The 204,501-nt window shown below is 44.3% G+C and overlaps 2 protein-coding genes across 7 annotated transcripts; one reads left to right on the top strand and one right to left on the bottom strand.

Moving 5' to 3' along the window:
• Positions 1-7,794: 7,794 nt before the first annotated feature.
• CEP55 (centrosomal protein 55) lies at positions 7,795-32,495 on the bottom strand. The gene is made up of 9 exons (XM_032313417.1): positions 32,193-32,495; positions 29,312-29,506; positions 24,899-25,174; positions 22,499-22,567; positions 14,768-14,918; positions 12,950-13,263; positions 11,582-11,653; positions 10,561-10,686; positions 7,795-8,798 (listed from the first exon to the last, which is right to left on the bottom strand). Exons 2-9 carry the CDS (start codon positions 29,492-29,494, stop codon positions 8,598-8,600), a joined length of 1,392 nt encoding a protein of 463 aa, XP_032169308.1. The 5' UTR covers positions 29,495-29,506; positions 32,193-32,495; the 3' UTR covers positions 7,795-8,597.
• A 9,675-nt stretch (positions 32,496-42,170) lies between these two features.
• Positions 42,171-201,146, top strand: MYOF (myoferlin). 6 transcript variants are annotated; one of them, XM_032314137.1, is made up of 56 exons: positions 42,171-42,519; positions 65,382-65,437; positions 67,864-67,955; positions 88,345-88,453; positions 91,044-91,131; positions 104,838-105,004; positions 105,653-105,781; positions 108,903-108,965; positions 109,116-109,166; positions 110,340-110,370; positions 110,873-110,988; positions 111,656-111,782; positions 113,111-113,214; positions 115,327-115,395; positions 115,497-115,540; positions 118,397-118,479; positions 120,499-120,537; positions 124,012-124,136; positions 125,292-125,408; positions 137,073-137,250; positions 138,436-138,560; positions 140,377-140,483; positions 142,827-143,019; positions 144,388-144,543; positions 147,530-147,661; positions 149,770-149,933; positions 152,168-152,282; positions 155,184-155,289; positions 156,880-157,025; positions 158,306-158,479; positions 159,607-159,715; positions 160,887-160,964; positions 163,931-164,112; positions 164,206-164,364; positions 164,488-164,586; positions 165,562-165,723; positions 167,713-167,878; positions 169,421-169,456; positions 171,313-171,389; positions 173,704-173,760; positions 175,197-175,208; positions 176,565-176,663; positions 178,158-178,283; positions 180,121-180,276; positions 180,746-180,837; positions 184,357-184,527; positions 185,072-185,220; positions 187,368-187,507; positions 188,744-188,832; positions 189,145-189,240; positions 192,856-192,997; positions 195,408-195,507; positions 196,605-196,795; positions 198,615-198,724; positions 199,088-199,235; positions 200,584-201,146. In XM_032314137.1, exons 1-56 carry the CDS (start codon positions 42,432-42,434, stop codon positions 200,620-200,622), a joined length of 6,279 nt encoding a protein of 2,092 aa, XP_032170028.1. In that variant the 5' UTR covers positions 42,171-42,431; the 3' UTR covers positions 200,623-201,146. The 6 variants fall into 6 exon arrangements, with proteins under 6 accessions (XP_032170028.1, XP_032170031.1, XP_032170030.1 ...); XM_032314140.1 differs by lacking the exon at positions 120,499-120,537; XM_032314139.1 differs by lacking the exon at positions 169,421-169,456.
• Positions 201,147-204,501: the final 3,355 nt, after the last annotated feature.

The raw sequence follows: 204,501 nt of genomic DNA, 5'->3' as shown, positions 1-204,501 counted from the left end.
GTCGCCTGCCCATCCCTGGGATCTGGCCTGAGACTGAGGGAGGGGGGAGAGTCCTCAGTGGAGTCAGAGAACTGAGACCAGAGATGGGGGAAGGGATGCTGGGCAGGCGAACAACAGGGGTCTGCAGCAGGGGACAAAGTGTGCACAGGCGTCTGCCGCTGTAACATCATGGAGTTCGTGAAACTGGACTCTACTTTGGGTCACTAGCTGGGTTACCTTTCAACTTTAGCATTTAGAGCCTCACTCTTCTATTTGCAAATAAAAGTAATAAAGCATCTCCAACCTCCCTTGATGAGTTGTTGTAAATATCAAGTTAGACCTTGAATTAAAAGCTCTTTGAAGGGGATCCGGGTGGCTCAGTCCGTTAAGCCTCTGCCTTCGGCTCAGGTCATGATCCCAGGGTCCTGAGATCGACAGCTATGAGAGTAGGTGTTGTTATGTTTTAAAACTCTTACAGTTTTGAGGGGTGCTTGGTGGCTCAGTTGGCTAAGTGTCTGCCTTTGGCTCAGGTCATGATCCCAGGATTCTGGGATCCAGCTCCATGTTGAGGTTCCCTTCTTAACAGGGATGCTTCTCCCTGGGCCTCTCTCCCTGCTTGTGCTCTCTTTCTCAAATAAATAAATAATATCTTTTTAAGAAATCTTACCATTTTGATAAACCTTTTTCATTTGGAATTTAGATCCATAATTACTTCCTCTTGATTACTTTCTGCTGGTGACACCTCAGAAGATCAAAGTTCACTTCCGCATTTAGAAGCTGTGTGACTTCTGGTAAGTTACTTACTTTCACTAAGCAACAGTGTCCACGTCTATGACATAGAAATCAAGTCCTGCCCTGGCCTGTTTGCTCCTAGGCTAGGAAGGATCAAACAAGAAGTGGGTGTGAAAGTCCTAAGAATCCAGCTCCTGCACAGCTGCCCAGAATGCTTCACATCTGGGCGTTTGTCCACCATGGTAGTCAGTCTACCAGATGGCCCCAGTGAAGGATGCTTCCTGGCCTTCGTTCCCTAGTGGGTAGGTCTTTCCCCTCAAATCTAGGTTGGTCCTATGTCCCATTTCTAAGTGGTAGGCCGACTAGATGTGACACTATGATTTCTGAAGCTGGCCACAAGATTATCTGAAATCATAAAGAGACTCCAAGAGAGAACCACCCAGCTGGCCATGTCAATCCACAAAACCAGGAGAGGTAGTAATACATTTTTGTTTTAAGCCCCTAGGTTTGGGGCTGTGTTGTCACACAATAATGGATGAGTAAAACACCTGCCAAATTTTCTTCCAGTACTTTGAATCTGGAGCAAGTCCAAAGCTTAACAGTTAAAAGGTGTTGTTTTTGGAACCAGACAGCCTGGTTCTCAATTTTTGCCACCAATCTCTCTTTGCATCTACATTAGCTCAGATAAATTATTAAACTCTCTCAGCCTTATTATACCCATCAGTAAAATGGGCATGATAACAGGACTCGCCTCATGGCACTGTTGACATGATCAGAGCAAATAATGCATATAAAGTCCTGAGCCCAGTAGCTGGCGCACAGTCTTCGTACATTTCAACCATAATGGTGGTGATAATCCCCGCTGATGAAGGGACAATGAGACCTCACTTCTCTGGCTTCCTTAATTACGTTTTTTAAATTGTATGCATCAAACTACCTTTTATTTTTAGCCCCCACCTCGACCACCATCCCTGTGACAACTTCTCTGGGCATTTGAGAGATTTTCAACACTTCCAACCTTGGAGATGTAGTTAGGGTTAAAGTGCCAAGATCAGACTGAAGGCATTCCAAGTGAGTTTCCAAAAGTCAGTTTCCTTAAAGAAATGTTTTACATTTGTTGATGTCATTGATCAAATATTTGCTCAATTTATGGCCACATTCTTGAAGTCTGCTGTGCAGTCTCTTTCGCACCCATGTTTGTTTAAGGGCTGAATCATACTTCTCATCCCTCTGTGATTTCCTGGAAATTCTAAAGCTTAGGTGTTTAGGAATAAGCCAGGTGTTTCTTAAAGATAGTCAAATGGTTGATATCATTGTTCCTAAAAGACCTTTAATTCACTTGTTCTAAAAACATCCATGAGTACCTACTATGTGCCAGACCTAGTCTGGGCACAAGTGATGGGAAGGGAAGAGGACCCAACCTCCAGCCTCCAGAAGCTTACAGTTGGGGTGGGGAGGATGGAAGCCCAGAGAACATTCCCTGTTGTGTCTTTAACCAGACCTCCTGACCTGGGGAGGGAGGAGATGGACATGAGACCTTGTGGCAGATTCCCACCCAGCAGCTGTTCCCAAGTCCCTCCCTCTCTGACATCTGGGGCGGCCTTCAGTGGGACACAGTGTTGTGTGTTCTTCATACGGTGTCCTTTGTGGTGATAATTGTCCATCCCAGCCGCGTTGCAGGTGGTGGGCCACTGGACTTGCCTCCAACCAACAGGGATGCGAACAGAGTCTGCCACAGTTTTATGTGATCAAGAGCCGGGGCCCTCACCTTTCTCCCTCTTTCCCTGCTACGGTGATATTAATGGTCTCATGGCCCCAAGGGGTAGAGCTACAAGATAAAGGAGGGCCACCAGCTCACAAAAGTCGTGAGGAGAACAAGAAATAAACCTGTGTTGTGCTGAGCCACTTCAGGGTTTGTTTAACAAACACCAAAGCTTAGCCCCACCCATTCTAATACACAACGTAATCCCGTGCTAGTCAATGCTATTTGAGGTAGGCAGGTTTCTGGATGGCTATGGTCCTTTCCGATACGTCTCGTTTGATGGGGAAAAGGGGATAGGCGCACAGGAGTACTTATTCATTACCCAGGCTAGCTGTCTGCTTCTTGGTTTTTGAAAAAATTACTCACTAGATTGTGGTGCTTGAAACTGCAGCAGCCATTTTGTGAGCATGAGGATGGAACCACAGGAATTATCGAGATGACAGGCCAGAGCCTTAACATTGTGAAACTGGGATTGTCTGATTCCATACTTCTTTTCAAACAACAAATGTCCCAATGGTGTCAGCCTTTTGTTATAAATATCCTTTTTTTTTGAAAGTTCATGTTACAGCCACTTTGCTTTCACAAAAGACCAACGTGTTCAATGACAGAAAGAAAGCTATTAGAGAGGTAATGCGCCCCTTGGGCAGTGAGAGTGCCCACGCTCCTTCCTCAGAAACTACACTCAGCATCTCGGCATCAGTCTGACAAAACTTTGTGTCTGGGAACAACTGTGCTTTGTCTCAATTTATTTTGTGCACGGTTAGCAAGATGTGCCCTCCAGGTATCAGAAGAGTCTAAGAAAGGTTATTTTTTGGGTCTGGAAATGCTTAAAATATTTTTTTCCATATAAATCAGTGGTAATTGCTTCTTCGTTTTATACCATTTTGGCTTAGGAAAGGTTTCATGGGACCACTCTGCTCTTGAATGAGGGGTTGGGGGTGGGACGGACCTGTGTTTGCATCAGAAAACATCCGCACTGATGCGAGTTACAAATGAAGGTGAGGAGTTGGTTATAATGAATGGAGGCTGGGGGGTGGGGGTGTGGGCAGGGAACGTCACTTTCATCTCCTGTCTTTCCAGAGTAACACGCTTCTGTGACATTGCCCAGGATGTAAAACAAAATAAAGTTTAAATTTCCCGATGCTTTATTTTTGATCTCCAGTAAACAGACTCATTTCCATTGAATTGAATTGACTCTTCAAGAGAAGGGAATCTGTACTATCGCATATGTGTGAATGTGAGTGATTGTTAAATTTGTATGGAAAATAATATATTCTGGAAGCTTTTCTTTCATCCTCCAGGATCAGCTCCCCCACTGCTTACCCCTACCTTATAAAACTCAAGGGAAAATGCACAGCTTCATATGTCTGTGCACGGTGGCAGGGGCACTGTCTGCAGTAGCTGTGAAGCAAACAGCAAAGCTGACATTTTTCTTCTCCTTCATTAAAACCTCCATTTAGGGGCACCCGGGTGGCTCAGTGGTTTAAGCCACTGCCTTTGGCTCAGGTCATGATCTCAGGGTCCTGGGATCAAGCCCCGCATCAGGCTTTCTGCTCAGTGGGGAGCCTGCTTCCCCCTCTCTCTCTGCCTGCCTCTCTGCCTACTTGTGCTCTCTCTCTGTGTCAAATAAATAAATAAAATCTTTAAAAAAAAAAAAAAAAAAACCTCCACTTAGGAGCCCCTGGGTGGCCCAGCCAGTTAAGCATCTGCCTTCAGCTCAGGTCCTGATCCCGGGGTCCTGGGATTGAGTCCCGCATCTGGCTCCTTGTTCAGCGGGGAGCCTGCTTCTCCCTCTGCCCACCATTCCCCCTGCTTGTGCTCTGTTTCTTTCTCTCTGATAAATAAATTAATTAAATCTTTTTTAAAAATTTAATTATATCTCCTTTGTATTTTTGCATTCAAAACAGTCTGCTTTCTCTATCTTTGTGGCTACGTGACTCTTGACGGCAAGTTAGGAGGCTATGAAGAAACGCCTTCCACGGTGTCGGGATCTGGTTCCGCGCTGCTGCCCTTTATCTACACCCTCACCCTTTGTCATCAGAAAATGATTTGTATAACCCAGGCCGTTTTCTTTACGTTCTGTTTAATGATTTACTTCGCCATAAGTCTGGGAACAAACACCATTAATACTTGAATCTTACTTGTTTTCTTAGACCTAGCTCAGTCATCAGCTCCTTCAGAAAGCCTCTCCTCTCTCCACGGTGGGGTGACTGACCTCACTGGGCTGTCACTGATCTGCATCCATCGCCTTGGCTCTGCTAACCCTGGGCCCTGCGCTACTCTTCTCTCTAGCTCTAGGGTCTTACACGGCACCACGCCAGCTGCAGACAGGCTAAATGTTGGCTGAATCAAATAAGGAGGTCAGAGCCTGGTACGTCCTCTGAAATGGGGAAGATTTCTTCAGGAGACTTACCTGTAAATACCTGTTAAAACATTGTCGAGGAAGGTGTGCTGATCCTGGGGTTAAATGAATATACTGAGCCTGAATGAATGAATATACAAGAAGGTGAAGGTTATTACGAGATACTAACTCAATCTCTAAGGGGCATGCCATTCCTTCTTTCACTGGTTTCTTGGTTTGGGAGATGCAACATTAATTAGATTCTCTGAGTGCCCCCCTACTTCTGGACTACAGAATGCTCTCCAAGGCTGTCTTTGATCCTTTCTTCATCTCTTCTGAGCAAATCCCTGATCTGTCACCTTGGTTTGGATGCCACCACTGTTGTCCACTTGGAGGTCTTACTAGTATTTCCCATTTCCAAAGCCAACAACATATCATTAGATTCAAGGCAGAGAGCACAGCACAGAGGATAAGGAAAAATAAAGACATCCAGGCCAATAGACCACTGGATTTGCCTTAGGAAGACGGAGCATTGAGAATCTTGGAATGGGTAGTTTGGCTGGAATCATGGCACACAAGCCAAAGGGGCAGGGGCTCTCATGACCACTGCCTTTGAAAGCCTGGGCCTTCTTTTCTTTCTTTCTTTCTTTCTTTCTTTCTTTCTTTCTTTCTTCCCTTTTTAAAGATTTTATTTACTTGACAGAGAGAGACAGAGAGAGAGGGAACACAAGCAGGAGGAGTGGGAGAGGGAGAAGCAGGCTTCCTGCTGAGCAGAGCATCCGAAGCAGGGCTCCATCCCAGGACTCTGAGATAGCCGTGACCTGAGCCGAAGGCAAAGGCTTAACCCACTGAGCCACCCAGGTGCCTCCTCCTTCGCTTTCTTGCCGACCCACAAAGCACCCTCCTTCTCTGGGACAGTGTTTCATCACAAAGTCAAGATTGGACTAGAGGGGCAGTTCTCAGCCTTGAGTAAAACACCAGATTGCCCTGGAGAACTTGTCAATAACGCACATTCCTTGCTCCGTCCCCTCAGACATTCTGATTTAGGAGATCCAGGCGAGGCCAAGAAACCAACATTTGCAACATGCTCCAAGGATGATGTGATTTCCTGGACCCAAAACGCTCAAGTAAATGATCTCCTGGCTCCCTTCCAGCCCACAGTTTCCCTCAGGTGTCAGGTTTGGGAAGCACTGGGTAGCCAGGAAGTGCTGGCAGCCAGCCAGTTCTGTTTGGGACGGGTAGCCACAAAAAGAAAGCCAAAGGCCAGGTGGGAGGGAACGGCCAGGGAGGGCCACATTCCCTGTGTCCCCCGGACAGTCTAAGAGTGATTGGACTGGACTTGGGGACACTTCAGTCCCAAGACAGCAGGCAGGACCAAGAGCCTTAGCTCACTGCCTGCCTGCCTCCGGCTAAGCCAACCACCACTGCTGTTGGCCCATTTGGATGCTCTAAACAAAGGTTATAAATGGGGAACGTGGCCCACTGAGTGTTGTTTTTAATTTTTCAACACTTAGAAATTGGAGGACTTCGCATTTAAACACTCCAGATTTCTCTTGGAAAATCTGAAAGGTCGGCCGCACGCCGGGCGTAGGACAAGGGCTGGCGCAGAGCAGCTGCACCTCCTTAAAGCAAAGGCACCATTTCCAGCCTCCATGGGTCCCAGCTGGCCGGCTGCCTCGCTCCCACACGCAGCTCGTGTCCCAGGTTGCTTCTGAGTGGATGCCCCGGACTCCCACGTTTGCTCTGGGATCAGCGAGAGCAAAAGAAAGCTCCTTATTGAGAGGGTATGGCATTGCGTGCCACCGAGGGTTCCCGGAAGGCCCCCAGCGGGGACATCGCTCACCGCACCGAAGCGCAGCGCAAGGAACCGGCAGAGGAACCACCGCCGCACTCACGGTAAGGCCCTGCGGAGGCGGCGGTCCCTGCGTTACATGATTTCCTCTCCAGGGAGGCACAGGGGAGAGAGTTCTCCACAGCCTCCACACCCCAGCACCCCGGTGGGGTTTCCCTAGGCGGTTGCCTGTCTGTGTGAACCACGGGAGTGGCGGGCAGGGCTGTTTCCCTGTGCTCAGCCCCGGCTCTCCTCGCAGAAGCACTCCATGGCCCGCCGTGCAGGCTACCCTTAAGAGTGGCTCCATTTTACTTCTTAGTCTTGTTTAACTCTTTTTCTTACATTTATCTTAGTATAAGGTTTGCATCTTTCGAGAGTAAGACCTTCAGTTGTTGGAATAAGGCAGTTTCTGTCCCCTCCATATACCTCAACTGTAGAACCTCCTAGAATGTGTTATACTTATTTGTTAAATACTGGCCTCCCCTACTAGAGGATGAAGATGGGGCTGGATTTTATTATCACCGTGTCACTGATACCGAGCCCAGTGATGTGTGTGCAGTGGGCGTTCAACAGGTGTTTGGAGAATGGGATTAGAGGTGTTGAACTAGCATAGCAGGATCCGCGGAACAGGCAGAGCAGAGGTTGGACGTGGCAGAACTTCTCAGACCAGATGGATGGAAGGGATCAGTTAGTGTGTTCTGCTCTTGTCCTCTCTGACTTAAGGAACATTCCACTACTCTGGTTATAGTATCACCTAAGTATATGGAGTTTGGAGAATTCAGGAGGGTTTTCTGGCGGGGTAGAAAGAAGATTGGCTTTGGAGCTAACTTAGGAGTTTGAAACCCAAGAATGCGTGTGTTTCTTTTTTAAGTGATTGTGGGGATTCTGCTTAACATTTCTGAGCCTCCTATAGTTTTTGCTTCCAATAGATCTTTAACTACCTTATCGTTTTACACTGTGAGTCCTTACCCAGGCACACCTCTCAAGGTAGAAATCTGAGAATACCTATCTATGCAGATATACACTAGACATATTAAAACTTATTAAATAATTTTATTCTTTTCTCCTTTATATTACTAACAGTAGCCCAGTGTCCAGCATTTTAGAAAACCTGAAGAAATAAAAAAAAATTAGGGGTTTACACTCACATGTATAAAAATATATATTCAGATAAGCAAATATCTGCTCATTACATTGCCCAACCTTGAGTGCCAAAAATAAATAAATACCTGCCAATCAAATGAGAGGGCTAGATGGTTTTGCTAAAATTCATTTTAACGTCTTTAACTGACCAACATGTGCTAATGAAATTCAAGTTGAAGTTATAGCCGGTTAGCGTGAAAGAGAACACTGTGTAGCCACTGAGTATTCCTTAAGCAGAATCTGCTTTGTGCTTGGAACACAGCTTGGTTTCAACAGGGAGCAGCAAAAAAGTTCAAGAAAATTTCCAACTTTTCTAATAACCACCTTATAAAAGAAAGGGAAAGATATAGTAAGTATTACCACCTTATAATGGTCGTGAAAATCAGAATTGTAGGTTTACAAATCTCGGATAACAAAAGCCAACACAGTAAGATTCTTGGTTAGTTAACTTTGATTTTTAAAAATCTACAAAACATAAAATATTTGCTTGCTGGTACAACAGATTTAGCGCACAAGCAATCACCTGAAATATCTTTTCCTCATCAAGTACTTTAACAGTGCAAAGGATCAGCTGTCTCAGCTCACACATTCGGTCACCGAAACCTGAAGATGAACCATCTCAGGGAGGTATCATTGCCAAGGAAAATGCAAAGCAGCCCACAGAATACAATGATTCTCTCCTGTGCCAGACTCTCAAAGGGAGAGATGCAGTTTCTTATAGGAGACGTGAAACAAGTAATTCAAAATGTCCATAAACGAACATAAGATACAGTATTGAACCTTTTGACACAAAAACAATAATTATATTGCTATTTGGAACAGTATTCAACATGGACGAGGAGATCCCGGTGTTCGGTGGCTGGATACTGTATATTGCACTTGGGACATTCCACCAGGCTTTCATTGAGTGCAGCAGAGGGACTTTTTGGTGAGGCAACTTTTACTCTGTTTTCAGACTCTCCTTGGAAAGTGACTAGTGGCTCTGTGAAGGCAAGCTCCCGAAGCTGCTTCTGAAAAATAAATGATTGGAGGTGGTTATAAATTACCCAGATGACCCACAAAGTACTAGGATTGGGCGTCTACGTGGATAGGTTTTATTAAAATACTTAGAGCCGGGGCACCTGGGTGGCTCAGTGGGTTAAGCCACTGCCTTCAGCTCAGGTCATGGTCTCAGGGTCTTGGGATAGAGCCCCACATGGGGCTCTCTGCTCAGCAGGGAGCCTGCTTCCTCCTCTCTCTCTGGGCCTGCCTCTCTGCCTACTTGTGATCTCTCTCTCTGTCAAATAAATAATTTTAAAAATCTTAAAAAAAAAGAAAATAAAATACTTAGACCCAAACGTAGAGGGAGACCCATGTAACGAGGCTAACAAAATTTGCTAGTTTTTTTTTTTTAAGGGGCAAGCAAGTTCAGCCATAAAAAAAATAAATAAGTAAATAACATAGGGGTGCCTGGGTGGCTCAACCCAAAAGTGTCTGCCTTTTATTCAGGTCACGATTACAAGGTCCTGGGATGGAGCCTCTCATCGGGCTCTCTGCTCAGTGGAAGCCTGCTTCTCCCTCTCCCACTCCCCCTGCTTGAGAGACTCAGCGAGAGAGTCTCTCTTTGTCAAATAAATAAAATCTTTAAAAAAAAAAAAAAGAATTAAAAGTAGCAAAAAATGTTAGCTGATCAAACAGGTTACATACAGAAATGATGAAAAGTATTGCATATTACCTTCATAACTTTCCTTTTTCATTTTTTTTTTTTTTTGAGGAACTTAGACTAATTGATAAAGTCTAAAAAGGAATAACGTACAGTATACTCTAAAGATGAAATGACAGCAGGGACACAAAAGCACAGGAAAACTATGGATTCTTTTGTATACCCTCCAGCTTCCTATACTTTGAAAAACAGTAACAGAAATTAATTATAAATTTCAACTTCAAATAATATAAATCGTCAAAATCAATTATGTACTAAAAAACAGTCAAAATGTATTTTGTCTTTGATTCATAAAGAAGCTACAAATGATTTTTTTAACAACTGAGTGCTTTTCCTCCTTCAACAACTGAGGAATTCTATTCGTAACATTTTGCCATCCGCAAATATTCTGCCCTACTAGGATCATGTATGAAATATGTGCTAATGGGACATAAACACAAACAAACATGGATCCCAACAAGCTTGGTCGAAAAGTTTATTAGTAAGATGAAAACAGTAAGTCAAAAATTACTTTCTCATAGAAAAAAGTCTTATTTAAAAGGTTTATGTTTTAAATGATTATGTGTTCAATGTAACCCACAAAATGTGCTTAGCTCAATATGCCTAAAACAGTGTATTAACAGGAACAATCCATTATCACTAAAAATGGCATTTCTTCCTTTCTTTTTAAATAGAAAAACATAGTTTCAGTAGAGGATTTACAACTGCGCTCCCTTCCCCCCACACTCCCCTAGGGCAGCCCCTGTGTCCTGCCTCTAGAATCCACATGCTACACTAGGGGGTGGCAGGAGTTGGGGGACAGAAACGATCCCAGGTACCGCCAAGGCTGGCACGATGCAGAGGCACATAATGTCCCTTTCCAGGGCTCTGAATTGATGCTCAAAAGGCAGTGGCTTCAGATGAAGCAGGGGTTCTGCCTATGATTTGAGAAATAGCCACTCTTAAGCTGTATCCTCCTAGTTTGGGAACCGGTCTGATAAATCAATGGGAAAATGAGAAAATGGTAGCAAGAGAAAGAAAAAGAAAGAGAAAGAAGAAAATGAGTTTTAGTTTAACCATTCCAGACTCACCACGGATTCCAACTGTGTTATTTGATTTCTTGCTTTTCGGAGCTCCTTAAGAATGACATGCAGCTGGTGCCGCATATTTTGACGGTCAAGTTTTTCATTTTCAAAGTCTAAAGTACATGCCTGCATCTGGAACAAATGCCCGGGACAAGGAAATCATGGGTTAATATATACTGTCCAGTTCCCCTGACTAGAAGCTTGAACGTTTTTATTAGAGGCAAGCGTGTGCCCTCCCAGCAAGAATTCATCTGAGGACAATGAGATGTTGCTAAATGAAGAAGCTACAGCTACAGTTCAGTTCAGTTCAGTTTTCGGTTTATCCAAGGAGCAAAGCCCACACTAAGTGTAGGTGAGTGAGGAGGAGCTTCAGAAGTTGCTGGTTGGACTTTCTCACCCCCCCACCCCCCTTTTGTGGGGAAGGGGAAGAAGGGAAAGCGATGGCTGTTCCCTGGTTTGGAATACACTGAAAACCTCTGCTCTCTGTTCTGAGTTCTCTGGAAGTTATAAGGTAGCCCTCTTGGGGAGATCCCATTAGGCTAGAGTAGGGACTACAGAAGCTGCATGGGGAAGAGTAAAATTTTCCCAGGCCAACATCACCCTGTCAAACAATTGCCATCTCAGCCAATTTGGCTTATCTTAAAGACAGGAATACATGACTATCAGACAGTCACTAATTTTTTGCTGTTATTAGAGTTTATTAAAAACATCTTGCAGGGGCACCTGGCTTGCTCAGTTGGTTAAGTGTCCAACTCTTGACTTTGGCTCAGGTCATGATCTTGGGTTTGTGAGATTGAGCCCCGCATGGAGCATGGGCATGGAACCTGCTTAAGATTCTCTCTCCCCATGCCCTTGCCCCTACCCCCTACCCCCTGCTCAATTGGTTCCACTCTAAAAAAACAAAACAAAACAAAACAAAAAAAACCTCATGACTTTCAAATTGTTCTTCACAGAACAGGGCAAATGTGAGGAAACATCCCATTTCCTAACAAGTTTAGTCAAATATAGCAGCAACCCTGAGAAGTACCTGTTGTTCCAACAGAGCTACCCTTGTTTGTTCCTCTTGATGCTTTAGCAGAGATGTGTAAAGAAACTGGACCTGTCAGATGTAAACAGAGCCAACACTGTCATATATGATCTTTTACTGCATGAGCTGGGATGCAGGAGAGGCTCACAAATCTCACATCTCTACTGGGGACCACACCTGCTCGCCGGGCTGAGTCACTGCCGCTGCCTGTCGGGTGGCTATCGACTGAAGCAGCTGAGCAGTCCCGCCCTGGCTGAGAGATCCCTGGGGCAGACTGCACGACGTCAAGGAACAGCACCCAACTCTGCAGTATACACACCCACTTCCCTGGAAGTTCTAAAATCCGCTAATATTTCTGAGTAGGATAACAAAGCTGGCAGTGTCTTGCCCTCCTTGCCTGCAGAGGTGGAATAAAATTCCCGACCATTTCTGCTTCATCTTTTGTAAATATCACTGCTTGCGCCTGTAGGCAGAAGCCAGGGTGGTAAAGACTAAGAAGGCAAATGTTACAGACTGTGTTTTAATCCCTCTCTCAACTTTCAGATGTTTAAAAATGACTTCCTATTCCAATAGTAACAAAAATGAACATCTGCCCAGCCCCTTGATTTTACAAAGCACTTTCACATTCTCCCAACTGACCTTCACAAAAGTCCCAGGAAGCAAAAAGAGATTGTTGTGACTAATTTGACACATCAGAGATCTACAAGTCAGAGAAGGTAGCTGATTTTCCCGAGGCCACACATCCTGAACTACAGACCAGGTATGGACCCTGAATAATGTTTTTTATACTATCCCATGCTGCCCAGCAAGATTTAAATGAATGGTTTCTGCTGCAGTAGTATGCAGTTCTAATCATCCTAACTTAGCAACTCCACTGTCACTGACACAGACATCCTGGCAGAAGGTGGTGAGTATAAGAACATGGAAGGTGCTGTGTAAACTCACTTGAGCAAACTATCTTCATGATCAAAGGGCCAGCCTGGGAACCAGTGCCGATTCCCCTCTTCGCTTCACACCTTCTGGCTTCTCATACACCCGTACCTCCTTCTCACAGAGAGCCTCTGTGTACAGGAGGGAATTCCCAGTCACTCAACTGACTGGTTCCTTCTTGCCAAAAGGCATTTATCCAAATACCATCTCTGGCCCCTAATTTCTCCGTGTCACGTTGTCCTGCTTTATATTCTTGAATTTATTTGGTAATTTTGGTGCTTGCTTATGGTCTGTTTCCATTCTAAAGAAGAATCCCATGCAAGGCAGGAACTTGTTTTGTTCCTTGCTGGTTCCCTAGTGGTTAAAATAGTCCCTGACACTGGTAGGTACCGTGACAATTTTGAATTCGGGAGCATGGAAAGTCTTCCTTGGGCTCACCTGAGATAAGAGCTCTTCCGATCGCTTCTTCTCTTCTTCAAGTTTTTCCCGAGCAATATCATTCTCTTCCTTGAGCTTTTGTATTTTCTCTGTTTTATGCCTATTGTCTTCCAGATGTTGTACATCTGCCTTTCTTTGTGAAGACAACAGTTGATTTAAGTCTTGAACTTCTTTTTGGGTTTCTTCGTATTTTCTTCGAAATTCACTAAGTTCAAAACTCAACTGAGTTATGGTCTGTCGTTCAACCTCAAGATCTTTTTTTGCATTTGCCAAAAGATGGTTGTAATATTTTTGCTTTTCTTCTTGAAGATAACCTGTGACAAACACATCAGGCACAACACACTTTATATAATAATATTCCTGAGAAGTTAAAACTACACACATTTCTATAAAACAGATCTTACAAAATGAAGAGATAGGGTTGCTGACGGAACAAGAAAGAATTCAGGTTCATTATTTGAAGTAAACCTAAAAAACAGAAGAATTGGAAACAGTAATATAGCTATTCTATGGGAAGGGAAAGTAACTAATGTCTAAAGAAGATAAATCAACAAATGGAGACATAAGCTCATTATTTATATATATAATTACCAAAATTAAAAACAAAAATGTTAAAAGCAGCTGCCCTGATGGGAGGGAGAAAGAGCAACTGGGATGGGAAGGAAAGAGAGGGGCAGGCCCTTCTACATTACTATCAAATTACTCTAACAAGAGCTTCTATTACTTTGGTAAAACACGTACACACAGAGAACACTATATCACGAAAGAAAGAAATTAGACATAGCCCACCACTAAAATCTTACTTTAATATTTTTTCTTTCCTTTTTTTTTTTTTTTTAAATATTTTATTTCTTTATTTGACAGAGACATAGTGAGAGAGGGAACACAAGCAGGGGGAGTGGGAGAGAGAGAAGCAGGCTTCCACCGAGCAGGGAGCCTGATTTGATGCTGGGCTCCATCCCAGGACCATGGGATCATGACCTGAGCCAAAGGCAGAGGTATAGCGACTGAGCTACCCAGGTGCCTCTATGTGTAATATTCTTATAATGGCATTACAATAAAGTAATGTTGTCCCTAATTCTTTTTGTATTTTCTTTTTTACCATTATCTTCATTTTAAATATTCAAACATGAAGCTCCAAGATTAGGAGCCTTGCCTGCCTTTCTTTAGCCTTCTCTTTACATAATTCAAAATTCAAACTTCAGTCCCATTAGGGCTGTCAGTCTTCTAACAAATGCTTCGCATGGGGGTTTCTCTTCCTTTCTCAGCTCATCATCTAGAACTGCTGAACCGATTTCCCCGTCTGTAAAATGAGCCCTCTTGCCCCACCTCTTAGGGTTCTTTTGAAACTCCATGCAAGGGAAACTGCAAAGCACTTGGCAAAAAGCCTGCATTCTCCCTAGGAGCGTTCATTTCAATTTTGTGGGAGACTCAAAAGACTGAATTATCAGCTATAAGATGTATTCCTTCTCCTGGGAGTGAAGGGAATGTGCGAAAGGAAGCAGAGTAAAAAGACGATCAGTGACAAGGCCAACTCCAGGAGAAATGAAGTTGGAGAAGATCTTTGAAGGTGGGGAAGGACGTGGACGAAGGAGAAAATTTTAGAACTGCCAGAGATCCATGACCCTGTGCCTCTGCCCCTTTTCTTCAGAAAACAATGAGAAAACAGACCTGCTAACATGGTCTTTCTTACTTCAGAGTTATAAGACTTGCTTAATTCACTTTCTAACACATTTATAAAAATCCAAATTTGACGAATCTCTTCTTTTGGAAAATGTCAGGCAGGCCTACCCCAAAAGAACATTTCTATACCAGTACCTTCTGATTCAGCCTTTTTGGTCTGCTGTGGGAGTGAATGAGCAGCTGTTTCTGATTTCTGTTCCAACTCGAAGATCTTGGCTAAAAGTCCTTTTACGTAGGCCTCCCGCTGTTGATCATACACAAGCCACTGCTGATTTTTCTCCAGAGCCTCAAAATGAAAATGAAAGGAAATCATTAATAAAATTTTAAAAATTGAATCCTTAGAATGGATAAGAGACCCCCAGTGATGTAGCCTTTCCGAGTACAAAGAAATTGTCATGGGTCATATAGTAGAAATCTACACTACTACATGGCTTGCAACCTGGAGATCCGTTGTGACGTCAGGCTCCTTCAGAGCACCTCACACCACAGAGAAGCCGTGTTTTCATGGGGCCAAGTTCATTTGTCTGCTGTCTCCTACACACAATTTGCTTTGCATCTGTCCATGTCTTTCTCCATAAACTAGAACACCTCTGTGGCCAAGGTAAACGAGCCCTGCTCCAGAGACTTCCACCCTGCACAACTCCGCTCAGGAACTCCCCACGCAGACAGACACAGTCAGACCCAGCACCCTGGTCTGCTGGTGTCGCCTGCCCAATCTTGCTAACTCTTTCTTCTTCACAGATGCTGCTGTCCAGTAACCTGAACTCTGAACTCCATCTCACGGCTGCTTCTCAGAGAATCAAACGTAAAGAGCCGCTACCCTCTTTATCACCAATTCTCATATTTTTCATTCTTACATCACAAGTAAAAATCCCACACTGCGATCACTCACGTGATTAGCATGGGGGCTTAAGAACTCAGTTGTTACATAAATATATGGCTCCATAGTTTTAAAATTTATATTTTATCAAACAATAAATCATCTGACTAAACATCTTCAGCTTTTTATCTGTGGTTACTATGTCTTTCAAGTAGTAAGTTCCTTGAAGTGGCAGACCATGCTCTTCTGAGAGGATTCCTGGCTTTGTGTATAATATGTACTCCAGAAATCACTTGGTGATAGGATAATACTAATAAAGCAGGCAGTGTCTGTTTATGTTAGCTGGTAACAGGGAAACTGATTCACTTTACTGTCACTGCTAACATCGGTTTTTCATTTTGGTTGAATCTTTCTCCAAGAAACTAGACAGGCTCTGATTGGCTTACCTGGCCACCTAGCCTGAGTTTGAAAACCTCATGCCACCTGATCTGTGGCAAGACACTGGCAAAGCCTCACAGAAGAAACTACGTTAACTTAAGTGGGTAAGACGAGGTGGTATATAGGCACAAGGGCATGAAGATTCATGAGGTGGTGAATTATTATCAACTAGGACAAATTCATATATCTTCTCACTGTTAGTCATATATCTAGCTCTCACTGTTCTTAACAACTTGATCCTGGAAAATTCAGTCAAAGGCAAAACCGAAGGAGTCTGCCAGGCCAGCCCACTATCTCCAGCAATCACACACAACCCTCCCCCTCCGTCCCCTACCCTAGTTTTGTTATTGAAAGTGGGGCACAGATTCAAGTTGAAAGCTAGCAAAAAAGACAACTGTCTGGTGGTGCTGGGGGGTGGGGGGTGGGGAGGGAAGCCTAGAAATTCTTATACAGCATCACCATGGCAATGAAATTATAACAGTTCTCTCCTCTCTAACCTGGAAGTTCAGTCTAAGGAGATGGGACTGTCCCTTTCTCTTTCTTAGTTCCTGAGAGGCTGGGAAAGTAAGTCCCAATGACCATTTGAGAGGCCAGTACATCTAAGCCTGATGTCACGTGTGTAAAATGTTATGAAGTATCCCAGAAGGAGGCCCACATAATGACGTGAATGCCCCTTCACAATAGACAAGCTCATTTTTGCTGAGTCCTTGGGCCCTGGCGCCTGCACTATGACCCGTCAGCCCCCACAGGGATGCCTACTTAAGCAATTTTTCACTGTTGGATCTTGGTAAATCCTGTTTTTGGATTAAGAGTAAAAAGGAAAAAAGTCTCCATTTTTGGCTCAATACAGAGTCTCATTTGGAAGGTGATTTCCCCATTACAAGATTAAGAGGAGACACAGGCTATCACCAAAAGCTTTCGGTTGATTAAAACAATGATCACTATTTTGAGGGGAAAAAGAACTACTCTTAATAAGTTCAGTTAAACCTTTCCCCTTTTCTCCCAAAGTGCTAAATCATTTTAATTATATTAGTAACAGAATTTCTGAAAGCTTCATGACACCACTTGCTAAAACTGAAGCTGTGATCCTTTAGGCTAACATTAAAATGGTCCATAATCTGCCTCTTCCCCTCTCTTCAGGTTACAGCCTGGCCATTCATTTCTGGCCTCCACTGCCACCTTGCTGTCCACACAACTACACACACCCTCTGAGCCCAGAATGCCCTAGAACTCCTCCCTAGATCACCTGCCCACTTAAATCCCAGGTTTTCATCAAGTTCCCATGCATCCAAGCCCGTCTTTCAAGGCTCCTCACCATAAGTGTCCTCACCAAGCTCCCTCTCCTGTGGAAGTCAACACTGATTTTAATGTCCATTCAGTCTATTTGACATCTTACACTCATGACCTTGATTGTGTCCTGATGGTGGTTCTTATCTGAACTAGATCATGAGCCCCTGGACAGCTGGGCCCAGGCTTGTTTAGAATTTGTATCGTTCCATTCATGTACTTGATGAACAATGGTGATGACATGGAGTTGGAGGAACAGTGGTTCCCAAGAACCAGCAAGCACCCATGCAGGTCTCTCTAGTCCAAACAGAGGTTTGAGACTATTCGGGAAGGGAGGAAAAGGCATGAAAGAATCTAGAAGTTCCTTATACACAGTAGAACAATCCATTTAGAATGATTCAAAAAGAATCGAACACTTTCAAAAAACTATCACTCATAAACCAAGGAATATATGAAAATGAATTTCAAACCCCTTTGTAACAGAACTATCATAGCTATTTCTATGATTTTAACAAGTGCCTCATATGTACCCCTTGTGCCTTAATTCATCCCAGACCTGTTGGAATCTATTATCACCAATGGTGGAAGTAACAGGCAGGACATATCATTTCATATCCTTTGGTGGGGGGGCCAAAAAAAGATAGTACAAACATAAATTTCTTGCCAAAAATTTGCCCAGTCCAAGCAGACTGAAGTAAAACATACATACTGGAATACATTTCCAGAAATGCTCAATTCTTTTTGAATCACCCTGCATTTGTTGTAAATGTACTGAAAAAGGAGGGACTCCCCCCCACACACACACATGCTGGCGTCTCACCTTAGGGGGTGAGGTGGGAAAGTGGTAAGGACTGGACATTCTCAGTTGTGCATCAAGGCATCTTCTTTCAGGGTAAGATTTTCTCTCCATTTAAGATAAAAATGGCTGAGCCTCAAGTCTGAAAAGATCTGTCTATATAAAAACTCTTAAGTCTAGAGAGTTCCTCTAACCTTTGGTAGGCTCCTTCCGTGAGCATTGTAGACTCGTGAGCATCTAGACATGGGGCTTAAAGAATTTTCCGTGTCTGTTTTCTGTAGAACTAAGAAATGGATTAGAGAGACAGAGGCAGCCTCTGGGATCAAAGACTTAGTCTAGGGCCCTCCAGTCACTTGGCCACACACTTCTCTCTCTGCACCTGTCGGGCAGTTATAACGTGAGTCTTCCTCACAGAGCTTAAGGGTTCATTTGTAAAGTAGAGATAATGTACATCTTCTCTGTATTACATTCTCAAATTTAGCTGACAAAAGAGGTAATGTTATAGGACCCAAAAAGCATGCACGTATCCAAATATTTATAAATCATGTGTGTTAGATGCTAAAGATACCGAATTTTATATAGAATTTTTAAATTGTCCATCATTAAGAAACATTTCAATATAAGTAATTCAAGTCAGCATTGGATGGTAATGAAATTTTCTTCTTTTAAATGAACCTGTCCATACATTACTTAAGTAGGAAAAACAACTATGGGATGAAGATTTGAGGTGCAATATTCTGAAAGGCCAGGTGATGGCGATGTTACTTCAGTAAAGGAGTCAACACTTCTTTCCACCGGCCTCTTCTCACCAACTTCGGCATTTGCTTTCTTCTCTAAATAGTATGAATAATAAGTGGATTTGATGGTCATCAATAAATGCTGATATTAGTTTTGCATCTTTAGAGTCACCACTGAATTATTATCTCTTGCAGGTTTGTGTCCTCTCCGTATCTGTTAGGCCTGCATTTAACATTTCCTCTTAAGTTATCAGTAAAAATACGGAACAGAAGTGGGCAAAATTGATGAAACTGGAATATGGATGGTAGATTACACAGAAGTATAGTGTCCGTGTTAAATTTATTGAAGTTGCTATCTGGGGGCGCCTGGGTTGCTCAGTGGATTAATCATCTGCCTTCAGCTCAGGTCGTGATCTCAGGACCAAGCTCTCTCCTGCGTGCTTCTCCCTCTGCTCCTACCCCCACTTGTGCTCTCTCTCTGCCTCAAATAATAAAATCTTTTAAAAAAATAAAGTTGTTATCTGTACTGTAGTCACATAAGAGAACATCTCATTCTGAGGAATAGATACTGAAGTATAGGGGTTTTAAGAGCCATAATCTATGCATCTTACTCTCAAATAATTCAGAAAAAAAAATATGTGTTGGGAAGGGTAGAGTGGGGACTGAAAGAGGTATAAAATGGAGCAAAATGTTAAGAGTGTTTGAATTTTAGTAAAGAGTATATGTTTGCTCTACGTACCATTTTCATTCTTATAACTTTTCTATAAATTTTAATTTTTTCTAAATAAAAAATTAATAATTATCTTTTCTACATTCTGCTTAAAAACAGATTTTATTATTTTTTAAAAAGATTTTATTTATTTATTTGACAGAGAGAGAGATCACAGGTAGGCAGAGAGGCAGGCAGAGAGAGAGGGGAAAGCAGGCTCCCCGCTGAGAAGAGAGCCCAATGTGGGGCTAAATCGCAGGACCCAGAGACCATGATCTGAGCCGAAGGCATTGGCTTAACCCACTGAGCCACTTAGGTACCCCTAAAAATCAGATTTTAAAAATTAAAAGCAGGAAATGAAATGCCTATTTCAGCTGCCTCTTAGCCTATCTGGTTTGCAAGTTAATGACACTGTACAGTGTTTACAGTACCAACTCCATGTAATTATTTCAAAATGTCAGTCAGACCAAAATGGTAGCTGAGGAATGACACAGCTAGGCCTTAAGAAAGGTAAACATGGGTTTTTAGGGCTCATTTTAGCATAGCAAATACTGATTCTTTTTTTTTTTTTTTTTTTAAGATTTTATTTATTTATTTGACAGAGATCACAAGTAGGTGGGGGGCCGTGGGGGGGGAGCAGGCTCCCTGCTGAACAGAGAGCCCAATGCGGGCTCGATCCCAGGATCCTGGGATCATGCCCTGAGCTGAAGGCAGAGGCTTTAGCCCACTGAGCCACCCAGGCACCCGCAAATACTGATTCTTAAAATAGGTGGGCAAAGTGTTCCAGGTAGATTTGTGGGAGCTTAGAGCAGGGGTGAGGGCCTGGAACTGCTGAGCTCCCAAAGCAGGATCATGGGGCAGCCACTGTGCTTAGCAGAGTGACAGGTTGCTCTCCCTGGGCTCACAGACAGCCACAGCTAAAACATCTCTTGCTTCTCAGATGTGTAAGTTAATACAGCAGTAGCTGGGAGCTTATTGGAAATGCAGAATCTCAGGCCCTACCCGACCAGTAAAATCAGAATCTGCATTTGATGAAGACCCCCTAGTCTCATAGTCACATGTGAGTCTGGGAGGCCCTGCTCAATCTAGACCATTTGAAGGTGAGTTGGGTTAAATTTTACTCCACTTATCTAAAAGCCTCTCTAAAGTAAACAGAGCAGAGGAGCACAATGCGATCCTTAAGCTGGAAAGATAAAACAGAACAAAAAGCTTGGGTATGCACGGGTAACATTTCAAAGTTACTTTCCTACAAAGAACTGTCATTATCTGAGAATAACTTTAACTGGTATTTGAAGCAGTTGATGCTGAGAAACCTAAAATTATATATAAGTTTCAGACAACAGCATATATTTTCAGGTACTAATAAAATTCAAATGTTCTAGACACTGGCCATATAGCAGTGAAAACACCACAGACACCATTCCCTCAGTAAACATATACCAATGTAAGGCTCATATAATAAAGTAAATAAACAAGTAAGTTTAACAGTAATGTGTGATGAGGGGGAAAGTTACAAAAGCAGGAAAAGGTAACAGGAATTGCCTTGGAGCTATACTATTAGAAAAGGTGGCTAGGCAACTCTCTGGCTCAGGCCCCACTCCCTCCACCCCTCCCACCCAAGAAAGTAACAACTGAGTATTATACCATGAAGTGGGGAAGCGGGTCCTGAAGATATCTGGGGGGAAGAGCGTGGGTGGCAGGCAGAGGGAACAGAAAGAAAAAGCAGTGAATTGAAGGAAAAGCTAGAAAGCCTGCATGGTTGGAGTAAATAAAGGGAAAGCAGGAGGTGTGTAGACTACGTATATGCATCTGGTAGGTACTGATACACACAGAATGATAAAGTTCGGCATAACATACAACACAAAGAACTTCTCTTTATTTTACTTTTTAAAAAATTTTATTTATTTACTTGACAGAGACACAGTGAGAGAGGGAACACGAGCAGGGGGAGTGGGAGATGGAAAAGCAGGCTTCCCACTGAGCAGGAAGCCTGATGTTGGGCTCCATCCCAGGGCCCTGGGATCATGACCTGAGCCAAAGCCAGAGGCTTAATGACTGAGCCACCCAGGCGCCCCACAAAGAACTTCTTTTGAAAGATCTTTAAAAATTATGTTTCTACTTTATCTTAGTTAACTGTAAGTGAATTACTTTGATAAGGTTACTATAGTACCCCACCATACAGACACTCAAGGGATTTAAATTCTTTTGAAGATCAAATATACCTCAAAGTACACTTGCTAGATGAAATAAAACAGGAATCTTAAGAGGAACTTAGAGGAGGGTAGACTTGCCAGTTAATATTTCTGGAATCAAAATACCTACCTAATATTTAACTCAAGAATTTTATACTTTGTGTACCTGGTACTGAAACTTGAAAAAATACACTGTGAATAATAGTCCTTATTCAATTCTCAATGAAACACATCAATCTATTTAAGACATAAGTCTGAAATAATATAGCTTTACCAAATATCTAGAATGACCTCATATCAAATTCTATAGAAATGAAGCACGGAGTATACAAAGAACATGTTCCCTTTCAAACTACAAAAGCACATCCTGGTTCCAAAGGAAGAATTTCTAATGAATGGGTAGATCTTTCATGGATAAACAAGAGAAGAAATTATAAATTAAGATACACCATAATAATACAATAAGATTTAGGCAAAGAAGGAAAGTTTTTGAACTACTGAGGTGATTTCTAGGACTTTCTCACCTAATGAGACCATAGCTAGAGGAAGTGGCCCTCTAGAATGTCTAGAAAGAGACTTATAGGTGGTAACATAGGGAGATAGACTGTTTTCAAGTCACACCATCAACTCTGTCAAATTCCATGAAATTTAAGAATGAATGAATTTACCCTCTCTTCCCATAACTTAGTAAAAGGAAAACGAGGGGTGGCTGGGTGGCTCGGGTCATGATCACAGGGTCATGAGATCAAGCCCCACACTGAGCTCCACACTGAGCGTGGAGTCTGCTTGTCCCTCTCCCTATGCTCCTCCTCATGCTCTCTCTCTCAAATAAATACATAAAATCTTAATAAATAAATAAATAAATAAATAAAAGGAAATGAGCTTACATCTTTCAACTGTATTTCCATTTCATGAATATCATTCATCGATGAGTTGAAGCAGTTTGTAGCCACAGTCTGAAATAAACCAATATTAGTTAATATCATAAATTTAACAAGAGAAGTTTCCTCATTATATCTGGTTCTAGGATAACATTATATCTGGTTCTAGGATAATAATATCGTAATTTAACAAGAGAAGTTTCCTCATTATATCTGGTTCTAGGATAACACAGTATACTTCACAAGGGCATCTCAAAATCCAGATCTAGTACATGCTGACGAACCATCATGCCAGGTGATGGGTACCAGAGGAGAATGAAGATCTCCTGGAAACGCTCGCAGCAGATTTCAAACCTAATTTGACTTCTGAGGTTCTCTGGATCACTAGCATAACCTCAGTGCATAAGAATTGCCCAGTGGTGCTCACCAAAATTAGACAAAACAAAACGGTCAGGCTATTTAAAATGAAATCTGGAAAATATTAAGTTGTCAAACAGAAGATAAAAGTTGTCTTCTAGAATTATATTTGTATTAGTGGTATTAATTAGTATTAGCTCATACAGATTATACAGAACTCAAAACAATTTCTCTTTTTTTTTTTAATTTTCTCATAGAAGAAATAGAGGCTGGATGGTTGGATGGTTAGGTATCCAGACTAATCAACAAAATTCATAATAAGCTATATTTCAGTCTAACAGCTTTAAAGAAACAGACTTGTGTGAACACTGGCAAGAAATCAGAAAATACTTTTCTCCAAAGATACTCGAGACACTCACCTAGTAGCGCTTTATCCCTCTTGATTTAGTCCTCTTGGTTAAAAACTTGGACAGAGGCAGTTCACCAAACCTCCTCCCTTTTCCCCCTGAGCACATTGTGGACTGTATGTCCCAGCCTTCCCTGCAGTTAGTGAGACCACGAGACTGAATTCTGTCCAATGGCATGTGGGCATAAGTGAAATATGCCAATGCCAGGCCTGGCCCCCAGATGCTGCCCTCATGCTCCACATGCTCCCTCTAGCTCACTGCTGTACACAGAGGCTCTGGTGCAAGGACAAGGAAGCCACTGAAAGGGAGAAAGCTGGATCTGAGTGACTCTGCAGAGCAAAGCCTCCTTCACTCCCACAGGCACTGGACTGTGACATGAGGGAAAAATGAACATTTGTTGTATAAGACCATGATATTTGGAGGTTGGTTGTTACAGCAATAAAATAGGCCGGCTAATACAGAAATTAATGTGGATAGCCCCCCAATTATTATAAGAGTATATTTTCTAAAGTTCTCATTTCTACCAGGATTTGTGTTTCCATATTCAAAAGTGGAGAAACTAGTCCTTGAGCTTTAGGAAAATTTTAGGCAACCACTTTGAATCTATAATTTTCACAAATTTTAGCTGTGTGAAAATTCTCTAGGAAAACTTAACCTCTTTAAATTCACCTATAAAAATACTCAACTGCCCATTGATGAGAGTACATATAAATGTATTGATTCAATCATTCTGACTCCTCTAAATGGGAGAGACAGTGCAAAGACCTTTAAAAACATTGAGATATTATATCTGAAAGCTACAGATTTTCTTCTATAGGTGGTATTAATAGTTGTAGTGTTAGCATTATCCAAACGTTCAAAATTACAAAAGAATCAAGGATCTGATCAGTAAGAAACCATTTACTGAGCACTTAATGCCACGTACTATGCAAGGAGATTTACATATATTACAACATTTGATCTCCAGTATTGTTTCTCTCTCTCTCTCTTTCTCTCTTTTTTTTTTTTTTTTTTTTTTTTTTTTTTTTTTGGTACCTCTTTATCTCCTTCACCTATTTTAATCTCCAGTATTCTTATCCTAATTTTACCAATGTGTTTAGAACAAGGGTCTGGCGAATTCTAGAATTGTCTATAAGGCTAGAAAGGGTAAGAAATTTGTCCAGTTACACAATTAGCAAGTGGCAGAACCAAAATCTGAAATCATACAGACAAAGCTTTCTTTGTACTGCTACACTAGTTTAAACAAAAGAGGGGGAGCAAAAGTACTTGTAGCTCAAAAAAGTATACTTGATATTGTAATTGTGTATCTCAAATTTGAAAACAACAAAATGAAGCCTATCGTCCTCAGGATAGAAACTACAGGAATAAAAGCTGAGGAGAACCTTCTTAGATGTTGTGGAGACATAGTGGATTCTGTATTCTGAATATTCTCTTGCACAAAACAATTGTCTGGGGAGTGGAGGGAGCCATATTAACTATTTTTGCTTATGGAGAGGGAACCAGGCTATGAATAAAAAAATAACGTGTTAGTATACTATTCTGTTTCATCACTTGATAAGGGTGTTTTAATAAAACCACTCTTCACTAGAATTACAAATTGTATCAGAAAGGAAAAAATCTGGTTTAAAGAAATGGTGAGTACCTGTGATAAGCGAAGTGTACTGGCTTTGCTTTCAAGCTCAGCAAGCCTTGCAGTGGTAGCAGACAACTGTTTTTTCAATACATCTGTCTCTTCAGACAAGGATTTCAACAGCTGTTCCCTCCTCTCGCCTTCCTTTGTTTTCTCCTCCAGCTGTTCAAGCAATGCAGCGTTGCTGTACCTGGCTTTCAGCTGCTCTCTGAGGCGCTGTATTTCTCTGTCTTTCTCTGTGAGGTGATAAGCATTCTTTTCCCTCTCAGCTTCCAGGACTCGAATTTTCTAGATATAAACTAAGAAAAATCTTAGAACAAAGCCAGGTCAAACATGAAAATAAACAACATACAATAAGCATTTATGAAGGATTTATCATACATCAAGTCAGCATTATACTAGACACCAGGGCCAAAAAGAAAATGAAGCCAAGGTCCTATGCTCAGAGACCTCACTGAGAGGTAAACCAACACATGAATGCAGTGTGGTAAGTGCTATAGTTAGGGGATATATGAAATAAATGCGACACAGACACAGAAAGGAGAAACCAACTCTGTCAAGAGCGATCAGAGAAAGCTAAAGAAAAGCTGGCTCTCACAAGAATATCTGATGATCATCCTTTCATCTACCAGTTTTAATCATCTTAAAGGCTAAAAGTAGTCATACAAGAGCTACATGCTCATCAATGAACTTGAAGCAACAGAACTTAAAAATTACAGAACATTACAAATGGATAAAAATGCATTCATTAACTTGTTTTTGTTAACAAATGATTTGGTATCAGATGTAAAAGATGAGCTTTGAAGGAGAGTTCACATTTTCAAGGATTTAAAAGATAAAGAAGGCGGCTAGTTAAGCGGCTGTGGACATAAGGGACAAAAGCACCTCTGGAGAGCCGGTAACAAGTTAACAGAATGACTTCACATGCTAACACGGTAAAAACAACATATAACTACAAACTTGCTTGGGCACGGAAGGGAGAAGCAGTTGTTCAAATATAAAATGGGGAAACTGAGTTAGATGACCCTGTGAAAATGATGAGGGGATTTTAGTTGCCTTAAGCCCAAGATAAGGCGGTGGTATGATATAATTTTTTTTTAAAAAGCCCATATAATTTTAGGCTTTTGAACAGTATAGCATCCAGATTACTGGAAATAATAGTGCAATTTCAACTTGTGTTTGCCACTGTGCACAATACTGGGTGCAAAGTTCAGAAGGAAAATGAACACATCACAAAGTGTTCAGGAAAGTAACCAGGATGTTAAGAAGTTAGAAACTCTGAAGAATATGGGGTTGGTTTACAGAAAAGTAAAAGAAAGCAAGATTTCCTCAAATATCTGAAAAGTTGTCATATGGGTAAAAAATAGACTTGTTCTATGCAGCTGCAAGAGGTACAATTAGAACAAATGGGTAGAAGTTAGAGGAAGTTTAATTTTAATTGATTATACAGGAACGAAGTTTTGACAACCAGTGCTTGTCAAAAATGGAAAGAACTGGAAAGAGATCTCTCAGGGAAGCTAATAGATTCCATCACCAGAATGCAAAATAATCTTTGATAGATCATTTTTCAATGCTCAAATAAGTATTTACCTCAATATGTGGCATTAAAAAGAATAATAAATCATTCAGTTTTATAATGTGCCTATAAAAAGATTTTAAAGAAATCCAATGATACTATTTAATACAAGTCATTTATTTTTTAACTATGAACAATAAAAGAACTTTTACAAAATAAAATAAAAGATTAATTTTTTTACCTTTTATCTTTTTTAATACTTTATTAATTATTTTTATTAACATATAATGTATTATTTAGCCCCAGCGGTACAGGTCTGTGAATCATCAGGCTTACACATTTCACAGCACTCACCATACCACATACCCTCCCCAATGTCCATAACCCAACCACCCTCTCCCTATCCCCCTCCCCCAACAACAACCCTCAGTTTGTTTTGTGAGATTAAGAGTCTCTTATGGCTTGTCTCCCTGCTGATCTCATCTTGTTTCATTTTTTCCTTCCCTACTCCCCAAACCCCCCACTCTGCCTCTCAAATTCCTCATATCAGGGAGATCATATGATAATTGTCTTTCTCTGATTGACTTATTTCGCTCAGCATAATACCCTCTAGTTCCATCCACGTTGTTGCAAATGGCAAGATTTCATTTCTTTTGATGGCTGCATAGTATGCCATTGTATCTATATACCACCTCTTCTTTATCCATTCATCTGTTGATGGACATCTAGGTTCTTTCCATAGTTTGGTTATTGTGGATATTGGTGCTATAAACATTCAGGTGCATGTGCCCCTTCAGATCACTACATTTGTATCTTTAGGGTAAATACCAAGTAGTACGATTGGTGGTTCGTAGATTATCTCTATTTTCAACTTTCTGAGGAACCTCCATACAGTTTTCCAGAGTGGCTGCACCAGCTTGCATTCCCACCAACAGTGTAGGAGGGTTCCCCTTTCTCTGCATCCTTGCCAACATCTGTTGTATCCTGACTTGTTAATTTTAGCCATTCCAGCTGGTATGAGGTGGTATCTCATTGTGGTTTTGATTTGTATTTCCCTGATGCCGAGTGATGTTGAGCACTTTTTCATGTGTCTGTTGGCCATCTGGATGTCTTCTTTGCTGAAATGTCTGTTCATGTCTTCTGCCCGTTTCTTGAATGGGTTATTTGTTCTTTGGGTGTTGAGTTTGATAAGTTCTTTATAGATTCTGGTTACTAGCCCTTTATCTGATATGTCACTTGCGAGTATCTTCTCCCATTCTGTCAGTTGTCTTTTAATTTTGTTGACTGTTTCCTTTGCTGTGCAAAAGCTTTTGATCTTGAAGAAGTCCCAATAGTTCATTTTTGCCTTTGCTTCCCTTGCCTTTGGTGATGTTTCTAGGAAGAATTTGCTGTGGCTGAGGTCAAAGAGGTTGCTGCCTGTGTTCTCCTCAAGGATTTTGATGGGTTCCTATCTCATATTTAGGTCTTTCATGAGTCTGTTTTTGTGTGTGGTGTAAGGAAATGGTCCAGTTTCATTCTGCATGTGGCTATCCAATTTTCCCAACACCATTTGTTGAAGAGGCTGTCTTTTTTCCATTGGACATTCTTTCCTGCTTTGTCAAAGATTAGTTGACCATGGAGTTGAGGGTCTATTTCTGGGCTCTCTATTCTGTTCCACTGATCTATGTATCTGTTTTTGTGCCAGCACCATACTGTCTTGATGATTACAGTTTTGTAATAGAGCCTGAAGTCTGGAATTGTGATGCCACCAACTTTGATTTTCTTTTTCAACATTCCTCTGGCTATTTGGGGTCTTTTCTGATTCCATATAAATTTTCAAATTATTTGTTCATTTCTTTGGAAAAAAAATTGATGGTTTGATAGGGATTGCATTAAATGTGTAGATTGCTTTAGGTAGTGTAGACATTTTCAGAATATTTGTTCTTCTAATCCATGAGCGTGGAACGTTTTTCCATTTCTTTGTGTCCTCCTCAATTTCTTTCACTAGTACTTTATAGTTTTCTGAGTACAGATTCTTGGCCTCTTTGGTTAGGTTTATTCCTAGGTATCTTATGGTTTTGGGTGCAATTGTAAATGGGATCAATTCCGCAATTTCTCTTTCTTCTATCTTGTTATTGGTGTAAAGAAATGCAACTGATTTCTGTGCATTGATTTTATATCCTGACACTTTACTGAATTCCTGTATGAGTTGTAGCAGTCTTGGAGTGGAGTCTTTTGTTTTCCACATAAAGTATCATATCATCTGCAAAGAGTGAGAATTTGACTTCTTCTTTGCCAATTCGGATGCCTTTAATTTCTTTTTGTTGTCTGATTGCTGAGACTAGGACTTCTAGTACTATGTTGAATAGCAGTGGTGATAGTGGACATCCCTACCATGTTCCTGACCTGAGGGGAAAAGCTGTCAGTTTTTCCCCCATTAAGAATGATATTCGCTGTGGGTTTTTCATAAATGGCTTTGATGATATTAAGATATGTACCTCTATCCCTATACTTTTAAGAGTTTTGATCATGAAAGGATGCTGTACTTTGTCCAATGCTTTTTCAGCATAAATTTTTAAATCTAATAAGTTCCTAACTGCTTTATTGATTATGCCATAACAAATTATAAATTAGAGAATCTGAAATATAATTTAGCAGTATATAGTTTAACAATATATGTGATGATTTTAGCTCAAAAAATCTGAAAACAAAGATTACTTGGAAAGCAGCCAGTATATTTGATAAAATGGGTTTTTAAGCACGCATGTTAAAATCTGAACTCCGTTGAACACTTAGAAATTGTTAAAATTTGATTTTTTACATTTATTGAAAGAGAAGAAAAACTAAATTACAATGTTATTGGGAAAATACTTTCTCACCTCTAACAGTAAAGCTTATTACAATTTGAAAAGGTTTTTAAGGCCACTCACCTCCAAAAGTCTGTGTCTGTCTTTATCAGTTAACTTTCCTTTTCCACTTGTGATTTCATCCACCGATGTTTTTAAGGCCGCAATTTCTCCCCTAAATTTTTCTAATGCAGTTTCTGATTTAGAGTTACTAGGCTTTGATCCCCATTTACCTTTAATTAAACCTTTGGGACTTCTGGAAGACATCCCTGAAACTAACTGTAAAAAAAAATAAAAACACAATTATATTTTTAAATAAGTCTAAGTCTAAAAGGTCAAGTCTAAAGCTTGAAAAGGTCTAACAACCTATTTGCTAAATAGAAGAACATTTCCCTCTCCATAGACGTGACATAACCAAACCAGTGGGATATGGGAGAGGGACTGGGAAAGTTTTCTGGCTTGCTGGTATCAATATTTATTTTTTAATCTAGGTGGTAGATGCATGGGGAGCATTCATCTCTTAAAAATATGTCAACTTATCTTGATGCACACTGAGTAATGTACCAAATTGTTGAATCACTATATTGTACACCTGAAACTAACATAACACCATATGTTAACCATACTGGTCTTAAAACCAAAAAGTTTTTAAAATATGTCAACTTGGATGCTTATGTTTTGTGCAGGATTCTGTATGTATATCATGCTTCAGTGAGAAAGTTTTGTTTAAAAACGGGGATCAATGATTAAACCATTAAGTGGACGCTGAATGAAATAGATCACAAACACATATTTTACCCAAGAATAAAAAGCTAGTGGTAAATGATATAATTCTGAGAACATATATTCTGAGAACATAAGCACTGAATGGCATTACTTGACATAATGATATGTCCTATTTTAGAAGATAGATCTAGTTCAAATCTATGTAAATAGTCAGCTGAGAGAGTACAGTAGGGAAAAGTGAGGAGAATCCAAGATCAGGAAAAAGAGGCACAATACTCAAGAATTAAGAAGAAGAGGCCAAATTAAGTAAGAAGAAGCTTAGAATCTGCTAACAGTATTAGCTAACAGTTTAGGAGAAGTGTATATTAACTCTAGGAGCAAAATCTATAGTGAAAAATACTGTGGATATAGTAACAGTAGCTTTAATTAGGGAGATTAAAAAGCATTTGCCACCTTATGGTCCTAAGATAAAATAGTGATGATGATTGAGAAATTTAGAGGAATATGGCACCATTCATGCATTCAAAAAATGTAAGAAAATCTGATTTACCAGGCAGCATAAATCAGAAAAAGAGAGAAAGAGAGAGAGAGAGGAAGAAACAAAAGAAAAAGACATGTTCCCTTACAAAATGGAATTGTCAATCCAGTAAAGAAGGCAAGAAATAACAAAGACACAAATTCTCAAGTAGTAAAGTTTCTCGAGTTGTAAAGTTAACACTAGATAGAAAATGAAAAGTAGTGAGAAGTGTTTCCAGTAAAAATTGAGGAGACCTAGGCCTCTCTGTAAAACTGACTTTTGGGGTCATACTATATGAAATCAGAGAGCCTGAAAACACTAGAGCTGTGTAAACTAAGTTGAACAGACCATCTAGCGAAGGTTAGTACTGGATTTTTGCCCAAGGTGGCAGACTAAGATAACTAGTAAATCAATTAAGGCTAATGCAAGGCTATGGTATCTTGTTTTGTTTTGTTTTTGTTTGTTTTTAAAGATTTTTATTCACTTGACAGAGATCACAAGTAGGCAGAGAGGCAGGCAGAGAGAGAGAGAGAAGGAAGCAGGCTCCCTGCCGAGCAGAGAGCCAGCCCTATGCGGGGCTTGATCCCAGGACACTGGGATCATGACCTGAGCCAAACAAAGGCAGAGGCTTTAACCCACTGAGCCACCCAGAAGCCCCAAGGCTATGGTAGCTTGAGAACCTGCTGCCACAGGAAGTTCTTCCCGTAGGGTTCTGCTAAGAACACATTGTTGACATAGTTTAATGGGTTGATAAGACAGAAAACTATTTTTCAATCAAATCACTGAAACAGAATGTTGGAACTATATAGGTCAGTAGAACTGCAAGGAACCTATGGACATTAGTTCCTGACCTCTGGACAGAACTCTTGCAATGAAACACTCTCCTGTTTCTAGCTTCTGGACTGGACCCTGCTGGGATCTCACAGCGCCCCACCACTTAGTCCTACCAACCTCCCTTCCCTGTTTCTTCTATCCCCGGCAGGCTGATACTCACAGGGCTCACACTTCTCAAACTTTGACCCACTGTCCCTTCTTCAGGAAGCCTTCTCTCTGTATAAGCTAATATGCCATAGGACACATTGTTTACTCCCACCCTACATCCGCTTTTTAAATTTGTTCAACAGTTGTTTCAGGGGCTGAACTTTGAATTATTTTTGTCACTCACAGCACCTAACAACAGCTGCTCAATGCGTATTTATTGCTTGGCTGAAGAGATCTTAGAAATGCTGGACAGGAGGTGACCAAACAAACCGCGATCCAACAACCTCCACAAGGCATAGGCTACAGGCCACATTCTTCCCAAGCGGAGGCAAATCTTACAAAAACGGGGCGCCTGGGTGGCACAGTCGGTGGTTTCAAGCTCAGGTGGTGATCTCCGGGTGCTGCAGGGCTGCGTAAGAGTCTCTCTGCTTCTCCTTCTGCCCTCCCTCTTGTGCATCGGCTCTCCCTCTCTCGCAAAACAAATAAATCTTTTAAAAATCTTACAAAAACCCTCACACGGGAGCTGTGTGGGCAAACAGGGAGGCAAAGGAAACCTGCAAAATGAGGCACTTTTTTTCCCCCCCACCTCTAAAATGAAGATGTTTGTAGAACAGACAAGAACGTGCTTGGTAATGGGCAAATTGATGTTTTCACGAAAGACCCTAGCCAAGTCGCTTGGCCTCTCTGTGCCAAAAAAAAAAAAAAAAAAAAGGAGAGGGGGAAGAGGACGGTAGTACCCACCGCAAAGCTGTAAGGAAGGTTCAACACGCCGAAGATCGTGAGGCTCCCAACCCGGTGCCAGGCAAGCGCCAGGGAAAAGGGACATATATCAGGACGGGCAGAGATTGAGTCGAAGCCGACGCTGTCCGCCTGCTGATCCCGCCTCTCTCGCCGTCAGATCTGCCTCGAGGCTGCGGGCCCTGGTTGCCCTTGTCACCCTCGGCTGTCGCCTCCCCACCGCCAGCCGGCACCTGAGGCCAGTGCCGGCGTTCGCGTCGGCTCAGTCACACCCTGCGGCACGGGCGCCGCTTCCGGGAGTTTGAATCCCGCGGCTGCGGGGCGGGGCACGTCACTGCCGGCGGGGGCGGGGCTGGCAGGAAGGGGGGCGCGCCACAAGCGGCGGGCTCGCGGCTCCCCGATTGGCTGCGGCCTCCAAGGGGGCGGGGCCTAGAACTAGGACGCGAGGTGGGACTGGGGTGAGTCTGAGGGAGCCGGGGCAGGGGCGGGACTGAGGACTGAAGTCCTGTTCCTGGGTCCGCAGCCCTATTCTGAGGCTTTCCCTGGGCTTTTCTGAAGACTCCGACCTAAGGCTCGGTGTTCCCTTCTGAGGAGCTGGTTTGCGTTTGTCTGCTTTGGGGATGAAGCACATTACTGTGCTCAGTGAGCGAAACCCAGTAACTGAACTGCGACTAACTCGTTTTGTATCCTTGAGCATCATTTGCCCTTCTAGGTACCAGTTTTGCCCGTTATAGCATGAGAGAACTGCATTCCCTAAGGGCGGACAGCCTGTCTTCCCATTGGGCTGAACCTTTCTCCTGCCAAAAGTCAGGGGTGGAGTACTGGGGAGTGTAGCAGGGAGGAGAACTGATAAGCACCCCCAGACTGAGCTCAGAGATTAGGAGCCCTAGAGGAGAGGAGGCAGGCATTTGCTCCAGATTGCTGTAGTCTGGCCTGATGTCTGTTGGTCAAGTCTGGGTCTTGCTTAGCCTCTTTAGGGGCCTTATTGCTAAAAGGAAGAGGCACAGAGAGTGTTTGACAGAGCCTAACCTTTCTCTCTTAGACCAAGTGTAAACTCACCAGAAACTTAATAAAAGGATACAGTAGCAAAACGTCCTAGGAAAGCAGTGTCACATAGCAGTAAACACGAGATTAGAACTGCTTTTAGTTCCTGACTGCCTCTCACTGGATAGATGTGTGATTTTAAATGTTATTTAATCTCCCAGAGCCTCGGTTTCCTAATCTGTAAAACAGTGAAAATAATATCTACCCTATAGAATGGATATAAGAATTAAATGGGAGAATCTGTGTAAAGGGCTTGCCATTTAATGCTCAACTTGCCATTTAATGCTCAATAATTAGGCATTATTACACAAGAAGCAACAATCAGGGGCGCCTGGGTGGCTCAGTGGGTTAAAGCCTCTGCCTTTGGTTCAGGTCATGATCCCAGAGTCCTGGGATCGCGCCCCGCACTGGGCTCTCTGCTCAGCAGGGAGCCTGCTTCCTTCTCTCTGTCTGTCAAATAAATAAATAAAATCTTTAAAAGAAAAAAAAAAGAAGAAGAAAAAGCAACAATCACTCATGTAACTAAGTAAAATGGATGAGAAGCTGGGTAGAGAATTTTAAAGATTTTTTTTTAAAACACAAGAAGATAACGTTTGGTTCCTGCTTCCAAGGAGCTCACATTTCTGATGGAAAAGTGAATAGAATTGGGCTTTTTCACATCTGTTGTGATAAAGTATCAGATGGGATTGGGGTAGGAGGAAGTCGTGGCAAAAGACAAAGGTGGGTGTGAATGTTATGCATTGCCTACAGTTGAGAGCAAGGGCAAAATTAGTTTCCATAGAAATTTGCAATAATTCTTAGAGTGACAGAGAAAGAAATCACACTGCTCAGTTTTGAGCCAAATGGGGAGTAAAGAAGAGGGAGAGCCAGGGGTGGGGGGTTACTATGTGAAGAGGGCGGGCACCTGGCAGATCAGACCAGCAGCTGGGGCCCTGGTGCCTGGGCCTACTGAGCCAGACACCTCAATGACACTTCTGCTCCCAGGTCCCTCTCTTCTGGTGGGAGCTCCCGGTGTGACTGGGGACCCCTGAGGAACAAGAGCCCAGTAGGAAGCTCACTGGTCCTGTGGTTTGTTAAATTTTGTAATTATCATTATGAGACCTGAAAAATCAATGTTTGCTCTTTGCAGATAGGTGCTGCCAGGCATGAAGTGTGAGGAGTTGTAGTTTGCATAAGGCCTCACAAAAGTGCTAGCACTTTGATGTTGACTCTGCTTACTTGGCTTACTTGGTTTACTCGGAGGGATCCTAGGGCAAGGATTCAAAAAGAAATGAACAGCCAAGCAGACTGGATCTTTAGTTCAACAGATTAGTTCATTTTCCTCCCAGTAGGAAAATCTTCCTGAGAAACAAAAAACACTACCAAAAGCCTGCTGAATACGTTCAGCTCTCATAAAATGAAATAGTGGAGTTCTAGATGAATATGGTCAACACTTTTGAAAGATTAGGACTTCCAAAAGGATGCTGATGAGTTCCCAGGGCCTCATCAGCAGATACATCTATGTTTGCCAATAAAGCCTTCTGCAGTGATGGAAAATTTCCCTCTGCTCTGTCCAATATGCAGCGCTAACCATATATGGCTGTTGAGTGTTTGAAATGTGGCAGCTGTGATGGTGGAACTAAATTTTTAATATTACTCAATTTTAATTTAAAAACTGGTAGTTGATTCAGTTATGAAGCTTTTAAGTATGTTTGGAACAACTTGGCTATGTAAACTTTTTAAGTGTAATTTTATTAAATTGAAATACAGATGTATTTCTATTGAAAATTTTGTTTCTGAGTTGAGCTGTGTGAAATACACAGCAGATTTCAAAGACTAAGTATGAAAAAAAAGTAAATACTTCACTAGTACTTCTTTTATATTGCTACATGCTGAGATGGTAATATTATAGATATATTGGGCAAAACAAAATATACTAAAATTAATCTCGCTAGGACTCTTATTTACTTTCTTTACTGTGACTTCTAGAAAATTCAAAATAATAAATGTGGCTTTGGTTATATTCCTATTGGACAGCATCAGTATACATACAATAAATGTTCTTTAAATGCAGGAAGAGAAGGACTAAATAAACTCTTATCTCCTTCCAATCCAATTTCCCTTCAGTAGGGATTTTTCTGGAATAATGCAGATCTAATCATGGCACATATTCCCCAAGAAACACTGAAAACATTTTATTGACCCACCTTTGTTCTTGGCGTAAAATAGCAAATCCCTGATTTTTTCTGTCAGGCTTAGCAAGGCTAGGCTGACCTTCCCAGTCTGGTCTCAAACCAGCCGCTCTAGACACCTTTGATTCCTTGACCAGGCAGCATTCTTCCTGCCATAGGGATGTTCTCGAATCTTGTGCTCCCACTATTATCTCTTTTCCCTTTCAGATATCTGCTCAATCCTCACAGCCTCAGGGAATGCTTTCCTGCTTCCTAGAGCAGGGGAATTTCCTCCCTTTACACCCTACTTCTCCCTTTACACCCTACTTCTTCAAAGCATTCACTATAGTTATAATTGCACACTTCTTATGATAATTTTTAAGGAATTTTTATTTTTTTAAGATTTTATGTATTTATTTGACAGGGAGAGAGAGAAAGCACAACCAGGCTGAGGAGGAGGGAGAAGCAGACTCCCCGCTGAGCAGGGAGCCCCCATGCTGGGCTTGATCCCTGGACTCTGGGATCATGACCTGAGGTGAAGGCACCTGCTTAACCAAGTGAGCCACCCAGGTGCCCCTGTTAGTGATTCTTTGACTGGTGTCCTTTTCCTTCACTAGACTGCAAACTGCTTGAGGAATTTGTCTGATTTCCCTCACCACCATATCCTCCACACCTACCATCATGGTGCTTGAACAAATTAGGAAGTTAATATTTGCCCAGTGAATGAATGAACGAACTGATCTGGGCATCCTCTGCCCTAGACTACTGCGGAGAAACAGACAAATGCTTTACTCTCCTCCTTTTGGTAATCAGTATTCATTAACAGGCACAAAAAGCATCATTTTAGAGCCCAGCACCTTCTCAGGGTTAACCCCACTGCTCTTTCCTGGGTTAGAATAGTTCACGCATGGTCAGCCAGGAAGGGCTGCAATCTAAATCAGTAAATAGGGAGACACTGTTAGCATTTAGCTGAGATCAAAGCGGCCCTATCAGTAAGTAACACGTTTGAAAACAATTTCCGGGCCAGGTTGGGCAGATTGTGCCTGCTGACTAATCTCATTTAGCAGAGTTGGTTCTCAGTTCCTGGTGCATTCTGTTTGAAGAGAGCAGCTCCTTGGGCACTGACTGCTCTGCTTGTTTCAGCTCCTTTTCAATTAATTTTTAGTCTGTGGTGTTGTTAAGATGTTTCATTTGTATTCAGAGTATTGGTATATAATTCAATCATTTTGCTTCCCTGCTGAAGAATGCATCTCTCGTCAAGTCCCCACTGAGGCATGGAGGGAAGAGCGTGGAGTCTAGAAGCAGGCTAGGCTAATCACTAGATCTGGTCACTCACTGTGAGAACATGTGCACTGCTTAACCAAACCAGTCCTCAGTTTCCTCATCTGTAAAATGGGGATGATAAAATCATACTTACCTCATAGCATAGGGCAGTGGAAAGATTGAATGAGAAAAAATAAAATGCTTAGGGTAGCATCTGACACATAGCCAGCAGTCATTAGATGTTAGTTGTTATTAACAAAGCAAACAAGTGTCTCTGGGCAGGTGCCACCCCCCCCCCACCTGCTTAGGCTCACCGCTCAACTGTTTCAGCTCACACATGATGTTCTGCCCACATCGAATGGCTTGAAGTTTCTAATGCTCACCATGTGTATTTATTTAATTCTGTTTCAGAATTAATTCTGTTTCCTACATATGTCAATTCAACCATAATACGCACATCCCCAACTTAATAATTTTTTGACTTTACAGTAGTTCAAAAGCGATATGCATTCAGTAAAAACCATATTTCAAATTGTGATCTTTCCCCAGGCTGGTGCTATCTGGTACCGTCGTCTTTCATGATGCTGAGCAGCTGTAGCAAGCTGCAGCTCCCGGTCAGCCGCACTATCATAAGGGCCAGCAACCCATACAACTTAAAACCATTCTGCTCCCGTATAACCATTCGATTTTTCACCTGCAGTACTATATCCAGTAAAGTTCATGAGATCGCCAACACTTTGTGTTAAATGATTTTGCCCAACTATAGGCTCATGTAAGTGTTTAAGGTGCATGTTTAAGGTGGGCTAGGTTAAGCTATGATGTCTGGCAGGCTAGGTATATTAAATTCATTTATTATATTTAATGCATTAAATATAAATATCAACTTAGGGTACTTTCAACTTAGGATGGATTTATTGAGATGTAACCGCATTCTAAGTTAAGATCTGCACTCAGTCCAGCTGTCACCTCCTCCAGGAGCCTATCCTGCTGGCCCTCGCTGGTCCTGTTAGACACCTGTCTTCTCAGTCTCATCACTGCACACACCTGAAAGGGCTATAATTATCTGTGAGCTTCTTGCAGAGAGGACTTGAATTCATCTTTGTAGTTAGTATTGTGCTTGGCACCAAATAGACTTCCATGAGCTGTTAAATGAAAAAGGCACATGTCCATGAATGAATGGAGATTCCTACTGAATGGTGATTGGGAGCATTCATCTATCAAGCATTTTGATGAGGAATTGTTTTACATAAAAGTGAGCGCAAGGCTTAAAATGATTCCACTTTTCCCTGGTCTTCCCCGCCCCCCACCCAGGTTTATTTTAGCATATGTTCCTAGTGAGTTGGAGAAGTTTGGATTCATTCCTATTTTGTGTTTAGCTCCTCAGCTGCCTCGTAATGACAATATAATGGTGCCAAGTGTTATAAAATACCTTGTTCCCTCCTGCCCCCCATGTAGACTTAACCACTGCCAGGTGCTCTTTTAAAGAAACAAAATTTAAATATACTATATATTAATTTATTTAAAAGTGATATCTACTGCTATGCAAAACCCTACAATTAAACTACCAAAACTAGTATTTTTGTTCTAAAAATCATTTTAGTTATCAACTGAAATAATTCTTAAAGAAGTATTTCAGGAAAGAGATCTTAACAATGGACCCTCTGCTCATGCCAGTTTGAAAATTGCTGTTAGGTAATACCTAAGATTCTGCAAAACTGGAATTGGAATATGATATTATGAATTTATCTTCATTTCTCTTCCACTAACCCCTCTTTCCAATCCTATTACTTTGCTCCTCACATCTAGATTTTTCGCTAAGACTCTCCTCCCTTTATTTCTTTTTCTCTGCCAAAAGCAGTAAATGATAGACATGTGAGACCTGGCATGTGGTGCCCAGTAGCTGTGGAGCTTGGTCAGGTCAGAACTTGGGCTTATTCTCCACTGAAGCCCCAGCATAGACCACTCCCCCCAGTCCTCCAAAACATAGCAACAGACCCACACACATCTATACATCTCATATATGACCTACACTTGGAGAAAGGACAAACTTTTCAATAAATGATAAATGAAATGTGACCTCAGACCTTGAACATGACACATAATCAGTTACAAGTGGAATATAAATCTAAATGTGCACATTGAGGGGCGCCCGGGGGGGTGCAGTCCATTAAGTGTCCAACTCTTGGTTTTGGCTCAGGTTGTGATCTCAGGGTGATGAGACTGGGCTCTGTGCTCACGGCAGAGTCTGCTTAAGGAGTATCTCTTTCCCTCTGTCCCTCCCCTCCCCTCCATCTCTATCTCAAAATAAACAAACAAATCTTTTTTAAAAATGTGCAAGATGAAACAAAATGCTTCCAGCAGATAATATTGAAGAATATCTTCATGATCCCAGGGTAGGAAAGGATTTATTAATATTAAAAATATGAGTCATAAATAAATTATTGATATATTCAATTGTATTAAATTGTATTAAATACAATATTCAATTGTATTAAAATTACAACCCACAAAGGACTAGTATTAAGTACATAAACAGCTCCTGCAAACTTGTAAGAAAAACACAGCGAATTCGATAGGAAAATCGGCAAAAGATTTGAACAAGCCCTTCACAAATTAGGACAGGTCAATATGAAAAGGTATCCATCCTCATTAGTAACCTGAAAAATGCAACTTAAAACTCCAATGAAATACTATTTATATGCTCACCAGATGGGCAAACATGGAAAAATCCAAGACAGCCACCTATATGAGCAGGAATTCTCACACGCTGCTGATGAAACTTTAAATAGTACAACCACCAAGGCGAACAATTTTTAAATTACCCCCTAATTCTGTAGAAATACATGTGCCCTTAGATACAACAATTCCACTCATAGGTTAGATTCTAAATGTTAGATTAGATCCAGGGCAAATAACTTTTGAATTACCCACTAGTACTGTAGAAATGCATACTACCTTAGACACAACAATTCCACTCATAGGTTAGATCCTAAAAAATGCACATTTGTAGCAGGAAATATGTACAAGCGTGCTCACACAAGCTATTACACGTGTCCTTTGTAATAGCCCCAAACTCTGGATAACCCAGTGTCCATCAAAAGTAGAGTGGATTAATAAAATGCAGTACCCTCACATAATGAAATGCTAGATAGCAAAGAGTAAACAAAGTAGATACACAGATGTATCTAAAAATGTAACATTGAAAAAAAGAAGCTGAACAAAATAGTTCATATTATATGATTCCATTTCTACAGAGGTCATAATATAGCAAAGAATACATTCTGTATGAATACAGGTATGTGTGTATTATATACATACGCTTGTATCTGTTTGTATACAAAGTTTATAACATACAATTCATATTATCACATACAGGTCACAGTCAAAGGGGTAAACACTATAAAGAAAAGAACAGAAATTATCGCCATAAAAATCAAGATAGTGGTTATCTCTGGGGGAAAGGAGGTGGATATGACATATGGGATAAACAAGGGGCTTTTGGAGGGCTGGCAATGTTCTTGATCCTGACCTAGATGTTCGTTTGTTAAATGGTCACATTTATGGTCTATGAATTTTCTGCAATACATTTCACCAGGAAAAGGAGAAATAAAAACCAGTCAAACAAAATAAACATAATTTTGCTTATATTCCACCAAAAATATAGATTATTTAGTCTCTGTGTCTAAATATATTTTGTCTAAAAAGTCTTTTTAGTCAATAATGTATATAGCATTGTTCTTGGTTGTTTATATAAGCAGTTGAGAAGCTCACTGAGACAGAATTCCTGTAGATGAACCAAGCTTTTTCAATGCACTTGAAGTGTTTGCTTACAAATGGTCTTTTTGGGTGCATGCTCAAAAGTAGAAGGAAGGGGCGCCTGGGTGGCTCAGTGGGTTAAGCTGCTGCCTTCGGCTCAGGTCATGATCTCAGGGTCCTGGGATTGAGTCCCGCATCGGGCTCTCTGCTCAGCAGGGAGCCTGCTTCCTTCTCTCTCTCTCTCTGCCTGCCTCTCAGTGTACTTGTAATTTCTCTCTGTCAAATAAATAAAATAAAATCTTTAAAAAAAAAAAAAAGTAGAAGGAAACCCTGTGCTCCTTTGCCCTAAGTTTTTAGCATTTGCTTCTGAAACACAGTGAGATCTTGATTTAAAGCCAACTTGCATTACAGGAGATGCTATGAAATCACATGCCGGCATGAACCTCTGGCTGTGTACGTGTGTGCCTTACTGTGTGCTCTGTGCCCAGGCCCCACTCTAAGACCTTTATCTTATGACAGCTTTACCTTCAACTTTACCTCACAGATTAGATAACTGCAGAAGAGGGGCAGTGGTTAGAAACTTGTAAGATGACATAGATCAGAAGTGGTGAAGCAGGGACCCACACTCAAGTCGGGCTGGCCACTAACCCCAGGCATCCTCCGGGGATCTTACTCATTAGGCCACACTGCCTAACACCCCGTCGGGGGCACAGAGATTGTTTATTTGACCAAACTGTAGTCAGGCTCCTCTGAACCTTCCCCCTGGGCCCATCTGTGCCCTTCCTTGTAAAAGTCTGTTTAACCAGAACCCCCCACCCTCTGTATCTCATCACTCTTGGTATCTAATGGGGTTTCTCATCCTCCCTGTTCGCCTCTGATGTCTGGTCATCCTGATCTATCTTCAGCAAGAATCCTGTTAGGTTTGTTTAGCCAAAACTGCCTTTCCCCCCTAATGTTGCTTCCTGGTAACTTTGCATCTGCTGGCCAATGCTGGCTATAAATTCCCACTTGCCCGTGCTGGACTCCCCATTGGGCCCTGTCTTTCTCCTCCACTACAAAATTCATTGTAGTAGTTCCTATATCTATTGTGATGGTCCCTTTCCCTTGAATAGAGCCTTACTGTGCTTTAACAAGTGTCACTGGATTTTTTGTTTTTTTCTTGAGCAGAGGAAGTGAAGGCATTCCTGGGGTTTAGCTCTGAAAAAGTAGAGAGCCTCTTCTCCATTTCCATTGAAGACTGTTAGCAGCTTTTGATGGACCAGGAAAACCTAAGTGCCCAGCTGTCATCTCTTAAGGATTTTTGAAGAAATCCCATGCTGAATCCTTTTGTAAGGCGAAAAAACAGCCCCCAATCCACCAATTTGCAAACCCATATTAAGGCCTCCACATTGGGTTTACTTGCAATAAACTCAGTTATTCCTATGCCATCCAACAGGGGGCATCCTTAACTAATTTTTTTTTTAAACACAAGTGGTTGCTGAGTGGGTGTGTCCAACAGAATGAGAGAAGAAACAGCAAAAATAAAATTTAAAAAAAAAAAGGAAAGTTTTAAAACTCCATGAAAAGCTCAGAAAATAATGAAAAGGGGTGGCGGAAAACCAATCAATTCGGCTTCGCGATTTTTGGCTAAAAGGCAGCAGCGTCGTGAAGGTCCCCTGACCCGGCCGCATTTATTAGCACCAACCCACTTCGGTTTCATATGTTGCACATATTTTTTTTTTAGTTGAGGTTTGGTCCTTTTCGCTTCCACATTTCCCAATTCCTAAGCGGGTGCCTGCGGCACTGCGGGGGCCCCGGGAGTTGGGGTGTCGGTTTACACGTCGTGTTCGGTACACAAGCCATCAGAGATCCACCCACTTGCCTTTCCCCCTGCGCTCGGGACTGGAGAACTGGAGAGATCTGCCCTCTCTCCCCCCTCCCTCCTCCTCCACCCGGTCCGCCTCCCCCGGCGGAGCAGCGCGCCCGGAGCCCCAGCGCAGACTCGGCTCAACTCCGTTCGCTGGAACTTGCTTTCCGCCCAGGAAGAGCCATGCTCCGGGTGATAGTGGAATCTGCCAGCAATATCCCTAAAACGAAATTTGGGAAACCAGATCCTATTGTGTCTGTGATTTTCAAGGGTAAGGGAACTTTTCTTCTTTTTCTCAGGTCCTGTTGTGGAATGGGAAGTCTCGTGGGTCACACTCTGACACTCTGCGTTTAGTCGACCGATAAAGCAGAGCCTCTCTGGCTTTTGCTCCTGTGTTACCTGCGCGCAGGTGAGGGGAGAGGACCGGTTTCCCTGGACGGCATTTCATTTTCCCCCAGGGTTTTGAGACTCATCCAATGGCCGGATGTTTTAACTCTACTGATGTGATTTCTGTAAGCCTGTGTAGGGAAAAATTTGTTGATCCCTAAGTTTTAAGTCTCAGATAGGCCTGTGTTGGTTCAGTGTAAGTTTGGGCAGTCTTGTTGCATGTTTATTGTCTCTGCTTTTGAGACATGGGTCACAGAGGGAAAAGTGCAGATACGTTGTTCCAGGTACCATTACTCCATAGAACAGCTCACTCGCTGCCTCTTCCTCATCAGACTTCTGGGAGCTGGGGTGAAGTTATTATTTCGGATTAGTTTGTTTTCATGTTGTTTTGTGCCGTCTTGTCATTGTTCTTCATCTCTCCAGACTTGGAGAGTGTGTGTTCATAGCTTTTAAATTGCTCACAGAGGAAAGAGCTCTGAACAAAGCAAGCCTGTGGTTTGGGCATCTACTTGGGTCTTGCTGGAATAACCTGGGGCAAGTGACCTCATTTCTCTGGATGTCAGTTCTCTTTTCTGTAAAAACAATGAGGAGGGTTTAGATTAGATCATCTTTACAAGGCCTACTGTAATTCCAGAAGTTTATTCTTTTATGACACTGGATTGCCGTGGAGGGGGACAGGAGTGGCTAGTGTGATGGCTTGCTCGCAGGCCTTGGAGATCCCAGTTTGGGCCGGGGTGATGTGCCTCATCTGAGTTTAGGAGCTTTATCATTTTCTGTTTGTCCAAGGTCACTGGTAAGATTGCCCGCTCACTTCTTGGCAGGAGGGATGAGAACCCAAGGGAAAGACGGAGAAAGTAGGAGCCTTGCTGGGCACGGGGTTCCTGACCACGCCTCTGACCACACCTCAAACATTTCTCTCTTCCTCCAGGAACCAACTACTTCTCCCTTCCAGTTTCTGGTTTATCTATGCCTTTCTCCTTTCTTTTGTCTATTTTATCTATTTCTCTTCTCAAACCTATCTGTAAGAATGAGCAAGAAAATGAGAGAAATGAAACCCAAAGCTGTTCAATGGTGGTTTAGTTTAAAAAAAAAAAAAAAGAGAGAGAAAAAAAAAGATTAGAGGGTGAAAGTTCAATTCTTAAAAGACAACGTGATTTGAAAAACTGTTTGGTGAATATCACACAGTCGTGTTACAACAATGTTCCCTTGCACGTATTAGTTGCTTTTGAGTCTTTTGTTTTTCCTTGAAGTGATTGCATAATAGGGACATAACATGAAAAGTCTGTATGTTCACCATTGACACGTAAAGACATGTCAAAATGTATTGGGTTCACCCTGGTGATTTCATTATGTGGGGCAAGTCCTACAGATTATGGCAGAATTAGAATTTAACACTGGACTGAAATCTGGCTTACATTTTTTCTTCAGTGTATATGCAGCATTGGTCAGAACTTTCTAAAAATATGCCTGAAGCTATCCACATAAGCACTCAGTGGAACATGGAAACGTCAGCTAAATCGGGCAAATGTAGTCTCTCCAGTTATATTTACTAGATCATTTAAACTCGAGTCTCTCTTCCAGTCTCCTTTGGTTGTGCAAACTGGGGGGGGAAGTCAGTCAGTCATTCATCCAAGCAACCTGACAGCAGAAACAATTCTGAGCTCAGAGTAGGAAGGCCCGGCCTCTGGCTGATAGTTCCTAAATTACCCAGATTTACCACCCAGGCCTCCAGTTTCTGAGCTGTGGAATGATGGGAACTGACCTCCCTGAGGTTCCTTCTGGTTGTCAAATCCCGCCATTGTATAATTGCATGTATTGCTCTCACCAAGATGTGGAGTACTGGAGCTGATAACAGTAACAGAAATGGCCCATTTCTTCCTCTCAACCTCTTTCAGTAGTTTTAAACAGTGGCGAAGGCAAACGCTTTCCAGGTGTGCCTCCAATTTTGACACTGGGTATAAGTAACATTAAGGACTGACACAACTAAGGATGCTTCTTACAAAGATATGTCCATCCTAGGGAGTGGGGATGCATGTCACAGTGTGACGTGTCAGGGGTGGGGTGGTGGTGGAGAGTAACAGGTAAAAGATCCTAAGGGAAGATCAAGGAAAGCCCCCGTGTTTACTGAAATGTAAAATGCTGACCTTGAATACATAAAATGGCAAGGTCAGGGCAAAAACCAATTCTCCTCCAACTCCAAGATGGTAGGAAGGTTGTCCCAGTGATGGGTGTTAAGGGTGATGACTGTATAGACCCTGAGGCCCCATGAGACTGTAGTTCCCCTGTAGTAGGGAATGAGCTGCACTGCCAGCCAGGTGGTTTAGCCTTGACCTCAATCATTTGTGTTCCAGCCTGTCCTGAGGTTGACAACCAAACTTCTTAGGACCTGGTAGGAGCCAGGAGGATTTGGGAGTTACTAGAGTCGCTGTTGAGAGAATGTCATGGATGTTTCTCAGTGCAGGAGTAGACAATGAAAACCATGAAGCTTATTTGATTTTTCACATTGTTGGGGTGCACCAGCTTCTGGAAGCTACTCTGAATCTTAAGGCCAGAGCACCTGCAAGCGAGAGGAGGCCATCCTCTCTTGAGTTCCATGCAGACAGCCAGGCTGTGAAGCTGAATTGGGCTGAGGTGCCTGCGACTTCTCTGAACTCCAAGACTTCATGATTCCCCCAACATAACAGGCTTAAAACTTGTTTTAAAATAATATTTAAGACATTATTAAGAGGAAAATAACACAAGGTAAAAACAAAACAAACCATCCGGAAGGGATTATATGACTCAAAAGTAAAAATCCTTCCCACATACCTCCTATTCTTTCTTTCTGTCCCCCCTTATTACCTGTGAATAATGAGTCAGAACAGTTTGATTTGAATTCTTCTTCACTTTCTGTTATCGACATGAAAGTTGTTGCAACAACTCCCTGTTAGCCGTGTTCCTGCTGTAATGGACGCTCTTACAGTGCAGTCTTTGTGAATGTGTGCATTTCTGAAGGACAGATTATCTTTTTTGTTTTCGTGGCACTGTTTTCTGTTTTGTTTTGTTTTAATTTTTTCTCTTAAAGATGGTTTTGCTGGTTGTTGCCATAGATTTCCATTTTCCCTCTAGCTCATCTCTTGCTTTGGTGTCAAATCTCTTAGCATTAGATTGACTGAGAGGAAATTTTTTTTTTGCAGTCCTTAATATTGCTATGCTTTTACAACATGACAACATTGTGTTCCTATGAAACATCTAGCTCCTAGGTGTGTAATTGTTGCAACAATACATTTTTCTCATTCTTTCCTTATGATATTGTCCATTTCATTAGCCAGAATTTTCTGTTCTGGTCTTGTGTAGATCATTGCCTTGTGAAGTAGCTATTATTCCAGTGGTCACCAAATAATTGTCACATTATTAACTGTTTTTTGGATACCTGTTATTTCATTTGGACATGTTTTTGGAGTGAAATCCTAGATATTTCTAGGACCTCCTTTTAAAAAGCTTAGCAACTTCGTAGTCTTAATGAAACCACTTGAGCTCTCTGAGAACCTTCTCTTTTTCCTCTTTTGAAAAATGGAGTTTTAATGGCTTATCCAAAGGGGATTAGATCTGTAGAGAAACCCCAAGGCTGGGATACATGCAATAGAGACTTTTCTGACTATTTTAAGCAAAAAGCAATTTGCTATTTGAAAATTTACAGTTAAATTTTTTAAAATAACCTTTTAAAGAAGCGGAAAAGCTATGAAATTCCATTTAAGAATGATGAAGCATTATGGGAGAAAGTCTCATTCACTGTCATCTGTGAAAGCACCTGGGGAGCAGCCCACATGTTACCCAGATAAACCATGGGACTAGCGCAGAAGATTCCCACAGGCTCAACTGACAATTCTGCCATGCTGGTGCTCCCACAGAATTACTGTCCTGCGTTTAAGAAACACTTAAGAAAGCAGAAGTGTTAATCTACTGAGTCATTTCCCTCACTTCCGGGAGTATGGAGCTTGGAAAATCACCACCTAAGGAAAGTAGCCCCACTTTATTGAATGAAGCATGGGAACTCTCAGAGGTAGACTTCCTAAAGGCAGGTTTTACAGGCTTTCAGTCATTTACAAAACCACAATGCCTTTTAAAAAACGGATTAAATGGTTTGTTTTTCTTCCCCTCTCCCACAACATCTCTTACTTGAACGCATGCCCTCAAGGCATGCTCAAAGTTGCTGGTATTTGCTGGTTTGGGTTTGCTGGTGAGTTTCTCTATTCCCATGGGATTTTGCCCTGCCAGAAAGAAAAGAGATTTTTATATCCTCTGCAACCCCTAGCATATCACCAATGTTGAATATACATTTTAGATATTGGCCACGAAAGCAAGAGCCGGCAGGAGATTTGAGACAGCTTAGTGCAATAAAGTCATTGATTGTTGGTCCTGAAAGGGACTATCAGAAGTCTGCCAATCTCCCTTCTTTCAGGAAGAATTAAACTTAATATTCCCTGAGGTGCTTTGTGGATGAAGCTTGGCAAAGGGTCACTTCACTTCACATATTCCTTTTTTTTTTTTTTTTTTTAAGGCTTATTTATTTATGTAAGCTCTATACCCAACGTGGGGCTCAAACTCATGACCCTGAGATCAAGAGTCACATACTCTTCTAACTGAGCCAGCCAGGTGCCCTGCACATTCCTGAACACTGAGCATCATCATTTCCCAGCACGTGTTACCCAGGCGCAAATTGGTGTTATAGTACTTTTTGCATTCTTGATGCTGCAAGGAAAACGTGAAGCTGATGAGATTTTATGGTGAGAATTCATAGATGAACTGTTCATTGGCCTGTAATACATAATGCATATGCCATGACATGGCAGTGATTGCCTATCCTTGGTGTACTTTCTGTTGAACAACTGTCCTTTTGAGTAGGGGTGTGCTGTGAGTGGCTCTGAACATTCAGAAACAGCTGTGTGGACAGCTGGCACCTTCAGCTTTATCAGCTAACTTAGCCTTAGGTGTTTGGTTGCAAAGACTATTGGGCATTAGTTGCAAAGACTGTTGGGCATTAGGGTGCAAAGGCCCTGGGCTTTGGAGCCAGAGAGGCCTGAATAAAAATCCCATTTCCCATCCTTTACTTCCTGTGTGTTCATGGGCAAATGAATTAAGATTTTTGGCTTTGGTGGTTTTTTTTGGGTTTTGGTTTTTTTTGAATTAACAGATAATGTATTGTTTGTTTTAGGGATGCAGGTCTGTGATGCCTCAGTCTTACACAATTCACAGCCCTCACCATAGCACATACCTCCCCAGGGTCCATCACCAGCCAGCCTATCCCTCCCACCTGCCTCCTCTCCAGCAACCCTCAGTTTGTTTCCTGAGATTAGGAGTTTCTTATGGTTTCTCTTCCTCTCTGATTTCATCTTGTCCCATTTTTCTCTCCCTTCCCCTATGATCCTCTGTCTGGTTTCTCATATTCCTTGTATCAGTGAGATCATAAGATACCAGCTTCAGTGTTCTTAATAACATCTTTACCTGATAGGGTTGTTTGAGGATTAAGTGAATATACATGTGAAATTGCACATGGGAACCCCTCAACTTCTCTTCCTATTCGAAAACATTTGCTTTTATGAAGATCTACAAGCACCAGACAGTATGTGAGGGGTAAGTCTAGAAAAATATACATAATATGTTTTGGTCTCCTAGGTCTAGGAAATCAACTTGTTAGAACGCAGGAACGAGCTACAGACCAGAACAAACGTATGGAATTACAATGTATGAGTAGACAGAAGAGGAATAACCATTGTGGGGAAGACTCCCTTGACTCGGTCTTAAAGGTTGAGGAAACAGGACAGAAGTAACGAGAAGGAAGACATGCCAGGCTTCAGAACAGCGCAGAAAGGCGTGGGAGCCATGGGCTTGTGTGGTGAGGTTGACAGAGGGTAATCCAGTGTGGTTAGGGATTGTGTTTTACTATAACGCAGTGGGGAAATGCTAGGCTGCATTGCGAAGGACACATGAGTACAAGAGAGGGTAGTTAAAGCACAGGTTGGGGCGAATGCTTTCCCAGGGCTGAGGCCATTCAGCCCAGGGCCAGAATGAGAAGGAAGGAACTAACATAAAAGATACTGAGAAAGCGATCTGACTGAATTAAATGAGTACCGAAACCACACTGGTCAGGCTCATGGGGCCACCCTTCCTCACACTCTTCTGTGAAGTGGGACTCGCTCTGCCGCCCCCCCCCCCCACCCAGGCTCAGGTGTTTACCCTGCCCGTGAGCACAGGGCTGGGTGGGGCGGCTCCGCAGGAGGCCAGCATGAGCACTGGAGCTAGAGAGAAAAGAAAGGCATAGAAATAGAAAGTGACAGGGAAGATGAATTTTACTATTTTCCCAGAGGCCAATGGGAACCTAACCAAGCTGAGCTGTGGGTTCATTCACCTAAGGTCCTTCTCTCCCTACCCGGTTGGCCTGCCTGAAAGAGAAGATGTCATGACCAACAGCTGCTTATGCGAGGAACACACACCTGCAAGCTTGCTCAAATAAAATGTAGTTTTGTCTTTTTGGGTTTTTTCCCCAAAGCTAAAGAGAAATCTCCCAGAATCGAAATGATGGTCTTTACAAGAGCCAGAATTGTGTCAAGCAGGGTGGCGTTCACGCTCGCTCCCCCAAGGATTATGGGACCTCTTCCTCCCTGTGCATGACATCCATTTTTTCTCTGCACAGTGGCTGTGTTCATGGAGCCTCTTACTTCTGCTTCTCTGCAGTTGGCCCTGTGCACGGGGCTTTGAGTTACTATGGAGGTGACTTGGTCCAGATTCTCTGTCTCCTACAGCCTCGGTGTCTCTTCTTTGAGAGAAAGACACAGCTGGCTCGGTTTTGGTCAGGTGTTCGCCCCTGGTCTAATCAGCCATGCCAAGGGACACAGACACCCCAGACAGGTATCCCAGATGCCCCTACTACACAAGCTGAGCTTTTTGGCCTGGACCCTGAACTACCTGGCCCACCTTCCTCCAGCTAGGGCATTGTCTGCTTTGCCATCCTCTGCCCAACCCCACTCCATCCCCTAAAAGAGCCTCCTTCTTTTTGTAATCAGCACAATACATGTAAAGCGATGAGCTTTGGACTAGGCAGACTAAGTTTCACTCTTGGGTATGTCATTGGGAACTAAATATTTTTGATTAACTATATTTCTGAGTGATTATTTCTTCATCTATAAAATGAGGAGAATGATACGTACCTCACAGGGACGCTGTAAGGATCAACAATGATAAAATATTTACAACACTGTCATAGTGTCTGGCACATAACACAGATCTTTCTTGACTTATGATGGGGTTACTTCGCAATAAACCCATCGTAAGTTAAAAATGCATTCAACACACCTCACCTACAGAACATCATAGCGTAGCCGAGCCCACCTTGAACATCCTAGAACACTTACATTAGCTTACATCATCTGGACAAAAATCATCTACCCCAAGGCCTGTTTTATAATCAGGTATCGAATACCTTGTGTAATTTATTGAATACTATACTGAAAGTGAAAAACAGAGTGGCCGTCTGGGTGCAGAATGGTTGTGACTGTATCAGTCGTGTGCCCTCGTGATTGTGTGGGTGATTGGCAGCTGTTCTCCCTGCCCCTGCCGCAGCAGCATGGGGGTATCGCACAGCAGAGCGCTAGCCCAGGAAAACACCCGCACTCATACTTCAAAGTACATTTCCACTGAATGCAGATTGCTTTTGCACCATCATAAAGTTGAAAAATTAAGTTGTACCATCCCAAGGCAGGGACCGTCTGTCATTGTGTGGCAAACACTCGTTTCCTCTGCTTTCTATGTCCCCATAATCCTTCTCCCACTGCTGGGGCGGGGCATACGAACCCCTGGGGGCCATCTGAGGGGTGGCCCAGGCTTAGATGAAAAAATGGGATGCTTGGCAGCTGTGGTGTGCAAGCAGGTGGAAGGCAGAGCCAAGGTCTGATTCTGCGAGAGCGCCTTGTAACTTCTTGACCAGGCACGTGATTGGTTCTTTATTGTTGCTGTTCTTCTAACTGTAGTTAACTGAATATAGCATAAACATTACCATTGTAACTGTTTTTAACTATACAGTTTAGTAGCATTAAGTACATTCCTGCCCTTGTACTATCATCTTTAGTCCCCAGAACTTTTTCGTCTTCCCAAACTGAAACTCTGTACTCATTAAATAATAATTCCTCACCACTCCCCCACCCCCACCCCCAGCCCCTGGCAACTACCATTCTATTTTCTGTCTCTGTGAACTTGACTACCTGGGTACCTCATTTGAATGAAATTATTCGCTATTTGTCTGTTCGTGGCTGGCTTATTTCACTAGGCCCAAGGTCGTCAGGGTTCCTCCGTGTCGTAGGAAGTGTCAGAACATTTCCTCCTGGTAAGGCCACATTTTGTTTATCCATTCCTCCATTAATGGGCACTTGGGTTGCCTCACCTTTTGGCTACTGTGAATATGGTAGCTCTGAACTCGGGGGTACAAATACTGGTTTTGAATTCTTGTTCTCAGTTCTTTGGGGGCATGAAGCCCAACGTGGAATCTCTGGGTCATGCGGTAATTCTGTGTTTAAGGTTTTGAGCCACCACGACACTGTTTTCTATACTGACAGCATGATTTTACTAACGTTCCCACCAGCAGTGTACAGGGTTCCAATTTCTCCCCATCCTCACCAAACACTTATTTTCTGGTTTTGTTTTAATTCCATAATGGACATCCTAATGGATGTGAACATAGTAGATTCTTAGCAGCTCTCTGTTGACTTGGATTTTCAACTCATGCTTACCTCAAGAACTCAGAGGGAGGCGCTCTACAGTGTAGTCGGCAGCCACAATGGTCAGCAGCAAGGCAAGCCCTTCTGTGATGAGGGGGGAGCCCGGCAGCAGCCTGAGAGAGGCTGATGGCCTGTTGGCAGTGGGGCCCCGGCCCTGTGATGTCTGTGTGGCCGAGATCATGCCAAGAGCCATAGCAGTGCTGAAGGCAGATGGGCAGTAGTCTTGGTGCCCTGCAGTGCCAGGCCTTCTGGTTGATCTGGGCTCCCCAAGGCAGGGCTGGAGCCAGAGGTCCTCACAGGATCCCTCCATATTTGTCTCTCCAGCATCCTGAACTCCTTCGTGGCTCCTGTCAGAACACACAGTTATGTATTTGCCGGCTTAGTGGATTTCCTTCTGCCTCCTCCATCAGACAGTAAACTTCATAAGGTCAGGGACTATCTCTTTCCCCAGCACCTAACTTAGTGCTTGGCAGGTAGCAGATGAGCAGGAAGTAGTGATTGAATCAATGACTCCAGCTCCTCACCTGATTCACTCTGGTCACGTTACCAGACCAAAGTAGGCCCCTCCGTCCAGAGTTAGACTACACCATGTGGCGCTGCCTCTCAGTGTCATCTGCATCTATACAAATAAGGGGATCATGGGAATAATTCCAGTGGCACGGGAGGCTCCTTTTATTAGGGATTGGGATGACTATTCGGAGGGGGTTTTAAGGTCAGAGTGCAGCTGAGGTAACTGTCTGTACTTTCTGGTTCATCTGCTTACAGATCCTCAAACGTTTCTCTTGTGTTTCAGCAATTCGTTCATTAGCTTCTAAAGATGAAATTGACAGGTAGAAACTTGTGGGGGTTTCCTGAGTTCCGGAAGTCAGTCCTGAGTTCAGGGGGTCCTTGGTGAATTCAGGGGTCAAGGAGTCTCACCGGTGACAATCACGGTCTCACAGGCCAGAGGGACCAGATGGGACCATATGGAACCAGATCCCTCTGCCTGCAAACTACAGAACTGATCTGGAGTACTTAAGACTTCAGAGTTTCCACAGGCTGTTTGGGATCCATTAAGCTGCACCACAAAGGAAGCTGGAAGGCAGGGGAGCCCCAGCCAACCTCTGACCATTGTAGGAGGGCTTTGGTCTTATTAATGGCAAAGAACTTCTCTGAATGTCAGTCTTCCCAGCTGAAAAGTGGGTATAAGACCTACTTCAAAAAGTTGTAAAAGTCAAACAAGATGATGTGTTTAAGGTACTTGAACTAAAAATGGGTTTTTACTGGGGGCACCTGGCTGACATAGTTGGAAGAATGTGCAACTCTTGATCTTGGGATTCTGAGTTTGAGCTCCACATTGGGTGTAGAGATTATGAAAAAAATCAATAAACTTAAAAAAATAGGTGTTTACTTTGCACATTTCTTGAAGTTTGGCTCTCTTTGCATGTGGCAAAGTAAACAAAATCAGTGGTCTAGGGGCACCTGGGTGGCTCAGTGAGTTAAAGCCTCTGCCTTCAGCTCAGGTCATGATCCCAGGGTCCTGGGATCGAGCCCAATATCGGCCTCTCTGCTCGGCGGGGAGCCTGCTTCCTCCTCTCTCTCTGCCTGCTTGTGATCTCTATCTGTCAAATAAATAAATAAAATATTTAAAAAATCAGTGGTCTAGGTTAGGGACTAAGGAAGTAAGAAGTTTCCAAATCAAGTGAGGACAGCTGATGCCAGGCTTTTATGCTCTCCTTTCCCAAGGTGAAGCTATGAATCCCGAAACCCAGTCTATGTAGGGTGCATATTTTGTCAAAACAACTGGTCCATGTGATAATAAGACAGGGTTTTACTCATGTTTGCTTACTTCACTGGGCAGTCACTTATTTGTGTGATCAGAGCTGTCTCTTAAAACGTTCTAGGATGGTGGAGACGTTCGAGATCTGCCTCGCATGCGATGGTAGCCGCAAGCCACATGTGGCTGCGGAACACTGAAATGTGGCCAGTATGACTCGAGGAACTGAGTTTTTAATATCTTCTAGTTTTCGTTGATTTAGATGTACACTGCCATGTGTGGTTATTACACAGCACAGAGAGCGGGAGGACAGCCACAGCCATGAGGAGTCCAGGACTTCCTCTCACTCACTGCTGCTCGGCGTCTCTGTGCCTCAGTTGTCCCATCTACAAAATGGGCATGATAACAGTCCCCACCCCAGAGGGTAGTTGTGACAACCAGCATGAGTAAATAGAAAGCACATACGTAGGAAATGCTGTAAGCATTCGTTGCTGCTTAGGTCTTCTGGAGACTCTGACCTGGGGGGCAGGGGTGCAGACGGCCTGAGTACCAACCACTTGCTGTACCACCACGCCATTTATTAAACCCTGTTGCTGTGCCCACACCTGTGCCTATTGCCTTGTTTAATTCTCATGGGCATTTTTAGGGAGTAGGTCTTAAACAATCATCTTCATTTTACACATGGAGAAACTGAGGCCGGGACCAGTCCCATTCAGCTCGGGCCTGTCTGATTCCAGAATCTCCATGTGCATTCCCTGAGGTCAGCACGGGTAGGGAGGTAACACCCAACCTCTGCCCAAAACAACCAAGTCAGATTATGCTCTCTTTCTGCTCTGAGTGGATGGAGTTGCTCAGCGTGGTGGGGGGCGGCGGAGGAGGAGGGGGGATCATGGGGACCCAGGCTGAGAGAGGGAGAACATGTACCAGGAACACAAGAACTTAAAAAAGAAAAGGAAAAAAAAAAAAAAAAGAAAAACAAAATGCAGCCTTCCAGGGGTGAGTTTCCACAGGGTAATGAAAACCTTTATGACTTGCTGTGACTCAGAAGCTCAGAGCTGACATTGCTCAGTGGTGAATCATTCCTCTGGTAATTGAGTTAGAGCCATTTTATTAGCGGAGACTGAAACTCTAACATATTGCATGAAAATCATTAAAGCTCTAATATTTGAGTGGCGGGGGGGGGGGTCTCCGTTCCCTCCAGTTTATTACCCTCATCATTGTTTCCATCCCCATAGCACAACTTACAAATTAAAAAAAAAAAAAAATCCTTTTCCTTATCTCCTTCATGATTAAAAAATTTTAAAAATTCTTTTTGCTTGCCTGTCCTGGGCGTAAATCACTGCCTGGATGGTCCCTGTCCCCCTCCCTTCTCTCATTTGCTGTCGTGTCTCCCTACTGCTTCTCTCAAGCATAAATTCATTCAACAAATTTTGAAGATTTTATTTATTTATTTGACACAGAGAGATCACAAGTAGGCAGAGAGGCAGGCAGAGAGAGAGAGAGAGGGAGGGAAGCAGACTCCCTGCTGAGCAGAGAGCCCGATGCGGGGCTCCATTCCAGGACCCTGAGATCATGACCTGAGCTGAAGGCAGAGGCTTAACCCACTGAGCCACCCAGGCGCCCCTCATTCAACAAATTTTGATCAGGAGTGGACTCTGCCAGGCTGTGCGCTTAGCCCTGCAGTGATATCAGGTCAGGAACCAGCGAGACTTGTCCCTGCCCGCATGCAGATCGCCATCCAGCTGTCAACCCAGCGAGGGTTCCATGAATTCAGTTTACTGAGTTTAAACTCCTGGAAAGTTTGAACTTTTTAAAAAAAATTCCATTATTCGCAGATTATATTGATGATGAGAGCTAGTAAGTGCACCAAGTGCTTCATATAAATATTTATTCACTTAATTCTCACGAAAAATGAAGTCCCTCTTATTACAGTTGAAGTCCCTCTTTTTGTGGGATTGGGGAGGGTGGGGTGCCTTGGTCAGTGTCCTGTAGCAGGTGTCAGGCAGAGCTGGGACACACCTGCCCACTGCTGGGACTGGAATTTTTCACTTCACCTAGGGTAATGCACGCACGCAGGCTCAGGGCTCAGACCCCTGTGGCTGACATCCAGGCTCTATCTCCTTCCCATTGTATTTCCTTGGGCAAATTCAGCCCTGGGGACATCTAGCCAGAGCAGTGCCAGGGCCTGGGCCATTGGTATTTGTGGACCTGACACTTTTGGCGTCAGAGGCCTCATCCAGGGCTCCAGATGTCCTCTGGTTTGTCCCAGTGGGACGGATACGGATACGTTAGGATGCCTTCCCCTGTGTGACATGGCTTGAGGAAGGGACCTCCCTCCAGGGCACTTTACAGTACGAAAAGCCTTTTCCTGGGCTTGGTCATTTGTCCTTCACAGTAAGTCTGGTGGGGGCCCAGGGCACGGATTGTTTAGACTCATTTATCAGATGAGAGGATAGAGCTTCAGAGAGGTCAGGAGTAGCCAGAGCTGGGCAGCCAGGACGAGGCGAGGAGAGGCTAGAACCCCAGTCCCGAGAGGAAGATCCGTGCCCTTTCCCACTGCTATGCACGTGTCTGGCTTTCTCTGTGCTGACATCTCTCCTCCTTAAGTCTACTTGCCATCCCCATCCCGGACGCTCCCGGTTCCCCGCTCTGCTTTACCTGCGGCCGCTGAGCAGCCGAGCTTGCTAAAGAACCCCAAGGTCAAAGCCATCCCCAGTATAGGCAGGAGGATTGGGAACGGGGGGGTAAACCGCTGGTGATGGCAAAAATCCCACTGGAAGAGATTATTTACTGTGGGACACCAGGATCTGAGGCTCAGCGTAGTTCAGCTAGAAGTTTCTTGCCTAGAGGGGATGGAATTGAATTATCAAGATTTTGACTCAGTGCTTTGTGCTGATTTTCAAAATTCTTTTCTGGGACTATTTCTTTTTCTGTTGATACTATCTCTTGGCATCAGGGAGGGCAGAGGAATGAATCCTCTTCATGTTGTCTGTTGGAGGTCGTTTATGATTCTGATTCTGATCCAACACAAAGGGGTGTCCCCCGTGTCCTCAAAACTCTTAGAATTCTCGTCTGATTCTCAATACAGCCGGGAAGGGTGGGTTCTTCATCCTCTTCTGTAGGGTTCTCAGGCCTTGAGAGGCCCTTCTGGAGCTCTAGGAACTTTCCATTTCCTCAGCTGGGTTGGAGGGGAATTTGTCAAATACCAGCCTTCATTCATTCTCTAGCGAATTGTCCCAGAAACATACCAGGCAGAGGAAGGAGAGGTTAAAAGGCTAGGAGTCAGAAAGCCGGCATTCACATTCTGGCTTTGTTTCCTATTAGGAGGTGACCTTGAACAAGCTACTTAGTTTTACTGAGCCTCAAAATCAGAATAATAATGGTGACCATAACAGGAGATAGTGAATAGTAACATAGACCAAGCCCTCCGAAGAGTGCCTGCTATACTGTGAGCCCTATTGAATGGTAGCTCTTATTCCTGAATATTAGGTACCAATATTTATTAATGAAGAAATGTACATACAGAGTTGGATTAACGGGCTCAGAGTCACACAGTTGGGAAATGGGGGAAACGTAGCAGGTCACTGGCATCGTCAGCCCTCTGCGGAGGTTAAGAGCACAGGTTTGGAAGTGAGATGGGTGTGGGTATGCAGCTCCGCTCTGCCACTGACTGGCTGTGTGATCCTGGGCAAGTCACCTCACATCACTGGAACCCAGTTTTCTCAGGGCGAAATGGCAGCACTGATGCCTCCATTGGAAGAATTACACGTGAATGTGTTTAAAGTGCCTGGCACTTGGGGTGCCTGCATGGCGCCATGGGTTGAGCATCAACTCTTGGTTTTTGCTCAGGTCATGATCTCATGGGTCATGGGCTCTGCTCTTGGCGGGGGAGTCTGCTTGACATTCTCTCTTGCTCCCTTCCTCAACAGATGGATAAATCTTAAAAAAAAAAAAAAAAAAAAAAGGAACAAAATAAGCGGCCTGGCAGGGAGCATATGCTCACATGCAAAATAAATGCAGAAGCCCGAGTCACGTGATCTAGTTCTCCACCCAGGCAGGCAGCTGGTCCAGGCACGGGTCCTACCTGGTATCCCTCCCCCGGCACCCCTGACCACTGGCGGAGCTGGGACACCCCCACCCCCACCCAGAGCCAGCTGTTGGGAAGGAGATCCTGCGGGTATTGGTTCAGATTGACTGGGCTTCCCCGAAGTTCCTTGGGAAGATTCCGGTTTTGATTAGAGAACCTGTTTGCCTGTAAGAGCATCTCCAGATGCTGGGTGGGGGAGGGGGTCGGCCCGGGGTATGGAGAGCAAAGCAGTCACCCTTGTGTGCCTTTTTCTCTGGGCGTTTCTGTTTATCAGAGCTATCGGTGACTCTCTCAGAAACGTACAGAACAGCCTTGCTTTGTACCACAGCTGCCGTTTGGCCGAATACGCCTTCCCCAGAACCCGTTTGACAACATATTGTGGAGCCTAGGTAGGGCAGCCAGGGTCGGAAAGCAAGAAGTCTGAGACCCACCTTTAGCCCGGGTGGGACTGGATGGACCGCCTGCCTCTGCGCTCCCCCAGGTGCCTCGGAGTCCTGAGGGTGGAGGAGTTTCCTGCAGGCGCTGCCCTGGCCTTTGCAATCCTCTGGTTCTGGTAGAAATTCTCCAAGATGCTGGTGGCTGCCAGGGAGGGGCAGACACCGCCCAGATGCCGGCTGCCCGAGGAGCCCTGGAGGCCGGGCACGGAGCCAGGGCAGGGAGAGCTGCTCCAGCAGGGCTGAGCCAAGCCTAACTGGGCTCCTGCTCCAGTGACTGGGCCCTGCCCTGGGGCAGGGGAAGCGAGGGGTGCTTCAATGCCGGGGAGAGCACCCCCGCCCCCGGGGAGTGCACAAGGGGCGCTGTGCAGGTGCCATACTGAAAAAAAAAACAAAAAAACAAAAAAACAAAAAACAAAGAATGATAGCCCCTGTTAGCCCAGTGTTTCCTGTGTGCTGGGTCCCATGCTGAGCACTTCGTTTTCATTTTCTCACTTAATCATTAAAGCAACCCCAGTAATGATAATTCCATGAGCTTATGAAGTCCAGTCCACTCAAATCCTGGAGAAGTGACTCTGAGGGGAGTATCTGTATTAGTAGAATCCAGTCCCAGCCTTCAAGGAGTCACTGTCTGGTCTTAATCCTCCGACTCAGAAAACTTGCGTGTCTCTGTCTGCCAGAATCTGACTCCCAGCTCCAGCACTTCCTAGCTGTGTGACCTCGGATAAATTGCTTTACTTCTCTGTGTCTTGGTTTCTCCTTGTGTAATTGGGGATGATGGTAGTAGAATTTACCTTTTAGGGTAGTTGGGAAGATTAATGAGATGCTCTGTGGAAAGCACTGGGAAGAGTGACTAGTTCAAAGCATTCAATAACTGTTAGCCAGGCATGGATGGCTTCAGGGGGTCTGTGATATTCTAGGCCAAATAGCGGGTGACTTTGTATATGTCTGTGACTATTTCTTCAGACAAAGGGGCCATAACTTGAGACCCAGAGAATATGAAGAAGTATTTCTAAATGGGAGGTCAAGTTTAGATGCATGGCTGAACCTTGAAATCTCTACTTTGCCTACCAAAGAGCTAAGTTACTTAGGGGAGCTTTGTAAATGGGATTCCCCCTTCTTTTGGGGCCGTGTCAGGAAGATACAGCCATCTGGCCAGTGAGGACTTGGGGGTCCTTCATAAGGTCTATTCCACTAGACCTGGAAGAAGACCTAGAGACCATCTAGTCTAAATTCCGCAGGGTACACAAGAGGGACTCTGAGCTCAGTGGTTGAGCCTGCGTTTCTCTGAGATAACAGCTCAGAGAATCAGAGAGTTCACTGATTTGAAAGTCCAGTTGGAAGAGCTGGGCCAGCCCTGTACTTTTCCCTGCAGGAGGATCACTGAGATGGGGTGTCTCTGGAAATACTGAAAAAGTGTTACCATTGTAGATGCTATTACTTCCAGAAACACCTGGCATTGCTTATTGTATTAGGGTTCTCCAGAGAAATGGAACCCGTAGGGGGTGTGTGTGTGTGTGTTGAGACAGAAACATTGAGAGACTTATAAGGAATTGGCTCATGTGACTATAAGGGCTGACAAATCTGAAATTTGTGGGGCAGGCCAGTAGGTTGGAAACTCGAGCAGGATTTCTGTGTCACAGTCACATTTTTTTAAAGATTTTATTTATTTATTTATTTGAGAGAGAGAGAGAGAGAGAGAGAGAGAGAGAGATCGCAAGTAGGCAGAGAGGCAGGCAGAGAGGGAGGGGGAAGCAGGCTCCCACTGAGCAGAGAGCCCAATGCGGGGCTTGATCCCAGGACCCTGAGATTGTGACCTGTGCCAAAGGCAGAGGTTTAACCCACTGAGACACCACCTGGGTCACAGTCTTGAGGCAGAATCCCCATCTTCCCTAGGAAACCTCACTTTTTCATGGTTCGGATGAGACACATCCACATTACAGAGCATAACCTCTTTTATTTAAAGATGATGGGTTGCAAATGTTAATCACATCTATAAAATACCTTCACACCAACGTCTAGACTCGAGTTTGAGCAAACAGGTGGCATGTTGCCTTGCCAAGTGACATATAAAACGAGCCACCACACGGCCCTCTCAGCACAGAGGTAGCCAGACCAGTCCTAGGAGGTCTAGTGATCTCTGGAGCCTTATCCCTAAGGGTCCATCACACTGTGTGGTAGCTGCACAGCAAAGGAAATGGCTCTGTGCAAGAGGGCGTGGTGGCTGGGCAAGGAATGTTTGTTCACTTCTCTGGAAACTTTATTCAGAGGTTGGCATGCAGGTTAATTACTGCAGTGTTGACCTTCGGTGAATGAAGAGAGAAGCAGGCAGGCTTGACTTATCAAAAAACAGGAAATGTCCCAAAGAATGCCTTGAGTCATGATCTCAAGTGGAGTTGGCATTTGAGTCAGTTGTTCTGTTCTGGGTTGAAAGCATGTAATTCCTGTTCATAGGAGGAAGCAGTCATCTTAGTAAAATTAGAGATGAGAGCAGGGGGAGGTCGGTGATATGGAGAAGGGAAAAAGAGCTTTCCCCTGATTTCATCTGGGGTTTAGCACCTGCAGTTTAGGACCTTTTCTTTTCTAAAGTGTTGGAATTGAATAATTGAATAATACAAATATGTGACTGGCTGCTGCTAAAAATATTTATTTACTTCTGTTTTGTGGCTGATGTATTTGTGTCAGGATAGACTTTCAATAGCATGTAATGTACACACTGTTGGATAAAAATGAGAGCCTCCTTTTTAGAAGGAGTTGAACCAGGTTTCTCCAGAAGGGGAGGAGCTAATGTTGGTGATGTAGTCTTTACTTATGAACTAGGGATCTAGGAGGCCCAGTGGTAGAATGCATGGGCTGTAGAATCAGACTGGTTCTGAGTTAGAGTCTTTCTGCCTGGCTCTGTGATCTTAAGCAAACCACCTAACCATTCTGGACTCATTTTGCTTATCGGCATATTGGGGGTAATTTACCTCTTGGGCTAGCTGGCAAGGTTCAGTGAAATGATGTATGTGAAAGGGTTAGCACAGGCCTGGCTGAGACAGAGTGACTCCCTAGAGGGGAGCACCATCCACACCAGTACAAGCCCCGGGGGCAGCCACAGGTTCCACTGGAGCGGTCCCACCGGGTCTGGGGTCACCAGACATCTGCAGGCACTCTGCCTGTTCCTTTGTTCTCAATATACAACAGAACGTGTGTTCAGAACAGTATGGGGCGCCTGGGTGGCTCAGTGGGTTAAGCCGCTGCCTTCGGCTCAGGTCATGATCTCAGGGTCCTGGGATCGAGTCCCGCATCGGGCTCTCTGCTCAGCAGGGGGCCTGCTTCCCTTCCCCTCTCTCTGCCTGCCTCTCTGCCTACTTGTGATCTCTCTCTGTCAAATAAATAAATAAAATCTTTAAAAAAAAAAAAAAAAAGAACAGTATGACAAGAGTTATTACACAACTTGGTCTTCCTTATGGGATTATGAACCTCTTGAAGTTATAAAGCCCAATGTCTAACACCCTCTTTACTAAGTGGCTTGTATCAGCCAAATGAAGCTTGGCTTAGCGTGGCTTGCCTGGCTTCCCCCAGTTACCATGACCTTTCCACACAGACTGGTCGCCTCTGCTCTCTTCCACATCCCCTTGGTTCCAGCCACTTGGGATGTGGAGTGTCCCCAGGTAGGACCTGTTCTCTCTCCCCTGTGGATGACCTACCCACCTATTGCCCCCACCTGGAGTGACCTTTTCATCCCAACTCCACATTCTCAGTTCATCCTTGTCTTTGAATCCCCCAAGCCTGCCTCTCCTTCCTCTGTGAGTCCTTATCTGGTGCCCTCAGCTTGAAGTCACCTCCCCTTTTCATGTGTACCCCTTCTGATGGCAATGCAGCCTTATCCTGTCTCAGTCACCTGGGGTCACCTCCCTGCTGGTGCACCTGCGGGCAGGAACCGTGTCTTGGGTATCTTTGTGTCTCCCACAGTGTCCAGCTCAGTGCCTGCCCAGTGATACTTCAGATATGTGTACTGAATAGAAGAATGAAAAAACTCACTGATGTTTGTGGGAGAACTCAAGTTGTGGACCATTTCCATGGGCTGAGCTACAAGATCCCTAAGCCTGACCTGGGCAGGCATTATTCTGTTATTCCCGTCTGACAGCAGTAAGTTCCACCACAAGGGTGAAGCAGGCAAGAACATGGTGGGCTTTTCCCTGTTTGCTGAAAACATGCATCAGGATTCATTTCTATTCAATAGCCCGTGAATTGTGTATGTGGAACATTTGGAGACCAAAACCATCTTGTGCTCTTCAGTTTCCCTAGTTCCCAGCACATAGTAGGTGCTTAGTAAATGCTTAGAGATGAGTAAATGAACAAGTGACTCTCCCTTTTTTCACACCCCTCAACTGCTGACTCTGGAACAATCCTGCTTCTATTGGGGAAGGGGAGGGGGATCCGTAGTAGTGGCTCAGCACCAAGAACCTCCCCCTTCCCCATGCAGCATTTCTTCTCATATGCTGATTCCCAGGTCGGTAACCAGGCTGGGGATTCAATTCAAGTGAGCAAGTACTGGCTCATTCCCCAGCCTCCCTGGAGCCCTTGGCCCTGCCTTGGCTCCCTGCCTGGAATCCTGGGGACTTGGAGACCGAAGTTTTGCTTCAGTACCATCCTTCAGTGACCCAAGTCCTGCCTCAAGCCCCTGTGCCCGATTCCTATAAATGACTTGCTGCTTTCTCCTTGCTTTACTAACTTGCTGTGACCTCTTGCAATTTCCCATCTTTTCTCTCGAAGGTCTGCTGTGGTCCCAGAGTGCAGCTTCACTCTTTCCTGACTCAGTTCTCCAACCACGCAGCCCTGGTTGTAGCAGCAAGGGCGGTGGAGGTCTGGAAGGATAGGCAGGATAGGCAGGAATTCCTAACTTTTGTGAAGGTCACAAACTCATTTGACAATCTGTTGAGCTCAGTAAACCAGCTCCCCAGAAAAACTCACAGATGTCACATTTTGTGTGTTGGAGCAAATAGTCTTAGAGAGTCTCCAGGGTACTCTCAAACCTGAACTTGGGCTTTCCTATGGCCATTGCTCAGGGTGCCACGCCCATCACATTTCTTACATTTATGCATTTTCTTTATCCGGTGCTTCTGACAGCTTCCAGTGAGATGCTGTTGTGCGGCGGTGAACACACACCGCCAGGTTTTGGAGCCAAGGGGACATAGGTTCTTTTTTTTTTTTTTTTATTAGCTGTGCGGCCTGAGGCAAGTTAACCAGCTTCTCTCAATTCTTTGTCTTGAAATGGGGATGAGAATGTTAACCGTGCAAGGTTGCTGTAAGAATTTAGAGATGCTGCAGTAGAAGGCACATCCGGGCCCCTGTAGATGGCTGTTTAGAGGGAGCTGCTGCCATTGTGGAAAGAAGCCATTTGTCCAGTTCTGTCAGTATAAACTTCTCTTGGCTTCTCTTTCTCTTAAGAGTACTTGCTTATACTGTAACCAGGGAGGAAAATTGAGAGGGTTCCATCAGAGGGCAGGAGGGGTGAGTGGGGTCAAATGGCCCTGTGGGAGGGGACGGTCCAGCTTCTCGGTGGTATTGGAATCAGATCCATGGAAGGGCTCTGTGGGCCACCTAGAAAGACAACAGTTAGAACTAACCAGCACAGGTCCAGGCATGAGCCGATGAGCAGAGAGTCATGCTGAAGTCTAGAAAGGGAAGCCGGCTGGGTTCTGGGAGCTTCTCAAGTGGAAAATGAGGGTGGTGATTCATGACTTTACTATGCTGAGGTCTTGGAAAAATGAGGTGGTTAGTCCCACAACTGGTGCGTGCTGGAATCCTTAGCAATATGACATTCAGCTGAACAAAACCCACTACCTTCTACATTGCCATGCAGTAGAGGGGAAACTGGGGACGGTTCCAAGTGTGGCCAATGAGAGGCTGTCTGGTGGGTTTAAAAGCCATCCCTGCTACTTACTAACTGGGTCACTTTTGAGTATGTCACTTCTCCGTTTCCTGAGCTCCAAAAGGGGGATGAAAATTATACATGTCTTCTGGGTTTTTAAAGAGATGAGATGATGTGAGGTCATAGAAAATATATACATTGATCTCCACCCCTTCCCCCACCATTTCCTGGCACTGAGCTAAAACCACTATAAATTCCTAAGTGATAGGAGCATCTTTTGTTCTAATGAGGTGACTCTGGGTGGCCTCCTGGATGACTCCTGGATGGAGACTGGTCTCTGAGAAGACCAAGCCTTGATGAGAAGCTTAGAATTTCCGTCCTGCCCACCACTCCTCTAGACTGGAGAAAGGGGCTGGAAATAGAGTTAATAATTGATCTTACCTGTGTGAGGAAGCCACCATGAAAATCCTAAAAGTATGTGGTTCTGAGAGCTTCCAGATGGGAGAACCCATCCATGTACTAGAAGGTTGAGGCATTCCAACTCCATGGGGACAGAAGCTCCTGTGCCCAGGACCCTCCCAGACCTTATGTGAGGTATCCCTTCACCTGGCTGTTCATCGGTACCCTCTATCACTGCCTTTAATAAACTGGTGAACATAAATAACTGTTTTCTTGAATTCTGTGAGCCACTCTAGCAAATAAATTGAACCCGATGAGGGAGTTATGGGAAGCATAGATCTGTAGCCGGCTAGGTCAGAAGCACTTGGACTTACTGTTGTCATCTGAACCTGTAACTTGTGGGATCTGACAATGTCTCCAGATAGGTGGTGTCGGCATGGAGTTAAATTGTAAAACACCCATCTGGAATCACAGAAAATCACTTTTGGTGGGGGAACCCCCGCCGTACATCTGGTGTTACAAGTGTTGTGAATGTTCTTTGTGATGGTAAACGAGACACACAGAGGGAAAACTGTTTTGGTTTGGTTTGGTTATTTTTGGCCCTGAAAACAGAGGAGCTCTTGCTTACAAAGCATTTTGTACTCAAACACTAGCTTTTATTTTGATAAGTATTGGGGAACTTAGAGACCCAACAGATGCCCCTGCTCTTTGGACTTCTCTAAGGAAACTTTAAACAGTAGCTGGATTGACATTTATTTAGGAAGGTGACCCAACATTTATTCATCATAAATAAAATAACATAAATAACATTTAGTCATCCAATCTCAGATACAGAGAAAGAAAACTTGTATCTTCAGGAAAGGTGAGCCTGGAGTAAGGGAGACCCTACGTTTCTCTGCAGGTCCTAGAAAGTGTTTGTTTACTAACTACCTTGTGCCAAGGCCTCTGGGAGGGAGTCCAACTCAATCTTGAAGCTGTGGGGTGTTACCACATGCAGAGGTGGCATGGGCTTCAGAGTGGAAATTGCAGGTTATATAGGATCTAGCGCCAAGTATGAGCTCAGAAGAATTAGCTGAGAATTTCTTAGCTCGTTTGAATTTCAGTAGCCACATCTCTAAAACGGTGACAGCTGCTTGTCAAAGGTTAGCTTTGTTGGCTTCTTTCTGCAACAACCTGGAGACCCAGAGGCGCTGGGTAACCTTGGTCTGTGGAAGCTGGTAAAAAGACAAGGGATCACAGCATTTCCATGATTTTGAGTCCCTCATCCCCTAACATCTTGTAGATCTGGGCATGGGAGAAACATTTTAAGCCAGAAAAACACAAGCCATTCAGTTTGGAAAACTTTGATTCAGGCAGCCCCAACTCTAGGCAAATGAGCGGGAAAATGTGGGCATACAGGTTTGAATGAATGAATGAATGGTACTTTTAAATTAATTGATATCTCCTATTTTTATTTGCAGATGAGAAAAAGAAAACAAAGAAAGTTGACAATGAACTCAACCCATTCTGGAACGAGGTAAGTTCATTTTTCTTTACATTGTTTCAGTGGATGAGCTACATCTGATTGTCCTATCTTTGGTCAAGGGTTAGCTTTTCCCTTTGGAAGAAGAATGTCTGCATTGTACCCTCACCCCTCCGTCTCCTTTGTGGCCCTGGAGACAGCAGAACCGTTCAAGGACACGTACCGCAATGATGTCTCCTGTAGAATAGTGCAGTGAGCGAGGCTTGGACAGGGAGTGAGAGAGCTGGGTTCTAACCTGGAGCAGCCCTGCGTTTGCTGAGTGATGTTGGTCGCATTAGGTTGCACGTTGGGGGTGCATATGTAGGGCTGGGGGTGGGATTAGATCATCTCCGGAGTCCCAGGAGGAAAGCTCCATATTTAAAAACCTGTCTGCATGTCACTAGTCAAGAGCCATGACTCTGGCTGAGTAATGACCTTTATTGTTTTTTCTCTTTTGATAAACTAGTATATCCTTAATGTAGACATTTTGAAAGTTTCAGAGCAACATAAAAAAATTTACCTTTGCACCCACCCACTATCCAGAAGCAACTGCTATTAACATCTGGGATATATCAATAAATGTTTATTGAATAAATATATTAATAAAATATGATGTGTTGAGATTAGCAAAGTAGCATCATATAGCACATATGGCTTTCTATCCTATTTTTTCTTACTATTATATCCTGAGCATATACCATATTCTTCTATTCAGAAGTATTTTTAATACTATGCACTATTCTGTAGAAGGAATATAATATCATTTATTTACTTCTCTCACTGTTGACTTTGTATCTATTTTATAAATGGTTCAGTGTTGAATATATTTGTAAATATGTGAAAATTTTAAAATTTTACTCTTCCCACTGAGTAGATTTTCCTATGCTGACTAATTTTTTTAAAAGATGATCATTAGCCCCATTGTTTTTTCCAAAATCCACTGAAACCTTCCTGGATAAGCACAGTGATAAATGTCTTTGTTATTTTCACTGAGTCACTAGGCTGTGTAGACTTCCCTTCTGCCAACTCTAAAGTTCCCCCCACCCCCACGACTAGTTTCAACATCTCTGTAGGAAAAAGACTTTACCTTTTCATTGAATGAGGTGAAGACAGAACACCTTTTTAAAGCCTTTCTGAGAAGCAGAATGTTGAGAGGTAATTCTGCTTCTTTGCAATTTCACTGGAATCCAGAACACGGCCAGCTGGTCTGCTAGCTCCATGAAAGCAAGAGGCCAGTCTGCTTGGTCCCTGTGGATGCTCTGGATCCTAGCACTGTGTACAGAGCTCCAAGAATAAAGCAAATTGAAAAAATCTATATGAGTACATCTAATATTTCAGGTTTTGAGTAATTGTAACATGCTTCTTTGTATTTGGTCAATTCATGTGGCCAATGGCAGAGAGATATATGGTCATGTGAGCAGACATGCAGGACATCACCCATCTCACCCCACTTTGTTTCCAACATGTAATTTTTTTTTTAAAGATTTATTTATTTATTTATTTGACAGAGAGAGATCACAAGTAGGCAGAGAGGCAGGCAGAGAGAGAGGAGGAAGCAGGCTCCCTGCTGAGCAGAGAGCCCGATGCGGGACTCGATCCCAGGATCCTGAGATCATGACCTGAGCCGAAGGCAGCGGCTTAACCCACTGAGCCACCCAGGCGCCCCCAACATGTAATTTTTAAATTGCAAATGTATTTATCAAGTAAACTTCCCAACTGTAGTTTTATAACTGAACTCTAACCCAAATGAAATAGCAACCTGAGACCTGTTGGGGTTAGCGTTGAGGTCTGACACATTCTCCATTTACTCTAAACCCATTACAAGGAGAATAAAATCATCAGTAGATGCTGTTTTATTTAATTCATATGTTACATAATCAGTAAAAGGCATCTCTGATGTTATGTTGATTTTTTTTTAAGTTGCCGTTAGACAGCAGTTTATTTCCTAAAGACGACAGTCTCATCTACTACAAACTGATTGTGGTGGGACTTAAAATAAAAGACTGATGCATTTTAGAAAATGTTTTTTTTTTTGGATTGTTCATCTCTTTGATAATAGCATGATTGGGAAGAGCAAGTAACTTAAAAACAAACAGTGAAAAAAGCATTCATTTTATTTTATTCTTCTAACCCATTGTGGTGGGCACTAAGTAAATTCTCTGATTATGAGATGGGTTTGGTGGCTTGTCCATAGTCACAGAGCCTAGAAAATGGGAAGCCAGAAGTCACCCCCAGGTCCTCTGAGGCTAAGTCTGGTGTGTTTTGCCACAGCCCTCGCAGCCTTCAGGTTTGGAATTTGGTCACTTCTGTCTTAACTATAGAATTGAGTAATTCAAAAGATTGTCAGTGGCGAAGATAATGACCCAACATTTAGTGTCGGTACATGTTATTATATTATCCCATTCTTTTAACAACTTTTCTTAAAACCTTTCTGTGGACAGATTTTGGAGTTTGACTTGAGGGGTGTACCACTGGACTTTTCATCTTCCCTTACTATTGTTGTGAAAGATTTTGAGACAATTGGACAAAATAAGTAAGTTGATTTCAACTATTTTTCTCATTTTACATATTATCTCATTACGGTTTATTTTGTTGAAGGAACATATTGTTAATAACATTTTTGGAATACTTCCTATATAAGTGTACTTCATTTCCATGCCCCACCCTCCCCGCTACAACCTTCTGAGCCAATATCAGATGCGATTAATTTCTCACAAGGCCTTTTCCCAAACTTCTGTGGAGTAGTCCCCTCTTAGCTGCAGTTTCAGTGACCCACGGCCAACCGAGGTCCAGAAGCAGATGAACCTCCTTCTGAAATATTGTCAGAAGGTCAGTAAGCCAGCACTACGTCACAGTGCTTGTATCACTCACCTCACTTCATCTCATCATGTAGGCATTTTGTCATCTCATATCATCAAGAAGGTGACTTACAATAAAGTATTTTGTATGGAGAGAAACCGTATTCACATGACTTATTACAGTATATTGTTATAGTTCTATTTTCTTATTAGTTGTTGTTAATCTTTTACTATATCTGATTTACAAATTACACTTTATCGTAGATATGTATGTGTATATGGGAAAAAACACAATATATATAGGGTTTAGTACTATCTGCAGTTTTAGGCATCCACTAGGTGTCTTGGCACATATCCCTGTGGATAAAGGAGGGGCTACTATATTCCTAAGAGACTGCAAACAGTAATCCACCATTAGTGAATCCAGTTTGGCTTTTCCTGTGAAACCTATGTTGTATTCCTGATATATCTATATCTATCTATATCTGTATCTATATATATCTTTGTTAATTGCATATAGTCACTTCCTACCTTTGATGGTTTATCTGAACTGTAGCTGTATTAGACACAAGCAAAATAATTTCTTCTTCTGATTATGTGTGACCATACACATCTCATTCAAGATCTGCTTGCAGCCCCACTTTCATTTTAATGGCTTATTAGCCTTTTAAACTTGACAGACCTAAGCCAGGTCTCTGTCACCTCTACCAGTTTCAAATGGAGAAGGGTCATGATGGTGCCCATGGTGGCACTGAGGGTTGGGGACATCTGAAACAGGTCTCTATGGGACCGAATGACCTCAGTAAATTCACCCCCGTCCTTGATCTGGACATTGGCCTTATAGACTCAGAAGCCAGTCTTAGGTTACCAGTTCAAACTAACCAAGCTTACAAGAAACTGATGCTTAAAGCCAGGTTACTTACTTATTATTTTGCAGGGGAAATAAATGTCTGGTGGGAGGGCATCCCGATCAGTGAATTCTTCTTTGTGTCATACTGCAAATTACTCTGTATACTTGATTATAAGATGTCATTGACCATAAGATGTATTATTAAATTAAACAAGTTTGGGGGTGAGGAATACACCTGGTATTAAATGTCTATATCAATGTAAGAAGCAGCCAAGTTTTTAGTAATGTCATACATTTTAAAATGTATGTCTTAGCCTTAGGTATTTTTGGTATAATCAGAAGGCTGCAATGAGAGGAATAAACTAGAAAGAATTAGTTGAGGTACAGTGACCATATCCTCTGATTTGCTTGGGACAGTCTTGGTTTATTGTCCCAACACAATAACTAACTAACTCTTTTGCTATCAACAGTGGATTGGTGTGGACAGTAAATTAGATGGTCACCGCTGTGGCTGGGGTCTTCTACTTAATGGTGTCAGGCTAAGAGAACCTGGACAGATATTAACCTCCTGGACAGTGATTTGATAGGATTTGATAGGTACTGTGCATGTTTACCTTGTTGAGATCTTTTTTCCCATATTCCATTGCTGACAAATGCCCCTTGTGACTGACGCATTTTCTTCTTAAGCTATTTAAATATACTCTGGTAGGTTCTGATCCCACTATATTGGACTGAAAACCATTGTAGCTTTAAAGGTTATTTGTGTATCTCAGCTTTGAACCAATGATATGTTTATCTGTTCCCACCCAACTCCCAGAGGGCAGCTTTATCTCCCATATCACAAAATTTGGAGGAAGTGGGTGGTCAAACCTCACTGTAGCCTCTAATATGTTACTAATAATAGTCCCTTTTTGAGGATAGTCCAAGGTGGCAGAGGAGTAGATAGATCTTAGTTTCAGGAATTCAGGAATTCAGCTAAATAACTATCAAATCATTCTGAATACACTCAACTAGAGATCTAAGAAAATAGCTGCAACTCTACAAACAGAAAAGTGACCACTTTCTGCAAGAATGACAAGACAGAAAAACTCACTTCAAAAAAGAGAATAAGAGGCAGTACTAACTGCCAGGGACCTAAACAGCAGGGGTAAAAATAAGATGTTGAACTAGAGTTCAGAATAATGATTATAAAGATACTAAGTGCTGGGCTTGAAAAAAGTATAGAGGACAGCAGGGAATATCCATTTCTGGAGAAATAAGAGAACTTAAATCTAATCAAGTTGAAATAAAAAAGGTTATTAATGAGATGCAATAAAAAATGGAGCTCTACCTGCTAGGACAAATGAGGCAGAAGAGAGAATTAGTGATATAGAAGACAAAATGTTGGAGAATAAAGAAGCTGAGAAAAATAGAGATAAACAACTACTGGATCATGAGAGGAGAATCTGAGAGATAAGTAATAGCATAAAGCAAAACAATATTAGAATAATTGGGATCCTGGAAGAAGAGGAAGGTGGGGAGAAGGTATGTATGAGCATATATATACAGCTGAGAACTTCCCTAATCTGGGGAAAGAAACAGACATCCAAGTCCAGGAGGCACAGAGAATCCCACTCAAAATCTATAAAAATAGATCAACGCCCCGACATATAACACTGAAATTTGCAAATCTCAGCAACAAAGAGAAAATCCTGAAAGCAACTCAGGACAAAAGGTCCAAAACCTACAAGTGTAGGAATATTACACTGGCAGCAAACCTATCTACAGACCAGAAAGGACTGGCATGATATATTTAGGGCGCTCAATGAAAAAATATGCAACCAAGAATACTTTATCTAGCTAAGATGTCATTCAGAATAGAAGAAGAGATAAAAAATCTTCTAGGACAAACAGAAACGAAAAGAATTTGTGATCACAAGCCCTGCAAGAAATATTAAAAAGAATCCTTTAAGCAAAGAGAAAGCCCAAAGGTAACATAAACCAGAAAGCAACAGTGACAATATATGGAAACAGTAACTTTACAGGTAATACAATGGCATTAATTCATATCTTTCAGTAGTTACTCTGAATGTAAATGGGCTAAATGCCCCAATCGAAACACACAGGGTATCAGATCAGATAAAAAAAAAAGCAAGACCCATCGATATGCTACCTGCAAGAGACTCATTTTAGACCCAAAGAAAACTCCATATTTAAAGTGATGGGGTGGAAAACCATTTATTATACTAATGGACATCAGGAGAAAGCTGGGGTGGCAATCCTTATATCAGACAAATTAGATTTTAAACCAAAGACTGTAATAAGAAATGAGGAAGGATACTATTTCATAATTAAAGGATCTATCCAACAAGAAGATCTAACACTTTTAAATATCTATACCTCTAACATAGGAGCAGCCAATTATATAAGCCAATTAATAACCAAATTAAAGAAACACATTGATAATAATACAATAATAGTAGGGGACTTCAACATCCCACTCACTGCAATGGAAAGATCATCTAAGCAGAAAATCAACAAGGAAAAAAGGTCTTTGAATGACACACTGGACCAGATGGACTTCACAAATATATTCAGAGCATTTCATCCTAAAGTTAGCAGAATATTCATTTTTCTTGAGTGCACATGGAACATTGTCCAGAATAGATCACATATTAGGTAAAAAGTCAGGTCTCAACCAGTGCCAAAAGATTGGGACCATTTCCTGCATATTATCAGAACGCAGTGTTTTGAAATGCAACTCAGTCACAAGAGGAAATTTGGCAAGAACTCAAATATATGGAGGCTAAAGGGCATCCTACTAAAGAATTAATGAGTCAACCAGGAAGTTAAAGGAGAATTTTAAAAATTCATGGAAACAAATGAAAATGAAAACACAACTGTTCAAAACTGATGGGATGTAGCAAAGGCAGTCCTAAGAGGGAAGCAATTCTTGCCCTTCTCAAGAAACAAGAAATGTCTTAAATATACAACCTGACCTTACACCTGAAGGAGCTGGAGAAAGAACAGCAAATAAAAGCCTAAACTCAGCAGAAGAAGAGAATTAATAAAGATTAGAGCAGAAATCAACAAAATAGAAACCAGAAGAACAATAGAACAGATCAATAAAACTAGGAGCTGGTTCTTTGAAAGACTTAATAAGATTGATAAGTCTCTGGCCAGACTTATCAAAAAGAACAGAGAAAGGACCCAAATAAATAAAATGATGAATGAAAGAGCAGAGATCACAACGAGCATGGGAGAAACACAATTATAAGAACATATTATGAGCGACTATATGCCAACAAATTAGTCAATCTGGAAGAAATGGATGCATTCCTAGAGATCTGTAAACCACCAAAACTGAACTGGGAAGAAATAGAAAACCGGAACAGATCCATAACCAGCAAGGAAATTGCAGCACTAATCAATCTCCCAAAAAAAGAGTCAAGGGCCAGATGGCTTCCTAGGGGAATTCTACAACACAATTAAAGACGAATTAATACCTATTCTTCTGAAACTGTTCCAAAAAATAGAAATGGAAGGAAAACTTCCAAACTCTTTCTATGAGGCCAGCATTAGCTTGATCCCAAAACCAGACAAAGAACTCCCCAAAAAGGAGAATTACAGACAATATATCTGATGAACATGGATGCAAAAATTCTCACCAAGATACTAGCCAATAGGATCCAACCATACAGTAAAAGGATTATTCACCATGACCACGTGGGATTTACTCCTAGGCTACAAGGGTGGTTTCAACATCCACAAAGACATGTGATACACTACATTAATAAAATAAATGATAAGAACCATATGATTCTCTCAATAGTTGCAGAAAAAGCATCTTACAGAATAGAGCATCCTTTCTTGATTAAAACTCCTCGTAGTGTAGGGATAGAGAGAACAGATCTCAATATCATGAGAGCTATCTATGAAAAGCCTAGAGCAAATATCATTCTCAGTGGGGAAAACTGAGAATTTTTCCCCTAATATCAGGAACATGGCAAGGATGTCTGTTATCACCACTGTTGTTCAACATAGTACTAGAAGTCCTAGCCTCAGCAATCAGACAATAAAAAGAAATAAAAGGCATCCAAATTGGCAAAGAAGTCAAACTCTCACTCTTTTCAGATGACATGATGCTCTGTGAGGAAAACCCAAAAGGCTATCCCAAAATTGCTAGAACTCATACAGGAATTCAGTAAGGTGGCAGGATATAAAATCAATGCACAAAAATCATTTGCATTTCTATGCACTAACAATGAGACAGAGAAAAGAGAAATTAAGGAGTCAATCCCATTTACAACTGCACCCAGAACTATAAGATACCTAGGAATAAACCTAACCAAAGAGGCAAAGAATCTATACTCCGAGAACTGTAGAACACTCATGAAAGAAACTGAGGAAGACACAAAGAAATGGAAAAACGTTCCATGCTCATGGATTGGAAGAACAAATATTGTGAAAGTGTCTATTCTTAACACTACACATTCAGTGCAATCCCTATCAAAATACCACCAACTTTTTTTTTTAAGACTTTATTTATTTGATAGAGAGAGATCACAAGTAGGCATAGAGGCAGGCAGAGAGAGAGAGGAGGAAGCAGGCTCCCTGCTGAGCAGAGAGCCCGATGCGGGACTCGATCCCAGCACCCTGAGATCATGACCTGAGCCGAAGGCAGCGGCTTAACCCACTGAGCCACCCAGGCACCCACCACCAACTTTTTTAACAGAACTGGAACAAATAATCCTAAAATTTGTATGGAACCAGAAAAGACCCCAAATAGCCAAAGGAATGTTGAAAAAGAAAACCAAAGCTAGTGCTATCACAATTCCAGACTTCAAGCTCTATTACAAAACTGTGATCATCAAGACAGTATGGTACTGGCACAAAAACAGACACACAGATCAATGGAACAGAATAGAGAACCCAGAAATGGACCCTCAACTCTATGGTAAACTGATCTTCAACAAATCAGGAAAGAATATCCAGTGGAAAAAAGACAGTCTCTTCTGCAAATGGTGTTGGGAAAATTGGACAGCCACATGCAGAAGCATGAAACTGGAACATTTCTTTACACTATATACAAAAAGACATTCAAAATGGATAAAAGACCTAAATGTGAGACAGGACTCCATCAAAATCCTAGAAGAGAACACAGGCAGCAACCTCTGTGACCTTGGTCGTAGCAACTTCTTGCTAGACACGTCTCCAAAGGCAAGGGAAACTAAGGCAAAATATGAATTACTGATACTTCATCAAGATAAAAAGCTTTTGCACAGCAAAGGAAACAGTCGACGGAACCAAAAGACAACTGGCAGAATGGGAAAAGATATTTGCAAATGTCTTATCAGATAAAGGACTGGTATCCAAAATCCATAAAGAATATATCAAACTCAACAGTCTATGGTTAAATCCAATCAAGACATGGACAGAAGACATGAGCAGACCTTTCTTCAAGGAGGACCGCAGACACATGAAAAAAGTCTCAATATCAGGGCACCTGGGTGGCTCAGTGGGTTAAGCCTCTGCTTTCGGCTCAGGTCATGATTTCAGGGTCCTGGGATCGAGTCCCGCATCGGGCTCTCTGCTCGGCAGGAAGCCTGCTCCCCTCGCTCTGTCTGCCTACTTCCCCCTCTCTCTCTCTCTGCCTACTTGTGATCTCTGTCTGTCAAATAAATAAATAAATCTTAAAAAAAAAAAGAAAAAGAAAAAAGTCTCAACATCATTTGACAACAGGAAAATACAAATCAAAACCACAATGAGATACCATCTTACACCAGGCAGAATGACTAAAATTAATAAGTCAGGAAACAACCATTCTTGCCATTCATGTTGGCAAGAATGTGGAGAAAGAGGAACCCTCTCGCACTGTTGTTAGGAGTGCAAGCTGGTGCATCCACTTTGGAAAACAGTAAGGAGGTGCCTCAAAAAGTTGAAAATAGAGCTAACCTGTGACCCAGCAATTGCATTATTGGGTATTTACCCCAAGATACAAATGCAGTGATCCATAGGGGCACCTACTAATGTTTATAGCAGCCATGTCCACAATAGCCCAACTATGGAAGGAGCTCAGCTCAGTTATCCATCAGTAGATGAATGGATAAAGAAGATGTGGTATATATATATTTATATACATATTTATATATTTATATATAAATATATATACACACATTTATATACATATATAAATATATATATACCACATCTTCTTTATCCATATAAATATATACGTCTTTATCCATATATATATATGGATATATGTATGTATATGATGGAATACTACTCAGCCTTCAAAAAATGAAATCTTGCCATTTGCATGTGACATGGATGGAAGTAGAGGGCATTATGCCAAGAGAAATGAGTCAGTCAGAGAAAGAATTATTATATGATCCCACTCATATATGGAATTTAAGAAACAAAAGAGGATCATAGGAGAAGAGAGGAAAAAATAAAAGAAGACGAAATCAGAGAGGGAAATAAACCATAAGGGACTCTTAATCATAGGAAACAAACTGAGGGTTGCTGGAGGAGTGGGAGGTGGGGGGATGGGGCAACTGGATGATAGACATTAAGGTGGGCATGTGATTTAACGAGAACTGGGTGTTACACAAGACTGACGAATCACTAACCTCCACATCAAACTAGTAATACATTATATGTTAATTAATTGAATTTAAATTAAAAAATAAATAGTCTCTTTTCTTTGTTGCTCCCTTCTTTCTACCAGTGATGTCACTATTTGTATTCTGGACCACTCTCTCCAACAGAAATATAATGCAGACATAATGTAATTTAAATTTTTCTGGTAGCCACATTAAAAAACAAAAAGAGACAGATGAATTAGTTTTTTAATAATATATTCTATTTAACTGGGTATATACGAATTATCATTTCAATATATAATCAGTATTTTTTAAAATCATTGAGACATTTTATATGCATTTTTTTCTTACAGTCTTTGAAATCCCACGTGTCTTTCCCACTGACAGCACATGTCAATCCAGACTAGCCACATTTCCAGTGCTCCCTTGCCACATGTCACCTTACCATATTGGATAGCATAGTTCTGGACCACTGGGGCTCAGAACATCAGGTCTCTCTGGATCTCCTTCTTTTCACAACCTCTCCTACCTTTTGCCAAATCTTACTTTTTTTTCCTTTCCGTTGTTTGTGCCAAGTGCTGCTGCTTCTTGGCCACAGCCACCAGCCTGGTTCAAGCCTTTATCATTTTATGATTCTTCTATTTCAATGTGGCAGCAAGGCTTGGCCTTGTAGTTCTTCTCTGTTTCCCACAAAATCCTTGCTTTCCTGAAGGAAATATGCTTGAGTAGATTCAGAAAACAAGCAAATACACGAAGAACTGTATAATGGGTCAGGTGCTATGGAGTGATCTAAGATAAGGAGGAAAGTGTTGTATGGTATAGCCCATGAAGAAAAGTAAAGCAGAGTAAAAGGATAGAGAGTGACTGATGATGGGGGTGTGATCCGGTGTTGTATGAGGCGGTGATGAGACGGCAGTTGAGCAGAGACCTAAATAAAGTGAAGGAATGGGCCGTGCAGCTCTCTGGGGGAAAGAATATTGCAGGCAGAGAGAAGGCCAGAGTGTATGTGGGGCGTCGGAGAAACACCAAGGAGGCCAGGGAGGCTGGAGCACAAAGGGCAGGAGAAGCTGGAATGGGGTCAGAGCGGAGATCAGGAAAGCCCCAGCATGTATGGTGTGAGCCACAGCATAGGCTTTGGATGTCATTCCTAGTAGAATGGGAATCCATTAAGGGGGGGGGGGGATTGAGGATGATCTAACCTATATTTTCAAAGAATCAATCAGGCTTTGTGTGTAGAGACTCGATGTAGTAACAGGAAGTCAGGAAACAATACTGGGAGACCATTACCTATTCATCTGACACCTCTTGAAAACACAGTGGGGCCCTCCGATGACAGCAGGCATGGGAAGAAGGCAGTTCCCTACCCGATGGCTTAACTTGGCACCCATTTTGGGTGTTCGGTATGCTTTTCCAGAGACAGAGTTGAACCAAGAAAATATGGTGGATCCTGATAGAAGAGGGTCCTTCCAAAGTTGGGGGCTCCATGCATCTTGCTGAGATTCTTGTACTTGCTGTTATGCTGTCTGCTGAGCATAATGACCGAAGGAGACAGCTGTACTGTGGCATTATTATGACAGGAATTTTTAGGCCAGAAAAAGGTAAATTCCAGGCAAAATATGAAGCTGGTATTCATTACTCTTTCAGCTTTCCCTCCCCTTTTTCTGGGGGGGGCATCCCCCTTCTCCTGACCTCTCACAGGCACCCAGTGTCTGTATTTATGTCCCAGGGCTCCCGTCTGCGTACCCACTCTGGCCTGCCCTCTGAGCCGTATCTGCACCTTCGGCCAAGTCTTACTGTCCAACAGCACTTACTGTCCCATGTCTCCGTCCTTCAGGGATGGTTGAAAGGAGCTTTCTGAGAAACTGCTCCAGGGGGACTGTGGGATGAACATTAATAGTTGATCCCGTGTTAACCTCCCAAGAACAGCCATCTGGAGACTGAGGCCACTGGTGACTCATCTGAGGAAGTGAACAAAATGGAGATTTTAGGCCCTTATGGCAGGGTCCCCAGGAGAGGTCTTTTTAATTGGGAGATTAGTTCTGTGTCCTACGGTTGTCCCTGCGTCGTTGGTTACCATCTCCCGGTGAAAGCTGACCCTGAGTCAGCTTTGGCATGATGTGCAGATGATAATGGCCCTTTGTTGTCTATGCACTGACGGCATAAGCCACAATTCCTTCTCCTCAGGAATTACGAACTTTGACCTTGTTGTCACCAAGTAAATAATGTATACACCTTGGTCGAATTTGTCTGTAAGTACATTGCAGGAAAAAAAATTTAAATCCACCTGGGAATACGGTTATGTTTGTCCAAACTATTTGGTGTACTTTGGCCCCAGACTTTTTTTCTTGGCTTTTTTACTAAAGAGTTGGCCTTCAGGGATCTGCTCACTGCTCAGTGTGGGAACTTTGTTTTCACCTGGAAGTACAGGGTGGAGGCAGAGGGTTTTCCTACCGGCTTGAGGAATGTCTTGCCTGCTGATGTTCCTGTTGCCGTGGAAACCGGTTGTGCAAACACAGCTCTCACTGTGCATCTGCTGCTCCGGGCCAGAAACAAACAGGTTTGCCTGTGTGGCCATGCCCACACCAAGGGGCTGCCGGGGTCAGTCAGTGTGAGCAGTGACCTGGTGTGTCAGCAACATCCCTCCTCGGGTGCTGGGAGCTGGCTGGTCTGTTCTGCCCACTTCACAGTCCGCCAGCCAGCCAGCCAGCCCGAATGAGGGTGAGAGAAAAGCCAGAAGTGCCTCTTGGTCATGTGATGAAAATAAGTATTTTTAGCTGAAATGTCAGAGTGGAAGGATTTTCCCAGCCACTGGAGGGTAAGAGTTCTCTCTGCGGAAGACTAGACCCAGCCCTTTGAATGCATTACTCTCCTCAATCCTCGCAGAAGCGCTCTGAAGCAGGTCCTGTTGTTCCCCAGAGAGGCTTAGTATTCTGCTCAAGGTCACACAGTTGTCTGTGTCAGAGTCCACCTTTATGTCCAGGCCTGTGTTCTTGACTTTTGCATTATACTGAAAACCTCAAACCACCCGTAGGAACCAGAATGTAGGTGGAATTACTGATAGTCCGCTAGAATGGAAGTCACTTTTCTTTCTAATTTTGAAAAAAAATAAAATTAAGAACAATCATTAGAGTATTGGTAATTCCTCCCTCCTTAACAGTTTTAAGCAGTCATTTGTATACTCTTGAAGAGTAAGTCACTTACACTCATGTTCTACAATGGACAAGATACATTTGGAAAGTATATCTTGACTCATGTGATCTTCACAGTGACCTTGAGAAGCAAAGATGAGATTTGAGGCTGGGACCCTGACCTCTCGGGCCTCCTGGTCCTGCTGTCACTCCACCTGAGTTCCTAAAGAAGAATCCACTTTAGGAGCCTGGCAATGTAGGAAGGAAAAGTGTTTACCAGTTTTCAGGTTAGTGTGTGTGTGTGCGCACACATGTGTGTGTTGTGCATGCTTGGGCGTGGATGCATGCTAAGGAGGAAGAAGAGTTACCCGTTAGGGTTTTTGTATTCACTGCTCCCTCTGCATGGAGTACTCTTTCCTTCTAACTGCAGTCGACGTGAAATGCTATCATTCGGTCTCAGCATCTGGGACCACCCACTCTGGAGCAGCCCCTACTGTTGCTCATTGCCCTGCCTTGTTTCCTCAGAGCCCTTCCTGTTAGGGAGCACCTATGGGTGTGGGAGTGGTAGGGGGAGTCCAGCTGGGCATGTGGACATTTGTGTGGGGTTTTAGATAAATACTCAGAGATATGGCTAGTCCACATTCCTGCTTTATCTAGTTCACCACTATTTATCTGATATCTTCTTATCTATTTGGTTATTCTCTTGGCCTTCCCCTACTAGACAGTGAGCCCCACATCTATCTTGTTTGCTGCTGTAACACCAGCGCTTAGCACAGTGCCTAGCACATAATAAGCTCTCAGTAAGTGTTTGTTGAATGAATTAACAAGTTTATGATACTAATAGATGAATGAAATCTAAAGTATCCTAATATTGGACAGTTAGCCCACCTAGTAATGGCCCATCGATGTGGACTCTGTCCAGCCCAGTTCTCTGGACAGCCCTCTGGTTCCAGCAGCAAAGGAGTCAGAACACAAAGGGGTCAGATCATAAGGGAAACAAACACCTGTCCCAGAGATCCTGCCTTTTTGTAGAGAGATATGGACCTTAAGGGGAGGAAGACAGCAGCTCATAGTGCTTGAAAGCTGAAATTTCAGAGGCAGACAGGGACTGCCTAGAGACTCAGCTCTACTGGTGACTAGTGGTGACCTGAGGCAAGTGACTTAACCCCTCCAAGCCTTAATGTGACCATAGTTTGCACGTTCTGCTTGCACTAAGATAACATATCGGGAACCAGATCTACTCACTCACCTGATACACCAAAAAACTACAGAAAACATACGTAACCATGTTTCAGATAGTGAACATGAGTAACATGGGACAGTGACTACTGAGAAAGGGGAGGTAAATGAAATGAGCCCTTTATCCCCCAACTTAATGCCTGGAGACTGTTTCCAGGCAGTTCAGGGAGAGGGAAGTCAGGCAGGTCCCACTCGTCTTCCAGAGTTGGGGACATTAGGTGGGAGTCTAGAGCTGCCCACAAACATACACTCAGAGCGGTACTGGGGCTACAGAATTTGAAGGCTTGGGTTGTGAAATATACTAACTCCCTGAGGAGTTGTGGCTTTTGGTTTTTTGTTTGTTTCTTTTTCTTTTTTATTAGAGAAAACAGAAACTGTGGTCTGGAATGAAATTAATTTGGTGGAGAGGTATGGTATGGGTTATGAGAAATTTTCATTTCCTGATATACAAAAGAACTTGTCTTCAGTCTTTTAATATTTGGATTTTCCCAGCGATGAGACACTTCTGTCACTGCCACATGTAAACAGTAGTGGGATTTGTGGAGGTGGATCACCACCTTTCCTTCCCCTGCTGTGGTGGGTGAGGAAGGATGGACAGCCCACCGGAGAAGCTTCTCGGACTGTGTGGACAACTGACTAGAAGCCAATGTTACTGTGGCATGGGGTTCTTGGTTCCATATTTTCAAGAGAGCAGCATAACTATGGAAAGATGAAAACTGGCTTGGGCTGGCAGACTCCAGTTGCTGGAAAGACTGAACCCCAGTGTGTGGGGAAGCCAGTTAAGAAGCCACCACAGATCTGCTGGTGTTCATTAACATCTCATGAGTACGTAAAGGTCACCCACGGCCCTGGAGAAAGACCCAGAGAGACTTGAGAAAGGCACTTCATAATGACAAGAGCGATAAGTGTCTTGAAATTGCACTTGGAGGTCCATCTCTTAGGAGAGGAAGCTTTACAACTTGCAAGTCATTTGCAGGGTTTTTGGACTATCTTCAGTGATATATCAGTTAACATGTTCATTTGCAAATAAGTACCAATGCCTATGTGCGCCAGACACTGCTCTAGGGAAGCACGGGGAGAATTCAGTGCCTTTCACAGGGCTTACATCTGAGTGGAGGGAACATACAGTGTATCAGATGGTGGTCAGTACTGATGAAGAAAAATAAAGCAAGGGAAAAGAGGAGAAAATGACAAGGGGTGTGTGTGTGTGTGTGTGTGTGTGTGTGTGTGTGTGTGTGTGCTGGTTTAGATAGGTTTTTGTATAAGGAGTTGTTTGGGGTCTGTTTTATAGTGAAATATCTTATGGAACCTGTGGCTTTAAAAGTTTTATTCAGATTCCACTAATTGGGTTTTATGAGAATTCAGTTACAGCTGAAATTTACTTCTGGTCTAACCCTGAAAATGAAAATTATTTTCCAAACAGACTCTTGGTATACACAGCATTGGAATTGCAGGGGGAGCTGTTTCATGTATGTAAGAGAAAGGACTTGTTTTAAGAACTTTACATAACAGAAATGGATGTGGGTAGTTGAAAGGGTTCTTATCTGTTCATTCCTGCCTGCGTACCCGTAACCCTTCATAGACAGCCTCCCGTCCTGTGTTTCAGGCTGTGCGTGTAACATACCAGCTTTCCCTGTAAGTACTGGCCTGGTGTCACATGCTTGTTTTGGAGCCCTTTTTCTAGAGTCATTTCTGAAATAATAAAAAGTGACTGTTAAGCACGTACCACATTGTCCTTACAATTCTGTTAGGCAGTAGCTGCTGTAATCCCCATTTTACAGACAAGGAAACTGAGACTCAGAGAAGTAAAACCTGTATCCGGCCTCTCCTACAAGGATGAGTCTGAATTGGTCAGCTCTGCCTAACTCCCAAGTTCTCAATCATTGATATTCTATCTCCTTTACCTTGTTGGGTCCAAGCTCTTGATGAATGAATGAATGAAAACTACTACCTTGATCCTAGTGGCTGAGGGGATTAGGCAGAGACAGACCTCGGGTGTTCCCCTCCACTGGACAAGCAGGCAAGCACAGATTCAGGGCCTTGAGGACTGAAAGGACAGGAGACTTGGTCAGGTGGAAATAACTAGATAGCAGGTTATAGCCATTTATAAGTAATTCCCAAGTTTCACATGCATGCCAGGCGATAGGCTAGCTAACCTGCTCCTCGCAGCCATAAAGTGCCTGACTCCGGCCTGGGTGCCCCCCTGATCTGGAAAGCTTTTGGTGTGGAGGCCTTGGCTTCCACTCTGCTCCTTCTCTGGGTGAAGTGACCCCATTTGCTGCAGGCAGCAGGGTTGGGAGGGACTGGGTTGCCGGCCCTGAGTGCTGCAAAACCTGCCATAGCCTCCAGACCAGGTGAGTGATTCCAAAACCCAGGAATGGGGTTTGTGAAAAGTACAGCACACAGTCCTACCCCAGGGGGGGTTGGTACACAGCCAAGCTCGGGAGCCACAATTTGATGAGCCGGACAAAGGCCCCAAGGCTCTCTGACAATCCTGGGGTGGAGTGAGGTGGCGAAGCCCCAGGAAAGGTGAGGACAGCTAGGCTCTCCGAGTAGATTTTATTCGAGTTTTGTTTACTACTTTGTGCTATCATATAATTGGATTTCTATGCCCGTTTCTCAAATGTGAACCTGTGTTATCCTATTGAATGTACTTTTAAAAACTACACGTCTCCCTCTCTCCAGATCTAGCTTTGCCAGCTGCCTTTCCTACACCGCACCCACACCCCAACCCTCTACTTTCCCGCTGCCACTGAGAATCACTGTTCTCATGACTGTTTCTCGAACTTCCTGGGTATAAGAATGAGCTAAAGACAAAGTCTGACTCAGGGTCCTGGGAGTCAGCGACTGTCCTAGTGATTCTGCGTCCGGGAGGTCTAGGGAACCACAGTCTCAGAAACGGTGAATGAGCCAATCCAAAGGGCCAGGGTGGGCTGCCTGGGAGACTCAGGAGGGTTTCCCACTGGTGAAGTGGATGGAACCTCCCAGAAGACGTCCTTTGAGGGGGCTTTGGCTTACAGACTGTTTCCTGTGATGGGACTTGCTGTCATGGTCACCCCTGCTTCTTCCACCCATCCAGTCATCAGCAAGGTGTAAACCCAACTCTCCCACCTGTGGGCTTGGGTGGGGGTAGGGCAGGGGGAGGAGCTTGACCCATACTGGCCCTGGAGAAGACGTGTGGGGACGGGTGAGGGGGCCCAGCCAGGGAACACACCGGCTTGGTCCGGTCAAAATGACAAGCTCAGCCGGCTGAGAGCCCAGGGCTTCAAAGGGTGGGCATGACGGGCCCTTTCAGGGTTTCTAGAAGGTCCTGGGAGCAGCTTGGAGAAGTATTTGTCTGCATCCCAGCTGGGGATTGTTATTCCTCTGCTGAGGATGGAAAGCTGAGGCACACTGCAGTCGGTAGGGGCAAACACGGTACAGCATGTGATTTACTTTCCAGAGTCCAGCGTCTTTTTCCTTCCCTTCGTGAAGGAATTTCCAGTAATCCATGTGGGCTGTGCCCCTGCTTTACAGACAGCTTGATAGATGTGAGCTCTCATGATTAAGAACTCGGCCAGCAAAGCCCTTACTCACCACAGTGGCATGTGGCTGTTAACATTTGTGTCTATGCTGAGGGGGACAGTGTTTCCCTTTTCTCCTTTTTAAACAAACTAGACTCTGTTTTAACAAGTTAAAGAAGTTCATAACCAGGCTTTGCATGACTAAGTTGACTGGCTCCCAGCTCCGCTGCTCAGAATTAGTTCCAAGTTGCGCGGAGACCCTACTCAGCACCATCTAGACGTTCAAGCACTGTAAGGGATGAGAGCGGGTTTGGCTTTTTCTTCACTTCAGAATACATCTGCAGCTTATTAATTCTGCAAACAAAGCTGGAGAGCTAAAGGGCCTTGAGATTCTTTCACTGTAAAGTTTCCTTTTGAGACGTGGTCCATCTGTTTTACTGTTGGGTGGAGTCCATGGGGAGACTCTTATTTTTCTATGAAGATTCAGGGCAAAGCGTGCGCAGTACTGTCCCACTGTAACGTGTTAGCATATTTATGGCATTAGTAATGTGAAAAAAAAAAAGGGTTTCTTGGTTTAGTGTCCCCTCCTTTAAAGGAAAATGGCTTGTGGTCCGGCTGCACTGTTCTTGTCCCCTGTGTAGGAGGCCAGGTCATCATTTCCCAGCCTCTCACAGTAATCCGTGTCCAGGCAACATCACAAAACTGACTGGACCCTGGGAGTCCTGCAGAGCTCAGACTTGCCCATAGGGGGCGTTTCCTCCAATTTACAGTGAAAGCTCTTAGTCATTGTAGCTGCTTGCATTTTTCTTCAACTCAACCCAGCTGTTAAAAATATTGAGGTGGGGGGCAGTTAAAATCTTTCCAGGCTTTCATCTAAACACCGTATCTTTACTTCAGAAAAAAAGAAAGTGAAATTTTCTTTAAACCACCTCTCCCACATGTAAACACCAAAGCATCAGAATTTTATGATGCAAAAGATAAATCTTAAGAAATGGGGCTAAGGGTTTCTGAAAGAAGGAATTGAGGTTTGAGTTAGAATGGGTTGCTTTTCTTTTACTCCATTCCTGGTTGCTGTCTGTTACCACCCTTTCAAAGTGTTTGGGCAGGAAAGGAAACCTGCAGACAGTGGTTGAGTCAGAATGGAGGCTGTGAAACCATTTGGGGTTGGGAAAGGCCAGTGGATGGGCTTCGTGTCTCAGGTGAGCCTGTTCTCTCCAGTTAGCACAAGGCACCACTCCGTACTGTCTTACACTATAGTCCACAATTCTGTTATGGGCCTAACCTTTCCCCTGACACCATATGAGTTTAAGCTAGACCCATGAGATTATAGGGCCAAAACGCTTGAAGGTAGAAACCCTGCCTAGTATTCTGGATTGTCCAACATGGTTGTATTTTAAGATCTATTTTTCCTAAATCAATGAACAAGGACTTTAAGAGAAAAGAAATATTTAACGTGAGATGGTTTCCTAAATAGATCTACATAGAAAATATCACATGTTTGAGTCTAGCTACAGACATTAATAGCTGAGAAGGGTCTGAGAAGTTATTTACTTCAAACCACTCATTTGCAGATGATGATGTGGGCTCAGAGAGTTGGGCGACATAGCCAAGGCTTGAAGGAAGTTGGGACACTGACTTAGCACAAGAACAAATTGTCTAACCCAGAACTTCTCAACCTGCGGTGATTTTGCCCAGTGGGGCCCGGTGGGCAACGTGTAGACATGACCATGTGTTGATGCCAAGGATGCTGCTGAATGTCTTTCAAAGCCCAGGGCAGCCCCCCAAAACAAAGAATTGTCCAGTTCAAAATGTCAGTAGTACCATGGTTGGTAAATGCTGGTCCGCCCCCAGGCCAGCCCTCAGTACTGAAAGGTTTTGACCCAGGATGCTATACTTTGTTATCTCCTAAGAACTATTTATTGCTGATAGTTATAGGTCACCGTGGCTTCAGCAGAAGCAAATCTGTATGTGTCCCAGTGTACAGTGTTATTTTCTTAATCGTATAGTTACGAATCCTGGAACCATGAGGAATAAAATCCAGTGTGTTTCCATGTCTTTCAAGGCGAGTACCTCATTCAGACATTTAATACCAGATGACCTCTGAAATTATAGTTTCCCCATTTCATCCTGAAAACTCAGTTAGCCAACCTCATGGCTCATTATGCTATTTTTAAAACTTGGGAAGAAATGCTCTCAGGCTCATATCATGTGGAGCTGAGGGAGACACGGACGAGATTTTGCCAGGGACTCTCGCTCTGTGTGGGAGGTGTGATTGTTTCATCTGGTGGCGAAGGAGTCATGTGTAGACTCTTGTCCTCAATATGTTAGGGGAATTAAAATCTAAGTGAGGAGAAAACAACCCAGTTTTTAAAAATCTAGCAAACTTAGGACATCTACTCATCTGAGAAACTACTCTATAAAGGTTCCATCAATTGTCTACTTTGACTGTGAGACCTAATTCTAGTATTGACCTAAAAGGGCTGAAATGTTCACTTTTCACCTCTGGAGGCAGAATCTGTCTTTTCCATTGCCAGTAATGGATGCTACTTGGGATATGAGAAGAGCTGAGAAACCATCACGATCGTTGGCCATTTTATGTGATGTTCTGTCCAGGAACGTGCATTCTCCCAAGAAACCAAGTGTTTCATGCCATTGGGTAGATCGGGTGAAACGGGGTACCATAGCAATTTTCTGATCTTGTGCAATATAATATGCCTGTTCACAGAAAATGAAGTCACTTATTCATATAGTCGAGTCAGTGGATATATGTGGTGGAGTGACAGACCCCAGATCTATAGTCTAGTTCCATTTCTGCGGTCTGGACAGGAGAATACAGATATACATCAATTCAAAATAGATGTTCACACATTAATATCAGTTTTCACTCCTGATTTTTTTTTTTGTGATTAACACTGTTTTTTTAAATTAACATATATTGTATTATTTGTCCCAGGGGTACAGGTCTGTGAATCGTCAGGCTTACACATTTCACAGCACTCACCATAGCACATAGCCTCCCCAATGTCCATCACCTAGCCCCCCAAGAAACCCTCTTATGGTTTGTCTCCCTCCTGATTCCATCTTGTTTCATTTTTTCCCCCTTCCTACCCATCATGATCTCTGCCCCCCGCCCTGCCTCTCAAATTTCTCATATCCGAGAGATCATATGATAATTGTCTTTCTCTAGTTGGCTTATTTTGCTCTGCATAATACCCTCTTGTTCCGAACACATCATTGCAAATGGCAAGGTTTCAGTTTTTTGATGGTTGCGTAGTATTCCATTGTATATATATATACCACATCTTCTTTATCCATTCATCTGTTGTTCGCTCCTGATTTTTTAAAGATTTTTATTTATTTATTTGACAGATCACAAGTAGGCAGAGAGGCGGGCAGAGAGAGAGAGGAGGAAGCAGGCTCCCCACTGAGCAGAAAGCCCTATGTGGGGCTCGATCCCAGGACCCCAGGATCATGACCTGAGCTGAAGGCAGAGGCTTTAACCCACTGAGCCACCCAGGTGCCCCTCACTCCTGATTTTTAAAGAAACTGTGAACATGTGAAAAATGAAAGAAATACTTCACTACAAATATACTCTCCTGACTACTACTTTTGTCCAAAAGCCCAGAGTTACGTTTTATGCTCAACTATGGTTTCTTCATCCTGGGTTTTTTGATATAAAGAATCTCTTCTATCACTTTGAGGATCTGATGCTTAGTTTTCTGTTTTTATGTGAATGATCATGCTATCACATCTGCCATTTATTAGTATCAGTCACTGCAAATGTAGGCAGGGTGTAAGTAAATAATATTTTTAAATTCTCCCAGTTTCTCTTTTCCTTTTTTTGGTGTCCATACTGAGAGCACATCTCTGGGCTTTCTTTGCTTTTTCATTGCCTTTCACAAAGGGAACGTCTTCAGTTCACCCAATCTCATACCGTGTTGTCCATTACAAACCCCCAATGTACAGACTATATTCTGCGGGTCACATTTTTATATTCACTAACTCTTAGGGGTTGTGTGTTCAGTAAATTTTTTTGACCATGGGCCCTAACTATAAAACATGTTTTGGGTGTTCTTTCTTAATGTGTATAGACTTATTTATTATTTCCTTCACCTCAGTAAATATATATAAATAAATGAACTCTGTTCCAACCCGTGGGGTGAGAGCACTGAATAGAAAAAGCAATTTAAAAAAAAGAAGAGAGAAAGCAATAATCTGTGCCTTCACGGGCTTGACTGTGGTGAGCAGGGACATGTGTGCCTCTGGACCACTAGGGTATGTGCACCAACAGGGAGCTGGGTAAGGGCTTGAGGCTGAACATAATCCCTCCGGGTCCAGGAACACGGACACATATCTGGCTTCTGAATTCTCCATAGTATACAGGTTAATAAGTTGGCCTCATCGGTAAACTAGCCACCTATTTACATTAGCAGAAGGTCTTCCTGGAGAGCGGAGGGGCATTTTTACAGGGGCAATGTTTGATGGGTCTTTTTACATTTACACTGCGAGGGGAATGCTTGGATTTTGTCCTACTTTTCTTTCTCCTTGGACCCTGAGGGGGTGCTGTTTGGTCTCTGTCACCCATTCATGGGTCATCTCATTCATGACTTGAAATTTCACAGGCACCACAGTTAGACTCTCGAAATGACTACTTGTTCTGGAAAAGTGATGTGTACTGCCAAAATTCCCCAAATTCATTTCACGATGAGTGATGTTAACACTAACAGATGAATTCGAAGGGAATGGGGAGGTCTGCTGAGTCAGCAGAAGCGTGCCTCTCACTTAGGTTCCCGTGCACTCTCTCGTTTTTCCCGCAGGTTAATTGGCACGGCCACTGTCGCCCTGAAGGACCTGATCGGTGACCAGAGCAGATCACTGCCATACAAACTCATCCCCCTGCTGAACGAAAAGGGGCAAGATACTGGGGTGAGCACTTTCTCTTTGGTTGAATGGCTTTGAAGTGAGATAAGAAGCAAAAAGTTCATTAGGAAGAGTGAAATTAGGGGCACCTGGGTGGCTTAGTGGGTTAAGCCTCTGCCTTTGGCTCAGGTCATGATCTCAGGGTCCTGGGATCGAATCCCGCATTGGGCTCTCTGCTCAGCGGGTAGCCTGCTTCCTCCTCTCTCTCTGCCTGATTCTCTGCCTACCTGTGATCTCTGTCAAATAAATAAATAAAATCTTAAAAAAAAAAAAAAAAGAAGAGTGAAATGATAATCAGTTCACCCCCCACACACACGCACCCCTGTGGTTTTTGAGATAACAGGTCCACTTGCAAATGATATGGCCTCATCCTGTCCTTGGAATCACAGAGCTAGTAGATTAGGTAAACTTGATTTTCTTTGATAGAAGAAAATGGTGTGGAGTGAGTGGGACCCTCTCTTGGTATAGCTCTGTGCCTATCCCCTTGGGTGTTTACATTCGTGTGGTCAGCATAGCTGTGTGGCTCAGACACACTCTGAAACATTCTGTAGAAGGTATTTCATTAGCATTACCTTGGAACATCAAGATGTGAATATCATGGTGTTTATCACTGATCGGCAGCTCACTGTTTTCTGACCACAGCCTCTCTAAATAAGTGCATACTGATACTGTCTGATGCGCACCCAGAATTCTCTTTCTCGAGGGCACTTAAAGGAAATATATGGACTCAAAGCTCATAGCTCTCAGGTTTCTGATTGTTAACAGCGCTCGTAAAGCTACCATGCTTGCTCCATTAACCTCTAACTCCTTTACCTTTCAATCAGTTTATTTTGTTTGGGAGCCTGGACAAAGGAGGAAAATTTTGTACTAAAACAGGCCATCCCCATAAGCCAGAATACAGTTAGGCTTCTCAAAGCCCTATTCGGAATGTCAGTGTGTTGGTCTAGGCTCCAAAACTTATTGGTTTGCTGGGAATCCGCATTCTAATACTAAAACATAAACTCAGGATATCATCTTTCATCTATTTTTCCAAAACCCAGCTGAGAGAAATGATACTTAGGTAAGACAGTCCAAGTCAGTGATGTTTCTGGCTGGTTTTGTTTTTGTTTTTGTTTTTGTTTTTGTTTTTAAGCACAGGAGTAAGCAAACGTAGAACTGGGGCACTTCTGGGAATCCTGACGTTATCCGGAAATCACTGATCCAGCAGTTGAGCCATCCATGACTCTTCTAAGTTTTGAAAATTTGACACTAAAGTTTGGCCATTGAGCCCCTCAGTGCTTCTTGCACTCCGCCTTCAGCTTATGGCCTGGGGCTTTGGCAGAGGTAGCCATGGGATGCTGCTCTTAGGATTCTTTTTTCGCCGGGAAACTCTTATTGGGGGCTTCATTCATTGTTCTGCTAAGTATCTCCCAGATCTGTAGTTCAGGAATGTGCTGATCCATGAGGGAATATTCATGGATGATCAGACAGATGAGAAAAAGGTAATGTGGCGCACGTGTGTGTGTGCACCAGCGCATGCATGCACGTACTAGATTTTACCAGGTGTAGCAGGAGTGGCAGGTGGAAGTATGCGATGCCCATTTAAATTTGAATTTCCGATAAACAATGATTTTTCAGTATGACTATATTCTAAATATTACCTCTGTATTTCAACCGGTGACTTGGGTGTGTCCGTGCAGGCGTGTGGGTGTTTGCGTGCACCCATGCGCCATCCTTATTTGCAAAGGATTGCGTTTATTCTGCGGTTTGTCCTTCCTCATTTTTACTGTTAAAATTAATTTCTTTTGTGAAATTATCATAACAGTAGCTATAGCTGTGGGCTTGGGTTAGCATCCGTATGTGGATGCCCCCTAGAAGTTTTTTTGAAATTTTGTAGGCTCATGAAATACCTAAGTATAGGAAACTCTGCCCTAGGGTAACGCCCTATGTGACAAAGTCACAGATTTTAAAAATGGAAACAATTGTATTTCCTATAAGAAACTAGCATGTTTCTTCCTTTCTGAAAATGAAAGTTACATAACATTTTCTGTTCTTCTTGCCTTGGTTCCTAGCCATCTTGGAGTCACATTTTACACAAGATGCAATGATCTTGATTTGTGTATTTGTTTTCTCTATAATCAGACTTGCTTCCCTTTTTTACCCTGTTTTATGAATCACATCGTTATATAATTTTTGTTAGTCACTCAAGTTATTTTTAGAGAAGGGAAAAATGAAAATAAATCTCAGCGGCGAATAAAGAAGTCAAGGTGCAGATAGCTAACTGAACCATGTAAAATAAGCCTCTTTGACTGGAGGCCATCTCAAGGCTAGGATGGAGGCCAATCACAAGGTCATGCTTGCTTATTACAACTTTGCTCCAGTTTGTGAGGTTGCCCTTTAGCAATGGTACACTTGGCAACCTGTAACAGGTAACTCCTTTCCCAGGCTTCCCCGCCCACCTGGCTCACAAGAGGGAGGATAGAAGCAATGGAGCGTGTATGATCTTTCTCCCCTACTCTTCTCGCCCCTTCCAGAACCTTTTACTCCTGCTGATTTGGTTTGCATTGAGTCCATTACCCTGCACTCATTCTCTCTGCAATGAATTATTTCTACCTAGGCCACCATTGACCTGGTGATTGGCTATGACCCACCTTCCGCTCCACATCCAAATGACCCCAGTGGGACCAGTGTGTCCGTCACAGAAGGTAAGCTGACCCTTGGGAAGCCCAGCCTGTGCCGGGGGTGATCTGTTCAAGACATCCAAGGAGTCTCCAAGAATCTCCAAGAGAGCCTTCTTTGTCCTCTCATTATATGGTCTGTAGCTCCCTGCCCACCTGGACAGGGCCCCACGAGGCAGGGGGAGCTGGCCCCAAACTGGGACGATACAGTTGTATGTGAGATGCCCTTCAGGGCAAAGAAGGGTGAGACAGCCTCTTATTGACCAGCCTCACTGTGGGCTCTTCCAACACACAGGCTCCAGAGGAAGATCCCAAGCAAGGCTTTGCTTCGGGTTTATAGCTTCTGCCCATGGCTGGAATGGCTCTGATTGATAAGCTACAGGAGCGGCTTCTAGTCTGTTCGTGTGTCTCTTCACATCCTAAATGTGTGGTGTGCAGGCTGTGCTCTCTGTCGCCAGCCTCATGGCCAGTGCCTTTGGATTGGAGCCTCTTTCTCTCCCTTGGCCTTGAGACTCTGCCCTAGCCCCTGAGCAGCTCCTTGTTTCTCTCAGTATGACTCACCTTCTGCTCCCTGTTCTCTGGCGGGGATTATTGGCCATTCAGGGCACTGAGGCCGCCCTGGATGGGGTTGGGGCTGCTGGCTCTGGGGAGGGTTTTGGGCCTCAGGTGGAGGGAAGTCTGCGAGACAGCCCTTTCAGGCAACCAAGTTTGACCTCCTGTTAGCTGTTTCCGAAGGTGATATGATGCTAACAGTGTCTCTGCCCCGTCCTCTTCTCCCAGATGCCTCACCGAATACCCGTGTTTCCCTGGCCCTAGCATGTGCCTCAGCAAAGAGGGGCTCCCGTTCCTGCCCAGAAGTTCTTCCTGGGAGCATACCTTGGCACTTGTTTCTAACAGCCTTGGCTCCTCAGGGCCTGTCTCTTCATTTCTCGTGGTTCTGAACTCCGCTCTCCACAGCCCAAGTGGGTTCCTTGGCCCCTCCAGTGCCTCCTCTCTGCCTCCCTGATTGCAGCTACTGTTCCTGCTCACCCACACCCCGCAGATGGCCTATTATTGAGGTTCTGGCTCACTTCTTGGCCAAGTACTTGTAAGGGTTTAAAGTGGGTCATCTGGTGCCATCTCCCATGGGGACGGTCAGAACTGTCCCAGCATGCTGGCAGCGCCTGTCACCTGTCCCGGCAGCACCGTGGGCACGCTGCGTGCTGCTCAGACACTCTTAGCCCTAGGAGAATAGTCATGGTCCTTTTGCTGTCATGGCTGTTGTGACGAGTAAAACCCAGGGGCAACAGTCCAGTCCAGCATAGCACACCGTCAGGGGCTGAAGTGACGGGTCCTACCCATTTCTTTCTCACCCCATCTTCAAAGCCCGCTGTCACCAGGATTTAACATCAGCCTGCTTGGAAGGATAGTAGGGACTTTCTGGCCTGCAAAAGATAGCCCCAGCTGGCAGGAGATCTGGAATTGCCTCTGAATTGGAAGGCTCTGGGTACCTTTTCTCACACTGACATATTTTTCTAGCCAGAGCCTGTTGGTTGGTTTTCTGGAGCTGCGGTAATGGAGCCCCATCCACTGGCTGGCTTCAACAATAGAAACTGATTCCCTCCCAGTTCTGGAGGCTAGAAATCAAGATGTTGGCTGGGTTGGTTCCTTCTGGGGACCCGAGGGAAATTTTGTTCTAGGCCTCTGTCCTCGCTTCTGGTGATTGCTGCTAATCCTTTGTGTTCCTAGGCTCCTAGACTGACCACTCCAGTCTCTGCCTCTGTCTTCCCAGGGTGTGCGCCCTGGGTGTCTCCAAATGTCTTCCCTCTTGTCAGGACCCCAGTCATTGGATTAGGCTACCTTCGTCCAGTGTGATCTCAGTCTTAGCTTGATTACATCCTCAAAGGCTGTATTTCCAGATAAGGTCACATTCTGAGGTTAGAGATGGGCGTGGCTTCTGGGAGGTGCTCTTCTGCCAGTATACTGGTAGATAAAAGACAACATCTGTGTTCATTTCAAGAGCTAAAACATTAAATGAGCCCTTTGTTTACTGCTTCAGCCAGGGCTCTGGGGAAGAAATAATGCTATGGATAATTCAAGTAAAAGAAGTAAACTGGTGCCACACCATTTCTTAATATTTAGGAAATAGAGTGGTTGGTGAGTTTCTCCACCTACCTATCGCCAGATTCTGCAGCGAGGGGTGATAATGCTTTGGGGTAAAGCTCCTGCCCTCCAGGCATGTTCAGTCCAGGTTTAGAGAAAAATTTATTTATTTATTTATTTATTTTAAGCCTAACAGTGTAACATAAGAACGAGGGCTTGGGGAGCAGACTGGCCTAGGCTGGATTCTGTCTGCGTCTGTTGTTAATTTGCCACGTAACCTTGGGCAAGTCACTTAGCCTCTCTGAATCTCAACTTCCTTTACGTTAAAGTCAGGGATGATAATGGCACCTAACTTAGAAAGTTGTTGCAGGAATTCAATGAGGTAAGGCATATAAAGTACTCAGCTCAGTGCCTACTGTGCCTACTACTCCGTGCTTACCTTAATGGTGGCTATTGTTACTATTATCATTATTATTACTGTTTTTGCAAAAACAATTCCAGGTGACATGTAGTCATGAGCTCAGTTGGGTGGCACACTGTGTATGAACATTCAAATTGTTTCCTCTAAATATCAGATCTATTGGAAAAGAATGATCTGGCTTGGCTCAAAATCACGTTGGGATGACTAATGCTTATTTTTAAATATCTTGGGGGAAAAAAAAAAAAAAAGAAAAGGTGGTGTCCTAGTGAACCGGAGAGACTTTGAGAATAAGCAACTTATCAAGATATTTGAGAGTGTAGGGGGAGGTCCCCTCTCCTGAGATGGACCAAGGTCAGGCCAAGCTCAGAAACCATACGATTTCCCTGGAGCAAAAGGAAAAATGGGGAAAAGGCCGGGGTGGGGCGGGGAGGGCTTTGGTGGGGAGGGAAGGAGTGTTCTTAAAAATGAGAACAGTGCCAACTCTAAACGCTTAAACTCAAGAAAATCCTTGCTGTCTAGGCTCCCTTTGCTTGAGGCTCCTGTTTGTCCCCTCCGAGATTGTCAGCAGCACTAATGGTCCAGCGGTGTTCATGGACTGGGAGTTCACCCATTTTCTTCGCAAGCTTACTCCCAGCAGGCTCTGCGATGGCAGTCGGCCAAGGTCTTTCCCAGAAGTTCTGTAGAATCCCTGATACTGCTGGATGGAGACAGGAAATAAACCAGAACCTGGGCTCCTTTTATTTGGATTTGAAACAAAGAGTTTTAACAGGGGCAGGCCAGGAAACGAGCTGTGTCTGCAGGTCAATTTCATTTTTAAGTGTGAGATGACAAAATGAAATTTTTTGATTTTAAAAAATGAACAGGGTTCTTTGATCTGGAAGTGCTGTCTTTGCTCCTTTAGATGACTGTTCACCAAAGCTGGGTCAAGGGTGACATTCTGAATGTAGGCTTTGTAGTCCAGCTTCTTCAGCATTTAAAAAAACTTTCAATATTCTCGGTTATTTGGATATCTCAAAGGAAAACCTTTTTTGTCTTAATTAAGACAAGTCAATTAAACTAAGCAAAGATATCTTTGGATACTCACTCCAACTCCATGCTAGGGAAGACTCTAAGACCAATAAATACATGGCGGAGAAATAACAGCAAGACAGCCACACCTGTTGGTATCACATACTTTAATAACCTAAACAGAACATTTGGCCCAGAATTTCTTTTTTTTCCCCCTACCTTTCAATTGACTCTTTTAAACGCTTTACCTTTCTATGTAAGGAGTTTGCTTCTTCTCATTTATACAGATCTTTACAAATTTTTTTTAAAAATTTGAACTTGTTGATCTTCTTTCTGAGTACAAAAGCAATACCTGCTTATAAAAATTAAACATTACAGAAATATAAAAACACAGAATGTGCAAATCTTCTGTAGTCCCATCCTCTGGAGATAACCACTGTTCATGATTACCAATATCCGTTTTATTTTATTTTTTTAAGATTTTACTTATTTGACAGACAGAGAACACAAGTAGGCAGAGAAGCAGGCAGAGAGAGAGGAGGAAGCAGGCTCCCTGCTGAGCAGAGAGCCCGATGCGGGGCTTGATTCCAGGACCCTGGGATCATGACCTGAGCCGAAGGCAGAGGCTTTAACCCACTGAGCCACCCAGGCACCCACCAATACCCATTTTAAAGATTACCATCCACATAGTGGGTCCTGCATAGAAGAAATCTGAACTATTAATGATAGAACACAAAAGTGAAGATATTTAGGAAAAATTACCCCTGGAAATTGAAGAAAACTAATTTGACAATAGGACCCAGGAATTGGATACCTGAGGGTCTTGTGTGTGTCGGTGTATATATTTGAGGGCTTTGTTTTCTTTTCTTCTTTTAATTTTTTAAAAAAGATTTTATTTATTTATTTGACAGCATAAATAGGCAGAGAGGCAGGCAGAGAGAGAGGGGGAAGCAGGCTCCCTGCTGAGCAGAGAACCCAATATGGGGCTTGATCCCAGGCCCCTGAGATCATGACCTGAGCCAAAGGCAGAGGCTTTAACCCACTGAGCCACCCAGGCGCCCTGAGGGCTTTGTTTTCTTTTAGAGCAGTTTTAGTTTCACACAATATTGAGAGGAAGATAACAGATTTCAGATACACACCCTGCCCCCACACTACATAGCCTTCCCTGGCATTAGTGTCCCTTATCAGAATGATACATTTTTTTACAAAGGGTGAACCGATGTTGACACATCATAGTCACCCAAAGTCCTAGTTTCCCTTAGAGTTCACTCTTGGTGGTGTATATTTTAGGGTTTGGGCAAGTGTGTAATTACCTATATCCATGATTTTAATGTCGTACAGGGTATTTTCACTGCCCTAAAATCCGCTGTGCTTTGCATATTCATCCCGCCACCCAATCTTTGGTGACCCCCAATCTCTTTCTTGTCCCCATAGTTTTGCCTTTTCCAGAATGTCCTTGCGTTGGAACCCTATAGTATGCAGTCTTTTCAGATTGGCTCTGAGTTAGTAGTATGCACTTAAGATTTTCCCATGTCTTTTCATGGTTAGGTAGCTCACTTTTAAGCACTGAATAATTTTCTATTGTCTGGATGTATCACAGTTTATTTATCCATTCACCTCCTGAAGGACATCTTGGTGGCTTTCAAGTTTGGCAGTTATGAATAAAGCTTCTATAAACATCCATGTGTGGATTTTGTGTGGAGACAGTTTCAGCCTCTTTGGCTAAATACCAAGTAGCATGATTACTGGATTACATGGGAAGAGCATGCTTAGTTTTGTAAGAAGCTGCCAAATAGTCTTACAAAGTGGCTGTACCATTTTGCCTTCAAAATAGTTCCAGTTGCTCTACAACCTCGCCAGCATTTGGTGTTGTCAGTCTTACAGATTTTGGTCATCCTAATAGGTGTATCTCATTGTTTTAATTTGTATTTCCATGATAACATAGGATTTTGGAGCATCTTTTCATATTCTTGCCTTCCACCTGTGTATCTTTATCTTTGGTGAGTTGTCAGGTCTTTGGTCCACTTATTAATCAAGTTGTTTGTTTGTTTTCTTGTTGAGTTTTAAGAGTTCTTAGTATATTTTGTATATATAAAGAATAACTGTCCTTTATCAGTTGTATCTTTTACAGATATTTTCTTCCAGTCTTTGGCTTGTCTTCTCATTACCTTGACTAATATTTTGCAGACCAGGAGCTTTTAATTTTAATGAAGTCCAGCTTATCAATTTCTTTCTTTTGAGGACTGTGTCTTTGGGGTTGTATCTAAGGGGTTTGTTTTTAAGGAATGCTTTTTGTAGAGCTCATATATCAGGATGACAAAGATTACAGATCCTGGGCATTGGTGGTTTGACTGCACGTGTGTGGTGTCAAAAGTACCTCTTTCATTGACCCACCTCCAAGACTGTTCCCATGACAGAAGGGTAAGAGTGACCCAGATGTCAGACTTGGCTTCCTGAGAACCTGTTACCTTGCCAACTTGATTCACCAGATATCAGTTAGCTTGACTGGAGTTTACATTCCTGTAGCCAGAATGAACTGTTTTTAAAATCTCACATCTAGGGGCACCTGGGTGGCTCAGTGGTTAAAGCCTCTGCCTTCAGCTCAGGTCATGATCCCAGGGTCCTGGGATCAAGCCTCGCATCGGGCTGTCTGCTCAGCAGGGAGCCTGCCTCCTCCTCCTCTCTCTCTCTGCCTGCCTCTCTGCCTACTTGTGATCTGTCTGTCAAATAAATAAAAAAATCTTTAAAAAAAAAAATCTCACATCTATTTTTGAAGAACCATCTGTTGAATTTGTGCATTAACAAAAGAAATACAATAGCTCGTTCACAATTAGACATTGCCACTTCAAATTTATTTAATTCCATGAACACTAAAGTCACCATGCTTAAAGTTAAATTCAATCCAGTTTATATTGAATTTAAATAAAATAAAATAAAACTCAGTTTAGAAAACATTGATTGACACCTGGGGCATAGAGAGATAAGAAAGGCATTGTTTGCCACCAAGGAGCTTGCATTTCAGTAGAAAGGTAAGATATAAGTATATAAACATGAATAAGTATAGGTCAGAGCTGAATATAATAAATTCCTCAACAGAGAACTCATCAGACTGTTACATGGGACACAATATTTTTAGAGAAAGTACTTTTTCAGCTATCTATTTCAACTATCTATCTATTAGTGCCTAGCACTAGGTCATAATTGTTCAATAAATACTCTTTTGGTTGAATGAATTAACTGAATGATGCATGGGCAGTGTATATTGTTTAAATGTTTCTTTTCAAGAAGGGCATTTTGGGGAACACTGGTGAACCGATGAAAGTGACTGATATATTCATGGGTGTAGTAATAGGGAAGCGTATTCCCAGGGATTGGAAATGCCAGACTGAGACATTTATTCTTGGATAGACTGTGGGGATCCACGGAACATGTTGAAGAAGGGATGGAGTTGGTCAGAACTGAACTGGAAAATTACCAGTGTGCTAGAAAATTGCTGGGAGACCCAATCCAGGATTGGGCCTCTGACATGTTCTGCAAATATTAGGCCAATTTTTTCCCAAGTTCTTTCAGAATACCAAAGTGGTCATAACAAAACAGCAGTTCTTAAATTTTAAACACAGTAAAAATCCTCAAAGGGGATCTTTAAATGTGCTGATTTCCGTCACCTACCTCCAGAAAGTATGTCTTAGGTGGACTAGAGGGGACCTCCCCAATTTCTGTGGTTAATAGGAATTTCCAGGAGATCCTGATGAGAGCAGAATTTGGAGCCGACTTTAAAGCTCTGGAGTTGAGCATTTTACCTGGTTAACATATCTTGCTCAGACTCAGTCAGTGCTCTTTGGGCAATGTTTGCTAGACTGGGTCACAGCTCAATTGATCTAAGGCAGATGTTGCCAAGATTTCCCTGCAAGCCTGTGTTTGCATCACCGTTGGGTCAGAGGCTCTTCCATGATACCTTTGCTCTGGTCTATGTATAGAACCATTCCAGAAAATTCTTAGTGCACATATAGTGCTATTTACCCAAGAATCGGGGTGGAGGGTAATGAATTGCTTATGGTTGAATGCAGATATGAATTTATATAATATCTCACATATTAGAAACCCAGAAAAGTTATTATTCAACATTACAGCCAAATCAGTATGTTATCTCCAAAATGTTTTCATGCTTAGAAACTTCCTCTCTCCCATTCTGCTTTGTACTTTTTGACTTACACTGATATGATACCAGCCTTTTGTTCTCATTTAGAAGTGACTTTTGCCTTAACCACTTAACAAAACTTTGTCATGAGAAGCAAAGTTAATATCATAGGCAGAGGTTGATATTCTAGGACTCTAGAAAAACAGAGTTGCTGTGACCAGGGGGAAAAGAAAAGGCATAAAATATTCCAGAAAGAACTCTCCATCAAGGAATGGAAGAAGATTAGATGGAATGCTGGCCCAGTTCAAGCCTCGGTGGAAAGATGAGAGGCATGGACCAGTGTTGGTGCTGCTGGCTGGGAAGAGGATGTGTATTACAGGCCAGGAGGAAACCAGGCGGTGACTGGGCAAGTGTCTGTCTTCTTCAGCCACTCCTAGAAGTTGCCTCCATGGGGAAGCTCTCACAGAATGAATGTGAGGGCAGGGAAAGGCTGACCTGCAGTTCTGGTGACATCTGAGCGACTGATAGCTCATTCTCTTCTGCTACAGTAAGAGAGCATGGTATCCTGAAGGAGGGAGTTTCAACCCACTGGGGAAGGGCACAGTCGGGCATGCCAGAGGCACGCTTGACTGCATCCTAAGGTCCCCTAGGGGCTGCCAACTCTTCAGCACTGGGTGAACAGACAGCCATCAGTGTCACCAGTGATGACACGCAAGGACTATTTGTAGGAATATTGCTGTTGAACTTCTAGAAAGAAGTCAACAGTACATCTCAGGAAATGTGAAGACTTGTTTTGTTAAGTAGCTGGAGTTATGATGGAGAGCCATTGCTAAGTGTGAACTGAGGTATCACTGAGAACCAAATGTGGATCACATAGAGGGTTACTGACTGTCAGAAAGGCGACAGGTCCATGTTGGCTGTGGTCAGAAGCTTGGTAGGGTTTGACCGAGTGGCGTGGTAATTGTTGAAGAGCTGGGATAGCATTCTTGTAAGGGAATTGTGAAGAACTTGTCATGGCCCAAGTGACCCTCAAGAGGAGCAGAAAAGTAGAGCAGTAACTCTAGGGGACACTATGGAGTCAAAGAAAGTTGTTTTGTTTTGTTGGTTTTTTGCTTTTTATTGTGAGCTCTATTTCAGCACATCTGAATGATCCAGCTAAGAAAGGAAAACTGATGAGCAGATACAGAGGGAGAAAGTGCGGAAGCAAAATCTGTGAGTAGGGAGAGGAGATGAGATCTGTGCACCTACAGAAGGATTGAACCCAGGTTGAGAGCACAGACAGTTCAGTGACTGTAGCAGGAGGGAAGGCAGACAACGGGTGCAGGTAGGAAGGTTGACTTGGAGTTGGGAGGATGGCGATATTCTCTTCTGATTGCGTGTTTTCGCAATGAAATAAGAAGTTCATTAGCTGGCAATGAGAAGGATAGAGAGGGTATCAGCAGCGTTCAAGGTTTAAAAGATGAGGAAGCTCAGAAAGGCGGAGTGATTTGACTTTGTTGGCTAATTAGTGGCCTTCTCAGACCAGGATCCAGGGAAACTTTGAATAGATGCCTTGGAAATATGGTAGATGGCCAGGGAGTCCTACAAGACCACTTCAGGGGTGTGATCATGAAATTAAAGTGAGATGAGTCAGGAAGGTGAGTATTCAGCCGAGTTCAGCTCCTGGATGAAGCGGTGGAGGGAGTGGAGGTGGAATGAACCAGGTAAGTACAACTCCAGAGAAGGGAGGGAGTTGAGGGGTAAAGAGGAGCATGGCAGTGTGAGAGCGCAGGTCAGGAGAAAAGGATGTGAAAGGCAGTGGTGGGGTGGGGAGGGGACAGGGAGGTAGTGTGGTTGATAGTTTGGGGGAGCCTAGTGTGGCTGCAGACTGTGGACTGGAGTAATAGATGGAACATGCTGGAAAGATATAGAAGATGGCTTCTATAGGGAGTTGAATAATGTTCCCTCCAAATTCCTACACAGAACCTCAGACGGTGACCTTGTTTGGAAATGGGGTCTTTGCAGATGTAATTAGCTAAGATGAAATCATACTGGATTAAGGCAGGCCCTAAATCTAGTAGCTGGTATCCTTATACAAAGAGATGATGATATACAGTTACACAGGGGAGCAAGCCACATGATGATGGAGGCAGAGATGGAAAGGATACAGCCACAAGCCAAAGAAGCCAGGAGCCACCAGGTAATAAGAGGCAAGAAGGTTTTTTTCCTCTAAAAGTAATATTACAGAATATCGCAGGCAGAGAAGGACATTCTAGGAGTGTAAAAAAACATTGCTATGACACTCCCCCCCCCGCAAAAAGCATAAAATATTCCAGAAAGAGGGTGCTTGCGTGACTCAGTGGTTAAGCATCTGACTCTTGACTTCCACTTAGGTTTTGATCTCAGGATCCACATTGGGGTCCTTGCTGGGTAGGGAGCCTACTAAAAAAAAAAAAAAATTCCAGAAAGGACTCTCCATTAAGGAATGGAAGAGGATCAGATGAGATGGTGGCTCTGAGGGAGCACAGCCCTGCCAGCACCCTCCTTCCAGGGTTGGGAACTCTCAGAGAATAAATCTCGATTGTTGTAAGCCACATGGTTTGGGGTTCCCTGTTGCAATCAGAACTACAAGGAAGCAAACACAACCAGCAACTTTCTGTGTAGTCGGTGGCTCTCAACATAATGTTGCCCCTCTGTGGTCATGAAGAGTCATCCTTGCAGATCCCCCTGGCTATGGCTCAGGTCCTGGGGCTCCACCACAGGGCATGAACACACAACCACCCGCCTCTGGGAGCGAGACAGCTTGCAGAGGTGTGTGTGCGTTAGGGTCTAGAGGGCCCCCTCTCTCCTTGTGGACCTCTTAGGGTGGCACCGTTGAACGCTGTGCAGCTTCCTGCCACATAAAGGACGATTTCCTGCCCAAATATCCTGCTGTGGCTGTACAAAGATGCTGGCAGTTGCCATGACTCAGGCTGGTTTCCTCTGACCCATTTCAGCCTCAAGTCTGAAGAGCGGAAGGTATTTCCTAGAAGAAACTGGGTCTTTGTTGCCTGTAGTCTTTCTGGAGCATCTGTGAAGAGTTTCATGAGGACTTGTAGTCCGGCACCACAAAGGGGTACAAGCTACCCCTCCTTCTGCTTGCTGCCCTCCATAACCACCAACCCCAAATGGAACAGTCCGCAGTGGGGAGAAAAGCCTTGCTTTGGCCCTGGAGGAATGAAGGGAGTTTCTTAGTTGTCGGGACCCTAGAGGCATCCAGACTAGCCCCTGCCCAGTTCAGAACAGATTTGCAGCGGGGGAGCTCTTGACCTTCTGTGTTTCCCTGAGGCAGAGGTCAGAGGAGTGCCCCCAAGCATCCGGGTACTCTCTCTCAAGAGCTGTGCCGCAATTTTGCACACAGGGCTGAGGAGCTCAAGAAGGCAGGGCTGTGTCCCCTCGTTGGTTCTGCATGCACCAAGCCCCTGGGTAGGATCATGTGTGGTGCTGTCCGGAGACCGTCTGTTCCACCTGGAGCTTGAGGGAGTTGAGGAATTCACCCAGTCAAGGATAGGAAGAGGGACATTCTAAGACACTGGCGCCCCAAGATGGGTGGCAGGCAAGCCTTGCTTTTGAAGGCTCTTCAAGAATGGGGTAGACGAGACCCAGATTATCTTGCAGAGCAAAGGTAGCCTTTCCTGCCTTTGACCTCTCTGGGGTTTCCTGGTCTTCTGACAAAGATGCTGAAGAACCAGGTTGACAGTCCCTCCTTCCCCCACAGCCTGGTTTTAGACCCAGGCTGGATGGAGCCTAGGGTGAGGTAGGGTGAAGATCTGGTCCTCATTTCAGCTTAGCTCCCAATAACCTAACAGGTCACCTGAGCTTTCTGGCCCTCAGTGATCTTGTCTGGACGCTGTGGTGAGGGGCATGTCTGACCAGGGGACTTGGGAGTGCCCTCTAGCCTAACACTCTGTGGTCTATGACTCCAAAGTGTAGATGCAGAGAGCTTCAGGTCAGAGGAGCAGAGGCTGAGGAACAGTGTGGGAAGTCACACCTGGGGAGTAGGACATGGAAGGAGCCCGTGAAGAACCCGAGAAGGTTTAGTCAGAGTGCCAGGCAGACATTGCAGGACTCAAAGAAGTTTGTGTGAGTGTCCAGTGCCTGAGGCTATGTTTGGTGGGGTGGAAAGACTCAGAAAAGGGCCCAGAGCTTAACAAGGAGAGTTCATGGTTGACCTTAACAGATAGAAGTGGCTGGATAAGCTGAGTGTGAGTGAGGGGTGGCGAAGGGAGCGTTCACCCTGGGCGGAACTCTGAAGCAGTTCATAGTGGGGGGTGGGGGTCTTTTACTTTCTTGTGGTTGCCCCTTCCTCACTCTGTGCTCCCCTCCCCTGTGCTGCCCACTGACTGCTCCAGTCCCCACCCCCACCTCATGCCTGCTCTCTGGGAAGTGTTGTAGTAGTCTGTATTCCCACCAAAACTGATTCCTTAACAAAAGTTTTTTAAAAATAAATAAATAAATAAAAGATTAATTTATTGGGTGTTTCTCTGTGCAAGGCACCATATTGAAGGCTTGCATGTGGATTAATTTTATCTTTACATAATGCCGAGGTAAATACTATTATTTTCCCCTTCTTACAAATGAGAAAACTGAAGGAGAAATGGAGAACTTAGACCCGCACAGCTTAAAAATGGGATTTGAACCTAGGCCACCTGATTCCAGAGCCCAGGCTTTAAGAGCTGGGCTACACAGCAATCTGACTGAACTAACTCATACTACAGTGTGAGTGATAAATGTGTTCGCATGGGAATTCGATCTCTTACATGATTTTGCGTTGTAAAGGAGGAGTTTCAGGATCCAAAGGTAGGGAATGGAAATGGTGTTATTTTTTGGATGAGATAGCTAGTCTTCTAGAATCTCTTCAATTATACTGTACAGATTATCAGGAGTTCACACTCTTTGTCTATTAAGCCAAGAAAAGCTGAAGTTGGTCAGTGAGTTTAAACGAGTTTGTGAATAAAAGAAAGGGGAGACATCGTAGGCAGAATTGAGTTGGTTTTTTTTTGTTTTGTTTTGCTTTATGTTTTTTTTTTTTTTTTAAGATTTTATTTATTTATTTGTCAGAGAGAGAGCGAGCGAGAGCGAGCACAGGCAGACAGAGTGGAAGGCAGAGTCAGAGGGAGAAGCAGGCTCCCTGCGGAGCAAGGAGCCCGATGTGGGACTGGATCCCAGCACACCGGGATCATGACCTGAGCCCAAGGCAGCTGCTTAACCAACTGAGCCACCCAGGCGTCCCTGTTTTGCTTTGTTTTTTGAGAAAAAAAATCTGTGCCTCTGTGAAGGTAGAGGGAAGGCCCTGTGGGGAAGGATCTACTGAAGGTGCTCAAGAGAGCAGGGGGGACGCGTGGGGTGTTTCCAAAGAATCCGAAGGGAAGTAGGTTCTCAGGTATTGGGAGGGGCTTCCCTCTGTCAATCAGGAAACACCTCCCCCACCCCCCAAGGATGAAGGGAAGCTAGGAGGATAAACGGAGGAGACAGATGTGTGTGGAAGTGACAGACGAGGTGGGCAAAGGGAGAGCATGAGACCATTTGGTCTACTTGGCAAGGAAACTGGAGATGCATTTCTCATCTGCCACAGGGCAGAGGCGGCGTTTGGGAACCAGGAGCTCAAGCAGAAAGGAGGCGGGTGTAGAAACCTCATGAGTAAATGAGCGAGAAGACCAGCGCTGGGGATGGTGGAGTGGAAGTCTCCTCTGCCAAGCTCCTCCGGGGTTGTCTCTCCTCTCCATCCTAACTGCAGAAAGGCCCCTTGACCTCAGCCTGGGTCCCCAGATCAGAACCAGGTGACTTCGGGTGGCATCCGACTGAGCCTTCTCCACTTGCTCTCCCCTTCGTCACTGGAGCTCTCTTGGTCACTTCAAATACAGCCTGAAGGAGGCCCTGATGCACCACGAACACGTTTTCCTAAAGAAACCATATCAGAGTCGCAGCACATCCCAAGTCAGTGTCCCCAAGGAGCAGCTCCTTCACGGGCCTCCTCAGGAACATTAAAAACAGTCCAGGAAAGCTAAGTTCAGACATTTACAGGAGGAGGGCCTTCTCTGACGGGGTTCCTTGCTGGTGTTCTAGGAGACGAGGAGGAAGACGGAGGTGATGAAGACAGGTTGGACGGTACAGTCCGGGCTCCCGGGCCCAGGGGGACAGGTGGGATGGCGTCGGAGGCCCACCTTGCCCGGAGGCTCACAAAAGGAAGGAAGAGCCGGCGGATACTGTCCAGCAAGCCTCAGGACTTCCAGGTGGGCACAGCCCGCGGGCCCTCCATTTTGGTTTTACCACCGTCCGGTCCAGCTTCTAGCAATTGCAGTGCTGAGGAGAAGGACCCTTGCTATGAGCCGCAGCCCAGCTAGCAAAAGGGGCATCAGGGAGTGAACCCAAGAGGAGCTGCCCCTCTCTTTTCTGCTTGTCAGGGGTAGATGGAGTCAAGCCAGATGAGGCTCTTCAGAGAAATAAAACTGAACCCCTCCTTCCCTTCGATGGGAGGAAAGGACAGAAGCACAGTAGTGCGTCCTCGTAGTTCTGGGCACTTCCTTCGCAGACAGCGGTGGAGTGCGTTACTACATCCAGGCTCAGGCAGACCAGGTGGGAGGCTGGGATCAGAGCAGCCCCTCCCCCTCCTTCCCCCTATCCACACCCCCCCCCACCCCCTGCTCTCCGCTGACCCTTCCCTGACCAGCTCAGGACTGTTTCAACCTCACCACCATGCTTGCTTTCTCCAACCCAACCCCAGCTTCACCTTGGGAATGAGCTGGGGGGGCCACCTCCAGTCACTGAACCCCAGCCAGGGCAGGGGTGCAGGCAGTCAGGTTTCAGCAATCCTTATAGGCAGAGGGGTTGACCCGTCACTGGGAAAGGATCAGTAATGACCCCCTCTCCTGTCCTTGCAGATCCGTGTCCGAGTTATCGAGGGCCGCCAGTTAAGTGGCAACAACATCAGGCCTGTGGTCAAGGTCCATGTCTGTGGCCAGACACACCGAACGAGGATCAAGAGAGGGAACAACCCATTTTATGATGAGGTAAATGGGTGTCATACAGATTCCTGCTCAGGGGGTCTGTTCTGTTTGTATGCCCCTTCCTGTCTTCCACCCTCTTCTCCCCTGTCCCACGTGCGGGGGGATCTCGGGTGCCAGCGTCTGCTAAAGACAAGGCAAAGTTCCAGCGTTCAACACCTTAAGAACCACTGGGTCTTAAAATCACACAGCCTGGTTCTCAGAGTTGCCAGGGTCTTTCTGGTGTTTTTACAACAATCCCCTCATGTTGCCTGTCCCGATGGGTCCCTGCACCCCTAATGATGGGGCACCTGAGGTCCCCCACTTCTGCCTTTGCTCCTGATCAGCAGGATGTCTCTGAAGGATGCCTAAGTCATTTCTGTGGTTGCTTCACTACTTTTTTAAAAAGCACAGTCAGCATATTTTCACAGTTAAGACCAGTTGATGCTGGACCCTCCTGAAAGAAAAAAAATAAATAAATACACAAGGTTCAGTCACAGCTCTAAGGCAGAGGTTACAGTTTTCACAGGGACAGCAGTGGCTGGCTCTTTAAAGGTGTCAAAACCTACCTGACTATAAAAATAGTGTATGTAAAAGGAAAGCAACTGGGAGCAGAAAGGGTTTTCTTTTCCCTCCCACGCTGAGAATGCAGTCCTTCCGCTGACCTCTTCTCCAGCACTCCTCAAAAGCGCTGAATACCTTGATGGTCCTTCAGATACCACAGAACCCCACCATCAGGGCTGTGAGGAGAAATGAGGTTTGGGGAGGTTTCCAAGCCCTTGCTCTGCTGAGGAGACGCATTTCTGAGATTCCTCAGGCGTGAGTCCCATGTCCTGTTCTCTGAGCCCAGGCCTTCCCTACCATGGTTTCCTGTCACCGTTCCTCTGAGTTCCCAGCCCCGGTTCCAGCTTTTCATTCTTTTTCCTATTTTTGTGCATCAGAAGAACAGGTTTCTTCTCTCTGGTGTCCCAGTTTCTCACCCTTTGTTCAACCTGGCCCAGCTTCACAGAAGGGCCTTCTGGGAAGGGCCTTCTTCTCGCTTCTCCTCCTTGGATGAGCTGCAGACAACAACACGTCGCTAGGTCGTGTCAAAGCAGACAAGGGACATGGGTGTGCACTGGGAGTGGGGAGGGCACTTGAAGTGGATTTCGGAAGAGCCTGAGGAGGGGTTTGCTGGGGAGGAGAAGATGGGACTGCAGGGAGGACAAGCTCCTGGGCGATTGGACAGCTACGGTGTGATGCATTTACCACGTGGGAGGAATATTTACTCAGCTACATTCTGAGGAGCCTGGGGAGAATCTCCACCTTTTGAATTTTCCCATCATAATGAATTTTTTTTGAGATTAGATCTCTGGGCAAGAGGGAAGAATCAAATACCTGAGACTCTAAGCAGATCAATTCAGGAATCAATAAAAGAATTCACTAAAAAAAAAAAAAAAATTCTGAGTTTACTACATCTTCTTAACCAAGTGATTGAACTTGTTAGCATCAGTGACAGGACAAACTGATGTGTGTGTCCTGATGTGATATAATAGAAGAACCAATATCCTCTGTGTCATTTCTTATCACATGGCCAGTTTGAATCTAATGGTGAGAAAATACTCAGCGCAAATCGAAATTGTAGGGTATTCCAGAAGACAACAGGTCTTGAAAGGAGAAAATGAATCGATAACAAAAATAGGCAGGAGCACAGCTCTGTATAAAAGGAAACTAAAGGGGTGCCTGGGTGGCTCAGTGGGTTAAGCCTCTGCCTTCGCCTCAGGTCATGATCCAGCTCTGCATAGGGCTCTCTGCTCAGCAGGGAGCCTGCTTCCCTTCCTCCTCTCTCTCTGCCTGCCTCTCTGCCTACTTGTGATCTCTGACTGTCAAATAAATAAATAAAATCTTAAACAAAAAAAAAAAAAAAAAAGGGAAACTAAAGCTGGGGTGCGTGGGTGGCACAGTAGGTTAGGTGTCCAGCTCTTGGTTTCAGCTCAGGTCATGATCTCAGGGACCTGAAACGGAGCCCTGTGACTGCGGGCTCTGCGCACAGTGGGGAGTCGGCTTGGGATCTTTGTCCCCTTCCCTCTCCCCCACCACCCTGCTGTCACTCTCTTTCTCCCTCTCAACTTGAAAATAACCAAGTAACAAGAGTTTGTTTGGTTACAGAAGGTGTCAGGATGTGGTTCCCAGCTTTGCCTGAAGAAAAGCCCAGTGCGGGACTGCTGGGGATGATAATGTAAAATCTTCCCATGCCCCTGAAGGTTGAGCCCTTCAGGAGTTGTTCCATTGTATTCCAGCAGGGAACAATGAACTCTTTTTATTTTTTTAACTAGTTTTTTACTAGAGCTGAAATGAACATTTCAAAAGTTTTGCTTATTTCTGTGATAACAGAAGATTTAATGATGTGTTACTCTTTGTAGTACGTTTTGCCTCTTCAGAGAGTGTCAGGTGCACAATTGATTGCCCTCATCCATTAAATGCAGTCTTGGACTTACAGAGCTGAAAAAGACCATAAAAATTCACTAAAACACCCTCTTTCAACTTTACCTCTTACAAGGGGTTACATCGGTTTATAAAAATATCTAATTGCTAATTTTTTATAATTCTCCAAATAGTTGTTTCTAATTAAACTGTAGTCAAGCTGGAAAAAAAAAAAAAGGACTTAAAAAAAGAAGGACACTAAAGAGACACAACAACTAAATGTAGTAAGATCTTTGAGTGGATCCTAGGTGTTTTTAAAAAAGCTAAAAAAATTTTTTCAGGACAATCATAAGGAATTCAACTGAACTTTCCAGGTCATGCAAGACCCAAGCCCCCGTTTTAGTGAGACTTGAAGCATGAAATAAGCTTAGGTTTTTAAGTGGGTTAGCTAGCATATTTCTGGCTGCAAATGAACAGTTCTATTTCATTACACAAACACTGTAGTTGTTACGTAACCATTTTTTCCTTTTTCCAACATGCGAAGGTGAGTTTGCCAAGAAGCTCAAAGCAGCTTAAGCTTTGGGGCCTTTTTGAGGGCCCTGCAATGTGTTCTTATGGTCAAACTTCCTTTTGGGGTTGTGTTTTGTCACTTTTTAGGAGGGTTCCCACACTGTAGCATTAGATCACGCTAAACCTGAGCCCACCCCGGCTAACATTCAATTATTCTTCTCCCCCGCTTTGACAGTTATTTTTCTACAACGTCCACATGACCCCTTCTGAACTGATGGATGAGATCATCAGCATTCGGGTAAGGCACATCGAATTGTCCATTCGATGGTTTTATTAACACTAGCATTAGCTGGAGGAGAAGGAAGAGGAATATGGGATAGGAAATTGGGCGTGCTCTCTAACCGCCAGCTAAAGCCAGTAACCTTCTCATGGCTCTTCTTCCTTCCAGGTTTATAATTCCCACTCCCTGCGGGCCGATTGTCTGATGGGGGAATTTAAGGTGGGTGCCAGCTGTCTCTTTCGTTCACCTTAGATGGGCACTTTCATAATGAGGAGTCAGGTTCTTGGCCAGCTATCAGCCTGTCCAACCTTGATGACATCCCAAAGCTACATGTAAGGCTTCACATCATGGTCTCTGCTGAGGATGCAGTGCCAGAAGGACGTGAATGCCCCAGGGGCCAGAAACCAGTCGAGTGTCCTCTGGCCTGCATCTAGTCAGCCTCTAAAGTACACCGCTTACTGGGCCTTAAAGCAAATGCCTGGAAGCTGCCACATCAGGGCGCTTGCGAGTTCCAGCTGTGGATGGAAGCCAGTGCCCTGCGACAGTGGCAAGAAGCTCGTCCCCCAGCTCCACTTACCAACAGCCCCCCTCCCCTATCTACAAAGCCAATTATTGTAAATCTGGACTAGGAAAATCAAGTCAAAACAGGAAAGAGAATCAGGGTGCTTTTCCAAGTAATTCACATTGGAATCAAAGACAAACACTTGGTGGGTGCTTCCCAGCAATTCTACGTGGAATGGGCTGCCTCTCAAAGGAAGGGGTTCCCAGTCACTAGAAGTCCTAGAGAAGAATCTGGATCAGGCACATGTGTGTTCATGCCCTGTGTGCCTCCAACTAGTCACATACCCGCTGATCCTTAGTTTCCTCCTCAAAATGGAGTCATCGTGAAGACAAAGTGGGATAGAGTATATAAAATATCTGGTACAGTGCTTGGCACATCGAATTGTCCATTCGATGGTTTTATTAACACTAGCATTAGCTGGAGGAGAAGGAAGAGGAATATGGGATAGGAAATTGGGCCAGGTGAATTCTCATAGGGTGACCAAAGTCCAAGTTTGCCCAGGCCTAAGGGATTTCACAGATTCTGAGGCTTTCTGTTCTCGGGGAAAAGTTCCAAACAAACAGGGACAACACTGGTCATCCTACTTCCATGGTGCATCCCAGCTCTAAGACTAGTTAGTTCATTCATTCGAAATGATTGATTGAGGAGCTTCTGTGTGCCACACGTCAGGCAGGGCACTGGGGATACAGAGAGGGTAAGCTGGAAGTGTTGTTCTCAAAGAAATTGAAGTGTTGTCAAGTGTCTTATATTTAAATGTAATGATGGTTTTTTTGAAATGACTACACTGATTTTAAAATCTATTTGAGCTATTTTAAATTATCTTTTCCCAGATCGATGTTGGATTCATCTATGACGAACCTGGTAAGTAATGTTCTTTCTCCCCATGAACTTGAAGAATCTGGGAATCAGGAAAATCTGAGGGAATCCAAAAAGGAATAAAATTTTTTTCCTTGATTGAGGAGGGGGAAGGATACTTAGCAGGAATGAATAATAGTAGGTTAATATGGATATCTTTTTTTAATCTAATGGTATTATCGTAATGGTATTATCGGTATTATCGTAAGGTTCACAAGTAGGTAACTTCTCTGTTTTGTGTTTTGACTTTATCAAAATAAAATTAATAAGTCTAGTGAGTAGAGCTTAGAGAGCCTTGTTTGAGTGACCCCAGGGCAGGATTAGGGTGGCGGGGTGGGGTGGGGGGTTAGTGCAAAGCAGAGAACACTGATACAGAGACTCATCTGGCAAGCTTGGTGTCATTATGATGCTTCAGAGGAAGTGATTGTTTATCTTACAGCAGAGGCAATCACAGACCTGTCAGCTTATCTTCAGAGTGTCCCTGTCCTTTTTTTAATCCTTATTTTAGGTCATGCTGTCATGAGAAAATGGCTTCTTCTCAATGACCCCGAAGATTCCAGCTCGGGTGCTAAAGGTTACATGAAAGTCAGCATGTTCGTCCTGGGAACCGGAGATGAGCCTCCTGTGAGCCCCTGTGTTCTTGACCTTGTACATTTTCTCCCTAAGAAAGGGGACCAAGAGTTAATATGCAAGTGGGGCATCAGTAGTTGTGAAAAGCGACACAGCTTCCTATCAATAACCCCAACCTTCCAGCTTCTCCTACTTTTTGGAAGCTGTTGTTTTCTTCATGACAGAGCTATTGTAGCTCACTTGGACTCCTTCCTGGTGTCCATGAGTGCGTTTTTCATTCAGTAAAGACGTATGTGTTTTCAAGACTCCTTTGCATCCAAATGCAAATGGCATGGTTTCAGACTGTGCCTACAGAGTGTGCCTCACTTGCAGAATCAGGCATTGCTACCAAGAGGGACAGTCGGCCTTCTAGGAGGCTGGACAGCAGACTGGAAGAACAGGAAGTGCCCAGGAGAAATGGGGAAAAACTCTAGGAACTAGCTCTGTCCCATTTAGTGTTTATAATATTACAAAAGGTCATGTTATTTTCTTGTGGTGTATCCATTGAAGAAACTTAGGAGCTTAGATTTTGCAGACCAATTTCAAGGTCACATCGATGGCTGAACTCTTAAGCCTGAAGCACAGGAAATCCTAATGGAAACAATTCCAGTCGATTTCATTTTATAAGCGACAGTTTGCTGCTTTTCTCTGTATCTCATGTGTAATCGTGTCTCCCCAACAGAGCGAGAAGCGAGAGCGTGATAATGACAGCGACGACGTGGAGAGTAATTTGTTGCTCCCTGCTGGCGTCGCCCTCCGGTGGGTGACCTTCTTGCTTAAAATCTACCGAGCAGAGGACATCCCCCAGAGTACGTATGGACTTCACCCTCCCCCCGATGACCAGTTATCTGCATGACCACATGGGTCAACGTCATAGTCCGAATAGTGATGTGTCTGCCTGTCATACGTTTTTCTTTTCGAAGGCCTTCATGGACTTCTCTTCTTTCATTCTGGCCCCATGGAAACTTCCTGGCCAGGTTAATGGGGCAGCCAGCTGGTCACTGATCCACGTTCCTTATTAAGCCTTTGGCCCGTCTTGCTCGGTCTCTTCCCTCTTCAGTGTTGTACGTCTCCTTATTCTGGAGGACGCTGAAGAGAGGCCAGCAGGCAGCACTTCCAACTTCTTTCATCCCAAGGGAAAATACGAAATTTGGGGAACAACGAATGTTTGCGTTTGTTATTGAATTCTTAAAAATGGCTGAGCCAAGAGTCGTTGAGTGCCAATAACTAGTCCTCTGTCGATACTCTGTTATGAGGTACAGATAACAAGATATTGGATGCATTTAAGAGAATCAGTTATGGTGGTTTTACTCAGAGACTGGTCCAGACGCTGCTGTGTCATTGCTAGGGACCCAGCGTCCTTCTGCCCTGCAGCCCGTCTGCTTCCTGCTGGGCCCCCGGACATGGGCCCCCTCCCCCAAGCCCCAGGAGGCAGCACTCCATCTAGGGGCCATGGATCTCTTCAGGATTTGCCCCTTTCCCTGGGAACCCGCTCCCTCTCTTGTTTAACACCCTATAACGCTTCCCTCTTCTCTCCTCAGGAATATCTTGAATGAAGTAAATACATTAAACCTCCCATTATACAACCTGTTTGTTGATTCCAGCTCACTTCTGAGTTTGTTAAAACAGAGAGATATGCTGTTTATAGTTGCTTAAATGCATTATTTCTGGTTTTGTTATTTGTGATGATGCCAGAGTTCCTTGAATGTCTCTGAAAAAAATCAGACTAGGCTTACTTTATTTTGACCTGAAGAGCCTTTTCCAAGTTGACACTAGGCTGAGTTTTAAATCACCTCTTACCCTATCTGGATGGACTGTTTTTATTCTAGTTTTCCCCTCAACAAGTGACTGATTTTTCAATACAATAATTTACTGGTTTATTTTTCAAGAAGCTCCTGGGTTTTTTTGTTTTGTTTTGTTTTGTTTTGTTTCTGCTTTGTGGGGAGAACACCTTTCTTTCTCAGCTCAGAGGACAAGATCTCCGCGGTACAATGCTCTTAGTTCTTGCCACTTTTGAGAACTATCCTTGTTGCAACTGTCTTCGTGTACAGGAGGAAACCATTAATTTTGCTGAGTGATTTCTATCCTTTTAAGAAAATAGAATTTAATTTCTGCTGTGTGACACATTGCTTTCTAGTGGATGATGCCTTCTCACAGACGGTAAAGGAAATATTTGGAGGCAATGCAGATAAAAAAAACCTAGTGGACCCTTTTGTAGAAGTTTCCTTTGCTGGAAAAAAGGTTTGTATGTGATCTAAATGCAGACCCTTCTAGGAATAAGTATTTAAATCACCATGCTTTCCTTGGAGTGAATCCCTGTTTACTCTTTGTTAAAGTAACCCCCTGATGATTTGGGAAGTCTGCACAAACGTAGATTATCTGAGTCGGAAAATGCAGACTTCTCCACGGGTTTACTTTGGAGTGGGAAGTATACAGGACTCCAGGGAGAACGTTTGATCTTTGGCATAAAGAACATGAACACGATCACTGAATTATTTGGATTATTTGTCACGTCCAAGTGTTGTCTTAATCTAAGGCGAGTTCTCTGTCTGGCAACAATGATCCCTAGTAAATAATTGAAGGATATGGCCCTTCACTGCCCACCACTCACTCCCTTCAGGTTTCTCACTTCTGGTCCCAGTGAGCTGCCGAAACCAGATAACAGTCAGGGGAGCCCCATCTCTGTCCCCTGGGAAGAGCCAGGGGACTCTTGGTGCAGGCATTTCTGTAAACCCCACTTTTACTTACAAAGATGCTCAAAGATGGGAGAGCGGGCTTCTGTAGTAGAATAGCACCGCATCATGGACAGCTGTAGGTGAAGAGGTAGCATATTCTGTATAGTTGAACCATTTAGTTATGAAAGCGAGGTTTCATTTCCTAGGGGAGTCGGTGGTGGGGATGGGTGGAGAAGCCTTCAGTTCTGGAGGGAGATTTAAATTCAGACTTTAGCCCTCTCCAGAGGCAGTAAAGGCAAATTCCTCAGCCTCAATGTCAATTTCCTGAACTATAAATCAGGATAATAATACTCTCCTAGGATTGTGATAAGGGTTAATTAATTAGAGAAGTAATTATTGGGAGCCTACTAAATACCAATACTGCCCCTTAGGCTGGGGTTAGAGAAGTCAGCAAGACAGTCATTGCTTTCCTGGGGCTTCCTGTGTAGTAGAAGGAACAGCAGTTAACAAGCAGACAAGGGGTTTAATGATTTCAGATGTGCTCAGTCCTTCGCAGAGCGGGAGGCAAGGCGTGATTGCTACAAAGGGTTGGAGGGGTGGGTTTTCACTAGGTTGTCAGCTGGGACACCTTTGAGGAAGGGACATTGGCGCAGAGGCCTGGATGATGTGAGGTCTGGGGGAGGGAGGCGGGGAGGGCTTCCAGGCAGAGAGAAGGGCAAGATGTAAAGGCCCCAAGGAGAAGACGCATTTGGAGTGATAGTGCATTTGGAGTGATAGTGCAGCTGTAGGGCAACAAGCCAGGGGAATCAAAGAGATGAAGTCAGATTCGGCGTGGGGGGAGATGGGCAGGCAGGGTTTTATCAGCCAGAATAGGGTCTGGACCTTAATCTGAGCATGCTTGGAGAGCTCACCGAGACTGCTACACAGGGAGTGCCGTGAACACAAGGAGGCCAGAGAGGACACCTGCGTCAGACAGGAGCCAAGGGCAGGTGTCAGCCAGGACCGGATGGGGAGGATCAGCCTCTGCAGGAAGTTGGGGTGTCAGGATTTACTAGCAGATTGGGTGAGGCATGCGAGGGGGAGAGAGATGTGGCTGACTGGTCTTGCTTGACAGGAGCTGGTTTGGGGAACAGGGCTGGTGGGCAGTATCAAAAGACCCATGTGCACACGCTAACGAGGAAGTGCTTCTTGGTGTTTAATAAGTGCTCAAGAGGGGCGCCTGGGGGTTACTCAGTCGTTGAGCCTCTGCCTTCGGCTCGGGTCATGATCCCAGGTTCTTGGGATCGAGCCCTGTATCGGGCTCCCTGCTCAGCAAGAAGCCTGCTTCTCCTTCTCCCCCTGCTTGTGTTCCCTTCTTGCTGTGTCTCTCTCTGTCAAATAAAATCTTAAAAAAAAAAAAAAAGTGCTCAAGAAACATTAACTCTTTCTTTGTTTTGCTAATCCAAAGTTAGAAACCTGTCAATTGATAACTAACTTTTAGTGCACAGAAGGAGCGAAGATTAACACTAAAGCCATGTTCTACTTACCAAATAGTTGGAAGTGAATTAAGCTTCAACCAGGCTACTAAGTACATAGTTGGGAAGTAAACTGTTCGAGTCCTAATCTAGGATGCTTATGTTGTGAATCTATGGAAATTAGACTCGTGACTACCTCTCGTTCTGTTCTGATGATTTTACAGGTTTGCACAAATATAATTGAGAAAAATGCAAACCCCGAGTGGAATCAAGTCGTTAATCTTCAGATCAAGGTTTGACTTTTTTTTTCCTTTCTGAAAAAGTAAGACTATATACTTTAATAGTTAATGAGTAAGCTGAGAAATAACTGCTTTGTTCTCTTTCTTTTTAACAGTTTCCTTCAGTGTGTGAAAAAATAAAACTAACGATATATGACTGGTGAGTTAAAAAAATAAACTTGTGTCTAACTCAAAATTAAAGAATTGAATGTTTGGATGTTGAGGAGTATTACTCTAGCTAGACTGACTCTTACTTTTCAGTCTGTTTCTTTTTCTTCCAGAGGGAGGTGATAAATTGCTCCTGGAATTGGCTGTTTTTCTTAAAAAAAAAAAAAAATTGATAATGGTATTGTTGCAGAAAACCTTTGTGTATCTTGGTTCAGTCGCTCATAAACAAAAGAGAATATGATCTGAAAATGCCCCAAGATAAGAAATCGAGGATTTAAATAGTATCTTAGGCTGTCCAAAACAGACTTCAGAAATGGAGCAAACCATTCCCTGAGAAGAATCACCAGAACATTCCACCAGCTATTCTGTTATGTTTAGAAAGGAAAATAGACAAAGCTACCTATTTGATTGATGCAAAGAACACTCATTGAAAGATTCGGATGGAATTCTAACTAGACCGTCCTCCTAGTGAGGACAACCATAGTAAGGACATCCTTGTGTAACGTTCTAGTTGGAGGAGACATTCAGTCATCAGTCCTTACCTCCTTGAGAGTGGAAATGGCAAATGCCATTCTCCTGTTTATGACCAGCATTTCTTCTGGCATTGGCTTCCATTTTTGGAGCACTACTCAGTGCTGTGCCACGTGCTTTAACTGCAGTATCCCACTTAGTATCACTATGGGTTGGAGACTACGATTCGTTCATTTTACAGATGAAGATATCAAGGCCCTGAGAGGTCAGGTGACTCGCTCAGTCACCAAGATGGTTAGAGACAGAGTTGGGCCCCCATCCAGTCTGCCTGTCTCCAGGGTTTTTCTTTTTTTCTTTTTTTTTTTTTTTAAAGATTTTATTTATTTATTTGACAGACAGAGATCACAAGCAGGCAGAGAGGCAAGCAGAGAGAGAGAGAGAGAGAGGGAAGCAGGCTTCCTGCGGAGCAGAGAGCCCGATGCGGGGCTCGATCCCAGGACCCTGAGATCATGACCCGAGCCGAAGGCAGCAGCCCAAACCACTGAGCCACCCAGGTGCCCCGCCAGGGTTTTTCTTTTGGCAGAACGTATCTGGCTCTTGTGTTAGCACCCTCTTGGTACTATGGCAATGGGGCACTTTGGGAGAAGGGCAGGGAGTCTCATTTTGTTAGCATCACCATTTATTGAGGGTCATAGAGGGGTTTTAAGGGCAAAAAACCCCCCTTCTGGTGAGCATTAGCTTGATCTAAGCACTTGAGACTCTCAGGCAACATTCAGAAGGTGCTCCATGGACCTTAAGAGTGCTCAGGAAAGGCGTGTGGGCCTGTCTAGTTGAGGTGACAACTCTGGCTTAGCTTTGCAGTGAGTTGATTGTGGATGGAGCCATCCCAGACTTGCTTGTGGTCACTGTACATGGGGTCACCTTCTGATCCAGTCTGCCCTCTCTGAAGCAATAGTGTGGACTAGGAGACAGAGAGAGGCCCTGTTGAAGGAATCCTTGGATCCAGATCTTAAGTTACATACTGCAGGGTGTTTGCACAACTGACGGGAAGCTAAGAATTCTTTAAATGTAATCTAGATCCTTTTGGATGAGCAGAAAAGACTCAGGACCCATGTGTGTGGCTTAATATCCTTAAATAATAATTTTTTCTAATGCACACTCTTTTGTTAGTCATTTTCTATAATCTCATTATACTATACATTGTATAATATCATAGGGAACATAGGATATTCCTATAATACAGTATAATAATATTACACTGTAGTATAACCTTTCCCCCAAATACTGAATCTTTCCTCTCTCCCACAGGGTCTTTGATTTCAGAGTGGGCATCCCACTATACAGAATAAAGAAAAGGATGAGTTAAGCAGAGAGATGTTATTAATAGAAACCTTATTTTTTTATACCTATCATTTGCCCAGCCAGAAACCACTTCATGGGTTAGCCTTGCAAACTGTGAAATCTGTGGAAAGATGAATACAGTTGTGTATACTTGTAGCGGGAATACTTGTCTCTACTACACAGATAAGATTTAGGTTCTGGGGAAGCAGCTGCCCTCAGCTGCCCAGCCTCTGTTCCACAGTCAGTACTTGAATTAGAAAGAGATTTTCTCCCTCTGAAGGGCCCTTAGATATAGGCCGTTGTAGTCATTAAACCATCCGAGTAATTCATGTGAACATGATAAAATAAGATACATGCCCTTATCCTATGTAATGTGATATTACACTTGTTGTATAATGTGTGTGCAATTGATTTATTCATTTTTAAGAGGTTTTATTTTTTTTTTAATTTTTTAATTTTTTTCAAAGATTTTATTTATGCATTTGACAGAGAGACAGTGAAAGAGGGAAACGAGCAGGGGGAGTGGGAGAGGGAGAAGCAGGCTTCCCACCAAGCAGGGAGCCCGATGTGGGACTCTATCCCAGGACCGTGGGATCATGACCTTAGCCAAAGGCAGACGTTTAACTGGCTGAACCAGCCAGGCACCCTGATTCACTCATTTTATGGCAACTGTGTTGAGTGGCTAGAGGCAAATCCCTTGACCTCTATGTACAAACCTTAGTTTCCATAGCTGGAATGATTTGTCCGATTCACGTTTCTCAGTGGGTGGTTGGAGGGCCATCTGTATCAGAATCAGTTGCAATATATACTTGTGTAAATGCAGATTCCTGTTCTCCACTCCTGCCTTTATTAAATCCAAAGCTTGGAGAGGAGAGGAGAGCTGGGGTTTCCAGGTGATTCTCAACGTACAGTAGAGCTTAAGGCCCACGGGACAGGACGATTTCTGAGGTCTAGGGACTTTTCCAGCTCCACCTGATTGTTGTTGAGTGAGGGGATATATTCCTGGATAGAGGCCTTCACCTGTTCTTTCACACAGGGACCGTCTCACTAAAAATGATGTCGTTGGAACCACATACCTACACCTCTCTAAGATTGCTGCCTCTGGTGGGGAAGTGGAAGGTAAGTCACTCAGCAGAGCTGAGACAAGACAGGGTGCAGAATTTCTGAAGCAGAATGAACTGGAGTAGCCACTTGGCAATGGACTTGGTTTCTTAAAAGCCAAAGGTGATGAGCCTAGTGAACTGTTTTGGTGATGACCAGAACAGTTAATTAGTAGTCGATAATTGAGGCAACTAACAGTTTGAAGACCTTGTTTTCTTGCTCCCATCCAAAAAAAAAAAAAAAAAAATCCCAATAGCTTTTTTATAAATTTTTGAGTGCCAGTGCAGAGTACTAGCACCCTATTTTTTAGAGAGGCATTGACCCCAGTCCACCCAAATGTAAAAGAATACTTCCTTCTCCACTGACTTCTTCAGCAGGAACAAGGATGTCAGGTAGCAATGAACCATATAATCTCCACTTTGCTAACAAGTATGGATAACGAATGCACTTTTCTTTTCGTTGTTCTCCATACTGAGAACTATTTGCTTATACCTGGCATTAGGATTGTGTGCATATACCAGAAATTGGAATAGGAAATGACGGAGAAAAATGAAGACGGTCAGAGGAAAACAAATGTAATGTTAACATATCAATAATCTCAACAGCTGATTTTTTGTTATCAAAACAAAACTAACAAAAATTCTTGTAATTGCCAACATAGTAAACATATTGAGTAAATTATGTGAGAGAATCTAAGACAAAATATTGTCTTGAGAAACTTGGGTTTCCTCTCATCCTCATTTTGTTTAAGAGGGAACTTTATAGGTTCTTAAAATATATATTAATCCAAGCAATATATAGCATGAATAAGAACCTGGAAGATATTAGAGATATGAAGAAAATAGAGATTTCCTCTCTCAAGAAGAAAAAAAAAAGATATGGTTCAAATATAAATATAGTCACATGTAGCCATTATTTTTGCCAAATGTTAAAAGCTAAGAAAGATCCCATCTGTACATCCTCTGCTGAGTTGCGAAGAGGACCATATGACTGGCGCTGTAACAAAAGAAATGTAATCACAACTCTTTCCTCTCCAGAGACATTATTTGCATGGTGGCTATACTGTTAGCACTACTAATTATTTTTTGATTTCTTTGTTTTACCCTAAAGCCAAAGCTCTGAACAGAATATTAATGTTATTGCCCATTTTGATGTAAAAATACAGAAGACAGAGATTAGAAGTGGAGGAAGGAAGGGGAGAGGAGGAAGGGTAGACCCGCTGGCAGCCTCTTCTTTATCAAGTAAGGAATCCAGACAGAAAGGCTAGTTTAAATCATAATGGTAACCAACAGAGTACTTAAAAAATCATACCAAAACTATGTGGGTAGGGAGAGTCAAAATGAGTTAAATCTGTTCATCCTTGGTAAGAAGTCATTCAATAATTATTTGGATGAGGTAATTATTCAAGACGTATTTGTATAAGCATTTTTCTTAGTGATATGGCAGGAACATCCAAAAGCACTAAAACCCAGAAATTGCTACATGCAGGCTTCAGCCTTGTCTCTGAGGCCTTCTGTCTCCTTGTAGGCCCTGCAGACTGTCTGGTAAAGCACTCAAAATAACAAAAGGCAGCAGGCATTCTCCCCAACCCCACTCCAAAAGAAACAAATAATGTATCTAAACTATAAGCCCTTACCTGGGAAGCCTCAGACTAAATTAATTTGGATTTTCAGACCTTGGTCCCAATTAAGTCAGACACAAGACAAGTGCATCTTTTATAAAAAACACGAAATGTTGGTGACTCCACCAGGCCTCTTTTGGTGTTGAGGAGCTCACCCTTCCCATAGGGCTGGAGAGATTTGAGTTATTTAATGTGTGGAGATTCTTCCAGTTGTCCCAAAGGTTTGAGCTATTTTGCATTTCACTGATGAGTTTTGTATAAATTACAGAAGGGTCATGTCACTTGGGTCTGAATTTGGGGTTTTCTGGTGTTGCTAAACCACTCACCTACGCTGGATTTAATTAACTTGTTGGATGTCTCTGTTATAATGCCCATGTTTCTCTTGTTGTTTAACCAGTCATATTTTTACTATATAGATTTCTCATCTTCGGGATCTGGGGCTGCATCGTATACAGGTTTATGCTTTGTGATTTTGCTATCTTCTAGATTTTCCTATTCAATGTTGTCTTACTAAGAATGTGTCAATTGACTGTCTTTAAACTTTCTTTTTTTGACGTTTTGTGGTCTCAAAAATAGTTTTGCTAGAGCATTAATTTTTGTACTTGTGCCGTGTGTTTGTCTTGCGTGTGGCTGAGCTTAACACAAACGCGCTCATCAGACTTTGCTACCATCTCACGTTTTCACCTAGATGCACACCAGCCTATTTGGTGTCCCTGTGAATAATCGTTTGTGAGCGAGAACCTTGTCTGCCATTGTTGTTTATGTTCAGTATGTAGAGATGTGGGGCACTAATCAGTTGTTCAAAATGTGTGCAGTAAATGCTCCTCACTTTGAACATGGATCTCTGGTTGGAAGATGTTGAACGATTTTACCTCGAAGGTCTTCATCTTCCAAATTGGGGGGATCATGACATGTCTTTTGGTTTGTACAGCACTGGCCATTCTTTGCAAGTTTGCTCTGTGGTCTCACCTTTGACCATCACAACCCCTATAAGTATGGTTCCTCAAATACATGAGAACTCTTAGGTTTCCAGAAGCTTGTAAACATGGTAATTCCTGCCATGCTAATTACCCAGGATCATGATGAGAGGGAAAAGAGATACTGGAAGTGAGAAAGTTTTGCACATTTAAAGCATTATTGTCTGCCTTTGTGTTATTGGCATGATGCCCCATTCGTATTCATTTTCAAAAAAATCCTTATTATCTCATCATCAGACTTTATATGAACATTTCAGTAGTCTTGAGGTTTATAACGAACTAGGCAGATTTGGTAACACTTCATTCCTTCTTGCATTTGTCCAGCCAATAAAGAATATTTATGTGGTAGCTCCCCAGGGTAGAACCAGTCCTCAGTGTTTAGGGAATCAAAATAAAATACATTTGAATCCTTCCCTACCCACCAAGGGAATTTATAATGTTGTCCAAAATAAGCAGCTATGTTGAAGTTCAAAACTTAAAATATAAACTGATACCTTATAGAAATCGAAAATGCAAAGAGGTCTCAGAGAGGTGAACAAAGGCAGAAAATATTGTTTGAAAAGCGCGTCAGAGGAAAGGGTTGATGGCCAGCCTAGGGAATTTTTGTTTGTTGGAAGTTTGATGTGAAAGTTGTGCATAAAGTGGGTTAGGAAAGTTTGGGGGCAGGAAGAGACTTAGCTTGTGAGACTCTCAGCTTTCTCAGGAGACAGTTCTGAGGTGTGAGCACATCGAAGGAAGGCTCTCCGTGTTACTACACAACCAATAAGTCAAAGGGTTAAAATACCTGAAAAGAGAGTTGCTTGGACACAACAAATTAAGCAATTTATCAATCATAATGACATGCAGGAGATCATTATTGACAACGTGTGTCTCCATCCCTGGAAATTTTTAATGAAAAACAAATACTCATGACAAACAACATAAGTCGTCACCCATGCAGACTGGCTGAGGGTGGGGTGGGGCTCCACCAGAGGGATGGGTGATGTACTAGGAGGCACCCTTGTTTGAATTGTGAAACTCAAGATCTGGGCTTAAAGCGGTTATCTTGAGGGATCTTTGACAAATCAGGTCACTTCAGTGGGCTTCAGTTTGCCCGTCCATAATGTGGCAGGACTGTGGTGCAAGAGTTTTAATGTCCATTCTTTCTTGAACATTCTGTGATTCAACTTCTGGAAGTGACTGCCTTTTCTCACTATGGATCTCTGCTTTAGTCCTCTACTTTAGTTCCTCACAGATATCCTAGCAAGGAAAAAAATCTAAACCATGCTTATTAATAAAAAATTAGTAAACTTTGTCATTTTCCATATGCCAGAGTAGATAAAACCAAACTAATTCATATGTCCAGATACAAAAGCCATTTATTTCATCCTGCTCATTTGGTAACGTGGTAGCACAATCCAGAGAAATCTCTTTTGGAAAAATTCTTGGTCCCTATTTGGGTTTCACAAGAAACCCAAACATAGGCGTGAAATATGGCCCTCTAGGGTGTTACCAAATCTCACTCCTAGGCTGTCAGTTATCATTTTTCTACATCTTAATTTAATTTTTTCTTTTCTCTTGCTTTCTTCACTGAGATTTCCATTCAACTAATTTCTGTGGAGGTGCATGGTTCCTACCTCATCTTTTTTTTTTTTTTTTAAACTTGACAGATCACAGGCAGGCAAAGAGGCAGGCAGAGAGAGGAAGGGAAGTAGGCTCCCTGCTGAGCAGAGAGCCCTATGCAGAGCTGGATCCCAGGACCCTGGGATCATGACCTGAGCCAAAGGCAGAAGCTTTAACCCACTGAGCCACCCAGGCGCCCTGGTTCTTAACTCATCTTAAGAGAACCCAGGCCCATTTACACATGTAGAAGAGCCTCAAATTAAAAAAAAAAAAGTACTTAAATACAGTTTCATCAACTGTTCATTAATGGGCCTTCCATTCACCTGTCACTCCACATTTACTTTTCTTCCTTACATTTAAGCATAGAGTTGGAAAGGGCCATAGATGTGAGGTAGTTAATTTCTCATCCATAGGGGAATTGTCTTGCTGATAATCCTGAAAGTCTTGGCCTCAACATTTCCTCTGTCCCAAGTGCCATCTGTCCCATCGTTCGACACATCTAATTCATAGAAAGTTCTTCCTCATATTGAGTGAAACAAAGAATGCATCCTTGCAGTACCCGTCAGTGTCCTTAGCTTTGCTTTTGGAAACAAGTTCATCCTGCTTCCATATGGGGGCATTCAGGTGGTTGGAGGCAGCCCTTACATTTCCCTGACTTCACTCACCATCTCCCTTTGACGCCACTATTTCTTTACTTTGCCCTCAGTTCCCTTCATTACACTGGGGAGCAGTCTTGCTTAGTAAGACAAAGTAACAGAAATGTGGAGCCTATTGGGTGCTCATCAGAGAATGTTATGAATGGGAACTTTATGTTGCTTATAAATATCATATGTCATAGCCAGAGGCAGACAGTTCATTGTTATTTATGAAAAATTTAAATGTCTTGTATTTTTAATAGCATGTGCCTTACTTATACTAGCTACTTTAGACTAAGTGGCATTTTGGGGGAACAAATAGAGTTAACCTGTTATACATCAGTTAAGTGACTTCCCCAAACAGTATGATCTTTTATCCCAATCACCAATGACACATTTAATACAATGCCACTTAGAAACTTGCAAAAAATGTGAAGATCAACTTGTAAGTCTTACTATTCTTTCATTTGAAGAGCAGTTATTTTTCTATAATAATAAGTTTACCTGAACTACCCCCAAAATGTTTTTTATTTAATGTTTTATAGCAATAAGAAAAGGGAAATATGGCAAGCCTCACAAGTGCTTATCATTTGTGCTAATACAACTAACTCACAAATTAGAGGAAAATCTCTCACTCAGCTAACTAATAACTAATATTTATTTCAATAGATTGAGTGTTAAAAACCCCGAGTCTAATAATGATGTTATCCCTCAGCCAATACAGGAGAAACAGAAGTGGGCTTTGTTCCAACATTTGGACCATGTTACCTGAACCTTTATGGAAGCCCCAGAGAGTACACAGGATTCCCAGACCCCTATGATGAGCTAAATAATGGAAAGGTGAGTTTCTCAATTAAGGTTTACTATTAATGAACACTGATTAATGTGATTCTTTCTTATAATGGTTATAATTAAGTCTCCTATCTAGGGGACTCATACACACACATACACAAACAGACCTGATATGCAACTGATTAGGGGTCAAAGGACAGATGTCCCATGTTCCTCAAATCTTTGAATGCAAGGTTAGGAGAAGATCCTGGAGACCATCTAATTTGACAATGAGGAATGCGCAGTACACCCGTTCCCCTGGGCCTGCACTTAGGGCAGATGTCTGTGATCAGTGCTGGCTCTTTCCCACGAAGCAAATGTATTGCTTCAGAATTCTGTTCACTACTGTGTTCTAGGAATGTACCACATGATTGGAGGTGACATGCCTGAAGAAACCATTCACCATGCCATATCCCATCCAACACCTTCATTTTATGGATGAGGATACAGAGGCCCAGAGATGAGAAAAATGCTCTTTCCAACACATTAGAAGTAATGGCTTAGAGTCAGCTCTGAAGGCCCAAGAAAGGGACTGTGGTAGAGAGAAAACCCTGAGGGGGCAGGGCTAAAGTTCTGGCTGTGGAGGTGAAAGCCTTCCCTTCCTCTCCAGAAAGTTCTATTGCCAGAACTGCTAGGTCTGGAGGAAGTATCCACTCTGCATCCTCATGCTCAGCCACACCCAGAACATCTTCCTCTTTTATTTCCTGGCTACTCTGAGACTTGCCCTGGCTGCCAACATGGCAGCCTTTCCTTCCTGAAAAGAGGAGAGAAGGAGCCAGGTTGATGCAGATAAACTCAGAGCCACTCTACTAAAGTAGGGTGAGGGGGACTGAGGGGGACTTTGAGTACACTCCCACACCCAGGCTCCCGAAACCCCTTCAGGATTCAGAGCATGGCTTGAAAGCCTCTGACTTCAGTCATGGCTAAGATCCCTTTCGGCCCTGGCTCCCCTGGCTCTCTTTGGGATCCTTCCTCAAGTCACTGACTTTTCTTTCAGATACCAAAGACCTGAATTCAACTGAGAGAGCTACTGACTGACTGATTTTGGAGGTTAGGGCCATGGGAAGGAAACACAGTTGTAGCTGGCTGAGTCTGACTAGAGAAGGAGTTCTTTTTGCTGGTGTTTCACACCTAGAGGAATAATCCTGTGTTGTTGCCTTTCAGGGGGAAGGAGTTGCCTACAGAGGCAGAATCTTGGTTGAATTAAGCACTTTTCTTGAAAAGACACCACCAGACAAAAAGTTGGAGCCCATTTCAAATGATGACCTGCTGGTTGTGGAGGTAATTGTTGGATTGTGGATGATGCTTAGAATGGAAAAGGGTATGTTAGAGGATTGGTGGCTCGTGGGGACCTCCAGGAACTGAAGGGTCAGCTGTGAGAGAGTTAGAGAGAGACATGAGTCATAACAAGGACTTCTTGATCTATTTGATGCCCTCTTGATCTATCTAAAACGGCCCCATGAGGGTGATGAGTCTTGCTTCATTTTTTGTGCTGTTAATACCCTACCAAAATCTGGCAAGAGTGATGATACCCCAAAACTGAATGGCCTTTTACAATTGGGATGTGTGTTCGTGGGAAGGTGGCCGTAAGAGCCAACCCAAGTGGCATAGGTGCCACTGCTAATAATTACCACTTTCAGAAGGAGGCATATCTCAGGATCCCAGCATATGAGGGAGTGTTTATATTAATGCCCACATTACAACAGCTCAGAGCCCCACTCTTCCATAAAGACAGGAAGTCTTCCAAATCCATCTTCCCAACCATTTCTTCTTCTTGTTCTTCTTCTTTTTTAATCATCTCTTTCCCCTCTGGGGAAACAACTTTTGTGTAACACCCATGATCCATACGGTAGAGAGCTACAGATGTATTTTTTTTTCCTAGTAACTTTTCAGTGTTATTAACTCAAGGCAATAAATATCAAAAGAATATTATTATCATGAAATTGTTAAATGCCCCATTTTTCCTGGTCTATTAATTGACATCTACAGTACAGATTTGTTAACATATGGGATAGATAGGTCAATATTAAATTAGCCCTGTCTCTGTTGCTCACGAACTGATTTCCAACACATCGTATACCATTATTATGGGTTTTAAAAATAAACTATACTAGTTTTTTATATATTTTTTTTAATTTCAAAAAACAATTAACAAATAGCACTGTATAAGTTGAAGGTGCCCAGTGTGTTGATGTGGTTTATTTATATACTAGCACTATGATTACCACTGGTTGTGTTAGTCAACATGTCCGTCACATCATATCACATAATTGTAATTTCTTTCCATGGTGGGAACTTTCCAGATATAGTCTCTGAGCAACTTTGAAGTATGTAATACAGTATCACTGACTGTGATCATTGTGCTCTGCATTAGATCTCCAGAATTTATTTCTCTTCTAACTGCAAGTTTATACACATTGACCAACATCTTCCAACTCTCCCAACCCCTGGTAACCACCCTTCTACTCTGTTTTTATGAGTTTGGCTTTTTCAGATTCCACGTATACATGATATCACACAGTATTTGTCTTTGTCTTTCTGACTTATTTCACTTAGCATAATGCCCTCAGCGTCCATCCGTGTTGTCACAAGTGACAAAATTTCCTTTTTCGTGGCTAAATAATATTCCATTTTGTGTATGTGTACCACATCTGCCCCCATCTATTTCTGAGAATACCAGGTTGAGGCTTACCTGTTCCAGAAACTTGAATTTTTGGTCAGAGCAGCCGGCTCACTGGTGCCCCTCTGCCCAAGGCCACTCCTTGCTGGATCCCACCCCCCCACAACACCCAACAAACCTCTTCCGGCTGCTTCTCTCCCCTTCACTTCCATTCCAAGCACAGGGTAGACCCTTCTCTAATTTCCCTACATTACATCGGAAATGAAACTGCAACTTTAGAAAAGCTTTTACCTCCAGTCTGGGACATACACAGTGAAATGAAAAACTTGAAGAAGCTGCTTAAGATGCCTCATCTCAAAGCCTCTGGGCTCACACCAGCTCTCTGGGTCTCTCACAGTTGGGCTCCCTGTCTCTCTTCAACCTGCTTCCTTGCAGCAGGACTCAGCTCCCCATCGATCCCTACCCCCAGCACCACCCTGTACACATGGCCACCTCAGGGTCCATGTCCAACTGCCAAGAGTTCCCAACCAAACAAGGCTTTCTCCTTCCTTCTAGCAGTCTCTTATCTCCTGTTATGAGATTTGTGCCTTTCAGGATGAATGACCCAGAGAATATCCTCTCCCTTTAGAGGAAACTCTCCCTCCCCACTCCCTACCCCCTCCCCTGCCCCCATCACCCCAGAGCACTGTGGCCTTGTTCATTGACTCCCAAGAAGACAATATTAGGAGGTTAGAGTCCAAAGCAGTATAGTCTGGATTTTCCAGTCCTGGCATGTTTAGTCCATTCGTGAGCCACACAGATTTTTAATGCAGTGCCTTTGTCTTCCCCTGAAAGAGAAGATTGTGTCACACATCCTTTCATAGGCTACCTCTGTCTGCAACCCTCAGGCTCAGGAAGGAACTTACACAACTACCAGCAAGCCACAGGGCATCAGTCTAGCTTCACACAGGGAAAATAATGCTTCTCCCCTTACATGAGCACAGATTAGAACATAGTCCTGGCCAAAACATATGCTCACACTTCATGTTACCAAATAGGACAGTTGAATTTAGGTTATTTAAGTTGTGAAAGAACCCTGGTAGGTATTCGTTTTATATTATAGTCAAAGGTCTATCCAAGCAGTTTTCCTAAAGCAAAGCAGTGGTCTACCTTGAATGTGAATTCATCTTTCTACTTCTAGAATCAGAAACTGCCTAGAATTTTTAAGACCTAGTTTTCCCAGTTTTTATTAATTTACCTTATAAAAAATTTAGGGCAGATTTTTATTTTTTTTATCAGCCTCCTAAGCAAGTGGCTATAAAGGACAGGTTATTACATTAACTCTTGGGAGATGAGTCTTTGAGAAATTATTGAGTCTCTCTCCATCACTCTACTCCTTATCCCTCTACCTATCCCCACTGATGTACAGACACCTAAATAATACCATTTGTGACTTAAAATATCAATGATGCTACAATGCCATTCTTAGCGTTAACTAATGATTTTGACTACTCTCGAGTTATCCCAAAGTTTCTGATGTGTAGCCAGGAGTGATTTTGCTGAGGCGAGGATTTGAGTCAGCTGCCCAGAAAGGCACGTGCTGGTGAGTGCACCTAGCCAACCACCCAGCACCTCCCTGAGATTGAGTCTAGGGGCTTCTCTATTCCTGACACTGGTGTGCAACTCTTACTTAGGTCTGAAGGAGTCTGTCCTCACCGCCCCCATTTTTTCAGTTACTTTGTTACATTCCGTGGAGGTAATGATAAAATACTGTGATGCTCTTGAATTTTAGGGCTTGCTCTGATCTCAGGAACATCATCCTTGCAAATGATAAATCCGCCATAGCACATAGCAAAAAGGGACCATTGAAGACCTTGAGTTCTGGACTTACCCTGACTTTTCAAATCTTACTTCTGGAGAATCGGTCATAAATCAGGAAGTGTCTGTAGATGAAGTGTTTGCTGCAGGATCATGCAATGTAAACTTATTTTCTTTTGGCTTTTTACTCATTTTACTCATTAAAAAAGACACAGAGCCAAAAGCAGCAGGTTCCGCCAGTCAGTAAGGTTCTGGTCAGTCTTTCTCTCCACCCCACAGTTGATGATGATCAACTCGGAAGCCCAGGAATTGTCACAGATCTTAAGAACAAATCTAGGAAATGGGGGTGGGGAGGTAAAAGAGAGGGTGGGGGGTAAAATGGAGCAGCTTACATGCCATTTACTGTGAGGATCATGACAGAAAATGGCTAGAAACCACCCAAAAGCCTCCGTGGAGACAGCTGGTGTGGCGTGGGTGGGTTCTGGACTTGGGTCATTACAGATCAGCTCTTGAGGATGCCAGCTGGACCTTGGCCTTAGGCAGAAAGGCTGTCATGGGTTCTTGGCAAATATAGTGCCTCTTTTGCTATGTTCTGTCACCAGAACACAGTTTAAGTCCATGATCCTTTTTATTTTAAGCACTCATAATGGAGGTGGGAGAGGAAGGAGGGGTAGGGAGAGGCTCAACAAAGCATGGCAACTAGAATGCAAAACCCAATTTGCTTTTTTACTCCGAATGATTCAACACATACAAACAAAGAAGCATAGGTCATAAATTTAGTAAAAATAAAAGAAAAATAAAAAAACCACAAAAAACAACCCCAAAAAGTCAACAATATATAGTGTCCACAGTATATGTCAATCATATAAGAGAACAGCTTTTTAAAAACTGAAATAGAAAACAGTGTTCTTTGATCCAAATAAATAAACCCAGACAGAAAAATGGCTTATGTCATAAATTTAATAAAAGCAGAAATGAAATCTCTACACCAAAACCCCAGTAACATTAAAAAAAACAAGAGAGGACCTGAGATTCTGAAGACTTAGCCACAGTGCAGGGGACCAGGAGCCTCGTAAGAGGGTGAGATGAGCAGATTTGCATGAGCGCTAGGAGGAGTAATGAAAGCCGTCAGTCTAGAAGGTTGATCCTGACCCTTTCCCCGTTTTCAAAAATCCCGTGTTCTGGGTCATACGCAAGTAATGAAACTTCTGGTAACATTGAAGAGGGCAACTTCCTTGCTGTAAGATAATAGTACTAGTATTTGCTCTTTGGCCATGGTTCCTAACACTGAGCTCCTAAATCTCTTGGGATTTCCTGGGTAGTAGGAAAGTCTTTTGTTCTAATGAGGTGACTCATGGGCTCCTAGATTGAGGCTACTCTTGAGAAAGACCAAGCCATGATTCGAAGTTTGGAACTTTCTGCTCCATCTCCCGTTCTCAAGAGGGGGGCAAGAAGTTGAGCTAATGACTGATCATACTTACATGATGAAGCCTCCGTAGAAATCCCCAAAATACAGGATTCGGAGAGCTTCTGGGTTGGTGAACACATACCAGTGTTGGGAGAGTGTTGTGTCCAAGACCTCTTGTCCCTTCCACATACTTTGCCCAACACAGCTCTTCTGTCTGGACATCCATCTGTAACCTTTATCATATCCTCTTATGATAAACTAGTAAACAGTAAAAAAAAACTCTTTTCCTGAGTTCTGTGAGCTGCTCTAGCCAGGTAATCAAACCTGAGGAGGAAGTCATGGGAACCTCCACCTTAGAGCCAACAGCTCGGAACCAGGACTTTCGACTGGCATCTAAAGTAGGGGAGGGGCAGCCTTGTGGGACTGAGCCCTTAATGTGTCCTCAGGTAGATAGTGTCAGGATTGAGGTAAATTGTTGGATGCCCAGCTGGTGTTGTGGAATTGCTTGGTGTGGGAAAATCCCCCACACATCTGTGTAGTGTTGAGAGTGTGGTAGTCCTCTGATGGTAAAGGAGGAACACAGAGGGAGAGTGAATTTTTCCTACTTGGTTGCCAAAGAGCCCCGAGCTGTGCCACCTCCTGTTGCCCCAATCAAGAGATCCTTTGAGAGATGCAAACGGGCTCAACCTGTAGCACTTCCCTAAGGGATCAGACAGGTAAAAGATCAAGTGTTGCAATCCCATCCCTATTCAGACACTGCTGGCTTCTGGAACCTCAGCCTGGCCCCTGAAGGACCCTGCTGTTTTGTCTCTACCATCTGGAATCTGTTCCTAGACCAGATTCTTCTACTCCTCTACTCCTTCTCAGTCTTTTCATGTTGGACCTAAAGTACTGCAGGAGCATTTTATGAACATGCAGCCTGTCTGCTATTCAGTTAGAGCCTCCTTGAGTTCTCCCATCAGTCTGGCCTACATAAGTGCTCAATAGATCTTGCTTGAAGTAGAACATTCCCTTCTTCCACCAGCTCCACCAGTGGCCAGCCATCTTTGGTAAACAGACCAAAGGTGGCAAATTAGGCAGTTTTCTTTGGCACAGCCTCCTTGTCACTGACCCTGAATGTCCCATGCCTAGTGGCCCCACAACCACTTTTAAGAGCTGTTGACTTGTTACCCCTTCTCAGTATTCTGTTTGACAAAAATAACCCCCTTCCCCAAATTTACTTCTGACACTCTACCCTATACACTTCCATCTACAACACGCACTGGTCTTTGATGATTAGAAAGAGAGCTCCAAGGCCTTACAGAGTCAAAGAAATATCCATCAGTGTTCAAGAGATCATCATTTACATTTTTTAACTTGCCCTGTTATGAGCAGTTTTGCCCCAAGGCTACTCAGGGAACAAAAGTTGAGGCTCCAGACTTCTCTGAACTATGTTGGTTGTTCCTTCTTCTCTCCACCTCTTTGAGCCCGGAAGGCACAGAGGAAGTGGGAAAGGTCTGGGGGAGGGCAGGAATTCTCAGCTGCAACAGTCCAGAGCCTGGCTTTGGGGCGGGTGAGCATACTTTGGATGGCCTGCTCTTTGTGGAGCTGGAGCTGCTCCATCTTGAGTGGCGGCTCCCAGTGTGTGCTGGATCTGCTGGGAGGCGTGGTGATGGCCAGAACCCAGATTACTGTCTTAGAGCTCAGACTACCAGAGCTTCTGCAGGTGACTGCAAGCTATGCTCAGGAAAATCCAGGGCGATCTAATGGAATCATGGCCACGTGGAGGTGTGCAAGGCAGAGCCAGCCCAGCCAGAGGTAGCATCCCCACCCTTTCCAGAGCCTCCCCAGGCACCGACCGCTTCTCTTCTCGGCAGCGCCTGCATTAGCAGATGGCTCCAGCTTCAATGCTCATCACCGTTTCTGGGCCCGGACTTGGGCCCCAGTTATGTTTCATATTTTTGCTCTTTTGCTTCTCTTCTTTCATCCCAGTTGGTTTACAAAGAAGAAGTTGTGCTGTATCTCCAAGTTCTTAAGTAATACAAATGACTTCCTACTTTCTAATGTTCACATGGTTTAAACCAAACCCAGACTTCCCATAGCAGTACTGAACCATGGTCAGTTCTGGAGGATTAAGCTTACTACTTAGTGGGTAGTGAAGGGGGCTCCTGACAAATGACAAAAGTCTCTGAAACCCTCTCTATCAGAATGACAGTGGACTAATGAAGGGAAGTTTTTGGGTTCCGAGTGCTAGGCAGAGTCTCTGGGGTGTGGGGCCCAGCTCTGAGTATATTTGAAAGCCTCTCAGGTAATTCAATATGCAGCTAAGGTTTCAAACCAATGTTTTAGAAAGACTTTCAAAAACGTTTGAGACCCCGAGGGATTTCTGATGAAATCCTAGTGGAGGTTTCCATTATACCATGTCAGAAATTCCTTTAACCAAAACGGAGATTTTGTAATAGCAGAATGTCCTGGGGTTCTTCAAGACAGCAAACTACAGTCAGTGTCAGATGTTTTTTAAAACAGTCCTCAAGAAGTTAAAAATAGAATTACCATGTGATCCAGAAATCCACTGCTGTGTATATACACAAAAGAATTGAAGGCAGGGACCCAAATGGATATTTGCACAGCCATGCTCATAGCAGCATTATTCACAATAACCAAAAGGTAGAAGCAGTCCATTGATAGCTGTCCATCAATAGATGAATGGATAAACAAATGTAATATATACACACTGCTGAATTTATTACAAAAAGACACCATTAGAAGTGACTCTCGTGGGCGCGTGGGTGGCTCAGTGGGTTAAGCCGCTGCCTTCGGCTCAGGTCATGATCTCAGGGTCCTGGGATTGAGTCCCACATCGGGCTGTCTGCTCAGCAGGGGGCCTGCTTCCCTTCCTCTCTCTCTGCCTGCCTCTCTGCCTACTTGTGATCTCTCTCTGTCAAATAAATAAATAAAATCTTTAAAAAAAAAAAAAAAGTGACTCTCGTGCCTTGGCAGCCTAAACAAGCAAACCAGAACACAAGCCTATAAATGTCTCAAGGTTAAGAAATCAAATTGAGGGGCGCCTGGGTGGCTCGGTGGGTTAAAGCCTTTGCCTTGGGCTCAGGTCATGATCCCAGGGTCCTGGGATCAAGCCCCGCATCGGGCTCTCTGCTCAGCAGGGAGCCTGCTTCCTCCTCTCTCTGACTGCTTCTCTGCCTACTTGTAATCTCTGTCTGTCAGATAAATAAATAAAATCTTAAAAAAAAAAAAAAAAAGAAAGAAAGAAAGAAAAGAAAAGAAATCAAACTGAGTCTCGCATTGGGCTCCCTGATCAGTGGAGAGTCTGCTTCTCCCTCTCGCTCTAACCTCCCACCCCCGCCCCGGCCCCTGCACATGCGCGCGTTCTCTCTATCTCTCTCTCTCAAATAAATAAAATCTTAAAGAAAAGAAAAATCAAAACCAAAGGGCAAAAAATAGCAATTAACCCTCTAGGCTTTCCCAAATAATGCAACCACTTAAGCTCTAGCCAATCAAATAATTTCCTTGTTTTCCTTCCACATTTGTGCTATAAAAGTCTTTTCCTCTGGCTCTTGCAGGTAGAGCACTCTTAATTGCTTCTGCTTTGTCACTGCCCAGTCAAATACATGTTTGCTCAAATAAAATATTAAAAATTTTAATATACTTCCATTTGTCTTTCAGCAGTGCAATGCAGAATTAGTAGGTCTTAAAGAGGAAGGGAACTCTGAGACAGCCTGCGATGGGACTAAATCTTGAGGACATTACACTGAGTAGAGTATGCCAGTCACTCAAGGACACGTATTGTTTGATTCCACTTACATGAGATACCCAGAGTAGTCAGACTCCTAGAAACTGAAAATAGCTGGGAATGGGGAGCTGGGGTTTAATGGGTACAGGATTTCAATTTTGTAAGCTAGAATGACTTCTGTGGGTGGATGGTGGTGATGGTTGCACAACAATGGGAATGTCCCCGACGCCACCAATTGGACACATGGTTTAGATGGTGAATTTTATGTTCTGTGTATTTTATCACAATTTAAGAAGTTTTTGAAACTGTTGTCTAAGTACTGCTGTAAATGAAAGAACACATTTTTCAAAAATTAACATATATAATGTATTATTTGCCCCAGGGGCACAGGTCGTGAATCATCAGGCTTACACAATTCATAGCACTCACCATAGCACATACCCTTTCCAATGTCCATAACCCCACCACCCTATCCCTCCCCCCACAACCCCCCAGTAACCCTCAGTTTGTTTCATGAGATTAAGGGTTTCTTATGGTTTTTCTCTCTCCCGGGCCCCATCTTGTTTCATTTTTTCCCTCCCTTCTCCCCACAACCCCCTGCCCTGCCTCTCAAATCCCTCATATCAAGAGATCATACGATAGTTGTCTTTGATTGACTTATTTCACTGAGCATAATACCCTCTAGTTCCATCCACGTCATTGTAAAGGGCAAGATTTCTTTTGATGGCTGCATAGTATTCCATTGTGTGCATATGTGTGTGTGTGTGTGTGTGTGTGTGTGTGTGTGTATCACCTCCTCTTTATCCATTCATCTGTTGATGGACATCTAGGTTCTTTCCATAGTTTGGCTATTATGGACATTGCTGCTGGTGCACATGCCCCTTCAGATCACTACATTTGTATCTTTAGGGTAAATACCCAGTATTGCAATTGCTGGGTCATAGGCTCTATTTTCAACTTTCTGAGGAACCTCCATACTCTTTTCCAGAGTGACTGCACCAGCTTGCATTCCCACCAACAGTGTTGGAGGGTTCCCCTTTCTCCACATCCTTGCCAACATCTGTTGTTTCCTGACTTGTTAATTTTAGCCATTCTGACTGGTGTGAGGTGGTATCTCACTGTGGTTTTGATTTGTATTTCCCTGATGCTGAATGATGTTGAGCACTTTTTCATGTGTCTATTGGCCATTTGGATGTCTTCTTTGCTGAAATGTCTGTTCATGTCTTCTGCCCATTTCTTGATTGGATTATTTGTTCTTTGGGTGTTGAGTTTGATAAGTTCTTTGCAGATTCTGGTTACTAGCCCTTTATCTGATATGTCATTTGCAAATATCTTCTCCCATTCTGTCAGTTGTCTTTTGGTTTTGTTGCCTGTTTCCATTGCTGTGCAAAGCTTTTGATCTTGATGAAGCCCCAGTAGTTCATTTTTGCCTTTGCTTCCCTTGCCTTTGGTGATGTTTCTAGGAAGAAGTTGCTGTGGCTGAGGTTGAAGAGGTTACTGGCTATGTTCTCGTTAAGGATTTCAGTGGATTCCTGTCTCACATTTAGGTCTTTCATCCATTTTGAGTCTATTTTTGTGTGTGGTATAAGGAAACAGTCCAGTTTCATTCTCCTGCATGTGGCTGTCCAGTTTTCCCAACACCGTTTGTTGAAGAGACTGTCTTTTTTCCATTGGAGATTTGAAAGAACACATTTTTATCCAGGACAGAAGACCTACCCATGATTGTGATTCATTTAATAGAATGAAGGCCATGGTATGAATGAATAACAAAGGGAAATCAGTTAATTAATATCCTACCAGGATCAAGTAATTTTTATTAGCTTCCTAGAAGTGAAAAGTGTCATTACTTTGCCACTTAGATTATGGTACACTAATTGGTAGCAAGGTAGGAATGCAAAAAAAGCAAATCAACAACAGCAAGGGTCATCATATGCCAAAGTTTGATAGCAGTGTGGCCTCTAGATCTCACATGGAAAGACTGCAGATCTTGGAGTTCCTTCTCTAGGGCCTTTCAAACTAAACTTGCTGTGGTGAGAATTTGTCAAACGATTTGAATATTATCCCTCATGGGTCTCCGCAAGTTCTCTAGTGAAGCATGTAGCCAATGTGGTCACACCATAATAACCACTGTAGTCTCAACCCCAAGCTGGGCAAGTATCTACAGAGACTGGCTGCCAATAGGGACCTGGAAAGGTTCTAGATGTGGACAATATTAAGGGACAGAATGCCTAGGACATAATGAAATACAGCAATTTAAAACATTGCATGGCTCTGTTTGACTAAAGAAGGCAAGGTACCCAATGATCAGTGGGGACATGATCCACAAAGAAGGAGAGATGCCATCTGAGCAAGGATTTGGAGGCAGGAGGTGGATTCAAGAGACTTTATGTGCCTAAATGTAGGAAGGCCAGAAGGGCTCATGATCATGTCTGCTAGGCTGAAGGTTTCTCAGTGTGGTCATTGTTGGCCCTCTGTTCAGCTCCTTCACACACATTAACACTCAGTCAGCGGGCAATTTAAAAAAAAAAAAAAAAAGGAAAGAGAGAGAGAGAGAGATGGGGCACCCAGGTGGCTCAGTGGGTTAAGCCCCTGCCTTCGGCTCGGGTCATGATCCCAGGGTCCTGGGATCGAGCCCCGCATCAGTCTCTTTGCTCAGGGGGGAGCCTGCTTCACCCCATCTCTCTGCCTGCTTGTGATTTCTCTCTTTGTCAAATAAAATAAAATCTTTAAAGAAGAGAGAGAGAGAGAAAAACAGTTGATATAAAAAAATAGTTTATTTCTATTTCAGGAAACAGATAAGTAAGTTCAACTAAATTCACTTGTTTTTAAAATCTTACATTAAAAATCTTTCTTGTTAAAAAAAATCGTTTTTGATTAGAAAATTAATACTTAAATAATTCAAACAATTAAAAAGGTAGAAAGTAGGGTTAGCCAGAACCTCTCTACCTTCCCCAGTGTAACTGTTAACAGTTTTATTCCTATTCTTCCAGACTTTCTTCATGCATATGCCAATATTAAACTATATATTCAGTGGGTTTGCCTAAAAATGCCCTTTTTCCTTGTTTGCACATATGGGTCTACTTGTATTTTTATTAATTTTATTCCACTATATGAATGTAACATAGTTTATTTAACCAGTGACTTAGAGATAGACATTTGTATCGTTCTCGTTTTTTTCTCTATTTCAGTCAACACTGCAGCAAACATCCTGGCACTTCTATCTTTGCCCACTTGAATGAGTCCAAGAGAGAATGCTAGATTTAAGAACATTTTCTACTGGCATTTAATTCAACACAAATATTAGGTTTAAAATTACACCTCCTAGAAACCTACATGTAAATAAGAGTAAAACAAGTTTCACTGAGCCTCATGTCTGTTTGTACTTTATAGAAATATCAGCGAAGGCGGAAGTATAGCCTGTCTGCTGTGTTCCATTCAGCCACCATGTTGCAAGATGTTGGCGAGGCCATTCAGTTTGAAGTCAGCATTGGGAACTATGGCAACAAGTTTGACACAACTTGTAAGCCTTTGGCATCAACCACTCAATACAGCCGTGCCGTATTTGATGGTAAGAGTCACTCTAACCATCTCTCCTTCCACATTGACAGTGGGTACACCACAGGACAAGAAGCATCTGGCATAGTCTCCCTTTGGCAGCCATTATGCTCAGTATATGCTTTGTGGGAAGAAAAGGTTGAATGGAGAAGAGAGGTGTCTGGAGTTCAAGCACCTTCAAGACTGGTCAAACCCAAGAAGTCATAGGCCCTTTGCCAGGGTCTGAACCCTAGTTCCCCCTCCCATGTCCAACTTTCACACTGGCTCTGCTTTGTAAAATCACGAGATGGCGACTTGCTGAACTCTGAGCTCCCCTAAATCAGCTCCTGCTCTGCCCAGCTCCACCCAACCAAGCCATAAACTACTCTGAGATTGAGTAGTTGAAGTGGATGGGACTCTGGCTCAGGCCCTGGAAAATCTAGCTTCTGGTCCTCATTCTGTGACTCGCCAGCATTGCGACCTTAGCCATATCACTTAATTGTAAACTTCAGTTTCAACCACTTCTCCAGAGTTGCTGTGAAGATTGAATTGCTGTATTTGAACACAGGTGGATGAGAAATAGCCCCTACTTTTAAGTTTACATTCTAGTGTGTAAAATAAGTCATAATAGAAAGTGGAGTATGAGAATGCTCTAGCGAAGGTTTCAACAAATGGTTTAAGAGTATACAGAAAGGAGAGAGAAATGCTGATCAAATGTTCCAACAGTATTGCTATAGTTTTTAACTAACTTCTGTATAAACAGTGTTAAAATATCAGATGTGCTAGAAAATGTCAGCTGATAATTCTTAACTATCATAAGGCTCTCAGTAATACAAAACCCCATGTATCCAGCTAAGGCTTTAGCAAAGAGAAAAAAATTCTGTTTTTTTTTTTTTTTTGGCCCCAGTTCCAACAAAAATATTGTGCAGAAACATACAATCTAACCCCCTATGCTGTGTATTTTCTGCTGCCATATTGTGGAATCATCAGTGATGTTCAGACATATGATCCTGAACCCCTACGAGATCCTAAAATTGTTGTATTCAGTTTACTAGGGTATTTTAGAGAGATTTCCAAAACAACTATCCCTCAGTTCCTTCAAATAAAACTTAAAACCCAGATCACCCCAAACCATTCCGGGTACAGATCGATCAGTAGCCCAGTTTGCATAAATGCATTAAGTGTCCAGTGTTCATCAACTCTCAATGTTCTACACCAGGGAACTACTATTATTACCTGCCTTGGGCCCACACAAAGCCAGTTGTTACCCTGACTTCTTACTGGGAGGACATTAGTCATCGCCTGGATGCGGTAAACATTCTCCTAGCCATGGCAGAACGGTTGGTAAGTTTATCTTTCCTACATTTCCTTTCCACCAAACAGTAAATTATGTGTTAGTTTTAGGCTAGATCCCTCTAACACAAGACCTCAGGATACAATGATAAGATAAATGTTCTTTTGTACAGTTGAGGTAGGTGTTCCAAGGCTGGTACAGAGGTTCGGTGGTAATGAGGACCCAAACTCCTTCCCTGTTGTTGCTCTCCCGTCACTAAGGAGTTGTCATTGTCTGCACAGTTGAGGCAGCTCAGCGCTACACCTGCCCTCCAGCCTGAGGGAAGGGAATGGGGAAGTAGAGGACACAGGCCTTTCCCTTGAAGGGAAAGACCCAGAAGTCACATACTTGACTTCTACTCATTCTCCGTTGGCCAGAATCCAGTCACACAGCCACATCCTTCTTTGGATAGGTTGGGTTACTACTTCTTGGGTTAGCAGATGACCAGATGAAAGCCCTCTTACTGAGGAAGGAGGGAGTGGGTATTGAAGTAGGAGGACAACCCACAGTTTCTGCCACAATGAGGTGTGGCATGGAGAATGGTTCCTTCCAGTTGAAACATGTAGCCCTTAGAGCTTTACTGTTAATGGGGTAAAAATCTCCACTGTGGGAAGGGTTGGGCTCAAGGAACCAGAGCCTGACATGTTATATTCTCTTTGTAAACTAGAGGACCTTGTTTGGAGGTTGGGGGTACCTTGTGGTTAAAACTGCATAGATGCAGTATCTTTAATTTTCCATCTAGTTGACATTGATGAGAAGGGGCTCATGGTTGGGCTATGTCTTAAGTCAAAGATACTACATTACTTCTATCAGGTACTAATAAAAATCCATCTATTATTAGTGTTTTGATTTCCAGATTACATTAGTGTTAATATTTTCTAAGCTTTAACCTCTGTCAGGGTGGGACCAACATGTTTGGGGGTCCTGGAATATACCTGAACAAAGAGTCCATGGCAAAGCCTGAAAATACTGTTTTATGTTATGAAGACAATATTGAAGGAGAATTGTAGGTTTAAGTCAACTGAAGCATAACCGTTCCCATAACAAAGCTGCAGGTGATATGCAGTGTAGTTATGGTATGAACTTCCAGTCCTCTGTCTTGAGGAACTTAGTAAAGAATTGGTCACCCCTCTATTCTGATGATGTTTTGGGTGTTCTTCAGCCTTATTCATCAACATTGGCCAGGCTGTCCATAATCCATGCTCAACTGGACAAGATGGTGTTTTCCCATGATCAGGTTTATTCTAGTCTTCCTGATTCCTGCAGTTATAACTCCTTTCTCCAAGAGTGAGAAACCTCATTTGTTCATTTGGTAAATCCTAAAATCCACAGATAAACCACTGTGAAAAGCAAATCAGTTTAGAGTTTGATATGTTCATGGTTCTTTCCTTTCTTTAAACTGAGGGTGTATCATCAAAATATTATGTTCAAAAGTTATTTGGGTTAGTTTGGTGTAGTTATGCTATTCATCTGCAATAGCGGTCATTTGTTTCTGTTCTATGTTCCATGTTGGGGTTCCTTCCCCCGTCTTTATTGGTTTTATTTTATTTCCTCTTTGAATACATAAAATATTTACATGGTTTCAAAGGCCAAAGGTGTAGGAGAGATTGTCCTATTACTTGTACATGTCAGCATTGATTGCATTTTAAAGACAAGTGAATAGTGCTAAGCTATGGTGAGCATTTTTTAAATGTAAGAAATTAAATGCTCTGGTTTTTCTGTTAAGCCTTTTGTGCATTTTTTTCTTAAAGATAAACGTTCAACCTTTACTGAGTTTAACAGCATAATGCACAATGACCAATTATTTCCTCTTTCCAAATTCTCCAGCAATTGAATCTTGAGGCTCTGAAAGCAGGGATGCAAGGTAAAGTTCCTGCAAACCAGCTGGCCGAAATATGGTTGAAGCTGATTGATGAAGTTATAGAAGATACAAGGTACAGTGACCTTGTTCCTATCTCAGAATTCCCAGTCATGCTTTCCTTCCTAGAACTGTAAGACTAAAAGACCCTCTAGAATTGTTTCCATTGTTTGCCTGAAAAAAAGTCGAGGTTCTCAAAAGGCCCCAGTCACTGGGAGGAGTCTCTGAATCACCACCTGGAAAAGCTCCACTTTCGGATTCTGGGCCAGTTTTGAAGCAGCCTCCGGGAGGGGAGGCCAGGAGGCTGGAGGCCTCTTCTGGAAGCACCTCCCAGGGCAGCCCAGGCAAGTGGTGGGGAGACGGAAGGAGGGAGCAGGCCTAGGCCTGACTCCCTCCCGTCAATCCCTGTGTGCCCACTGCCAGGAACAAGGGGACTCCTGCCTCCCACAGAGAATGAGGCCTCAGGGTGGGGCATTGACTTTTGCCATTCAGAATAACAGTCCTAGTTCACAAACATGTTTTTAGAAACAGCCTTTTTACTTGCCTTTTTAACTGAGTGCCTATTGAATTGTGGCTAAGACTCCCTTCACAAAGCCAGTAGATTTGACTTGAGCCGGAAACCCTTTTAGGACTGTGACTTTGGGGAAACAGCTCAGATCCCTGGGCATTTGGAAATCAAAGGGGGAAGTGATTCATCCCAAACTCATTTTAAATATTGACTAATAGTGCAGTGGACAAGGAAGTTACAAAAGAAAAGCCTATTGAAAACTTCTCCTAAGCAGCAAAAATTAGGAATGGTTCCCCACCCCCACCCTCACCCCCAACTCGAGGCTGACACCCTCAGTCTCCCTGTCATCTTGTGCCTTCTAGTGGTTTCACTAGGTCATTGAAGCCCAGCTGAGATCAGAGCCCTGCTGGCACTTCAATTCAGAGGATTTAAAGCTGGGTCTTAAAGGTCATCTCTCCCAGTCTCCTTATTTAGGGGTGAGCAAAGAGAGGCCCAAGGAGGTGAAGTGGTGCATTTGATAACCAGAGCTAGGTTTTTCCACACAACTTGTCCCATAACATGCTTCACACAGGCAGTATCTCTTTATGGAAGGTCTCCTGTGTGACTTTGGAGCTAGCGGCTTCCATATGCATTTTGTGCCTTGAGGAATTATTCCTGGGACTTAACCTTTCCAGCCTATGACCACAATTACTAATGCAACCAAACAGAAACATTTGGTAATACCTTCATGTGGAAAATTCTGTGAATTTCAGGATTTGCTGAGCAAAACACAGAACCATCTATTGACACAGGTTTTGAACCAAATGGATGTGAACTGTTTTTGAAGGATCAAATGGAATCTTTTTAATGTGATGTAACAGGAAACTTGTGTTTAAAGGAAGTCATGCTGGGATGTCCTTCATTTAAGAAGCTAGGGGACCAAAAAAAAAAAAAAAGAAGAAGAAGAAGCAACAGCAGCTAGGGGACATTCAAATCAATGGAATTTCTAGGTAGAAACAATGTGAGTAGAACTTCCTGGAATTGGTGACAGGCTCCCCTAGAGGCCCCACCAGCTGCCGCGGTGAGAGGAAGACTCTGCAGAAGAAGGTGAATTCTGGCCCCAGCTCAGCGGTTCTAGACTTCTCATTTTAATGGGAGCTTTGCCTCCACAAGTGGTTCTTAACCTTTTGGGAAACTAATGGGCCCCTTCAAATATCTAATGAGATGGATAATGAGGAAGACAAAGCTTAATGACGAAGGCCACATCATTCAGACTTTACTCAGCAGTCGGCATTGTTCTAAGTGCTCTCCATATATGAATTCATTTATTCTCACAGCAGCCCTAACAGTTAGATGCTCTTGTCCCAGCTTTGAAGATAGGAAAACAAAGAGATTAACTGCTCAGAATCACAGAACTAGTAAATGGTGGGTCAGGATTTGTACCCAGATGGTCGGCTCCAAAGCATGGGGTCTTTGTCATACGTGGCAAGGCCTGCCAACACGGACACAGATTTTAAAATAAGTTCCAGGAGTTTGCAGACCTGCCGAGACCCCCTGCCCTCCTCCACGCACTGCCTAGAGGTGGTGTGGTCCTTGGGAACCCTTCTGCCGAATTCTCTGTGATCTGCCTTCATCTTGTGGGTTTGTACTCCGGTTGTAAGAAGCAAAAAAAAAGGAAGATGTGTTCCTCCCAAATGCTGCGGCTGTTTCCATCTTCTCTCCAGTGACTCCACGGGGTCTAGAGTTAAACCCAAGAAATTGCTTTGGAATGTTAATCCCCCCGCAATGCTCAGAATCTGTCAAGCAGGTCGGCTCTGCCAACACCACAGACACGGCTCCCAAGATGGAAGTCAAACAGAAATGGATTCGACAGCTCTGACGCGCAGAAAGCTGTTCTGCAGAATATCTGTTTCATTTCTTTTCTTTCTTTAGGTACACATTGCCTCTCCTGGAAGGAAAAGCCAATGTCACAATTCTTGACACTCAGATCCAAAAGCTGCGGTCCCGATCTCTCTCCCAGATCCACGAGGCAGCTGTGAGGATGAGGTCTGAGGCCACGGAGGTGAAGTCTACACTGGCAGAAATCGAGGACTGGCTTGAAAAATTGCTCCAACTGACTGAAGAGGTAGGACTTTTAAACTCCTCAAAGGTCACTTGGTATTTCGGAAGAGGGATTCTGTGGAATGGCACCACGGCTAGAGAAGGCGGTTGGAGAATCTAGTATCTGGGATATTGAGCAGATCTGACAAGAGCAGGCAGCTGAGGAGTTACTGGGCTGGGATGCTCATGGGTAATGGGCTGAGCATCACTGAAATGGGGACAGGAGAAGAACATTGAGTTGGGGGTCCTGGAAAGGCTTCACGGTCGATAAATCATTGTCATTATCATGATTTAAGCAGAGAATACCTCAAGTTGAGGGATAACGTCAGATCTGTGGCACAGAGGATGGACGTGCCCTCTTTGCTTGGGATTGGGAAGACCTGCTTGCAAATTCTGAATCTACCATGTGTAAACTTGGGCAGCCTCTGTAAGCTTCAGTGTCCCCATGTATAAAACGGAGACCATTGTAGTACTCCCTTCACAGCACTGTATTGTGAAGATTCAAGGAGATGATGACCGTAAAGGGCTTAGCACAGTACGCAGCACACATTAACCTCTGGGGACTGGAAATCCAAGAGCCTAGGAAACCCCTCCGACTGGGCTTCAGAGTTTCAGCTGGAGGGGGATCATCCTATAGTTGTGGATAGAAATACATGTGCCAAAACATGGATTATTAGTAATTTTTATTTTCTGCTTTCTGTGTTTTAGTACTTTCAAAGTTCCCTTATGGTGAACGTATATCCCCTTTATAATCAGAAAAAAGGAGGTTTAAAAAAAAACTAAATGAGGGGCACCTGGGTGGCTCAGTGGGTTAAAGCCTCTACCTTTGGCTCAGGTCGTGATCCCCGGGTCCTGGGATCGAGCCCTGCGTCTGGCTCTCTGCTTAGTGGGGAGCCTGCTTCCCTTCATCTCTCTCTGCCTGCCTCTCTGCCCACTTGTCTGTCAAATAAATAAATAAAATCTTAAAAAAAAAAATGAATATCTCCAATTGGGCAAACACAGGATTGTGAGCTGGGGATGCTTTGTCTATGTCCTGTGACCTGTGTGAATCCTGTAACCCTTGACCGCTGTCAAGGGCTTTCTTCAGATGGTGGGTGAGAGAAAAGGGGGTGTTTGGTCAAATACCTCTCAGCGCTGTGGAGGGCAGGGTTTGGGCGGTGAAGCTCCCCTCCGCTTCGCCCTGTTCCTTCCGGCCAGCACCGGTCGGCCTCCCAGCCCCGCAGGCTCCGGGTGGTCCCAGAAGGTAGGGGACTCCGGAATTCAGACAGATCCCCCCCCCCACAGAGTTTCTGGGCTAAGGGGAGCCCTGAGGAGCCAGTGGGCGGGGCGTCCAGTCCCTCCGCCCTCAGACTAACTCCAGCTCCGCCCCTTCTCCATCCGCCGGCGTGACCAGCCGCAGAACAGCATGCCGGATGTTATCATCTGGATGATCCGGGGAGAGAAAAGACTGGCCTATGCACGCATTCCCGCCCATCAGGTTCTCTACTCCACCAGTGGGGAGACTGCGTCTGGCAAGTACTGCGGGAAAACCCAGACCATCTTGCTGAAGGTACGGCCTCACCTCCGTGTACTGTGAACTGCTTCCACGCACAACCCGCATTCCCGGGAAGGGGCTGCTTTGTTTGCTGATCACGGGGTGACTAGGGCGATCGTGATCAATTCCAACCCATTTGGGGGCACCTTCCCCCGGCGCGGTAATTCCCAGAGAGTGGCCGGGCGTCTGCTGGCATTCAGTCAAGGACACTTCTGGAGAGATCTCTGTGACACTAATAGTAACGTGCCATTGTGAATGCCGTGCTTTCTGGCAGGAATTTTCCTCTTATTTCTAATGGCTCATGCTAAGCAAGGCCTCCTTCCCTTCCCTTGTAGTGAGTGTTCAGGAAGAGGAAAAAAAGAAGTAGTAGAGATAGTCTGTGCAGCCTGTGCCCTCACGAACTGGTCTTCGGATTGAGAACTGAGAGTCTGCTGCTTTAGAGCAGTAGTTCTGAACATTTTTAGAGCTCCTTTAAGAACCTGGTGGAAGCTGCCAGCCCTCTCTTCCAGAAGCGTGCACATTTCACATGCAACCAACGTTTAATACATGATTCAGGAGCTTCGTAGACCCCATAAGCCCACCCCAGGACCCTGCATTAAAAATTGCTCTGTGTGTGCTTATGGAGAACCAAGGGAGGGCCCAGGGCTGAAAACCTAGAAATCCAAAACAGTCCCGTGGGCATGGTTTGGCAACCCTGTCCCCGGCCAGTCCCAGCCCAGTTCTTTGGATTTGGGAGAAAGAAGGAAAAATCAAGAAGAGAAAAAGCAGCCAGGGGACAGTGTTCTTTTAAAACATGGAGATATCTCCTAATTTTTAATAAATGTACTCAATTGTTCTTTAATCAGGAGGGTGAAAATAGAACCAGAGTGATTATCTTCCTTCACGTATCTCTGGGTGGAACAAATTTTACTTCAGGTAGAACCACAATGACAGTTGTGTCTGTAAGCAGTCGGTGGAAGCAAACTGATTAATAAATAAAATTTTACAGTGGATGGGGGAGGAGGCAACATGGTATTCTCCATGCTAGGTTTTAGAACCTGGTGGATAAAGATCAAAATGCTTCCAAGACGATGTTGTATGTATTTATTGATTTTGTTAACACTCATTATCCAGTTTAGGGAGATGTTGAATTCATAGGGGTTTTTTGCTCAAAAAATTATTGAAGACCTCAGAGAGCTTTTGTCTGTGTGGGCTATAGCTATCAATATTTATTGTAATAGAAATTAAAATGAGAAATTTAAAAAATATTTATTACTTCATTTTAAAATAACGGTAATTAAACCCATTATATGTTAATATAAATTACATATTTTTAATAAAATATAAGTGCATTCTCTTTACAAAATTAGAAGGGCATTTTACATTTTTGCAAACCTCTTTAATGCCTGGCTACACAGAAATACAACTGGATTCCCATATCTGCTTCTACAGTTGATCTGATAGAATAAGTTGTTTGGTTAAGTATATGAAGAGGGGGCGCCTGGGTGGCTCAGTCAGTTAAGCATCTTCCAGTCATGATCCCAGGGTCCTGGGATAGAGAGCGCCCCCAACCCCCCCCCCATTTCTCAGTGGGGGGCCTGCTTCTCCCTCTGCCTGCCACTTCCCCTGCTTGTGCTCTCTCTCAAATAAATAAAATCTTTTAAAAAATTTCTAAAAAATAAAAGAAGTCTATGAAGAGAATTGGGCCTCACATAGATACGTAATTGGACAATGGAAGAGTATTTTAATATCCTTTTCAGATAATTGTGTATACACATTTTTTGGTATAACATTAGACTCAAGTAGTAACCTCTAAAAGGTGATTACAATATGGAGTTTGAAACCATATCAGTGAACTTTTCATTCTCAGCTGCATTGAAATCCATTGGCTTATTTTGTACTTTGAATGATTCTATTATCCATGCATGATTCTATTGTCCAAGTATTTAGCATTGATCATTTAGAAAGTAACCAGTTCATTGAGTTATGCAGAACTTCGTAATGTTGACACATTTCATCTTACAACGTTGAACGAAAATCACTTTAATTAATATCACTCATCCAAAAAGTCTCTGTGTATCAGAATGCTATCAGGCTCACCGTGACAGATATGTTTTCCAAAACTCTCATTTTTACTTGAAAGCCCGAATTTTATTATTGGCAACAGAATACAGTCAGTTATTATACCTGAAGCGGCAGGCCTGTTTTATGTTCAAGGAAACCTCTGCCCCATAATCAAATCTGAATAATCATATTTGTCTGTCAGTTGCTGTTTCAAGTAAAAAAGTTTTCTATTAAAAGAAAAGGCTAATTCAACTCACATTTCAAGCAATTGCACAAGAGCTTTTTCTCAAGATACACATTAATATACAGCCGAAGTGGGTTGTGTCTACTTTCCCTTTCATTACACAAAATATTAAGATGTACTCAATGGGCTCCTGGCTGGCTCAGTCCATAGAGCACGTGACTCTTGCTCTCAGAGTCATAACTGGAGCTTACTTAAAAAATAAAAAATAAAAAAATTTAAAAAGACGTACTCAAGAATCATGATTTGATAAGATTAGTAATTTTTACTGTTTTTTGGAGGGAATTCATAAGTAGAACTAGTATTTGTTTTCTTCATTGAGTGAGGAAGAAGATTATGACACGGGTGGAGTTTGGTGCTACTGCCCCGATTCCCACTGCAATGCCCAGAGTCTCATCTATAGGCTTTCGCACCATCAATGCAGCAAAAAAGACAAGGAACATCTTGGTATTATTGTTAGGAAAGCAGTTTAACTTCAAGAACCTCCTAGAAAAGTCTCAAGGACACATGGGGGTCCATGGCTCACATTTGGTGAACCCTTGCTTTTATTGTTATTATAATCTCTGCTTGTAGGGTCATTTGGAAATGCTCGAACGCAAACATAAAATTAGACTGGGGAAAGGGATGCTTGGATATTCAGTCTGCTTTGGGCTGGAACGCAGTGTCATGCCTGTGCTGCCCCCAACTTCACAGAGCGTGTTATTGTGTGTCTCACAGTACCCGCAGGAGAAAATCCACGGACCAAAGGTGCCCGTGGAGCTGCGAGTGAACATATGGCTGGGCTTGAGTGCTGTGGAGAAGAAGTTCAATAGCTTCGCAGAAGGAACGTTCACCGTCTTTGCTGAAATGGTACCTTCAGTGACATCAGCATCTTTTCCTCTTGGTGGTAGGGGTGGGGGTGTTCCTGTTACTTGTCCTTAGAGAAAGCATTCATCCTTCAGCACCCGGCCATCAGTACCACCTAAAATCCCATCCGAGGGACCTTCATCTGGGGGGATGGGGAAGGACTCACAGGAGGTTTTCTTGTCCACGTCGGGACCCACCGGAGTGATTCACATGTAGACAAACCAGCAAGGAGGGTGCTGGGGAGGTGCAGACGTGGAGAGGCGTGCTTGGAGCTGGGAGTCTTTGGAAGGCAGAGGATGTATTCCTCATGTAGGGAAATCTTCCCTAAGTGATTGTAAAACTGTGTATCCTGTTGAAGATTCTGACTGCCGGGGCCGCCCTGGAAATTCCGATTGTGTCACTGAGAGAGGGATTAGCAGCAGCAAGGATTCCCTTGTGGGTGGACATGGGGCCTCAGTGGACCGCTTGGGGAAACAATGAAACACATGGGAGCCACACAAGGCCCTTACGGCATGGGCTTGGAAGCACTATTGGAGATAAATAGAGGGAGGGCTGGAAGCCACAGGGGAGGCCCTGGACCACGGGCATTTATGTGCGGTCAGCTGGGCATTGTGGAGTGGGCATCAGCACATACAGGAGACACTCGTTCCAGCATTTGTGGAGGGTTTCTTGGCATTAGCCTGCCCTCCAGCTCTGAAGCTAGAGCTAAGCTGCTAGTACTGAGCAAGGATCAACCAGTCCAGGGCCCTCTTCCCTCCTTTCCCATTTCTAGACCCTTCCTGCATAGCTCAGACTCTAGCTCCACCTCATGTAAAAGAGACGATCTGTGCGTTTCAGTTGCTTGACTATAGTTTCTTTAGATTCGCACAACCTAGGAGTACCATTAGGGGCACGTTAATAACAATAGTGGACATTTCACTGGTTCTTGCCTTCCTATGCCAATACTAGACCTCGGTTCTCTGCAGAAGCCCCAGCACTGCCCTCCCCTACCACATTTCTGGAAGTCTCTGAAGTGCTTCACATGTGCTAACAGTCTTGCCAAACTTCTTGTCTAGATTCTACTATATCCATGCTGGCTTCCAAGCAGAAGTAGTGGAAACACCCTGCTCCTCCATTCTGTGTCCTTGTCACTTAGAAACCAAAGGAGCCATGCACATGTCCCCAGGTCTAGCTTCTTTAGCTGCTTCCTCAAGCTTATCTCCTTTCAAGGCTCAGAACGTCTATCTGAGACAGGTACTGTTGTGTCTGCTTGAACCCACTTTCCCCATCAAACCTCTACTCATACTTCTTCCTTCTTCAACCTCAGACTTCTCTGTCACTTGCAAATCATCTTTTCAGTGGGCTCATCTGCAGAAAAATGGAAGTTTCAGCTGACACCCAAACAGGGACACTCACCACTGGCAAATCTCAGCCCTTTTGGTGGTTGACAGAGTCAGGAGCAGACCATTGTAGATTTATAACTTCTAACTTAGAAATGTCCTGTAAACAAGACTCTGTCTTTGCTACTAAACCCATTTCTAGAATGGTCTTGGTCTTCATCCCCACTATATTCCAGAGGGGATGAAGCCACAGAACTTTTAGGTGCCATAAAGGTAAGGCCCTTAAAGGACCTTCATATGTCACACAGGTTCCTTGTAGAGTACCTGGAAATGCACCATCAATTATAATGTTGATTCTGCACGGAAATGTGCCCAGGTTCTAGGCAGTAGACTGTTCACAAATAAACTCTTAGAAGCCTGCACATTCATAAATCGAGGATTTATGGGTATTCAAAAATTGGCTTCAGAGAACCATTTGGAGCCATTCAGTATAATAATGGAAGCAATTAGTATGATATATCGCTATTTACAAAGTACTTTCAACTGCACATTTGAACAGTTCTATGGGAACTGTGGTATTATCCCCAGTGAACAGATGGGAATACTGAGTCTAGAAGGAGGAGAGATTTACCCAAAGTTACATAATCAGTAGCAGCCCAAGTTAGGTCCGTGCCTTCTGGGTATAAAATTTTTTCACTTTCTATCACGGTTTAGCTAAAATGGGCTTAAAAATTTATGAGTGGGCCTTATTTCCTTCTCTCTGATGGTTTCTCTCTAATTTGTTTTTAACAGTATGAAAACCAAGCTCTTATGTTTGGAAAATGGGGCACTTCTGGACTAGTGGGTCGTCATAAATTCTCTGATGTCACAGGAAAAATAAAACTCAAGAGGGAATTCTTTTTGCCTCCAAAAGGCTGGGAATGGGAAGGAGACTGGATAGTTGATCCTGAAAGAAGGTAAGTTTTTCCATTTTTCAAGAAAAAAGGATGACAATGAAGCCTTTCCCTAGAAATTGCTTAATGAATCTTGGTAATATTCATATAACATCCGCTGAGCAAAATAAGTCCACAGATACTTAAAATATGTTATTGGTGCCCCATAATAAAACAAGGAATATAAAAAGCACATGGTACTAACATTTATTAAGAACTTATTTTGCCTGAATGTGTCAAGCAGTGAGCTAAGCACCAATGTGCTAATCACTTTATTGAATCTGGCCTCTAGCCCTATAGGGTAGGTGGTTGTCAAAAACTAGGAAGGTCTGAGATTTTTAGCTTACTTGCAAGTTAACAAGGTCACCTGCCATACTTCATGGACACTGGCAGGAGACACAGGACTCCTGGGTCAGAGACAAAGGACTTCACTGCCAACAGCTATAGCAGTATCAGTATTCACATCTGCTCTGGTTCTCACAGCCCCAGTTCCCACACGGCGACAAGGAGATGGTCAGACACTTAACCATGAAGTGGTTGTATGACCGGAGAGGAACCTGAGCTTGGGGAACCCGAACCTTTTATAATGGATAGCAAGCAAGCATGCTGGCCCTTTGCTTGAGAGAGAATGAGAGACACTATCTCTCTGTCTTCCAAGATTATTCCTCCTATAAATATCCTTGACACTGCAGAAAACTCATATAGACCTACCTCCTGACAAATAGTAGCATTATTTCCACTTAATAGGTGAGGAAATCGAGACTGCAGAGATGAAGTAACATGTCCAAAACACATAGGTTGTAGGTGCTACCATTCCAGCCTGGGCACCCAAACCAGCACTCAACTATTATGCTGGTGTATCTGTAAGAAACAGAGAAACAGTAGAGGGTACACTTTTAATGGGTGGACTGTATCATATGCGAATTGTGTCTCAAAAGCATATTATTAAAAGAAAGGAACAGTAGAGAGGAGGCAAGTATGCGTCCCCTGGAGTTTGGGTCCCTGAATGTTGCCAACGGCATCAGAGTCAGAGCTCTCTCTTCTCTACCTCATGACAGCATACTTGAGTTTGGAGGAAACAAGTTTGTGAAGTTGGATTTCAAGGCTTCAAACTAGAGTTCTTCCTCTCTGTCCACATTTGTTTCCTGTGATCACAGGCATTAGGGAAGGAGGGAAATGAGCGTGCTGGGTCTGGTCTGGTGTGTTAAGCCCTGATGGTTGCTCTTGATTGCTTTTAACGTACGACAGCTTGCTTTGGATAGAGTTGGGGTTGCTGGTGAGGAGAAGGGAAATGGGATTTGAATGGGAGAGAAGGAAGGAAGGTTAGTGAGGACAGGGAAAGGCGGAGGCATTGTGTTTGGAAAAGCAGAGGGTCAGAGCATGTCAGGGCTCAATGGGACCCCAGAGGCGGCAGCCAGATCTTCTGTTCTCCTCCTCTGGGGCCCAGAAAATGATGGGATGAGCTAAATTTATACAAATAGTTGGGGCCACTTCTATTCTGATTTCTTTCCAGTGCTTGAGTCTTGGGGAGGATTCAGCAGGGAAAAGATGTTGGGACAGGGAAAAGAAAAAGAAAGCTCACTTGAGTGGGGCCCTGGCAGAAGACTTAAGTCAGAGTTGGAGCCTCTATACTTTCCTTTATGGGTTGTCAAAATAGTTCCAAATCCAAGAGCAAAGCTGGCATGGCAGAGAGTCGGTATGGGTTTCTTAAGTACCTGAATGGAGTCCGGAGTCTTAAATGACCTGGTTTGGCCGTCAACCTAGGAATTATCCAGAAAATTTAAACTCCTCCCTTCAGCTTGTGTTACGTAGACCATGCAAGCCATGAATAAAAATTTCCACACCTGGCCTCATGAGACTGTCTCCACTCCATTTTTTAAAATAGGGGGAATGAGGATGGACAACATCCTATTCTTTTGAAGTATTAGCCAGGCTTTTTGCTGCAAAAAAGCTGAACAGCCCTGAACTGAAACAAAAATACGGAACATGAGGTCTGTATAAGGAGCTGCCCACAAGACTGTTTTCCCAGTCCCCACCCCGATTACTGCTAACTTGAGGGGTCCTCTGTGATTTAGGTCTCATTGTTCTCACAGGCCCCTTCTTCAAAAGAATGTCAGAAGTTATTAGCAGGAAGGGTTTGGTGGAGAACCCAAGGGCTAGTGTCAGGAGGGAACCCGAGTAGATGTTTCCCGACCACAGGGCAGAGCTGGGATTGTTGGCTACCATTGCTCCTTTGGTAACACGAGCTTGGCCTGCAGCTTGCTGACCGAGGCAGATGCGGGTCACACGGAGTTCACAGATGAAGTGTATCAGAACGAGAGTCGCTACCCCGGGGGCGAGTGGAAGCCAGCCGAGGACACCTACACCGATGCGGTGAGTGGCCTGCCCCCCCCAGACAGCCTTAAACCCTAACTTTTGGGAACCGTGACCTCCGAATCCACGGACCATGAGGCATGGCCTCCCCTTCTCTTCTGCTCTGTCTCGTGTCCTGAATAGCCTTGCCTTAGGTTGAAGCCACACCAGTGCACCTCTGATTATTTTCTCTAGAAAAGACATGGGGTCTGCTGAACTAGCTATTAGTACAAGGTGACGTTTGAGTAGTGCAATTTTTTATTGTATATATTTATGTATTTTTTAAATCACAACAAACGGAATGTATATGTCTTTCAAAATGTACAAACAGCACAGAGGAAATGAAAAGAAATTCTTCTCCCAGACTTACATTCCATCCCACAGTGATAATCACTGAAATCCTGTTTCTGTTAAAACCAACTATCTAACTTCTTTTTCCCCCTGCACCTAAATAGAATCAGCAACTTGTATTTTTCTTTTATTCCCCCCCCACCATGGTAAGGGTTTTGTGTGTGTGTGTGTGTGTGTGTGTTTCATTTCTTTTTTATTTTTTAATTTTTTTTAAACATATAATATATTTTTATCCCCAGGGGTACAGATCTGTGAATCACCAGGTTTACATACTTCACAGCACTCACCATGGCACATACCCTCCCCAATGTCCATAACCCTACCACCTTCTCCCAATCCCCCTCCCCCCAGCAACCCTCAGTTTGCTTTGTGAGATTAAGAGTCATTTATGGTTTGTCTCCCTCCCAATCCCATCTTGTTTCATTTATTCTTCTTCTACCCCCTTAACCCACCATGTTGCATCTCCACTTCCTCATATCAGGGAGATCATATGATAGTTGTCTTTCTATGATTGACTTATTTTGCTAAGCATGATACCCTCTAGTTCCATCCACGTCGTCACAAATGGCAAGATTTCATTTCTTTGGATGGCTGCATAGTATTCCATTGTGTATATATACCACATCTTCTTTATCCATTCATCTGTTGATGGACGTTTAGGTTCTTTCCATAGTTTGGCTATTGTGGACATTGCTGCTATAAACATTCGGCTGCACGTGCCTCTTCAGATCACTACATTTGTATCTTTAGGGTAAATACCCAGTAGTGCAATTGCTGGGTCATAGGGTAGTTCTGTTTTCAACAAGAATGAAAGAGGAGAGATCACAACTAACACCAAAGAAATACAAACAATTATAAGAACATACTATGAGCAACTCTACACAAACAAATTTGACAATCTGGAAGAAATGAATGCATTCCTAGAGACATATAAGCTACCACAACTGAACCAGGAAGAAATAGAAAACCTGAACAGACCCATAACCAGTAAGGAGATTGAAACAGTCATTAAAAAAATCCAAACAAAAGCCCAGGGCAAGATGGCTTCCCAGGGGAATTCTGCCAAACATTTAAAGAAGAATTAATTCCTATTCTCCTGAAACTGTTCCAAAAAATAGAAATGGAAGGAAAACTTCCAAACTCATTTTATGAGGCCAGCATCACCTTGATCCCCAAACCAGACAAGGACCCCAGCAAGTTGTATTTTTCATATAACAATATATAACAATATATATCCTTTCATACCAATACATATAGATCGGTGAGCTTTCTTTAAAAATGCTTGCAGGGTGTCTTATTATGTGCACCCTCTATAATTTATTTAAATATCCTCTCTTTGTGGACATTTTGATTTTTTTCCGGTCTTTGCTTTTCTCAAGCCGTGCAGTGGTAAATATCCTTATTCACTTCATTTTTTTTCACTTGTGAAAGTTTATCCCCAGGAGAGATCCCTGGATGGGTCTGGTCAGATTTCAGTGCATGTGTGTTTTAGTAAATTATTGCTACACCACTTTCAAATAGGTTGTGTAAGTTTGTATTTCCAGCAACAGCGTATACGAGGGCTGTTTTCCTAAATACTCACTACCCCTACTCCAACAACTTTGTCAGTGCCCTGATGTCCTTTCCATTTTCTCACTCTTAATTTTTAAAAAAGATTTTATTTATTCATTTGAGAGACAGAGCACAAGCAGGGGAGAGGCGGAGGGAGATGGAGAAGCAGACTTCCCGCTGAGCCAGGAGCCCGACGTGGGGCTTGATCTCAGGACCTGGAGATCACAACCTGAGCTGAAGGCAGATGCTTAACCACCTGAGCCATCTAGCCCCCACCCCACTACTCTTAATTTAAGTGCAGCTGGGGGCATCTGGGTGGCTCAGTCAATTATGCATCTGAGTCTTGATTTTAGCTCAGGTCATGAGATCGAGCCCCATGTTGGGTTCTTAAGCAGGCAAGGAGCCTGCTTAAGATTTTGACTCTCCCTCTGCACTGCACCCCCCACAACCTAAAAATTAAATAAATAAATAATTTGGAAATAAATTTGAAAAAATAAAGTTAGAGTGAGCATTTTCCATATGTTTATGGACCACCTTTATTTCTTTTCTTAGGAATTTTTTTTCACAAATGTCAGTTTTAATGTAGTAAGTATTTAACCTAAACCTTGCTCAGTCTTACATGATGAGCATCTCGAACCTCCAGTGACATTACCTTATGCTTGAAAACACGTGTTTTTCATGCTTTATCCATCTCTGATGGTTTCTTTCCAATGTAACTCCTCATAAAGAGAGTTGTGCCATTTCATAATATTAAGTTGAACGTTATGAAATTGCTGATATTTGACCATTTTTTATCTACAGCAACGATTTCCCGTGGTTCGACCCAACAGTATCCCCAATAGTGGAAACAGAGGGTATTCTAAAAAGGGACTTTTGTGTAGCGATTGTGCATAGAGATCAGAGATTCTAAGTCAGCATGGGGAGACCCATTGTTGAGTGTGAGGGGCTCTCCCCTTTGCATCTCACCTGACACTCTGGCTTCCTTTTCTTCATTTTTTGTTTTGTTTTGACTTTCTACAGAACGGTGATAAAGCAGCGTCACCCGGCGAGTTGACATGCCCTCCAGGTTGGGAGTGGGAAGATGACGCATGGGTATATGATATAAATCGTGCTGTGGATGAGAAAGGTAACAGTTTAGATCTAATACCTGGTGGGTTCTCAGCAGCAAGGCCCCGGTTAACTAGAGCGAAGTTTCCTTAGGGGGAGGAGTCCTACTTCTGTTGGGCTGTGACAGTCCGGTCTTGGATAGTACCTGTGACTACTCAGATGCAAAATCCAAAGGACAAGGAAGGACTTGGACAGGTGCAGGTCGGGGCGCACGAGTGAAAAATACAAGATCACAGTGAGCCTGGTGTCTGCATGTTGAGAGGCTGGGGATCCAGGATGAGAATCTGGGAAGGAAGTGCAATGTGGGTGCTATTTTCATCACACCCCAGAGGCCTCCTGGGAACATCACACTCAGGACGCTGGGGCTCAGGAAGAAGGACTGTAAAATGCCTTGAAAGTCATCCTGTTCAGGGGCGCTGGGGTGGCTCAGTCAGTTAAGTGGCTGCCTTCGGCTCAGATCATGATCTCTGGGTCCTGGGATTGAGTCCCGCATCGGGCTCCCTGCTCAGTGGGGAGTCTGCTGGTCCCTCTGCCTCTCTGTGTCTCTCATGAATAAATAATAAGAATTAAAAAAAAAAAAAGTCACCCTATTCAATAATACAGATTGTTTTGTGGCTTTTTTTTTTTTTTTTGAAGTATAAATGACACAAAGTAATGTAGATTATTGACATAGCTTCCATTAATGGTGTTTATCCTTTTCTATAACAGTAATCTGAAGTTAAATGAACTATAACATGTGGAAATACCAAAAGAGAAAATCTGATTCTTTTTCCTTATGAAAGAGAGAACAAGGCTGGATAAAGAAGGGTTCAAGCAGATTATGAATTCCTTGCTGATCTTGATGCACACACCAAGCCTTATAATAATAGTTAGCATTGATTGAGTGCAAACTATGTGCTAAGCATAGTCCTAGTGATTTGCAGGCATTACCTTGATGAATTCTTTTTTAAAAAGTGTACTTTACCTTTATGCTGGAGAAACTGGGCCATAGACAGGTTTACTAACCTGCAAGAAACTTTTTTAGTAAGTAGCCAGTGTGTGTTGATGCTGGGATTTAAAACCTGCTGTGTAGGGGCACCTGGGTGGCTCAGTGGGTTAAAGCCTCTGCCTTCCGCTCAGGTCATGAATTCAGGGTCCTGGGATTGAGTCCCGCATTGGGCTCTCTGCTCAGCGGGGAGCTTGCTTCCTCCTCTCTCTGCCGACTTGTGATCTCTGTCTGTCAAATAAATAGAATCTTTTAAAAATTAAATTTAAAAAAATAATAAAACCTGCTGTGTAACCACACAGGCCACACCTGTCCCCAGCTGTCCCCGACTGCCTCTTGCACTGTGCTTTATTCTTAGATGCACTTAATTACCATGAGTGACTGAAGGGATGAAAGGAGAGGAGGACCCCGAGGCCGCAAAGGAAGCTATTTGCACAGGGATCCAGGGGAACAGAGCTACATTCCTTTGGGCTGAATTGCAGCATAGTGAAAAGAGCAGTGACCTTCACTGGCATAGGAGAGAATATTGTGGGAGCAGAGTGTGACTGGATGTTTCCCCGAAGTTTATCTGGCAATCTAGCAAATGCATCTCTTTGGGATAACCGTTTGCAAACTCTCTTCCAGGCTGGGAGTATGGAATTACCATCCCTCCAGACAATAAACCCAAATCCTGGGTTGCAGCTGAGAAAATGTATCACACTCATAGACGGCGAAGGCTGGTCCGAAAACGCAAGAAGGATTTAACACAAAGCGCTTCAAGCACTGCAAGGGTGAGAGCTGGCGTGGCTTTGGGGGCGGGGGGGGGGGGGGGTGCCAGTCACAGGCCTGAGGCCCTCCCTGCTCAGTGGTTCTCAAAAAGCGCTCCCCACCCCAACCAGCAGCTACACATTACCTGGGAATGTGTTAGGAACGCCTCACTCCAAACCTACTGAGAGAAGAATTAGAAGAATTCTAGGGGAGGGGCCCAGCAGTCTCTTTCACCATGTCTTCCAGGGGATCTGAAGTAAGCAAAATGATGAGAACCGCTACTAAGCAGCCATAGAAATGATCTTGGTAGCACACCGAAGGAGTGGCAAGAGTTCAGTATGCGGAATGAGAGATCAAGGACTCAAATCTTGGCCTCCTTTCCTTTCTCATCTGCAAAATGGGTATAATACCATGTGTTAATTAGGGTATTACGGAATCGTGTTTATTCAAAATTGAAAAAAATATCCTACAATGAGAATAACCCATGTAGAAGCTCTTACTTCTGAGATCATAAATCTTATTCAGTATTATTTGGCATTTGTTAAATCTAATCATACTTTTAAGATATTTCCATACAGTTTCCACCAGTCAGTGTCAACTACATGAAGGCCAGGACCTGGTCTTGTCTTGTTCTTCACCTGCTCCCTCAGCCCTTAACACAATCCCTGTCATACAGTAGACACTCGTATTTATTGAATTGTCTGAAACGTTGGAAACGGAGGGCATTTATATACGAACAGTTTTTAGGATAGAAAGTCCTATCTTCATATATTATTAGTTACTACAGAAGTAATATACGCTGATCAATCACTTACTTCTTAGTGAGCTAATGCCAGCTACTAGCTTAGATGAGACATTTAAATCCTGGGGAGAGTGGTGTCATTTTTACTTAGATAAGGTAGAGATAACAATGTCTTCCAAACTATATCACAGTAACAATGTCTTATGAGCTAATGAAGTGAGGAAAGCAATTTGAGAAAGAATCCATTTTCCTTAACCCTCCCCAAGTCTGAATAAGGTGCCTCTCCTGACGGGGTAAACATTACCTTCTCAATGTCTCATTCCGTGTCAGTTGCCTGGTTATCTGTCCATGTTCCCACAGTCCATCAGCTGTACCAGGGCAGAGAGCCCTGGTACAAACCCAGTTTCTTCTTTGCTGTATCACTTGAAACACAGTGCTTGGATCGGAGATTTTCAATACCTGCTTGTTGATTGACCAAATAATGTGCTTATCAATTAAGGGATAATATTATTGTTATGATGATGATTATCATTAGCATTTAAAGGTTTACTTCTGTTCTAGGCCATGGAAGAATATGAAGATCGGGAGGGCTGGGAATATGCTTCTTTAATTGGCTGGAAATTTCACTGGAAACAGCGTAGTTCAGATACCTTCCGCCGCAGACGCTGGAGAAGAAAAATGGCTCCTTCGGAAACACATGGTGCAGCTGCCATCTTTAAACTCGAAGGTGCCCTGGTAAGTAACAGTACTCAAAGCTCCAGTAATATTGGTGTAGGGAAAATAGATGAGTGTTGGAAACACACTGACTCCAGGAAACACACTGACTCCACAGGGACCCCTCCAGTGCTGCAGGACTGCAGATAATTTGGGAGAAAGCTATACACCCTAGGAGCTCTGTAACCCTTGTTGCATGAATACGCCATGAACACAGGAAAGGTTCTAAGAAGTTCTACTGAAGAAACACCGGTTTAGTGTTGTTTCACCCAACATTTTCCAAAGCTATCTCTCTTAAAACCCTTGCTGCAGGTGACACCTGTTAACATCCCAGGCACAGGTTCTTTACATTATACCTTGGAAACTACAACTGTTCAACCAACCAAGAAAGTTAAATGTACAGATGTGAGGGGGAGAAAAACAGAAGGGTGGCTCAGGGAATTAGAGAATAATTCATATGGAAGCATAATAAAGAAGGCGGGCAGGGGCGAGCCTAAAGGTAGAAAGAATGAATATGGAAATGGCAGTGGTCCATCTAAAACAGCATGGTGGTTGGGAACCACTTCCAGATGCAGCCTGTTTTTCTATTTCTGCACAATGACCCTGCTTTGTTTTTCTGTTGCTGATCCTCCTCCTCCTCTCACCCTTTTAATCCCCTTATTTATCCTTTATGCTTTTCCTCTTTTAAATTTTCAGCATCAGGTTTTGATAAGCCGGGACTTGAGGCAAAAGACTGGCTTCAGCTTCTTGCGCTGTGGCTTCCCAGCTAAGTGACCTTGGGCGAGACACTTGCTGTGCTGGGCTTTATTCATCTTTATTTAAAAATGGAGTGACTGAATGAGGAAGGTCTCTTGTAAAAGCTGCCATTCTGGGGCGCCTGGTTGGCTCAGTGGGTTAAAGCCTCTGTCTTCGGCTCAGGTCATGATCTCAGGGTCCTGGGATGGAGCCCCGCATCAGGCTGTCTGCTCAGCAGGGAGCCTGTTTCTTTCTCTCTCTCTCTTTCTGCCTGCCTCTCTGCCTACTTGTGATCTCTCTCTGTGAAATAGATAAAATCTTTAAAAAAAAAAATAAAAACTACCATTCTGTTTCTTTGTAATTCTTGCCTCTTGGTTTTGAAGCATTGGTAACAGACCTTTCTGCCTCTGTAGGGTGCAGACACGACTGAGGATGGAGACGAGAAGAGCACGGACAAGCAGAAGTACAGCGCCACCGCCGTGTTTGGGGCAAACACGCCCATCGTTTCCTGTAACTTTGACAGTAAGTCTTAAGTGGATTTGTGCATTCCGCAGCTACGACTTATCTCAAGAAAACTCTCTGAATCACCAAATAGGTGATTTAAATGTCTTTATGCAAATATGACTTTTATTTCCATCACTTGATGAAGAGGATTTTTTCAGATATACTTTTAAAAATCATATTTGGGGTGAAGAGTCATCAAGTCATTGACTCTGACATAGTGTGTCCAATATGTACTCATTCTATTAAGCTCCCCAAAAGATTGTTTTAATTAGAAAAAGAGGTTCAAAAAGTTAAAGTTGGTTCCAGGGATAATCTTTAGGAAGTTTGGAATGAGGCATACCTACTATCTAGGCAGACCTAGATAGCAAATGCTTATCTAGAGCTTGGCATGTACCATGCACTGTGCATATATTAACTCATTTAATCTTCATAACCACCCTAGAAAGTGGTGTTATTGTTGTCCTCATCTTAGAGCACTATAGACAAGATTTCAAGCAGTCTGACTCCCAGAATAGTGGGGGCCGGGGCGGGGGGTGGGTAGGAGCATATGTTCATTAATATAAGGATCAGGAATATAAAGATTTTGAAGTATCAAAGGAACTTTTTTTTTTAAAGATTTTATTTATTTATTTGACAGACAGAAATCACAAGTAGGCAGAGAGGCAGGCAGAGAGGGGGGTGGGGGAAGCAGGCTCCCAGAGAGCCTGATGTGGGGCTCGATCCCAGGACCCTGGGATTATGACCAGAGCCAAAGGCAGAGGCTTAACCCATTGAGCCACCCCGGCACCCCTCAAAGGAACCTTTAACAGATAGCTGCTTTGTAGGTCTGGGGCTGGAATAATGTAGGAAGCCCTATTTCTATAACTCTGGGAAACCAAGTTTCATTGCCAAGGTCTGTGATGACAAGCAGTGGCCTAAATCCAGGTTTTACAACAGGAGTGATATTCTCTTGAGAGTGATATTCACTTGCACTGAACTTACTGTAGTATTTTTAAAGTTAGTTTTATTTATAGGAAACAGAACTCCTTTGGGAACACATGTCATCACCAGTACCTATGCTTTTTAGTGTGGAGAAGTAGATTTGAATGACCCGTGTATCTGAAACATGGATCATCTCCAAATATTCCAGAAAACTTGTGGTCGATAGTGTTATGTTTCTTGTAAGTAACCTCCATCCTGTTCTTTTTAGGAGTCTACATTTACCATCTGCGCTGCTATATCTATCAAGCCAGGAACCTCATGGCTCTGGACAAGGATAGTTTTTCAGGTAAAAGGGGCAAAAATCTCCATCTTACATGTTATTTGCGTAGCTGGCTAGCTTGATTCTGCTTTTCATCAAGTGCGTGCTTTTAGTAATTTCTCTCATCAGAAGGGCCTTCCATATTGAGATGAGTATGATTTGTGTGACATAAACTGCTCAGTCATTAACTAGTCACTGAGTATGTTGAGTCCTGTTCTGGGTGCGGGAGATACCCAGAAGACAGTCTTTTAAGACTAATAATCATTAATTGATTGACTAATAAAAAGCACCAAGGAGAAAAGCAATTTCTGCTTTCTGCTTATACAATAGATATACATACACATACACACACCCTGGGCTCCCTTTATATATTTTTTGTATCTCTCTCAAGTTGACAGAAAGACTACAAGTTCCCCCATTTGCCTGCAACACCAGGCTTGAGGCAGTGTGGAGTCCCATTTTGACCTTGCTGTGGCCTGTTCTCCAAATTCCCTGCACCATAAAGCCACGAAACCCAGCTCGTTTCATGGCCTTTGGACTGGTTCCAAGGGGAAGGCTGTGGGCAGGGCTGGGAGAAGGCCAGGGGGCTGCTGATGAGGGTCTGTGCTATTGCTGGCGGGACCATGAATGGTTCAGGGGCTATCTGGGTGACCTGGGGAGATTTCCACTTCAGGACTCAAAGGCCAGCTGAGCTTTGATGGAAACAACTCATAAAGCAGTTGCCTGGCACTCTAGCATGCTCACGTCACTTGCGAGCTGTGTTCTGAGTGTGGAATGTAATCAATGTAATGCATGTAATGTAACCAGTTTGTGACTGGCTTCCTTTTCTTACCAGTTAGACCAGATTCCAAGTTACTCTCTTCATACACATACATCTCCAAACCGGGTTTGAAGGCCTTTTTGAATATTCACCACCAGGGGGCACTCAATCACCGAAAGTCAAAGTTAGAATCTTGAATCCCAAATCTTGACTGAAGTTGCCTACAACTCAAGCAGGTACCTTGCCGTTTGAGACACAAGATAGATGATCGATGCAAAAACAAAGCATCCCATTCAAGGGGGGCTGCAGTGCTAGAAACAAAGCAGCCTCTTGGATGATGCAATGCTTTCAGGTTAGCTGTTAGGCTGTTGCTCAGATGGGTCAGCTCCCAGGCAATTGCAGAACTTCCGGGAGCTTCTTTAGCATGGGAGAGAAGCAGACAGAAGCTTCTTTTTTACTTATCTTTTCTTCAGGTTCATTGAGGTATCATAGACAAAGTTGCTTATTGATAGTATACAATGTGACAGTTTGATCTACCTTATGAAAGGTTCCCACAACTACACACTGGTCACCTCACAGAGTTACTTCTGTGAATGGGAGACAGACACTCAGCTTCTCCCCTCTAAGCAAACTGCAGTTTTGCGATACCTTTGGCAGCTGTCGTCCTCGTATTAGACATTAGGTCTTCAGGCCTTACTTATCTTACAACTGAAATCTATACCTCTCTACTCACCACTCCCAACTTCCCCCACTCCCCAGCCCCTGGCAAGCGCCATTCATTCTACTCTCTGTTTCTGTTAGATCGGTTTTTGCAGAGGTGTGGGGAAGACCTCTACACTGAAGTGATAACGTATTTGTCTTTCTCAGGCTGGCTTATTTCACCTGGCAGAGGACCCTCCAGGTTCATCCATGTTGGCACAAATGACAGGATTTCCTTCTTTTTCCAAGGCTGAATTATATGCATCCATATACATACATACATACATACATACATACCACATTTTCTTCATTTCCTCATCTGTCAATGTATACTTAGTTCCTTCCATGCCGTGGCTATTGTGAGTAATGCTGCAGTGAACATGGGGGCCCAGGTGGCTCTTTGAGATCATTATTTCATTTGCTTTGGGTAAGAACCCAGACGTGGGATTGCTGGAACATAGGACAACGCTGTTTTTCATTTCTTAGGGAACTTCCATACTGTTTTCCACAGTGGCTCGCCTGTCTGCTTTCCCACCAACAGCACACGAGCCTTTCCTTTCCTCCACATCCTCGGCAACACTGGTTATCTCCTGTCTTTTTGATAATAGACATCCTAACAGGTGTGAGATGATCATTCTGGTTTTGATTCATACTTCCCGGATGACTAGTGATGTTGAACACCTTTTCACGGACCTTTTGGCCATTTGTAGGTCTTCTTCAGAGAAACATCTCCTTGGGTCCTTTGCCCATTTTTTAATTGGGTTATTTGGGCTTTTTGCCATTTAGTATAAGTTCCTTGCATATTTTGGATATTAACTGCTTATCAGATGTGTGGTTTGTAAATATTTTCTCCCATTCCGTGGGTTGCCATTTTGTTGATTGCTTCCTGTGCTGTGCAGCTCTTTTTTTTTTTTTTGAGCAAGCTCTACTTGTTCATTTTTACTTTTGTTGCCTGTGTTTTTGGTGTCAGATCCAAAAAGTCATTGCCAAGACTAATGTCAAGAAGCTTACCCCTTATATATTCTTCTAGGAGCCTTGTGGTCTCGAGTCTTATGCTCAAGTATTTAGTCTGTTTTGAGTTGGTTTCTGTGTATGGTGTAGAATGGGGCTCTGGTTTCATTATTCTGCCTGTGGCTGAATCACCATTTCTCAAAGAGACTATCCTTTCTTCATTGTGCATTCTTGGTGCCCTTATCAAAAATTCATTCTGTCTTTTCTCCACTGTGTACACTTGGCACCTGTTGTGGAAATTAATTGATCACCTATGCATGCATTTATTTCTGAGTTCTCTGTTATGTTCTATTGGCCCATGTGTCTGTCTTTATGCTAATATCATACAGTTTTGATAACTAAAATTTTTTAATATAGTTTGAAACCAGCCAGGCACGGTGCCTCTAGCTTTGCTCTTTCCCAAGGTTGCTTTGGCAGTCTGTTTCCCAGGCGGTGGAGAGGGTCTGTGTGCGATTGAAATGAGGGGTTCTGGGGAGATAGACTTTAGCCATGGTCACATGGTTACTCTCTTTTCCTGTTTTAGATCCATACGCTCATGTCTCCTTCCTCCATCGAAGCAAAACCACTGAGATCATCCACTCAACTCTGAATCCCACATGGGACCAGACCATTATATTTGATGAAATTGAAATCTACGGGGAGCCCCAGACAGTTCTACAGAACCCACCCAAAGTTATCATCGAACTTTTTGACAATGACCAAGTGGTAGGTAATTTAGAATTTCTAAGATGGCTTGGGGAATGATGGAGGTCTATTAGGATATTTGTTGAAGAATTTAAGGATTGCTTGTTTCTCTAGGGCAAGGATGAATTTTTAGGACGAAGCATGTGCTCTCCTCTTGTAAAACTAAACTCAGAAACGGATGTCACACCCAAACTTCTCTGGCACCCCGTAATGAACGGAGACAAAGCCTGTGGGGATGTCCTCGTAACTGCAGAGTTGATTCTGAGGCAAAAGGTACTTACTGAATTCTCACGCATACATTTTTCCTTGTAGCTGTTTAAGATGCATGCTGATATTCCATAACACCATTTACTTGAACTAACATGAGGCATTGATGTTCCCATGTTTGTTTTACAGGATGGCTCCAACCTCCCCATCCTTCCCTCACAAAGGGCGCCAAATCTATACATGGTCCCCCAGGGGATCCGGCCTGTGGTTCAGCTCACTGCTATTGAGGTACGCAGCTTTCCCTCAGTTTTACTGATCAAGTCAAATGACATAGCTACAGAACCAGCCTCTCTCAGAGGAAATGGAATCTTGCTACATATTCTCTTGCTGTCTCCAACTTCCTAGAGAATTTGTCCAAAAATCTGAAATACGCATGGAAACAGCTTGTCGCAATAAGAACAGGTCCATTCCAGCGTTCCTGAGGGAATCTAGAGGTCTCATTGACTAGGAGCTGGAGATTGCTGAGTTTCCCCTGTCAGCTAGAGAGCTGGGAGAGGGAAGGCAGACTGAGAGCAGCGTGCCTGTGTGCGTGTGCACGTGTGTGCACGTGTGTGTGTGTGCGTGCGGGTGTCCAGAGAGCAGGGCACCAACGCCGGGGGGCCGAAGGTAAAGAGAGGTGTGGGAGCAATGGGAAGTGGTGACGTGCCGGGCAGAGTAGACACAGGCTGCTGGAGCTAACGGGTGCCTTCGTGGATAGCGTCCAGTCCGCCCCCAAGTCTCCCCGTTGTGCGGTCAAGCTGCTGTTACGCTGAGATTTCCCTTCTCAGGCTGTCTTGCTCAGAGATCCTGAAGACCAAAGCAAATAGCTTTAAGTAACAGCCTTCGTTTTTGAATGCTTGTACATCAGACACCATGTTAAGGAGTTTACACTTGATCCACAGAATGACCCTGTGGTAGATAAGACCCGTCAGTCCTGTTGGCAGACGGGATGGAGAGCTTCCACGCTTGCCAGGGTTCCCAGCCAGGATTCAATTCCTGCACCCCTCACTGCTCTGCATTTTAGCAGCTCAGGCCGAAGAAGAGGGACAAACCTGCTTTCTCTGCATAACCTACAGGCTTTCTAGGATAAGAGTCTCAGAGATTTTAGGGAAATCTGTACAAGTCAGTCTTAAAGAATTTACCAGTTATAAAGGAAGAATTTTTCCTTTGAATATCATTTGTAATTCACTGAGTTTTCCTCCTCTCTCAATGTTGCTTTCTTAGATTCTAGCTTGGGGCTTAAGAAACATGAAAAACTACCAGATGGCTTCGATCACCTCCCCCAGCCTCATTGTGGAGTGTGGAGGGGAAAGGGTAGAATCAGTTGTGATCAAAAACCTAAAGAAGACGCCCAACTTCCCGAGTTCTGTTCTCTTCATGAAAGTGGTACAGTATTCTAATAGCACATGTGTGTTGAGTAGCTGAATTGTATTCAGCATGTGAATATATAGAGATCACATCCCCCCCCCCGATGCCACACACATATAATTTATTTATTTCTAAACTCTGACAGCAACTAGAAAAACCCTGCCTTGGATTCAGCCTGCCAGTGACTTTTCTCCCTCAGATTCTCACACTGTAGGTAATGGTTTCTTGAAGCTTCACACATCTCCAGTGATAAATATTTGTGAAGAATACTTACGTCTTTCTCGAATAAACTTCCCATCTAGTCAGCTCTCAAGTACAGGCTTTTGGTCCCTGCCCTGGAGGGTGGAACACGGACCCCCAGTCCTGCCCCTGCAGGTGTACGTGGACTGGAAGCATCCAGACGGGGATTGGCTGGCGGGGAAGGGACAGCTGCAGAGCCTGCTTAGGGCAGTGGGGCCCGTGACGTGCCCCACCTCTAGTGGAGGGCACCCACTTGGCTCCATGGAGGTCCCCCCGTGGTTGTTAGGAAGGGACAGAGTCAGACCCGGCTCACGGCCCTCTGCCATAGATCCCACAGGGCTTTGCAGCCAGAAGAGATCACCCGGTCCTTCTGCTTTGAAAGCAGTTACATTCTTAGTGTTTTGTTTTGTTTTTTAAAGATTTTATTTATTTATTTGTCAGAGAGAGAGAGAGCACAAGCAGGTAAAGTGGCAGGCAGAGGCAGAGAGAGAAACAGGCTCTCCCCTGAGCAAGGAGCCCAGTGCAGGACTCGATCCCAGGACCCTGGGATCATGACCTGAGCTGAAAGCAGCAGCTTAACCAACTGAGCCACCCAGGTGTCCCTTGTTTTGTTTTTTTAAGAAAAGACTTCCTTTCTCACTGTACTGTATAAAAGAGGGAAAATCAAGGCATTTCCTTAGCATGATGGAGCAGAGGCCCAGCACCTGCACATTCTGTTTCCCTCCCTAGTCATGTGGTGTCGCTAACACACCCTTCTCAAACTCTAGGGTCATGGGGTTTAATGCCTGCTCTTACAGATGAAGAAACTGAGGGCTAGAGAGGGGGGCATCTTATCCAAGTCCCACAGTGAACATCAGGCCACGCCCTTGGGGCTGCGGCCCTTCTGTTGGAGGTGACGACCAACCACATGTCACCTTTACTCTTGCCCATCTGGGCAGGCGGCTTTCAGTCCTCATACAGCCCCTTTGGAGGAAACCCAGAAGTTAACTCATTTATGTAGGGACACAGTTGGCAAGCAGGTGGCCAGAAGCTGAACTTGGGTTCCTTCAACTCCAAAGTCCATGCTCTTTCCGCTACGGTGCTGCGGTGGGGCGCGCCTGGACGCTCCAAGCCAGAATCCCAAAGTGATGGCCTCAGGCCACTCCACCCAGCCGTGCCCACTGCCCCAAGTTCCGGTCTGAATCTAGTCTCAGCGGGAGTGACGAGAGCCGCTCCGCCAACCCCAGCTTCTCCTCCTGTGCAAGGCCGGAGATGACGCTTTCTCTGGAGCCCCTACCAGGCACACCCAGGACCAGCCCACGATTCCCTAATCAGACAATGTCACTAAGGCCACCAAGTTCCACGTGGAGGAACAGGAGGAATCAGGGGGAAAGGAGCTTGGAGTCTTATCTCAGTTCCTTCTAACTGCGAGCTCATTCTGACGGCACGCGGACTGCACGGTGTCCCAGAGCACAGCCCGGTCCTAATGCACTAGGCTAAGTGGGTCACACGCAGCGGTGTGACCATCTATGACTGAGGACGTGACTGGGGCCTTGAAGAGCTGAGGTCATGCAGCTCCTAGGGGCAGAGGGAGGGTTTGACCCCAGGCAGTCTGGCTCGAGGTTCATGTCCTAGGTATGACACCACTTGCCTGTACACACGTTCCTGAGCTCCTACTATGAGTCCCCAGAGCTACATCAAACGGGCCAACAGAGTCTGGGTCAGTCCCTTTGGTAGGGTACAGATGAGTGACGCCTGGTTCTGTGACACACCCCCCCCACCCCCCAGTTCTTGCCCAAGGAGGAGCTGTACATGCCCCCGCTGGTGATCAAGGTCATCGACCACAGGCAGTTTGGGCGGAAGCCTGTCGTCGGCCAGTGCACCATCGATCATCTGGACCGCTTTCGCTGTGACCCGTACGCAGGAAAGGAGGATCTTGTGCCGCAGTTGAAAGGTAAGAGGCGAGTCTATAAATACCATTTGGGGCTTCTTGTGGGTGACCTGATTTAATCTTTCCCAGCCTCCTCAAGATGAAAATGCACATGCGGGTGAGCAAACAGTTGGATTTACAGCGGGCTGTGTAACCTCCCCAAGGTAATATAGGTAGTACATGGCAGAGGTGGGTCTCAGTTCCCACCTTGTTTTGGGGGGAATCCAGTGCTCAGACTACTACCTTCTGAAGGAACCTGTCCCTGGCCGAACATTCAGTGTCTCTGCAGGAAATGTCAAGGGCTTCCTCAGGTTGTCGTGTATCAAGCAGAGAAGACAGACAAGGAAGTGAGGTCGCAGTCCAACGTGACAAATGTTTTGATGTGGAAATCCAGGGGTCCCCTCGTGAGCACTGAAGTGGGGGGAGGGGTTTTATAGCTTTCCACCTGTCGGCCTTGGGAATACGTCCCATGATTGTGATGTAACTGGAAAAATGTTCTTTCATGGTTACCCACGAGGAAAACCTGACGCGTGCTGAGTTTAAATGGCTTGCCGTAGGTCACGGGATTAGTAAGTAGATGATAGAGCGAGCACAATACTTAGCTTAGGCTCCCAAGAAATAATAGCTAGTGAATAGCATTTTGTTATTGCCCATTCAGTAATGACTCGTTTGTAGCTTACTAGGTACAGGGTCCGTGTTAGGGGCTGGGGACTGGGACACAACAGGGAACAAGGTCCCAGGGCCCCTAGCATCATGAGATTAGGCCCCGTGGAGAATCCAGACACACTCACTCAGTTGAGCGCGGTGCCTCAAGACTAAAACAGATGTCTTCTGTTTAAGCAGTTGCAGTGCTAACCAGTTCTATTTAATCTTCTAGAAGGTTTGGTATTGATTTTACAGAGCAGATATCTGAAACTCATCTGTTATATGGGTCTGAGCATCCTATGTCCCTGATTAAGGGAAGGGGAAAAAATAAAATCCACAATCACACTTAGGCATTAAAAAAACAAAACAAAAAAAACCTACATGAGTTTACCCAGAAATTTCCCATGCCGAGCATTTTGTGTTGAATCGATAATACCTAAAATAGCAACATTTTTGTAACAACAAGGATTATTGTCACTGCAGCATTGTTGTGTTTGGGGTTACTAAATGGGAGAGAAACTGTTGTCCTAGCATTTTTCCTAGTGCTTTCCTGAGACCAAGTTCTTTGATCCAAATGTGTGAAATCATAAATTCTGTAATCTTTCTCTGGCCTCTGAGTGTCAACCTGTTGGTGTCTATTGGTCAGGGGGCTGGGTGGGTTGGGCCTCGGGCAGAGGTCTCCTGGTTAGTGACTGTATGTAATTAACATGAAGTGTGGTCAGGGTTTCAGAGAAGTCTTGGAAGAGGGAAATCCTTAAGGAGTATGGGGTGGGAGAAGCATAATGTTCCCAAGACCAGAATCTATTATTTTAGATCAATCTGGTCCTTTCTTAAAGCTAGTAATAGGGTAAGAACTGAGGAATGTATTTGGCTGGCTTAATGTTGAAGCTTACAGAGTAACTTTTTCCTCCTGTTCTTAAGGCTTTGTTGCTGTGAGGCTGGTAAAGCAGAGAGCTGGTAAGAAGGAACTCGAATACAGTTGTGTTCCCACTTGCCTGCCCGACTAGCTGTCACATTCTGAGGGGTGTGTGTGTGTGTGTGTGTGTGTGTGTGTCTGTGTCAGGAGTTTGGGGGGGGGACAGAGACTGCTAATAGATGGAGGGGTTCTGTGTGGGTGTAAAATGACCTCTCATAGCAACTGGGGTTTCATAGATGTTCAGTAAATGTCAGTCTCCCCAGCCTCCCCAAGGTCCCCCTGATCATTTCCAGCATTCACTGAGCACCTACTCTGCTCTGGGCTTTGGTACGTTAAAACACAGACTTTGGGGTCACACAGCCCTAGGTCATCTATTTCCACTTCTAAGTGTTTAATTTGAAGCACATAACTTGCATTCCCTTAGCCTCAATTTGTTTCTTAGTCTTTGTGTTGGGAATAACAGTGCATATTCTGCAGGACTTTTTTTTTAAAAAATTTGTTTATTTATTTATTTGTTTGTTTATGAGAGAGAGCAGAGTGAGCGAGAACACAAATAAGGGGAGAGGGCCTAGGGAGAGGGAGAAGCAGGCTCCCCTCTGCGTAGGGAGCACAGTGTGGGGCTCGATCCCAGTATCCTGGGATCGTGACCTGAGCCGAAGGCAGCCACTTAACCAATTGAGCCACACTGAGGTGCCCCTATATTCTACAGGATTATTGAGGGGTTAAATGAGATAAAGTCTGAAAAAGGCTTAGTCCACTGCCTGGCACATGGTACTGACCTAAAAATGTGTCTTTCCTCCCCTGTCTTATGTCCTACATGGGTGGGTTAAACAGAAACTTCCTTTGGCTTGACAGTTCATTCTGTCCAGGTGCTGGCCTCTGGGAGCCAGACTGACTGCCCAGTGCCATCTTCCTGAAAGGGTAGACAAACCCCTCACCACGCCCCTAGCCCAGGTTGAGGCTTCGATGAAAACAAACCTGGCTAGTCCAGGGGCTACCCTTGAGCCCTTGCTCTACTCCCAAAACCCAGATCCACAAATACAGTTGATCCTTGAACAACGCGGGGGGTTAGGGGCGCTGACCCTCACGCAGTCAGAAATCCACGTATAGCTTTGAGTCCCCTAAAGATTAACTTCCACTGGCTTCCTGCTGACCGGAAGCCTTAAATACCAATCACATAAATAGTCCATCAGCGCATATTTTGTATGTTGTATGTATTATATGCTGTATTCTTACATACGGTAAGCTAGAGAGGAGAAAACATCAAGAATATCACAAGGAAGAGAAAATACACTTACAGTACTGTACTGTATTGAAGAAAAATCCACATATAAGTGCACCCACACAGTGTTCAAACCCATGTTGTTCAAAGGTCAGCTGTCTTCTGTGAAATGCCTACAGCCAGGGTGATGCCTCCCCCCAGGGCACACACTGCGGGAACAGGGGTGGAGTGAGCCCTTGCACCTGCAGACCTGACGTGGGCAACTATTCGCCCTGCTTGGCCCTTCTGTGTCTTGGGAACAGATGCCAGGAAACTGAGGCTCCTGTAGATGTAGGTTCCCCTCCCCACAACCAGCCTCCTGAAGACATGTATTGACACAATTGACACCATTCTTTTTGGAGTCCTTCCTATGTACAGGCACTGGGCTCATTGTCCAAGACAAGAGAAAAATGGGCCATATCGTTCCTTAAAGATGTCTAACCCTACATCACGCTTTGGGAAAAGTGATGAGTTACTGGGTTACCTTCTCCATTCGGGTGTGGGCCTCTACTCAGGAAGTCCCCACCCATGAGGAAACTCTACCTTCCCCTGTGACTGCTGAACTTGAACTTGGACTAGAATGTTCACTCCTATATTTTTCCAAGCATCTTAGGTGAGAAACTGTTTGCCTTGCAGCCTCCCTTCTGTCGGCCCCGCCCTGCCGGGATGTGGTCATCGAAATAGAAGACACCAAACCATTACTGGCTTCAAAGGTAGGTTTCAGAACTGACTGTTCGATAATGTCAGTTTTATTTTCCAGGTGGCGAAGTATTGGGCGAATTCAGTCAATCAATCTTCAGTGCAATTAAAATAATAATAACCAAGCCAGTTTATAGAGGTAGAATAAAGAACCCGAAGCTTACACTCATCAGTAGTTAAGATGACATTGTGTAGACTGGTGTCCTCTACCCTGGGTCACCCAGGAGACTTAAAACAGGACGAGGCCCTACCCTCCAAGAGGAAGAGGGCCTAGTAGACATCAGTGTATTTAAAAATCTCTCCACATGTCTCTGACGTGCTGACGGGTCTCAGAACCACTGGTGTGGACAGGCTGAATGATACCATGTGCTAGAAAGAGAAATTTCGGGAGACAATTTATAGCACCGAACATTCAGAACAGGGATGCATATAGCAGAGAGTTTTTTTTCCCTACATGAAGGAGAAACATCATGGATTTTTAGTGACCCAATTTGCCCAGGTTATGAGGTATCTTAGATTTTTCTACTCACTGTGGTTTCAAAGTGAAGAAATTGGTGGAAATGCACACTCAGGACGCTATTTTAGAACCATTCCAGCCAATTCTACAAGAAGGAAAGGGAAAAAAAATGTAAAAAAGGTCTCAGTCCAGAAAAAAGAAAACATCAAATATCTCCCTGTTTGTGTTGGCATTTAGGATAGAATTTGACAGCATGTTTTAATGTGCAAACTGGCCAAAAAATGCACATGATTGCGCTTTAATATGTTATGTCCATAAACAGTGTCTTTTTAAAAAATTCACTTCCTTCCCACTTCATTAAGTTCACTAACAACTGGACCATATTAAATGTGGTCCCCACAGCCAGCACTGCGGAGCTGTGTATCTGATGCTTTTCCCTGGGAATCCTCCACAGTCGCAAATGTCAACACCAAATTTGCACAGTGACCACGTTCACTTTGTAAGCGACCTCACGTATTCCCAACTAAACAGTAGTGGCCCAGGGAGACGTTAAGGGTTGTATCCATAAGGCCCTTTATATACATTTTCACAACCGCTCTGGAACAAGGCGGTTTTAGATCCTATTCTATAATCTGCCTCCAGTTTTCCTGCTTCCCATTGTCCAACACTTGTTTTTCATGCCTGCTGTGTCCTCAGCAGCCCTTGGTGGGGGGGGGGGGGGGTCAAGAAGAGTAAGGCCGATCTATGCCAGTATTCTCACTCATTTCTTAATAAAAGGTAACAGATGACTGGGTTAGCAACAATACATTGTGAAAGTTTCCTTTACATCATGGCATCTGAGTTGGCGCCTCACAGGATCGGGGGTGGGAGTGGAAGGTACATTCGGCAGTGTTAGGTAGGTAGTATTTGGAACACCAGCGTTCAGGCAGGAGTCCCCCTTTATCTGCAGTTTCGCTTTCCGTGACTTCCACGACGCACGGTTAGTGGCAGGCCCGGCAGTCCGGAAGCCGATGGTCCTTCTTCTGTCAAATCACCAGAAGGTCAGTCGTAGCCTAACGCCACATCACAGTGTCTACATCATCTGCCCCCTGTCCTCTCACCACGTAGCATTTTATCATCGCCCATCATCACGAGAAGGGTGAGTTCAGCACAAGAAGCTGTTCTGAGAGAGACCCCACATCCACATAAGTCACTACCGTGTACTGTTACAATTGTTCTGTTTTATTACTAGTTATTATTGGTCTCTTACTGTGCCTAGTTTGTAAATTAAACTTGACCGTAGGTATGTGTGTCTAGGACAGAACATGTGTATCTGCGGTTCGGTACTACCCGCCGTTTCAGGCACCTGCTGAAGGTCTTGGAATGTACGTCCTGCAGATAAGGGGGGACGACCACCCTGTAAATGGCTTTAATCGGCTTGCTCTGCTAACATCTCGCTGATGTACTCTGTGTCCATAAGAAAGGCTGGTTGGAATCAGCCCTAGAAATTGGATTCCACCTGTTTGCCAGGGAGACAGTACGCACGGATGCAGCGTCAAACGAGACCGGGCGAGCTTTGGAAGCGCCCCCAATACGCTGCTGCCGCTGCTTCCCGTCTGCTCCCCCTGGCCCAGGCCGGGGAGATGGAGAGGGCGGGACAGAACTCACAGTGCTACTGACGCGAGTGGAGGCAAGGGCTTCGGGGGACAGTCTCGTTTGTGCTCACAAAAACACACACCGTTCCCCTGTGAGCACCTTGGGAGTTGTTAAGTTGGGCTCAGCACGACCACAAGAGAAGTGAGAAATAAGTACTTGGGGCAAGCCAAGAAGTGCTTGCTGGGTAGCGTGGTCGTTCCTATGTGGCCGTTTCAACAGTTACCTTCCAATTCCAGTGCTTAAGCAGTATGTCTACAGCACTCGGCAAAATGGCTTCTCCAAGGACAGTGCATGTATGTATGCATGAGAAGGAAATGCATGAAGCTGCTTGGGACCGCGGGGACCTCGGGCTACATGCTGGACTCCTCCTTTCAGACTCCTTCTAATACTAGATTTTGGAGTGAAAGGCGATCTTTAAACAAATGTGACTGTTGTAAGCCCAAGGGAGACTCTTGCTGTGCAGAGACCATAAAGCAAGTTACTCCGGTTAACTTTTCTGCATGAACTAATGAGCAGCCAAGTGGGGATAGGTTCTCCCGTGTTAATCCTCATGTTTAAAATCAGGCATTTGTTTTGAGTTGCGCTTTTTAACTCACGAGCTCTTCTTTTCTTCGAAATGATTTCAAATCACTGAAAATAGATGTGAATAAATGGACTTTAAAAATATTTTTAAAAAAAAATTCAGGAACCGTTTGGAATGTGAATGCCCTTTTGACGTAAAATGCCTCTCTCCAAAATCTCCATTTGGATGTGATTTAATCCTTAATCCTGCTTTGGGACGAATCTAATCTAAGGAATCGTGGCATCTGTCGGTCTCTCTGCCTCTCTTGGCAATTCTGTGTGCTGGAGAAATGTCCATCAGAAACCAGTGAGGCTGCTTACAGAGGAAGCCCGTGGCCCCCTCATACAAGCCGTAGGGAGTGCCTGTAGTGAACTGTTCTCTCCTCACACGAGACATGAACTCGAAGTCAGAATTTCAGCAAGGGGTCTAGCTAGCAGTCCCTCAGACTGAGGTGATCTTGGGTGATGTACCAGCAGGCTCCAACCAGAAACTCAGGCTCCACATCCTAGCTCACTGGTCTCTTATCTCTAGGATGTGCCCTGAGATCAGGGATGGATTCTCCTCACAGACTCAAACAGAAGCATTTGACCATGAGAGACTTGACATTTTAGAAAAGTTATGGCGGACGGATCTGTATTTGGTGCAGGCATGGGGAGAAAGCAAGGAAAGGTTCCTACATGATGAAATTGCAGCCATGCTAGACACGAACATCCCATAACAAGAATCTGTGAAGGGATAAGAATTAGGCCCAGCTGGAGAATACTGTAGGAGCTAAATGAAATGGAAAGTTCGGGACAGGGCGATGAGCAGATGGACTACCAGGTGCCCAACCCCCCCCCACACTCCTGTCTTGTGACCGCTGTGCTGGCAGTGAGATTAGCTGACTCTCGAAACCATGGAATGTGGGTGGCTACCTCCAGGCTTTTCATTTTAATACTATTTGTAACTCATTTGCACATTTTCAGAGAAAAAACCAATAAGGTGTGTTTAATTATGAGCTCATCTTAGATATTCTAAATAATCCATCAAAAGTGTTGATAATACAAAGCATGCGTGAAAACTAATTTCTCCTTCTCTCTTTCTCTTCAAACCTAATGCTCGTGGCGTCTCCATGTCCGTGTGACCGTCTATGGTTTGCCCTCTTCCTGTGAATCGCGTGAGAAACAGCTGACAGAAAAGGTAACTATTTTACACATTCTGCTAGATTTAAGATTCATTTTAGATTTTCTGTCTGTAGCTGGTATGTAAAGAAACTTACTTTAAATCCAGCGTTGGGTTACTGACTGTAAAGGGGAAAGAAGTGTGTGTGTGTGTGTGTGTGTGTGTGTGTGTACATGCATACGGCACACAGATAAGAAATAGCTTTTCTTGAGTGTTCCTTCTCCCCCTCGCCCCCACCGAGACTGAGTGAGCAATGAGTGGGCCTGAGGAGGCTCTATTCTTGTCAGAAATTTGAGTGAAATTTTTGGCAGCATTTTATAAACTACAGGCTTCTACAGTTCAAATGTGTTTTACAAGTGACTCTGATATGCTGTCCCCTCTGTACAACCAAGAACCACCCAGCAAAACCAGAGGTTCTGAACAACTGGTTGTGTGTTAGAATCGCCTGACGAATTTTTGAAGGCATATTGGATGCCCAGGACTCACCCAAGTATGGGCTGGGAGCCACTGGTCTAAAGGACCCATTTTTATTTCATATTTTGTCATTTTTAAATATATTTTTTAAGATTCACTGATTTGAGAGAGAGCATGGGGGGGCAGAGAGAGAGGGAAACAAGCAGACACACCATTGAGTGGGGAGCAGGACGCAGGGCTCGATCCCAGGACCCTAAAGCCATGACCTGAACCGAAAGCAAGAGTCAGAGGTTTAAACAACTGAACCAAGCAGGTGCCCCATATTTTATCATTTTTTAAAGCTCTTTCTCCTGATAATCTTATCTGATTCCCAAAACAACTCTCTGGAGTAGATGGAGGCAGGCAGTGTTATTTCCCCACTCAGTGGATGAAGAAATTGAGACTCAGAGCTATCGGACAACTCGCCCAAGCCGGTATGGCTTGTACCATGAGGGTATGGCTTATATTGTAAAGGATGGGACTTGAATTAGAACCAGTTTTTCCACGGCTCAGCTTAGCTTTGTTTTATAATGCACCGCTGGCTAAAAAGAAATGAAATAGTAGAAAACATATGGGAGTTTTGTTTGTATATTTAATATCAAGTCAACAGGATGAAAAACTAAAATCAGACTAATGAGTAGGTTGTATCTGTAGGATGTAAGCAAACATCTAGGATCACTGTGGGCATTAGAGCCAAACACATTTCACCGGCCACCGACAATGGTCATTTCCCCTGCAGCTTCTGGGTGGAAGAATCCCGAATCCTGAATCCATGGTACATGTCAATAAAAGTCCTATACTGTCCTCTGTGTCAGGTTCAGAAGTACTGATTTCTCTTAACCTATTACATGTGGGTTTTCCTTGATTGCAAATCCATGTCAACACTAAAGATTTTTCCATCCTCGATATGTCTTTCATTAGGAGGAAGAAATCGTTGACTGGTGGAGTAAATTTTATGCTTCCACAGGGGAACATGAAAAATGTGGACAATATATTCAGAAAGGCTATTCCAGACTCAAGGTACCTGGGCCTGTACTGCTGTGGGTGAGGGATTGGCATCCATGAAAACTGACCAAAAGGGCCAGCGGAGGGACTAATGGGGAAGGGCCAGGAGCCCCTCTTGCAATGGGCTATGGCTTTGCCAGGAGCCTGAGGACAGCTGTTGATTTGTGGTTATGTGACTGCCACTTTGGGGCCTGGGGGCAACTGATAGAGGGCTGGGAGTCGGCACCACGGATGAGGCCAACAATGATCCAGTTCGACCCAGGGAATCCTAGAAATCATGCTCTTGCAGAACAGCATGAAATGCCAACATGCTTTATTCTGTCCACCAATCAGGGTTCCATTTTACTAGCTGAAGAGTTGATTCTGTTACATGAGTGTAACGTTCCTTCACAACCGTGGGCGCGTGTGTCCAGGAGGAAGGCGAGCTGTTGAGCTAGGCAGACCAGGCTACCTGTGATCTCCTGGGTTAATGTTTGGAGTTTCCAATTCCTCATTCATGTTTTTAATCTGTAATTAATGCGCTTAGCTAGAAGCAAAGGCTAACGTTTTCAGAATACTGCATGGGAGAAGAGATCTTTAAAGTGAGAAATATCTAGCCATTAAAATGATTTTCCCCATCAAAGTAGAAAAACCCCACACAGTTCCATGTTGTCATCATACCATCTCAGTGCAGCTTAAGAAACACCAGCACGTAAAGAAGCACTAATTTAGAAAAACGATCAAACCGGTCGAGTAGATGAATCCGAAATCCACCCTCGCTCCCTCCTGCCTGCCTTCCTTCCCATTCTTGTTCTTCCTCTTCTGGTTTTTTATGGAGATAAAATTTACGTACAATAAACGACTCCATTCCATGGGTTGTGATAATGGTATACACCTGTGTGAACCCCCCCCCCCGCCGCCACCCGAAACAAGGCAGAGAACACTTCCGTCGCCACAGAGAACTCCTGGGCACCCCCTTCCAGCCAATCATCCAGCACTTCCCATCCCTCTGCGAGGCTGATGTGCTTTCCTCACCGTGGATTGCTTTCACCTATTTTTATACTCCATAGAAATGGGCTCATGCCATGTGGCTTTTTGTGTGTGTTTGGCTTTTCTAGCCCAGCCCTGCCATTCTGAGATCCATCCCGCCGTCCTGTGCACCAGCCGCTTGTCCCTCCTTACTGCCGAGCGCTGGTTCGCTGTGTGGGTCCGCCGCCCTGTGGGTCCCCGTTCTGACAGGGAAGCCGCTTCAGGCCGCCTCCTGCCATGTGGACACGTTTCCATTTTTCCTGGGTCAGTCCTTAGGGATGCAGTCTCTGCATCATGGAAGAGCTGGCTGCTGACCTCGAGAAGAAAGTGCCAGATGTCTTCCCCGAGTGGTTGTAGATTCTGCCCTCCTGCCGGCCGCGAGAGCGTCCTGGTGGCCCCAGCCACCTGCCCAGGCCCACGTGGTACTGTCGGGCTTTTTGGTTCTCGACGCCACCTGCATTCTAGTGAGAAATTAAGACTCTGTGGACGTTTTTTTTTCAGGTATACGACTGTGAACTAGAAGATGTAACAGAATTTGAGGGCCTGACAGACTTCTCGGATACTTTCAAGCTGTACCGAGGCAAATCAGATGAAAATGAAGACCCTTCTGTGGTAGGAGAGTTTAAGGTGAGTAAAATATGGGGTTTTGTGCTGTTTCAAATCCACCTTTGGTTTCTTTATAGAACTAGGATAAAGGATGACCAGCCTCTGGGGCAGGGACATGTCCTCTGACATCTGAAGGAAGCTGGAAGCTGATGACAAGGAAAAGGGCCACAGGACCCTGGGATAGAACTCTCCAGGCCATTCCCCGTACCTTCCGTGCACCCCGCCCACGCCGTCTACGCCTGGGTCCCTTAGATTCCGCATCTCCGAGCCCTTGTCTCCCCATCCTCTCCACACTGCCTCCTCCCAGGCCTTCTGCGGGCGCCCTGCCACAGCTTCCCACCGGATGGCCCTCGCCGCCTTCCCGTCCCGCTGCAGTCCCTGCCCCATGCAGCCCAGTGTGACTGTGTTTCTAGACTACCGAAAGATGCTGGCTTTCCATGGCTCAAGTCTCAGCTCCTTCCTCAGACAGAGCTGGCCTTTCCCAAGCCACTGGGCTCCCTGGCCGCCCCGCCCTGCCACTCAGGACCTCCCCCCAGCCCCGGGCACACTTGTCTTCTCTGCTGGGAGCCTTGGGACAGGCTCTTCCTCTTCGTGGTCTGACAAACTCCTACTCCCCCCTTTCACAGCCAGCTCAGGTGTCACCTTCTTTGTGAAGTGTCCCCTAGTCGCTTTCTGTGGAGTGACTCACTGCTGCCGTGGGATCCCACAGGTCTGGCGTCAGTCACCACTAAAGCACCTTTCACAGGGCAGGTATCGGCTTTTGTGACTGTCCCTCCCTCCGACCGCACAGGGCAAGTCCCAGGCAGCTGTGCTGCACTTCTAATCCTTCCCAAGAGCCGACGTTGCTAATCCATCCAAACATTCTACCCTACCTCCCCCCGATCCACGTCCCTGTCCCCATATTTGTCCCTGCGGCGTCCCAGCAAGCAATCCAAGAAGGCCTGAGAGGCAAGCCTATTTCACATTCCTGTGCCCGGCTGGGTTTCCTGAGTTCACGTTTGGGTCCCCAGGACCTGGCACAGAGCATAGTAAGTGCTCACTTCCCACTGCTTTGCGGAACGAGTTGAACTGGAACCAAGACCCACAGGGTCTGAATCCAACTGGACGGCTCTCTCTTGTGCTTAAGAGCAGGCTTCACGATAAGGGTTATGGCCTGTCAAGCTGGCCTGCCGGCTCACTCATTCCAAAAACCTTTCTTGCACCCCTGTGACCTATCCAGCCCTACGTTGGGTTTTAGAGTGATGAACAAGACATAGTTCCTACCCTCAGGAAGCTCCCGGGCTTGAATGTGGACAATAAATAGACAAGTACAAGGGCGGGGGTCAGTGCTGCAGCCGGGGTGAGTGCGGGTTGGAAGAGCCAGTGTAGGAGACAGTCCCGGGAGATTTCCTGGAAGAAGTGATACTTTTTAGATAAGACCTGAGGGATGAACAGGAGCTTGCCTGGGGGCCGGAGGGCTTACCGGGGTGCCGCCAGAAAAGGGAAATCATCCTTTGTACTTGACTGGATTTAAAAAATAATCACTTTTATTCCTATCTTCAAAGTATGTGCCGTTTCCCACCGCACCAATCCAACTCTTGCCGACATGCTCTCCTGGTCTCCCTGCTTGGCCCTGCCCTTCTCCCTGTGATCAGTTCAGTACTTTATCATCATTTTACATTCCCCACTGGAATGTAGTGCAATCGGCATCGTTTCTTTCAGAAAAGGCAGCGCCGCCACCAACCCCAGGGGCTGCCCCAGGGCGTGCGCAGTGTGGAGGGCAGGAGCCCTCTGCCCAGGGGGCCACAGCCCTTGGGAGGACATCTGTGTGCCTCTTTCTTCGGGCCCTTGGGAGGACATCTGTGTGTCTCTTTCTTAGGGCTCCTTCAGAATCTACCCCCTCTCGGATGACCCCAGTGTGCCGGCCCCTCCCAGGCAGTTTCGGGAATTACCTGACAGCGTCCCACAGGAATGCACGGTTCGGATTTACATTGTTCGAGGCTTACAACTCCAGCCCCAGGACAACAATGGTCTGGTAAGAGTTTGGGTGTGGGGCCTTCTCCTGTAGCAAGATAATTACAGTCATCAGCCACAATAATTGTCATGTTCTTTCTTTTGGGGCGTCTGTTATCTCACTAGGGGGAAAGATACTCTATCCAAACAAGGTATTGAGGAGGATTGTCCCAGCGGGGATTTATCCGAGAGAGCTTGAAGGGGCTTTGGATCCTCTGGTTCATGCTTCTCATTTTACAGATGTGACCTGGAGGAGATATGCTGGGTCCCTCCCCGCTGCCACCGCCTCTTCAGCCCACACCGCTTCTCTGCAGGCGGCTGGCTGTGTGCCGCCCCAAGGGGCACGTCTCTCACACCTCGGCCATGTGCCCCAGCCACCAGCTTTCCCTCAGGGTGGGAGGGCTGTGGTGGCTCCTCTGAGTCGGCCCCAGAAACTGCCTTGAACCTACACCCCTTGGTGACACAGCTTACCTTCTGTTTTGTCCCTGCAGTGTGACCCTTATATAAAAATAACACTGGGCAAAAAGGTAATCGAAGATCGAGACCACTACGTCCCCAACACCCTCAACCCGGTTTTCGGCAGGTAACGAACATTTCTAAACGTTTTCCTGTCATTTATTTTTCACGGCGTATGTGGTAAGGATGTGACCTGGGCCGAGCTCTGTTCTAGGGCCTGAAACTGTGACTACAAACTAGACGAACCTTCTGGGCGGCAGAGCAGGTGGTAAATGTGCAAGCATAGACGCGAGTGCGAAGTGCCAGGAAGACAGGAAAGCCAGGTCGTGAGCCGGGCTGCTCTGCACCCAGGAGGCTGAGGGGGCAAGGGGTCCGGGAGTGGGCAGCACAAGGTCCAGAAGTCCAATAAGTTTGTGAGTTCTAGACAAGGACAGGCAGCATGACTTACCTGTAGCAACGTGCTGGTTGCCCCTCCCAGAATCCAGACCAGGCTCTGTCCTCTGGGACATTTTGATCCAGCGAATGGATTAATGAGCTCCCTAGCAGAACTGAGGAGGGGGCAGAAAGTCATGGGGTCAGAATGCCCCTCTGCCTCCTGTTCCTGAAAACTCTTAAAAAAGCTCTGGTTTCTTCATCTTTAGACTTGTTTCTGGGCTGTGACACTGATCGTCTCCAGGGGAGGAGCCCCTTCTCCAGGGGGTGGCAAAGACCCAGCACCTCTAAAGGGGACCCATATTTTTCAGTTGTCAGCCGCATCCACATTTAACAGTAGCTCATATTTGCCAAGCTTTCCCTGGGTGTATGCCCTCTGCTGAGCCGCTGATATGAAACCTCTCAGAAGTGCCACAGCTCTGAGGTGCTCTTGTTCATCCCCGTTTGACAACAGAAGAAACTGAGGCCCAGAGTGAACCAATGCCGCGTGTGTTTGGCTGGTAAACGGCTGAGTTGGGATTCGAACCCAGGCCATCTGACCACGGTGGCCGTGTTGTATCCACACTAGGGCTCTGTGGCTGCCACCATCTCATTTTCCTGTCCGTTTGCAGCCTCGCCGCGGGGCAGGGCCGAGGCCAGCAGCCCCCGACCACAGGGGAGGGAAGCACGTGCCAGCGCTCTGTCAACGGAGCTGGTATGTGCTGGAGCCAAGGCCAAGGCAGAACTTCCTGACCAAGCCCCAGGCTTTTCGAACACCCTCGGTAACGCTTCATGTTCATGGCAAAGCCACCAAATCACACGGCAAAGCCATCACATTCCTATTCATGGCAAAACCTTCATATGAAGCCATCACAATGTTTCATAGTCGTGGCAAAGCCATTCCATAAATGTTCATTGTACAAAATATTGGTGAAAACTGTGTTATTTTCCCAGAACCTTGCCAAGTGGGAGAATTCTTTGTTCTTGTTTGATGTGTGGCCTATATTTTCATTTCTGGCTTATCTTGCCCACCCTCTCCTTTTCTACTCATGTTCATTGGTTTGTGTCCTTGTGCTTTCTCTCCTGTGTGTGCGTGTGTGTGTGTGTGTGTGCACGCACATGAACACACACACGAAGTCTTTGTCATTCAGAGCCTCTCAGGTTCACACATGCTATTCTGCCTTACACACAGTCACACCCTGTGACATACACACACACACACACACACACACACACACACACACACGGCCTCACGCTCACTCAGCTCACTCAGTACTAACCTGTACACACACACACACACCCCTCTGCTGCACACCCCAAAGCTGCATGCCGGGCCCAGGGAATGGAAGTAATCCTCTGGCACGGCAATATGATCATTTTCCTTTTCTTCCGCTGATCCAGCCCTGAGGTCTAGACAGGAAAAGGCACGTAGGGCAGGAAGGAGGGCTCCATGTGAGGGAGACAGGGAAGCAGGGAAAAGCCAGCTTTTACGGGAGAAAGGCAGCCCTGTCTGAATCGCACGTCTCAGAGGAGCCAGGCACAGGCTTAATTAAGTGGCAGGAAGTCTTGCAAGGAGGCACCCGGGGAGGAAGTGATGCTGTCAGGCTCTGCACGGCCAGCTCGTGCCTGCTGTATAGGCAGATTCGCCCTCCCCGAGGCAATGCTGGCTCTATAGCCCCTTGGACAGCTCTTGGTCGTTGGCCCCAATCTTACGGGGGTGACTTTCTTCTCAGCAGAGACCCTCAGGGATTCTGAGGAATTCAGAAAGAAGCAATCTTTCCCACATGCTCAGCTGTCGTTCAGCATGTTTCCTCCCCACCATAGTGACGTCCAGATAGAGTTCAGCAGAATGTATGTCTTCTATAGAATGTTAATTGGTGTTCCAGGAAAAGAAGTACTCCTTCATCAAACTGAGACACCTGGGTTAAAAAAGATAATAACTGCAGGACTTCTCAGAGACTTTAGTTTGACTGGAGGCACTCCCAAAAGAACTGGTTTTCAACCATATTTGACGAAAGAATTCTTTTTCTCGAGGGACACATGTTTTATCTCCCTTGGAATTCAGTTCTAAAAATGTAATATTGTGGGGCATGTGTGGATTCAGGGCTTCATGTGTGGTCACAATTCATGTGCCTTTTCTCATGTGGCTGCCTGCCTCCTGCAGGGCCCTGCCTGGCTACAGCCATCTAGAGAAGGCGTTGAGATTTATCCAGGACACATCCTGGAAGCTTTCCTCCCGGCAGCAATGGCACACACCCTTCTGTTCAAATGGATTAACATTCCTGGCTTTGGGGGCAGGAACCAGTCCACACACCCCTGTGCAAGGAGAAGGGAGAGGCCTCTGATAGTTTCCCTACAACCAAATTTGTTGAGCACATACCGTAGGCCCCATACCTATGTGGATGGTGCAAATATAGAACCAAACCTCGCCCATCCAGAGCTTGGGGCCATTCCTGTTTATCATCCTTTCAGAACCTACGGCAGGCTGCACACCTGCCGGCGGGAGGGCTCTATATCTTTATCTCAGATGCATTTTCATTTTAGTATGGAATCTACAGAAAAGCATATGGCAGACCAGAGGGCGTGGGTGGAGGCACCACCTTCTTGGCACTTTGCCCTTCACACTTTGTTGGTGCATACCCCTTAACACCCCCTCACAGTGCTCTTGCAGGGGTCAGGGATGTTCTTGGGGTGGTGGTCTCTCTTGGGGTAGAGGGATTAGCAGGGGCACCGAGAGGGCGCTGTAAATCAGGGTGCTGTGTCTCACTGATCTCCCAGCTGGGCAGCGATGCCTGGGTGCCCCAGTTAATAGGCATGTGATGATAACGTTAGTGATACTACAGTGAGTAACTAATATTATCATAGTGACTGGGCTTTCAGTGATGCAGTCATGCCAGAGGCTTTCTAAACGGTCCTCTACCCGACCCTTATACCAACACGGGAGGGTAGGTATCCTATCACTATTTTACAGACGAGAAAACCGGACACAGGGAGGTGACCTAACTGGCCTGTGGTCCCACAGCTAGTAAGCAGCAGGGTTGGGATTCAAACATAGGTATTTAGAGCCATGCTCTTACCAGTGCCGCCAGCCACTGCCCCCACCTGGCTGTCCCAGTCACCGCAGTTCTCCAGCCCTGCCGCTGCCACCTGGGGATTCTCTGCACAAAGCCCTGGGGAGTTTTGGAGAGGCCTGCATAGAATCCTGGAGATTCTAACTTTGCATTTGTTTATTTAGAATGTACGAACTGTGCTGCTACTTACCTCAAGAAAAAGATCTGAAAATCTCTGTCTATGATTATGACACCTTTACCCGTGATGAAAAGGTGGGAGAAACCATCATTGATCTGGAAAACCGATTCCTCTCCCGGTTTGGGTCCCACTGCGGCATACCTGAGCAGTACTGTATGTAAGTTGCCTGGGCCACAAATGTAGACCGTTTGCTCCATCGACATCAGTACGTGGGGAAGTCTTGGTTCTCTACACAGTGCCTGTCTTCACTGAGCCACTGCTCCTCTGAGTGTTTTTAATAAAGGGATTATCTGCGGGAGAACAGGGCCATAGCATTGCCGTGCTCTCCCCCGACCCCTGATCAGTTTTGTGATGGCTGTCTTGCCCCCTAAGTGCTGTTTGGCATCTTCGCACAGTGTGTAATGAGCTACAGCTTGAAGTTTATGTTTATGAGCTTGTCTGTTGTGATTACTGTAAGCAGGCCCCTCATTTTTATGGAGGAGGAAATTGCGGGGAGCTGGGAAAGGATCCATTGGCTGAGGCCAGAGTAACTGTGGACTTGGGGCCTGAAATAGATTTCTAGACAAGAGCCAGATGGTAGAGCACACTCCCTGCTCCCTCGTTACGTGGGCACGCCTGTGAGTACTGGGAGTATGTGCATATGAAGCCAAGAAGGACCTGTGTGCCCCGCAGTAACTCTGGGTGTGGAATGTTCTTTACAGTTCTGGCGTAAACACCTGGCGAGATCAGTTGAAACCAACACAGTTGCTTCAGAATGTAGCCAGATACAAAGGCTTCCCACCACCCATCCTTTCCGAAGATGGAAGCCGAATCAGATATGGAGGGCGGGACTACAGCTTGGATGAATTTGGTAAGTACATAACCATAGACCAGCTGGTTACAAAGTGTAATAGCCCATCTCTTTGGGGTGGGGGGAGGGGCAGAGCCGTGCCCTGGTTATACCACAGGAGACTCTGCACACATGACTATCTAACAAAAGCCCCATTATAGCCGAGCTCTGCTGTCTTGTCAAGTGTCAAAGTATACACATTTTCTTGTCTGTCTTCTGTTTCACTTGACCTTTTTAGGTCATAGCCATTCGAGCTTTGAACACAAAGTTCTAGTAATTAACTATTTATGTAATGCATAATTAGTTCATAATTTAGCTCAAAAGTGCTCAGGTGGTAGTGAGAGCCTTTCTCTCCCAGGCTTAGTCCATTGTTCCTCCAGCCCTTCTCTGAGAAGGCCCAGGGATATGGGGGGTGGGGGTGGTTTGAAGAATCTTCTGAGTTCACATCTGGCCCACGTCTGAGCTTGGGGTCTTGCTCTTTCTCCAGCAGTAATTTATAATACACTCTGTCCTGACACATGGCCAGCTAGCTGCACTACGACAAAGCTTGAGATAAGCTTAACAGCGTAAGAGCTGCGGTGTTACTCAGTGTTGCGTAGGGAGGGGGGCTTCCCGGAGCGGGCGGCCGTGGGGCTTGCCTTGGAGGGCGTGCAGGATCTCCAGGGAGGGCTGAGTACAGACCCCTGGGAGTACAGTTGCTTTCCCAATCCTCAGCTCTTTATTCTCAACACAGCAAGAAACTGTTTTGTCCTTCCCTTCCATTTGAGGAGGACTTAGTACCAGGGGGGATGAGCTGCTTAGGAGATGTTGATGTTGCTGTCAACATGAGAACTTGCAAAAGGGACTGGGAATTAACTGGCAAGCCATGTGGCCTCATAGCTAAGAGTTCCCCCAAATAACTAACTCTCAGTCACAAGGCTCATTCCAGTTACTCTTGTTACCTAACAAATCACCCCAAAACTTAGCAGCTGAAAAACACCCATTTCATTTTGCTCAGTTTTGCAGGTCAGGAGCTGAGGAAGGGCTCACTGGGCACGTCTCACCTGAGCGGGCCCTGTGGTTCATTGCTATCAGACGTTGAGGGCAGGGGAGGCTGCAGTCATCCCAAGACTTGACGAAGCTGGGTGTTGAGGATGGCCTGTATGCACGGCTGGCAGCTGCTGCTGGCTCTTGGCTGGGGCTAACAATCAGAATATCCCCTCAGGCCCTTCCAGAAGGGCAGTCTCCAGATACTCATGCTCAGCTGCTGCTGGCTCTTGGCTGGGGCTAACAATCAGAATATCCCCTCAGGCCCTTCCAGAAGGGCAGTCTCCAGATACTCATGCTCCGTATGTGGCAGGTGGCTTCCCTTCAAGGACCAGCAGAAGCTACGCGGACTTGCCTGCCTTGCCTGAGAAGTCACACAGTATTCTTCCTCCACACTTGAGTGCTCAGATAGGTCTCCAGATTCACAGGAGGAGGACAGAGACTCCACCTCTCCATGGGAGAAGTGTCCAAGAATTCAAGGGCTGATTGTAAAATACCACAGTAATGCTAGACTCTATAACAGCTAGACTTTCACATGTCACATGTCAGTGGCTTAAAACAGTAGTTTATTTCTCTGAAATTCACTCGGTATTCCAACAGGCAGCAGTGCATCACAGACCCAGGCCCTTCCGTCTTGCGGCTCTGCTCTTCAACTCAGGCACCTGAAGTTGCTGTTCCTTCTGCATCCAAAAGGGAACAGCACCTAGAATATCTTTCATGAGAGGGTTTTATGTGCCAGGTCTGGAAGTGATACACGTGTCACTTCTGTGTTACTTTCGAGCCCGACTAGATCGTGTGTCCACACCTAACTGCAAGGGAGGCTGGGAAACAGAATCTGGCTGTGAAACAGAATCTGGCTGCCTCTGCCAGAAAAGTAAACAGAGGCTGCTCTCATGGACACATTATGGTGTGTTCTGGCCCCTTTGCTATTGGCAGCCCCCAAGTCAGCTGTGAGCCTGGTTGGGGCAGGGCCCGTAGTCGAGAGCTGTTTCTCTCCATGAGTCCTTCACAGATCCAAGTTCGCACACTAGCCCTGCTCGCCCAGTTCGCCCTTCTGGGATGAAGGGTTGCATGCCCCTCCAGGCAATCTGGTTGAACGGTTTGCAGATGCCCATCCCTATCAATGCCATTTTCCATTCCAGAAGCCAACAAAATCCTGCACCAGCACCTCGGGGCCCCTGATGAGCGTCTTGCCCTTCATATCCTCAGGACTCAGGGACTGGTCCCTGAGCATGTGGAAACCAGGACTTTGCACAGCACCTTCCAGCCCAACATCTCCCAGGTAAGAGCGTTCTCCCTGTGAAAACCCATCATCCACATCCCAAACACCGTGGCAGGAGCTGACCCACATGTGCCTCTTCTCTTTTGGACACTTTTAGATAGACAAGAAATAGAAAAGCAACTCAGATTAGCTTTATTCCAAAGCGGCATTATTTTAAGAATTTCCAAGTAATTCACTAAATCCAGGCAGGAGGGTGACTGTGGCTCAGAACAATCTTGGACCAGGATCTCTCCCCTCTCTTGTCTGTTTCTCTCTCTCATTCTGTTCGTCTGTGCTCTTCCTGTGGTCACCTTTCTATGTATCAGAATGTGATAGAGCGTTTCTAAGGTTTTTATGTTACAGTGTAGCCCCATCTACTTCCAAATACCTTGGCCCAACTGTCCACAGCATGGGGAAGCACTGTGCTAGGCCCCACTTGGGTGAGGTGGTACTGAGACCTCAGAGCCAGGGAGAAAACTGGGCCACAGTGCGCCAGGTGGCTCATCACATGGGCCACGTGGATAGTGATGAGGGAGGGTCTTGCCATTGTTTGGGTCTTTCCTTTGAAAGTGCCATGTTGTGGGCGCCTGGGTGGCTCAGTGGGTTAAGCCGCTGCCTTCAGCTCAGGTCATGATCTCAGGGTCCTGGGATCGAGTCCCGCATCGGGCTCTCTGCTCAGCAGGGAGCCTGCTTCCTGCTCCCTCTCTCTCTGCCTGCCTCTCTGCCTACTTGTGATCTCTGTCTGTCAAATAAATAAATAAAATTTAAAAAAAAAAAAAAAAGAAAAGAAAGTACCATGTTGTAAGTCTTTTATAAATTAAATACCATTTTACATTATTTTGATTTCCTATTTGGAGGTGAGTAGAGAAACCCTTCGTTGTCACAAAATCAGGACTGATAATAAGTAGGCAATGTGATAGAGTTCTGAGTGAAGGATCCAAGTTCCAAGTCATTATAAGAGGGTGCATGTGCGTGTGTTGGGGGTTGTGTTAGCAATGGGACATTCAGACGATGATAGAGGTGGGCACATGCAGCCGTCAGAGACTCCTGTGAGAGTGGGAAGTGGGTGGCCTAAAGGACAGTGAAGACAGATTATTTTTCTCGGTTTGCTCCTCTGCTCTCCTTTGTCACTTTCCATATGGATAGCACATAGGCAGGCCTGAAGAAACAGTCTCACCTAGAAAATCTGAAAGAAAGTTATAGTCTCTGCTACTCATAATACAACTTCATTTCTTTTTTCATTTTTGAACGATTCAGGGGAAACTTCAGATGTGGGTAGATGTTTTCCCTAAGAGTTTGGGACCGCCAGGCCCTCCTTTCAACATCACCCCCAGGAAAGCCAAAAAGTAAGTAGTCTTGAGAGCCTGCTACATTGGACTGGGGCCGGGGTGCAAGACCAGAGAAAAAAGCACCTTCAAAGCGTGCTCTTCAGGGCGCCTGGGTGGCTCAGTGGGTTAAGCCGCTGCCTTTGGCTCGGGTCATGATCTCAGGGTCCTGGGATCGAGTCCCATATCGGGCTCTCTGCTCAGCAGGGGGCCTGCTTCCCTTCCTCTCTCTCTGCCTGCCTCTGTCTACTTGTGTTCTCTGTCTGTCAAATAAATAAATAAAATCTTTAAAAAAAAAACAAAAAACAAAAACCAAAAACGTGCTCTTTGTAGGTACTACCTGCGCGTGATCATCTGGAATACCAAGGACGTTCTCTTGGACGAGAAGAGCGTCACAGGAGAGGAAATGAGTGACATCTATGTCAAAGGGTAAGGTTAGATGCTCACTTGGCTTTGACGGAAAAGGAATGGGCAGCAGCATTATTCAAGGTGTCCTCTCTAGGATCCTTGGTCAGAGGAAGCTGTTTCTTTAATCTGCTTAGGGAGCTCCAGCGACATACAGAGAAATCTGTATGAATCTTGTTTATAAGCAGCCGTATCAAATGACTGTTAGCACCGATACATACTTCTACATCTCTTGTAAAGTGGGTTCAGTTTATTATCAGCCTTGTTTTTTCTTTTTAGTCGTGCAGTTCATTTTATTCCTTTATGATACCTTGAGTAGCCCTAGAAACACAAGGAAGGCTTTTTAATATTTCAGTTTCTGTATATTTTGCTACCAGCAGCTAATGTCCATGGAAAAGAGGAAACGTGAGCATATTTAAAACCAAACCAAAACAAAACAAAACTTTGATTCCACCATTTATGGAATGCCTGCATCCCACATGTGAAGCATCAGAGCCATTCATCATCCTCTTACTTGTATCACCGATTACCATAATCCATGTTGGTGTTAGTTTCACGTTCTGTCCCCATCAAAGAGGTTGTGTACAGAATGGCATAGCGATGAAAATGCCGGTCTCTGGAGCCACACTACCTGGGTTGAAATCCTGATAACTTTCCCTACCAGGTGGGCCAGTGAGCTCGCAGTTTCCCATCTGCAGATAGTACCTGCTGCTCTGGGATATTCAGAATATTGAGTAACTCAAAGCATTTGGGGCAGTGCCTGGCAGACAGTAAACACTATGTGTATCAGGGTTCTCTAGGGAGACAAGGAGTAGTGTGTGTGTGTGTGTGTGTGTGTGTGTGTGTGTAGAGGGAGAGCGAGAGAGCAAGAGAGAGAGAGTGTATTTTAAGGATTTGGCGCACATGATTCTGGAGGCTGAGAAGTCCCTGGTTCTGCCCTCTGGAACCTGGAGGCTCAGGAAAGTGAGAGGTTTAGTAGAGGCTGACTCCTCCTTCCTCTGCCTTTTGTTCTAGTCAGGCCTTCAGCAGATTGGATGAGGGCCACACACACTGGAGGGCAGTCTACTCCACGCAGTCCACCGGTTCAGATTCTAATTTCATCTAGAAGCACCCTCACAGATATACTCAGAATAATGTGTCATCTGGGCAGCCTATGGCCAGTCACACTAACACCGAACATGAACTATCCCACTGTGTATGTGTTAGCTAGTAGGATTACTATTCCAGAGACCAGCTTTGGTTCTTTGATATGTAAAAGATAAGATTTGTTGAAATTTAATATATTCATAAAGTGATAACAAAGTTTCACTTTTGATCCCAAGTGGCCTTCAATCAAAACTTTGTTGAAGACATAATTACTATCATTTGGGTTCACTGTAAACAGGGAATGTTTCATCAAGTTCTTCATTATTCTTTCTCATTTCAGGATCTTATTACCATTCCCCAAGGAAAACTAATCCTAGCTAATTATATATATGCAAATTTATTTGACTGTCATAAGCATTATTTTTTTTTTTTTCAAATCAGAGAAACTCAAGGAATACTGGACTGAGAGAAAACTCTAATCAAAGAATAAAAGCCCAACCTAAAGTACCATGTCCTGTTTGGAATTAAAATCTAAATGCTGTATGGGAAAAGATGAATCATGCATCAGTAGTATCCCTAGCACCACCACATGCTGATACACATGGTGTATTCCTAACCCTAATACGCACGGTGCTTACTGTCTGCCACAGGGTAACGGGCTAGCTAGGACACTTCACGTGTGGGAGGTATACAAATTTTTACATGTGCATACGCAAATACAGAAAGTTAACTCGTTTTAAAATAATGTGAAAAGATTGATATTTAGAATTAAGTAAAAAAGATTCAGGAGAGAAAAAGAGGGAGGAGCTTCATGGGGTGAGCGGTCTGGGGCAGGAGGATGGTGGCACTGTGGGGATCTTGTCAAGGAGGTGAAGTCACCAAGGTCCTACCCAAAGAGTGTAAACTCTCTTCCTCGAGTTAATTTAAAAGGTTAAAAGTGAATAGATGAACCTTTCAACTAAGCTAGCTAATTAGTTAATTAACTAGCAAGGACAACTATTGTAGTTAATTGGTATTAATACCACTATTAACAATAGGATCTAATGGTAGCATGTGACTTTCTGGTACTCTCTATGGTCCCTTGAGGCAGAAGAATAGCCCTGGACTTTGGAGTCAGACCAACCAGGGCTTCAGAATTCTTTTATATATATATATATATATTTTTTTTTTTCAGTGTAACAGTATTCATTGTTTTTACACCACACCCAGTGCTCCATGCAATCCGTGCCCTCTCCAATACCCACCACCTGGTTCCCCCAACCTCCCACCCCCCGCCCCTTCAAAACCCTCAAATTGTTTTTCAGAGTCCATAGTCTCTCGTGGTTCACCTCCCCTTCCAGTTTCCCTCAATTCTTAATATTTAATTCTGTCCATTAATGGCTGTGTGCCCCTGTGGAAGTTATTCTGTCTGGACCTCAGTTTTCACATCTGTAAAATGGAGCAAGCTATATAGTTGTTGGGAAGAAGTTAAAACAAGGCATGCTGAGTATGGCAGATGATCAGTAACACAACCAGGGATTTTGCCCTTTCCATTCTGGCCCTTCTAAGCCACAGTCTTCCACTCTGTCCTCATGTTGACAAGGGGAAGGGAGCACATATCGTTAACTTCATCTGCAGGTGGGAGAGGAAGCCCAGAATGGTAAGTGGCAGAGTGTGTTCATAGCCAGGCCTGCCTCCTACTGAGAATCTCTTTGGGGGCGGGGGGAGAGAATGGGGGTGTCGTCCAGGTATCAGTCTTTTTTAAAAACTCCACTACGGTTTTTTGCAGTGGGATTCTCATGCCCTCTGCCCAGTCTAAAATCAAGCGGTCTCCTAGTTCCCAAACAGAACCCTTCCCAATAGTAGCAGATGTGACATCAGCAACTTCCCTCACATGTTTGTTCATTCATGCCTTCAACAGGCCTACTCCCTGCGAAGCACAAGCCACAAGAAACTTTTCAAATGTCAAAAGTGAAGATGTTAAATTGTTTATGGAAATGAATTTTCATTGAGATGCACATGGAAATAACAGCTTACATCTCCCTTGCTCGTCTCATTAATGTGATCACAGTGAATTTAAGAATAATAAAAAAAAGGAAGTCGTAGGATGACTTGAGTCATGCCTGTGTTGTTTGCTTAAGTAAAACATGGAAGGGGAAATGCTAAATTTTTGAACTAACTCATATTCATTAAGCCTATCAGCAGTGATGACAGCCACTGATGAGTTATAGGTAGGAAGACTAGCATCGTAGCCAGCAAGCTTCAGCGTTCCCAGAATAGAAGCTATGTTGTTGATATTTTCCAGAAAATGTCACCTTATCCCTGCTAACTGAAGTCTAAAGGGTTTCCTGCTTTGGCTTTAGAGGAATTATATTTTATTTGGCTACAACCTGTGTTGGATACAACAGAGCACCCCCCTTCATAAATCACCCCCAGCTCCCTACATAACTGGAACCTGTCCAAGAAAAGTGCATTAATTCTCCTGCCCTTCACTCCCCTAATCACTGCACAATTTTGCGGCTAGATTACTTGTCAATCACATGAAGCTAAAGTCTGTTTGCTTCTGCTTTTCAGCTGGATTCCTGGCAATGAAGAAAACAAACAGAAAACAGATGTCCATTACAGGTCCTTGGATGGTGAAGGGAATTTTAACTGGAGATTTGTTTTCCCATTTGACTACCTCCCAGCGGAACAACTCTGTATTGTTGCTAAAAAAGTGAGTTCTGATCTATGCCCGCGGGAAGCGGGTGTCATGGGTCCACCTTAAAAGATATGGGAAAAGTAGGAGCTGCCAGCACCTCCAAGGTCATGAGCCCTGCTCCCCCTTGAGATGGGGAATCTGAGACCCACAGACATGCAGATACTTGCCTAGGGTCACAAAGCTAAGACAGCTCTTTGTGCAATTCAGAAAGATCAGAAACACAACTGCCGCTGCCTAACAGGTGGGCACAGGGTAAAGGACCTAATAAAGGGTCGACCTGAGGATGCTGTGTTCATATATGCAAATACCCGAGTGTTTTTATGTCAGAGGGAGACTGATTTCTTCCCATAAAGCAGCACTGTTTGACTCATTAGCCAAATAGAGGCAAGATATTTCGGTGAAATTTCCCTTTCACCTTCTTTATTAAACCTCAGCATCTCCTTTACCTCCTTCAAAAGCACTTTCATCAAGGGTCAAGGCTCTCATGGTCTTAATTAGTAAGACTCTAGTTACAGAACTCGACTGAAATTGGCTTATACCAAAAAAAAGTGATTTATTGGTTCACATTACTAAAAAGTCCAGGGTTGGCAGGTTTAAGATTGAACTGTCGTCTTTAGGAATTGCTCTCATTTTCTCCACCCCACTCTCTGCCCTTTCCCATGGACCCCATTCCCTGGTGAGGCAAGATGGCTGCCCGCAGCCTAGCCCACCTCTTGCCCTCCCAGCATCCTCAGCAGAAGTAGAAGAATCCACCCCCAGTGGTGCCAACCAGAGTTCTGGAATTGGGCCTCTGTGTCTCTCTCTGTTTGGAGTCACGTTCCCATTCCGGAACCAACCAATGTGGCCTGGGGATGCAGTGCTAGGACTGGCCCAGCTCTGGAGTTCGAAACAGAGTCAGTTCTTCCCAAAGTGCATAGGAGGAGATTTCCCCAGGGAAAATCTGATGATTTTTCCCAAAAGAGGGGCCTGAATCTCAGCAGACAATAATGAGAGATGCCTTTTATAGTCCCCTATCCCATTCCTGCTCCCCACATTCCGTAAATCTTTCCTAGCTATGCCTGCTCACCTCCTCTCCCTAGACCTCACCAGAATTCACCTGCCTTATGTCCCACCTAGCCAGACCCTACCCTTTGCTAGTGCTACTCAGTGCTGCTGGTGTAGGGAGCACTTTTCCGTGCCAAGTGAGATAAATGCCTTCAAAGGGCACTTTCTAGAACACAGAGGCCCAACCTGATGTCAAATCACGCACATTTCCAGATGGTGAGGCAGACCGGCAAGAAGGGGACGGCCTTTCCTACCTACTCACATTTAGTGTTGGATGTCTCAGTGCCCTGTGTGCCGCTGCGGGAGCATGACCACACATGGGACAGTCAGTGAGGCCAACCAACACCAGAATGGGCTACCTAGTCCCTCAGAGCCAACATTTCTGGGATGTCATCTGAAGAACAAGAAACAAAGCACCTGGGTGGCTCAGTTGGTTAAACATCTGACTCGATTAGGCTCAGGTCATGATGTCAGGGTGGTGAAATCGAGCCCCAGGTCAGGCTTGCTCTGGGCATGGAGCCTGCTTGGATTCTCTCTCCCCCTCCTCTAAAAAAAAAAAAAGAAAGAAAAACAAGAAACAACCTAACCATCCTTCTTTGAATTCATGAAACACTGGGGGAATCCCATTCTGCTGGAGCCTGAGGCATGCAGGAGTAATTAGGCTGTGGAGGTGTTACTCTGTTTGGCTAATATTGTTCAGAGGCAGAGACCAGAGGTGAGAACTTGGAGGACCCTTACCCAGCCCTCCCTCCACTTAACTTTAGAATGAGGAATCGGTGGGTCTGGGTTGACCAGAGCATGTAAAACACAGCAATATTTTCAAAAGCCAAAAATATCAGGACATTTTAAATCTGCTGATAAGAGTGAAAGCTGATCCCCAGTCTCCTCACCCCCATGAGTGAAAGGAGTGTGCTCAAACATCCATGGCGGGGGTGTGGAAGGTCACTGAGCAAATGTGACACCCCAGCAGGTGTTAGTGTGGGTGGGCTGGCCTAGAACAGCTTGGCTTTGGGAGGTTCGTCTGAGCTGGCCCTAGTGGTCTGGGGTGGGGGACCCACAGATCTAACTCTCCAGACCACAGGAGAGGCAGCAGGGAGTCACACCGATAGGAACATGGCAGGCCGGAAACCTTCTGTTTGGGAATTGCCTGGGCCAACCTTTTTGTCACCCAGCTGGTGGCCTTGAGATTTCCTGGGCAGCCTGGCTACCCTCCATATCATGGGCCGGAGGGTTGAGGGTAAGGGGGAGGGGTTGTTAGAGGGGGTTGTGGAAGAGAACGAAGGCCCCGTGCCCTGATACTAGGGTTTCAAGGGACCCGAGGGTAAGGTTTCAAAGTCCAGTAATCCATGTCACTTGGTTTTTTTTTCTCTTGTCATTTTAGGAGCATTTCTGGAGTATTGACCAAACCGAATTCCGGGTCCCACCCAGACTCATCATTCAGATATGGGATAATGACAAGTTTTCTCTGGATGACTATTTGGGTAGGGCTTACATTTGGATACTTTTCTCTAAGAAATTTTACTTGGAATTAGTGAAATCAATTAAAATCTGCGTCAGTGATTTAAATCACCAGTACCATGGGTAATGAGGGGTTGGGTGTACTCACTGCCCCCATGTCCTCGGGGCAGTGTGGCCTGCCTGCTCACTGTCTCAAGCCCTCTGAAAACGGCACAGTGAACGTCACTCTTTTCAGCAGGCCCCATCCGCATTCAAGGGCCCCCAAGGAGGCTCTTACACCAGCTCCTGTCTTGCCTTGAACACTCAAAGTCTATATCCACAAGGGAATGCCTCAGCCTTGACTCCACAGCCAGACTACCCACGCTGCTTCCACAGCACATCAGAATTGGCTTCCTCCTCCACGCTGCTCTCAGTCCCCTCATGTCACCAGCACTTGTTCTTTCACCGGGGTCCATCCTTCTCCGTGGTTAAAGGCACTTATTAAACACCCCCCACCTTGGGCCCTTCCCTTTCTCGGTACGCATGCCCCAAGACCACCACAATAACATAATGCTCTTCTGAATTCCCCTCCCAGGCCCTGGGTCTGCTTTGGTTTTCCCTCCCACTCTTTAAATGCAGATCTTTGCCTTCCCTAGAGTTCCCTGGCTATCCCCCACAACCCCTCATCAGTCTACTGCCTTCCTCAGTTGAACGTAAAAAAGCTTCACTGTTCACCTCTCAGCAAGATATGACTCCTAAATAAGCACAGGTAGCCAGAGCGCCCACAGTGCCTCTGTTCAGGGTAGCTTGAGACTGCTCTGAGCACATTTCAAATCTGCCTTCGGCAGATGTCTATAGATGTTTAATTCTTTTGAGCTTGTAGAAGAGCTCTGTTTATATTTGTATCTTTGAGAAATAAACCACATCACCCTCTGAGACGGAGAGCAGTGGACAGACATTTCTTCTACCACTTTCCACCCTATCCAGAAGGAATTTTAAATGTCTACCAGGATCCCTTTCTCTAACTCACCCATCACCTGCTTGAAATCACTGTCTGCCTCTCCCCTGACAAGAACATTCTGTTCACTTGTGAACAATGGCTGATCCATTGAAGCTTATTTGGGTCTGTCTCCTTGGCTAGGTTTCCTGGAACTTGACTTGCATCGTACCATCATTCCAGCAAAATCATCAGAGAAATGCAATTTGGACATGATTCCAGACCTCAAAGCCATGAACCCCCTGAAGGCAAAAACCGCCTCACTATTTGAGCAGAAGTCCATGAAAGGCTGGTGGCCATGCTATGCAGACAAAGATGGCTCCCGTGTGATGGCGGTAGGACTGTTTCCCAGTTCGGGTCATTCATTCCTTTTGTCATTTAGGCTCTGCCCGCCCTCAGCTGATGCCAGATAAGGAAGTGTTAAATTGGAGAGACCTTAAATTACAGGAATGGCTTGTACTGGGATCCCAGGGGAAGGTGATGGGCGCTGTGAGCATTTGTGTGGGTTCGTATGGAAGGTGGAGAGATTGGAATGGTGGAAAAGCTGGGAGCCCAGGCGGCTACATGGTATTTCCTGAGGACCCTCCGTCACCAGGAAGGCTGAGTTACCCTGAGCTTTTGGTACAATTCAGTACAGAAAAAGGAACTTCAAATTCCAACTCTTCCTGTTAAAAACAATAAATTTAAGAATGTGGAGGAAGCAGGGAACCCTGACATCCACTGGACACAAAGGCTGGAACTTATAAGCAAGTTGAGAGAACTCCCAGGTAGACTGTGATAGAGAAGCAGAAGTCCGGGTCGCCGTGCCAGGTCAGAGAAGAGGACCTCATTCGTCATGTACTGTTGCTGCTGCTAACAGCTAACATCCTAGAGCACTCATTAGGAGCCCAGCAACATGCTAAGTGCCTCACATTCATAATCATGGTTTTGAAAACAACTTTGAGGTATAATTTACACAGAATAAACTGCATCTACTTAAAGTGCACAATTCCATGAGTTTTGACTGATACACTTCTGAGACCACCACCGGAACCAAGATCCAGAACATTCCCATTGCTCCAGAAGTTTCTTTGTGCCCCCTGCAGTCTACTCTTCTCTCCACTCCTGACCCAGGAAACCATTTATCTGTTTTCTACCACTACAGAGTAGTTATACATAATCTCATTTAGTTGTACTGACAATTCCAGAAAGGAGACATTATCTCCAGTTTGTAGATTCAAGAAACAGGCTGGGGGTAGAACATTAAAAAATATTTTAACTGAAGCATACTTAACATATAAATTTTTTACTTAAAAAATAAAACTACTACTGAACTAGGTAAAATAAAAAAACCAACCCCCAGAACAGACTGGGAGAGATGTAGCAACTTGCCGCTGTCAGACCCCTCACTTTGTCGGACTCGTCAGCAGAGGAAGTCCTCCGGCTCCACCACCGAGGCAGCTGTCAGGGGTGGGGTCCTCAGACTTCTGGTGACCTAGTGGGCATTCCAGGGTCCAGAAGGCCTGTGACAAGTCTGGCCATAAAAGTGGGCAACTTTTAGACCTCTTTGGGCCTCAGCATCCTCGAGTACACATGAGGGTCATCACAGTACCTGGTTTATAGGGTTGCTGTGAGCGTCACACGGGATTATCCATGTAGAAGCCTTAAACGGTGTCCAGTGTGTCACTTAGGAACCTGTATGGACACAGAGGCAGCATTCATTCGTTCATTCATATATTCAGCTCAGTACATCGAGTACCCACGGAGTGCCCTCCCCGCTCCGTACAGCGGGGCGAGCATGGTTAAGCAGGAAGTATGGAGCTGCATGTTGTCATTAGCAGGATTTAGGTTAATCTTTTCCAAATAAAGTTACAAAGGACGGTGCATGAGAAGGCAAAGAGATGGATATGAGAAAGTTAGAGGACGGGGTACAGAGAATGAAAAGTAGGGAGCAGAGGGAGGGAAAGCAATTTGTCCTCTCAGTTTCCCACATGGGGTTGCTTCAGAAACACATGGAAGAGGAAATGCGATGAAATCTCTTGAGGAAAATTTAGGGCAATCTAAGGATTGTTTTACAAGAATAAAAATCATTGCTCAGGGAATACTCCTTGGGTTGAAATGAAAATATTTGTGAAACGTGATGTCATGTGTTTAACCTGTTCTGCTTTACTGAAGGGGAAAGTGGAGATGACGTTGGAAATCCTCAATGAGAAGGAGGCGGACGAGAGGCCAGCCGGGAAGGGACGTGATGAACCCAACATGAACCCCAAGCTAGACCCACCAAAGTGAGAGGCCCTCTTTGTTCTCCATGATGTCTGATCCCCAAACACCTGCAGTCTGAAAGCCCCCCCTTCCAATACGCTTAATGGAATGGATTCGGTGTTGTCTTAATTTTGCACTTCATGGGGGTGGGGGGCAGAGGGTGGAGAGCTTGGTGATCTAGCTTCATTTTAACTTCTCCCCTTTCCCACAAACCAAAGTCCAGAGTATCTTCAGCATCTTAGGGGGCCATAAAATGTTAAAAAAATCTTTCTCAGTCAGCTAAGGGGAATAATGTCTTTGCTTGACTTTATCAATGTTATTAAGTGTGTTAGGTTCTGAAGTAGAATACCAAGTTGGGTGGGTAAAACCATTTCTTTGCAATGCAGCCGACCAGAAACCTCCTTCCTCTGGTTCACCAACCCGTGTAAGACCATGAAGTTCATCGTGTGGCGCCGCTTTAAGTGGGTCATCATCGGCCTGCTGATCCTGCTCATCCTGCTGCTCTTCGTGGCCGTGCTCCTGTACTCCCTACCGGTAAGGCCCTCGGCCTCGTGAACTACAGTCGGCCGTCCAGCTCGGTTCTTGCCTTGGTGGCTGTTCAGTAGACTGACCTACTTAGCAGTTGCGGCGTTGCAGCCCTTCAGCCTGTGGGAAATTTAGTGATGTGTGTTGTGATGGAAACGATGTTCTTAGGGTGTCACAGATTACAGGCAGAACTTCCTCGTTTGGGGAAAAAAAAAATTGGTTTCAGGAATTCTAGAAGAAATCCCTCAGACTTTTAGCAATGTGGGTCAGGATAATAGCCAGCATTTCTGACTGATCTCCCTACCTTCACACTTTCTTGTCCCAAACCATCCTGCAAGCTAACTCCTTACCCTAGCATCCACAGATCCCCAAATCTGGGCTCGGTATAGGTCTACATTAACCCTGAACATCACCCAAACTAGCTAGTCCCCCAGATCCCCACAGGGATTGCCGTTACCTGCCAGGATGCCTTTGCTAATGCTGTTCCCTTGCCCATGTTGTGTCTATCAAAACTTTGTTCTTTACGGCCTGCATCACATACTCTCCCTTTTAAATTTTCCTCAGTCACCTCAGTCATGAATGCCAGTCTAGATGGGAGGTTTGCTGGTGGTGGGTCCAGAACTCATACCTTCATTCTTTCAGTCGGGATTTATTGAGCATCTACTACATGCTAGGAATTGAGATGTTGAGGTGACCAAGTCATGATTTCTTGCCCATGAGCAGTTCATGGCCTAGGGACAATAGACATATGAATAAGTAAATTACTATGAAAGCCAAGCTTTTATAGAGATAGGAACAGGTGAGCATAGGATCCTATGGCTGAGGATGGTTTTTACCAAGGAAGTAAAGCCCATTTTGCCAAGCGGAGAAGGGACACTCCAGGCATTTAAAGACTTCCTTTGACTCGTATTGGTAATAGAACAGCTGTTTTTGTTAGGGTAACAGAGTCACAACCACAACTGCAGAGATATAAGTTCTCTTTGCCCCCAGTATCATACTTTGTTGATGCCCACACACACTGGTTTCTACTTGCCAGTAGTCTGATCGGTCTTGACCATTTAAAAAACAGTAATCTCTTCTTACTGATTTAGATTCTTTTGATTTAAACCAGTGGTTCTCAACTGGGGGCAGTTTTGCACTCAGAAGGATGGGTGGCAATGTTTGGAGACATTTGGGTTGGCGCTTTGGGGGCTGCAGCTGATGGGGGGCAGGTAGAGGCCAAGACGCTGCACATGCCACGGTGCACAGGCCAGTCCCCGATGACAAAAAGTCATGTGATTCTAGATGTCAGTAGTGCCTAGGCTGAGAATCCCTAACTTAAATATTTTTTTTAACATTCTTTCTGTTTTCTTTTTAGAATTATTTGTCAATGAAGATTGTGAAGCCAAATGCATAGCAAAAGCAAAGCTTCTTTTCAAGTCATCCAGTAATGAGGGAATCCTGTCTCCATTTATGGACCAAAATCAAGAGCAATTTTGTTTGCATCTGACACGGATCCCAGCAAGAGGCTTGTCAGGTCACTTCACCAAGGCCAGGATTCCTGGAGGGTCCAGGTCCTCAAAAGTCAAGCCAACAAGCAACATTTTTATTTTGTTCTCTATCTTTGAAGTATTAAGTTTTAACCACATTTTTCAGGATATTTTTTAAGGTGGCTGGTTCCATTTAAAAAGCATCTTTTTTATGGGTCCGTAATTTTATAATTCAATTTTTAGAAATTGCTGAAATCAAATTAGACAATTTCTGCATCTTAACTTCATATACTTCTTATTTGTAATCAACAAAAAGGACTGTGCGTTATAAAATAGAACAGTCATTCTTATTTATGCCTGCAACTATTTTTATGATATTTTATATGGATGAATGTCATGAGACTCTATTCAATCTCTGTGATGAACCCAAATAAAAACATCTCACCTTTGACACATAGCCATTCATTGTAGCTGTGCGCTGAGCTGGGAAGGAGGCAGTTCTCGGTCCTCTGGGTCTCCGAGATGGAATGCCACAACATACCACTAGGGCCATAAAGCTTTCATACGTGTGCTGCCAAATCTTAGCCAGTGGGCCAAACTGAAGAAATACAATAAATAACAAAAGCTAATGCTTATTAAAAGTACTTATTCTATGCACAGCATTGTTTCAAATGCTTTATGTATATTAACTCAGTTTAATCCTCAAGATAATCCTATAAAGGAAGGTAACATCAACCCCATTTTACAGTTGAAGAAATGAAGGCACAAAGGTGAAGTAATCTGCATAAGGCCCCATGACCAATAAACGGTAGAGCTGGAATTTGAACCCAGGCAGTCTGGGTTCTTTCCTTCTTCTCTTCACCACCACACTGTGCCACCAGTGGGAAGACTGTCAAGAGGGGCATAGAGCTGAAATGGTCAAGCAAAGAATGACAGTAGCAACCAGTATGGCTTCATGCCAACAGCAAACCATCAGCGTGCCTTCCAGAACATCATCCTGATACTACATGAGACCATGGTGAGATCAACAAACCATTCTATTCTAAACACAGAACCAGGGGGAGCAAGAAATCGTACCATAATGGTGATGCTTCTGGGCATTTAGATAACATACCACAGCGGTGATGTCTTTGCATTATTGACGAGTTGTTTCCTATTTTGAACATTTTATGTTCTCCCCCAAATTTTAACATTCTAAGTGGGCTCGACACATAAAATGCTTGAGAGCCACAGCATAACTAAATCAGAATGCTTGCCATTTCCCCCAGGCACCTTGTACTCTCCTCCCTGAGTCTGGGCATGTTATCACCACCCGAGATGCCTCCACCTACCTGCTCTGGTAGCAGCCCTGCCCACCCTTGAAGTTCTGGTTCAGATGCCACTTTCTCCTGATACCCCTTAGGTCCCAATGTGATCCTTCAATACCAGATGCAAACATATTAATACAACCTTCCTGGAGAGATATACTAAAAGCCTTAAAAAAAGGTTTATGCCCTTTGACCCAATAATTTCTCTCTTAAGTATTAATTCCAAGGAAATGACCAGAAAGGCAGCCAGAGGTTCATGTACAAAAATGGATGTGATAGTATGCTTCTTACTGGTACAAACCAGAGACAACCTAAATGTCCAACTAGAGGGGAATGGTTAAATATATGGTAAAATCCCTATATTGGTGCAAGGATGAAAGTATATTCATTTTTAAAATTGTTACTGACATCAGAAAATGCTAATATGTGAGACACAACCCCAAAAATCATAATACAAATCTATATAGAATAAGCCCCCAAATATATGGGTGTCTATAAAGAAATGCATCAAAATATTAGCAGTGTAAGGAACTTATGCAAGATTTGTATTTATGCATATTGAAATAATTTACAAAAATAAATCAACATTGGGGGTTCATAACAAACTGAGAGATTGAGCTTGAGGAATATGCTATAGTTAGTTTCACCTTGTAACGATCTAGGTGTGGCTTGTTTTCACAACAGACTGTAAGCTCCTTTAGGACAGAGGTAACACCTGTGAGATCACCCCAGGGTGCCCCAGAGCAGGCCTGGATCTGTATCCCTGGTCATGCCTCAGACTCGTCCGCATCCTGGGAACAATAATGCCCTCCTCACTGAATTAAGGTGAGGGCTGAATGGAATCATGTATGGAAAGCTCCTTAATTATATCTGAGGCCTGGCCGGTACTCAACTCAGGGAAGCTGCCAGTATTACATCAGACTGGTACATCTGAAGTTCTGGTTCCAAAAAGCAGATAAAAGCAGACTATTTTCCTTCTAAGACTCACTAAATAGGAGAAAAGCAAGCTAGAAGACTGCCTTCCAACTCCTCAAGTCCGAGAAAGAAGGTGGGGGTCTCAAAATCAGGAGGGAGGAAAACAGGTTCATTCCTACCATTTCAGGCAGCAAGTGTCAAAGCTGGTATGTGCGGCTGGTGGCAGCGACACCTGTTTTCTTCTAGTGCTTTCCAATGGCTCCAGTTTGGGGACTCCAGGCCCTTCCTGTTACGGGATTGACGGGTGTCATCATGGCCTCAGTTATTGACAAGCTCAACTCCTAACCCTCTGGAGTCACACCGGACCTACCCTCAAACCACTACTTTCTTAGAACATTACATCATCTTGCTTATAATTAACAAATGGTCAACAGCTTTCAGCTAATTTAGTGGAGACTCTAATGATGTAAGGGAGACAATTCCACTTAAAACGGAATTTTCTTAGAGGGGGAAAAAAAATAAGCTCCCCAAAAGAGCTTTGTTCTTTATTTTTTTTGAATATTTAACTATCAGTACGGCCCTGACACAAGCCAATCAGAGCAGAGGCTTTACCCCATCACAGTGGAGAATGGCTATTACCAACCTAGAACTGCCACACCAGTCCGTGCAGGCTGAATGTTAGCCTTCATTCCAGGGAACCCCACCAATACACTCTCCCATAGTCCCTCCCCTAAGGAATCCAGGCATACCTCGGAGATACTGAGGGCTTGGTGAATACAGATCTAGCATAATTAAGAGCTCTAGGATTTGGGGTAGAGTAAATGGGCTTCAACTACAAGTCACCAGCAGCATTAGTCTTAACAAGAGCGGGAACCTGTCCTTGGAAGATGGGGAGCCAGGCAATAACTTCACTCTAGCTATGCAAGTCCTAGATGGCATCTTCTTCTGACATAAGACTGTTTCCTCTACATGGAAAAATCCATTGTTGAATGCAGCTATATTCACTACCTTGGCTAATCTTACTATGGAGATGGCTTCTTAAACTCATGACACAGCCTCTGCTGGCTTCACACTTTTGTTCTGTAGCTTCCTCACCTCTCCCAGACTTCACAGAACTGAAGAAAGTTAGGGCCTTGCTCTGGATTAGGCTTTAGCTTAAGGAAATTGTTGGAGCTTCTATCCAAACTCCTAGAACTTTCTCTGTATCAGCAATAAGGCTGTTCTGCTTTCTCATCACGTGTTCACTGGAACAGCACTTTGAGTTTCCTTCAGGAATTTTTCCTTTGCATTTACAACACTACTGACTGGCTCAAGAGGCCTAGCCTTCGGCCTAGTGTCTTCCGCACTATGCTTGATCATTTCTAGCTGCTGATTTAAAGTGAGAGGTGTGCAACTCTTCCTTCCACTCAGAGGCCACTATAGGGCTATTAACTGGCCTGATTTCAATATTGTGTCTCAAAAAATAGGGAGCCCTGAGGAGAGGGACAGAGACGGGGGAACAGCCAGTCGGTGGGGCAGTCAGAACACACGCATTTATTAAGTTTGCTTTCTCATATGGATGAAAATCATGGCACCTCCAACCAG

This window comes from Mustela erminea, chromosome 14 (genome assembly GCF_009829155.1).
Source record: "Mustela erminea isolate mMusErm1 chromosome 14, mMusErm1.Pri, whole genome shotgun sequence".
NCBI lineage: Eukaryota > Metazoa > Chordata > Mammalia > Carnivora > Mustelidae > Mustela > Mustela erminea.
Note: the sequence above shows the minus strand (reverse complement) of the source record. Positions and strands in the feature narration are given on the sequence as shown.

What these genes read in the sequence shown, in the direction of transcription:
- CEP55 (XM_032313417.1), bottom strand. Translation starts at nt 29,494, where the DNA reads ATGTCTTCCAGAAGTCCCAAAGGTTTAATTAAAGGTAAATGGGGATCA. An exon ending in TGGAAATACAGTTGAAAGAT is followed by an intron (nt 14,919 to 22,498) that starts GTAAGCTCATTT and finishes TTTCATTTTGAG; the next exon opens with GCTCTGGAGAAAAATCAGCA. An exon ending in CGGAAGAGCTCTTATCTCAG is followed by an intron (nt 11,654 to 12,949) that starts GTGAGCCCAAGG and finishes TACATCTGACAG; the next exon opens with GTCCAGTTTCTTTACACATC.
- MYOF (XM_032314137.1), top strand. Translation starts at nt 42,432, where the DNA reads ATGCTCCGGGTGATAGTGGAATCTGCCAGCAATATCCCTAAAACGAAA. An exon ending in ATGAGATCATCAGCATTCGG is followed by an intron (nt 108,966 to 109,115) that starts GTAAGGCACATC and finishes TCTTCCTTCCAG; the next exon opens with GTTTATAATTCCCACTCCCT. An exon ending in CTCAACCCGGTTTTCGGCAG is followed by an intron (nt 180,838 to 184,356) that starts GTAACGAACATT and finishes TTGTTTATTTAG; the next exon opens with AATGTACGAACTGTGCTGCT.